Here is a 280,987-nt window from a genome sequence, read left to right as displayed (position 1 = left end):
TCATGTCCCCTCTTGTATGCATAAGAAAGAATCATGTTTACAGACGTTTTCAAATATATTATCTAGCTAATTCTTTTGACGACTGTAGCCAATGATTCAGAAAACTATTATTGCATTAACTCCAGCCTTCTCTATTTACTAATTTTCATGTTTTAGCTTATTTTTGAACTATATTTGACTAAACACATCCATTTTTCGATGAAGAATTTAGTAGTTAGTAGTTACTGATTTCCATAGCTACGCAAGCTATTTGAACATCTTATTATGTTAATATGACATAAAATTTTGTATTTCCTCTTTGCAGTGGTTGAAGCAGATTCTTTACTTAAAAAAGAAGCTGAAACGCTTGCTGAAGCTTTAGAAAGTGCAAATAATGCTGTCTTGTTGGCTCTTACAACAATTTCTATCATGGTTTCTGTAAGTTTAATTGTGACCACCTGCCTATAATATTAAATCTTGAAAAGGCTTGCTCTAACTCCCCTAAATCTCAGGGTTCATATCTGATTTATCGAAATTCACCGGGTGGACAAATGCAGTCAGTCGAACCACCAGAAGTAGTCAAAGTAAATTATTATCCTCCGCTATTTTTTTTTCATTAATTTTCTATTTTATGTTTCTAGACACCAAAGTATGGAATCTCTTGTCTATTAATAGTTTTTAGCAAGCTATGGGGAAGCTAAGTTTGGATTTGGTGCTGGTTACAGCATCAAATCAGCAATCACACAGGCTGTCTTCCATTGCCCATTTCTTTGTGGTGGTATAAAGGTACAAGTGATCTTTTCTTTCAATGACACCGTCTTCAATTATTCCTATCTTGCCTATTATTTTATTGTTATTTGGGTGTGTACTTGGCTCTGAGCACTATGGGAACTTGTGGTGTGTAGGGCTTGAATAGTGTGGCTATCATTACTCTTACAAGTGCTTCTGTCTTGGATAAAAGTGATTTGGTGTACATCATGAATACCTTTCTGCGAGTCACTGAATTTAGTGGAGAAATTATATTTTCCAATATTCATGAGCCTGATCTGGAGCCAAATCTCTTAGTAATAACCCTTCTAACTGCAGGGTAAGAACAAGTGTTTCCCTTGAATTATTTTCAATTACCTTTTCAATGCTGTTATGCCATGACTGAGTTGAAATCTGATTTCCTTAAGAATTGTCATCCATTTGAAATTGGAGTTGTTAGCTCCTTTTCACTTTGTTAGATCTTTCTAGTTGGCAAGTGGCAAAGGATTTGATGGTTGGTACCCGAGGTCCTAAGTTCAAATCCTAGTTGATTCACATTTCCAGCTAAGTTTATTTCTAAATGAAATAAACGAAGCGGGTAGCGTGCTACCTATCTCTCAAAAAAAAAAGAAAAAAAAAAAGAAGATCTTTCGCTTTCCATCTGTTAAAATGACTGAACCTTGGATGCAGGAGAAGTGGCAAATAAATCAGCTGTGTTTTTGAATGTAGAGGCAACTATTTGATGCCAGAAATTCCTGAAATCTCTCATTAACCTTCAATTTCTATTTTTATAGTTCTTTTATTCTTCATTATGGTGTTGGTTTATCTCCCAATGGAACAGAAAGAGACATTTTGGTTTTGTTCCAGATGAATTCATGGCTTTGGGATGCTTATTTATCCAAGCTGCCCTTTATTTAATCACGAAGCTTAACAAGTTAGAGCAATTTTTTATTTCTTTTCCTTTTCAATTATTTTTAGCAATATCTTTGATACGATAGTTTTTTTATATAAACCTTCTTTTAATAACTTATGGTATTTGTGTACCTTTTTGATTTAATCTGGCAATTGTCAGTTGTGATCAGAACATTGTTTCTCAGAAGAAGGGATTCCTTTCGAGCTTGGCTGTGCATTTTCCCTTTCTTTTGTCTCTTATGGGAAGAGATGATCTAGGAACAAGGGACAATAAGTCAGTTCTTTCTCCTCGAGAGTTCGCTGAGAGTGTGTTCAGCTTACCAGATAAAGGGTGCTCATCAAGTTTAGACTCAGTTAATGGTGCTGTTGATCCTCCTAATGCTTTTATTGACAAGAAGGCAGCTAAAAGACCCAGAATGTACTGAGAATCTTTTACTCTATATTTCTCCCTCATTTCTCACCTTACAGGATAAAAAATCACGGTGTCATAACAATTTACTTATGAATTTTGTTTTCATTCAACTTTAGAGAATCAACTTCTCGAAATAAAAGAAGTGAAAATGAAGAGGTAGAGGCCAGTGAATTTATCTCGGAAAAGAATAAGCAAACAAATGGAGGTATACCAATTATTTTTTGTTGAAGTTTACATCTTCTCAGTGTTTCTTGCGTGAATACTAATCTACTAGCGTTGATTATTCGACATAATAGTATGATATTTTGAACACTCAGGTTTTCAATGGGACTCTAGTCTCCGAAACTTTGGTCCCGGATTCCACATCGCGCAGCTATGGGCTAAAGAGCGGGCTACATTAAATGGAAGCATCAAAATTGATGAACTTGATACTTTCACTCTTCCTGTTGGTGTGAAATCTTCTGAATTTTTCTATAATCCCAGTCAACCTAGAATTTTGGATGAATCTGGTGGAGAATCATCTGGTATCCAAAATGCCCCTTCTCAAGAAACATTTGCTGATGCTGGGTTGGAAGCAATGACAGAAATTTATAATACTGCATTGATTCTTCTAAAGGGAAGAAAGGTGGATGAATCTAGAAAGCGAGGGTTGCTTTCGGTTCGTGCAGCATCAATGCTGGTATGTCCTATATCTTTCATATTTCTGTATTCAATATACTTTGAGAATCTTGTAGGAAATGTTGCCTAGGATCTCTGTACAACTTGGCATTAAACGATGTTACAGAATAATTTCTTCTTGAAAAGATATGGCAGGACAGCTAAATGTCCAATATTGTATTGTAAGATTAAAATATCCAAGGTATATTGTAGAATTTCTGTAAAGTGGTCTTAACACAGTCAGCCTTCGGGCTTTATATCTTTGACCTACTGCGAATATTTGTACATGATGCTATCATTTAAATATCTTCTGTCCCACAACAGGATCCTTACAACTGGTAATTTTAACACAGGAAGCAGAAAGAGAATCGGAAAAGAGTTGGACTCCTGTGTTGGAAATTCAGTATAGAGGAGGGACTTTTCGAGGGAGATGCCAAGGAGGTCTTCCTGAAGGGAAGGTACTCTCCTATAAAGTAGCAAATAGTGTAATGAGCTTTTGATGAGGCTCTAGTTTGTCTCGTTGTGCTTTGTGGGTTTATTAATGTGCGCAGTAAAATTTATTGTCCAGGGACGGTTGACATTCGTGGATGGAAGCTTTTATGATGGCATGTGGCGTGGTGGCAAGAGATCTGGGCTGGGTACATTATATTACAGCAATGGAGATGTATTTCATGGAACATGGAGGGATGATCTTATGCATGGCAAGGTATGACATGGTAGCATTTGCCATGGTCTGGATCTTGCTCTTAATTTGGCTGAAGTACTTTAAAACACCTGCACCAGTTCAATTTTTTCTACAATTGGATGAATAAACCTATTCTAAGATGCTGGCATTTTCCAAAATGTTCGAAGTACTAAGACTGCCCTTGTCTTAGCCCAGAAGAAACCTTAAATGAAACCATTACAGAACACTCAACCTAACACATGATTGTTTACTTCTAAACATATCATTTCATGGAAAACCAGTTAGATTTTTGGAATGAACATTCTAAGTCATAAATTTATCCCAGAATGGTGGAGTCACTGATGCTTAAATCCTTTCTATTTTTTTGATGCCTAATCAAAGTTTTAACTGATATGTTTGATGGCATAAAAATCATCTAAAGAAAGATAAGATAACCATATTGGACCACTGAAAATGTTACATTCATTCTTGAAGATTGTATCAAGAGATTGATAAGAGGGAACAGTCAGCTCTCCTATTCTTGTGCCAGTTTTTCATAAATTGTCTTTTTTATTTTTCTTGGTTTTATTATTCCCTCGCTATTATTGAACTATTGCTAATAAGTAGTATTGCGTTGGTTTCTGGTTTATAATTCCAACATCTTGTGCTTTCCTGTGACAGAATTGATTATAATTGTGCAGGGCTGGTTCTATTTTCGTGGCGGTGACCGTTGGTTTGCAAATTTTTGGAAGGGGAGAGCTAATGGAGAGGGGAGATTTTATTCACAGAATGGAAGTGTCTTGTTTGGCCAATTTAGAAATGGCTGGCGTCACGGAGAAAGCCTATGGATAGATGCTGATGGATCAAGGTAGTCCTATATACACGTATCTCTGCTTATTTTATATCAATGAAAACCATAAATCCAAAGCATTACTAGATTAGTATTCACGCATGATATATCCTCTTATACCCTTGCTTTATGATTCATTAGGCTGTAGTCAACCTAAATTTCTGAATTTCCTAAATTTGAAATTAGTTATTTGAGTAGAGCTGTCGTTTTTCTAGTAAATACAATACTGATGTTTACTCCAGCCTATTTTGATTTATTTCAGGTATCTCAAGAAAGTTTAAAATTTGTATTAAGTGAAATTTGTATAATGTAGCTCTTTTGGTGAATAAATTGTATAGTTGTGTAAGGATGGAGAACTCAATTCATTTTTTAAAGATTAAATTTCAAAGCAACACTAAACTAACTAGTAGTTGGTACTAGAAAGGGCATCTAGTTCACAATGCTTCTGCCACTGGTTAGGGCATGCGACGAGTTTGGTTCCATGATTTGAACCTGAAATAGTTAGGTTGAACATGGGGATTGCTGTACCAAGGCCTTTTGCAATATTAAGTCGAGATGTCAACGGGTCGGATTCGGGGCAGATTTTCAAAAACCCGAACCCGAACCCGACTCCAAACCCGAGACCCGAATCCGAACCCGAATCCGACGGATTTTAAAAATCCATATCCAAACCCGAACCCGACCAAAAATCTGAAACCCGAACCCGAACCCGAACCCGAAAATTTGAACCCGAAACAATTATTTCTTTTTTCAATATTTCAAAATATATTATATTAAATCTAAATTTTTAAAATATAAATTCAAATATAATATCAAATATATATATATATATATATATATATATATATATATATAATACAAAATAAATTCGGGTTCGGGTTCGGGTCAGGTACAGTCAAAATCCATACTTGAATCCATATCCGTCGGGTTTCTATTTTTGATATCCATATCCGAATCCATATCCATTTAGCATCGGATATATCTGTTTCATTCGGGTTCGGGTTCGGATAAAATTTCGAGTATCCATACCCATTGACATCCCTAATATTACGGTTATATAAATCTCAACAAATAAAATCTTGGCTAAAATCATATGCAGCTTCATTAGAGTGAATAGAAGGACTATTGGTTAGGTGGCACAAAGAAAAGTTTGTGGAGAACTTTCTTTCGAACCCAGAAAATAAAATTTCCTAGCGTCTGTTATAGCAATTGGTATAATATTCCATTATTAATTGGTTAGCAAGAAAGTATTTGTAAGTCCATCTGTTTGCTGCTATCCTTCCAATTTAAAGAATCAATGTTGACAAGTTTTTGTAATAGCCTAAATCAGGATGATTGGTGTTAAACAAATATTCAAGCACATCTTTCACTAGTGAAATCATCATTCTGGTTATGTGGTTCTTTTACCCTGCAAATGATTATGTATTCTGATGTGATCTTTGAACTTGCATGTTGTGTCTATGTTGTATCACATTTATATGGCGAGTTCATTTTACAGTATTTAACTCCTTTACAGGTGGAATGAGGTTTGGGATGAAGGCATCCTTGTTTGCCGAACTAAATTGGATGAGGAACTTCCTTCCTGAGTGGTGTACATTTTGTGCCGAAATTCGTAAGATCTTTGCTGACACCTATTATGCCTAATTGCAAATCTTCATCCACTTCACTTTACGAGAGTAATTGATTGGGTTTTGATATGAGCAGAGCAGACATTATTATTGGCAAATCATGTGCGTTCAATTTGGTAAACTCTACCATATAAATATTATATATTCAACGTACTTGTTTTGTCAATAATAATTTTTGTATCGTTGATATTATTATCCTAATTGATTCGATACCTGCTCTGAAAGTTTTCTTGGTAGAGAAATGGTTAGCTTGTTCACTCTCTAAACCCAAGTGGATTAGTTGAAGTGTTAATATAATTGCAGTTAAAAGTGGTTCCCAACAGCGAGAAAACACCGCTCTTGTTATCTGATTTACTAGCGCATGTTGTGAACAGTTTTTTAACCGCAAGTATTTTTATCTTGTATGGAAAACTCCCTCTCTTTTCTGTATACAAAAACCACCGAAGGCTTAAAACTAATATTAGATGTTCTTTTGCACCTGTTTTTCCTCGTGTCACCAGTTCAAATCTGGTTCTCTAGATTTTGGATCGGCTTAACTTAAGAATGTTTCAGTTTATGTTCCTACCTATTATCCGGATATACCAAGAGGACTGATTCACAGGTGTGGCCGAATTATTGTCACTCGTAATTGTTGTGCTGGAGATTATTAAAACTCAATGAAGCTGACACCTTGAAGAAATGATATTACGTTTACCAATTATTGACTGAAGTCTCATTTGCGATTGCAGGAAAATTGAATTACGTGCTGCTGTACCATAGGAAGGTAGTATGATTGTTTGCGTACGTAGTCTTGCGTTTTACATATCATAATAAATTGGTTGTGATATATTTTGTAATAAATTGGTTATGATATATTTTGTACAATTTTACTGGAAAACATAAAAAAGCATATTTCTATATACTTTCGTTCTAACTATTTTATCTATTAGTATTAGGTGAGCTTCAATAGCAAACGAATCCCAAGTGAAAAGCAATCTTACAATAATATGGTTAAAAATAATTTATAAAATTGAACAATAACAATTTTGAAGCAACATCAATATATCCAGGCTATTATAGTGATTCATGAGTTCAAAAGGGAAACTGTTCCTACACACCAAATTCAGTAGAACACACAACTGTATTAGTCGCACATAATTAACCAAAATGTCATTTGACTTAGAAGCCACGCATAACAACATAAGATAGAAGAGGAAAACAATAACTTGGAAGCCAGTTAAGCAGGGGAGCCATAGTCTCAACAATAAAACATGACCCTTTTAACATTGTCCTTCAACGCGGGGAGCGGCTTAACCGGGCGGTAAGCACCGGCCCGAGAAGTAGATTGGCCGTGCCCAGCAGTTCCACCCGTCGTAGATTCACCATCCGATGGCTCAGGCTCCATATAAAATCGAGCCCTAAAAGCAGCCAGGTGTGCATAATATGCAGGCGGTACTGCCATTAAACAAACCAAATATAAGTTGCCTAAAAAATTATGCCGGACAAACTATTAGGGCGCGTTTGGTTCGAAGTCGGAATCAAAATCGAAATCGGAATCAAAATAAGCTGGAATCGGAATTGGAATGAGTCATTACCTAATTCTGTTTGGTTCATCACCTGAATCGGAATCGAAATAAATTATTCTCATTGTCGGTGTTTGGTTCAGGTGGATATAAAAAATATAATCAAATTAATATACTAACATTATCTTTATAATATATTAATTTAAATTCAAATTAAAAATAAATAATAAAAATTTACATCAAAATTTTGAAATAATGTCAAAATTTTAAATCTATTTTTTAAAAAAAATTAAACTTTGAAGTTGAGTGGATAATTTAAAATATGAAACTAAATTTTGATTTATTCAAATTTAAATTTAAAATTACAATTTAAATTTTAATTTGAATACATAAATTTAATTTAAGTTTGAAATAAAATTTGAATAATATTTTATATAAATTAAAATTTAATTTAAATTCAAATTCATAAGTTAGATTCGAAATACTTGATTAAATTTTAATTTTTAATTTAAGTTTAAATTAAAATTTAAAATTATATATTTAATTTTAAAATTTTAACTCATATTTTAATTAAAAAATTTGAAAAAATAAATTTAATCCGAATAAATATCCATTCCGTCCAGATTCAACTTTCAATCTGGCCTTCTAGGCCGGATTGAAAAAAGAGGTGGTTGAGGGATTCTCATTCCACTCGGGAATCGGAATCGGAATGAAACTCCCGCGTATCAAACACCCACAAACGGATTTATCCATTCCGATTCTGATTCCAGAGTGAAAAAGAAGCGAACCAAACACGCCCTTAGTGTATGCTTGGTTTGGGCTTCTGAAGCAGCTTTGAGTAACTCAAAAGCAAAAGTTTCTAGGCATCCAAGCATATCAAGTGCTGGCAACAAGTTTCTAACTTTCGCTATGGGCCCATTTGGTTCAACGCAAAATCATAAAAAATAATTCTGTGCAAAAAATAATTTCGGTAAATTTTTTTTTCACGTTTAGTGTTTGGTTAGTAGAAAAAAAATAATTTTTCATCAACAATTTTTTGGTTGAAAGAAAAAAACATCTACATTTGTTTCGTTCGATAGAAAAAAAATGAATAAAAAAATTTTACACAGCTTAGAGTTTTTATTTTTTATCGAAAAATAGCAAAACGAAAACTTCAATTTTCTCCAAATATGTAAAATACTTAACGAAAAAATATTTTTTCGTCAAACTAAACGAGTGGAAAGGCATTTTTCATATCGAAAATATTTTTCAGTTCATTTTACGCCGAACAAAACGCCGCCTATGAGAAAGCCCTAATCGAGCTTTGGCATCCAAAGCTAGAAGCTCTGATTTTAAAGCTTCCACTTCTACAATAGCAGGAAGCTATTGAGGAGATTGCAATAATTATTGCTGTTTCCAACAATTCTTTCCAAACAGCACTTATATATGGAAACTCCATGAGGCCAAACTGGCCTTATACAGTGAGACTAAGAGCGTACCAATGGATACAGATTGAGTGCACCTCGCGTAGCTGCATAAACAGTGGAAGGCTAATGAATTAGACCTTGATAGATTGCTTCAAGAAACCAAAATGAGTAATTGTCTCCTTACGTGTAGCAGAGATTGTTAGTAAGACTCTGCAGTTCATCTGCAGTGAACTTGTTTTCATCCCACAAGACATGGTAATGAGCAGGGCGGCTCGTACCCTTCAACGCAGAATTATAGTCAACTAAAATCATAGCGAAATAATAACAGGATCAAAGTGGCAAGGACGACACCGGTATATTTACCTTGATTCCAGCATGGCTACACAAGTAAAAATCGAACTCAGTTGGGTGGCAAATCGTTGAATCAACCACAGTACCTTTTGATATTGCATAAAAAAGAAAAAGAAAAAAATCAACAAATTTGGAATAAAGAATATTCAAAGTAAAGTGCAAGTGCCTTGAAGCAACTGACCGGGTCGAATGTTCCCGCTCCTATCAACTGAACTTCGATCGTTATAGTTATGTGCGAATAACCTTGTGTGGTGGCGTTTTTGAACCACAATGAATGTCAATAGTGGATTGTAATCTGGATGCAGAGAGCTACACGCCTGAGAGAAACAAACAGAGCCAACAGAAAAAAAGAAAGAAAAAAAAAAAAAAAGAATTAGCAAGGCAATGACACCATACACCATTATGAGTTTTACTTTTGGCTGTTAGAGGAAAAGGGTGACAAACAAATGGCACTGGACGAGTATTTGCAAGATTGCGAAAGTTCCTACGTCTTTAATTGCTTTGAGCTCGCTAAATACAACTTGGTAAAATTGCCCTTCACTAACTCCATCTCTGCAAAGACCATCATAATTAGTCCTGTTATATAGAAAACCAGGGGGAAAGACAATTACTCTATTTGACTATCCATACCTATAGAATATAATCCGCCCAGGCTGCCGTCCAGTAGCAGTATTAAAGGAACGGAGGAGTTCCCTGCAAATTTATGATATCAAAAGTCACGAGCAAAAAGGGAATCGAACGGTAAGTTGAAGGAAGACGATAAATGACTCTATAGAGCTATTCACATACTGGATCATGCCACCTGAGGTTTTTCTTCCCTGAGGATCTTTCCATTCCTTGTACAGATCTTCTATAAGTTCTTGACGATGAGCTTGAGCACAAACTAATCCAGCATACTTTGTAACCTCCGGCCAATCTTGGGAGGCAACAACCTGCAGGCTAAGAACAGTTATTCCCATTTTCGTGATGGACTCTGCAACTTTGGCATAAGAATATTAGCCACCAAATGAGGGAAACAATAACAAAATATAGAGAAATTTACACACTTAATCCCAGAAAAATTATCTAATTCAATGCATATCTCTGCAAAATCTGGACTCCCAACTCTCCCTTCAAAACCCAGTTTCTTACATAGATACCCTTCAATTAAGCTTATAAAACAAAACCAACTTCCCTCATGAATTGGATGAGTATCTTTTTGTAAGAAGCTGCACTTTGGAGGGTTAGCACCAGACAAGCAGAGAGAGAGGCTAGGTTAACTCTCAAGAGGATTTGGGTCGAAACATTTTCCTCCCAAAATCGATGCTCGGGCTTTAATTCAATGAGTTGAAATGTCTTTTAAGTATTTGAAGCTACTGGAAACCAGACATTATGGTCTTTCGGACACTTTTTACCTATTCATCAAGCCTTCTTAAATTAGATAATTTTATGGTTGACGAAAGTTACGTGCTAGTTAGAAGGTTAATTACTATTTGAATAAGTTAAAACTTTATTAGATAATACTTTTACATGTCTTAATAGAGAATAATGATTTTGATTGTCAGCACAGGAATCCTGTGATACGATTAGAAATATTATTAAATGTACTGTTTATTTTGCTGCCACTTGCTGCATAGATAAAAAGCATAAAAAATTCATGAATTTTGATTTTCTGTGACTAACAAATACTTATTTCCAACAGCATGGAAGTCAATTTAAAAGAACCCCGAAGAGATAAAACGTGATAATATAATGAAAAAAGTGCGGCAACAAGGTCAATCTACTTACGGCTGCAATGGAGGGGCTTTTATCCTCTCCGGGAGGAGGATGTGTTACATCAGCACCAAAAATTATGGTGGGCGTATCAGTATCAGTGACCAGGGGTATACGCCTCAGCAATGCATCAACTAGGACTGTGTTCCTTCCTCCAACCTTAGATCATAGACAACCTTGTCAAGCTCAATGAAGAATGGGGAAGGAAAAAATGGTAGAAAAGTGACCTTTTATGACTAGCACCTTCACATTTATCTTCAAAGCAACATTTGCAAGATATTGCGTATTCCTTCTAAAGACATGCTTAGTCAAGCAACACTGTGAGACTAATCCAAGATCTGTCTCGCAGATCCGCTTCAGATCACCTATTACACAAGAAAAGCAGCAGCTAGGTCAATAATGCAAACATAATCACCAATCAGTGAGCAGCTTCAAATATTTTGTACAGATAATTTACATATATACCCTTGCAACATAAATTAATTACATAAACATAGCAAAATCTGAATTTTTATCTATACCCTTCAGAAACTTTCCTTTTTTTTCTTTTAACTGTATACAACCTCTTGCGCACCCCACTTTGGAAAATTCTTTTTCTAGTTCAGTACAAACTTCAACGCATGAATTGGTTGGCTCCTCAACTTGAAGATATTTTACTTAAAAACTGCAATTTAAGGTATAAGTATGAAAATTCAGATTTTACAGGGGTATATCTATATATGCAAAGATAGGAATTTGCAGGAATACATTTGTAAAAGCCCCTTAATTGTGTTAAAAATTCGTAGGAAGGAGCTATATGAGTAATTGCTAGAATATTGTTGAGAGCCCATACCATAAAGAGAACCATTGTTCTCTGGCAATATCACTATAAGCAGATCGAGCTCTCTTTGCTGAGGTTGGAGAATTCTCATGGATTCACGAAAGCATGCGCTCAGAGCCTGTTTCACTTGGTCAGCTTGAGCACTATATGGTGGAAGAACAGGTGTGCGGAAGAACTCCTGCATCATTTAGATCACCTTTTAAGTTTCATTATACATTGAATATGAAACTAAAGCAAGGGATGGGTATTACAACCCATCCAAAGAAGCATCACAGCACATAGAGACTTGCCATTCCTGAATTTTGGCACATTTGAGCAAGTGCACTACAAAATGTTTGGACCATGCTTTCTTGGACCTTGCGAGAGAAATTGATGCACCTCCAGTTGTTCACTTTCCCACCATTTACCATTTTCTACAATATTAGGAAAAAACAAAGCAAAGAAAAAAAAACAAATTTTCTCATACTAATCTTCCGGATGAAAGAAAACAAGCACTAAAGTTTTACCAGTAACTGCAAATAGCTATTCAGTTCAAGTAATGAAAATAATCAGAAGAGAATGAAATAACAACACTGGCAGATCTGATAAGACAACAAAAGTTTTACTTGTCCACCTGTCCTTTCATGAACTCGACAAAAAATATCAAAGAAATGACTACATAGTCTAACAAAAATGTACATGGAAGACCTCAAAAAATTTTGGAGCCAACTTTCTTTAAGAGAATTGTAGGATGCACAAGGCAAAAATGAAAAGATTCACCTGTGCAAGTTAGTCACAATGAAGACTCAATATACAGAGCATATTAGTTAGAATGGTAGGTGCTGGCAGAAAGAAGGTACAAAATGTTGTTCTTTCAGGAACCAAAATGCCTGATCCATTCTAAGAAACAAACAACTTTAATTCCAAAGCACAAAGTTGTAAGAAGTGTGTTCACTTCTAAGTACAAGAAATTATAAGTTCGCACCAAAACTAAATGCATTAATCAAAACCCTGTTAGCCATATTAATAAATATAGCAAAAGTTAAATCCTTCATAATATGGCCGATTGGGATGGTATACCAAAAGAAGGAATATTGTACTTGATTGAACCTTAGAGACAAGAACAACGAAACAAAATAGGTGGAATGAAAAATTTCCATAAGTTACCTTATTCATCATGTTCCACTGGCCAGTTCTTGGCGAGCAGTACTTCTCTTTACCTGTATCATGGTACTTAAGCTGAAAAGTAAACAAAATGCAATCAATATCTCTGCATTTCTTCATTTCAATAAAAAAAAAAAACCATGTTTTCTAGGATTTGCAGAAAGGTTGTTTTAATGGAAATATGTACATTCCATAAACTTACTTTTGGAGCTGGTAAAACTCGTGCTTCAACCAATGAAAGTTTGTCGCTAATCTTAATTCCAAATTCCCTTGCATAGGGGTCATTCTGGTAGTCGTTATGATGAACCGTCTAAAGAAAATCATGAAGACATAAAAAAGATGATTGCTGTCAAATTGAGATCACTTCAAAGCGCTAGTTAATTTACATCAAACTCTATTTAGCATTGTCTGCCGCGAACGAACCGGCCCCGCCGTAGGTTGTTTCTAGGGCGAGTGGTCATTCATGGTAGAGATAAAATTTGTTTATGTTTTATTTTGAAATCAGGATTATAGGTTCATGGCTTCCAACAGACTCAAGAATTTGTTGTTAATTACCCCACACTTTCGGTGTTAAGGAACCCTCGATTAAGAGACCAAATATAAATGCTGATAATAAAAGAGACAAAACAGACAAATAAAATTTTATTGATATGATTTGCCGTTTACATGGCTTAAGCAGGGGCATACCCCCACTGTACATGAATATTTCAATTTAGCGAATCGGTGGTCGGTTGAAGTTTTGATGACATGGCGGTCGGGTCCACCTTGGTTGTATATCTCAAGGCGGAGATGTGACCAGACCTCAAGTATATGTATTGAGGTGGGTCGAACTAGATCCTAAGTATATGTGTTAAGACCTAGTCGATATTAAACTCTATATATTAGAGTTTAATTGGCTCTAAGTATATGTCTTAGAGTCCGATTATATCCACCTTGGTTATATGTTCCAAGATGGAGATGCGACCAGACCTCAAGTATATGTATTGAGGTGGGTCGAATTACCCGAAAGTAGAGAGTGGCTAATTCCTGAGTATATGTATCACGATTAACCGAGTTTTTCACTCTAGTTATATGTGCTAGAGTGAAGATCTGACTAAGCCCTAAGTATATGTATTAGGGGTAGTCGGATTTGAACTCTAAGTATATGTATTAGAGCTCGATCGGGTAAGGATTTCACTCTAGGTATATGTGCTAGAGCAAAAGGCTGACTAGACCCTAAGTNTTTTTTTTTTTTTCTCCTCCCTCCAAGAGATTCATTTTTGAATTCCATAGTGTCATTTATAGTGATTCTAGGCCCTCTTTGTTTAGGGAAATAATTCAAAAGAATTTGAAAAGAAGGCAACAATATATTTTTAATTCTTTTCCTTTTAATAGTTGGTCATCTAAGGCAACCATTAATCACGTCAATTTCCCTCCATCTATATTCTCAATTTGAATTTCAAATTTCAAAATTTTTTTGATCCCAACAAGCATATCCCAAAGAAAAAGAGTATATACTTTGATTTTATGACACGTATGTATATAGAGTCAAGCTAAAATACTTTTGTGTACTTTCAAATTATTTTTGATAATGGGACATCCTAATCGACAATTGGCTCCGTTAGACATGATCTATACTATTGGAAGCATCTAAAAGCCAAATTTTGTTATTTTTTGATACTATTTACCTAGTAAAAAAATAGTCTCAAAATGAACGGCTGAAAATAAAAATCTGATAAAAAATAATAATGGAATATTTACATTTCATTTCAGAGGTAGTGACTATGATCTAGATAGTGCAGAAAAATTTCCATTAAATTTTTGACTAACTTTCATCATTCTACACTATTAAACTTACAAACGTATTACATCGGCCTTTTAAAAGTTCACTGTTGAGCCTTTTGATCACTAGGCAGATAATGTCGAAAATCATAAAATTTGGTCTCTAAATGCTTCCAATAGTGTATGTTATGTCTAACAAAGCCGATCGTCGATTCGGATGTCTCGTCATCAAAAACGACTTGGAAACACAAATCACTGTGCTTCCAAAAGTATCCGAGCTGGACTCGTAGTATCTTTACCAGAACATAAGTTAAGAATATAACTTATGCAGAGATTGATGAGAAAAGTCAAATGTGTTACCTGAAGAATGTCACGCTCCCGCTCATATGGCCGCTGGCAGGTCACCCTCAATAGAGCATTAATTTGCCTCTCATTCAATCTCTTGGAATACCTCTGCCCTTCCACTATCTTGCATACCTGAATCATTTCCGTAATTTGACATGAAGTTTAATACTATAATATAATAAGACTGTAAGAACTCTTTTGGCAAAAATAGACTAATAGAAGAATGCCTACGCAAGCATGAAACTAATCCATTGCACTGACAAGAAGAAAAGGGGCATAGATTGGCAAGCTCACCTCCATAGGCATATAGTTTATCCTCTGCAGACTGCCAACCTGAAGGCAAGGCAAATTGGTGTGTTCGATTGTGAAACCATATGTCTCTTGAAAGTATTGCACAACTGATTTTATTGTTCCTTTGTCGTCAACTGGAAATCTGTTTGATAAGCATTTCAGTAGCAAAAAATTATAAATTTACTGCACCGGAGATTATAGCATCAAAAGAAATAAGTACTAATAAGAGTATGAAATTCTCTACTTCAGTTCTCGAGTTGCCTGTGATGTCAGACCAGATATGCGATACTTCCTGCGCATATTCCCACGGTGAGTAACTTCAACCTTTACACCTCTCAGAGCCTTCTTGATCTGGAGACCAGATAGACATATAAAGGAAAATCACATCTTTACTCTAAGAATGACTCATCATTGGTAGATACCGGTTGTTAGCCATAATATACATCAGTATCAAGTTCTCAAATGAGAAAAATAATTCAAAGATAAACTAGGGAATAAATCCGAATGATCTATGCCAAGAATAACAAATTGTTTTAATTAATGGAAAAGCAAAAATAAAAGAAGAAGAAAAATGAAAAGTTCAACTCAAAGCAAAAAAGGAAAAGAAAAGAAAAGAAAATTACCAAAAGTTTCAAAGAACCGTAATAACCTTTTATAAGCAATCTTTTCACCAAGCAGTGCATTTAAAAATTAGCAGAAGGACTGCAAGAATATTGATATAAACCTTCACACATTCAGCATCAGACAGTGGCCTAGCTTGGATATCCCTGTCCAAGAGTTGGGCAACAAAATCGATAACAGGTAGTGCCTCGATGAATGCAGTGGATGACATATCTGGTGGAACATGGCAAGTACAAGAAATAGGTAACCATTTACTTCCAACTAAATAACAAAATACGACGTCTCATTTAAATACCTTCTCATATCACTAAACTGAATTATAATGACAAATCTGTGTGCAGTAGAGATGATATCGAAAGATTCTAAGTTGATACAGAAAGGATGGACGGCATCAATTGAAAATTATAGAGCAACAAAATACATCACTAAGTTAAAATACATTACCAAATAACATATCCCAGAAGAGGGCCGGACAGAATTCTAAGTTAAGAAAATGAAAAGAAAAACAAACAAGATAATTGCATACTGCATCCAACATTTACGCCCAATGCAGTACATGACCAAATTGACTGTTTATGTGCTTCTTTAACTATTTTGTATATGCCAAATTTCTAAATTTCAGGTAACAGTTCATTTGGGTTGTGCAGTGCACATATCTATTAGAAATTCAAAAGTTGTAGCTGAGGCCACATAGCAGAAAACCCAAATATTACTGTACCGATGTTAAGCGACAAGCCCATCTGTGTAGGGCGAATGCTCTGGTAAAAGCCACGCCAGCTTTCTAATCCTTCTCCAAGTGGGTCCCTTGTCCCCAAATCAGGTGAATAAAATGACCGCGATATAGGTGCATATCTGTGACCATCGAAATGCATACAATTGAGTTTGATATTCAGCAAATGAAAACAACTGAATCTGCAGAATTAGGCAGAATCTTAAACTACCTAGCAGTGGGCAACTCGCGGAGCACAATATCAAGAACTTGTAAAGCCTCTTGTGGGGCATCTGCTTGCCTACCAGCTAAAAAGAGTTTGAGGTGGTAGAGATCAACACGGGCAGCAAACTTGATAAGAACCTTAAAATTCCGCTGCCGCCTAAAGAGCATTAACACTTTATAAATCATTCAAACAAACAAAAGAGTTAAAACAACGTATACATTGTGAAAGAAATGTGGAAGACAAAAGGAAAAGACCTTTCAGAGCCCGAACCATCATCCTCATCGCCTAAAGTGATATCAAACTTGCTAGAGGTGAATGGCAGTGGGCCGGCCGTATAGAGGTTTTTGTTCCCATCATAGGCTGGAAGGCGTCCTCCCAAATGGGACTCCTTGTACAGGTTGACTAGTTGTTCCATCACAGCACGACAAACACCACGAGATTTGACATCTGGCGTGATGGTAACCTGATTGCACGAGAGTTATAGTATCACAAGCTAAATACATAGTACATAAGCAAAACCCACCGACAATCAAAATCGCATGCGTGGGGAAGAAAACATACATCGTAGTGGTGAAGGTCTTTATCGTGCAATTTAGCAAGGAAATGGTTCGCCTTCACCCGACATTTGTCGCCAAAGCTACCAGTCCCGGGCCGCAAAGGACATTTCATCGACTTGCTCGGCAAAGCAGGTGGAGCCACGGGCTGGATTGCAGCTTCATCTTGAACGGAGAGCTGTTTGAACTGTTCAGCCGCCTGAGCAGCGGATATTTCCGGTGCTCGTGACAGAACTGCTTGTGACGAGGATGGAGGTGTACTCTGAGGTGGAGGAGCTTGCATTGCTTGGTGCAGCTCGGGAGCCAGAGGTCTAGAATGACCTGCGATCATACCGCCTCTACGGCCACCATGATGTTGCTGAGGTGGCATGCCGCCTCTCGGCTGGCCCCCGCTGTGGTATTCAGCGACTAGGTTGCCTGAGTGCTGTGGAGCCATTGCACCGTGAGGGTGCATTCCACTGCCTCGTCCCTGATAGAATGCTCTTCTGTGAGCCCCTTGCTGTGGTTGCTGAGGATTGATTCCTCCTCTGCCACCTCCTACTCGAGGAGGACCAGGAGGACCAACTGTGCGCTCAGGGAAACCTCGTCCACCGCTGCCACTCGGCTCTCGAGGACCTGAGCTCTCCCCACCAGCAGGAGGCTCAGTTCTTTGCTTTCGCACCATGTTGAGGACTGCAAAGGAGCAAGATCATCAAAACCAATGCTCCCATATATACAAATATTAGCAAGGTTTGGGAAAAAAAAAAAAAAAAAAACAAAAACAAAAACAAAAATTCCACAATAGTTAAAAGACAAAACAATCCCAAAGTACGTTTCACTATATAAACTTGTGGAAAATCAGAAACCAAAAAAAAGTGATGCCAAATGAGCACTTATCTTTTCCAATTACCAGATAACATTCCATGGACTACAAAAGCCAATGCAACGGACACCTACTTTTCCACTAAATTTACTTGCAACAGAACAACAGAGAACTACTAAACAATTCGATTTCTACCAAACCCAACACCAGAAAACACTATCATTTTGCTTCTTTTTTTTTCCCTTTGAAGAAACTTTCCATCCACAACAATTTTTGATTGTTTTCCCTATGCCTCATCCCTTGTCGTATGCATCGACGAACTGAATAAAATGCAGCTTCATTTCTAGAATTGCCGAGAAAAATTAATACACAATATAACACAAATTGAAACAACGTGCATACCAACTAGCAAAATGGCACAAGCATTACTCTTGTAAACTAAAATTTCTATAAAGATATTCAAAACAGAAATTTCTAGCAGGGATCTTCAAATTCGACTACAAATGAAAAAATCACACTTCCGTTCATGTTAAAAAAGAAAAATCTCTATTTCTCCAAAACCAAAAGAGAACAACTCATAAAAATAATTAAAACACCAATAATGAACAATCAAGCACAAAATAAAGGGGAAAAAGTAGGGAAATTAAGTGCATCTAATGTCCTTAAAATCCCTAAACTGCGACGCAAAAACAAAAAGCAAAAGCATAGTAAATCAACATCAACTCCCATCCCCAACATCACCGATCCTCATTCAAACACTAATCAAACCCAGAGGCCCAAAAATCTAAGCACATAACGCCCGCATAAATTGATGATCGGGATTCAGCCTCCTCCAAACACCATCAAAACCCTAACATTAAGATCAAATAAATGGCAAAAACGGGGGAAAAAAAACGCACGCATTACTTCAATAGTAAGAAATTAGCTTAGAAATGCAGAGAAGGAGCAACACAAACCGGATTCGATGATCACGATCAGCTTTACCGCGAAGTAAAAGCCCTGGCGACCGATGGAAAACGACTTCTCGACGCGAAAGCGCTGCGAGAAACAGCGATTCTAAGCTCGACGACGATGGTGGAGAGAAATGGGTTCGGAGTTAAAAGAAGAGGCGAAAAGAGAGAGAGAATGGTGATGGGAGGATGAGACACGGAGTAAAAAGAAGAGAGACAGAGAGAGAGAGAGAGAGAGAGAGAGAGAGCGGAGTCCGAGAAAATGCCACGAGCGGGGCGCGCCGTGTACTGTAGGGGACCGGTATTTACTGTTTAGGATACGTGGGTTGGTGGAAGCTTTTACCTGCACCGGGTGCATCAGTACATTTCGAGAACCTGTTCAGCCACTTAAATATTTACATCCTTAGCTTCAATTCTGACATTGTTAAATCCACCATCTCTAGCATAAGTGGCGAAAAGTTTGATGATTGACATCTAAAATATTAACTTAAATGGATCAGTATTCTGCTATATAACGGGAGGCCATGTTGAACCGAGTTATATTCGAAGTGGCGTGAGTCTTATTGAACCAAGTCACAATCGGGACCTGTGGGGTGCTGTATCTGTACAAAATTTTAAGTTTAAAGTCTAATTATTTTATATCTTTAGCTAAATTCTCTTTTATGAAAAAAAAAAAACGAAATACAAAAATCACTGCAAAGTATAATGTCCTCTGCAAGTGGGCTCTTTTATGTTATTAAAGTAACTTGGCTGATAGATTAATTTTATATTTACTGAACTTAAAACTTACATAATTGTTATTGTTAATGTAAGTAGCTTTGGTACTAGGCCAACTTTGTATTTACCGAACTAAAGTTGTCATAATTGTTATGTTGGCTTTGCTTTACAGTATGCTCTCTTTGCGCTTAAACAGCTAGCATGATCACTCTATCAAATTTGCACTTAAGTAAGCTCTATTTTTCTGTTATCTTTCATTAAATACAAGCATCGTTAACACAGTCGTTATTTGATATGAAGTAATAAGGCTATTAGGCCTACTTGTGTTGTTATTGAACTTAAATTGATATTGTTGTTACGTCAGTTTTGCTTTTAAGTACGCTCCTTCATTATCTTTTCTTAATTTGAGTGATTAATATAACATCATGGCCACTCACCATAAAGTTAGCACAATTGTTAGGTTAACTTTGTCATTACTCACTAACCTTAAATTAATATAACTATAATAGCAACTTTGTTGCATAGAAACCAACCATCCCGTAGCACACGATTTGGTAATTGAATTCTATTTAATAATTTTATATATTCTATTAAAATTTTTTTAAAAAATGAATGAAGTGTATAATACGATTTTTTTTCCAAAATTTTTTTTTTCTAAAAAAAACTTTGCTGCATAAAATTAAAGCTAACATGATTTTCATATCTGTTTAGTCATTAGGCAACTTTAACAACAAACCAAACAATAAAAAAAAAATTCTACAAAATGCAATGAATCCGTACATTAAAGTTAAAAAATAAAATTTTTATAAAAATGTACGGAAAATTCTCCTATTATATGCCATTTTAAAATAAGTAATGTCATCAACTTCATTTTTGATGAGGTGTTCTCCGTACTATATTAAATTCACCTAAATCAGCGAAAGTAGAACTTTGCCTACACTCGGTGCAACCTATCAGCCCGTGCACCGCCGCCTAAAATGATTCTAATAAAATCTGAAGGGGAAGAAGCTGCTGCTTGCTGAAGTTTGAGAAAAGAATCAACGGCTCGGAGAGAGTGGTGCAGGGAGTGACATGGTGCACCGCGGTGTACGACCGTACGCGAAAGACAGCTGGCCGAATGTTCCAGATGGCTCGGCCAAGTTGCCTGATGATCTGCTGCCACGTCGGACGCGTGGTGGGGCCCACGTAATAAAAATCCAAAAAGAACCTTGGAGTGGTCTACAGGGCCACGCACGAGGACAAAGTGGTCCCCAAATTTGACTTAAACAATAAAAAAAAATAACAACAATAAAAATTTATGGATTTTTATATAAAAAAAGGAACACAATCGAGAATTTTTTATACTTTATATCAAATTAAAAATCTTATATTTTACCACTATTTTAAATAGACTTAAAAATTTAGAATAATTTTGAAATTTAGATACTAAATTTTTATAGTGTGATACGATATTTCGTGTTTATTTTATTTTATTTCTAACATTTATCTAAGCTTCAGATTCAGTAAATTTCAATTTGTCATCATGTAGTTTAGGACAATTTTAATGTCCGAGGTTAAAAAATTATATTTAATTATTATGTAATTTTATTTTAGTTTCATTAGAAATACATTGTTAAATAAAATTAAATAAGATAGTAAAATAATACTTTTTGAAAATTACTGAGCAATATTATATAATATTTATCATATTATAATCTGTACTTTAATATCTTGTGATTTATAACAAGTATTATTTTACTATTCTGTTTAACTCTTTTTAATAATAAGTTCTTAAATTAAGTATAATTTTTTAATCATAAAATGGTAAGGTAAAAAAAAAGGACAAATTGAAATTTCACTCTTTTTTTTTTTTCACTTTACTTCCTCTATCGATAAATTATATAAAAAAATAATCGTGCTGATGCGTGTCATAAATTAAGTTGTTGAACACCGATTTTTTCGGATAAATTACTCTTTTGGTCCTTAAAAATATCAAGAGCCTACCATTTTGGTTCTCAAATTTAATTTATTATAATTATTAACTTAATTTTTTAAAATTATTGTAATTAAGTTTTACAATTTTAATTTAGCTAAATATTAATATGTTGCAAATATGGATGTAATGTAGTAATGTTGTGATTGATGATGCGGTAATAATTAAGATATTACATCAATTTTATATCATCAATTCATTAATATTTAGCTAACTAAATTAGATTGTAGCACTTAATTATAATAATTTAAAAAATTAAGTTAAAATTATAATAAATTAAAGTTTAAGAACTAAAATGTAACATGCAATGCTACTCAAAACCATCCCTAGAGCAAGTCGCAAAGGGCTTGGTGGTTGGCATCCGAGACCTAAGTTCGAATTCTAGTTGATTCACATTTCCAGCTAAGTTTATTTCTAAATGAAATAAACGAAGTAAGTAGCATGCTATCTATCTCTCCAAAAAAAAAAAAAAACAAAAAGCTACTCAAAACTTTTTAGTAGTGCTCTCAACGAGCAGAACATGAGTGAGCTAGGTCAGGCTCATATTTGTTCATTTATGAAACAAATCGACCACGAGCTAACTCATTAAAATATCGAGTTGAAAAGCCCAGCTCGCACTCGGCTCTTGTTACGGCTCGTTTATTACCAAGCCGAATATGCGAGCTGACTCGCGAACAACAAATTAGACTTTCGGCTCGTGTTCGGCTAGTTAAGATTTCGAATTGAAAAATTCAACTGTTGTTCGACTCGTTTATTAAAAGAGTCAATCGATCTCGAGTACATTTCGAGCCGCACACAAGCTAGCTCGTAAACAACGAGCTAGATTACGAGCCCTACTTTCCAAGACACGATAATGAATCTCTGTAGTGTTATAATTTAGTTCTCACTAAAATAAAATAAGAGAATAATAGGTATAAAAGTAGCGAGCCAATTTCCGAGTCGGATGCACTTGGATCGGTTTGTATTGGCTCGTTCGGGCCCATGGCTATAGAGGCCACTAAAAAGTGGTGCGTTTCGTGGAGCACTTGGATCCATTTTCCGTGGCCACGATTGGTTCATGTATCCTCCTTAACTATTATGGATAAGTTGATAAGATTCCAATAAGCTCAGCACATGAAATGATTTATATTTTATCTTATTAATTTTAAAAAATTATTCATGTTTCACCTTTTTACAATATGGTAGGGTACATTGTGTTTAGTTGTTGGTGGGACGTGCAACATGACAATAACAATCCACGTAGGATATAATCTTTAGATTGTTTCTACTGTATATTAGAATTTCTTTTTTTTAAAAAAAAAAATGTTTGGATGTTTTTTTGCATGAGATGTTAATTATGTTTTCCGTTTCATTTTTGCTCCTCTTTGGATCTGAAAAGTTGATAGAATTAGAGAAAAATGGTTTGTTTAGAAAAATAGTTTGCGTTACATACGATAAACTAAGATTGTGTTTGAAACTACAAGAGATTGCGTTACATTTGATGAAATATTATATTAGAAAAATGGTTTGTTTGCTTGTTTGTTTACATATATAATATTATATAATGTATATTACATAAGTCATGCTAAGATATAATCATTTAAATGATCCTACTAAAAAATGGAGAAGTATATTTTCATATTTTTTAGTTTTTACTTGAAAAAGAAAATCTCTATATAGTTTCGCCCAACTCATTTTTACCAATAACGTTATGCGGCGCCCCCTAATGGTCCTTAATTAGTTTGAATAATCAATTTTTGGCGGCTTAATCTGACCCTTATTCTCTTAAATGTTTAGTGACAAACAACTATTCTGCATATTTCTCCTTACGAGAGGTCTTCAAACTTAATTACGCATTCTTTAGATGCCGAAATAAGATATCTAATAATGATAATTGATTTGATATGAAAACATTCTTGTATGGTAGGAAATTAGAAATTTAATTTTTCTCTTTGAGAAATTTTGATATTCATAATTTAATAGGATAGAATATTTCATAATTTAATAGGATAGAATATTCATAATTTAATGGATAGAATATTTCATTTGTTAAGTGATTAATATTTATCTTAGTCCAAAAAATAATTCGAAGGCTGAATATAATATCGATTCTTGGCATTTAATTATACTCCTCATCTGCTAAATACTGCATACTTTTTGAATAAGTGGGAAAGATATACAAAATAAAATATTTATTCATCCTAATTAACAAAGCCTTAAGATTTTTTTTTATTCTTAAATCTCTAATTATATCTATATTGTCATTTTAGATATGTTATCATGTACTTCAAAAAGGAAGCATGACTGCATGAGCAAAAAGCCTTATAAAGGTAAAGTAGCTTAGAACGCGGAAACTAAATTTTATATTACTTGTCTGGTTGGCTGAGCCATTTTTTCCGTTAATGATGATGCTAATACACACGTAAACCAAATTATTCAAAAAGAGTACATCTTACTTTTCCTTCACTTAATCACACAACTAACCACACCAAAGTGAAATAAACATCAAATCAAATTAACATTATAAGTTGCGAAGAAGACTATTCGTTATTGACATGTTGGATCCTTTTTACTACGCACAGATTAGAATTATTGAATCTGCTTGAATTTAGTCGTTGACTACTGATCAGATTCAATGAATTTTATCTAATGGCGATTAATAAGTAATAACACGGCCAAAAATAGATTAAGGAACATACCTCGAAATGAGTTATGCCCCCCTTCAAACTCACAAGCCATTGTAGGAGAGGAAAGAGAACTAATGAGGTAGCACAACAAAAACCCCACCAATTAAAGCACTAGCCCTTCTACAGAGAGATGATAAGGCTATGGAGCCAATCAGCCAATAGAGGCCTTTTTATACTTCTATTATCTATTTATCTCCAACAGTGTAGGTCCCTATGATATATAAATATATGCTTGGGGTCCCATTCAAGGAAATATTCTTGGACTGGTGCAAGAGGACACCAAAGCTATATATTGTGTGTCTTGTGGGCTCTTCTTGCTTTGTGTTTCTTGTAGGCCAGAGATGTACTCTTTTTGTTAATTTTGATGAGAATATATGCTGTGACAGTGATCACGAGGAGGCCAAAGATAAGCTCAATCTGAACCTCTTCTTTACCCCTCTTTATTTCCAGGGGTGATGTATTAGAGTCCCCTACTAGGCATGTCAACGGGAACGGATATCCGAAATTTTATCAGAACTCAATTCGAACGAAATTGGCTTATTCGAATACTAAACAAATATATCTTCAAATATGGATATAGATGTACAAGATCAGTCATGGATTTTGTCAGTACCCGACCTAAACCTGCAAAACCTGACCCAAAACTGAATAGATTTTATATTATATGTTGTATATGAACGTTTGATGTTATATTTGAATTTATAGTTTAAAATTTTAAATTTTAATATAATATATTTTGAAACATGGTAAAGAGAAAATAATTGTTTTGGATTGATTTTCGGGTTTGTGTTTGAGTTTCGGATTTACGATCGAATTTGGTTTTGGATGTGAATTGTCAAAACCCGTTGCATTGTAAGTTGGGGTTTCGATTTCATTTGTCAATTTCAGGTTTTTAAAAATCAATCCCAAATTTGACCCGTCGACATCCCTATTACCCACGGTATGGTGAGAAAGAAACCAATAAGGGTTTTGGATATAAAATACAAATATGTCGTTCTCTAATCACTTAAGTTTTTGGAGAATTAATAGTTGTTTCACTTAATTCATCATAGTATAAGAGTATGAAGTCCTAAATTTGAGTTTTGCTCCATTCCTAACTTTTTTTTTTTTTTTATTTTCTTTCAATTTAATGAAGTTCATGTCTTAAACTTATTAAACAATTTCATGTCTAATTGTGGGAGAGGGTTTTGAATATAAATGTAAAAATGTCGTTTTCTAATAATTTAATTAATTTAACAAAGGGGAGGATTCTTATCTTAGGATAGGAAAATCCAAGGTTTTATTGTTTTACTTAGGGTTTGCTTGAGATTGCCGTGTAGCACACACTTGATCCCGCCAAAAAGTACGATGAAAAATATCTCATTATTAATAATGCATCATGAAAAATACACAAATTTAGTTTGAATTTTATTTTGCATTAAATCTATCGTCCTTTGTTGGATTAACAACAAAATGAAGAACGTACTAATTATTCGTCTAAACAATACTAATCGTACCAAGTGCATGCGTAAGAACGATAAGAGACTGCATAAACAATAAATTGAATTAATAAGCCAAACACAAAGTTTGAACATTAAAAGTTGTTAATCCGAAAACGACGATGCACCGACATTATTCTCACCTTAATATATACTTCAAAACATCACAACAAATTAAAATCAAACCTTTAATCATCAACAAATAAACTATAATATAGAGGACAATTGAGGTGACATTTCACCTAGAGAATCAATTAAGCATCATAATTTTTCCCTCTTTTTTCTTTTTCTTTCTTTTCCTCCCTGTTTTCTTTTTTTTCGATGATAGAGCTTCCAAATTGACAATCGGCTCCATTAAATATTATCTAAACCATTTAAACTACCTAGAAATCAAATTTTACGCACTTTCGATATTGTTCTTTTATCCATCAAGTGAACAGAAAAATAAATAGCTGAAAATGAATACTCTTTAAAAAATGATGATAGGAGTCTTGTAATCAAGATCAAGAGTATAGATCTTGTTTTAAACAGTTTAACGAATTTTCTAACAAAAATTCAATTGATTGGATATCTTTACGCCGTTAAACGAAAAAACGCCTCTTATCGATCATTAAATTTACAAATTTTGAAACCCTTTAATCATTAGGTAAATGATGTCGAAAAAATTTGAAATTTGATTTCTAAACACTTCAAGTGGTATAGATCATATTCAACGGAGCCGATCGTCAATTTGGAAGTTCTATCATCGAAAACAAATCGGTAGTAAAACGGCTCGTTTACTACCGATAGTATTCTAGCTCAACTCTATATTTATATATGTTACCATATATAATATATGCATATATAGTACGTAATATATATGGTAACAACAAGAACCCCATCTATTGTTAGATTGTGGTTCATTGGATTACAAGGAATCTGATTTGATTTGGACTCAGAAAATGACCTACATTTGTTGGACCATTAATTCGACTAGTTTGTCCAATTATAGCTCTATAAAGTCCAAAATGAAGAGCCCCAGAAATTATCATGTATTCGGTGTATTTACACATCTCATGCACCGCACCGAAATATGTAACGGGCCTATGTACAAAAACATATAACTTTTAAAAGGCTAAATTACAAAAAACCCCCTTGTAATAATCCGTTTTTTCACTTTTCCTCCCTGACATTTAAAAATCTACACTTTGCCCCTTTATAAAATAAAAAATGTGCACTTCATCCCTTACCGTTAGGGTTCCGTTATAAAACATTTTTTTATGCCGAAAATACCCCTCCGCCCTCTTCTCTGTTGCTTCGCCTCTCTCCGGCTCGCCACCTCGCCGCCGCCTCGCCGCCTAGCCATCTCGCCGTCCTCCACTGCCTCACCCTCGCCCACATCCCCTTCGCCGTCATCCGCCACCTCGCCTTCGCTTTCGTCCGCCGCCTCGCCTTCGCCTTCGTTGCCTTTGCCTACCTCTCCATCAACACCCACCTCGGTTTCTTCTCTACTGTCGCCGAAATCGAGAGACGGCGAGGGTGCAGGAGGAGAAGGGGAGCAGGTGGAGAAGGAAATGGAGAGAAATCGCGGCCGATCGAAAGAGCGGCTGAGGAAGATGAGGAAGAAGACGAAAATGGCGAGGGGCAAAATTGTTATTTTACACACCGTAACCCCCCTGTGAACATTTTTCATTTTACAAGGGAGCAAAGTGTAGGTTTTTAAATGTGGGAGGAAAGTAAAAAAGCGAGTTATTATGGAAAAATTTTCTGTAATTTAGCCCTTTTAAAAACCTATTAACTAATTAAGCATCGTATAATACAACAAATAAACGGCAAAGAAAGAAACATTGTATGATTCACAAAGCATTGGCGCTCTAAATTTATAATTTTTAATAGGGAAACTTCAAATATTATCTACATGATTTCGCACTTTTTTATTTTAGTACCTTGTGGTTTAAAGTGTATCAATTTAGTACCCTATGGTTTCGTACTTTTTCACTTTAGTATTCTATGATTTAAAGTGCATCAATTTAGTACCTTATGGTTTTATTTTTCTCTTTTCATCAGCTCCTCTGTTAATATTTCGTTAAATTATATACAAAAAAACTTCAGATACCCTACCTAGGTTTATCGAATATTTAGTTTAGTACCCTTTAATTTTAATTTTGTCACTGAATTTTTTTTCTTCCGTTAATATTTTGTTAAATTATATACAAAAAAAACTTCAAATACCCTACCTAGGTTTATCAAATATTCACTTTAGTACCCTTTAATTTTAACTTAATTTGTCACTATTTAACAAAAAAAATTAGTGAAATGGATAATAAAAAAAGAAAAATAGAATCACAGAGTACTAACTTAATACACTTTAAATCACAGAGTACTAAAATGAGAAAATGTGAAACCACGGGGGATATTTAAAGTTTACCTTTTTTAATATGTAGCCTTCTGAACATCATGAAACAAATCTATTGAATTGAATTTTAATTTTATAATAATAGTAATTAATCATAAAATTTTATAAATATATACTTTATAAAAAAAAAAATGTATTTATATATACACCGAGTGCATGAAATAATTTGGAGCATGGATCCTCTGGGTCACTATCACGTCTATGTTGATCTTACGTGTGGTTAACCTTTCCATGAACCTAATGACTTGTTCTACAATATCTCAAAATGCATCTTTATTAAAGGAGGGGAGGGTGCTTTACGTTTTGCTTTTTCTCTTTTTTCTCTCTACCTATGCATTAAAAATGTCACTCGTGTTGCAAATATACTGTTTCCATTAACTAATTAATGAGAAGATATATGTTTATCGTATTTGTTTGTGTTTAATTAGTATAGAGAGAGAGAGAGAGAGAGACTCTAAGCAAGATCTTGAAGCTTTAAATGAGTTATGGACAAAAATACATTTAATTAATAATTAATGAAGGAGAGTTTTTTTCGGTTTTCATAATTTGTTTATGAACTTTTGCGTGAAGTTTAATTGAGCAAAATTTAACTACCAATAAAAAGGGATTTAAGCAGTTTCACCGAAAAGCATTTAAAATTTAGAATAACTCGAATGTATTATGTAAATAAATAATTAATTAATATGCAGTTGTTTCTGTACAACACGAACTGAAATTGTTAAACCATGAACAATAGAATTTTTTAATGCACTCCACTTGTTACATTACAGTGTTCAATCAAGCCTTACTGATTTTTCTTATAATAATAATTCTAGTTAATACTTAATAATACTTCACAATGCTTTAAGCTTCGCGCAAAAGCGCTGTAGAAAGGGTGCATATTGAGAGAATAATCAGACGGGCTAACGAAGGGACGATCACGGGTTACCACGCGCCGCCTTAACGGATTCGCCGTACGGGACCCGTTAAAGGTAACGGAGGAGCTTCGATCCGTTGTACGCGATAAAATGGACGAGAATACGCAGGATAAAGTGGTGGGCCCACCGACGTTGATGACGTGGCATCTGCCCGGCGCAAGTGGGCCCCACGGATTGGCCGTTGCTCGTCGCGTTCGCGCACTAACGAACCGCATGCGGGAAAGTTCTTTGGCTTTATGCTTCGTCCTCTCACTCCTATAAATAAAATTATGCGGATGCTGCGTCGACCGTTGGATTCCTCTCGCTGTAGCCATCGGACGGTCGATAGTTGCGTCTACGTGCTCGGAGGGGTATTTACGTCATTTCGGAAGGATGGGATATTTACTGGAATGAAAGCGCTATAGTACACTGCTGGATTTTCTTTCGTACTGAGGATCCCATTAAATGATTTTTATTTTTTTTAATCTTTTTTAACTTTGTGTAAAATATAATTTTATTTTATTTAGGGGGAATTTTAATTTGCCCCATTTGTTGCTTAATTTATTTTCATAATTTAAAAAATTACATTATAATTTTATTTTTATTTGTATCTAAAAAATATTGTTAAATAAATAGGGGAGTAAAGTTTTTTTTTTTACATAACTAAGTATAAATTTTTAAATCATAAATAATAAAGCAAAAATTAATATAAGGTATTTAAGTGCAACTCTTTAAACTATAGAATTGTAAAGTAAAGACGTGCAAAACCACATCAGGGGGCAAATTAAAATTTATTCTTTTAACTTATTACCTTCGGATAATGTTCGAAGAAAAAATAAGGAAAGGAAAATAAGTTTCGAGTTTCAAAATTAAAAATTTCAACTTGGCGCTTCCGATTTGATTCCAAACTTCCAAACGTGCCCAACAAATCGACCCGGGCCTTTTCGGGCCTGCAAAAATTAGGTCGAGTCGGGTGGGGCGTAGTTACGTTGCGTTGGGCCACATCCGAATATTCGTCGGTGTTGGGCCGAATCGAAGCCTAAGTATGCATATGATATCCGGCCGATCATATATCGGCCGGTCGCTTCTGAGCCATAGAATTTTAGTAGAGTAAAAACATATAGACGGGAAATTAAATAAGCGGATTTATTATATGTTTTCAATGGATTTGGTGCTTTGATGTGTTCGTCGAAAAGAAACTTTAAAGTAATTTTCAAATTCTCTAGACGCTCAAAAGTATTAAATCGGTGCACATGACTACTATAAATTGTTACTTTAAAACTCTAATCTTTTAAAAAAACATAAAATCAAAGCTACTCTTAAGCTCTTTCCATTCCAAATGGTCTAGAGTTTAATTCCCTGCATATGTAATGGTTAGGTTTAAACTGCAACAGAAAAAAACTATAAAAAAAATGAAAATAAAGAATTATATATATCTTTAATACCATGTTAGCTAAAAGTAAATAAATAAATAAAAAGAAAATTCTATCTTTTTGAGAAACTCAAATAATGGAGAGTTGGGATTAGATTAAATCAAAATGCATCAAAGTGGGCCAAACTTAACCGACCATCAGGTCCATCAACATTGACATAGTTGTGATATATTTTGTTTTTTTTTTTTTAATACAAAAAAGTCCCTCACTTTGACTAAAGAAACATTTTATAAACATTCCACAAATAGTTGCTGTGGATGTTTATAATTGGCTCAGTTTTGAGGTTAGAAGTTTCAACAAATCAAAAAATTAGTGTTTATAATTGACTCTACTGATTAAAAAAAACTATAAGATAAAAAAAAACTATGTAAGGACCCCTCAAATATATATAGATGGAGCAGAGGGGTGCTTCTCCATCTCCGTCTCTGTTCCTGTAGATTTTTAGAATTTTCAAGCCCCACCAACGGGAAAAAAAAATAAAAAAATCTCGTCTCTATCTCCGCAGGGATCCCCAAAATTAATTGATCGATGTATTGACATTGTTGTGATATAACCGACCGTCCTTAGAGCAAGTGATAAAAAGCTTGATGGTTGGTACCCGAGGTCCCAAGTTCGAATCCTAGTTGATTCACATTTCCAGCTAAGTTTATTTCTAAATGAAATAAACGAAACGGATAGTTTGCTACCCATTTCTCAAAAAAAAAAAAGAAAAAAAGAAAAACAAGACATTTTTGTGATATATTTATTTTTTTAATATAAAAACCCTTTTTACCCTCCAACTAAGATATCTACTTTGACTAATAGAAAAAGTCCTTAAAAGCACCTCTATAAATATTCTACCAATAGATGACGTGGCAGTTTACTATTGGCTCTTTTTTGCCGTTAGAAGCTACAACAAGTCAGCGAAATAGATGCTCTTTTCATGTGAGATTTTATATTTTATGTTATCCAAGCAAATCCAAGCTGCTAATAACTCAACTTACTAATAAACAAAATGAGCTTTTTTATTCCAAAAAAAAAGTTTAAAAAAATGTATGAAGATCGCGTCAACTATAGGTCACTTTGAATGATCCCCTCAACGTACTTTATTTTTCTTTTTTCAAGATCCTCTTTATTGTTTTTTTAAAAAACTTAATTAATTCTATCTAGTTAAATGATTTTAGCACATTTCATTAATATACTTATCTTATTTAACCAATAAAACATATTTAAAAATCACTAAGTTAGGGGTGTCATCGAAAAACATGATCACTATATTCACTAAGAAATAGAGACAAGTACATATAGAACACCCCAATATATATAATTGGATTAATGCATGAAAACGCGCACCATTTATTAATGGAGCTTGTTGAATGAATAAAAAGACAGTAGTTGGTGATCTTAATTTCATTTTATTTTTCCTACGATATATCCTACCATGCATGGCACATGATATTAACCACGTGTACTTTTCCCATGAGTTGGAGCAATAAATAATAAAGTTAGAAAAAAAGGTATTACAAGCGTAGAAGCTAATGAATAGCTAGAGTACTACGTGTAAAAAAACAAAAAAAGAAAAAAGAGAGAGAGAAAGAAAATCTCATGCAAAGGATACGAGGAGTTTACGTTTGGAGCACTAAAATACGGACGGGATTCGTCCTTTTAATTGTATCCATCATGTTAAAACATGTCTCTAATAAAAAGATAAATCACATCAATGTGCACTAAACTTGTAGAAAAATAATATTTAAGTTATCTTGTTAGAGGGAGTTTAGAACACAGCCCAAATTCATATATACGAGTCCAAAAATATAACACACGAATGAAATTTATTTAACTTAAAAATTTAAGTTTGTTAAATATGAAAACATTAGTATATATAAAATTTTTTTTACTATTTTGTGGTTATTCCATATGAATGAGCTCTTAACAAATCAACCATTTTAATTGGGTCATAGAACTTCCATTTAATTATTTTTCTAATAAAAAAATATGTTGGAAATGTTTAGACACCCAATTAAAAATAATAGTCAACTTAAATACTTAACTATTATATTATTTTAAATTTATTATATTAATTATTATATTATATTAAAAAAGTGATTTGATAAACTGAATTAGCACCTGCTCAACTCTTAAGTGATAAATTAGCAATCATGTCATATCTGAAATATGATATGATAACTAAATTATTTATTATTTTTTCATATGTTTAGAATTTTATAAAATATTTAACAAAGTGACCTTATTGAAATAGGATATTTAGGATGTGTCAGTAGAATATTTATCCCATCTAAAACTTCAGCTTATTAAATCTTTTTACACTTTTTGCAATTATTTAATATAAAACTACTTTTATATATATATATATATATATATATATATATATATATATATATTATATTATATTATATATAGTAGTATAGTATGGTATATATATATATGTGAATTTTAAACAGGAAAAACTTACAGGTAACTTTAAAATTTTTTATTTTACTTTCTAACATTTTATTTTATTTTATTTTAGTTGACTATTGTACATCACGCCTTTATTATCCATTCATTTTATAATTATTTGATTGTTCAAACTCTATTATCCAATAAAAAATGAAAATACGGAATGTACTTAATAAAAAAAATTAAAATATGAAGTAAATTTTTTTTGATGCACTAGGTAAATTAAACTATTTAAAAGGTTAAATTATAGAACTTAAATTTTCAAAAGTTGAGTAATCATTTCTAGATAACCTGAATTTCACCTAACTTGTTTTAGATAATTTTATTAGGGTTCTAAATGTGCATGGTTTCGTATAATTTAGCGATATTATGCGTCCACTCTCCCAGCACACTAATTTCGATGCACAATTTATTATCACAATTTATATATACGTAAGAAATTGATATATCTAGAGTAAATGTTTACTATTGTTAGAATAAAAATATTAAAATTATTATTAGATACAATGTATTTGCTTTGGCACCGAATGTACCTAGCACTTAATTTGGCCCCTTCCCCCTTTTAGTTATAATAATAAAACGATTAATTTCATACAGATTCCTACAAATATAGTAAATTATAAATATATTCTTATAAAGTTTAACTTTGCAAAAATCCTAATATTTCAAATATGTCATTCTGATTTGTTACTGTGTTAAAGTCCTATTTATTTTATAAGTAAAAATGATATTTTTGCCATCATAAATATATCTCTTCAAAAGTCCCAACTGTTAATTGAAAAAGGATAAAAAAAAATTAATTCATCTTATGAGCTAATTAGGATTAATTATTTTATGCATGATTAGCTAATTTTTTCTAACAGATCCTAATGATAGAAACATATTTAAAAACATCATAATTTTTATAAAACTAATATATAAAAATTAAATTTTTATAAAAATATATTTAAATTTATTATATTTAAAAAGATATGTGTAAAATTAACCAATAATAATAATTAATAAGGATAAGAGAGACGTGCACCGTCGAAGTTGCACGTCCCACTCGACACGTGACCACGTCGAGCCCAACGCCCACCCAATTATATGCGATCGACCTCGTTAGTTTGAAATGAGGGCTATTTTTATAAATTTAAATTTGTTAAGATTATTTTTAAAATAAATTTTTTTTTTCAAAAAAAGTCCTTGAAATGACCTACTACACTACTCAGTCCACGCATGACGTGGTGAACCCGGTCTATGCGCCAATTTCTTCTTCTTTAGAAATAACAAAAACTGTCTGCTTATCCAATAATTATTTATCTAGTATGGTGTATATACAGATTGGAGTAGAGCTACTATGCTATCGAAAATATAGAGAATATGATGCTTTCGATTTTTTTGTTTTTAAATCAACCCTTTTAATTATTTTTAACATTTGAATTAACTTTATCACCCTGTGGAGACCTTAATCATCCCAACCATATAATTCTAAATCCGAGGGTAAAAAAATCTGAAGCATCAGCATAGTAACTCTACACTACAAACTGTGATTTATTGAAGAGGATTGTATTCTGTAAATGAATAGTGTAATTTAATGCTTAGCATAATATATAGTATACGATATTCAATATTAAAATTTATTTTTTTTCATAATAAAATAAATCATCTCTCAACCGGTGAAATACACTATTTAGTAAAATTTTGGATGCGAAGATATTTCAAAAAATAAAAATTTAACTCCTAACTTTCAATCGCAAAAAAAAAAAAAAAATCATCATATTGAATAAGCCATTGGTACATTGGATCAAGATTATAATATTTTTAATGATTAATATTTTACTTTCAAAATCTAATTCGACAAATACAATCTATAGCATCTAAAAGAAATGTGTGTATAATATATAAAGAGAATTTAGTATTAAAGGATTACTTTTTTTATTCAACTCATAGATACGAGGCAATGTAGCCCAAAATTAAAATTTTTTAAGTTTCACATATGGCCTAAAAGAATGTTAGGAGTGTGGTGTATGGAAATGTGTACGGATACACCATGTGCAGGGAAATAGTTTCTTCTCGTATAAATGCGCAGGAAGGTGACGTGGCACGAGGCCCACCCGAGTGGATAAATTTTTTTTGGACATTGTGTCCATCTAAAGCAATTTGGGGACCATGGATGGATGCCGCGTGGCATATACCCAATGAGGGAAACAGCTGGACTTTTTTTGATGAACCTCGTGCATCGTTTTTTACTTTAAAATTTTATTTTTTGGCTTTTTAATTATTATTTAATATAACATATATATATATATATATGTAAAAAAATTTATAGTTTAGGATTTAAAATTCTTTTACATATTTTTTAAATATTATAAAATATATCTCTATTATTATATTAAGTTATAATTAAAAATAAAAAAAATAATTTTAGAGTAAAAAAATGATGCATCGGATGCACCGGTAAAAACCTCACGGCTCTCCCAATAGCCAGGGCAATGGGGCCTGCGTGGCGGATTATGCGACGTCCATCGAGAAAGTTCGGGTGCCACGCGGCATCCATCCATTGCGTCTCCAAATTATTTTTTTTGGACATATAATAATGTTCATAAAACTTTTATCCCACGTGAGGGGCGGGGGGCGTGGGGTCGTGGACACGTGGGCGGCGGTCTCGGCTTCACCTCCGCCTACGACGGTTATTTAACGATGGCGCACCCGACAAAGTAACCACGTTTTGGGACCCACACGCGCCACCTCCCCACCACAATCACCGTGCGACAAACGCCCCCTAGATCTCCCGCCACGTGTCGGCTTCTCATTTGCCCTGAAGCAAACGGTCGTAGCTTTTCATGCGATAACCCTATCTCCATCCCCATTGGTTCCTCCTCCCTCCACGTGTTCCCACTCCTCCCTCCCTCTCTCTTCCAGAAATTGTTCTTGCATGCACCGGGTGTACGAAGGTGCCTTATACACCATGTCATTGGATCATCTTGAAATTAAAACCTCACATAATAAAAATAATAATAATCATATGGATATGACTTATATCATCAACACGGCAATTAGTCTCACATTCGTAAGTGCGCTCCTACCGAACTAAGGCCGTGAGCAGTGTGCATGAATCTGAGTATTTGTGACTAAAAAAATATATAAAACAAACATTGGTCAATTTGAGAAATAAATGACATATATAGAAACTAACAAACAGACTTTTTCGGTGCCGTAGAAAATAATCGTATGAATTAGATTCTAATTTTGGGACCTCTGCAATAACATGTTCGCGAGAGCGCGGTGTATAAGACGGACCTATAAACCAGGTGCAGGGAATAGTCTCTCCTATCCTCCCCAAACAAAGGGTGTGATGAGAGAGAAACACATTGAGAGAGAGAGAGAGAGAGAGAGAGAGAGAGAGAGAGAGAATGTAACAGTGGAATGGAATAATTTGTGACTGTAGAGCTCCTCCTTTCTCTTGATGTTGATCACTTAATGGTTTCAAGAGGCTTCTGCTACTTTCCATTCATTTTGGGCTGTTGCATGTTGTCATCTTCAACAATCAGCACACACACTGATAGCTGATAAGAGGTGAGTGGTGTTCAGCACCTCCACCAGCTTTTTCCAACATTTGGAATTTTTTGGTACATTCTACAGAATAACCCATTTGGGTTCATGGAATCTTTGGGCTATAAACTAGATGCATGTAGCTAGAATATTACTCATATGGTGCACTCCATTATTGGGCTTTGTGTGTAGTGGTGGAAACTCTTATTATTACTAGTTTGAACCCAAAAAAAGAAAAGAAGAGGAAAAAAATAGAGCACCCACTTGTTTTTTTTTACAAGTTTTATAATTAATCTCCTATTGGGTGGTTGCTTTTCCTGTTCTTGCTGTTTCCTAGCTGAAAAAAAAAGTGACCATTTTCAGGTTTTTTCCTCCCTTAAAATTAGTTCAGAATATGCTCTAAGCATCTTCTTCTTCTTCTTCTTCTTCTTCTTTTTTGTCACTTTTTAAAATATGGTCATATCTGAATTTTGCAGGGAAACTCAAGAGCATCTTGTGGGTTGTGTACTTGGTTTGAAATGAGAGCATGATAGGGAGAATTGGTTGTGACTAAAAAAGGAGGAGGGATTTTGAGGTTCTAATTCTTAGATCATTTTTTGAATCAAATGGCAATTACGCTTCATCGAGTTACATCCCCCGCCGTTGGATTCTCCGAGCTCCGCGACGGCGATGTTCACCGAACTTTCGGGAGGATATTCACCTCAAAGTACGATAGGAAGATACCGAGGAGAAAACGCGGGTCGAATTCGTGCTCACTGCATGCCGATTCGAAGTATGCTTGCGTCGGGATCGAGCCCGCGAACACCGCGAACTTCCCGATCTTGTCGAGCTTAGTAGCCAATCCGGCAGGAGAGGTCGCGGTGAAGAAGGTGTATGATGTGGTGCTCAAACAGGCGGCGCTGGTGAAGCGGCAGTTGCGGTCGAATGCCGACGTGAAGCCCGACTTGGCTTTTCCGCGGACCGACAGCTTGTTGAAGGAAGCGTATGATCGGTGCCGAGAAGTTTGCGAAGAGTATGCTAAGACCTTCTACTTGGGTTAGATCTCAACTTATAATTTTGCTCTTTAATTTGTCATGAATTTATTTGTCATGTGTTTAACTAGACAAGTTTTTTTTCAATGTCAGGGACACTTCTCATGACACCTGAAAGAAGAAGGGCAATATGGGCAATATATGGTATTATATCTTTATAAATAACAAAAGCAAATAGAATTAATGGTTATAATTATGATTGAGAGCTTGATTCAATTTGTTCTCTGAATCTTAAGAGTTACTCTGTTTTTGTGTCTTTCTCTGGTTGTTTATTGTTGTTATCCAAAAGTAGTAAGATTTTGAAGCATCAGAGAGAATTAAATGAAGGACAATTTGCTCCAGAAAAGAGGCTAGTTTTGAAGTATTATGATTTGTATCTCTCTGATCTTGTTCATTAACTGCAGCTCTGTATCTGATTCTATTGCAGCATTTCATGTGAATTCCTAGCAATGTTATCTTGTGACTTACTGTAGATTGTGTGTTCAGTGTGGTGCAGGAGAACAGATGAGCTCGTAGACGGGCCGAACGCGTCTCACATTACGCCGTCAGCGTTGGATCGATGGGAGAAAAGGTTGGAGGATTTGTTCGCCGGCCGTCCGTATGATATGCTTGACGCCGCGCTCTCGGATACTGTTTCAAAGTTCCCTGTTGACATTCAGGTCCACACATCTACATATAACTTTTTCTTTTTATTCTTTCCTTTCATAATAGCTGGCTCTTAAACTTTGTAACGAAAATTCGACGCGATTTGGCGAAGGATCAAATCGACAATTATTTTGACCTCAATTTGCTAGTACTCAAATTCTTTCAAATGTCGACTAGCTTGCCATGTTCAAACATTCCTCATATAATCGAAGTGCGAAAAATTAAAGAACCTGTCAACAATCTAAAAGGGCTTATTCACCTCTCAACCTCTGCAGCTCTCTGTTTTTCTTCTTCTTCTTTCTTTTTTTTTTTTGCCTTTTTCAATTAATTTGCATTAACTTGATCTTCGCTATGGTACTTAGTTGTATAATTTGCATATTATTCAGCCATTTAAGGACATGATCGAGGGGATGCGAATGGATCTCAAGAAGTCGAGATACGAAAACTTCGATGAGCTCTACCTCTACTGCTATTATGTGGCGGGGACCGTCGGGCTAATGAGCGTTCCGGTGATGGGCATAGCCCCAGAGTCGAAGGCGACGACCGAGAGCGTTTACAATTCCGCTCTGGCTCTAGGAATCGCGAACCAGCTCACCAACATTCTTAGAGACGTTGGCGAAGAGTAAGTAAAAGAGGAAACGCGCGAAGCTGCATTAGAAGCAGAAACTCCAAAGCGGGGCTTCTGCTTCTAGAGCCTGGTTGCTGCTTCCTGAAGTAGAGAAGATATTTCAAAAGCCAATCTAAGTCAGATTAAGTGTAAGGCGCTTGACTGTTATAATTGTTTGTGCAGCGCAAGAAGAGGGAGGATCTATCTGCCCCAAGACGAGCTCGCGCAGGCCGGGCTTTCAGAGGAGGACATCTTCAGAGGGAAGGTGACCGGTAAATGGCGGAATTTCATGAAAAGCCAAATCAAGAGAGCCAGGATGTTCTTCCAAGAAGCAGAGAAAGGCGTGACCGAGCTCAGCCAAGCTAGTCGGTGGCCGGTACGACTCCGATTCGTTTCTGGTTCATGCACATTCATGCATCATTTTGATGCCACAACCTAATTATCTTAATCGGCGAACATAACTACCAACCATGTGATAATTAATATCTTAATGACATAAATTCATGAGCTTCTGTTAAAAGCACTGGGCATGTACTGTGACAGGTGTGGGCTTCTCTGCTGCTGTATCGACAAATCCTCGATGAGATCGAGGCCAACGACTACGACAACTTCGCAAAGAGGGCTTATGTTAGCAAGGCAAAGAAGCTTCTGGCACTTCCTGTGGCTTATGGCAGATCACTGATAAGTCCTACTCCTCGAAAGCAGTCGCGCCACGCAAAAGTATAATTCTGTGTACAGCTTGCCGCATAAACTTTCATATCATAAAGAACAGATAGCACAGATAGAAGTCTTAGTGTGAATTGAATTTGCTGGATTAGAGAAAAGGAGGTACATGTGTCGATCTCCGAGTGGAGAAACCTTCTTATGAATGTTTCATAGCTATGTAAAGTAATAGAATTAAAGGGAATTAAGAATGTATACACAATTCAATCTAGAGGAAGATGCTCTTCCCTCATATTATTAGCATATTTTTATGTGACAAAGCACAAATTTGCTGTATCAATGCTGAGTAAGCCTTTTGATTTTGATGGTCTACTGCATTGAGTTGAATTTTTTTACATGAATCTTTGTAGATAGGTGGATTAAACTATAGGAGGTTGGTGATGTGAGGCTATAAATTGTGCTCAACCTGCATGTTATATATATTTCTGTATTAACAAGTTTGCTTTGTGGGAAAGTCAAGTAGCTCTTGAGATTTGGAGAGATTTGGTGATATCATGTTAGAGAATTTAGTAAGTGCATGTGAGTTTCAATAAATCTTGAACATGGATACTTTATCCAATTCGGTAACATATATTCTTATTTTAGCAAATGATTGGTTGTACTTTACTTTCATTCTAAAAGGAGAAAAAAATAAAAAAGAATAAATCCAATGTGGTTGGACTAGGGAAGGGACTGAATAGGTGTGTTTATAAGCTTTTTTTAAAAAAAGAAAAAGAAAAAGAAAAAATGAATTCAACTTAAATCCTTTGACCTACTGAGAATCAAATTGAAGACTTTTGAAAGTGTCCTCTCCCCATAGCTTCATTCCTGTAAATTTAAGGACTTTTTAAGAGCAAATCAAAACCGACTGATAAACCACTTCATGGTTTAAATGTCACTGCATTAGGCTCCATTTGGAATTGTAGAAATACTATATCATGTACCATAAAAAAATATAATTTGTAATGAGTAAATATTTTGCTAATTTCCGTAAAAAATATTACGTTTGTGTAGATTATAATAATTTGATTATGATGTGTGAGAAAACACAATGAAAAATATTTGCTTATTTCCGTATATGATATTATGTTGATTATAGATTTTAATAATTCGACTATAATGTTATATATAGTGCTCGATGCCAAATGAGCCCTTGAGGCCTATTTGATGCATAAACATCCTATGTGATCAATATTTTCGATTTATTAAAAAAATATATAGTATTTAATAGATAAAGAGTATAATAAAATATCTAGAATGGATATCATACTCACCTGTTAGTTTTTAAAATAAGATGAATTATCCCGCAGATAAAATATACTATCGTACCATGATTCATGGACATGACCACGTTCAAGCATTTATCTCTAAAAGCATTTTCAGAAGATCACAAGCTGTATCTCTTAGCATGCTTCCACATCCATATATGAGGATCTGAATGCCAAGACGACGAAATTAATATATATTAATTAACACCATGACATTTTTGGTGAATTAAATGGAACTGTTATCAGTAGGAAAATGATCCTTACCCAGGTTATGTAAAGTTGCAACTGCAGCAAAAATAACTAAAATAAAATAAAATCTCAAACAGTATGAATCGATCTTCCTTTTAAAAAAGACAAGAAGAATTTTCAATATAAGTTCACTGCAACTTAATATATGCTTTAAATTATTTCATAAAGATGCAGAGCTGTAATATTTACGGCAAGAATAACTAGTGATGCTGCTGAAGCAATCTCAAGTATAAACAGGAATTAATTTATATGCAGAAAAGAATATGAAGAGAAAGAACTTTAACTTTCACTACATCATCAAATCATTGCTAGACCCCATACAGACATATAGCAATGGCTTTGACACAAATCAGTGTCCCACATAGGAAATTTTGTTCGCGGAATCAAATAAGAGAACATGTATAAATAGGAAGTTATACGCAGAAAAGAATATGAAGTGAAAGAAATCTTAACTTTGATTACATCACCAAATCATTGCTAAATAAATCCCATACAGATATAAAGCAATGACTTTGACACAAATAAGTGGCCTACATAGGAAATTTTGTTCGACGAATCAAATAATACAACATAAGGACCAACAGGAAATTTTTTCTTGATGAATAATTGGGCACACGATAAAACCATCAAAAGAATGGTTACAGAAGCGACTAGAGACAAGCTTACAGATGTAGCACGACCATCGACTTCATTGAGCATGACGGAGCGTCCGCCTCGTGAGCTGCGTGCTTCCTCGAGACGCGGGACCACTTTATCTCGCTGTTTGAAACTTTACAAGCGGTCAGAAAATCAAGCACCTGACCGAAAATCCGGAACATCTCGAGCCCATAGATATGGTCCCCGTCCGCCACGAATGTCGCGTTCCAGTCCATGGGTGCATCTGGATGCCGAGAGACCTCAGTCCATTTATGAGGCAAGGAGAAGTCCAGCTCAAGCAGCTTCCTCACGGCCTTCTCCCTCCTGTTTAAAATCCCATCTCTCTCGCACCAAGACACGCACAGCATAAAGAGCCGATTATTGCAAGACACGAGCTTAGGGTAGTACTCGCGAAGCCGAGGAGGGGGACGGGAGGTCTGGAATTGAACCCAAAACCCTCTTTCTAAATCATAGGCGGCAAGTTTGTCTGCTTCGGAGTACACGTAAAACATCCCACCGCAAACAGATCCTGAGCATGTGGACCCAAAGTCCGTAGGCAACTTAGCAATCTCGATCCATTTATCAGTAAAGGGATCATAGATCTCACCCGAATCCAAAGGCTCATCCCAACACCCGTGACCGCCCACAACAATCAGGGCAAGGTTTGTCCTCTTACTTCTCTTTTCTACTTCAAATTTGTAGTTTTCTTTTGTGCGTCCTGATATACGGTCATCCTCCTCAAAAGCATCTTTAAGGCGGCGCCTCAGTGAAAATCGGTGTGGGTCCTCATAAACATCGGAAACCCCAGTTAACTTGGACTTCAGAGGAAGACCGACATTCTTATTAGCTCGAATGCGAAAAATACTGCAGCTAGATGTCATCTCGAAGACCCCCAATACAGCTCTGGACCTCGCCGACCTCATCGAAGTGGCTTTTCGCCACGAGCCAAGTAAAGGGCTGTAAATCAACACTCCTTTGTGGGTCTTAAAGGATCCCTTCTCCAACGAAACAATTGAATCCCCAGTGGTAGAGCAACCACCGACGATGTAAACATCGGTGCCAACCCCGGCAACCGAAAATAAGGACCTACCCATCAGTCTATCCATACTAACCCTATGCCACTGGTCGAGGGCAATATCCAACGCATGCATTTCTCCGCCACGAAACCCCGCTCGCGTGACCCCGAAGAGGAATAGCCATCGATCCTGATGAACCCCTTTGGACCTCAGCTGGATAAATTGCGGGGCGGTGGTCAAGTCCCGCCATTTCTTGCACACGCATCGCGAAGCCATCAAAGAAGTCAGAGGAAGTCGGACCAATATCATCTCCAATATATCATCAGGAAGTGAAGCGCTAGGAGTGGTAGAGCTCGGCTGGCACGGCTGAATTGCCTTTTCTTTATTCAAATTCTTCTTCCGAAACCGCTCGCGCATAATGTTGGAGCATTCGACCGATGTTTCCTCGACCCCATTGTTCATTTTATGAGGCATACAGTCGTCTAAGGAGCTCAACCTCCAGCTCCGATTCGGATCCAACTCCTCACAGGCGTTGACCCTGCACCCGCCGCCCGTGATATAGAGATTGAGGCACCTGGACGAACCGGATTCCGGTTTCGGGTTCAGTTGCAAGCCCTCTTCATTTGTACGGCCGCTACGGCCATTCTTCTTCTTCTTCTTCTTGAGCTTCTCACTAACGGATTTCGTGAGGCGCTTCGAAACAGACAAAGCTCCCATATCCCTATGGAGAGCAATCTCATCCTCCGATGCCTCGGAATTACGGATTTTGGGAGCATTTTGTGATTCATTAAATAGCAACGTAGTCCTACAATTGGCATTGGATGTCCTACAAGTGCTCGAGCTACCCATCGCTAATTTACCCAAAAATCCCCCAATTTCAAAACCCTAGATCAACATTTTTGCTCCAAATGGTTATCCTAACCAATCAAATGGAGATAATAATAACTATTTCACATTGAAGTACACCTCGTCGTTACTCATTACCAAACAAATCACTTTTCTATCCTAAATGAACGAAAAACTGGAAACTTTACAGCGAGATTACCAAATTTACATGCATTAATCGAAGAAATTGGAAAAAAAAAACTCAAATTAATCATAGAAACGGGGTGAGATTAAGGGCAAAAACAGATGGGAGGCAGAGGAGCAAAAGGGGATCGGATCGAGGAGCAAACCCTAGGTGGATCGGAGAACGCGAGCGCTTCGAAATCGATCGGGGAGAGCGACGTGTGTGTGTGTGCGTGTGTTTGTGTGTGGGGGATCGAAGAACGCGGCGCCCAAATAGTAAAGCTATTGGAGCCCCTTTGAACGGGGTATTTCATCTTCAAAGCAAATGAACTTGGTTTTTGGACGCACCCACGTTTTTGACACCAATAGTGGACTCACAGGGAGATGCGGTGCACATGGGCTACGTGGATAAAGGAGGAGAAAGTATTGAGTGCACCGTGTCCACCGTGAACCAACTCTTTTTTTTTAAAAAAAAATCTAAGGCTTTAAAATCGGAATTTGATTTTGTAACGATTTTTTTTTTGGGGGGTATGAAATTTGAAAGACTTGGTTATCCGAAAAAGCTTGCTCTGCTTACAAATTAATTTACAAATTTTTTTACAGATTTATGGATTTTGAATGGTCCATTTATTTTATAACATTGCGCTTTGTAAGTATCCGTTAACTAAGTATAACAATCTATGTTAGTTTATAAAATAAATATGAAAAAATATTTGCAATTATAGCTTTATTTGTATCAAAAGTCATAAATTTATAAATTTTTTAGAAAAAAAAGATATCACACTATTCCTTATATTTATTGGAAAAATAAATTTAGCTACAAAAATGAGCGAAATATAAATATAAAAAAAAAGTAAAAATAGAGAGAAAAGAAGAAAGGACAAAAGAATGTAAAAAAAGAAAAATTCCTCACTATCCAAAAGTTTTATCCATTATTACAGTATTCAACCTATTTTTTTTCCAACATTCTGATATTTGGTATTACGGTTAGTGAATGAGTGAACTAACTTTTAAAAATTATGTTGTTTTTTTCTGATCAAATCATCCATCAGTATGCCACTAAGTTTATCAAATCCTTCGCTACAGCTCTAAAATTATTATTCTCCATCTGGTACTCTTAGATAACCCTAACGTGCTCTATAAACTTTCATGTGTGAGCACCCTCTAGAGTTCTGCGAAACATAAACTTGCTGTAAACACATCCGATGAGTAGATGGTCCACTATTTCTACGATATTACTGCACGAAACACAAAATATTTTTTTTAAGAGATAGGTAGCACGCCGCTATCCACTTCGTTTATTTCATTTAGAAATAAACTTAGCTAGAAATGTGAATCAACTAGGATTCGAAATTGGATCTCGGGTACAAAATACAAAATGTTGATCATCCGACCATCCTCTTTAGCACTTGTACAGACTACTGTGCATGATAAACCAGGTGCATTTGCAAAATTCCGGTCGATTGGTCGTTCGGGTTAGGTTTTGGGTTCCAAAAATGGTGTGTTTGTAGATTTCAGTTGTTAATAAAATACGACCGCGAGTGGACTAGTTTGGCTTCTGGGACCCACATCACGAGGTGGTGGGACCAATTAGCATTATTAAAGATATGGAAACATATATATATATAGATGTGGGAAAAAAATAAAGAAAGGGTAAGTGGGGCCCACTCAAAAGTGGGTGAGGTGAGTCACACACTGGAGGAATTTTAGTTTGGTGAGAGTAACATTGTAAAATTCTGTCTCGTTTTTATGTAGTAATTTTCCTTTCCTTTAAAAAAAAAAAAAAAAAAAAAAAAAAAAAATTTGTAGACTAACTATAGGAGGTTATGAGAGCATGAAGAGAATTGGTGAAATCAAATGCTTGGCTATATACGGGAAAGAAAACTATAGGATTCTTTGGCTTTGGAACTTGCATTGGACCATATTAGGAGATTAGATTAAGTCTTAAGATTTTTACTTAGTAAAATGTTACTATAAGGTCATCTCTGCGTCATGCATAAGCAGAACTTTTAAGGCTGAGTTATTACCATGTGCCTATTCTGTGATCGTAGATCGTAAAAGTTGGACCAGATCATATTTGGCCTACCTATTGGAAATTACGGTGGTCATCGTCGGGTGTTACAATATGCTATAAAATACGACGGTGGATAGCAAGCACCAATCTTTGTCCCGTACCGTGCAGGCGAGCGGTCAACTTAGCCAAACAAATTTTGCGAACTTATTAGAATACTTTTCTAAGGATTGATGAAAGAGAGATAGAACTTCCATATTTTCATGTTTCAATCTATTTTGAGTTCTACTTTGTATCTAGAAATGTGATGAAAAAAAAAAATCTGTCGGAGTAAAGAGTAGAAGCACCAAAGGAGTAAAGAGTAGAAGCACCAAACAACCAAAATTAATTTCTCCCGCTTCATACGCACACATAAGCATGACACGGAGCAAGTGGAGAGATAAAAGAACATGCAAATCACTGTAGCAATAGGCTCTCATAAATACCTGTCCTTTTTATCAATAAAAAGGCAATTAAGAACCCGGTTGTTAGATGATGGATCGCATGCTTACCCATATGCCGTTGCCCCCATGCCTACGCGGTCGTCCACAGGTCGTAAGTATGAAGAGGACAAGCACAAGACACTGTTCCTGGTCGACCACTTTGATGATAATAATCCATAGCAGATTAGCGTTAAAATCCACTTGATAATGATATCTATTAGTTATTTCTCTACTTTATTCGAAGATTAAAAGAAAAAAAAAGAAATGTTTTGTTCACTCCTTTTTACTCGTATGTAATATAAGATGGTGCAGGTATCCACGATGAGAAATATGATAATATATACTATAAAATTAATGATAAAAAATAGGTGAAGATGAAGGAAATGTGAAAGCAATGGAGATTGCTAATTTTCCTTCGCACTAAAGAATTTTCTTTTCTGAAGGTGACTGTCTAATGGTGGAACTACAATTCCGCATTATGAGAGCCCAGTTGGCTAAACAAGATGGCCATGTCCATGCCTTGTATCATAGTGGGCATAGCGATTTCGTATGGACACTCATAGGAGAATCCACTTTTCCCTGATTTCTTCACCCTCCTTATGCAGTTCTTAAACTTCTCATGGCATCTCACACTCATCAAACCTGGGAAAACAATACAAAACAAAAAAGAAAGAAAGAAAAGGAGATTCCATCAACACTTAAAAAAAGTCGGCATAATGATGCGAATTCTATGAGTATTATTGTCACCAAGGGCCTCATTATAGCTCGGCCCGTGAATAAAGGAGTTATGCCACCTTTTGGAATAAAGGAGTTATCCCACCTTTTACTTTATTAATACATGATTACCAAATATAGAACAAAAGAAATACGCAAAAGATATAAAGAATAGCAATGAGAACTAATAAGGCACTCTAATACCCTCTTTATGCTTGAATCAAGCACAATACCGCTTTAGATTTGAGCATGATATATGCAATCTAACTTTACGTTCATTTTCACAGCTGACTGCTGAAAGTTTACACGCTAGCAGCATCTACAGATAATTCGTCTTCTATCCCGCTTTTTGGTATGAAGGCTTAGAAAGAAGGTTGTAGATTAATTCAAGTACAGAGTCCTTGAGTTAATGGAAAGCCAAATTGGATCAAGCAACTAGTGAAGGATATCACATACTTTGCATTCAATCATTAACCACTTGCACTAACCCAGTAACCAGTAGATAAGTGAAAAGCCTATTCATAATGAGAATCTCTACATCGTCATACTCTTAAATATCGAAAAGCTTTATCCATCTTAGATCCTCCAAGGTTCTCAATGATGCATCCTACAATGTTTTCCCTTATCCTTTCTCAGATGATACTTATAGCAACTATCATCAATACTTCTTCAAAGACCATTTTAGCAGCATCATTGGCGGTACCAGAAAAGAACCGCCGAACTGCCATGCCCTGATACTATGTTGTGACTTGTTCAAGACAAGATGTTGAATCTATTAACAGAGAAGGAGGATCGGTCGAAGCGAAGTCCCATCCACATTGCGATGCAAACTACCAAGTCGAGCGATTGCGAGTAATGTGGATGAATTGAATTATTCATATGGTACTTTATCTGACAATCTAAAGGTGATCGATCAGAGATAGTTGGATCGATCACAACTGGAAAGCAGGTAGAGCAAGATCGAGCTCAAGTGTCTCGAGTCTAACTAGTCAAGGCATCTCACTCATAGGGTTGATTCTCTTCTTTTCTAGTATTTAGAGAAGCAAAAAGAGGATAGTTGCTCTCGTTTTTTTTGTTGGTTTTAAAATCTGAAAGAGGATGTGTGTAAGGTTAAGAGCTTGGTACTCCAAAGTGATCTACTCTTGTACTTATGTTCTCTGTTTCCTGTAGTTTTAAGTTTCCTTCAGTGCAAGTTCCATGGATGTGAGTTCGAGAACCACATAAAATTCTTATCACTTGATAGTTTTCTATGCTTTCCTCTTTCTTTTGCGCTAGTTCCGTACGAAGCAACCATCCTCCAAGTATCAATTTCCGATTAGTGTGAGCACGAAAACAATCTAAAAGTGTTATCTATAATATTGATTAATTAAACCAATTAAACGAACTTAGACATTCGATTAACTAAAATTGAAACCAAAGTATGAACTACATTCCAAATGTAAAGGTACCAATCACACAAATGCAGAGAAAATATATAGAGACAATAAGAAAACCTTGTAAATAAAACAAGCTAATTTTAGGGTTCTAAACCAACAAAAAAATTTAAGAAGCGTTACCTTTTTTCTCAACGCATTCGTCATGTTGCTTGCAACAAGCATCTAGATCATCACAAGGCTTCTCCCCAGGGCAACCACTCCATCCAACTCCACAGTACTTCCCATATCGAATCCCCACAGCTAATAATTATGAAAGCAGAATCAAACAAAAAAAAAACAAAAACTTAAATTAGATCCCTCCAGGATCAAATTAATCGAAAAAAAATCGAAGAAAAAAACAAATCTGAGACTCACATTCGCAGTTCTCGGCGATGCACGATCTACTGCATCTCACCTACAAGATCGAGATCGTCAGAATCCAAAACAAATCGGAGTTAGGGTTTCATCTGGATCGGGAGCAAAGAGGGAAGGGGACCTGAGCTTGGGGATTCGCGGGCGAGGCGCCGCGTACGGTGATCGAGAGGAGGAGGAGGAGGAGGACGACGACGAAGAAGAGAAGCGTCGGGAACGGAAATGAGGAACGGGGTTCGCGTCGCATTCTCCGACGCATCCCGTCGCACGCGACGGAAACTAAAAAATAAAAAATAAAAATAAAATGTCGGCGAAGTGCATGCGATTCCGTAACGGAACGGGGTCTACAGTAAACAAATTTATTGAATGAACCCGGTGTACCATGCACCAAACTTTAAAACAATATCACTGGGTCTCAAAATTTTATTATTATTTTTTTAAAGAGAAAGGTAGCATGCTACCCGCTTCGTTTATTTCATTTAGAAATAAACTTAGTTAGAAATGTGAATCAATTAAGATTCGAATTTGGGTCTCGGATATCAACCACCAAATTATTTTGTCACTTGCGCTAGAGACGGTCGGTCACTGGGTCTCAAAATTGAATTGAAAAATATAACACATTGATCGGCATAACTTTTGGTAGGAGAAGTCAACGAATGGTATTAATTTTTACACTGTTAATTTTTTGGGACTACTTGGTCCCTAGTTAAGAGATGTTTTTTTTTTTTTTTGAGAAAAATGTAGCAAGCTATCTGCTTCATTCATTAAGCGAAATGAATTTAGCGTACAAAATGGAAGCAGCTAGGGCCTCCAGACAGAGCAAGAGATGTATTTATTTTATAATTTGTTAACAAAGGGTGCTGTAGATATTGTAGTTCCTACGACAAATTTGGATTTTGATTTTAAGAAATTAAGCATATTTGTTATGGTGTTTGAAATGTACGGTGCACGTAATGTTTTGTCCACCTCAGGGGCTCGTGGCGTTATAGTGCCAGCCAATAGCAAGCTCGTATTTTGGATACTCTGCGACGCCATTGGAGGATAATACGTGGCGAGTTCCGATTTGCTGCTTACGTGTCCGCATAGTTAATTAGTGGAGTTGACTCTTGACCGCAACCTTATAACACACTCTCATGGCCCACAAAACTTATTGGCTTGGCCCATTAAGTACTCAAACTCAGCCCAGTTTTTATTTTATTTTTCTATAATAACAAGAGCCCTAAGGGGGAATTGATGTGGAGAGAGGTTTTTTTTTTTTTTTTTGGTTCCCCAAGCAAATTATATTAAGGGTTAATTTCGTACATGTCCCTGCAAATATAATGAATGATAAATATATTCTTATAAAGTTTTACTTTAATATGTTGTCTTTGCAAAATTCCTAATTTTTTCAGATATGGCCACCTGGTTTGTTACCGTTAGAGAACGGTTTATATTTTCAATTTTGCCATCACAAATATATCCTTCCAAAAGCTATACTAATATAATATAAAGAGATAAAAATATTAAAAACTAACTAGGGTAAGTATTTAACTTATGATTAACTAACTTTTTCTAACGGATTCTAACGACAGAAACATATTTGAAAACCTCAAGATTTTTGCAAGAACAACATATGAAAGTTAAACTTTGTAAGGATATATTTATTATTCACTGTGTTTGTATGGACATGTATGAAATTAACCTTTATATTAAATTCAGACCAGATGCAATGTATATATCTTTTCAGACAATAATAAAGATAACTCCGACATTATGAATGCCTAAATTAATATTAAGTTGCAAGAGAAAATGATTATTTCATGCTATAGTTTTTTTTCTATTGGATTTGATTTGTAATTATAGGTTGGATTTGACTTACCATGGCTTGCGAGCAACCTACTTTTTGGGTTGTAGAACGCGACAAATTCTAGAATGCAACGGGTATATTAGTGACGTGGCGTAATAAATCAATCAAATTAATTCTTTTAAGAATATATGTCCCATCATGATTGTAAAAAAGTATTTTTATTGTACTTTTGTTTGAAAAGCAGGAATGTGATTGGCTTGTTATTGATGACGTGGTGCAAGTGTGACAGTGTAGAATTCCTCGTAGAACGCAGTGAAAGAATTTGTTCGTGTTTTTTGTAAAAACAACTCCGCTATAGAACGCGATGAGTTCAGATTTTAGAGGTTGATTTACGTATCCTCGAATCATCCACGAAGGTTTTTTAACGTTCCAAACCAGCGATAGATCAAATTACAAATGAACACAATCTCTAATCCACCTTTCAATACCCTTTAAGATAATAGGTTAATGCAGGATGTGATTTCTCTCTCTCACAAGACAGCTCACAAATCTATTTTTCTCTCTATTTTTTCTTCTTTGTTTTATATGAGCGAATAACCCTTTATATTTATAAGGGATCATAACACCCTAATAGAAAAGCAAAAGATTAGATGTAATCGGTTTATGATTGTTATCTTAATATGACTAGAATATATCTCTAATTAACTTTTCAATTTAAAAGCAAGATAAGTTTTAATCTAATTAGACAATATAATAACCATCGGATCGAGCCTAATCATGAGCGCACTTGATTCGATTTAACCGAATGCCAATATGGGTCAATGTCGGATCGAGGGTGTGAAGTCTGGGGCGAACCAGAATTGAGTCATGTTAGTCGAAGGTCAGGCGAGTCGAGTTAGGTCCTATTTGTTTCGACTAAGAACACTTGAAGCAAACCCGAACATTTGGCTTGATCTGGTGTTAATTAAGTATGTTTGTTCATAAGTCATTTACGATGATGTAGCTATCCAACCACTGCTCACACCGTCATGCTGATGCAGCCGGTGTGTCCGTGGGATATTAACTTCGATGTCGGGGTTCGACCTGTGTACCCTTAATTTCAGGGATTTAATTTTCGCTTTCGTGGGGGCGCATTTTTAGGGAGGGGAGGGATTAAGGATAATGGCTTAAAATAATCAGCATTCTGTCTTGTGGCATAAAATCAAATTGAACTGAGACATTTTTAACTAAAAGTTGAACTGGACTGTGCCATGTTCAAAAATGCCAGGAGGTCAGTTGGATCGAATTATATTTGAAATACTGTGTTTCTACACTTTGAGTAAAATAATTATATATTTTTAATCGATTGAGTTTTTAAAATTAACTATTAGCGTCAACTACCCTATAAGTGGTTTCAGAGTCAAAGTCAGTGCGCAAAGCGGGGGCATTGATTTCAATCAGTTGGTTAGAACTTTTATCAAATTTAATAACTGTACTAGCTAATAACCATTAACTATTGATTTTATCCTGTATAAAAATAATTAAATTTATTAATTTTAATAAGATTATTAGTAAACTCAATAAAGCTCTAAATTTATTTAAGTGAAGTTACTTTGGCTTAATTAGTTCGGTATTGAGGTCTATCTAACGCTGTTAGATAAAATGAAGTTAGAAAAAAAGCATATAAGAATATATTTCTGCGTTTTCCGATAGGGAAACAAACATGATATTTTTTCAGTATACTTTTTACCGCACGTAACGCAATCTTCTCGCAATCCCAAACGAAACCTTTATGTACAAAGAATTTAAAAATTGAGAGGTTGTCCCCTAGTTAGTTAATTCCCGAATTATGCACGAATTATTCGCGAATTATTAAAAATCCGAATTAAATGGTTTGTTTACGAATTTTTTCCAAAGAAAGAAAATTATTCACGAATTTTTGGACCAACCGAATTATTCGTGAATTATTAAAAATATGAATAAAAAACTTATAATTTTTATTTTTAAATATAAATTATCTTATATTTTATATCNATTTACGATTTTTTTTTAAAAAAAATTAATCGCGAATTTTTGGACTAGCCGAATAATTCGCTAATTATTTCCGAATTATTAAAAATTTGAATAAAAAACTTATAATTTTTATATTTAAATATAAATTATCTTATATTTTATATCATATATTTTATATTTTATACTGAATCCGTTTTTTAAGCCAAATTTTTCAACAAATTTTAAAATTAAAAAATAAATTTTATGCGTATTATATTTGTACCGAATTTTTGTCGAATCCGAATCAACTAACTATTTTGTCCGCGTACATTCCCTTCCATCATTATTTTGTCATCTTCCTCCACGTGTTCACACATGACCCAATCAATAATAAAAAATAACATTAACTCTGAAATCGCATAGGAAACCTCGTATGCAGTGGCAAAGAAATATCAACTCAAGTCCCTTCCTAACTTTTTTTTTTTTACATTTTTTTTTTTTTAAGAAAGATAACATACTATATTTTTCACTTATTTTTTTATTTTTTTTTAAAATAACATACTACTTATTTTATTATTTTATTATTTTTTTAAAAAAATAGTATAATATCTATTTTACTTGTTAATATAAACTTAATTAAAATATAAAGCAATCTGATTTGATGTTGGGATGCATCTATGGACGAAATATCGGCGAAACATCGTGGTACGTTACTCTTCGTTTTTTTTTTTTTTCATCTCTCTTTCTCAACCCCCATCCTGTTCGTTTTAACTAATCTTTTTAAATGTCACAATCTGGCCTCTCTTTTTTTTTTGGAAAACCTTCAAAAACCCGCTTTGTGGTTTCGTAGTTTCTCACTTTGCCCCCCTGTGATTTAAAATATATCAATTTACCCCCCTGTGATTTTTTTTTTCTCTTTTTCTTATCAATTTTATTATTATTTTTTCTTAAATCAGTGATAAAGTTAAAATTAAAGGATACTAAAGTGAATATTTGATAAATCTAGATAGGTATCTTAAGTTTTTTGTATATAATTTAATAAAATATTAACAAAAAAGTTATCGAAAAGATAAAAACGAAACCACATGGGGACAATTTTATACATTTTAAACCACATGGGGGCAAAGTGAGAAACTACGAAACCACAGGGGAGGTTTTTAAAGTTTTTTTTTTTTTTTTCGGTTGGAACCAAAGATAAGCATATTTGTGAAAGTACATGTGAGATTAGCATGTGGTAAATTTATTCAAGAATCATGTTGTTTAATGATTAAATAGTACAAGTGGGAATTAAAGTGGTTTAGGAGAAGATTCTCCAAATTGATATGGGATGATTCTTTTGCCAAATGATTCCGTTTTTCTGCTTTTTGGGGAATCATTAAGTAGTGGAAAAAGAATAAAGGATTTTAAAGATCTACTTTGATGTCACATCTCTATTTATATTAGGAACTACGTTAAGTCCAAAGTCTTTTTTTATTTTTTTTAATTAGATTAAAAATTTGGATGATAAATATTTTGACATATGATGTTGTGACATGATACTCTATTGGTTTGGACTCGGCGGTCCATGTGAACTCTTTTAATTCGTGATTTTTCTTTCACGTTGGACTATTTATATATGAATTCATAATATTTTTATTTTTTTACTAAAGAAAATCAATAAATTTCTTTTTGAACTCAACTCTCCATTCTCTGAGCTTCGTTCTAAGCTACTATTGAACTATTGCAAAACACGCTCTTCAAACTTTTTCTGAGTCAGTGGTGTTTCTTTCCCCTTGATCTTAGGACCCATTCCCCTACTACGTGGAAAAGGAATCAAAGAATTGACTTTGATATTACATCTCTATTTATATTAGGAGTTATGTTTATGGATCTTAAACGCTAACCAACTATTCCAAAAGCACCTGTTGATATAAATGACGTATTTATTGCACTTAAGGACTCAGACATAGCATTTACGGACTTCAACCTGATTCAATCTGTTTGAACGTTAGGTCTATTGTTGGACTTCTTGTCGTTAGGTTTCTTGTCGATCGCAGTCTCACTCAACTTATTAGATTCTTCCAACTCGACTTATTAGTCTCCTAAACATATTGTTACGAAACAGCAAGTTTGAATAATTTTAGTCTAATAATAAATAACCAACAGTGTTAATTCCAAAGTATTTTTTTTCTAATTAGATTAAAACTTTGGACGACAAATATTTTGGCATGATATGTGACATAATAGTTTATAGGTTTGGATTCATCCGTCCATATGAATCTTTTAATTCATGATTTTTCTTTTACGTCTATGAATTCGTAACAATTTTCTTTTTTTAACTAAAAAAAAGAACAATAAGCTTTTTTTGAATTCAATTCTTTATTCCCTATGCCTCCGTTTGGTTCGGGGTTAAGAAAAAAGTAGTTATTACAGGAATAGGGTTAAGTTCAGGGTTAAAGTGGGGTTAAAATTTTTTTGTGTTTGGTTGGGGGTTGGAGTTAGTCTAGAATAATGAAAAATAGTGTTTGGTTGGAGTATGTGGGATAAGAAGATAATGATTGATAAAGAAGGATAATGATTGGTTGGAGTAGGTAGGATAAGAAGATAATGATTGATAAAGAAAGATAATAATTGGTTGGAGTAGGTGGGATAAGAAAGATAATGATTAATAAAGATAGTAAAATTACTAAAATAGTCTCACTGTAATCATTTAAAATAAATTATTGTTTTAAATANTTGGGGGTAAATTAGGGGTTTGCGTTCATAAATCCCCACCCCAATCATTTGGGGTGGGGTTTGGCCCAAATAGTCTATTTGGGCCAAACCCCACCCCAAATGATTGGGGTGGGGATTTACGAACGCAAACCCTTAATTTACCCCCAATTCCCCAATAAGGTGGGGAATTGGGGGTTGGTTTGCGTTCGAATTTTCTCTCGCAGGTTAAACCTTTTAACTAGGAACAACCGATAAGCGAGTTACTTTAATTCGTAACCATTACGAACTTACAGACTCATCTCGTTTTGAAAGAGTTTTAAATCTTAAATCAAATGTCAGTCCGCCTTGTTCGTAAAGTTGCTCTGGCTTATTCTCGATTATATATGTATGGTTTATACGAACGTCAGAGTTTTAGTTCTATCGTAGTGGGCGTTACTATAAAAAAAAGGAAAACCTTTTGAAACCTTTCACATGCAAGGGAGCGCTATAATGTAAACGGTAAATGAAACGACGCAAGAATGTTTTTCATTTATTTTAAAGTGCTCTCTCGTTCTAAGATACGAGACTTCTGTACTACTATTACGAGTTCTATGGTATAATGAAAGTGTAGTGATAAATCAGTTAAATTAATCTAATATTTCAAACTAATATTACCAAATGTTTCAAACTTGATCTTTAATATATTTTTTTTTAACTCTTGGTGTTTATAGTGTACGAAGTATTAAACTTCTGAACTTTCACATTAAATCAGAAATTACAACCCTTAGGCCATGAGCGGGCCATTGCGGGGCCATTGCCTAGAACACTTAGGCGTTGAGCGAGGCTATAGCTGACGACACCTAGGCCATGGCTAACAACCCTAAGGCGTTGCCTTCGCAGCTTAGCCTAAAAATGGTATTTGGGTAGAAGAGTCGTTTTCGACTCTGTTAGTGTTTTTTCCTTTTTTTATTTTTGTCTTTTATACGCCCATTTTATTTTAAATAATTTATTCTCTTCTAATGTGTAATGAGGTGAAGACGTTGTCTCTTCAATGTTGAGCTCGGGAGAAAGACTTAGAGAAGATGGGAAGAGAGTAGAAAATATTTAGATCTTCCGTTGAGAGAAAGAGAGAGTGTACGTGGGCATGTGATACACGTACGTTGACTGGTTGAGAGAGAGAGAGAGAGAGACCATGTTGGGTGGTTTCTCGAAGTTGAAAAATCGGCATGAGGGAGAGGTTTTCGTGGGGTGTACCACGAATATATTACGAATGTTATTTTGCATGGGTTTAGGATTATATAAATCCTAAGGATGAGATTATTTATAAATTTAGATATAAAGCAAATAGAGATTATCTAAATTTATAAATAAGATTATATCAATCTAAGTATGAGATTAATTATAAATTTAGAATTAAATAGAGGTTGTCTAAATTTATAATTAGGATTAGGTTAAAGTTAATTAGATGTTTAGATTGGTTTAGGATTGTAAGAGGTGGAATCAACCTAAACATCGGAAGTTGGCGACACAGCTCGAGTAGTACGTTCGAGGTGGAACTCGAATAGAGGAGGCGAGCTATAACGGCATAGGCAGCGAAGCAGAGCTCGCTGACGTAGAGGGTGAAAACCTTGGGTTTGGCGGAAGCGAAGGCAAGTCTGACAAGAAGGTAAGTTCTACATATTCAAGAGCGCGAACAAACGGAACGTGTGATGAGCTAGAGTAAAAGCCTGAGAATATCGAGGTGGACTTCGACTTTATACGTTGGGAAGCTCAGGTTATACGGATTGCTCTAATTTAAGGCGAAGTTAGATCCTTGCACGGCGTGTGGACAGTCGCAGGAGTGCTGGGGTAGCACGTAAGCCTAGAAGTAGCACGGCTGAGGGTTTTAAAACGTGCGGCAGGGCAAGGGGTAGTTTCGAAAAGGTGGGAACTAATGGAATATCCATCGTTTTCTGAGAAAGAGGCCCGTTTGCACTTTTCTTGTGCGACTTAGCTCGTGAGTGTGCAGTAGGCTTTAAAATCGAGGAGGCCAGCGGCGTTTATCGTGTAGTCTTAGCTAGCAGAGGCTGAGACAGCGGACGCGGTAGCGAATATGGCAGAGTAGGACCAAGTGTTGTCAAAAAAGGAAGATAGCGAAATTGAGTAAGTCTAGTGGGATTTCAAAAACTATTAACACGAACTATACAGGAAAGGACACTGTCATTTTCGTGAGGTGGAGCCTATCGCCGAAGAAGACAGCTAGAAGTCAACGACTATAACAGCGGAGAAAGAAGCGAGAGTGGTGATCTCGTCATAGTGCCGGGACGTACGGTCTGAGGACTCAGTAGAAAGCGTAGAGCAAGCTCTTTTCGCGGCAGCACTGGCGGAGATACGAATATCAGAGGAACGGTATTTCGTTGCACCAGTGGTCTATGAGTATACAACAGTCGTCGCTTCTATTATTTTAGTCGCGGAACAGGAGTAGTAGATCTAACTGAGACTACGATCAGTTGACCCGGTGGTGGAACAACTTGAGCAATTCTACGAGTACATCCGAGCGGCGAAAGACATAGGCGTCTCATTTATCAGCGATGAAGTTTATGTTGGACAAGCAGTTCCTAAACCAGTAAATGTCTAGAAGGTTAAAGAAGGTGTTGAAACGATCACAGCAGAGCAACCGATACAACATTTCTTAGAGTAGACGATTATTATCCACTTCGCATGAAACGCGGAAGGCGGGGTAGAAGCAGGTACTGCGTAGGCACTGGATGAGGCCGAAGTGGAGGAAGGGCAAGTTGCAGAGCAGGTTGAGAACTACATGCTCCTAGCGGGCATGAAATTAAACGGTGTTAGGCTTTAACAAGAACGGCAGCTTGAAGAGTTAAAGTTTAAAACACCGGTAGAGGCAACTAGAGAGGGCGTCTAGCCATTGGAAGCCGAGGCTATGGTTAACAACCCTTAGGCCATGAGTGGGGCCATGGTCTAGAACACTTAGGCGTTGGGCGAAGCTATGGCTGACAACACCTAGGCCATGGCTAACAACCCTAAGGCGTTGCCTTCGCAGCTTAGCCTAAAATGGTATTTGGGCAGAAGAGTCGTTTCGACTATATTAGTGTTTTCTCTCTTTTTAGTTTTGTCTTTTATATTCTCATTTTATTTTAAATAATTTATGCTCTTATAATGTGTACTGAGGAGAAGGCGTTATCTCATCGATGTTGGCTTGGGAGAAAGACTTAGAGAAGATGGGAAAAGAGCAGAAAAAATTTAGGTTTTCTGTTGAGAGAAAGAGAGAGTGTACGTGGGCACGTGATTCACATACGTTGGCCGGTTGAGAGAGAGAGAACATGTTGGATGATTTCTCGAAGTTGAAAAACCGGTATGAGGGAGAGGTTTTCGTGGGATGTACCACGAATATATTACGAATGTTATTTTGCATGGGTTTAGGATCATATATATCTTAAGGATGAGATTATTTATAAATTTAGATATAAAGCAAATAAAGATTATCTAAATTTATAAATAAGATTAGATCGATCTAAGTATGAGATTAATCATAAATTTAAAATTAAATAGAGGTTGTATAAATTTATCATTAGGATTAAGTTAATCTTAATTAAATGTTTAGATTGGTTTAGAGCTGTAAATGATGTAAAGAGAAATCAGTGTAAGGCACGTCCTTAAAATTTCGTCACATTAATTATTCATGGGAAATTGGGTTTTTTTTTTTTCTTGGGACATATTAGAGTGAAAACCGTATCGTTCAGAGGGTAACCCAGTTTTTATTTTTTTATTAAATTTTTAATCCAGCTTAACCGATTAAGCTGACCAGATCTCTACTAGCCAGATATTTCGCTAAACCAAGTTGAAAAAGTTTAGCCTATTTAATTTTTTAGTAAAACTTAGTAAATTTGGTTACAAAGTTGTTAGTTTGGCCACTTGGCCAGGTTAAAAGTAGTTTAGCCAGTCTAAAAAAAAAAAGTTTAATATAATTTTAGGTTATCGCCGAATTTTAGTTTATTCGAATAAAATAAAAGATAATTGCGTCCAATTAATCAAAATATTTTTTACTTTGAACTTTTGTATATATACGAATTAAACTATATTTTTAATCATAAATATTAATTCATAATATGATTTTAATATTATATACATATAAACAGACATATTATCTTAATTTTTCATCAAATTTGCCACCAGCTGGACGACTAACTTGATCACTAAGAACTATGCCATTGTAAGGACTAATGAAAAACTTGGTTTGAAAAATTTATAATTTCTTTTTACAGTAATATACGGGATAATATTCCACATGTAGAGTGTGCAGAGTGGGGTAGTAAATTATCAAATTTTAAAAAAATTTTTTTAAATAGTATATAATCTTTATTTGTTAACCAATCTATTCACTCATTTAAAACCAACAACTCTCCAATCTCACATTTTAAACATCGATCTTTATACTACATGTTTCGTAACGACAATCCAATTGTACAAACAACTGGCCATTGGTACTTGTAGTAGTGTTTCTGTGTTTGATTAGAAAGATGTATTATATATATATATATATATATATATATATATATATATATATATAAGGGGTAACCCCTTAACCCCCAACCAACCGCAAGCTAAGCTTCGTACTAAGTTACTCTTGAACGATTGCAAAACGCGCTCTTCAAACTTTTTCTTAGTTGCGTTTCCTTTTCCTTTATCTTAGGACCCTGCTTTTTTGGACGATACCAGATGCTAACAAGTTGCATTATCATAACTCCGTCACAATAAAGTCATTGCGTTCACATAAGCAACTTGATTAATCGCACTATACCACTTAGAAAAAAGTAGCTCAAAATCTTCAAACTATGCTTTATAATATTCTATGCTATGCTACATAATGGACTAAATCCAAGAATCTTTTTTTTTTTTTTTTTTTTTGAGAGAGACGGGTAGCAAGCTACCCGCTTTGTTCTTTTTTTTTATTTTATAAAAATAAACTCAGGTAGAAATATACAAGAATTAAACTTTGAACTTGACACATCAAGTATCGATCATCAAATTCTTGGTCAACTACACTAAATACGGCCGATTACTAAACTCATTTAGAACCTTGAGTATTGACCATCAAGTTCATGACCAACTGTGCTAGATATGGTCTATGACTAAACCCAATAATTCAATCATCATATTAAAGTGTAAGTAGTAAACTAGGACGCCCCACCACCTCGAGTCTCGACCATCAAGTTCTTGGCCAACTGTGTTAAATACAGTCGATGAGCAAACCCAAGAATTCAAGCATCACATTAAAGTGTAAGTAGTAGACTAAGAGTAAAGCTGCTATACACTTATGAGTATAGATTTCGTTATACTCATAAATTTTCGGCCAATTGATGAGTAAACCCAAGAATTCAATCATCATATCGAAGGATGTGCGGTACTAGAATAACAGTAGTTTTCAGTTAAGGATGTGTAGAATAACAGTAGTTTTCAGTTAAGATGATAGTGTTTTCTAGGATTGAGTAAGTAGTTGGTTAGTTAAATAGTATGATTTAACAGATGAAAATAATCAAAGAAATAGATCTAATGACCAAAAATTTATGAATACAAAAAGAACTATACTCATAAGAGTATAGTAGCAGAACTCCTGCTATAAATGTTTTTTCAGCTTTACTTAAAAGCTTCTGTAAAAGCAACATAAATACTATATATTATTAGCGACTGTTTTAGAAACCATACAAAGAAAAGATACTATTAAAAGGAACAGCTTGAATACTGGGAATAGAAGTTTCCTCCTAAACTTTCTTTTGTGGTGATCACAACATAATCCGAAAGCGTAGAAACAAGTCATTGCTCCATGTGCTATGAAAGCTTTTTCAGCTTTACTTAAAAACTTCTATAAAAGCACTACATAAATACCCTTATTAGGGTCTGTCTACAAACCATGTGAAAAAATAATTAGGAAAAACTTCAAATACCCCCATTGTGGTTCACTCTTTCTCACTTTAATACCCTATGGTTTAAACTGTATCAAGTTAATACCCTGTGGTTTTGCACTTTTTTACTTTAGTACTCTGTGGTTTAAAGTGTATCAAATTAGTACCCTGTGGTTTCGCACTTTCTCACTTTAGTACCCTGTGGTTTAAAAACCACAGATTACTAACTTGATACAAAAATAAAACCACAGGATACTAATTTGATATAAAAATAAAACCACAGAGTACTAACTTAATACGTTTTAAACGACAGGGTACTAAAGTGAGAAAGTGCGAAACCACAGGGTTCTAACTTGATACACTTTAAATCATATGGTACTAAAATGAAAAAATACGAAACCAAAGGAGTTTTTAAAGTTTTCCCAAAATATTATAATGGAATCGCTTGAATACCCGGAATAGAGTTTTATAATAATACATTATATTTTCAAAGATCTTCTGTATTATCCACTTAGCTCTAATAAAAATTTGAGAGATCTTGATCAATATAGAAATACAATATTTGTAGATAGATATTGTATTGGGACAAGTCAATTTTGTAGTAAAATAAATAATACTATAAATATTTCACCAACTTCCAAGTAGGTGACCAAAAAAAGCGTGACTTACGGCGCTATTTGGTCAAAAAGAATAGAAAACATTATCTATAAGAATACGCTACTCGATAAAACCACAACAGTAATATAATAATCAAATTATTGTACTAATGCACAATATGAGATTTTTTTTATGAAAATGAATAAAATTGTATCTAATTAACATGTACTCCTGTAATTCAAAATGGAGTCTAAAGATGTGGAAAAAGCTCCTAAGTTGGAGACATGGCAGTGAAGCCCCATCTTGTGAGCTCTCATCCACAGCACTTCAACCTTTGGTGCGAGGGTTCCTAGTTAAATGAAGGCCTTTTGCTCAATAGTGATGGAAGAAGATTCCTTCACTCTATTATTTTAAATGGCTTTTGGACCCTTTGGAAGTATAGAAATGGCTTTCTCTTTGAGAGAATAAGAGACTCCAATCAAATCTTGGCTCATCGCACTTTGTCTAGAACTATCGAATATTTTAAGCCTACTCCTCCAAGGCAATCTAGGATTAGTCGAACCATTGAATGGCATCCGCCTCCCAGCAGTTGGACTAAGATTAATTCTGATGGTTCTTATAATCCTACAGATGGTATTGGAGGAGCTGGCTTTATTTTTCGTAATTCTGATGGTCAATTTATCCTTACAGGTGCTGGGAGACTTTGCTGTAATTCAGTTCTTGATGCCGAAGCCAAAGCCACTTGGCATGCTCTTACTAAGGCTGTTGAGCGGCAGTTGGACAATATAATTTTGGAGACCGACTCGATGCTCCTGGCGAACATCTTAACGAGGAAAACGGAGATCCCTTGGAAGCAAAGATCTATCTTTACTGACTGTTTCTCACTTTTGCACTTATTTTGTTCATTTTGTATTAGTCACATTCCTCGCGAAGCTAATCAGGCAGCTGATTGGCTTGCGCATTTTGGTAGATATGCTAATTGCTTTACCTTTTGGGAGGATAGTCATCCTCTAGAACTGCAAAAGCTTTTGTTACTAGATGCACCAAATTGTATTGTTATGCATCATGTGCTTGCTTAACTTTTAATAAAATTCTATTTCCAAAAAAAAAAAAGAAAAAAAGAAGCCCCATCTTGTAACGATCTAATCCGCCCAAACCACACTGACCTGAAATGTTTAAATTCAGTTATTATGTCTATCTTAATCAAACTTATATACCCCCACATTTCAATATGATATTATTGGGATGTGAGATTATTGGGGTGTCATGACGTCCTAGTCAGATCTAAACACACAAACAGTCTCAGATCATTAGACGATATGAGTCTTACTAGTCTTGTTATTCCGACTCTTGCTCAGCCAAAATTCATCTCACACTTTTGACTGGTAAACTAACTCTAATACTAATTATAACAATACGACCCGTTAACAATAATAACTCATTGAATTCAAACTACTGGTCCAAAATACTTAAATTCAGTTATTATGTCTAACATAATCAAACTTATATACCCCCACATTTAGTCATAACTATTCGATGTGAAATTATTAAAAAAGCGGCACACTACCATTGCCTAAGAAGAATTATTCCCTCAATCAAATACAGTATATTTACATTGTGTTTGATTCGAATATATATAAAAAAAAAATAAGACCTAATTTTTTTTGTATTCTCACAAAAAAAAAAAAAAGAAAAAAAAAAAAAGAGGTGGAACTGTTGTTCCTGCTCCTTATTATGGACTAAAGAGAAAAGGCAAACACAAGGACATGTACCTTCCTTCCGAGTTCCGACTAGCAAAAATCCCAAAGACAATATGTGCAACTGTTCCCTCCCCCACCAATAAAGTACGGACACGTGTGCTATTATTTCTGCTTACGTGTCACGCTCTCGTTGGTTCATCCCTACCCAGTTGTTCGAAGGTTCATCTTTGCCAACCCTAAAAATCTTTTTGACCACACACTTTCAGACGAACATATTCTTGATTTTGTACATTTTTTTTTATTTTAATTATTTTTTAAATTTAAAATTGGGACATAGTAAGCTATGACTTTAGTAACGATTAGCAAAATCTGCAGCTTGCCGAATTGAAAATACATTCAGAAGAATTATATTTAGCAAAAATTATTATTCAATTTACTAAAATTTTAATAAAATCGACAAAAAATATTTACATTAAAAGGATAGTATAATGAAGCCTCAAAAAAAAAAAAAAATTGATTAAGGGGCAGTTCCAAAGTGCCCTGAGAGAAATCATTGTCTGCTTAAATTCTTCAGCACAGGTCGTGACTATCGTATCATACTATATATGCTAATAAGATATCAGTACAATATAATCTCCATGCCGACGACATGATTCAAAATTATGTTTTTTTTGTAATTAGCCAGTAGTTATATTAATAAAGCAAAAAAATTAATGAAAAATATATAATAAGTAATTAGAATATAGTAATACCAAAAATAAATATTTTATGCCATAATATGTTAACAAATTAAAAAATTTATGATATATACACATGGACAAAGCATAGTAATTATACACATCATGCATTTACATAACATGAAACTTAATATTTTAATATTAAAATTCAGTTAGATTGATGTGACCTACACAATCAAAAGAACCACTATATAAAACATTATAAAGTTCTAAAAATGTTTTAACTAGACATCAAATAATCCCAAAAATCACCAACCGAGAAAGAGTTGTCGTTTCATATTATAAATTTGTATTCAAAATTTATACTGTTGATTGGACGTATATAGTACAGTAAACTAATAAGAGTTTGATAATAAATATATGAGATCTTGAGTTGGAAGTTTAATTATTTTGTATTTTTCACTGTATTTCAGAGAATGCACTAGTAGACACCTCGCGTAGGCGAAAACTTTTTTAAGTATTTGAAGCGGAACCGATCATTTTTAGAGTAAGTGACAAAGGGTTTGGTAGTTAGTAGTCGAGGTCCCAAATTTGAATCCTAATTGATTCACATTTTCAACTAAGTTTATTTCTAAATGAAATAAATAAAGCAGTTAGCGTGTTACCTATCTCTCTTAACAAAAAAAGAAAAGAAAAGAAAAGAAAAGTTTTTGAAGGGGACAAGGCCATCAATGTATATTTGCACAAAATTAAAAAGTTAGTAACTCTTCAGGGCCCTACATAACCTCACACAATATATGCCAATGAAATATGCTACACCTCTTACCATTAGAGCCATAGCCTACTTACCCCCTCTCTCTCTCTCTCTCTCTCTCTCTCAATATCATTACTTTGTTGTGTCAATGGGATTCTTTATTCTCCCACCATATCAAAGATTTGATCTTGCCATGCAAAACATGCTACTTTTCCTGCTTTGATGTGTGCCCAAGTTGAGCTCCACTTTTTTCCAGCAAATACATGCCATTTATTTCTCATGGGTAATCCATTTTTCTAACCAAATTTTCTCTCTACAAGCATTAGGTATGTGTTTATAATGGATTTCTCTGTTATAGTGCAAGTTAAAAACTTGATTCTTCTTTCATTTTGGATAGTTCAATATAATCTCATTTCCCCTTTTCTGTTTTAATAAGTTACCTTGTTTGTAGTTTTGGACTCCCTCTAATGGTACTTTTAACTTTATTTAGGGTTTCTTTTTGTTTTCCCCCTCTTTAATAGAGATGATATTTCAAGTTTGTGCAGTTTTAACATAAATTTGTGATAATATTGATAATATATTTGTTGTTCTTCAATCTATAGGGTGTTCCCCCCAACTCTTGATAGAAAAGGAGTAATTTGAGCTATTGTAACACTTGGCCAACAATGAAATTGGCTTTTGCTTTAGTTTTGGCTCTCTATTTAGGCCTATTTTCTACTGCATTATGTAGAAATATTTCTTCTAGGCCTTCTATAGTGAACATTGGAGCTGTATTCGCATTCAACTCGACAATTGGGCGTGTCATGAACGTCGCCATCGATGCCGCCGTGGACGATGTGAACTCCGATCCCAGTGTTCTCAAAGGATCGAAGCTCGTCGTCACGAAGAGTGACACAAATTGTGATGGGTTCCTTGGCACCATTGAAGGTATAGTTTCCCTTGGTTATCTATCTTCTATCTTCTTGTTAAAGTAACTTACTATTCATGAATTGTATTTTATTTCGACACAAAACAAAGGCTAGTTACAAATTTAGGCCCTGAAGCTTAATCCTGAATTTCAATTAGTCCGCTTCATAATTGTTATGAAATTGAAATGGAGATCGAATTTCGAGAACATACTAAATTTGGTTAATGAATTGTTCTCGGAAAAAATTTTGATTTACGAAGTATACTTATGCATTGGGTTATTAATTCCAGTTCTTCAGTTCATGGAGACTGATATTGTCGCGGTCGTGGGCCCGCAGTGTTCCACCATTGCTCATATCATTTCATACATTGCAAATGAGCTCCATGTCCCTCTCCTCTCCTTTGCGACCGATCCGACCCTTTCGTCCATTCAATTCCCCTTTTTCGTTCGAAGCACTCAAAATGATCTTTTCCAAATGACTGCGATAGCTGAGATGGTCGACTACTACCAGTGGAGGCAAGTAATCGCTATCTACGTCGACGACGAGTATGGCAGAAATGGTATAGCCGCATTAGGCGATGAACTCGCAGAGCGGCGCTGCAAAATCTCTTATAAAGCTGTATTTTCGCCCGTGGCCACTCCTAGTGACATTCTTGATTTATTAGTTAGTGTTGCATTGATGGAGTCGCGAATCATCGTTCTCCACGCGAATCCGACTTTCGGGAAGATAGTTTTCTCTGTGGCCAACCGTCTTAAGATGATGGGGAACGGGTATGTGTGGATTGCGACAGATTGGCTTTCTAGTTTTCTCGATACTTATTCGCCCCTCCCTTCTGAAACAATGAACAATATGCAAGGAGTTCTCACATTACGGCAACACACGGCCGATACAAAGATGAAGAGCGCCTTAGTTTCGAATTGGAAAATGCTAACCAAAAAGTACAGTAATGCGGTTTTCGGACTTAATGCTTACGGCTTATATGCTTACGATGCTGTATGGGCAGTTGCCAAGGCTCTAGATGCCTTTTTCGATGACGGTGGAGTGATCTCGTTTTCTAATGATACGAGGTTGAAGGAGGCAAATGGTAGCAATCTACATCTTGAAGCACTGAGCATATTTGATGGAGGGAATCTTCTTCGTGACGAGATTCGGAAGATAAATTTTACAGGAGTAACTGGGCAGTTTCAGTTTGATTCTGATGGCTTTCTCATACATCCTGCTTATGATATTATCAATATAATAGGTAGTGGGTCACGCATAATCGGTTATTGGTCCAACTATTCTGGGTTGTCGGTTGTGCCGCCCGAAACCCTCTATTCGAAACCATCAAATCATTCTTTGGCAAATAATCAGCTACACAGTGTGATTTGGCCAGGGGAAACAACCGAAAAGCCCCGAGGATGGTCTTTTCCTTACAACGCAAAGGAGTTGAGAATCGGCGTTCCAAATAGAGTTGGCTTCCGCGAGTTTGTCTCTAAAGATCCGACCACAAACACGGTGAAGGGTTACTGCATCGATGTGTTTACCTCTGCAGTTGCGTTGCTGCCGTATGCTGTTCCATACAAGTTCATACCTTTTGGGAATGGACACCAAAATCCAAATTACTATGAACTTGTCAATATGGTGGCATTAAATGTAAGTTCAAACAGATAAATTCCACTTCCTTTTATACTATTTATATGTGGACTATTTTGTCGAAACAATTGCTTTCGCAAAAAGCTTAAGTTGACAGAGAACAATGTTTTGATATCCAATGGTCCCACCTTGCGTCTAGTGTTCTGATTTGCTCAAAGATGTGCAATTTGAGTCAAATGGACACAGGCGTGGTAGGATTTTAGCCGCCAGAGAATGCTGTTTCATGTCATATTCAACAATTTTTCATAACTTAAGACTCCTCGAGCTTTATCTATTCTGGCTTTGCTTTCTATAGGTATTTGATGCTGTTGTAGGCGACATTGCAATCGTTACAAACCGGACGAAACTCGTGGATTATACACAGCCATACATTGAATCAGGTCTTGTGGTATTGGCCCCAGTTAAGAAGCGTACCTCAAATGCGTGGGCTTTCCTGCAACCGTTTAAACTAGGGATGTGGTGCATCACGGCCCTGTCTTTCTTTATTGTGGGAGCAGTTATCTGGATTCTTGAGCATAGGATCAACGACGACTTCCGCGGGCCTCCGAAAAAACAACTAGTCACCATATTCTGGTAAGTTAGAACAATCTACTGCAACCTTGACACATCGAGTTTTTAAAGTTATCTGGACGAATCAGGTATGTAGAAGAAAGTCCTTGACATGTATCTGCTTAGTGTCTGACGACTATCGTATCTCGTAATGTATGCAAGAACTTGTTGCTTGTGATTCTTCAGACTTTTTGGAGCATATGTATCTTTCGGACTGTTCTAATTACAGATTGTGTACTTCTGCAGGTTCAGCTTCTCAACTCTATTTTTCGCACATAGTAAGCGTGCTAAATCATCTCTTAAACTATTTTCATCAAGTCAATAGTTAAATGATTTTCTTCGCGATCACTATTGTTTCTTATCTCAGGAGAGAACACCGTAAGCACGTTAGGGCGCGCAGTGCTGCTAATATGGCTCTTCGTGGTTCTGATCATTCAGTCTAGCTACACAGCTAGCTTGACATCGATCCTCACGGTGCAACAACTCTCTTCTCCTATAAAAGGAATCTACAGCTTGATAGCTGGCGACGAACCTATCGGGTTTCAAGTGGGTTCTTTTGCTGAAAATTATATGGTGGAGGAGCTCGGAATTTCGAGGTCGAGGCTCAAACCTCTTGGCTCCCCACAAGAGTACGCAAATGCCCTCGAATTGGGCCCAGAAAATGGAGGTGTCGCTGCTGTGGTGGACGAACGGCCTTATATTGAGCTATTTCTGGCAAAGGAATGCCGGTTTTCCATCATTGGTTCTGAATTCACCAAAAGTGGCTGGGGATTTGTAAGTGCCATCCTAGGTTCTAAGCCTCTTTTTTTGTTTCCCTTTATTTTTCGATATATCCCAATTGTTGTTCTTGCCATTGTACCTCAACTTTTTTCTTTGATATAACATCTAACTTTGCAAGAAAATTTAGAACTTTTTTTCTATTTTCATAGTCAAGAACTCAATTTCATATATAAGAAAGTCTAGGAACTTAAGTGTCTGAGCGAAAATCAGTATCGGGACTAACTATTTTCATTTTAGGTGTTCCCAAGAGACTCGCCTCTAGCCGTGGACATGTCGACCGCCATCCTGAGACTCTCCGAGAACGGCGACCTCCAGAGGATCCACGACAAGTGGCTGACCAACGAGGTGTGCAGATCAGAGACCAACGAGATCGATTCGGAGCGTCTGCACCTCAGCAGCTTCTGGGGCCTGTTCCTCATCTGCGGGGTTGCATGCTTTGTCGCGCTCGCCATTCACTTCTTTATCATGCTGCGCCGGTTCATCCGCCACACGCCTCCTGACGATTCCGAGCCGTCTGTTGGAGGGCTCTCGAGATCCGGGCGGAGCATTAAGAAGTTCTTCTCATTTGTCGACGAGAGGGAAGAAGAACCAAAGAGAAGGTCGACGCAAAGGCAGGCACAGAGGCCGACGAGCAATGTCGTGGTTGATATTGAAAGTTAGCATCGAAATAATGCTCTGAAAAATATATCGAAAGAGCATTCATATACGAAACTCGAGTTCATGTTAGTAGTTTTACATTCATAAGCACAAAATCATCTATAGTTCCTGTACCACTATGTATGTGTTACGAAAATAGTTATGCCAACTCTAAACCGATTTTCTGACGGCAAGTTATACTCTGAGAATGATTGCCATCAATAGATTTTTTTCCAAGAAGAATTCGGTGGTTTCAATCACACTTCACTGAATTCATTGGATGACCTGGTATTGTTGAATCTGAAATTTTACTGACAGTATGACATTATCATTTTCTGAGATGCTGACATTTTGCAATTCCGATATACAAAAGTATCTCCATGAACTTAAGCCCACATACATTCAAGAACAAATCAATGATAATGTATCGATTTTATGCCGAATTTCGATGTACACTTAAGCCTCTATGCTTTTGATCAGCTACTTGCCTGTATTTGTTACTAGCTGCAGAAATAGAAGGTAAACTTTTCTGAATTTTGTTATGAAACGGGGCTATTCTAACTAGTTAAGCTTAAAATTTGTTCAATTTAATAATTATATTAGCTATTCTATTAAATTTGTTTTGAAACGGGGCAAAGTAACTTAGTTCCGGAAGATTAAAAATTAAGAAGGTATAAAAGGAAAAGTACAACTGAGGGGGCTAATTTCGAAATTGCTAATAGTTAAGGGAGTATCAGTACAACATTTTAGGGCCTTTTTTTTTACAAATGATCTTCAAAATTTTTAAATTTGGTGGTCTAACCTCTGCAAAATTTATTTAAGGATTTAATTTTACTTTTTACCATTAATATTTATTTTTTAAAAAAATGATAAATAATTCACCGTTTTATAATTTTTTTTATTGTAAGAACGATAAATTATTCACGATTTTACAAAAAAAATTATAAATAATTTTGTATATAACAAACAGTTGTAATAAATAGTTTGAAAGATTGTATTTTCAAATTTAAAAGTTTTGGTGAGTGGAAACAAAAAAACACCGTTTTTTTAACCTAATTTCTTTTTTTCCAAAATTTATTAATTCCATCCCATCGTCTCCGAAGAGCATGTTCGAGCGCGCGCTTCTAAGTAGTAAATTAATACGCAGCAAGGGCGGGAGAATAAAACCCTTTCTAGGGTTTCTTCTCTCTCTCTCTCTCTCTCTCTCTCTCTCTCTTTCTCTCTCTCCCCCACAAGGAAATGGAGACCTCTCTCCGACTAGGGGGTGATTCCAAAACCCTAAGGATCCACGCGAAGGAGAAGCTCCAATTGGGCCCCAAAACCCTACTACAGGTTTCGTTTGCTTCTCCCATTTCAATAATTTCGCCTAATTGATCGAAATGGTTTCTTTTCCTTAATGTCAGTGTTCTCGATTTACAAATCTGCGTGTCCATGTTTTATGTGCCATTCAACAACATGACTCGATCTTTAGAGTTATATCAAATTTTTTTTTAAAAGAAGGATCTTGATATCTATTTTGTACAGTTGGGATATAATGAGGCTTCTTGTGTTTACTATAAACGTTTAAAACCATTTCCTAGTAGCTTAAGGATCCATTTGGTATTGAGGTGGCAAAATGGAGTTGGGGCGAAAACATATAGAATATCCTTTTTCGTCCTTTTTCGTTCTCTGATGGGACAAAAGAAAATATATTATACCCGATTTATTGCGATATGTAGAATGTGATATTGCGTACGGAAACAAACAAAGTATTTTTCCTACCGTACTTTCTCACCACCTGTGCCGCAATCTTTCCGCAATCCCAAAGAGAGCTCTAGTTTGGGACTATGTTTCCAAAAGCACCCGATATTGTGCTTTAAGCGATAGGCTTCTCTAGTGGCAGTTGCCATTGGAATTTTGTAGCGTGGAAGGAATATTGGAATCACTTTTGATTTTTTTTTGAACCTTCCAAAGTGTAAAATTGGGTGCTTTCGGAAATGCAGTACCAAACTACACCTAAGTTATTTGAGAAAAGCAGTTGGTTCATGCGGTATTGGAGCAGTAGGTCATGTTTTCATGCATTTGTAAGCTCCTATTTTCATTAATTCTCCTATTCAATTCAAGCTTGCATCTTGGGTTTATGAAAAAGTCTAGCGTATAGACGTGAGGAGGATGTATATTTGAATAAAACACCATTCTTAGCATAAAAAAGTTGTTTCAATTCTTTTTCGGGTTTCGATCTTTTTCACATTTCTTGGGATTCTTGATTAAATTTAGAATGAGAATGCATGGTTGAGAAGATGGGTTTTTCTTGCTTGTTAATCCCTTAAAGCAATCAAATAACTTTTTAATACCTCTATACCTCATCATCTTGTCTCAAAAAATTAGTCTGTTTCTTAATTTTGTCCATTTCAATATGGTGCAGTATCAGATAGACCGTTATCTTGCTTCTATCACTCTCCTCGTATGCGTAATTTGGAAAATGTGGTGGCTGTTCTTGTAAAATAGGATGAAGTTTTTCTTTATTAAGATTAAGATTAAATACTAAATATTTTATTCTTATTTCAATCCGCATTTTAATGCGCATGTATTATCTTTTTCTTTGTTTTATATTTAATTTTTGAGGTATCCGTAATATTATCAGCAAACATTTAGAACAGGACTCATGGTGTAGTGTGACAGGCTCATGGAGAAATAGATACTAGCATTGGGGCTCCAAGCTGTCTTGCTCTGATCGTTAGACAATTTTTTCCTGCGGTGAGCTTTGTATTCACATTGCATTTTAGAGGTGCATCACGTTCTTGTTTCCGGAGCACTATCAATTGGCGGTGTGTATATGCTAAAAGTGGGTTATACCATCTATGCAGTTGTTGGCAAACGTTGGTGTTGGGGTTCAGCTTGATAAAACTGATGACTTGACCTACAACTTCCGAGGAAAGAAGGCATTCCCGATCACATCTAGTGGTCTAGTTGGAATCAATGTCAAAGGGAGGCTGATAACAGATAAAGAATTCAGACAGGTGAATTTGTTGATTAAGCAGATTGCTTTCAATTGAGGTTTCATTTTTTGTCATTCCGTCGAGCTTTTCACCTGTTTAATTATTTTATATTTTCTTCTTATTTCTACAATGACGTTGTATTTTCTCTAATTCTTATTCCTTAATTGGATATCGTGCATCCCTGTTGTGTTTGGACTGCCTCTGTCTAATTGGAGTCCTAATATATCCTACTAAGTCTGGAAAACATTAGCTATAAACATTAAGAACCTGCTTTGTGACGCACCTTTAACCATTCCTTCTCTCAACCATACAATCTCCCCTAAAGGCTGAGTTTCTTTGCCTGTATTCTCTAAATCAAATGTTATAAAGCTTTTGCCCGTATTCTCTAAATCAAATGTTATAAAGCTTTCTTACTACTCTAAAATAGGATATATCCCTGTTTAATCAAAAAAAAAAAGAAGCTTTCTTACACTTGATGAGTCACATAGAAAATATGAGACTTCTTATTTATCATCCTTCCCTCAGCACCTTTTGTCGTGGGAGCATATTGTATACTGTTCAATAACTCATCTTTTCAGATCCAGCTGTAGCTGTAAGTCCTCAGATTTTCTTCATTTGAAGTGTATTACATAACCTTAGGTTGTTTAAGCGTAGGATTGTTTTAGATGGTGATTCTTGCATTGAAGTGCATTTCTGAGAGCAGAAATTATGTTATCTTGAGTAATTTACACTGATTTGGGCCCATGTTTGCCTAGTCTTTACTAAATTATTTCTATAAATTTATACTCCAGGGTAAGGACCACCAAGCTTTCTAATCCATTTTGACATCTTGTAATGCTTTTATTTCTTTCTAGTATAGCATTATAGGTGACTGTACATGGAGTGGTGTACCTTCTCTATTTTGCTGTCCCATAAAAAGAAGGTGGTCCAGTCACAAATAAAGCTGTCTTACAGGATCAACACATTATTGCATGAGGAGTTATATTCATGTGCTTCCACCTTTCATTGTTCTATGCGATCTCTTACAAAGTGATTTCCAAATAACCTACTCAGGCCTAAAATTTTCTTTCATCAAGGAGAAAAAGAAAACTAGACTCCATCTTTGTCACATGTGCTCTGTCAACATCTTTTGATGTTATGAATTATACCTTCTTGCCATTTATTCTGTTGAAACAATATAATGCTATACTTGGTCATTAATAATCCATACTAAATTCATATAGCTGAAGAAAATCAGTGCGATTGAATTGGCATGGAGCATATTCAATATCCAAAAGGACCAAGATGTGAGAATTAAGTTGGGCTACAATATATTTGACAAGGTATGTGGCTCTCTGTGCGCGCGCACACACACATACACACACAAAGAAAAAGAAAAAAAAAACAGAGTTGTAATGATATCCAGTAAAATTCACACAAATGGCAAATTTCCTATTACATGTTTGTGATCTTTTTAGCGAAGATGTGAGCTTGTCTTGCTATGCATTAATGCATAGTGGTGAATATTGCCCTCAATTAGTGGTGAATATTAGAACCAATGTATTGGCATGTCCCCATATTTTCCCTTTTGTTTGGCTTTAACCAACTACAATGGTACTTCAATCAATGTACATGAGGTCATTATAACACGAACATATATGCTAGCACATGTACGCACACCCACACATGCTTGCATACACGTGCACAGACATACAACACACACACACTCTCATGTGTGCACTTGTCTGTTTATTTAAATCTCTGAGAGTACTATACAAATTTGTGTGTTTCTTAATATGGTGAGTTTTTTCCCCTGAATGCAGGTACCATATTTCCAAATCAGGGAAAATAACTGGACCCTCAACACTTGCATGAATGGCAAGTGGAATGTAAGATATGATTTATGATCCTTCGTGATCATAATTTTGCCAAGAGTGACATTTAAAAGGATTGCCAATCCCCCTTTTTTTTTGTTTTTCCTGCATTCACTATATATCATGCCGGTCATATTAAGGTGAATTTTTATTCAAGATACCTTCAGCTAATCATTTGTTGTTCCACTGCTCAATTTTTCAGTGAAATTAAGTTTCATATGGACAAATATGTGGACAGGAACTTGGTAACTCTTATTTTTCTCCTTAAACTTTATCTGTCTTCACAGTTTCATTTGCTGGAATGGCTCCATCAAAGCATCTTCAGGTATAATATTTGTTAAGCTTGATATGGTTTAACATATTTGGAAATATAGCTTTCGCTAGATGTCAATTTTCCTTGCTCACAAAAAGAACAGGCCATAGTGATAACATGTTTATTGCTAGAACCCATACCTCCTCTCTTTAGATTGGAGAAAATATCTTATCCTACAGGGATGGATAGCAAGAATGGTTGATGTGCTGGCCTGTAAACTGTTTACCTTTTTATTGGGATATGGAAAAGAAGTGTAGTGAGAAACATGATTGAATCAAAGAGAACAGGGTCTCTAGAAAAGAATGGATATGAAGGGTTTTGGCCCCTAGTTAGGTTATCACAGTTATCATAGTTCATGAGAGAGAGAGAGAGAGAGAGAGAGAGAGAGAGAGAAAAGGAAAGAGAGGGCATGCCCACAATATGAGTGCTTCTTTTGCTTGCCCCTTTCCACCTCCATTTTATAAAAAGTTAGCCTTGGAAAGGCCACTTGCGACGCGCCGATTGGTCGATCTCTGTGTTGATGTAGATGTAGATTGAAGTGGCTCTCAGCCCTTATCCTAATCTTTGTGGTGTGTTTGATGCAGTAGTTATGTGGTTTAGAGTCAAATCTTTCATAGTCAATCCATTTTAGATGTAGCGGGAGAATCTTTCACATACTTTTTCAAGTAGTTTGTCTATGGTTAGTTATGTTCTCATTAAGAGGAAACTTTGGGGGATATTTTCTTGGCCATGTTCATGACTTAATTGGATAGATGAAGCAACAACTGTGACTAGGAGTTTGTGCTGTTAAAACAGTGTGCGCTGTTCGCTTATACATTAGTAATTATTTCCCTGTTGAGATTGCGGCTCCAAAGCAGATTCAAGAGAAAGAACTATGAATTTGATGGTGGAGGATCTTTTTTTTTTTTTTTCCAAAAATAAATATAGAGATGATTTAGTTTAATTTATATATCTCAAGCAAGCTCATTTATGTTAGGTTGCATGTGAAAAGCATGTAGAAGTTAAACACTCCCTCGAATGGGGTGTAATAACACAACCACATAATATAATATCTATCACAAGTGCCAATGGAAAATAAATACATAATGCAAAAACTTGTGCCATTCTTTTAATTCACTATCTATCCTTTCCCAACATTTTCCGTGCGTCATTTAAAATGTTCTTAAGTTTCCTCTTTTCACTTAACCTCACAGGATAAAAAAGAATACACTTTGCTTGTTATTTAGAGAGCTTCCATTTTATGATACTTCGACGGAGTAATGCTTTGGGTACGTATAATGCTTTGGGTGCGTTTTATACGGAGGTCTTAAGAAGTCACGTGTGTCGCTTTAATAGTCCCATATCTGATATGATAACGTGAGAGAATGTAAAGAATTTACTTAATCAATTGGAGCCTCTTTGTAAATATCAAACATTGAAAATGATTCAGCCCATCAGAGAAGATAAAGTTGGGTCCCATCGCTAAGCTTTGTGACTCACCATGAGAATCTGCGCACATGCAGTTACCTACTAAAATGATCGAAATTCACTCGAGTCCAAATCACGCTGCTAAACCCAAAGCACGCCCAAGTTGTGGGCCCGCATTAGTTTACTCATATTTTTATTCTCGTCTTGTGTTATAATTATTAACGAGAGAGAGAGAGCTAGATGAATGTGGGGTGCGAGATTAAATAATAATGTTCTTTTTTGCATGAAAAATAACAGGCCATACAAAAGAGGGGGGATTAATAGAGGTGGGGAGTGAATTAGAATTACAAAGCTCACTCATTGGTGGAATATGGTGTATATAATTAAATGTTGCATTTTGAATTAATTAATTCTTGTGGTTTTAAAGGACTTGGAGAGGTGAAGGGTTTGACGTTGAAAAAAAATTTGAGGGAGAATAAATGACTAATATTGAAGAGAAAAATAAGTAACGTATAAATTAAAAAGTACATTGATCAGAGATCATTGAATAGAGAGGGCTAGAGAGAGAGAAAAAGCCAACGTCATTGAATAGAAAGTGAGGTTGCAAGAAAACTTGCCACGTGGCAAAAATATTAGGAATTCATGTAGGTTAATAGATAGATAGATAATATACTTAATGAGGGGTCCATACAGTGATTCCATATTTGATTAAATTTCTCTAGAAAAAAATAAGGTTGTATTTTTTTTTTCTCCTTATATGGAAAATACTAGTAGGTCATAACACTCCTCTATTACTCTCAAATAGAGCGGAATTCGAAACAAGCTGATCTTATCGGCTAAATAAATACCTATTTTGCGATCGTCGCATAATATCCTAAATTAATTTTATTATTGTACCTTATAAGGTAATAATAATAAAGATTCATTTAGAAACAATATCATATAATTTTTATAATAAAATGATATCGTTATACTATATTGCATAATATCCATTTTTTCGTTCCATTACCTTTTTGTATTTTTTCCGATTTATATATAGAGAAATGCTAACCCCATGAAAATCCCCAAACCCTCTCTCTCTCTCTCTCTCTCTCTCTCTCGCTCGCTACGAATGCGACAATGCTCTCGCCGAGGAGGCTCCTCCACTCCTCATCCGACCCCTTCCCGGCGGCGCCGCCGCCGCCGCCGGTGGCCATCGACTCCGACGTGGTGGTCATCCTCGCGGCGCTGCTCTGCGCCCTGATCTGCGTCATCGGCCTCGCGCTCGTCGCGCGCTGCGCCTGGCTCCGCCGCGCCCTCCCCTCCGCCGCGTCGTCGGCGGCGCCGCCCCCCACCAAGGGCCTCAGGAAGAGGGCCCTGCGCTCCCTCCCCACCGTGCTCTTCGTCTCCTCCTCCTCCGCCGCGTCGGCGTCGGCGGGGAGGGTGGCGGCGGAGTGCCCGATTTGCCTCGCGGAGTTCGCGGAGGGCGAGGAGATCCGCATCCTGCCGCAGTGCGGGCACAGGTTCCACGTCGCCTGCGTCGACACGTGGCTCGGCGTCCACTCCTCCTGCCCCTCCTGCCGCCGCCTCCTCGTCGTCCCCGCCCCCTGCCGTAGGTGCGGCGCCGCCCCCCTCGCCGTCGACGCCTCCGCCGCCTCGCCGGCGGCGGCGGCGGAGGAGGAGCGCGGGGATTGTAGGTTCTTGCCCTAAAACCCCTTCTCCCCTTCTCCGTAAATCTATACATAAATTCCGCCTCTCCTTTTTCGGTTAAGAAAATGTAATATTTATTTGCTTCTATTTTTGCCATTTCTTTTATGGAAAGAGGTTTGTTTGTTGAGACAAAACGTCGAACAAGTTTGGTGCGTTGGGATGGGTCACGTTCAGTAATGTGTTTCACTGCTTTTACAAAGAGTTTCTGCAACTCACGGTGGTTGCTGTCAAATTTCCTCTCTCCCTCACACTTAGTATCTCTCTCTCTCTCTCTCTCTCTCTCTCTCTCTCTCTGGGATTGAAGTTGGAGTAATTTTTTAAGTTATAATTTGTGGTTTAAAAATGGGAGGAAACGACAAATGAGAAGTTTCCAAAACTGTTATTTTATTTCAGGATACCGGCCTGTTTCGAGGGGCAAAAAAAAAAAAAAAAAAAAAAAAAAAAAAAAAAAACTGAAGTTTCAGCTTTTTTGATTTAGGGTATGATTGGTACTGCTGCTCATCCAATATCATCATACAAAACAAATTTGGAGAAAAGTAAATAGAGATGTACTTTTACTTTTTTATAAAATTATAAAAAATATATCGTCACCATCTGATTCTGATATACAAAAGGTGAAATTATGTATATTAACAAATATGTATTCTTTTATTGTATAGTTTTGCCGCACGTATTGCAATCGCTCAACAATAATTTCAAATGAAACCTTAGTAAATTTTGATCTTGCTATGCTTACAGAAGAATGGATTGTGCTAATACACTCAAGTTCTGCAGAAACACCACCAAAACCTTTTGTTTTTTTGCTGCTTACTGTGTACATGAGATTTGCTTGGTAAGCTTTTTAAATATTTTGGTAAGTTTTGCTTTGTTCTTTGATCTCAAATTGAGATATTTGACTTCCAAAACTTAAGCAAGTATATATATATATATATATAAAGAGAAATATGCCATGCTATTCGTTTCTTCTTTTTTTCTTTTTTTTTTTGAAAAAAACTTAACTGAAAATATTAGACAACTAAAATTTGAATTTGGAATCTCAAATATAAAAGTATTTACTTGCAGTCCTCTAGGCTTGAACTCTCTTACACTAGCAAACATTTCAACTCTGATACACTTGTAATAAAAATGCCAGCATAACAGCTAAAGAAATGCTACCTTGTAATCCAAAATATGTGGTATGTATCTTACACTAACCTATCCAAGAATTTAAATGGTTTTAAAATTATTAATAATAAAATGAAAGATTGACAAGATTAGTGTAAATATATTAACTTTTAAGTAGATAAGGTAAAAAATTTACACTAAGTTCTTGGATGTGTAACTAAACAAATTAATCATATTAGCCACCCAGATATCTGACACCAACCTATCCAAGAATTTATATATTTTTTAAAATTATTATTAATAATAGAAAAGATCAATAAGACTAGTGGAAAACAATTGACTAATGAATAAATAAGGTGTAAGATGTACACTCAGGTGTAAATAAATCATAATAGCCACGTAGCTAGATTTGGTACTAGATCTTGTATTGACGTGGAAATTAACAATAGAGTTAACGAAGTTTTGCCTTCTACCGATTCGGTGCTTCTTAATAGAGTTTAGTTTAATAATAAATTTGTTAACAGTACTGTGAATATAGACCTGCAAACAAAGCAAATAAAAATAAATTGATGCAATATAGAGATTAATAAAAAAATGTAGATTCTATTATGTGGTGCAATTAAGCCAAATAAAAATGAACTAATGTGCAGTGGTATCTTTGAATTAAAAAAAAAAATTAATATAACAAATGAAAATACTACTTATTTATGTAATTGAGCCCAAAAAACAAAGAAAAGTAAACTCCTTATTTATGTAATTGCTCATGATTCAAGATGGCAATCATTGTTAAGCCACTGAGCAGGTGTTTCATCTAACCTAAGGTTTTCTTGACAGAAGAGTTTTTAGCTAGCCTAGCATATGATAGTTTATCAAAATTTATATTTTAATGGTTCTAAGTGGGCAGTTGAGATATGCTTGAATATGATGAGCAAAATATAGTGGGATAATTGGAGTTTTAAATCTCCCACCTAGCAAGCTTATTTCCTACCTAATGTGGGTGGGTACACACCTCCTAGACTGAGCGCACAGAAAATTTTTGTCCATGATGATTTATCTCCCATATTAAAAGAGTAAATAGAAGTGAAATGCAGGGCGAAGTGATTAGTTGTTTTAAATGATGCGCGAAATCCGCTGTTTTATGGCTTATATAAAAAATTTTGATGTTATGTTTGGATGTCTTGTTCAGCATGTTCTTTTGATTTGCTTAAAATATTTGTAATATTTGATAGATGACGGGTAAAATCAAATATGTATAATAACATGTCATATTCAGCTTTTAAATTATTTTTCGAAGTGAGATAAAACACTTCGAAAGCGAAACATGCTGTTCTACCAAATCAAGATATCAATATTTTCTAAAGAGCAAAACTCACACTTCTATCTTCCAATCACAAGAAAAATAAAAAATAAAAAAAAAATGTCACACGCAGAAATTCATCACTAGATAACTTATTTCTAACAACTAATGGAACCAAAGGATACCATCACAAACATACAGATTCAACTTTCCTACTTCTATGATTATACATAGCATTACTGGTTTCAAATTCGCAAACTTTATTCGAATCACCAATGGTAATGATTAATTCTACTTGTCGAACGGTTAATCAGATTGGACGATGTACAAGAATTTTGTGCGCAACCGGTCTACAGAAAATATTGTAAACCTTATTTGACCACTTAGCAGTTAGCAGTTAACCATTAATTAATTAAAAGTGATGAATAAATTAAGTTTCTAATAATAGATAATAGAATCTTGCTGCTTATGAGCGTTGTCGGCACACACTCCACCTAGGTGGAGGAAAATGGGATAAATTTGTTTATTTCCCTTTAATTTGTAGCCGATCTTTTAATAAAGGTATCTTTGTCTCATTCTCTTTAATTCATAGCCAATCTTTTTGTCTCTACTTGACCTTTTTTTTAACTTAGATTTGAACTAGTTAGAGTATACCATATGCAATGAATCCTCTAGTTCTTGCTTATAATTTTGTTAGTGACAGCACTTTAAAATTATAAGGAATATATATATATATATATATATATAGAGAGAGAGATATATATATATATAGAGAGAGAGAGAGAGAGAGAGAGAGAGAGAGAGAGAGAGAGTTGAGCTGGAATACTATCGGTAGCAAACGGACTCCGTTACCATCCATTTGTTTTCGATGATGGAGGCTTCAAATCGGCGATCAGTACCGTTGAACATGATCTATACCATTTGAAGTATGTAGAAACCAAATTTTATGTTTTTTTTTATATTGTTCACTTGTTCATCAAGTGGACACAAAAATGAGCGGCTGAAAATGAAAATTCTTTAAAAAGTGATGATAGAAGTCTTGTAATCAAGATCGGAAGTATAGATCTTTTTCTAAATAGTTTAAAGAATTTTCTAACCAAAATTCAATTGATTTGGATATCTTTACACCGTTAAACGAAAAAATGTCTTATATCGACCATTAAATTTACAAAGTTTGAAACCCTTTGATCATTAAGCTAATGGTGTCGAAAAGATTTGAAATTTGATTTTTAGACACTTTAAGTGGTATAGATCATATTTAACGGTACCGATCATCGATTTAGAAGCTCCATCATCGAAAACAAATAGATGGCAACGAAGACCGTTTGCTACCGATAGCATTCCAGCTCAACTCTCTCTCTCTCTCTCTCTATATATATATATATATATATATTAAGGGAGTAAGAAGTGTTTAGTTCAAATTTTGCCAAGCTTACGCAACATTCAATTAGGGAAAAGAGAAAAAAAAGAAAAATAAAAAAAAAGGGAATCCCACTCATTCAAATCAAAGTACACGTTGTAGGTTGAGCCTCGACATGGTCCCGCCACTATTTGTTATTTAAGTTAAAAGAAAAAATAGCTGTCCAAAATTTAAAACCCCAAACACTTCCAACACTATCTGTTATTTAATTTAAAATTCTAAACACTTTAGTCACAATATATTGTTACATTAATACAGAATAATTATTATTCTTCAAAAACTTAAACGGTTAAAAAATGATGTATTTAATAATTAAATAGGAAAAAATTAAACAACGTGACCTTCTACTCAGATATCATGTTAAATTATATAAAACAACAATAATTCTCGGAAGCTTAAGCTACAGAGAGGAACGGTGTTTTAACAATTATATTCAACATATATGCACTCAGGCAATGATAGGTATTGGTTTGTTATCAGTTTCTATTATTTATTATTTAATTTAAAATCCTAAGCACCATACTCTGAGCTCTAGTTATAGACTTCTCCCATAACTAAGAATAAAAAGATCACCTTGCTTCTCTTTGGCAAAGAATAATGTAATAATATATATATGTATGAAAAGTGTTTCCTTGTATATATGTAAACACAAGCAAAAAAGAAAAGAAAAAAAGAAAAGTTTATTACAAAGCCCCACACTCAATTCCATTTCTCCCATGAAGATCATTTACACAATATAAATCAATCACTTTCCTTCTCAATATCACTATACCGGTGTGACGGAAAAATCAGTTTCCCAAACGTAACAAAAGAATCGGCAGGTGACCACTGTACAATTGGTCCACAATCTGATTCCACCGCGTTTTCGATCTTTCGTTTCGATCCTTTCGCAAGTTTAATGCATCTTGGCGCCAACATTGAAAAACTCAATAATGACCTCCAAGGGAAAACCCTTAGTTTCAGGCACGAAAATAATAACAAAGGCCAAAGCGACGCAACAAACGACCCCAAAGAATCCGAACACCGCAGCGAGCCCTACACTCTTCAGCATTACGGGAAGGGTGTACGTAACGACGATATCTCCGAACCAGAAGGTGAGGGAGCAAATGGCTATACAAAGGCCGCGGACCCTCGTGGGGAAGATCTCGGAGCAGAAGATGTTGGGTATGGGCCCGAAGCCCATGACGAAGCAGCAGATGTAAAGGGTCACACTTACAGTGGAGATTGATGCATTGACCAGAGTGCCGAAATTTATCGTCGTGGAGAGAACCAAAAAGAAGAGCGATGCAATTAAGACCGGGATCGTGTACACCAGAAGACTCCTGCATGAGTGGAAAGTGAGAAGAACAGAGTTATAAAACAATGCAAATTTGTCGTTTTTCGTTAACGAAACAGTAAGAGATAAAAATGGTTTGCTGCTGTTAAAATACTATCTAGAAGAAAATTATGCATTCAGTCCACATATACAACTAGCATACATAAATAAGTAAAACAGATGCAGAGTTTTAACAACATGGACGGTTCCTACACAGCCATGTTTTTTACAATATTGAGATTTGCGACCTATATAATGTGTAATAAATGTTTCTATATACAAAGATAGATATCCTATCATCTGTGAAGGTCAATCCAATGCAATCCTGTGTATTTAGCTTCTATTAGATCATCACCACTATCTCTTATTGGTTCTCTTTCAGAAATAGACATCAACACAGTGTTGGAACATGGATATATTTCCTACAAAGCCAAGTGCACAAATCTCTGTCCCAAATTAACTTTCTCTACTGATACTCTTTGTATAGATAAGTTAAATGCTCCTATACTACATAAATGCCAATCCAATCCAATCCTGCATATTTGTTCCTAGTAAATCTCATCTCTGTCTCTTATTATTCTACAAATGCCAATAAAAGCCTGCTATCTACAACTTGTACAGCAAGATTAAAGAAATGGGATTATGGAAATATAGTTTTTGAAGGCAACTGACTTTCTCCCAGATACATCCATAAGCCGCATTGCAACACAGATACAGGGGAGCATCAGCAAGGTAGTGAGACCGCTGATGAGTATCGATGCTGAATCGGAACTAAGTCCCATGTTCGCAAGAAGAACTCCCACACCAGCTTGCTCAAGGATTTGAGGGGTGTAGTACAGAACGCCGTTGATGCCTGAGAACTACAAGGGGCGAAAAAAAAAAAGCAAAGAAAAACAAAGTCAGCAACAGTTTTGGGTGAAGTAGAAAAGTGGAGAAAAATATACTATCAATAGTTTGATCGGCAAGTGGCAAACTGATATACAGGTCTTGCACTTCAAATAGAGAAGCAATATTAAACCATATTGACCTTTTATTGCCGCAATTCTATGTGCAAAAATGCTAAGTAGATTATGATATTTTGCAAAATTCACTGTCCATGTCCCTAACTTTTTCTAAAATTACAAAAAATATGCCTAGGAGATCACAAAAGAGCTTTACTCTCTTTATCAGAAATTAGAACACTGACTTCAGCAGATATGTGGTTGCAATTTAGATCTTACGAGAAATCAGAAAGCCACTTTGACATCTAAAGCACTAAATCATTAAATTACCTATCTTTACTTGAGAAATATTTTGAAATACAGAACGGACGTAGGAAAAAATAAAATGAACTTATCAGAATTCTAATAATGTGTACTACAGAAGGTAGCTATCAAGAATAGGATAGGAAGTTCATCTCTCAGCTTGGTGTAGACTGGAAAGAAAAAAAAAAAGAAAAGAAGAACCAGATAGATTATCTCAATGAGAGAAGAAAAAGAAAAAGAAGATAAACTAAGTTGCGCACATTAAAAATTACATGGGCAAGAGATTCACCAAACTCATCAACCATAACAAAGCATTAATCACCAACTGTACCTGCTGGAGAATTTGGATACCAACACCAGCAAGCAATGCACGCTTAACCGCTGGTTCACAAAGATCTCTCCATCTAGGGCCAGTACTATCAGTCTTGGAGGGGTGAACCATCGCGGGCCCCGCCAGGTGCTGATTCATTAGCTCCCTGGTAAACAATGCAGACTGGCTAACCAATGCCGCAGCATGTATATAATCAGCGTTTTCAGGAACCACAGTTCCCGTAAGTGAAACAACGGAACCTCTCTGTGACGGAGCTGGGCCCTCCTGATGCAAGTAGATTCTCTTGAACTCCCCTTCAATTTCTCCTTTTTCATTCTCTCTTTCCGACCATTTCCAAGCTAGTTGCCACCCACCACCTATTCCCGTGCTATTTACTACCTCCCCATCATTTGCTTGCAAGAGGCTACTATGCCCTCTTACACTTAAAGTGCTACCGTTTCGGTGAGAAATCAGTGGGGCTTCAAGATCTACATCAGAATTACGCCCTTCAGATTCCGAGGAATACTCTTCATGCTCATGTTCCTCATCCGAATGCTCTGTTTTCGGCAGCGGCTCTGCTATACTAAACATGCTACCAAAATTAGGAAAGGTCATACTTCCTGTGCTTCCCATATCAGGGAGCTTTTCGTGGACACTCTCGAACAGAGTGACGATGGGGTCCTTTATTTGATCTATAATACTTCCGTGACGGGATGCGAGGCCCACGGCACTTCCGAGGGTGCTTTGACCCACAGGCTGAGCAACCCAGTAGAGACCCTCTTCAGGTTCATATAGCTTGATCTTGTCCTTTTCAGCAGCTGGGTCCTGGTCAGCATGCAAATCGGTAGCAGGGCCAATTATGTACTCCTCGATTGTTGTGTCCTTGCTGATGCCTAAACCTTCTACAAGAAGAGCCAATTCTCCTGTAAATAAACAAAAATTCAACGATTACGTGTTAGATTAAATATCATGAGAATACCTGCAGAAATTTACATCCATGTAACATAATAACCAAGCTCATAACCATAAAATCTTATTTGAAATTACCAAAAGATCAGTCAACCAGTAAAATATACAAAGTTCACATTCAACAAACAGCAAGCTCTAACAAAAGATTCTTCAAAATCATGAACTATATGACAAACCTGAGACATCTTCCCTTCCTCGGAGCATTTGCAGAACCTTTTTCGCCTCATTCATCCGCCCTTTACTTACAAGCCACCGCGGTGATTCAGGCAAGAAAAATATCGTTAAAACGATGTATAGAACAGAAGGGATGAAGAGAACTCCCAGGATGACTCTCCAATTTGGAATAGGTGCTAAAGTCATGAAGAAAACCATTATATATGAGAAAAACATCCCTCCAGAGCCACTGAACTGTGGAAAGGTGTTCAGCTGTCCCCTAATCTCTGGTGGGGCCGTCTCTGATATATATACAGGAACAAGGGTGACAGCTAAACCAATTCCGAATCCATCGATTAGCCTTCCCAGTAATAGAACATACACATTAGGCGACCACAGCATAAGCAAGCCGCTCAAGAAGTATAGGATAGATGAGGAAATTAACATATACCGCCTACCGACCCAGTCTGATACAGGTCCAGAGAATGTTGTGATGATTGTGGCACCAATAAGTGACATTGCTACGATTAATCCTTCGATTGTGGGTGCACTCTCCAACTTAAATTCCTTTTTGATGTAGATAACCGCAACTACAGGTGAAAATTGAGACAACGTAAACAAAAAAATGTACCCTACCAATTGAGACTACAGCAGGTAAGTTAGAGACAAAGCTACATCAAGTACTATTCATGGTCCTTGGTCAAGCATGAATACCTGCAATTGTAGCATTATCCCATCCCTGCAACATATTACCAATCGAAGCAGCAATCGCGACCAACACAGCTCCTAACATCTTTGTCACAAAGAATGCTACTACACTGTTTTATGATAAAATGAATCTGCAGCCAGAAACACTTATTATCCACAAGAAGACATTTCAATCTATATATGTTTTTAAACCATAGGCAAAAGATATGAAAACATTTTATAAACTTAAAAATCATTAGAAAAGGAATATAAAGAAAAAGTAAATATTCAGCCTAAGAAAGAGAAATTGAAATCTTGCTAAAGATTGTAAAATAACAGCAAATACAAGAACAGAAAATATAAGTGAAAGATGTCCTAAATTCACATACAGCTTGAAGAGATTAACAACTCATTGAGCGAATCACTAGAACAACAATCGCGTATGGCACACGTGATAATCAAACCAAAAAATTGCTATGAGGAGGCCGATGAATCAACAGGAGAGCGAAAGAAAAACAAGCCCGATTGATCCAAAACGGCCCTGCAAGCAATTGACCAAAAAAAAAAGTTAGTCTTCAAAAGGTTGTCCCCTTCCAAAAAAGGAAAAAATATTTACATCAAAAGGGACCAAAACCAACTCTAAAAATTAAACAAATCGGGAAAATAAAAAGGATATAAGAAATCAACAGTTCGAGCTCTTTCCTTCACTATCAGAAACTTGTGCCTGTTCTCTCACCTTTCCTCTCATCACTAATTTCCTCTGTTCAAGCATTATCTCACCTCTGAATTGCACATTATTGAATTTTCTCATAGGATTCTAATTACCCAATCTCCCCCCTAAACAAAGAAATTAATTTGTTCAGAGATTAAGCTCTGAAATGTACAAAAATCTCACCTTTGCCCTGGAAACCATCCCCATTTTACCTTTATTTTAAGGGGTTATCTTATATCCCCATCTACATAATGGATATTAGCTGAATAACACCATGTACATAACCCACTAAATGGTAAGCATAGTGGATTGTGTTAACAATCGTAGTCTCATATTTAATACAAATTAGAATCTTGACCTGTATATAGTATGAAGTGTATCTCCACCTAATAGTTTAAACTTTTTGATTTGGCCTGAGCCGTTTAACACGGTATATATGAAGAGCCTGGTCGATACTCCCCACAACATGTGAAGTTATTTGTGCTGCATTTCGCATTTCGTGTGATTGCATTGAGTTCATACGCTAGTAGTAATAGATTCAGAAATAGTTGAAACAACAACGATCACGCAATTACCAATTAGAATCAAGAGAATGAGACAAAGAGGGAAAGAGAAGTTACACTTATTAGGGCTTCTAAAGAAGCAGCAGCGATCGATCTCTCAACTCCCACCTCCCACAATACCTACTCTAAACCCTAAAAAGGCTAAGATCGGAGAATGGAGAGAGAGAGAGAGGAAGAAGAAGAAGAAGAAGAAGAGAGAGAGAGAGAGAGAGAGAGAGAGAGAGAGAGAGAGAGAGCGTGCTCGCTGATCCTTCGATGGGGATTTATAGCGAAGAGGGAAAACGATCGATGAAGACATTTTTTTGTTCGCTTTTTTTTTTTTTTTGAAATTTATGTGTGGAGGGAGAAGGGTTAAAAGGAGCTGTCACTTTATTCGCATACGGCACGGCCTTGTGGGGCCCACATTGCTGACGTGGACTCAGAGAGGTGCTTTGGTGGACCCGCTCTACGGTTTGTGGGCCCGCCTATAACTGTTTACGTGCTTTGGCTGGATTGGAGCTTCAAATTTTTCGGTTCATAAAATTATGATTTTAGCTTATTTTAATCAGAATTTACGTACATACATACATACATACATACATATATATATATATATATAGAGTGAGGCTACTATACTATCGGAAGCACGGAGCCTTCCGTGCGCTTACCCCTCGTTTTCGATGTTGCGACTTTCGAATCGTCGATTTGGCTCCGCTTAAACTTGATCTAGAGTATTTGAAGTATCTAGAAATAAAATTTTATGATTTTACGATATCCATTTGCCTAGTGAACGAAGGGGCTCAAAATCACGGGCTGAAAATAAAATCTCACAAATTTAATAAATACATTAAATATTTAAATCAAAGATATTGATCTTGTTTTAAATAGTTTAAAGAATTTTCTAACAAAAATTCAATTGATTTGGATATCTTTACACCGTTAAACGAGAAAACGTCTCTTATCCACCATTAAAATTACAAATTTTGAAACCCTTTGATCATTAGGCAAATGATGTCGAAAAGATTTGAAATTTGATTTCTAAACACTTCAAGTGGTATACATCATGTTCAACGGAGCCGATCGTCAATTTGGAAGCTCTATCATCGAAAACAACTCGATAGTAAAACGCCCCGTTTACTATCGAGAGTATTCTAGCTCAACTCTATATATATATATAATTCCTCTTATTTCATAGCCAAATCAAGTATGGTACCTATAGTATGTGAAATCCGAATTAGTAAAATGCATTGATGTAAACAGAAACTAAAAAATAATTGATAAGCTAGAGAAAAAGTCTAGTCTTGTGAGATTGAGATAATTAAGCAGTTTGTGTGCATTGTAATTACCCTTAATATTATTCTTTGGTACAACTCAAATATTGCTCATTCCAGGATGTGGGAAATTATGTTATTAATTTTTAAATATAAAAGCTTAATTAGTTGGACTTTGCACCCACAATATTCTAGTGGTTTAAACCAAAATAATTTGCAAGGGTAATTAAGTGGTTACAATGTCTAATATCAAGAATAGGATACATTACCTTTCAAATGGAATGTATTTTTTTATAGAAAATAAACAAGTTTTTATTAAGCTGAGCTTCCATTAATTTAGTTCAAATCAAGGTTTTAAGCCTATCAAAAAGCTCTCGAGCTAGACGCATGTGAGAAAAAGTCTTATATATATATATATAGAATAGTAAAAACATCACTCTCTGATAGTTTAAGAATTAAAAAATGATGTGTTATTTTTTTCTTAAAAGAAAAACTCTAACAAGTTAACTTATATATATATATGATTGCTATAATGTCTCTTAATCCGCAAAATTCACAAACAACTTCCTTGTGATAACCTATCTGTAAGTAGTTGGATAATGTACTTTAATAATATTCATTAACTTTAGACCTTAAAAGAAGTAAAAGTACAAGAAAAACTAGGCTTAATTATAAATATGGTAGAGAATCATGCACTATTATTGAGAGAAAGCATCTTATCCGCTACGATTATTTCTTCTAGTTTATTTTTAAAACTTAGCTAGCTAGAAATGTGAATCAATTAGGATTTGAACTTGGCGCCTCGAATACCAACCATCAAACACTTGCCACTTATACTAGGGACAATCGGTATCATGGATTATTATTATTACTATTACTATTATGTAAAAGTGTATACAAACTCTTTCAACTATAGGCCGTTCTGAAATAGACCCATCAAATTCTAATTTTTTATTTATATCGTATAAGTTCTAACTATTTTGAATTGCATTTTTAGAGTTAATTAAGTTGATAATTTTATTACATTTTAATTCAGTTTTACTTTCCCTATAATGATTAATGAAGCATACTATTGCACAGGGGTTTCCATACATATTTACCTTATTAGTATTAGGAAAAACTTTAAATACCACTTCTGTAATTTCGTACTTTCTTATTTTAGTATCATATACAAGTATATATACCACTTTCGTACTCTGTAGTTTTATTTTTCTCTTTTTATTTTTTCCTCCACTAATTTTTTTTGTTAAATCAGTGACAGATAAAACTAAAAGACACTAAAGTGAATATTCAATAAACTATAGGTGGGATATCTAAAATTTTTTGTATATAATTTAATGAAAAGTTAACGGAAGGATTGACGAAAAAAAAAATAAAATCATAAGATACTAAATTAATACACTTTAAATTATAAAGTATTAAAGTAAAAAAATACGAAATTATATGGATGATATTTATAAAGTTTACACTTATTATAATTTGACTTGGTTTCAGTTGACGTGGCACCGCGGATGCAAAGAGGTCGTTGAAATGTTAGAATGCGGAGCCAATTGCAAGCGCAGCTTGAGCTGGCACGCTGCGTTGGAGCTGACACAGCAAAATCGGACGGAGGATATATCTCGTATCTACGTGTTAACGACCACTAACGGTCACTCGCACGCGCGCGTCACTGTCCCGCGCACGTGTGACTTTGATGTCGTCTGAGTTATTCGCTGCACCACATGCACCCGTACACCGTGCACCGCAAATTTTATTTTATTTTATTTTATTCTCTCAGCTCGTAGGTGGCACCCGGAGGTGAAAGTGGTCAGGATAAACTCCGATAGGATAAATTCTGTATCCGACAATAATTTTAGAGTACGAATATGAATGTCAAAATTTAACATTCGATAAATATTTGCATATGATTTTATATCTGAAAAAAACTAAAATTAAATATCAACGTGAATATGCTTTCTTAAAAAAATACGACAATAGTCAATCGTTTTCATCCCTAAGAAATAAGATGGAGGTTAATATATATTGTAGAGGGGTAAAGTAATTTTTTATAGTATTTTTCTGTTTATTTTACTATAAATTTATATTAAAAAATTGTGTTTATATTTGTTAAAATATTAAATTTTGTTGAATAAATATAGGTATATATGCGAAGTTTGAATACAAATGTGAACTTTTAATTGTATTGTATATCTTAGTCGCACTAATTTTAGTCTATATTATATATGAATATTTGTATATATTATTATCCGAATAATATCATAATATAAATCTGACACATATCTTAATCCGAATTCTGTTTTAGCGAATATGATAATAACAATTTAGTATCCGAGACATATCAGCATCCGAAATATGAATATGGTTTTATCAAAAATCTGACCGTATTCAGTTGTTTTCACTCCTAACCATACCTCGAAAAATCTTCATTCTAGTCACATATTTATATTCTTAAAAGTACAGAATATATTAAGTATAATTTTTTGAACTAGAGAGTAGCAAAATAAAATATACGCTATACCACAGGGATCCAAATTGAAGTTTATCTTTAATTGATTGCTCCTCCACTTGCGCGGTGGATTGGATCATATCTCCTTATATAGTGGGGATTTTTGTTTCCCTTTTTTTTTTTTTTCTTTTTTTGTGGGTTCATCTGATTATAGAAGATTCTATGTTAGCTAATAATGTTACCCTTAAAAAGAATCAACCAACTCTATTGCATGCATGAATCAAGTGCTAGTACATAAACGATTGACCTTTCTTTTAATATTAAGCCGATTGCGTTTATGTCCGGTATCTTCTACTTAGTACGGGAGGATTGAACGCAACCGACACCAGCACAGTCGACGTTCAAGGGCTCTGGGCCAGAACTACTGAAATCCATATTGACTCGTCGAGAAAACAAGGCCTCATCCTCTTGACTGCGATCTGGTGGGTAATCTGGACAGATAGAAACAACTCAATTTTCAGAGGACAGCCGCCCAACATCACCTGGTCTCTTGAACGTGTCAAAATACTGATCACCAATTGGACCACAATCCTTTGATGTCACTCCTGCGCCACCTCCTCCCTCTATCACTCTTTCTTTTTTTACCCTGCCTCTTCTTTTCGCTTTTCACACTTTTTGCCGTTTTCTCGGAGGCCTAAGCTGCTTCCAACTTGTACGCTCAGTTCATTTGACTTAATGAATGAAGTAGGTAGCTTGCTACCTATTTCTCAAAAAAAAAAAAAAAAATATTAAGCCATGTATAAACTTTATCACATCCAAAAGTGCAGAGAAAATATGAATATTTATTTTTTTATGAAAGAAATAAAAGTTTCTTAATTTATACGTGATAATTTATCAAATTATTGATAAAATAAATAAAAAAAAGAAAATGTGAGCTCTTACTCCGCTCCACATCGGCCTTAGCAAAGAAGATTAGATTTTGTAGATTTTGCCAAAAAAAAAACAAAAACAAAAAAGACTAATTCCATTCTATCCAAACTCAATAATTATCTTTTTTTTATATTTTGAAATTTGTAACTATAGACTAAGTACATTAACAGAGTAAATAGTGCAAAACCTACGCCAAATTATGCAAATTATGCGAATTATATGCAGGATATATAATGCCAATGACTTAGTTTCGATTCTCAGACAATCAGAATATTTTTAAAATGAAAAAAAAAATGTTATCACGTCTTGCAAATTACAGTGAACAACTGGTTATTGTTTCCTTACTTTCGAAAAATATTATATTCTAATAATGAATTTTGCAACAAGGACTTAGTATATTTTTAATTAGTTTTAGTAGTTGGACTATAATTATTAAATAGTTATAATATATACAACATTATACGTATCATACTTATATATATATATTTTATTTCTTATTTCTTTTCTGAAACACTATTATCCGTCCCTTCGAGATATTGAAATAGGAAATTAGGTGAGGAATGAGACTAATGGACTCACGTTGTAACGTGAGGCCAATTTAACTTACTTGGGGACCAATTAATATTTAACAATACTTCTTTTTTTTTTTTGAATCTATTCAACTGATGTTGTATAAAAGCAAGACCAAACAGGTACATAATTAATAACGTAAGTGCATGGTTATGTGTGACGCATATTATGCGCTAAAAGATATTATAAACTTTGCAAAAAATTAAAAAAAAAAACAAAATCTGTCTCATTCCGTAAATCCATCGAGCGAAATTTGACTTGCATTCTCTCAACTTTTAATCTTTAATTTAAAAGTATATTTGCATCAATTATATTATTATTTTTTCTTATAATAATAACAATAATTTTCTAATTTAATTATTAAAACTCACATCATATTTATATGCAACACAATTCTAAAAAAACTTGTTGGAATCTAGATGCCAAAACTAAAGCTGCATACATTCTTATGACACTCCAAATTGATTAATTAAATTGTAGCCCGAGTTTCTCTCCAACTAAAACATTCCTATTTTTAGGACATCAACTGATCAATAAAAACCCATCAATTGGTCTAAACTCTACTAAATTAGTAAAAAAAAAAACACACACACAACAAAGAGGATTAATCCCACAACTTAACTTGTTATTTAAGGAGGGGAACTGGGGGGACGACCCTTCCAATAGTTCTACCATGGGCATTGAATCCTGTGGCTTTCGCCGGAGCTGTTTTTCCCTCCCAATCAAGCGCCACGTTGCTGAAAACGAGCTTTTTGCAAGCTACGGTTTTGCTGCACGCGATCTTTATAGCCTCTTCACCCGACGATGTCCCGTGTATGTCCACAAATTGCACCATACTTATTGCCACTGCGCCCGTCTATTGAAAAAAACGAAGGAATTGAAAAATGAGTTAGTTAATATATGTTCATATAAGTTTCTTATTAGTGCGTGTTTGATTCGGCTTCTGAATGAATTTCGTGCATATATTAAGGGCTATACCTTATTTGGGCAATTTTCGCGAGGGCAGTAGTATTGATCAATAATAATGGGGATATGAACAGACGAGATGTTAATGTGCTCAAATGAAATCGCCTTTGCATAACCAGATCCTCCCTGCACTCAGCCCAAAAACAAAAACAAAAAAAAAAAAAAAAATAAAGAAAAAAACATCAATTTACATCTCCTTCAAATGTTGATAAATTAAATAGCTTCATAAATATACAATAGGTAAAAATGTACATAAAATTATCTGAACTATGGACTAATTTGAATCAACTATCTAACCTTTAAAAGTTTGATTTTATTGTTTAATCTTTTAATTTGTTTCATTTGAAATGATAAATAATACATTGGCTTCAAAATTTGAATTTGATATTTATTTTTACAAGTCCCGTTAATATAATTCATACAATTCTTACAACTATAAATTCACTAAAATCAAAAAATATGAAAGGTTAGATAGCAAAATCAAATTTTGAAAAGTCGGATAGTAAATTTAAAATAGTTCATAATTCAGATAAATCATATACTTTTGTACCTATACAATATATACCTGCCATGTCTTGATTCTCAAACCAGTCAAAGTCTGAAAAATATTACAGTAAGAGACGTGAATTCGCTCTACCGCCGCTTTCTCGCCGCCTCCCCCAAGGCTTCCGATGCTGCGAATTAATTCATTAATGCACATAAATATATCTATCCAATAATAATCTCAAATATTTGGTATATTGAATGAAGAATTTTCGTGTCAGTCGACATAGTCTGACACAATTGGCATGTACTGTCTGTATTGCCCATGCCAATTCGAACGGCAGAATGTTAAGACATACCTAATGCCGTGTCCCGGCCCGCAAGTGATCTTGCTGATGTTCACATCCGAGCTTCCAGATGCGACGGCTATGCAATCATCCCCTATTCTCATTCACCACAAAACATCAAAAAGAATGAACTACACTTATTTTGCGATTACAAGAATACATAACAAGTGTGTATATAGAGGGGTACCGCAACCGATGGTGGACGACGTGATCTGCACGTGCTGGGAGAAGGCGACGAGTATGCCGTCGGTGTTGGGGCTCTCGCCAGGCGCTGTGACGGTGACCCCCTCCACGCGTACTCCGCGACACTGATAGAACGTCATATGCTTGCTCGGACTGTCCTTCAAGCTTATTCCCATCACCGAAAGATTGTCGCAGCCCAAAAATGCTAGTAACTATCGCGACACGAATCCGAAACTGTTACGAATATGTAAGGCAGGAGTCGAGAAAACGATGAGACGAGCTACTTACGTTAGGGCGGTTGTCGCACGTCTGCGACAAATCAAAGTAAGGAAATTGATCAGAAGTCGGTTTTCAGTGAATTCGCCTGCGAAAAGTTACAGGACACAAAAGAGAGAAAAAATGATCTTACATTTTCGGCAAAGCAATCCCACCAGACGGAGCCTCTACCGTCAATGCGACCGCCCCCGTCCACCGTCAAGCGATTGATGTTGATGAATGTCACCAAGTTGGTCTGCTCTGATGTCCATTTGCGAATTGGCGCGACGATGTTGCCACTCAGCTGTGCATATACAAAATCGAATTCACAGCTTTTTTGTCAACTCAGAATCTCCTGGCAGAGACGTGAGAGAAAATATTGAATATATAATAAATTAGAAATATTGTTCACTAACAACTTAAGCTATCGGAGAAAAACAGTTGTTTTATTTAACTTAAGTATGATTTTTTTTTTTCCCCTAGATTCATAGAAAAGGTATAACATAACATGGTGTTTATCCAAATGGATCTAAATTCCTTTATACAAAGTAGACGATTTTTGTCGATTCGTGTTCTATACCTGAAAGTGAATGCCATTGAGGCATGGGCCCGCGAAAGTTATTCTGCTCAACAAGAAGGTCTTTTTCGAGGGGACGAGGAGGGTCGAATATGCCGAATCTTCGCACGCTGCTTCCCACGCGTTCAGGAATGCCTACGTAATTAATCAAAAGCAAAAATAGAGATAGTAATCATACTAGAGTCATTAGTATAAGTAGCAAAGGATTTGATAGTTGATATCAGAAGTGCCAAGTCCGAATACTAGTTATTCTATATTTTCAGCTATATTTATTTTTGAAAAGATAAATGAAATGGTAACAAAAACAGTAACAATAATAATAATAATAATAATAATAATAATAATAATAATAATAATAAGACTTTAGAGAGAGATTTGTTACTTGTGTGTCATCAGTTTTGGCATCTCCTCTGGCATGAAAATCAAGCACATTGTAGATACGCTTGCCAAGAGTTAATTGAACACCCAACAGGAACAGCAACCCAATAGTTGCTGTGATTTCCGAAAGACAAAAAAAAAAGAAAAAAAAAAAAGAAATTGATTTAAGTTCATAAAGGGCCTATGCGACCCAAAGAAATGCCAAGTTCCCACCACTGCTAAGACCGTACCAAATAAAAAAAAGTGTTGCTCCGAGGAGTGAGGCTGGTATCCTTCTGGAAGCACAGAATTTTTCATGCTTTCAAATTATTTTTAATGTTGTGACTTTCTAATCGATGATCGGCTCAGTTAAACTTGATCTAGAGTATTTGAAGTACCTAAAAAATAAATTTCGTGATTTTTCGATATCCTTTGCCTAGTAATCGAAGGGGCTCAAAATCAATAATTTTAATGGTCATGAGCCATTTGCAAGTTTAACGGTGTTGAAATATTTAAATCACGTGAGATTTTGATAGAAGATTCTTTATACTATATGAAACAAGATTAATATATTTGATCTAAAATTTTAATGTCATATCATCATATTTTGTAAGTTTTTTTATTTTCAGCCATTAATTTTGAGCTATTTTGATCACTGGGCAAATGATATGAAAAAAATATTAAATTTATTTTTTAGATACTTCAAATATTCTAGATTAAGTCTAACGGAGCCGATCATCGATTCGAAAATCCCAATACCGAAAATAACTTAAAAATACGAAGAGCTCCATACTTCCAGAAACATACCAACCTCACTCTGCTCTGAGTATCCTTTAGTGTACGATACACTACATTACTAACTCCTAGTGCTCTTATTATCCTCTATCAACAATATAATAGAATATCCGAAAATAAAGTATCACAAGCATATCTCTAAAAAAAATAATACTTATATGCAGGGGCACGCTCTTCATCTATCTGTAGGTCATGCCGTGCTGAGTCGACTCAGTTATTTTTTTGTTATTTTTTCCTTTCTCCTATACTTTGTATGTACTTTTGTTTTTTAAAATATAATTACAACTATTTAAATTTTGAATAATCTTTTCAGGAATTGTATAGAAACTATCTAAACTTATGTAATGAATAAATACATATATAAACTTTTATAAAATTAATAAAAAATTTAAAAATTAAGTGCACGTAGAAGTCAAAGCAATTAAGTTCCAAGGTATGATTTTATAAATAAATCTCCAAAGCTCCAAACCAGGGGAATATTGCATATGCTTTTTCTTTAAAGCATGCAAAATTAAATAATCATGTATGGTATTATTTCATTGATCACCTACCAGAGTATTGTAAATAAATAAAGGATTAAAGACTAGGCATATTGCTCGCGCAATGCATGGAACAAAATTTAATTTTAATCATAAAAATAAAATAAATTTAATGAATAAATACATACATATACTTTATAAAATTAATCTAAAATTTAAAAATGTAAAAAGTTTAAATGAATAAAAAATGAGAATAATGAGCCAGCCCTTCACAATCTTAGACAAATATATTTTTTAATTTTACCAAATTATATATTAAGAATTTCAATCATGTATTAACACTTGTGCATCGAAAAGTCGAGCATAAATCTTACACCCTTTTATCCAAATTTTCAAACAATTTTTAAATTTTTAATATTAAAAATAAGAATCAATACAACTAGTGTAAAAAGTTTTGGCCCTTAATTGATAGGATATAAAATTACACTCATTTTGTATACAAGTATATGGTTGCTCAACCACAAAAACTAGTTTCGTAAAAAGAGAGCTCCAATTCCACGAACACTTGAAAAAAAATACTGAGTTGTATAAATTCTGAAACATCAAACATATATCAAATATTTTTATTTTTAAACAACTCAATTAAATAAATAAAAGAAAAACAACTATAAGTAATATATATCACTACTAGCTACATTTGCCAGTTTTTTTTTTAAAAAAAAAGAATAAAACTTAATATCTTCCATATATCAAGAAATTTAAATAAAAAAAAAAAAAAAAAAAAAAACTCACCTGCTTCATCAAAACCAACTTGTGGAATCCAGCCACCACAAGTATCAAATAGATATTTGAAAACTAAAAATTTTTTTGAACATATACCAAAAAAATTGGAGAACAAAAAATTACGGCAAATTGGTAAAAAAAAAAATGGAAAAATTAGAAACTGCCAATTTGGTTGTTGAAATTTTGGGGGGCGTTTTTGTTGAGCATAATTAATTGGAATCTTGTTTTAGATTTGGTAGGATAAGGAAAATAATAAATTGGAAAAAAAAAATCCAAATCAATGGCAAGAGTTACAAATTATTACCTTTTAGAAAACCAGAAATTGGGGAATTTCCGTTAATGCGCTTCCAATGTGGGGATAGTATACTGCTTTTTATCAATTTTATGTGACTTTTTTTTTTTTTTTCAAAGAAAACTAAATTTTCATTACCAAAATATGGCAAGAAGCCAAACAAAACAAGATACCGAAATATAGGCGACATAACTGTGGATGTCGATTTGCATTAGTAAATACAGAAGATTGAGGCAAGTTAGCTCTGGTAGCCAGCCAATCGGCTACCATATTTGCCTCCCTTTTAACAAAAAGGACTTGAGTAGCAGCAAACTTCTTCATGGTGCTAGATATGCCAAGCACAAGAGCTCTCAGAGGCCATGGAGGTGATTGGACATGTCGCAAGCACTGAATAAGAAGAGAGGAATCACTTTCTAAACATACTCGTTGAAGTCCATGTTGATGCGCCTCCGCAATAGCTTCCTTCATTGCTTTTGCCTCAGCTTCCAGTACTGAAGTTGCCTCAATCTGTCTACCTGCAGCAAATACAACATGGCATAAATTAGTACGAGCTATATAACCAATAGCGGCAGTGCCTTCTTCAGACTTGAATGACGCATCTGATGGCGGACACCATTTGTTGGCGTTCGAGTGTTCAATAGTGTGCAAAGGGATTTTAGAAATATAATCCAAAGTCATATGCATGATATGGCGCAATATGACCTAGATCGAAGAGAAATTGTTGGAGAATTGTCTGGCATTTCGTTCCATCCAGTTTTATATGACTTTTTTCGACACACGTGTGTACAGCACATCATTGTTTAATGAAAAGTTAATAGAAAATATAACAAAAAACAAATAAGAACTACAGTATATTTAAATGATATAATTATAACCATTACAATAAACCACGAGAGAGGTAATTAAATAAAGTTTTTTCTATTTTTATTTACATGTCTAATTCTCCCGCACCGTAGATGGCTCTTTTTATTAGCAAAAATAGCTTGGTAAAAGTCTATGATATGGCTTCTAAATTGTAAAATTATATTTTCTAATTAAACAGGTTTTAGATATCATAAAACACATATAATTGAGTAAAATTTGATTTTTAGGCCTCGACTGTAGCCTCATAAAGTTTATAATTATTTATGCTGAATTGGGGATGGTGTCAGCATGACTTTTGATCTAGATCAGCATAGACAAATCGTGATTGCTTTTTTAATTTTTAAAAATACTTAACCCTAATTATTTTTTGACATTTTTATTCCTATTATATTATGCCATTATGACTTTTGGAGGAACATATTTGTGATGGCAAAATTAAAAATATAAACAATTCTTTAATCGTTATCTAACGGTAACAAACCAGAGGAAAATATTTGAAAACGTCAAGACTTTTGTAGAAATAAAAAAAATTAAAATTAAAATTTGTAAGAATATATTTGTCATTCACTATATTTGCAGGAACCTGTATGAAATTAACCCTAAAAAAAATTAGATAATTTTGCTAAAGTAAAATTATAATTTCAATGCTTTTAATTATATTTGAGAAAAAATTTTAAAATGTAAAATAATAATAATAATAATAATAATAATAATAATAATAATGTTAGGCCCGGCCCATTACTACAGGCGCAACACGCGCACCGGGATGGCCCACGTTTTACCATATTCTGGGCCGATCACAGCCCATTACCGCGACACTCATAACATGCACGCAATATAAGATATACTTATACATCCGATGCAAGTAATTGTTGTTGCAGTAAAACCGACCGTCCCTAAAGCAAGTGGCAAAGGGCTTAGAGGTTGGTATTCGAGACCAAAGTTTGAATCCTAGTTGATTCATATTTCCAGCTAAGTTTATTTCTAAATGAAATAAACGAAGCGGGTAGCGTGCTACCTATATCTCAAAAAAAATTGTTGTTGCACTAAAAAACATAAGAGTTGACCATATTCACACGGGGGAACAGGTGGTAACAATTTGCAACCAAACTATGTTGGTTAATTCGCGAATTATTCGTGAATTTTTGAAAAAAAAACAAATTAAACGGCCGTATTCATATTTTTCCGAAAAATTCAAGAAAAATCGTGTTTTTTTTTTGTCAAAAATACTTATTCGCGAATAATTCACGCACGCCAAATTATTCGGCCAAAAATACGGCTCGCCGCTTGCGCTCGCACTCGCGGGTCGCGGGCCCCGCGGCTAGCTTGCAAGCGCGAGCGGTCGTGGGCCTCGCGGCTGGCTCAAAAACAGAAAAAAAAAAAAAATCCCCTGTTCACCGCCCAAATCAGGAAAAAAAAAAAACCCCCTTTTGTAAACGTTCGCCCACCTCCCTCCCAAAAAAAAAAAAATTTACACGATCAAAAAGATTTAATCTTTTATGGACTATGGACTATCTTAATATTTTATTTACTTAATTATTTATTTATTTTGAGGCGTAATATGGTTTACTATTTTTTTTACTTAATTAGTTTAATTTTGTATCTCTTTATTCTTATATTTTTAAGAAATATGAATATTTATGCTAATAGTATAAATCTTGAGGAAAAAAAAACTTAATTTAATAGCCGAATTTTTTANTTTTTTTTTTTTTTTCCCAAACAGGTACTATCAAACGCCAATGGAACATGATCAATAATATGGTGGTTAAAAATATTATTTTTATGTTATAAAAAATTGAAAATGTTAAAGCGTCTATTCCTGTGATAGTTGCAATCGGTAATTAAAGCAAGATAAAATTAAAATATATATATATATATATATATATATATATATATATATATATATATATATATATCTTAAAATTTTTTATTTTTTATAATATAAAAATAAAATTAATATTTTTAGCAGCCAAATTATCGAACTAGTTCTGAATCACCTTTAAACACCTCCTTTATGGACGGTGATGGATCCGCTTAGTACTTAGTGAAGTAATAACTGCCTAGACCTGGTTCACCACATCAGCCGTAAATTTTTATTTTACTTTCTAAGAAAATAAATTACTATTTTCAGGAGGAAATATACTAATTATCAGATAGTAATAAACAAGATTTTAGGTGCCCGTTGGCACCCGTCGTATCCATCGTGTCATACCGTGCCAACAAACTAGCGGTACGATAAAGACCCAGCACCGATAGCACAGCCCAAAACTCTTTATCTTTAAATTAATAAATAATTTTCTAAATAAAATTCAAAAAAAAATATAATAAATAATTAAAATATTTTATTACTAAAGAAAATAAATATTTCGAACTATTATGTATCAGCACATAAAATTTTTTTTCACCGACACGTATCGACACGACTCGACACGATCCTGTACCAGATTACTTAAATTCTTTGTAATAAGAGTGTCATCTCTGCCTAATTATAGAAAAAGATGTAACCCCACCCCAACACAAACGTACGTATAATTATATAATTATAAAGATTTAATTTATAGTAATTTTTAAGTTGAAAATAAGGAATAAAAAGGTGTATTTTTGTACAAATTGATTATTTTGGTTGGGTTTTAGTATTTTTAAAATTAAATATCTAATTAATGCATGGGTTGCTATGCATTTATGTTGCCGACATGCTGACATGTTGTACACGTAAGCAACTGTGAGTGATGTCATGTAAAAGAGAATCGCTTTGGACGTACGTGCTTGAGATTTAAATTTTTTGGGGAAAAAATTTAAGATTGAATCTAAATTAAATGAGCCTAGTAGAATGAATTTTTTAAAAAAATTTAATTATTAAATATTTGTTTTAAAAAAATTAAATTAATAATATTTTGTATTTCATATTCAATTGTATATATTGTACAACTTAATTTTTGCGATATTTATAAATGATATATTAAGATATTAACGGACTTGTTTATTTTGCCGATATTTATACATGATATATTAAGATATTAACGCGATCTGTTGGAAATATACTTTTGGGTGAAAACTATTTTTCTTATGCCGTTTATTTATTATATAGTTATGGAACTAAAGTTTTCCTACTTTTATTGTTTGTTTATTTACTGTAATTGGCTTCGGCATACGATATTTTAGAAAGTTTGAATTTTGACGGAAGGTAAAGTTACAGCGAATCTATGCGCACGTCACGAATAAGGATGTACACAAGACTCGATAACTGTTAAAAAATTAGGATACTGACACTGGACACTGCTTATAAATAATAATATTATTAATACAATAATATACATTTATTATATATAAAATATTAATTGTGTTAAAATATTATTGTATTTCTCATGTGAATAAAAATTATATTAATTATCATCGAAAATTCATATATATATATATTTTTTTTAAATATCAACCATACAAAATTTATTTATATTATTCAAAAAAGACTTGTATGCATTTATCAAAAAGTCAAAATTAAAATCTATCACTTTACATTATATATATATGCATAAAAAAGATAATATAAAAAATACTTTTTTAATAGGTTGAGTTACGGACTCGCATCGAATGTTTGTTCATAATGTGTCTGCATTAGACACGAATTCAACACGAACACACTCATCTCTAACACAGACATGCACGAGAGACTTATAAAAATATTCCTAATACATGTATAGCAATGAGAAGGAAACAATAAAAATGAGTATTTACAATCGAATTGAAAACACTTCATCTCTCTCTCTCTCTCTCTCTCTCTCTCTCTGCTTTGGACAAAACAAACACATACTCATACCGATTTGGAGTACTCTCATAGCAAGTATTAGGTTAGTGTCATGGAGAAGCTCAAAGATGTCACTAAATTTGTCTTACACTGTACACGTTGCGTTCGAGGGTAGGTAAGAAAATCTACGCCCCCTTCAGTCAAAATTTCGTACTACTGCAACGCTCGCAACGTGTGCATGGCGTGTCTCTTTAACCTTAATTTCCATGCAATTTCATTAATCAACCTTTTTTTTTCAAAAATTCTTTATATATATATATATATATATATATATATATATATTAGCAACTTGAACAATGTTTAAGCATATAGATTGTGTTTCTCTCAATATGTTTTAAAAACTGCTGATTATGTACACAAAAAGAAAAATAATCAAATGCAGTAAACATTGTGTACATATGAATCAAAATGGAGGCATAGATATCTGTAAATTCAATGATCAATGGTTACGTAAATTGAGAAAATATATAGCTAGCTATTTAATTAGGTAGTTGATTAAAGCAAAAACATTTTTAATCTGTAAAAGGTTTAGGTGATTTGCTATCTCTTTAAATCTTCTGAGAACGAACACATTTTTTTCCCTACAAAAGTTATTAATAGTTATTTTTTGTAGACATTTAATTTGTACAAGTTCTTAAATTGATTTCTTTAATTTAAATACCATTTTAATTATTATAGTTATTATTATGTGTACTTCCAACTTTACCCTTTCAACATGTCCATCCCCCTCCAAATATACACTCTCTCCCTTCCCTCTCTTAACCTCTCCTACAAGACCCACTTTTTCCCTCTTTCCTACAAACCCTAGCTTCAATCCTCCAAAATCTAAAAAAAGAAGAAGAAGAAGAAGAAGAAGTATAATCATATATAAGGTACATAAAATCATGAATTCTCTCGACAATGAAGAGTGGACCCCTTCAGAGAGAAAGAGGTTCGACGAGGCGCTCTCCGAGATCGACTTCCATGAGCCAAATTGGCTAGAGGAGCTCGCGCAGAGGTTTCCGACCAAGACCATGCGCCAACTTAGGGACCAATATGTTGACCACATCGTGGACATGCAATGTACGTACATCGAGCGATCTATGCCGCTGGAGTACGTGAACCCTGTTGACATGTTAGAGAACGATAACTTTGGCTTGCCAGTTACAGAGGAGGGAGAAGAATCGCAGTCCTTTGAAGCCGCATTGATGGAGGCCACCACGAAGATGAGCGACGCAAAATCACTGTCACCGCAGAGCATAAATAAGTTGGTGAGTGAGCATTTAGGAATAGTAGGAGTAGACGCGGAGGAGAAGGAAAAGGTAGGAGGACAATTTGGTGCAAGAACATCCACTAAAGGAAAACCTTGGACTGAGGAGGAGCATAGGTTTGCTAGAATTCTTTTTAATTTCTTTTTTTCTTTACTTCTTTTTTATTTTACATATTTGACATCTTAATTTGCAGGTATATATTGAAGTGATTAATACATATGGAGTTTTTCATGGTCTGATGCATCAAGGAAAATTTCTTTTCTCACTAAAAATTATTTTGCAACCTATATATATAGAGCAGGCATGCATGTAGAATTGATTAATCAAGATCATCTGAAAACCCTAAAGAATATAGCAATATGATGAAAATTTGTGAGAAATCAATCATCTATGTGTTTGTTTGATCATTTTTTATGATATAGTTGGTACTTTCCTCTCTCAAGTTTATTACTTGAAACTTAACTTTTACAACATTAAAGAAACAATAATAAATCTAGGCTGAAATTTTTTTTCTGTCATCAAATTTAACCATTATATACTAAGAAGTCACATATATAATACTATGATTTCATGTAGATTAAACATCAACTCGAATGACATAGATGCGAAGTTTAATTCTTATACTTAATCACTTGCCATGAAAAGAAAACCAAGTATGCAATTGTTGGTTTTGTTAATCTAATTGTGAATTTTGCTTTTTGTATAAAGTGTGGCATCCTATAAATTTTGCATACTTTGCACTTATGATCATATCGCTATTTATGAAAAAAAACGTATCGTAGGGTGTACATGCATGTTCTATTAACAATAAAGTTAAGTAGAGATAAAAGATATATGAAGGATGTAACAATTGATCCTTTTTATTTATTTTCACATATGATCAAATTTTTTCATATTTTGTTTCTATATTTAGTGTATGTAAAAGGGTGTTCTTTTCCTATCAACATACAGAAGTTGCTTATTGTACATAAGTTTCAGCTGACATGTTTCTTTTGTAGTTAACATCGAAACCAAAAGCTAACAAATAGGAGAACAAACACTCCTCACTGTCGTTTTATATCGCGACTACTATGACGCAACTGTCCTAAATCTAAAATGGCGGCACAGTAGTAATGGAACGACACAATGCCACTAGCGTTTTGGAATAAGCATGATAAACAAGATCTGTTTTCCAACTTTTATAGCTATCGCTGCATGCCTATACGAGCATGCGACATGCGATCCACACTTTGAATATGGCATAATATGAAGCAATAATAAGCTTAGAATATGAAACAGATATATAAATAGAGCCTCACATTGATTTCTTCTTCTTCTTCTTTTTTGTTTTTTTGTGGTACAATGAAGTGTATGTACAAATACTGAAAAATATCCCCTCACACTAGTTGATAGTGCTATACAAAAGTTTTCCTTTATCATTAGAAACTCTGTCAAATTAAGCAAGAGAAGTCTAATTTCTGATAGTGTATGAGATAATAAGGATGATTGGCACAATTTGCTTTCAAATTGTCACCTTCTCGGATGAACGCAATGAATGCACCAACTAATTAACAAGTGTATTATGTAAAAAAAAATCAGCAATTAATTGGTATTTTTTTTCTTCCTGTTCAAATAATGAACTTAATTGTAGGGCCATGCTCCCACAATTTGTCAAAAAAAGAGAAAAACAAAATAGATCAATATTAGTTTTTCCTGATTTGGAAAAACTCACAAGTACATATGTATATGTACTTTCTCATACTCATCTTGCTAGTCTTGTTTTTGACAGGTTATTCCTGATTGGTTTAAGTGTGCATGGGAGAGGTGAATGGAGGACCATAGCCAAGAACTTTGTCATCACAAGAACACCAACTCAAGTGGCTAGTCATGCACAAAAGTACTATAACAGGAAACTGGTGTTAAAGGAAAAGCGTCGACATAGTATACATGACATCAGAAACATGGAGGACAATGTCGAGGGTGCCTTAGAGAAAAGCTTATGTGAACGGGTCAGGCCGACGAAAACTTATAGTGTCGGCACTAAAACCAACCAAAAAAAGCCAACATCGAGTGCAACAACAACTCAAGGCATCGGTTCGTTGTCCCTTTCACCGATCAGAGCAACTACTCTTTCGGAGCAATTGGTTCGCAGCGGTAATTTCTTATCTGATGACGAGATTGTTCGATCGCCTTTCGATACTTATATTGATCAGGGTTCTTCAAGCATCTGGCCCCTTTGATGTTCACACAGCTCAGAGGAATTAAGAATAAACAGGTTAATTTCCCTGTGTACTATTATACATATGATACTGAACAACATTTTAATATTCTCATGTTTTACCAGTAATGTACTTTGCTTGTGAACATTAAGGTGTATTAGTACATATCAAGATCTAGTACTTAATTAATAAGGTTTGCTGATAATTAAGTTTCTGAGTTTTCCTTTATTTACGATTGATTCTTATAATTTTGATTCCTATATATACAGCTTCATCATGCATTGCCTTGAACAACTAAGGAATGCTACTTGTTAAACAAAGTAATTAATTAGCATGACATTAATTTCCAAATTTATCGCATTATACAGGATGAATTAATCAATTGATGAGAGTACTTTTGTTGGTTTGGATTTGACTCATATTTAATTATATTAGGACATGCATGTACACATGTTTGGATCATGACCATGCACCCAATAGAAGGATGTGTATATATATCTCTGCAAATAATGTAATAATCATTAGAGACAATTGGGGGAGGATTAATTTACAGTATACTCCCTGTGAATAGAGAGAAGGGTCTCTCATTTTACAATGAAAAACAAGTAGAAAAAAGTAAGAAAAAGAGAGAGAGAGACAATGAGTTTTGATATATAATAGTTGTTTTAATTTTTAATGTTTTTAAGTGCAGAGAAAAAGAAAGTACGTACTTTCCTTCCTTTATTTTCTTGTATTTATTCGAGAGAGAAAATATAAGTATTTTTTCCTCTTCTCTTCTTTGTTTTCTCTATTTTTATTTTGCGCCATATTAGGGAATACAACTCCTTTACGATGAAAATAAACAGACAAATAAATAAATAAAATATTAAATATCGCCTGCATAAAATAGGCCTATTTCTCATTCCGAGCTACTGATGCTAATGGGCCATCACGTAGGCCTAATTTCTTACTACATGACACTCTCCTGGGCCAGGTTTAAAATATAGAAGTTAACAATAGAAGCTGAGCCTCAATTCGAGTAACAAGACCCATTTAAGTGGTGTATATTATGGCTAGGGCTATCATACTGTTATGAATATAGATCATTTTGTATTTTTAAATTTTCGACCGTTGGATAAAAGAATGTGCAGTTAAGATGATAATGATTTTCTAAGGTTGAATTGATGGTTGGTTGAATAGTATAATTTAACGGATGAAAATAATCAAAGGGATAAATCTAACGACTCAAAACTTATAAATATAAAAAGATCTATATTTATAAGAGTATAGTATCTGGACTCAGTATATTATTATCATCTATAGGAACACACAGCGAGCCAATTAATTAACCTCCCCATCTCTAACTTTGTTCTTTCACGGATTGTGTTATGCATTATTACATCATCTCATTAATGAATATCCAATATAAACTACTCATTTTTATTCCTCACACAACAGCACAAGAAATTATACGTTTCTCCTCACAACCACCTTCTTAGATACCACTTACGAAAACCGCAAAAGAAAAACATATAATAAATTTAATTACATTCTTAGTGCACTGTACTTTAGCGACATAATAATAATAATATTATTATTATTGTTCAGTTATTTTCACGTCCGGATTCCGCATCGGTTTGAGCCACATATCTGCCATCACTCTGGATGACATGCTCCACACCACATCCTTCCCGCCCTTGGCCTGCGCCGCCCTCCCCTTCCTCCCGCCGGCCCCCTTCCCCAAACCGTAAGCCACCAGCCACTGCATCGCCGTCAGCCGCTGCCGCTCCCCGTCCCACGCGCTCCGCCGCCCTCCTCCGCCCGCCCGCAGCTTCAGACCTCCCACGTGCAGACTGCCGACTTTGAACCTCCCTTCTTCCTCGTCCCCCTCCCCCGCTCTCGCCGCCTGAATCACCGCTATCGTAGGCGCCCCCACCGTCTCGTACCGCCGAAGCGGATCCCTTAACTGAACCGCCACTAACACCGTCACCGTGTCCGCTCCGGCGCAAACGCTCCCCCACTCTTCCGGCGGCACCGCCGAATCCAGCGGATGGCTGTTGCTCGATTGCTCCTTGTTCGCCAGCGGCGAGACGTCGAACGGGGCCTGCTCTTCGGCCATATCCGCCTGAATCTTCAGCGCTTCGATCGCCATCGCCTCGATCTTTTGCAAGGAGAAGGCTAGTATCTCCTCGACGAGCACCAGCTCCTCCCGAATGTTCCAGATCCCCGTCAGTATCCTCTCCTTCCGCCCCTCGCTCATCGCCGCGGCCATCGTCTTGAGCGCCGCCACCGACTTCGCCGCGCTGGAGCTGGCGCCTTCCTTGCTCCGCCCGCTGATGATCGCCGACGCCATGCCTTCGAACGCGATCTGCTCGGCCGTCTTCCCCGTCAGCTCGTCCATCGCCGCCAGCGAGCTGAGCTTCGAGCTCAACTCGTCGCAACCGATGGCGGCCAGCCTCTGGAACACCTCGAATCCGCTCGCCGTCTGCTGATCGGCGAGGACGAACGGCTTCGACAGCTGCATCGCGAGTTTCGGAGGATCCTTCCTCGCGACCTCCACGTCGAACGGATTCGTCGCGGCTAAGAAGCCGCCGTCCCTCGTCTGAACCACGGAGCCCAGGCCTTTTCCTAGATCCGATATATAGGCGCCGGATTCAGATTCCGAACCGGCTTTCGTGCTGATTTTCGACGGAGAAAAGCGGTCCGGCATGTCGAGTTCTGCGTATTCCTTCGAGCCCTCGAGCTCGAGCATCTGGAGGAACTCTCTAGTCACAGTCTCTTCCTCCGCATCCAGCTGCTGTGGTTCGTTGTCGTTGTCGTCATCTTGCACCGCTGTTTTGGCGGCGTCAGAATTCGGTTCGTCTCCGATCATCATCGACTCCAGGGCCTTGATCTGCTTCGCGATCGCGTCGAGCTCCGTCAGCCGGGTCAGGTGCGCGGTGTCGTGCACCACTTCCTTCACGACTTCGCTCGATGCCGACGCCGTATCAGTGTTCTCCGCCGACGCTGCCGCCTCGCCTTCCTCTGCCTCGTCTTCTTTGTCCTCTTGAATTTCTATCCCCTTATCGACGACGTCGAATTCCGGCAAGTCCAGATCGTCCTTCGGCTCGGGCTCGGGGTTCTGAGCCGTCGGAGGGCTGGGCTCCGGCGCCGTCGGAGGGCTGGGCTCCGGCGGGCCCAGTTCGTCGAGGCTGAACTCGTCGATCCCCTTGAGGTCGATATGCGCCGACAGATCCTTTGTCGGCGTCGACGAAGGCTCCGACCGCGTGATCTTCGGGCTCGCGACGCTGAATGAGGATTTGGACTGCTTCCGCATGAACGAGAACGACAGCGACGAGTCCCTCCCTTTGCCGCTCGACTTTGCGGCGGCATCGGCCTGGTTGTAGATGCCCACCCCGCCATCCTCCATGATCTGAAATCCTAGTTTGAGCACCAATTCCCCGCCCTTCGCCTTGCCGACGAGCGGGAACGCCACGTCCCACTGCCGGACACGGGCCCCCTCGAAGCTCTTCTCCATGGACTCCTTCACCAGCGAGCTCAGGTCCACCGTGCTCCTCCCGAAGTCGAGCTCCGGGGCGTCGATCGCCACGGCCGAGATGACGAACGGCCGAGGCTCAAACTTGAGCGGCTTCCCCGCACTGCCGCTGCAGTAGACGTGGCAGCGGACGAAGAGCGTCTCCTCGAAGTCGGCGGAGCCCTGCAGCACCCGCGCGGGCATCGTCTGCACGGCGCCGTCCTTGGTCTCCTTCTTGCGGACGGAGACCGATAGGCGGAGCCCGTTCATCGAGGCCGGGAGGCCCTGGACGGCGACCACCTCGACGGAGAACAAGCACCCGAGGCGCTGCATCCGGATGTGCGACAGCGCGCGCATCGGCTTCCAATTCCATATCCCCTTCTTCTCTCCGGAAGAAGCCGCCTCCGCCACCGCCGCGCCCGCGGGGGTGCGATGGCAGTGGCGGTCGTCGGCAGCAGCGTCGTCGTCATTGTCATCATCGTCGTGGTGCTGGGTAGAGGGAGTGGCTCAGCGCGTCCAGCTCCTGCAGGATCTGAGAGCCCTCCTTCCCGTCCGCCATGGATGACGCAGAGATCTTAATTAATTTGCAAGAAATTTCAACTCTATCAAATAAGCTTAATTATATTTGTTGTAGTGAGAAAAGCATGCAGTTTAATATGTGGACTCTGCGAGGTGTACATGTTGCTATAAAAGATAAGAGCGTTTGAGAAGAGTTTGGGTTTTATGGCTTAGGAGGCGCCATGAGCGCAATGTGTGGGTCTTTTTGGATGGATTTGTGTAGTGGAATGAATGGAGGAGAGGAGAGTAGGGTTTGGAATAATTGGACTAATGTTATCTTATATGGGAAGGGGAAGCGACAGGTTGGAATTTATGGTTGATGTCTGTTTGTTTGGCGCCAAAGGAAGTTGAGAAGGATCCAAACTTCTTCGTGCACCCTACCCCCGAACATTTCTATATTAGTTTCTATCTTATCTCATATTTTAATTTAAATTGTAAAGAACGCGATTTTTCTATAATATAATCTTACATACAAGAGTAATTTTGTTGCTCATTAGTGGTGAGTTGTATTTGGACCGTTAAATAAAACGTACAAATAATACAGATTATTTTGTTATTGATGAACAGTAGAATTACTTTTTATGGATGCAATAATTTACTACAGGGAATTGCACCCAATGTGCATGGGAAGCAGATGATAGTTGCTTTTGCTCCTGATGAATTATGTGGCATGTTATCTTAACATGTATTTTGCCATAAGAGGTAAGAAGCAGAGGATTTACCCAGTAGCAAGCTTTGCTTGATTAGAAACATGAATATTTTCTAATAAGGAGCCATCTATTTCTGTTGAATATATATATATATATATATATATATATATATATATATTTGAATTATTAGTTTTAGATTGATTTTTTTTAGATAATTCTAAGCTCTCGCTGTCTAGTAAGTTCTTGAGGCCTATCCACACCTCTCACCATTCCAAAAGTAAACTATGAGCAGTAACATCAAAAGTGATTTTTTTTTTTTTTGGAGAAATACTATTTGTATACCTCAAAAAAAGATGTATTATACATCCTTTCCTCGTAAAATTTATAAAATTTGGTAAATTTTTAATATTTTTCTAAAAAAGTTAATAAGGTAAGGATCTGTTATAGGCCCTTGAATGAGAGGGCATAAGATTTACAGTTTTTTTTTGGTGGTATATCAATTACAGTGCTTAAAAATTTTTTCACTGTAGTATTATTGTCTGATGCCTCAACTCATTGTAAATGTATATAAATTAGGGATGTAACTGCTAAAAGGCTCAAAGCTGCTCAAAAGTTTAAGCTAATATATAAAGATGACCAGAATTTAATTTCCCATCAAACATGGCACTGCCACTCTTTAGCAGCAACTAGGCCTATTTAAATGTAGGCTTAACCATCCAGCCCAATCTACACAACTATCAAATAAAATTAAGCCAAGATTCTAGTTGCTGTAACCCTGAAGTGATTGATTTGATAGTGATTTCTCCTGCAGTTTTTGCAGTTTTTAATAGTCCGATTTCCTACCGAACGTTCCTAGCACAAATGGTAAAAAAATTAATGATTGGTATCCAAAGTTTTTGATTCAAAACTTAACTGCTTCATATTTCCAGCTAAATTTATTGTCTTTTAAAAAATAAACGAAACGAATAGCATGTTACTTTTCTTTCAAAAAAAAATAATAATAAGTTCTTTTGGAATCATCTATGAATTGCTAAAAAATGACAGAAAATGAAGGAACTAGGAAGCTTCAGACTCACCCCTCAAGTTCCTCAAGGAGTTGGAATAAGAGAGTGTGTTGGGTGTTTGATAAATCATGGGCATTTACATGTTATGGTTTGTTTGGCCACATTATAGAGCATAGTGTTGCTCGGCGAAACTTCGTTGGAGTGTTGTGTTTAGGAGAAGTGCTATGTTGAGATCTCCTCCATAGCATTTTTTTTTTCTTCCTGAAACGAAAAGAAAGTAATTCTAAATTAAAATTTTAAATTTTGAGGTTCAGAATTTCATTTTACCTTTTACACGAGCACTCAAACATCCTGTAGACACTTTTTGCCTTTGTACTCACAGGAACTCATGTGACTGGGCCTGAACTTGGCTCTAGATCTAAATGTCTGGTTTAGGTCAAACCACCTAGTCCATGGTGTACCCAACTTGCTTCTTGGCCCTTTAGCAATTAAGCCACTATTATTGCCAAAAAAGTATAAAAAAAAAATAATGAATTCAGATAGAAATAAAAAAATAACTAGATTTGGAATTTGAAATTTTGAATAGCACTATCATCCAAAATAAATTATTTATAGACAACAATTTGCACTCTAAAAAAATAAATTAAAAATTAAAAGACTAAAATTAATATTAACTAAAGCTTGGGGACAAGTTAGGGCAACGTACCTGCAACTTTGAAGGGAGGTAGCACCTGGCTGGCCCTTGTATTTACTTACATATTTATTTACGCCAAAAGCAACTTGACAATACAAACAGATTTTTTTTTTTTTTTTTTTGGTGGATTGAGACGGGTGCACCATTTGAGACAGATCAGAATGAGAGTGAATTTTTGATAAATATTTAGTAAATAGAGTCCGATAAAATAAAAATAAAAATTATCTCATCTTCCATCCTATTTCTTAACGAATCAGAACAAATTTGAAAAAATTTAATAAAAATTTAATAATTTCTAAATTTTTGACCTCTGGTTATGGATCTATTTGGGACAGATCCGAGAGGGAGTCCAACCGATCCGGATCCATCTGCATCCGTAACTCAACCTTCCTCGAGAAATCGAGACCGCACGCTCCTTCGACAATCCCATCAATCCATTTTCCCCCAACGAATCTCAGCCGTCCGTTCCCTCCTATAAATATACCACAACCCCCATCCCTGCCCTTTCCTCAGATCTCAAAACCCGTCTCCTTCTCTCTCTAATCCAATCTCTCACGGAAGAGAAATTTTGGTGTTGTTTTCGAAAACCTAAAGGAAAGAAAAAAAAAAAAAAATTAAATAGACGCAACGAAGACGAATCAAAAGAGGTTCTCGCGTGTTCACCTCTTCGTCCTCCTCTCGATCCTTGATCTCGGGAACCCTAGGGTTAGGGTTAGGGTTACGGCCGGTGTTCGCCGCGGGTCCGATCTAGGGTTTCGGTGTTTCCGTCAGCGGCCCATCCGTAGATCGCTTGTCAAATTCCGCGATCTGAGAGATCTTCCTCGTTTCCCTTATTTTTGCTAGGGTTAGGATTTCGCCGATCTTCTGATAACCTCTTGTTCTCGCAGTTGAATCGTGCTAGGGTTTCGTGGGAGGAGGTGGGAGGAGGGGGTCGGCGATGAACGACCCGTCGCAGATGATGAATCGGAGCTTCGGGATGTGGCCGCCGCCGCTTCCGCCGCCGGACGATCCGATGGGGTTCCAAAACCCTAGGCCGGTCTTCGCTTCCGGCGCCGGCGGCGGCGCCGGCGCCGCCAAGCCAGGGCGCGCCAACTGGAAGGCCAAGAAGGCCGCCGCCGCCGCCGACAAGCGGCGCAAGGCTGCCGCCGCCGCTGCCGCCGCGGGAGGCGGCGGCGCCGTCGTCGAAGGCATCGGCGGCGGCGCCGTGGGGGGCGGCGGAGGAGGAGGAGGAGGGTACAAGCCGCCGACGCTGAACGAGCTCCAGTTCCAGAACCGGATGAAGACGCGGCGATTCTACCCGAGGAAGTACGCGCGGTTCGCGCCGTTCGCGCCGCGGAACACGACGTCGTTCATCATCAGGGCGAAGAAGTCCGGGGGGATCGCGGAGCTCGTGTCGCCGTGCCCGGTGACCCCGGCGATCCTCCCCACGCCCAAGTTCTCGCCCTCGCGCGAGGGCGTGGTCGACATGGCCAAGGAGGAGTGGGGCGTCGACGGCTACGGCTCCATGAAGGGCCTCATCCGCCTCCGCAGCTCCCCCGGCCGCGGCGCCGACGACGACGACGCCGCCGCCGAGGACGGCTCCAGCGAGAGCGACGTCGAGGAGCACCTCGAGGTCGAGCGCCGCCTCGACCACGACCTCAGCCGCTTCGAAATGGTCTACCCCGGGGGCGCGGGCGCCGGCGCCGGCGCCGGAGGGGTTGAGGCCTACCTTCTAGAGAGCAGGGTCGATGACCAGGATAGCCACATTGCGCAATTGGAGGAGGAGAATTTGACCCTCAAGGAGAGGCTCTTCTTGATGGAGAGGGAGATGGGGGATCTGCAGAGGCGGCTCCGGCTCATCGAGAAGCATTTGAACGTCAAGAACACCGGCAGCACCGACGGCATCGTCGGCGGCGACAATAATGAGAATGAGGAGAGCAATAGGAACGAGGTGGTGATCGAGGAGACGCCGGAGAACGACGGGGGAGGGGACGTGCTCTCGGAGAAGAGCGGTGGCGACTGCGACGACGGCGGCGGCAGTGGCACGCCGACGAGGGAGTAGATAGATAGATAGATAGATGGAGGGGATTAAAACGAGTCTGTTTGTAAATATTTCTTTTGGTATTTTAGGATCTATAAAGAAAAGGCCCGAGTATGAACAATGTGCCCTAATTTCTGTAATTTGAACTCAAGAAATTTATGATATTCCTGCAGTTAAGTTCATGGTGTAATTTGAACTCGATTGAACCGCTGGACCATCGATTACCAAATAGAGATGCCTTTCTTTTTTTCTTCGTTTTTTTTTGTTTGTGCTCCATGATTCTCGTAATAAATATTGAAATGCACATATGTTGTTTCTGGTTTTGGTTGCTAAGTTTCTTTAATTATGTGGAAATGTATGTATTACGGGCTAGCAAATCTCGTTTTGGTAGAACAGTTCTTGACACCCAAACTTCACTATTTAGCGAAAATAGTGCGGAGTAATGATGGTGAGTGCTCCGTTATCTCTCTGTTTCCGAGTGCCCGTGGATCAGTGCAGAGGATGTACCAACAAAGTTGCAGTTTAAAAATCCAGAAAAGTATGTAGGAAATGATTGATGTGGAGCATATATATCTATGCAACCTTTAAGAAATCAATCACATGATAATAGCAATCACAAGAATTCTCACATGATAATACTATAATAGCAATCACATAAAAGAATGCTTTTGTCACACGACTGATCAAATGATAACTTCTTTCAACAGTCAAAGAGGCGTTACTCAAAGAATTATATAAGGAATAGGTACCGCATGCTTGCTGTGTAAGATTCTTTGCATAAGCATGGGTACAAGAACATACATGAATGTAACATGTGTGGGCAGAAAGATAAGCTATATCTCTGCTCAAATTCTGGGAAATATGGAAATAATTATGGTGGTCCCTCTGCACAAAGCTCTTAAGATTACAATCTTCAGTTATCAAACATTCTGAAAAAAAAAAAAGAGAAACAAAAACAAGTAATAATCTTGTCGAGCCTCTATTAAACCTGTTCTTTATCGCATAACATTCCTGAGAGTTATTTTCCTCATTTATTTACCGCTAGAAAATCTTCTGTTTTATTCAGCTTCCCACAATTAGGAGTTAAAAACGGCACCTGATGTTCAGGCACGGTTTGTACGCCTTCCAACTTGAAGTGCAAGCTCAGTATCTATTTTTAATGAGATGTCAAGTGCTTTGACGGAATGTGTTAATGCTCCACTGGAATATAGCAGGAATAAAGTTAGAAGAATGGTACTCACTACTAAAAACTGCAGTAAATTTTGTGTTAATTGAATAATAAGAGAGAGCCTAATTGCTTTGCAAGTTCATAATCACTATAAGCATACAGTAAAACTTCATGTGAAGTAAAAAATAAAAAAAAAGTTTACAATAGAGGGTGTAGTCAAGGACAATGGCTCACACAAAAGTCAAAAGAATATCTGGATCAGGGAAAAATTTACAATGTTAACCTTTGAGGCATAGCTCGAATAGAAAATTCCTGCTACCATATTCTGAGGATGATAGATTTAAGAGTCTTATGATTGATTTCTATCGTATAAGAAAAAGGAGGATATTGGTACCTGGATATATAGGTTACTCCACTTTCTCCAATCTTCTTCACTGTTTCAATTGTAACATTTCCAGATGCCTGTCATAGTGTCATCATAAGGTTATTATTTTTGGCAACTTAACGAAGAGTGGTATAGAGATCAATTTACTCTATCCGCTACAAATTTGTGACCATGCTCATCTTACTTATTACCACTATGGTAAATTCTTGTGCTCTTAAGCCTATCAATCAACTATGACCCAGAGGAATTGTTCATGCACTCTGATTCCACCAAATCTCTGGTCAGGAGGTTCATAACTGACCATTCAGTAGCCACTAGCTACCCATCAATTCACAAGAACAAGCATGACCAAGCTTACAAGCTTAAGACGAAGTCTTATCAGAATAATAAAAGAAAGTAAGAGCTACCTCAGTCTCAAATCTCCCATTTATCAACCGAACTGCATCTTTAAGCATCGAAACATCTACATCCCCATTTGGAAGAGGGACAACCATATTGTCCAGCATTATTCGGGTCAAAGCAGTCTTATTTTCGGTTGCATATTGCAAAACCTCTTTCACTTCTTCTACTGTCCTTGTTTCAACCTGATCGTCCAACATAATCGGAGTACAGATAATTGTCAGCACGCAGACATGCCAAATGGTGAAGATATACCAAAACTAAAAATTATTAGCAGTACATGCTAACATATTAAGGGTACAACTTTACATCTACCAACCAATACCTCAACAGGAATAGTTAACTTGTTTTGCTCCAAGAATTGGTCTACAGACTTCAGTGCATTTGTAACACCCCCAGCAACAGATATATGATTGTCCTTTATCATTACCATATCAAATAAACCAAGCCTGTGATTCTTTCCACCACCGATCAGTACCTACTTACGGTACGTGCTTAAAACAGTTAGTAGAAGAAGCACAAAAGGAAGCAAGAAAAATAATAAAGATGTCACAGCACAAGAAAGAGAAATGAGAACAACCGCCCACTTATCCACCAAGCGTAAGCCTGGAGCAGTTTTCCTTGTCTCCAAGATGCATGCAGGATGTGCAGCATCAGACATAGCCTGAAAAAAAAATGAAGAGCTCATTATCCAGCATGATGCATAGAAGCAACAAAACAAAAAGATGGATAAATAATTGCCCTCGAACATAAAATAAAATTTATTATGTCTCAGTTGCAGCTGTAACAAGATAACATTCTGTCTCAGGAAATGGAGTCATTAACAACTTTTTGGAGTATAATGGAGAAAGAGGATGACAATATTGATGAATGGACACAAAAGCTAGCAAAGGTCCAAGCATTAGGAATGTCAAATGTGTTGGTGGAGATATGTACTGGACAAATAATAGAACAATAAATGAGCAGTTAATGATTTGTCTAGCCTTGTTTGTCTTTTTGTTTTTGTTTTTGCTTTTTGTTCACAATAAATCAAAAAATAGAGAAATTAAAAGGCTACTCCTTTCTGCCTTCGAGAGGAAAAGAAGACATGAATAGTACCAAACAAGCAACGAGATTTTTTTTACCTTTTTTTTTTTTTGTCTGTGTGTGTTATCAGAAGCAACATGCACTAAAGATATTATTTTGCTTGCACTGGTTTGACAAAAAACTAGGAGTCTTATGTACTATTACTAATTACCAACATTGTGAGTACGGATATTCCACCATTGAGTTCCATCTAAAATTATGTCATCTATCAGCTGAAAGAGCATTTGTGTTAACATGGATAATATATTGAAGAGAATACAAAACACCTGGTTCAGAAAATAGAAGATTAAATGAACGAAGACCTAACACAGAGATAATTTCTTGATCAACGGCCGAAATTTCCAATTTACTGTTCTAGCAAATAAAAAGTTTGAGACTTCTTAAGAAGTAGGGCCACGGAAGGCACAAATAAGTTTAACCTATTTGGTTACAATAAAGATGAAAGACGAATACCTACCATGTAAGACCTGCTTTAATGAACAGCCCTATACCAAATTATCATCTCATTTCATTTGAGTATAATAGGGAAATAGCAAATCCAACACATAACAAGGAATTTGTGCAGTTGCATGATCTGTGCAAACAGCAAAGTACTCAAATCAAGGCATAATCACCTTTGTTAACGTTGCTATTCCACTCATTCTCTGCATAAAATTGAGTACAACCCTTTCAGCAACAATAATGTTCCGCGCACATCCTACACAAGTGAAACAAATAAAAGAAAGAAACATTAAATAACATATTATAAAATTTAATTAAAAATTAAACTGACTTATCTCTAAAACTTCTTTACCGTACACTTTCCCAAATTGCAATCCTTTATGAACGTAATTTCCATCCTTTGCAGACCATTCAACCTAGCAAACACTTTCCTAATTATTATGAGTATAAAAAGTACATCAAATTAGAGTAAAATAAGAAACCACAGAGATGAGTGTTACCTTTAGTGATGGATCAACCTCATTAAAAATCATCTCTGCAAGGGAAATTCCTGCGATGACCCCATCCTCCTTTGCAATGAAAGTGGCTTCAGCTTTTACATCAATTGGTATTGTAGCGAGACAAGTTACATCTCCTGCCTCCACAAAGAAAAATATAGTATATATATCTATATAGTCAGAAACCATTCTTTAAGCTTCTATATTCACGAATAGAATATTTATTGAATAAGCATCAATTTGCAGATTATACAAGTTACAGAAACTTCTTATAGCATCAAAATATTCAACATATGTATGATTGCACTTAGTGTTTTTTGCAAAGGATAAACTGTAGTACTTAAAAATTCTGAAAAAGAAAGGTGAAAATCTTACATGGACTATAGCACAATTTGAAATAGGTACCCTAACTTTCAAAGTTTTGCTTTGATTCTACTACGCAACCTCACAGTGTTCTCAACATTCTTTTATCAAGCAACGTATCTAGCAACAACGAGAACATTCCATTAAAAATGTTATAAATACTGTAATGAAGTATAATCAAAACCTTCAAAAATTTCGAAGTTCAAGCACCGATTCCAATTTATTTTCTACCTGAAAATTCCCAAACTTCCATATGGCCGTCACAATTTGTAACATTACTCGTCATAAACAGAGAAGAAACTGCAAAACCAAGAGAACTGCTTAAAATAGAGAGAGAACGAATCGCACCTCGATCACCGGCGTCTTCGGAGAGAGCTAGAGCGACAACGGCCCTGAGGTCGTATGTCGGGTGCAATGGCGGGTTCACCACCTCCGACACTGCCGCGGCGCTAGGGTTTCGAGGCCCCGACGCGGCCATGGAGACGATCCGACGACTAAATCTACATCAGAAGCGACGAAATCAGGGCAACTGGGAAGTGAACGGGGTAAATTCGGGGTGCGGAGTAGGAATTCTACACGCACCTGAGAATCGGAAGAGACGAAGCGCGGGTAGAAGGTGATGGGACGAGGGAGGAGATTAGGGTTTCTGCGGAGAAGTGGTGGGGGAGGAGGGAGGAGGAGGAGGAAGAGGAGGAGGAGATCGAGATTAGGGGCATCGAGGAGCGAAGGTGTAAAAATGGTGATGGAGAGAGGGGAGAAGAGAGAGGTAAAACGGAGAGTACATGTTCGATGTGTTTGCTTCGGTGTGTTTACTTTTGCTCGGAGTGGGAAAAAATTATCATCCTTTTACCTAAAATTTAGAATTTTAAAAATTACTTTTAAATATTAGTATTCAAAATAATATCAAATAAATAATTAAATAAAAATAAAATAATATGTTGCAGCAAATAGGAGACTCCTTAACAATTTCTCATTGGAAAACTCTCAGCTAAAGTTCTATTCTCATACACCCCGTTTAGAATGGGTACAAGAGGGGCAATAAGAGGGTTATCCTCTCTCTTATATCCAAACCTGGTACAAGGCCCTGTGGTGGAACAAGGGGTGGAACATTTGGATAGAGAGAGAGAGAGAGAGAGAGATTTTTAATTTTAATTTTAATTTCTAAAATTTATAATTTAGTTTTTTAAAATTTAAATTTATAATTTTAAATTATAAATTTGATATTTGCAATTTTTAAATTTTAAATTTAATTTTTTAGATTTAAAATTTAAAATTTTATATTTTATATCTTTCAAATTTAAATTTGATCTTAAATTTAAAATTTGATATTTAAAATTTAAATTTTGAAAATTATAAGTTTTAATTTTAATTTCAAATTTTAAAAGTTAAAAGTTAAAATTTTTAATTTAAAATTATTAGTTTAAAATGTTAAATTCAATTATAGAGGTAAAATTATTATTTTCTATCTATAACTATCAACTATTCCACATTATACTCAGATTTTCATCCAAACATAATTTTTCTAGTTCCAGCTTATACTCACATTTTCATCCAAACAAAAAAATAACTTTATTCCTATGAAAATTCATTCTTGTACATGTCCCCGGTATAACTAGTTCTTACTTATTCTTGAACCAAACGAAGCCATAAACATTCGTCGTCTATTTTTATTATTTATTTGGTTCATCTTAACCTTATTTTTTATACAAAGAAAATAAACTTGCTAAAATAGCATAATTAGCTTTTATTCACCTAAAGCAAAAGTCAATTACAAATAAAAAAATAATAAATAAATATTAATTCATCTTTTATACTTTTTAAACAAATAAGCCTACAGAAGAATTTAAGGAATGCCCTTGACTTTTTAGGTCTTTAGTAATTTTCTTTTTTACATAGTTTAGCATAATTTTATTTTGCCATTTTATACTTAAAATGTTATATTCAAGAGTTGTTTAACTAATATAGTTATAAATATATATACCTTATATTTTATGCTGTTAAAACTATAATAATTACAACTATATACATTTTATTTAATTTTACGCAATAGAAAGAGCTTCATCTACAAATATTGTTTGTAAATAACTAAAAATATTTTTTATTTAAGAGATGATTAGATAGGTAAACTCATTTTCTATTTAAAATTTACTTTCCTCGACTATGGTAGTTGAAACAATAGCTAATTTAGATTAGTCTACAACTGTTGTGTTGAAATTGCTTTTATAGTTTTAGCTGCAGTAGTTGAATTTAACACATGAATTCAGAAATTATCTTTGTAAATACATGCAGATTCAAATTTAGCGTTTAGTTTAATGAATTCAAATCCAACTATTATAGTTAAACCGTACAAGGAGGCCTAACTACAGCTGTAAAAACTATGTTCAAATTCAATTTTTAGTTTTAAGTATAATTTTTTTTTCTACATTGAAAATAATCTCACTTCCACATAATATATGAAGTAATAAAATTTCAAAATACACTTCTCAATTACATGCAAATAGAACAAAATATCTATATTTATAGTATTTTTTAATACATCCAACTAAACAAAAATATATATATGATTGTAACTAATGTATTTTCAATTATATGCATTTTTACCTGCACTATTTTTCTAATTACATCCAATCAAATTACCCTGAAAAATCAAACATTGCATTAGATCTACTTTAATTTTATTTTACTGTATGTTACGTTGTGAAAAATACATAATATATAAGAAGGGAAAACTTCAAAAATCTCCTTGTGGTTTCACTTTTTCTCACTTTAGTACCATGTGGTTTAAAGGGTATTAAATTAGTACCACGTAGTTTCGCACTTTCTCACTTTAGTATCCTGTGGTTTAAAGTGTATCAAGTTAATACCATGTGGTTTAACACTTTCTCACTTTAGTACCTTATAATTTAATATTTAATTCGGAGAAAAATAAAAACACAGGGTACTAACTTGATACAAAAAATAAAACCACAGAGTATTAACTTGATACAAAAATAAAACCATAGATTACTAATTTGATACACTTGAAACCACACAGTACTAAAATGAGAAAGTGCGAAACTATAGGAATTACTAACTTGATACACTTTAAATCATAGGGTATTAAAATAAAAAAGTACAAAACCACGTGGGATTTTTGAAGTTTTCCCTATAAAAAAAAAAAAAATCTCATTTGTCTCTCACCACTCTCTCTCTCTCTCTCTCTCTCTCTTCCGAATCCTCCCGCTTCTCCCCAGCTACTATAAAAGGCATCTCTCACCTTCTCCGGCCACTAACCTACCGGGAAAACCCTAACCCTAGCTCTAAACCTAGGCTTAACCATGCTCCGATCTCTCCACCTCCCTCTCCTCCGCTTCGCCCTCTCTCCCTTCCATCGATGCAACCCTAGCCGCATCCCTTCCTCTCGCGCGATCGCCTCCCTCTCCAAATCCCCCGCGATCGCCCCTTCGAACGCCTTTTTTCTCGCCTCCTCCTCGCGTTCGCGCTCACGCAGCGTCTCCGGAGCGTTTCGCACGTGTTCGGGAGGTTCGGAGACGAATCCTGATGGGAATATCGCCGCCGCGCCATCGCCTTCGGTGAGTTCTCTCTTCTTAATATCTGCGTTGAGATACGGCTTCGGAAAGATGGGAGGTGGGTAATTCTATTGAATTATTGATGTCGTTGATTGCGGTGGGTAAAACTATGTTAGTTAGGGAGATCTATTTCTGTTTAATTTGTTTTGTAACTTTGTAGAATTTGATCTGTTAGCTTTGTGAGTGCAAATTTTGAAGATCGTTGTTTATGATGAAGGAAACATGGGAAATGGGATTTGTTTCCCCATTGTTTATTGAATTATAGGTGATCTTTATGCTGTTGCATTGAGTGGAGTTTTGACTTCTTGTGGAATTGGTTTGCCTTTTCGACATATGGCCTGTTAGTATCAACAAAACTGAGGAAGCTAGTATATGAAATTGTTAAAAGTGGTGATTGGCGATTGTAAACGGACAAATGTCATTCATATTTTACTTGATTCTGGACTATAGCAACTTGTACAGTTGTTATACTGTTTGTCTAGTTAGGTCTTTTATTATTGTTTGGTTATGGTTGATATCTATATAATGTAAGAACCTAGGCGAATATGTGCGGTAATTGTTAGAAATGAAGTGAAGCACAAAAAAATGGCTTGGTTTCAAAAGAGGTTAGTGGAGGATTTTGTTGATCCTGGAGTATCGGTCGGTTTCGATCTTCAAGAGCTCTTGGTGAGTTGTTTTTTTGATTTAGTTATTGACCATGTTTTTTATTAGTATAAAATTGTTGCAGGTAGGTAATCCCAATATTCGTTTCTGTCAAGCTTGTGGAAGTCCAACTAAGCAAGTTATACCAGACGGAGAAGAGAAGGTGAGATCAGTTTGTACGGGCTGCGGGAGAATCCATTATGAAAACCCCAAAATGGTACGACTTAGAAAGGTCCAGATAGTTGGAAATCTGCTTCTTGTTTATAGAACTAAAAGATCTTTGTGTACAATAGGTAATTTACATCCCCTACTTATTTTGTGACCATGAAATTGATATTTTGCTAATCATAAGCTTTGGATGGTTATTTTATAAGTTATTGTTTTGGTCTTAAAATAACATTCCCTACTCTGCTTTCATTGCCATCAGTATATTGTTTCCACTTATTATATTCTAATTGTAATCCAGGATGAGATGGCAATATCTTTTGGGAAATGTTTAAGACAATTATAAAAATATTTAAATGGTGTATACCAAAATCAGATATACCTTCTTTTCAAAATCAGATTCCTTCTTTCTGTGTGTGTGTGTGTGTGTGAGTGTGTGTGTGTGTGTGTGTGTGTGGTGTTGTGAACATGTTTATTACAATAAATCATTATTTGTTTGTTTACTCTATAGAGCAATTTTTCAGGTGGTTGGTTGCCTTGTGGAGCACGATAACAAGGTTTTGCTATGCAGGAGGAAAATTGAACCATCTTATGGGCTCTGGTGATTATCTTCCATTTTCTTTATAAGTTAAATATTGATGTCAAACATTTTTTTCCCCCAGATGGGGGAGGACCCCAATAAAAGAACTGGTTGAATATAGTTCTCTGTTTTTGCATGAATACAGATTTCTGGTCAATAGTTTTGATTAGTGGCCAACAATTCGAGACGAATTAAACAATTAACATTTTGACACACCTTAAAATTTAGTTATCTAGACAGCCCCGGATGATGTTAAATCTAATATAAAGATGACTTGATTCTTGTTTAGACCAGTATAGCGGGATTACTCAGGGTAAGAAAAGTTATTCCCATTAAATTTATCTTTGAACACAACTTTGCCTTAGGAAATAGCCATGTGTGTACATTCTTTAATTTCTTTTATAACACACTATCTTGAAGATAGATGCTTGCAAAAATCTGTTGATCTAGCATGTTGTTGGCTGTTTTTCTTTTTGGCATTTAAATTTCAGTATGTTTACTATGTATAAAGTGCCTGCTAATTAGATGAATTTAGATACAAACTGGACCTGTTTTTAATTTAGTCAAAATTTGCCTGCAGGACGCTCCCTGCTGGTTATGTGGAGGTTGGGGAGTCCGCTGCAGGAGGAGCAATCAGGGAAACCTTAGAAGAAGCTCGTGCTGAAGTAGAAATACTTTCACCTTTTGCTCAGTTAGACATTCCTCGGATCGGCCAAGTGAGAAAAACAAAGTTTCATTAGGAAGTGAATATGGTTGGTTGGAGTAAGTTTAAAGGAGGCTTTTGTTGTTTTCTCCTATCTGATTTGCAGTACAGAGTTATATCATTTTCCGAGCGAGATTAAAGACGCCCGACTTTTCGCCAGGCCCGGAGTCACTAGAATGTGCACTTTTTGCCATAGATGATATACCATTTCATTCTCTAGCATTTTCATCAGTCATTGTTACCTTGAAGATGGTACAACTCTCTCTCTCTCTCTCTCTCTCTCTCTCTCTCTCTCCCCGCATCCTCTAAATCTGCAAAGCTTTTCAACATCTGTAATGGCAAAGGATAGCTTTCTTCTGTTGATTGGTCTTTGTTCCTCTGATTGATCTTTGTTTGACTAAAAAACAGTTTTAAAAAAAATGTTTACTTGGCGCTTGGTAGAAATTCGTTTCTCAACTTGTCATAGTAGTATTAAAAGATTTTTTGTGTTGTATGGTGCAGTACATTGAAGATATTAAGGCTGGAAAGCTCAAATTCCACTACTGCACTATAAACAAGAGGTAAGAATGGTTCTCACTGAACCTAAAATTGTAGTTATTTTCGGTGTGGTTCTCCTTTCTTGTGAAATCGAGCAACTTTTTATAGGAAGAACAACAAGCTACCTCTCTTCGCGGACCCTAAAATGAACAACAAAAATTATATTATGTAGTGTGTGTGGGTATCTTTGCTTGCATCCCTAAATGAGTTCCCAAAATCTCTTGCTGATCTTTGGCAGGCCAGGCGCGAGTCCATCTGACCTCCGCACTTTTGATATAGACTACCATCTGCATTCATAAGCCTGGTGCATTTTGTTACGTGCTGAAACATACTGCTACGTGCCAGATGAACACGTGCCAGATGAACACATGGACACTGCATCTCACAAGATTCAGGTCAGTGGTTTGTAGCTTCCATTATAGAAGCCCTCTTTGTTGTGTTATGTTAACCAGATGCTAATACCTAAATGTTTGATTGACGTGTTTGTGAACTCAAAGCTGATGTTCTCTTGTACCAGGTTAAGACGCCCTCAACTATAGGCCATCTCTAAATGGGGCCCTCTTTTTCTTTTTTTTGGGATCGGCACGCCATTTGACGTTTTGTTGTGATTTGAGTTATTTTTGTTTGTTAAGCTTTAGATAATTGAATAGCTCTGTTAGCTATTAGCCATTAATTGTTCAAGTTTTAGAAAAATAATAAAAGCCATTAAATTTAATGGAATCGTTGATGAATTTATTAAAATGTTCAATTTAATTGGCTAAAAATCATTCAAATCAGAAGAACAGAAAATCAAAAGTTGAAGGGGTGGCTAATTACAGCAAATTGAGTTACAAGGGTTATTTCATAATCTGCAAGAGTTGAGGGGGTCTTGATACATTTATATACCTTTTTTAAGTAAATCCCCACCTATAGTTTTATTTCTTCCTGATGCGGAGGAAGTACTTATCTTGCTAGTGTTTGTTATTCTAGTAAGATAAATATTATACAGTTACTCTTTTGGCTGCCCGCAAGCAAAAATAAAATCCAAAAAGGGAACAAATTAACCCAAGTACGAGTTTGTCGAAAGTGAAAATACATGAGTGGCCCATATTACACTATGAACATAAGAATCAAATAATGCACCACATGAAAACAGCATGTAAGGAACATTGAAATTTTGAAGCGGACATACAAGAATTAATTTGTAGGAGGTATGTGCATTTGCACAAAAACGCTAATTTCTGCATATTAACGAGAACTGCACCATTAAACTGCACAAAAGAGAACCTGATAGATTATGTGACATGGCATTCGAAAAAGTGGAGAAGGTCAAACATTCTCAAAGGTCCTAAGGGCCGTTGATTTCCTGAAATAAGCAAAACAGATCAATAAATATACCTTCTAGTTTGTTCATATTCGCTGAGCGACTAGGAAATATATATATATATATATATATATATATATATGTATATAATACTATGATATGTATGCATGTATAATTGAGTATTTAAATTTATAATATAGTTTACCTTGTCTTCAAGCACAGCTCCATCTGGAATCTCCAACTTGACTCCTGGTTTTGCTGTGATGCTTACCTTGCCCTTTTATTAGTAAACAATGAGCAGGAATTTAGTTGATGAACATGTATAAAAATTGATAATTGTTGCTATAAATAGCAAGGCCATATTGTTTTATGTAGATTACATCATCACTGTTGAAATATCTTCTTTTTTTTTTTTTGATACATTAGGTAGAACAGGAAGACAAAATTAGGGAAAACTAAATTAACTATAAGATGAAAAGGAGCAAATATGCAGAGCCTGTGAGAATGGATAGAAATCGTATGGTGAGTGAAGAGAGAGAGAGAAAAAAAGGTCCCAGCCAAATCTACCTTAAAAAAGTACAGCAAATAAGAAACTTATTTTCTCATGTTGGTTCCTACTATTATATTCTCTCGGTAATAGCTTCAAACGTTTAGTGATAATTGCTAATTAACAGAAGTCGATGTTTAAAAAACCAACAAAAGCACAACTAAAAATAACAGGACATAAAAGCAAAATAATGTAGTAGTTACTGGCTTAAAGAACTTTGAGAATAAAAGAAGGTGTCACTATAAAGCAGCAAAAAGTGGATGCAATTTGTTAACTTGAAGTTAAAACGAGATTCAAGGCCTAAAAATAGAAGGGGATTCTACTATTGCAGCAGCATGGAACTCCTCAGAATTGTTATGTAATGCACGTTTCGGGAAAAATAAATATATGGAAAAATATAAAATATCAGCATAAAATGGTTACTACAAATAGCAGCTAGGAATGCAATAACTTGTAAAATTACCATAAGTACTACGTAGTAACCAAATAGCAGCTAGGAATGCAATAACTTGTAAAATTACCTTAAGTACTACGTCAGCACCAAACCAAACATCGCCGTGGATCTTTAACCTATCAAGCTCAACTATACTGGGTATCGACTTAAAGCGATCGAGGAAATTGGCAACCTGCACTTACTGGGGAAAATGTTATACTTTGTCTAAAATAACTTGATTAACGCCATCCTCATTTATTGAGCTATCAACTTACCTTTTTGAACTCGGGGCCTAATTCGACTAAGGGATTTGAGGGGCTTATTCTAGCTTCGCTACGGATAACAAAGCCATCATCGACAGTATAAAGATCAGACTGCAGAGGAATAACTTTCTAAGTAAGCTTAAGTTCACGTGTAACTGTTCGTCATATTCTACGGAGGAGTTTGTGTAAAACCTGAACGAGCAGCAAATCTGATGTTGCCTTCACTGGGAGAAATCTGGACCTGGGCACGTTAATACCGATTGTATTGTCGAAGAACTGGTTTAAGAAAACGTGATTAGGGACTCTTAGTAAATTCTCATGATATAACGTAAAATGCTAAAAGGAGCAATTTCTGATTAGTAAGTACACGAATCCCCGCAGCAACCGCTGTTTCCAGCTGAAGTACTTGCACCCCATCCACTTCCTAGAAATCATCATTTCATCAGCTTCATTTTCATTTTCATTTTCATTTTTATGAGAAAGATGAGCTTATAATAGAAGCCTAATAACTGTCAAAATGTATAATTACCTTGGGGTTTGGGATAATCTCCATTTTAAGTGCATCAGCTTCGACGAGCCGCTTAATGGCCTTCAGGTTCACCCATCTGTTAAGTAATTTAATTAGATATAAACAAGTTTCTTAGTTCAATGCATCATAAAGATACTATTTCACTTACAGATTGTTGGTGTTGAAAATCTTGAACCTCTCAATCGACTTGAATTCATTCACCTGGACCGGAAATGAGAAGATAATTTTCACGCCTTTTTACTCTAAATGAGGATAATTGACCAGCATTACATATATCTCAAATCACAACTTACATTTTCGTCAGGTACTTGTGCGACCTCCAAAAGCTGCAAATATGTTGTATATGAAACTTTTAGAAAGGTTAATGAAGTTGGGCCACATTGAAACTCGAATAGAAAGTTAAGCTCAACTGCTAAGTTTACAGCATGAAATGTTGTTCGCAATTTTAATCCATTTAAGCCTAAGAATTAATCTGATGTATCAAGTGGTTGTGATTTTCAATCTTGTATAGCATGAAAAAAGAAGAATTCAAGCTCTTATACCTGAAGCCTTCCTTCAAATGAAATTAGTGTGCCACCTTTAACATCAGCCAAAGTTTTTGGAGTGACCTGAGAAACACTAGAAAATTCAAAAATGGGCTCAATTAATTTAAATTTCAAAGTGAATTAAATTGTTTCGTACCTCCATACAATACTCATTTTGGCTGTGGAGCAAATGGTTTAGTATCTCTGTATAAATTGGTCAAGGAAATGATATGTGCAGTGAATTATTTATGAAATCTATTTCAAATGGGTAAATGCATAATATAAGGATACTTATGTCAACTACGCCACCCAGGTTGTCTGAATTTGAGATGAACACATACTCCTTCCCCTAGTAAATTATTAAAGTAAAATTAAACAAATAAATAAAAACAAAGACAAATCTAAAATATATTTTTTAGTCGAAATTTAGAAGCAAAATTAGAGCTAACAGTCGAAACCATAGATTGTTTTACCAAAAGTTGCCTCTCAGTTTTCACACTAACCTGTGACAGAAACAGACCAAGCTTGCCCGTGTCCAATAAGGACCGGAACATATCACCATGCCCTGGAGGATACCTTCACAGTAACAATAAACATGCAAATTCATTAGGCAATGTTAACTATAAGAGGTGAGCAGAATATTGAAGATAATTTTTCATAAACATCATCATAATAGCAGTACATTTAAGATGAGAAAGATATAGGTGTGTAGTTGTATGTATTCTGTGGGAAAGCTCACCATAAACCAACGTATTGAAAGAAAATAGCATTTTCACTAGTGAACATGCAAAGATACTGCAAGATATAACTCTACTTGTAATTTGATAACCATAATGTTAGATCTTAAAAATAACTAACCAGCCATCCTTCCCAGTTTTCCCTTCGCATGGCAGAGGCAAGAAGTCCTCAACACCCAAACGAGGGTACTTGCTCTGCATAAGAATGATCAGGTTTAGCCATGTTCACATCTTTCTATTGAGTGATATAGTATGGCATGAAAAATGACTCAAAAAAAGAGGCTGTGTAGATGACCAAACCTGATTAAAAGTATGAATTTCAATGTTCGCCTTGGAATATTTCTCCAAAATCTTCACAAATAAATTTCCAATTACATTAGTTGGCAAGCCAGTTTTAACCATCATAATTCATGAATCCTTGTTTAATGGTGAGAAAGAGAGGGCAATGGAAGTCACCTTTTGGGTATCTTCATGAGTATTGAATGAATTCATCAAGATCAAAGGCACATTGCACCCATACTTGTTGTTTAGAGACTGTAATAAAGGGATTTATCCAGATTAGCTGCTACTGCAATAAGGTTGATGGAAAATTAGTATGAGAGCTCAAAATTACCTCTACTTGCATGACAATTAGGTCAAGAAATGTAAAACCATTACGGACTTCAATGACGGACCTGCAATGGGCATAACTCACATCAATTGAATGTCATAGATGAACAACATACTGAAGAAATTTATAGCTTCCGCAAAAAACCTTAATTATATCTATAACTGAGGCTGCAAATGGATGTGAGAAGAGGTCCATGAAACTGGTTAACTGCATAGTTTTGAATCGACTTCAGGCCAAGTCAATTGTGACGAATCTAACAGGTCAGCACTCTAAACCATCCTAATCAAGTGCTTTTTTTTTTTTTGTGGGGAAAGTGTCTGATCTCTCCTTTTATCCATTATAAACAAATTCTGCTAGTTGCCAAAATATTAAATTAACTGTGTGCACATAGTAAAAAGAAGACATTAGTTGATCATGTCTAAATACAAGCAACCACTTATAGCTAATTAGCAGGTGGTTTAAGCCCAACATGACCCAATATATGACGTATGTGGTGGACCTCACCAAATTCAAAAATTTTGAACGATAGGTTTGGGCCCATTATATTTGTCAAAACCATTTAACGCTTATTGATTCTCTAGTGGAGCTATTTTAAGTGTAAATTTCTAACAATCTCTAGCTTTCATATATGCACAAGCCAACTTTTTCTTAAACCTAATTTTCTACTTTCTAACCCTTGCATCAAGCATCTTGATTTTTCTTCGACAAATGGTTTTCAAACTTTATATATAAATCACTGCAAACCCTACTCATCTAAACTTATGTATCGACCTGCATCTCATTGACCTAGCTCTAAGAATCATGCTCTATTTAAGTACACCATACCGCCATGTCGTATAATGGTGGCTGCATTTTCACGAGCATGTCATGTTCACAAAAGTCACTTAACCAATCGCACCACACACTAAATCCACATAGACCATAATTTGGCATATCTATTGAAACTCATTCAATCAAAAAGTTTAACGACATAGGTTGAACTAATTAATCTATTTCATATGTGAACTCCTAACATCTTCTACCACTTGAATTACCTATCATATACCAAAGATGTAACTGAGGCAACTAACAATATGGTAGAATAGAACAAAATTGCCTGAGTTAACCACCGATCAGCTATTACAAAATTATAGTTAAACGAATTCCCGAAATAAGATAACTGCCTATTTAATCAGAGTCGACTTACTTGGGACCAGTACATCCCATTGTCGTGCCCAATCCTCCATTGAGCTTCAGTACAACAAGCTTGTCAAGAAGCTTCCTAGTTGTCTCGAGATCTGCAATTCGAACAACAAAGTTAGGATATAAATTTAAACAGAGTTTACTTGTTCTTTCCAACAAACTGTAAACATTAAGCAGCATTTGATAGTGAGGCTTATCTAATACTATTAGGTAAAATAAAGCTAGGGCGAAAGTATACAAAGGCATTTTTCATCATTTTCCGATGGTTACAAAGAAGAAGCAAATGGTATATTTTTTATTTATACTAACGCAATCTTTCTTCGCTCCCAAATGAAACTTGAATCCAACAAGCAATTAAATCCTAGGAAAATAAAAAGGAAAAAAAAACCTTCTGGAGGAGGCGCTAAACTCGCGTACGGTAGCAACACTTCCCCAGTTGGAGTCTCGATCTTACTCCAATCGATCTTATCCGCCCCTCCACTTGAATCCACGGCAATAACATCAAAAAAAGAGCAACATCTCGAGCATCAGTAAGCAAAAGAAAAGCGAAATTGAACTAAACCACAAAACGTGATCAAAGCGAGAAGCAATAAACTCGCTCAGATCGCCATTACTACACCGGAAAAACCCTAATATAGCTCTCAGTTTGATCCGATCTACCTCAAGTAGCGTATCACGAGGTCGATGAACCCGGATTTCTCGTTCTCACTGCGAAAAGTTCGAAAAATCGCATCAGGTCTACGAATTTCAACTCAAGTAGCCGAATTACGGAACATAAACCCTAATTAAGCACATCGATCGAATCGAATCGAAGGCCGTTTAATGGCGACGCTCACCTGATCTGATCGAGGCTAGCAACAGCAGAGCGGAGCTTCTCGAGCTTCTCCTCCGCGGCGATGGACGCCATTGGCGATCGAGACGAGCTCTCTCGAAGAAGAGGAGGGGGCGGAGAAGAAGAGGAGGAGAGAGGAGAGGGGTCGAGCGAGAGGAGGTTTCAAATGGGGGAGGTGGGACGAGCGTCAGAGGAGGCGGTGGTGATCGGGGGAGGGAATTGGCGCCATTTTATAGGGAACGGAGGGTTAACCCGTGCCCGTTAGAAGTAACGGAACGGTACGGCGAGGGTGCGACGTGGGCGCACGAATACTAAAGGACAGGTGTCAGTGAATGTGGACGGTTGCACGGGAGAGTGGATGCGCCCGTTGTTTTGACTTTTCCAGCGGTGCACCACCTGTGGGAGGAGTTCCATATTTTTTAGTATACGGAAGTTGCTCTTTTGTACTTTTGACGTCCCCTCTTGTGAAATTTTAAACTACAGCGTGGACCAGTTCTCAAACATCATCAGTGGACCAAATTAAAAAAATAAGATTCCCCCAAGTTACAGATATTTTTTTGGGGGGAAAACTTTAAATACCACCCCCCGTAATTTTATATTTTTTTACTTTAGTATTCTGTGATTTAAGGTGTATCAATTTAGTGTCCTATAATTTTATTTTTATCTTTTTATTATTGATTCCACTAATTTTTTTCATTAAATCAGTGACAAAGTTAAAACTAAAGGGTACTAAAGTAAATATTCGATAAATCTAGGTGGGATATTTTAAGTTTTTTATATATAATTTAATAAAATATTAACGGAAAAGCTGATGAAAAAATAAAAATGAAACCACATGACACTAACTTGATACACTTTAAACTACAGGACACTAAAGTGAGAGAGTGCGAAACCACATAGGTGGTATTTGAAGTTTACCCTTTTTTCAGTTTATACCCGGTGGTAAGAGTACCAAATAACTATTATAAACTTTTTGTTTGATATTGAAGATTGTTTAATATTACTGGACAGAACAGTTTGACGAAAATATATACAAATACATTTTTTTTTAGTTTATTACAAAATTTATATTTTAAGTAGTAAAAAATGGGGTTTTGATCCCATATGGATGGAAAAACATTTCAAAAATGTTGTTAGCTTGTTTTTACCGAACTTTTTTTCTTTTTTTCTTTTGAGAAAAAGGTAGCATGTTACCCGCTTCATTCATTAAAATGATGAACTCAGCTATAGGGGTGAGGCAACATGGTCTCGGGGTGAGGGCGAAACGAAAAAAAAAAAAAGGAAAAAAAAAAAGAAGTCTATTGGAGCAAATTAGGGAACTGAAAAAAATAGTCTATTGGAGCAAATTAGGGATTTCGATAGAGAAGAAGAACAATATGATCTCCTCTCGGAACAGTTATCAAAAAGGGCCGAACTTAAGGAAAAACTTAGTAGAATACTTAAAGATGAAGAATCTCTGTGGAGATCCAGGGCTAAGCAACACTGGTTACGAGAGGGTAACAGTAACACCAAATTCTTTCATGCCACAGCTAACGGTAGGAGAAGAGTAAATGGGATTGGCACGATTGAAGATGATGGTCTAGTTTTTCTTAATGATCAGGATAAAAGAAATTACTTCTATCGTAAATTCAAGCAGCTTTTTACTCCGGATGCGATGGCCCCGGCTTCCTTTGGTGACTGGAGCGCTCTTTTTGCTTCGAACCGTGTTACCGCCTCAAACCTTGTACATCTAACTAGACCCTTTAGTTTAGAGGAAATAAAAAATGCGGTATTTAGCCTAGGGAGAGATAAAGCGCCGGGTCCCGATGGTTTCCCATTGAGCTTCTACCAAACCTTTTGGGATTGTTTGAAGAAGGATATTTTGAATATTTTTCAGGAAATGTTTGACGGGAACCTCTCCACCGGACCTTTGGATTTCGCCTTCATTTGCTTACTTCCTAAGAAGGATGGGGCCAAGATGGGCGAGTGACTTCCGCCCTATCAGCCTTTTAAACGGGATATAAAAGATTATATCTAAGGTTTTGGCCACCCATCTCGAATCAGTTATGCACGATCTGATTGCCCCCACCCAATCGGCTTTTCTGAAGGGGAGGAACATCACTGATGCTTTTGCTTCTGCACGCGAGTTGCTAGGATGGAGTAGTAAGCAAGGTATAGAAGGAGTAGGTGTGAAGGTGGACTTCGAAAAGGCTTACGACAGAATTTACTGGCCTTTCCTGTTTAAAGTTCTTGAATGGTGGGGATTCGATGAAAGGTGGTGCGGATGGGTTAAGCTTTGCGTGTGTTTTGCAAAAGTAGTCGTTTTGGTTAATGGGGAGGCTACTAATTGGATAAAAACGAAGAGGGGAGTAAGACAGGGTGATCCGCTTTCTCCTTTTCTTTTTCTTTTGGTGGCAGAAAGCATCGCTCGGATGACAGAAGAGGCGATCTCAAAATATCTTCTCAAAGGCCTCGGCCCAACAGATACATCTCGGATTACCCTCATTCAATTTGCGGACGATACGTTTTTCTTTTGTGAGGCAAAAGATAAGTATATGGGTAATCTCAAATTCTTGTGGCAGCTCTTTGAATGGGCTTCAGGGATGAAAATCAACAGGGAAAAAACGGAACTGTACTATACCGAAAAAGTCGAAGGAAAAGCGACAAGACTAGCGAATATACTCGAATGTAAAACTGGCAACTTACCGACCAAGTATTTAGGCTTGCCCTTAGCTACACGCCCTCCTTCTAAGGAGGATTGGATTGGCGTTATCCAGAATATTCATCGTAAGATCGACGGATGGCAGGCGAAACTTCTTTCGAGAGGGGGCAGACTTATTTTGGTGAATGTTGTCCTAACAAATCTACCTTTATATTTTTTGTTAGTGTTCTTGGCACCTAAGTGGGTAATTAAGCGTATTGAAGCTCTTCGTAGAAACTTTTTCTGGAAGGGAAGTGATAATGCATCTGGCAAGGGATGTTTGGTTGCTTGGAAGACCGTTTGTAAGAGTAAGAAGGAGGGAGGGCTCGGCGTTTTAGATCTTGCCACGATGAACCGAGCCCTACTAACCAAATGGTGGTGGAAATCCCTCTCGGAGCCTCAATTACAATGGAATAAACCTATCCACGATATATATTACCGTAGAAGAAGACCTCTAAAGGAGGGCAGAACCTTTAGACCTAGCTCTTCTTGGTGGAAGGGAGTGCTTAGCCACACCGAATGTTTTAAGTGGGGAGCATACTATAATTTGGGCAACGGGCGCAATATCGAGTTTTGGTCTGATCGTTGGTGTGGGGAAAAGACGTTAGATTTGTCTTTTCCTGAGGTATTCTCCTTATCGCATCACAGAAATATAAAAATCAATGACTGCTTATTACAGGACGGTTGGGACTGGAGCAAGATTTGTAGAGGCGATTACTTGGGTGGACATAGTACGAGTCCTAGTTACTTAGCTTTGAAGGAAATGATCTCCATCTTCAAGCTTGTGCATAGGCCAGATAGCGTACATTGGCGTTGGTCATCAGACGGGAGGTTCACGGTAAAATCGGCCTATGCGATGATGAATGATGGGGGTATAAGGGACGCCCGACAAAGCATGATATGGAGAATGCGAGCCCCCCTTAAAGTGAAAGTATTTTGCTGGATTGTCCTTAAGAAGAGGCCTCTTACTGCAGATAACCTGTTGAAGAGAGGTTGGACTGGCAATACAGCATGTGTGTTGTGCGGCGTTGAGGATGAAACTGTCGATCACTTATTCACACGTTGTGTCTTTTCGCAATTTCTATTGGTGTCGACCGTGGATATTGCCCAGCCCAGTGAGTGGGGGGAGGACGTGACCTCAATTTGGGATGGGTTCATGTCGACAAGTGGAACACAGTCGGCGAGCTCCAGGTTAACCGGGTTGGTAGCCTGCTGGTGGGTAATTTGGAAAGTCAGAAACGCCATGATTTTTAGGAATTCCCAGCCGGACCCTATCCTTGCTGTTAACAAGATCAAACAGCTGACGTATCTTTGGGAGCATTTTTTCTCAACTAATCGGTAGCTTGTTGGTAATCGTTAATCGACAGTATTACCGAACTTTTTTTGAAAAGAAAATTGATATTACTAGTTTGTGTTGAAGTAATATCTACTATTATCCAATTGTGTTGCAACATATAAACTATATCTAATCATGCTTCGAATCTTTCCGCTCTGACAATAGCAAATATTGCTCGAGCAATATCAGTTCTTTTTGTAAAATCAGTAATTAATAGAGGGCTTTTTTTGAAAACAAGAATCATTAATCGGTTGAGCCATCTCCATCCAGACAACACAAACAAAAAAAAAAAAAAAAATCAGTATTCTTAATTCATGGATCAAGGTCCTTATAAAGGTCACACTGCATATTCAATGATAAAGTTGTTAGTTCCATGGATAAGAGAGTGCTTTTGTGCTTGATAGAGTTGGTTGGCAATTAAGCTAGAAAATTAATTTGTGCACGGTGACTCTTCATAAGGGTTCGTGGTACCTCTAATTCGAAGCGCGAATTGAAGCCATATTAGATCATAATGAGTACAGTGCAACTGGTTACGATGTAGGGCCACCGTAACATCTGAGAATTAGAGCGATAATCGCTCCTAATTTAGTGTTAATGATCAGCTCTATTAATGACGACACAGTTGATCAGATTTCGATCTCTCAGTAGAGAGCGATTCTGCACGAAGCAGACGTTGCCAGGAAAAGCATTTTTGGAGGCTCTATCTAAACAGGCAACTTCTTTTCTCGATTTTGATTCAATTTTGTGCTTGATTTGAATTAATCTTCATTAAATTAAAATCAGATTAACTGGTCATAAGACATATATCGCCCGATAATTCTAGTGAATGCTGTTATTTAATTAAAAACTGACAATTAATTTAAGAAAAAATCATACTTATATCACAAAGCGACAATTAATCAATTATTTTAAGTAAATTAAAGTAAGCGAGAACTGGGAATAAATAGGATATTTTTATTAAAAAATTTATTTTTTTTTTTCACATTTAGGATTAAATTATTCATTTGGAAGTACAACACCAAATTGCCATATATCTGATTTGGATTGAGTTTCCTCGGATGAGAATCGAAGACTAATAGTTTTCTTTTGATATTTGCTTTGTGTGTTGTTGTTGGTCTAGTTTTGTGCATTAATTNATGCGGTTTCCTAATCGACGATCGGCTCCGTTAGTCTTGATCTACACTATTAAAAGTATTTGGAAACTAAATTTCATAATTTTTCGGCGTTATTTACCTATCAAATTAGTAGTCTAAAAATGAACGACTGAAAATAAAAATTTTATAAAAAATGATGATAAAAGACTTGAATTTAAGATCAGCGATACTGATCTTACTCTAAATAGTTAAAAGAATTTTCTATAAAAAATTCATCATATTTGGATTGTTTTATACCATTAAATTTACAAACGCATCACATCTACCATTAAAATTATTAATTTTGAGATCTTTTGATCACTAGCCAAATAATGTTGAAAAATTATGAAATTTTGTTTCCAAATACTTTTAATAATGTACATCAAGTCTAACGGAGCCGATCGTTGATTTGGAAGCCGCATCATTGAAAATAATTTGATAACACAGAGGCCTCCATGCTACCGATAACATACCAGCCTAACTCTATATATATATATATAGGGGGGTGCGCACAATTTTCTCAATAAAGTTGCAATATTGGGATAGTATGGGGACTATCCATTAATTTTACATTTATCTTTTATAATAAATCAAATTGCCCACTACTGCTTATCTGGAAGCACCTAGATACACACTTTAATTAATATCATCATGCATGCTAGCTATTACAAGGCTAAAACGTTTCTATCACTACGTTGAAACATTTGATGCCAAAAATATGGCATTATCCATGCATGTCCATACGCATTAGATATATATGATCACCTTGATTTTCATTTATCTTTATATTACACCCACCAAAAAGTTTAACCTTTGGAATATTCTTAAAAGGCTAGATAAATAACACACAAATTGCAGATTCTTTTTAAATTTATCACAAATTGCAGATTCTTTTTAAATTTATCACAAATTACAGATTCTTTTATTTGAAAAGTTTTGGCAATTAGGACTTCATTTTAAATATGGAGGATCGTTTATTCATATTATCATATTAACTCCAAACACCACTTCAATGTTTGGTACTTTGGTGTGTATATATATATATATATATATATTATATATATATATATTATATAGAGTACTGTAGATGCTGTTTTAGTTCAACATAATTATCAATTGTTATCTATCAACATAATTATGATTAATTATAGCTAGTTGCCATCAAAGTGTCTATGTTTACTAATTTAAATTCTATTGTATTAATTAATTAGATGGCATTCCAAATTAATTAACACAACTGGATGTTTCTGTAACAAGTATGTTCCTCATCATTTAAATAGAATAAGATAGTTTTAATTTAACTAATCATCCACAAATTGTTGCAATTGAATTAGAATTAAAGATAACTAAATATTTTTTGATAGCAGCACAACAAGTCACAACTTAACTTATGAGGGGCCGTTTTAGGGCTGAATTAATAAAATTTCTCCTGCACTTATCATGTGTTATAAAACAACGATTATTTCGCATAATTTAACATGATAATAAAGTAATAGAGCTCCTATTTTCTCATGTTTATTACTCGTATGCTTGTTATAAAAGAGTTTTATTTTAATATATTATCTTGATATTAGCTACTTAATTACATCGGTCGTATGATTAAACAATAAACTAATCCCATAATAAAAAACAGGACACAGTACTAATTAATTAAGCACCTAATTAATTTATAGAGGACAAAAATGCTGTACGTGAAATTCAAAGCAAAGGCACGTACGTGCCTCCATATAGAACCGTCCCAAGATAGGCTTAATTTTGACTTGCAAATACTTAGTTGCTAACTAGTGGAGATGCACACCAGGAGGAATGTCAACGGGTCGGGTTTGGATCAGGTTTTTAAAAATCTGAATCCGAATCCGAAAATCAAATTAAAATCCGTACCCGGATCCGGATTCGGTGGATTTTAAAAATCCATACCCATATCCGTATCCGACCAAAAATCCAAAACCCCTACCCAGATCCGAACCCAGCGAATATTAAAAATTCATACCGTTGAATGAAAATCTAAAGAATAAAAATTATTAAATATTTTATATATTATATAAATAAATAAAAATAAATTATGTATATATATAATTTATTTGGATTCGGGTTCGGGTCGGATAAATACAAAATCAATACCCGTATCCATATCCGTTGGGTTTTTATTTTCTATATCCATAACCGAATTCATACCCGTTTAGCTAGGGTAAACCCGCCCCGCTCGGGTTCAGGTTCGGGTTCGGATTATATTTCAGCTATCCATGCCCATTGACATCCCTACACACCACGACCTTGAACCTAGCTACATAAAAATAAGGAATAATTTCATCAATACCCTTCTAAGAGATAGGAATTTCATAAATGCCCCTATAAATTACAAAATATCAGCAATACCTTTAAGATTAACATTCCATTAAAAAGTCATCTAATATTCTATAAATACCCATTTTACCCTTATTAATTACTAATTTAATTAAGTGTAATAATTTAAGATTAATTACATGATCAAGATCAATTCTTAACCTTTCAATCACATAATAATTCAACATTCTTTTTAAAATTTTATAATTAAATATCTATAGTCTATTAAGTGTAATAATTAAATCTTGTTATAATTTTTCGCTTGTAAATTATATATAGTTGTAATGCAATTGTCCATTGTAATATTCAATATTAATTTCAAGATTTAATTTTTTGAATTTTATTTAAATAACTCAATAAGTCATACAAAAAATATTTGATATAAATTTTTTTGATATTTATATTTTTCATATGACCCAATCACCAACAGTTTTTTAATTGCAAATTTATTGTCAACAAAAAGTAAAATTGTATGAAGACCCGCTCACCATTAGTCCACTTTGGCATGGCCCTGTTTGAATAATATATATATAATAATATATATTATTAAATAAAATTAATTGAGCTCCTATATTTTTAAAAGTATCAAGTTATTGGTGGTTGTAGATTTGTGTCCATTGATAAGAGATGTGCGGTTAGATGATGTTCCACATATTATATCTACCAATAATTAGTACTAAAAATATTATTTTTAAATTTGAGGGTATTTATGAAATGTATTTCTTTATTAGTTGGCTGTCAAAAAGAGCACCCCAACGAGGTAAATTAGTCATTTTATAACCTAATCTTAACGTCCGTTAGAAAAAAGAATATTTGTGATAATTTTCTACATTTGAAGAGGTATATATGATATTTTCAATTTTATAGGAGTATTTACGATATTTAGATATTTAAAAGGGGTAGTGGTGAAATTGCCCCTAAAAATAATTAATTACATATGTAGCAATCATTTATTGTGAAGGCTTATCTAATAATTTATGAAGAAAATGCTTTAGTTTTCGTAAAATATTATCCTTATTTATTGTTAATTTAATTATTGGCAATCTTATATAGCTATTTCTAAATTGGGCAAAAATTTTATGGACACCGTGTCCACAAAAACCAATTTGGGGACGCCCCCTATGGGCACCGCGTGGCACCAAGGAGCAGGCGGAATTTTTTTGGGTGCACATGGTGCACTATTTTTTGTTTTAATTTTTTTTACTTTTAAATTATAATTTAATATAATATATATATATGGACACTAGTTTTGTTTTAAAATTTTATTTTTTGTTTTTTAATTATAATTTAATATATATATTATGATATTTTAAAATAATTAATAATTTAGAATTTAGGATTTAAAATTCTTTTGTATATATTTTTTAAATATCATAATATATATATATATATATATAAATAAATTAAATTTAAAATTAAAATTTAAAGTAAAAAATGATGCACCGGGTGCACTGAAAAAAAACGCACTGCTCTGCCAGAGGCAGAGCACGGGGATGGTGGCCCGCGTGGCTCGGGTGCCACGCGGCGCCATCAGATGATCCTCAAAAAAAAATTGGTCATGGTCTCAATAAATTTTGCCTCTAAATTTTCGCGTCCAATACGGTATTAAAGTTTAAGAAAATATATAAATTGCAATAGTACTTCTTTAAAATTCAGTATGACATAAATTACATAGTTTACTAATGTCTCTCAATAAAGTTGCGCTCCTTTGAGTGTGCATATTATATGTCAGTATTTTAACAATATAAATAGCAAAATGAGCGTAATATTAAAGTATAAATATAGGATAATCAATAAGTACCATAGAAGTATAGCTGATGAGTTAGATTTTAAATTCTAATAAGACATAAGTGCAAACATTATGGGGGGGGGGGGGGGGGGGCAGGGGGGGGGGAGGGGAGATAAATTACACTATTGTAATGAATTTATAATAAAATTTAATTTTTCGCCACAGAACATCATTTTTGTATCCAATAAAATTTTGCAACTTTAAACTCTATTTCAATTACATAATTTCTAAACTGCGGTTAATTTCTAATAACTAATAACTGATTCAGCTTGTTGATTTCAAATTTATTTCCAAATTAACTGTGTATATTTATATTTATATTTATATATATGTATATATTTATATTTATATTTATATATATAGAGTGCGTTGGTAATGCTTTTGGAAGCACGGAGCGGCTCCGTGCTTTCAGTTGTTTTCGAGTTTGGACTTTTGAATCGACGATCGTCCGTTAGACTTATCTAGAGTATTTAAAGTATCTAGAAAATAAATTTTGTGATTTTCAATATCATTTGCCTAGTGTTGAGTGGCTCAAAATCACGGCTGAAAATAAAATCTTACAAAATATGATGATATGACATTAAAATTTAGATCAAAGTGTCTTATTTTATATGGTATAAAAATATTTTCTATCAAATTTCATGGATCTGGATATTTCTACACCGTTAAACTTGCAAACGTGCACCACCAGGCCGTTAAAATTATTGATTTTGAGCCACCTTCGATCACTAGGCAAAATGAATATCAAAAATCACAAAATTTATTTTCTAGGTACTTCAAATATTCTAGATCAACTCTAACGGAGCCGATCGTCGATTCAAAAGTCCGAACATCGAAAACAACTTGAAAGCACGGAGGGCTCCGTATTTCCAGAAACATACCAGCCCACTCTATATATATATTAATAATACTAAATCTTTAGCGAAGTATAAGCTAGATCCAAATTAGAAACTGCCTTGAGCCAAGCTCAAATCAGTTTGGAACCCGAAGTGACCCGTAACGGACTCAATGACACGTCATCAATCCTTACCACTGAGTCCAAACTAATCGTCACTGTCCACACAACATCCAACCGCTGAGAGCTACTGGCCCACGGATTGGCACTCCCTCCGCTTAAATGTAAAACCCCGTTCCCCCCGGAAACACATTAGAGGCGGGGATCGTCCCTACATTGAGACCACCTCATCCGCTTTTTAAGTAGCTTTGAGATTCGTGCAGTTAATGTGATTGAGAGTACTCCTCCCGCCCCAATTTCCCCCACTTAAATTCAAAACACCCAAATCCAAACCCCCCCACCCCCTCCTCTCCAATCTATAAATCCCTTCAAATCTCTCTTCCCCCTCTCCACTCAAATTCCGCTTCGTTTCGTCTTCGTCTTCGACTTCGAATTTGATCGTCTAGGGTTAGGGTTTTGGTATCAGCGCCGATGTCGGGGAGGGGGAAGGGGGGGAAGGGGCTGGGGAAGGGCGGGGCGAAGCGCCACCGCAAGGTGCTCCGCGACAACATCCAGGGGATCACGAAGCCCGCGATCCGGCGCCTGGCGCGGCGCGGCGGGGTGAAGCGCATCAGCGGGCTCATCTACGAGGAGACGCGCGGCGTGCTCAAGATCTTCCTCGAGAACGTCATCCGCGACGCCGTCACCTACACCGATTTTTTTTTTTTTTTTTTTTTTTTTTTTTTTTTTTTTTTTGTTTGTTTGTTTGTTTGTTTGTTTATCGAATTTGTATTTTAACGTCCTTTTTTTCTTTTCCTTTTTTTCGTCGTCTAAGTGATAAGTCCGTAAGTACCTGTTTGGTATTACTATTGTGTTTGGGGAGGTAACTAAGGTGTGGTTTAAGTTTCGGTTTTTGTAGAAATGTTTGGCTTTAGTTTTGGGATTGGGAGGTTAAGAGGGCGTCCTTGCTGGGTTTGGGATTTGGGATTTGAAATGGGAGGCTTCGGCATCTCCCACGCCGGGACCGCGAACTCCCGCATCTGCTGCAGGTACCGCCACTGGCAGAACGCCGCCCGCACGNGATGTTTTTGGCTTTGAATTTGGTGCGGAATCAATGGAGGGGTTTGTGTTATCATTATGGTTTGTCCATGAATGCCTGAATAGTGAATCTTCTGCTTTTTTTCTTTTTCTTTTTTTTCCTGCAATTTTATGTTTAAGCTTTTTTTTTTTTTTTGTGATTCTTTTTGCTCTATACCTTTACAATTTCCTGTTTGCATTTGAAGTCAATGGCCTTTTTTTTTTTTAATAACTGATCTTATTATTTCACATTTTTATTTGCTGAAAATGTTTAAAAAAGATTATTAATTTCCATACATTTTTTGGGTTAGGATTTGTAAGATAGTATATACATAAATATTGTATATTTAGTATTTCTCTTTAAATTTGCATACTTACTGAGGTTTAAAATTGTAATCTAAAAAAAGGGCTATTTATAAGGATTAAAGTGTTTACCGATACGGATCGTATTTATCGTATTATATCGTGCTAGTAAGATATCAATAGATATAGTTTTCGTATTGATGGTATAATTTAAAATTTTTTATTTATGAAATTAATAAGTATTTTTTTAAATAAAGTTTAAAAATTTTAATAAAAATATATAATAAATATTTGATATATTTTGTTGTTAAAAAAGAATATTTTGTATATGTGTCAGCATATGTATATTTTTTGTAATCAGCACTTATTGGCATAGTCTAGTATGTCTCATGTTATATCATGTGGTAAATTTTCAATACGATCTCGTGTCATAGTATTTAAACTCTTGTTATTATGGTATTTTCTTTCAAAGTTCATTTTGTCTACCACTAGTCGTGCAAAGCTATTTCCTTAATGGGCTGGGCTTGGCCCAAAATGAGTTTGGCTTTGTGGACTGTTTTTTGGGCCCATTATTTATTATGATTTAGATATTTTAGAAGAAATATATTCTTTTTATGAAAATTCAAAAGTAAATTTAGTTACAGATTGAGACCCATAATATTGGACCTTAATCTGTAACTAAGTTTATTTTCTAGTTGAATGAAGCGGTAGCATGCTACCTTATATGTGATACCTTGTTTTCTGGAAGTCATTCATCTTAACTAGATTTTCACCCGTGCGATGCACGGCTAATATAATAATATAGAATAATAAAAATTATTATGTGATGATAACAAAAAGATTTTATAATTAATTTTATATTTTTTAATAAATAAAAAAATATACTATCAATCTTAATTATAGTACATATTAAAGTACACAAGCTAGAGAAAAAAAAATTTGGACCAAAGTAAATATTCAACTAAAATGCAAAATTCAATCTTGCTCTATTATCTATGAATTGATATGCAAAACAATTTACATTTATATATTGATGTGCGAAATAAAATGATAACTAAAATTGATATGAAAATTACAAATGATATTAATATTTAAGCATATAATAAGATCAACTAAACTTTCATATTTGACACAAATTAGAGTAAGCACACATATATTATGTTCCTACTGGTGCTTTTAAGATTTAAAAATATATAGATGTTAGTTTTTTCTCTTTCCAAAAATGTCTCTATCCTTTTTTACTAATATTTTTATGTCCAGAAATTTTCAACAAAGCATTTCAAATAATTAACTAAGTAGTAATTTATTCCTAAATAAAGATAAATATTTTTCTTCTCATGCATAATATCTGCACCGGTCAATTTTTTTGCCACATAATATCTGTGAATTTTTTAAATATCTCAACATAATTATATGTAACTTTGAAATAATTCCTCCTTCATTATAGGTGATTTTTAATAATATAGCAAAAGATATTAATTTTTTGCCATTAGATCTTATCTAATGATTGAAAATAAAAATATCCATTAATTTTTGTGACAATATTACCCTCGCATTTATATCCTATTTTCTATCTTTTCTAAAATAAAATATCTATATTTAAACTTAAGCAGTAATATCCGTACCTGGCGTGAATTTTTCAAATATCTCAACATAATTATATGTGACTTTGAAATAAAATCACCTTCATTCATTATAGGTGATTTTTAATAATATTGTAAAAGATACTATTTCCTTAAAAAATTTAATTTTAATTTTTCTAAAGTAGTCATATTCCCTAAAATAGTAATATCCGCACAACATAATTATAGGTGACTTTTAAATATTCCTTAAAATAGAACATCTATATTTGAGCTTAACACGTAGATTTTCTATATAGTAAAAGATATTATTTTCTTAAAAAATCTATTTTTTTTTTCTAAAATAAAAAATCTATATTGGAGCTTGACACGTGGCAAGCATATAAAGCGCCACGTGTCAGCTTTTCACATATGGTTCATTAAGGGTTCTACTTTAGTATATAGTAATAGAAGATAGATAATTTAAATAAAATATCAAAAATTTTAAATATTAGTAGGTAAATTTGAGAAAATTTTTATATATTTTGCTTTAAAAAAATATGATTTAATATTATATATGCGGAAGGTATTATCCATATTTGAGTTTGACACGTGGCAAGCATATAGAAAGCCACGTGTCACTTTCTCACATAGGGTTCATTAAGGGTTCTACTTTTATATATAGTAATAGATAATAGATAGATAGATAGATAGATAGATATTACCTCAAAACATCTTAACTTTTTAATTTTTTAAGTCTAATTATTGTCCAAAATGTTATTTCAAAAATCCAAGTCATGGGATGTCACATTGCTTTTCATGCACTCCACGTAGAATTGAAATGAGAAGAATTCAATCGAATTTATTTAAAAATAAAAATTGTTTTTGTGTTAAATCGGAGTTCGACTAAATTCTGTCTTGTTTTATTCTTCGGCTAAAGGTGAAAATTTTGTTTCAATATGACTACTTATTTGGATAGTAAGGATAATATTACAACAAACTAAAAGGAGGGTAGTTTGGGGTTATTGGTAAAATATAACAAATATATATTAAATGTATTCTCAATAATATACCTACCTAAATAAAGATGATTATAATAATAATAATAATAATAATAATAATAATAATATATATGAATTGAGCTCCTTTGCTTTTAAAAGTACTAAGTCATTGGTGCTTGTAAGTTTTTAGCCCTTGGATTAAGAAATGTGCGGTTAAGATGATGTGGACCCCCTAGGCTTAGGTGGGTGGTTGGTTGAATAGTATAATCTAATGAGTAAAAATGATCAAAGGGTAGATCTAATAGCAAAAAATTTACAAGCACCAAATACTTGGTACTTTTACAAGCACCATAACCGGACTCTAATATATTATATATTATAGATATATATATATATATATATAATGTATTGTGATAGGTATTTATATAAATAATATTAATATATAATATATAATAGAAGAAAATTATATAAATTTATTTTTTTTCAAGTTTTTCCTTTCAACAAAACAAGTATGGCTAATTTATTTTTTCTTTTTTTTTATAAACCAAAGATTAAAAAACGTAATTTATTTTTTTCACAAAAAACTCTTTTCCATCAAAACTTATTTTTTATAATTTTATGTTGAACTAAACACACTCTAAACAAATATATATATATATATATATATATAATATATATATATATATATTATATATATATATATATATATATAATTGGAAGCACGGAGGGCTCCGTGCTTCCAAAAGCATACCAGCCCAAGTTATATATATATATATATATATATATATATAATATATTGAGAAATAGGTAGCACGTTATTCCTTTCGTTTATTTTATTTAGAAATAAACTTAGCTCAAAATGTGAATCAATTAAAATTCGAACTTGGGTTTCGAATATCAACCACCAAATCTTTTACTATTTGCTCTAGGGACGATTGTATAAATTTATATTTTATTGTGTCCTATACCATTGAGAAGCTGTGGAAGGGAGGAGAGGAGCCTATAAGGAAACACAACCCATTTCCTTTGCTTTTTTTTTTTAAATTTTTTGGCCCCTTTTGGCTATTCCCGATTTTGATCCGTAACTTTCCTTTCGTCATAAATGGCTATAATGCAAACAAGCATTCAACGCATCAAAAGCTTTTATTTGCTTTTCTTGGGATCAACAATATAAAAACCAAAAGGAAAAGAGAAAAAAAAAAAAAGGAAAAAAGAAAAGTTATGATTTCACTTATTAATAACTTTAAGCAGCTCTCCCGTACAAAGCAGTGACTGTGTGCCACCACTCATCACATGCATAAATTTGTCGCAAATGCTTGTCCATAACTGACGTTCAGATTGAAAATAATATTCAGATACTGACTGTCTTTAAAGCAAATGGCAAAAAATTTAATGATGGGTAATCAAAGTTTCAAATTCGAATTCTAATTGATTCATATTTTTAACTAAATTTATTTCTAAATAAAATAAATAAAACAGGTAACGTACTATCTATTTCTAAAATAATAATAATAATAATAATTTTCAGATATCCTAATTTCGACTACCCTTATAAAGCCACATAATTAAGGGTGAACCAAATTTAATTTGTATTTGATTGGAATATTCACTGGGATCTAGGATGACAAATTAATCCAGTGAACAATGCATTTTTCTGATTAATTAATCCTGTGTGATGGATTCAAACTAATCATGCATGGCTATTAGTTCCTTAATTAGTTCCTCTTTGAGTAGTATATTAGGGATTCACATGTGAGAGTTGGAAAAAGTTTATATATATGGATTAAGAGCATTGCTACAGATACATTCCAAAATATGGTGTATATCTTACACGCATTTCATCCCAAAGTCATCAATATTTTACTTGTCGTATCAATTTTTTTTATTTTTATTAAAAATTATTTGAATTTCTATTAACTTTAGGATGGAGGGTGTAATATCTACACTCTTCTTTTTGTGTGTACAAGAAATATTTTTCGATATGTTAATATATGTTACATCTTATATAGTCTAAGGATTTCTTAATTAGGATTTCTTAATTAATAAAAACTGCACTGAACCTCTTAAACTTTCAAATGGACACTTCATCAATAATGAATTGAAGCGAAAATATGACACTTCAATCTTATTAGAATAATATGACGATAAATTTAACTAAATTACCATATAACAAAAAAAAAAGGAGATTACTCAGCAAAGTATACGTAATTAAAGAAAATTAGCATGATTATTAACAGTAAAATATAAATCAAAATACAGCCGTTAATATCTCCGCATTTAACCAAAACCAATTCCAAAGACGTTAAAGGAGAAAAGAAAAGAAAAGAAAAAAGACATTTCATGAAAATTTACACAAGATATTCCCCTTATTACATAAACGTTACCTTCACAAGTTCACAAAATAAAAAAAGAAAGAAAAGAAAAAAAAGAAAAAGAAAACTGTTACATTTTCAAACATAATATTATTATTACTTCATCACCAATATAAATTACGACCATCCCAAGCAAAAATGATCACCAGGAAATTAATAAAAATGAACCCCAAATTAATTAACTAATCAAGTAGCAAAAGCCACGCATGAATTGGGCTCCTGATCGGTGGGCTCATTGCTTGACATGGTGGAGGTGCACCACGCGTCGTCGGCGATGAACTGCATCCACGCGTCGTCCTTATCGTCCTCTTCGACGCACGACGACGACCCCACCGGCACGTCCGGTGACGTCGCCGCGGCCGCGTCGAACTCGCTGTTGGGGATAACATGTAGGGAGCTCTCCACCATTGCTATGCTGCACTGTCCCTGCTCTTCTACTTCGGTGCACGCCACGTTTTTCTTGAACACTCGGCATAGTGCGTAAGAATCCTGATGAGTAGTGCAATTAACGTAGGAGAAGATGTTATAGGTCATATATATATATATAAAGTGAGAGTGAGAATCGATCTGATAGAAAGTAAATCGGAAATAGTTTTAATACGCTTAAGTGTAAACCATGTTAGCTAGGCAAAGAGAATATTGCAAAGTAAAAGATGGATGGGAAAATTTGATTAACTAAACGCCTCTATAAGCTAGGTAGGGGGATCTGGAATATCTCTCTTATTTAGTATTATTCAAAAGATCGATCTAATAATAAATAATTTAGCAGTGTGTTCTTACGTAGAGGGAGAGAGATGTTACTCAATAGATATATTGATCGTGTAAGAGATAAAGATTAAGAATATTACTCATAAAATGATGAATGTGATGGAATGTACAACTAGCTCTGATATCATATTTATGCCAAAAAAAAAAAATCATAATATATATATATATATATATATATATATATATATATGAAAGGAGAGAGAGAGAGATGGTGGGAATAAAGTGAAAGCCACCGACACCATTGGTGCTTTAATGCAGCGTGAACATGCTCATGATACTGCTCAGTGTAGTTAATGTCTCATCTTATTAAAAAAAAAAAAGTAGGGACATAGAAGAATCCTTAAAATATATAAAACAATAAACTGGATTAGAATGTAAAGAGCAAACCTCATGATTTTTTTGCCTTTTTCTTTTTGGTAGAATATAACATTTGTCTTATTAGAATAGTGAAAGCAACAGGATGTGTCTGCAAAGAACTTAGGACCAGAGAAGAAAGGAATATTTTAATCAATTTTTAAAGGGATAAAAAGCGAAGGGAGAGAATGGAAAGCCCTAACTTTTCATGCACTCCATGCATAAAAACCACGTAGAATCTCCTCCTTTTCCTAAGAGCCTAGAAGCTGAGCAATATATATGACGAGGAGATTGACTATACAGTGAAATTTTATAACCTTTAAAAACGAAAATTAACAGCCATAAGATACAATATAGTATGTATTATAATAGTGGAAATATATATATATTATAAATGCCCATTTGCTATTTTGATCTCAATGTAGTAGTTTCTACAGCTCATGCATTTGAAATGCATGGACATTTCTCTTAACCTTTTGGTTTATGCCATGGTTTTTTCTTTCTTAATTCCTAATATTTAGAAAATATTTGTGAAGAAGAAGGGAAATCCTAAAATGATCCATTCATTACAATAGGGAACAAACCAAGAACCAAAAGGCACACCCCAACAAAGAAAAAAAAAAATTTATAAAGGGGGTTGGCTCACAGTTTTGAATTGATTGGCTTTCTCTTTAGGCTAACTTATTGCACCGATCGATCGTTCCATATTTCTCGAGCATATATAAATCCTAATGTGTGATTATAGCATTACTCCATAACAATTTGTAATAAGACAACTCAATTGAGGTCATGAAATAAGAAGCTTCAAAAAGTTGGTTTTCTTTTTTTTTCCCCTCCTTTTTTCTTCTTCACTACTCTTAATTAAAGAAGAAACATGAAGATCTTTGAAAACACCATGTCTTGATTCAATTACCATTTGTTTGCTTATATAAATGTATATATTCGGCTCTAAGAATCGTGCATTAATTTGGTTCTAATTTTAACTTATAATCCAATTAGGGCGATTAAGAGGAGTATTAAATGCTCTTAGCCTAGATTGAATTACTTTTATGCATGATTTGCCATAACCAAAACCAGTAATTATTCATAAAGTGATCATGAACTATAAATAACTTTAGTGACTATATATACATGAGTTTGTCACCTGGATCCCCATAGTGTCCTCGCATTCCTTGTCGTCGAGACGATACTCGTGCATCACCCAATCCGTCCTTATCCCCTGCGGCGCCCGACCCCGATAGTAGACCAATGTCTTCTTCATGCCGATTGCGCGGCTTTGACAAACGACGCGCCGATCCTTCCCCGTCGACTTCCAGTATCCCGCCCGGGTCGCTCGGTTCGTGCGGAAGCCGTTCGGGTACTTTCGGTCCCGAGGTCCGAAGAAGTACCACTCGGGATCCCTACTCGGCAAGAATGATTTCTCTGCATGAATGCGCAAAGCCCAATTTTCATATTTCATGAATAAGATTCAGAGAGCACAATTAAAAAATTCTAGTAGATGAATATCGTATTCTGAAGTATCAAATGAGTTTAGAGAATAATATGAGCTATACATTGATGAAGTTTACCATTCGAATTGCGCTAACAATTCTTGTTACCTGCTAACTCCCATGGTTCACACTTGTAGAGGTCGACCTCCGGAATTATGTCGAGCTCGATCTTGAGGCCGTGGATCTTCCGCTTGAGGTAGTAGTTCACGAGCTCTTCGTCGGTAGGGTGGAACCTAAAGCCCGGTGGCAGACCCACCGGAGCCATCGATCGATCGCGCTCGATCTCTCTTCTCTTTCTCTCTTTCCTTTCTCTCTTTCCCTCTCTCTCTCTCTCTCTCTCTCTCTCTCTCTCTCTCTCTCTCTACCCCTTTCCTCTCCAAAGAGGCCTTGCTTCTTCCCTTTGCCTTTAGTCACCATATAAAAAGATTTCAAAGTGTGCCTCTAAGAAGTTTTCGCTTTCTCTTTTCCAGATTCGGGTGCAAGCAGTGGAGTAGGGCCTTTCACAGCCTCTAATTACTTAATGCCATCTACAGTAAAACCATCAGGTTCAGGTTTTTCACTTCTCAGATCTATTTGACCATGATAAATTTTGCCAGTGAACCTTTTCTTCTTTTTTTTTTTCTAATGTTTTGTTTCTGAGATCTACCTAGGAGCACTGGTGCAAGCTAACTTTGTTTCTGAGAGCTGTAATCTCCTCTTAACTAGTACCATAAAAAAATTTGTGTACTTAATTCGACACTTAACCATTTTTCCTGAAGTGTGGTTCGAACCAAAAACCAATTGCTCCGAGATAAATTAGCTATCAACTGGATCTACTTGTTAGCAATTAAGACAAGTTGAAAATAAAGAATTAAACATAACACTGCATAACACATCCCTTCTTTTATTTCTATGTGGAGCGGGAACAAATTAAGTGTTTAATAATTTGCGTTTACCATATTAAAGTGCTTTACAATTTTTTTTTCTGCTATTAAGGTGCTTTAAATTTCTTAGTGTATGTTCGCTGTCAATCAAGTTTTTAGACACATTATCAGTAAGTTATAAAAACAATGCAATGATATTTGATTGAACTGCTCTAAATGCATCCTGTGCGAAATCATAGTATAGAGAAGATTTTTTAAAGCTAGGTGGTTGATTTAGTTTTCCAAATATTTGATTTGCACGACACCTAACATATATAGAGATGGACACTACAAAGTTTGAATCATCTAATGTATGGGCACTTTGTATACATAAGTTGACTCATTAATAACACTCTCAACAAATTCTAAACAAAAGGCACATTCAAAAACTATATATGTTTTGGCTTAATGAATATCTCTAACTTGGCTTCCTTTTCCTAGTGCACTTTTGAGTCCAAATTAGGAAATGTTGGAACACCTTATTCTCTGTGCTCCAAAAAGTTCTCTCCATTACAACTCTGCGCTTCACCAAACTAATAAGCTCCCATTCTCAATATATAACAGGTTCAATAACCGACTGTCCCTAGCACAAGTGATAAAAGACTTAGTGGTTAGTATTCGAGATTTCAAATTCGAATTTTAGTTGACTCATATTTCCAGCTAAGTTTATTTCTAAAAAGAAATAAACGAAGCGAGTAGCATGCTATCTTTCTCTAAAAAAAAAAAAAACAAGTTCAATAATACCATAGATGTTGTTTACTTTGATGAACTTTTACTAAGTCACATACAGCAAATTAACTGTCCACTACTTCATCTTACCATAAAGCAATATTTTTGTTATCTTAAACAGGCTTTATATAGAGGTCTTGAAGAAGAAGATGAAACAGAAGAGGTTTGCTGTCACATCTTTGCTTTTGAATTCCCCTTTCTCTTTTGTGATCCATTTGGTCTTCTCCTTTCTAAGAACTTATCATTACAAATGGAAAAGAAATCATCAAGATGCATATATACAAACTTCTTCTTTAGATGTGATTTGATTCATATATCCCAAAGTAGGAAAGAGAGGAGATGGAGCACAGAGCAGTGAGATTGGATAGCATATGTCTTTAAGACAATGCAAAATAAGAGGTACAAGGAGATTGCTGAGTCTCAAAGTTCAAATTTTAGATAAAGGAGAATAAGAAAATGAGACGCATTACCTCCAAAAAAAGAAAAAGAAAAAAAAGGAGCCCACATAATCTCAAATGCTATTCACAAGTTAATCAAACTAGCATACATCCTTTATTTATCATATTCGTTCGTCTAGCATCATGTTCCAATGTAATTATAAATTAGTCAATAAACTATTATATAAGATTGGTCGAGGTACCACTCATATCGGTCCGATATTTAGATTTTTAAAAAAATCCGGCCTAGTTTGGTATTGCGTTGCCAGAATTAATATATAGAAGACATAAAATTTTTGATACTATAAAATTTATAAACCAACAGAAGATTAAAGCAAAAAAAATAATCATTGATCCACTACATAAGTGAAAGGCCATTTGCATAATTTTGAGCTTTTTGCAAAACTGAGTCCTTTTTTTTTATTTTGCAGATTTAGACCGAATTTTCAGAAAAATTGATCAAAATACTTTTTTTTCCTCTCTCTTCTTTTTTTTTTTCTCATTCATTTTTTTTCCCCTCCACGAAGAGAGAGGTGGAGGCGGAGGTGGCTCGCCTCTTCTCTGCCCCCCGCGCCCTCGCCCGCATCTGTGCACCACCCGCCCTCCTCGCCTTGGACCCCACCAAGGCTGCTCTCGTCGCCACCCTTTGGGACGCCCTTCCTTGCCTTCACTCTATGCACCCTTGCTCGCACGCGCTCTCGCTCACCCGCCGGCCTACTCACCTCCAACCTTGCTGAGGCTGTGCCGCGATCCTCTTTTCTTTCTCTCACCGCCTCCGCAACCCTTTACGACCCACTTTCACCTCCATCTCCACTGTAGCTGATTTTTCACCCACCAAACCCACTTCTGAGAACCCATCGTCTTTACCGCCGCCGCTGACGACGAAAAGGAAGCGCTTCTCGGTGTCAAGAAGCTCGCTGGTGAGGGAGGGAGCGCGCGACCCATCGCGCCGGCCCGGGGTCGATGACAAGTGAGGTGGAGACGGAAGAGAATGTGATGACACCGGAGAAGAGAGCGGGGCGGTGGCGAGTGTGGCGTCCCAAAGGGCAGCGGCGAGCGCGACCTCAGTGAGGTCGGAGGCAAGGAGGTCAAGGGGTGCATGGAAGCATCTCTTGTCAAATATTTTTGTTTGTTTAAAATAAAAAAAAATAAAAATAAAAAATTAGAAAGTAAGGAAGAAGAAATAAAGAAGAAGGAAGAAGGAGATGAAATTGCACTGTGAAAATAAAATTACACTGTTTTAGAGAAATATTGCACTATTATAAACATAAGTTGCACTCTTTAAGATGTAATTGTACCATTCAAGATGAAAGTTACACTCTTTAAATAAAAGTTGTACTTTTTGAGAGAAAAAACAGTATAACTATCTCCCAAAGACTGCAACTTTTATTTAAATAGTATAACTTTTATCTTAAATGATGCTCTTTCGGAGGAAAAATAGTATAATTATCTCTTGAACAGTACAACTTTCGTTTAAAAAGTATAACTTTCATCCTAAAGAATGCTCTTTGGGAGAAAAAATAGTATAACTATCTACCAAAAAATATAACTTTCGTTTAAAGAGTGTAACTTTTATCTTAAATGTTGTAATTTGCACCTCAAAGATTGCAACTTATATCTATATATAATACTAAGAGTGTAACTTTCATCTTAAATGTTGTAATTTACATCTCAAAGAATGCTACTTATATCTATATATAATACTGCAACATTCTTCTAAAATAGTGTAATTTTATCTTAACAGTGCAATTTCATCTTCTTTTTTTTGCTCTCTATTTTTTTAGTTAATTTTTTTTATTTTAAGCAAATAAAAGTATTTGACCAGAGATGCTCCCGAGCTCCTCCGGCCCTCCCCGCTGCTCTCTGCGATGCCGCAATCGTCACCGCCCCGCTCTATTTTCCGGCGTCAACGCGCTTTCCTTCGTTTCCACCTTGCTTGTTGCCGGTCTCAGGTGGCCATGGTGGGTCGCGTGCCCCCTCCCTCGCCAGCGAGTTTTTTGGCACCAGGAAGTCCTTCTGTTAATTCATAGGCGGCGGCGGCGGTGAGAACGGCAGGTTCCCAGAAGTGGATTTGGCGGTAAAAAATCTGCTGCAGTGGAGGTAGGTTGCGAAGAGCCATGGAGAAGGTTCAGAGAGAAAAAAAAAAAGAAAAAGAAAGCATCGTGGCACAGCTTCGACGGGGTCGGAGGCGAGGAGGTCGGGGGGTGAGTAGGCGCGTGCGATGGCGCATAGGGTAACGGCCAGGAAGGGCGTCCCAAAGAGTGGCAGCGAGCGCATCCTTGGTAGGGTTGGAGGCGAGGAGGGCGGTGGTGCGCAGACGCGTGCGAGAGCGCGGGGAGTAGAGGGGAGGCGAGCCGCCTCCACATCCGCCTCCACCTCTCTCTTCGTAGAGGGAAAAAAAAGGACGTGAGAAAAAGAAAGAAAGAGAAAAAGAAATGAGAATATTTTGGCCAGTTTTTTAAAAACTTGGTCCGATCTTATAAAATAAAAAAAGGCAGTCTACATTAGTAAAAGCTAAAAACTTTGTGGATTATTTATGCAAATTGGCCTAAGTAAAACACATGTTTTAGAATATAAGGCGTGAACAAAATTGTGAAAAATTAGCATTAATAAATACGCAGTATACATGCTAATATATGCCATCTATGTAGATATGTACGATAAAAAAAAAAAATCCATATCGGGAACCCAAAATTGTAATGGGCCTCGTATTATTTTTATATATCCGAACCCAAAAATGGCTCTTAGTGGGTCCGAACCAGTAAAACTTCAAATACCCCCTTGTGGTTTTAATTTTTCTCACTTTAGTATTCTGTGCTTTAAAGTGTATCAAGTTAGTACCATATAGTTTTGCACTTTTTCAGTTTAGTACCCGGTGGTTTAAAGTGTATTAAGTTAGTATCGTGTTGTTTCGCACTTTATCACTTTAGTACCCTGTGGTTTAAAAACCACAGAATATTAACTTGATACAAAAATAAAACCACAGGATATTAATTTGATATAAAAATAAAACCACAAAGTACTAACTCGATACACTTTAAACCGTAGGGTACTAAAGTGATAAAGTGAAAAACCACAGGTGCTAATTTGATACACTTTAAACCATAGGGTAGTAAAATAAAAAAGTGCGAAACTACAGGGGTTTTTTGAAGTTTTCCCAAAAAAATAATTGTAAGTGGGGACCACCCACGTCACCCTCGCTGTACACCAAAATACGTTCGACGTGTGTATGCCACGTCATGCTCGGCACTGTATTGGTACGTAAAGAAAAAAAAAACTATTTTTTGATTGTAAATACTTATTTTTATTATTTATTTTATAATAATTTTTTTTTCGATTGAAATTTAAATTTCTTAAAATAGGATAACTAACTTCGGCTAATTCCTAGCAGAAGTGAATTACAAAAAAATAATGAGAAAAAAATTAATTAATTTTTCGTATCTTAACTTTTGTGTCAACTTACTTTTAAATAAATAGCAGAAATAAAAAATTTTAGTTTCATAACTAGTCAAATAAACAACAAAAAAAGAAAAATTTGCATGAACTATAGTACATTTGAAAGCTTACTTCAACTTCACTAATATAAAAATACCATCACATTCAATATTGGATGATTTATGTCATAAAAATTAAAAATTTAATCCTCTAGATGTTACTACCAAAGATGTTTACAAATTTTATGTATAAAAAGTTTGTATCTTAAGTTTTAATTGCTTAAAATTATAATTAAGTAGTACAAAAAATCACAGTTTGAGAAAATTTTCTATTAATTTGTGAAAAATTAGTGATTGAAATTTATTAATTTTTATATTTAATTTTTTAAATATCGTATAACATAGATTCGGTCTCAAAATATCTACCATAAAATTTGAATGATACATTGTATTAGATGTAATTATTCACTTGGTGCAGGTAATAATTTTTTTTAATTAGTAATACAAATGATGAAAATTATTTTATTACAGTTATTTTATATAAGAATAGAAGTATCTAACTACGAACTTTTATGTCGCACACAGGAGTATAAATATAATTTTTAAAGCATTATTTATTAAAATTTATTAAATTGTCTTTAATAGAATTTGATGTTTTGGTGCATTTTATGCGTTACAACCTTTTACAAACGAGCCCATTGCTCACAAATAGCGAATCACAGGGTTGGGCCGAGCGCTGACGTGGTGGACCGGGTCCAGGTGAAAAACCTCTTACACTATTCGGGGCCGTTCCACTGAAATAACTCTTAATTAAAAAAAAAAAAAACAAATTCTCTCTCCTTTTTTTATTTTTATTTTTTTTTAAGTTTCCCCCGATGAATCCCTCGTCATCTTCGACCCCCCGAAGAAGCGATGGAGCTACGAGAGATTCTTCGAATCCCCGCAAAAATTCCAACAAACCCAAGTGTAATTCCCCATTCCCCACCCCCAATTTTGCCCTAGAACTCACAAATTGGTGTTTTTTGTGCACATTTTGTGGTTGTTTTTCAATGAAAACCCTAATCGAATAGTGTTCTCTTCTCCTGCTTCATTTGGTTTTGGAATTGGTGCTTTTGATGCTAATATTAAAGGTTTGTGTTTAGCATGTGCTTAGTTTCACATGGCATGTGCATTGGGAAAACCTTTGAAGCATATATAAGATTACTAAGACTTGTCATTAACTTTTTCTAGCAGTGTTTAGGTTGATCACATGATTGTGTTCATGTGAGGATACATGCGTTTTTTATTATGTTATAATAATAGAGTTCATTGGGAAAGTATGTATAGTAAAGTCATTGTCGACATAAGCGAATTGGAGGCGCACATTTTTAAATGGTTTATTAGTTATGCGGGTGTTTGGTTCCTTCAAAAAAAAAAATTTCCAAAAAATAGTTTTCTCGCTAGAAAAATATTTTTCATTCGTGCGGTTTTTGGAAAAAGTAGTTTTTTGAAAAAAAATTTCTTGAGATTTTATATAGAAGTCTCTTTTTCGTTTTCCAAATTTGTATATGAAATATAAAACTATGAAAATGGTTTTTTTTTTCATAAAAAACTTTTTTTTTTATAATACAGTTTTTGATGACTTTTCGAGCAACCAAACACCGCCTAAGATACCTCGCAAAAGGGAAATGACAAGCTTAAGGATACATTCAGTAGTTTCATTTTTATTTTCTTTTTTGGGTGAATCAAGTGATACATTGGCGTATTTCTACCTTTCAGATTCTCGGTTTACGCAGCAGGAGCTCCCGGCTTGCAAACCAATTCTGACACCAGCATGGGCAAGTTCACTAATTGATTTAATATCTCGCGTCAAAACCATTTCGTATTGTTTACAAGACTTGCTCCTAATCGCTTTCCAGGTTATCACGGCGTACATGCTTGTTGCAGTCGTTTTTATTCCTATCGGACTTGCGTCCCTATCGGCATCAGAAAGTGTAAACTAAATTTTCTAGTTTCTTTGTGTCGGCATCCTTTACTCTGTTCGCTTTTTTGTGTAAATAACTTGCTTGTTTTTTAGGTGGTTGAGATCGTCGACAGGTATGATGTCGAATGCATTCCGGAACACTTGCGCGTAGACAAAGTCGCATATATAAGAAGCAGCGAAACTAAGAAGACTTGTACCAGAAGTTTAAGCGTGAGTCCTTATGTCTCAGATTCTCTTGACAACAATAACTAAATCATATTTTTAGTTCAAACAATTTTTTTTTAATACTAACCAGTAAAGTTGTGTAAATATTTTTCATTTAATATAAATTTTCTCAGGTGCCAAAGCATATGAAAGCTCCTGTTTATGTTTATTATCAGCTTGATAACTTCTATCAGAACCACCGAAGGTATGTTGAAATCTGCTTCAATTGAACCTTCTTTCTATTCTGCTCTGTTCGATCAATGTTTTACGTGCATTTGGAATCTTCTATGAGTGTTATGCTTGCGGTTCACTAATTAGAAATAAAAGTGAGTAACCTGTTTTTAGGTATGTGAAAAGCCGAAGTGATAAGCAGTTGAGATACAAGTCAAAAGAGCATGACACTAGTTCCTGCGATCCCGAAAGCACGACCTCAAATGGGTCTCCAATAACCCCTTGCGGCCTAATAGCTTGGAGCCTGTTTAACGATACGTATAAATTCTCATTAGCAGCTAAAGCTTTGGATGTGAACAAGAAGAATATAGCCTGGAAGAGTGACAAAGACCATAAGTTTGGACGCGATGTTTATCCTAAAAATTTCCAAAGTGGAGGCCTGATTGGCGGGGGCAAGCTTGATGCCAGTATACCTGTAAGTTCTACATGACTACATATAACTAGGTTCTTTGATGATAAATCCCTATGAAATTGTTTACGGATATACCCCGTGTAAAGAGGGACATGTTGTAAATGCGGGGTCCAGTTTCCTTACTTCCGATACTCAAGATTTCGCTTTTGACATTTCTTGCAGTTAAGCGAACAAGAAGATCTAATTGTTTGGATGCGCACAGCTGCGTTGCCAACTTTCCGAAAGCTCTATGGGAAGATCGAGGCTGATCTTGAACCGGACGACAAATTAACGGTTGTGATAGAGAACAATTATAATACATACAGTTTTGGAGGGAAAAAGAAATTGGTTCTCTCGACGACTTCTTGGATTGGCGGGAAGAATGATTTTGTTGGCATAGCATATCTCACAATCGGAGGCCTATGCTTGTTCCTGGCAATAGGCTTTGCGGTTTTGCATCTGCTCTGCCCAAGGTAAGCAATATATTGATAGTAAATTTTCGAATAACTATATTCTCAATTTACATTATTTTAAAAGGTTTCTTGCATCTTTCCGGTTATATACAAATAGAGAGAAAATATGCTTTTACTAGAAACATTTGTTCTATTGAAGGGCATGCTTGGTGCATGGAGGAAGATGTATGCAGCATTACTCCTGTTATTGTAGGGACTTTTTCTCCAAACATCAGCAAAGTATTCAGAAAATAGCTATCTAAATAGCCATTTTATTGAGCATATGATCAATGCATCCATTTCTCTAGAAACTTGATTCCTTTTTTGAAGAAGCAAGTATTACTGTACTCCTGTGGATATACTGTGCCACTACTAAAATTTTGAGAAAGGCTTAATTACACTCTACTATACTGTACTATAATGTTATTTTCATTTGCTATATTGTGCTATTGTTTTTAAAAAAATCATTGTATTATTATATTTTATCAATCTCTACGCCATATTTTAAATTTATTTTTGTTTTTCTACCGTGTACTATTTTTTTTTCCTCATCGATATCACAATGCTATATTTTTTTTCTCGCCAAGTTCTATATTATTGTTAACAAATCTATTATTTTAGACAAAATTTAACAACTTTATTAAGAGACACTGGTTAGATAGTAGAAAAAAAATATAAAATGAATCTCTATGATAGACTCATTAAAAACTTATATCAAGTTATTTTCAATTGCTTTTTTGTTATTTTTATATATGCTGTTGTTCTTCATATGAAAATGATCTATCACTTTTAACCAGTAATTTTTTACAGCTTTCATATAAAAAGGTTTATTGCTTATAGTGTAGGGACTGAAAAAATAGGGATATTTGAGTCGTGCCTTTGTTAGAAAAAAAAATGTATAGTGTAGAAAATGAAAAAAAAATCTGTACAGTAAACCGTCATTCTTTTTATGCTCTTTAGTAAGCATATATTGCGAACTAATTTATTTACAATCTGGATTAATATACTCAGATGTGAAGTTGTAGGTTTCCCTCTTATTAGTTACTTTAGTCACATAATTTTTTCATTTATTTTAAGATTATGTAATAGGAGAGGGAAGACAGGCAGGAAATATCAAAGACTGCCTTGCGAATATTATGAGGTTGATATTTTTCTAATGTTTTTGAGAGATTTTTTTATTTTAATTTTTGATGACTGGAATGGATGGTAATATATAAATCGCTTCTTTATTAATACCGAAGTCCATAGGTTAAGGCGCATTTATTTATACATGATAGACAAGTGATTGGCCAGTTCAAACTGGCTGTAGGATTGTTTCCAAAGCCTACAAATTTGCAAATTACGGTATGAATCATCAGTCCGTTTATGGTTTGGTTATTCTAGAAGTTACTCTGGTAATTGTAATAATTGAAACGTCCGATATGTTGTCATATGTTGGGGATAAATAAAATTCATCTTTCCTAACAAATGCTCTGCTGATGGATGCTTGTAATGTTTTTTTCTGCAGGAACCTTGGAGATCCGAGTTACTTGTCATGGAACAGAGATGCTGCAGCGCGTCCCACAAAACTGTAGCTAACTACTCTATGATCTCCATTGCAGCAAGAAGCCAGAGACTATGCAGATTGACATGAAAGCTGCGGATGGTGCGAATTCAGACCTTACTGAGCTTGTATTTCATGTCACAGCTTTTCTATCTAGAAAAAAAAAAGAAAAGAAAAAAAAGAAAAACCAATTATAACTGAGCCTGAGGGAATGAAACTAAGCATTTCTGCATAGTATGAAGGCATGTTGTTCTTAATCACTTCACTGAGTTTCTGCTGTTATTTTTCTGTCTTCTGGAAATGGCTTATTGTGTTGATAAGTTTCAGAATTGCTTGACCCGAAAACTTAGTGCCATAGCTGGAGAAGTTGTTAGTTAGGCTCATTCTACTGGGTTGCTCGGTACCTAATCGTAATTTTCATGCCGAATGAGTAGTTCGATGCACGCCGCAATTGCAATGCGTGAAGGGCATACTATTAAACTGAAGATTGTAAATTTGTAAATATCCGCGGGATTCAGGTTGGGAAGAGAAAAGGGGGATTTGGAAAGTTTGGTGGTACCAATTTGATTTGTGAAGTATATGATTTTTGTGATATATTTTTATAAAATGTCTGTATGGGTTTGTTTACCTACAAACTGTGATGATAAAATTGAAATTTTTATAATTGTGATACAATTGAGAATTTTGAGGATGAAATTGAGATTTTTATAATTTAGACTTTGAGGATGAAATTGAAATTCAATTAACCTTTAGGTACTAAATTTGTTGTTAATTTTTTTTTCTTATATTAAATGCTATCATTCAGAGATCCGTGATTATAGCCGAAGAGTTCCAGGATCAATAGTGTAATTTATCCAAATTCTCTCCAACTTGATCAAAATATGCCTTTTTTTTTTCATCAATTGACATAATTAAAAGGAGGTTAATTCAAAATTAAAAAAAAAACCCTCAAATTATATAAATCCATTATTACAGAAAAGATTTATAAACAAACTGAAAGAACAAACAACAAATAAGAGGCTATTAAAAAAACAAAGTAATCATACACGCTTTACAAACAAAACAATCCTCAAACACCTTCTGTTCACATCAACCAATCTTCTGAAGTGTATCAGAAAAATTCGGGAGCTTCTCAGTATGCTTCAGAGCTCGCTCTGCGATCTGCCGAGTCACAAAGTCCGCATTCCGGAAAGCTTCGACCAGCGCGGACGCTACGGTCGGATCCCCTGCAACTTCCTTAGCAATTTCGTCGATCCTCAGAATCCTCTCGACGGCCCAAACCGCTCTCTGCTGAAGCAACTCGGTGCGATTCTCGATCAAAATATCAAGTACCGGACGAATCCCTTCAGCCTGGCACAGTGCCAACACACCCTCGGCAATGTCGACTCCATCATTCAATATGGTGCACAGTGCTCCTAATGAAGCCTCTACAAGCTTCTCATTTCGATGTTCCAAGCAAGAGACCAGCTTCTCCACTGCTTTGCCCTCTAATAAGCAGAAGTTCTCCCTCACTGAACATATGCCCTTGTGTAGGGGGCAGATCTCATCAAGAAGTGGCGGCTTCATGCAGCATCTCTTGAATAACCCGGGCGGCGGTGGGGGCTTGATAATTCGGGTTAAACGTCTAGATTCTTGAGAAAGGTTCTGCAATGCCGAAGCCGCGACTATTTGTACTTTATCGTGTCCATTCATCTGTAGGAGATCGGTAAAAAGTGCTGCGACATTATACTCGCGAGCAAGGGCGACACACCTTGGTTCATCTTGCAAAGCGTATGTTACCCTCGAGAGAACTACCACAAGCCCTTCGAAAAAAGGGTCTGTATAGCGGTTGATGCGAGTTTCTCCATTTCTGATACTTACCACTTTAGAAGCGGCTATTCGGAAAGCCCCCTTCTCCAAAAGCTGCCTCGTTAAGCCTGTGTCTCTATTAGGAAGGTCAGCTAAGAGAGCCGCAGCAGCCGCCTGTTCTTCGAATATCGTGTCACTCTCGGAGATGACCTTAACTAAGCTGCCGAGATGGCCAGGACTGCCTCTTAGGGCATCGGCTAGCTCGTTGCCCATGTAGGGTGAGATATTTCTCAAGAGTTTTAGAGACGCCGCACGGATATCCTTTTGATAAGCTTCGATGAACTGAATTAAACTGATAGTCGCGCCAGAGCTCTTGACGGCGGTGACAATGTCCGTTACTAGATGTGGGGAACCAGTTAGCTCGACAAGGACTTGGAGAAGCTTGCACTCGATTGCGGGGCCAGTGTTTCTAATGAGATGGAGTAAGTTGTGGACAGTCTCGTCGGAGACTAGAGTTTGATTGTTGTCATCTAGAGGGATGACCACAAAATCGGCCCCAGAAGACACAAGATTAACTAGAATTGATGCTGCGACCTCTTTTAACCGCATTGGAAGTTGCTTTATGCCGGCGGTGAAGAGGTCTTTGACAAGAGGAGGGAGGATACCTGCTTCGATTAGTACCTTCGCACTTGCCTCATTTGAAGATATCTGGTTAAGTGCTTTTAGAGCAGCTTCTTTTGCCTGGATGCTCCCGCTTTTCATAACATTAACTAGGGAGGAGCCGACTGTTTGGGCAACGAAGAGCTTCACATCGTTCGCCAAAACTAGTTCGCCAAGGTAAGAACCCATCGACAGCTGCCTTTCAGGTGAGCCTGCTTAGTTTCCAGAGTAACAATTGGATATTTAGTACAAATTCCATCTGATCAGTGAAATTCAATGCGTTGGGATTCAATCAACTTTGGTTAGACAATAATGGGCACTGGCACCAACACGAAGCACTTCTTCCGTACGATTATTACTATGGCATTTAGCAAAATCTGTGTCAATCAAAAGCTTGGTCCAGTACTTGAGACACAAATCTTTGGAAGTTCACTTGAAAAGAAAGCAGATCATTGCAGAATATGATGGCCAACTCAAAATTGATTAAAAGAAATGTAAAGTGATCGAATATGATGGCCAAATCAAAATTGCACACTCGATCAACATATATATTAACCATGAAATACAACAGAAAGGAGAGAGAGATAAGGGGCAGGAAGAACCTTCAAGGAGTAGAGTAAGAAGAGGCTGCAGTCTACCATTCTCTGCCATTTGCTTGATGTTTTCCTCACTCTTCTCCAGATTGTCGAGTATTTTCTCGACAGTTGAGATGTTCTCAGATTTGCTACTCGCCATACCGACCAGTATAAGAATTGCCCCATAGACACTTCCAATCTTTTCACAAAGAATTTCGGATTTTGATAGCTCATATAACAGTGACACAGCTAGTTCTCTATCCTGAGAAGGTTCTTGAGATAAGAACTTTATAATTGTGCGAATGGAATCTTCTGCTCCCACAGCTTCCTAAAAATAAGAAAGAAATCAAACTATTTATGTATGAAAAAATATTGTAAGTTTCAATACTATAAGGACATATTGCACCAGGGATCCTCAATCTTTTAGAATAGTTTTAGTTTCTTTCCTAATCTTCCTTTTTTTATTTTTCTTTTTGAGAAGGTTGTTTCTTAATCTTTCAATTGTTATAATTCGGTTCTTAATCTTTGCATTTCCTTTTGTTTCATCGCAATCTTAGTTTGCAGTTGAATTCCTCCAAAATTGACAGAAAAATCTATGTAGTCGCCAGCTAACTGCCACATAAACAACTGTTGAACTTTGCTTAATTTTCATCCAAATAAACAAAGGAATTTGATGAAAAATAGTAAGATTGCAATGAACTGCAAAGATTATTAACCAAATTGTAATAAGTTAAAAGGTCCAGAGCCAAAGTAAAACATCCTAAAAAATGTTGGGGACCCCAGATGCAAGTTACCTTATTAAGAAACTCACAAAGATGCCCGTGCAAGCCTTTGGACAACCTTATTTTCATCATTGTCTTCTGCTATAACTCTAAGAGTCTCTAGTGCTTTAGAACGCACTGTTCTGCTGCTATTCTTCAGCTTCTCAGTAATCATCGGTATGAATCCTAAATCCCGCACAGCATTCTTGTTTGCATCGTTTTTCCGGCAAAAGTGCACAATGTACCCTAAAGCCCATAAAATTTCTCTGTCCAAACCTCCCGGAGTCAGCGACGTACTAGCTCTATTAAGTTCTACAGCTTCGTTCCTCCGTGTCCATTCCTCGATGGCATTCTGTAGGGCTATACTAGGATTTAGATCGGTACTGTGAAGTTCTTTCTGAGTTAAAGGGCAGATGGGCTTCTTTCCACTATCAACACACTCTCGAAACCACTTTGTAATTGCTTCTCGCTCGAAGGTACACCCACTTTCTATAATAACCGGATCCTGCATGATCTGCTTTGTGAGCGGGCAAATGAATGCATCAAATGCTTTCTCATGAAATCTCTCACTATATTGGTCATCATAGTTAAAATCTCCCTCCAAGTCCTCTGCCATATCTTGAGCAAAACCTAAAAAGATTGCAAATTACATTACCAGTGATCAAAACTAAGGAAAGATAAGAAGAGAAAAGTGACTAGTTAAAGGACTATTCACAGATGGATCTTCACCCTGTATCATCAATTTTATTTTTTCTTTTTAGCAATTTCCTTGTTTCCTCCGTATAATACTACTAAGTAACAAGCATAGATTCTTTCTTTTACCATATGATCCTTTATCCTTGGAGTATGGTCCTATTATTGTTCTCTTTATGTCTCTTTCCTTGGTTATCTATACTCTGAATTGTTACTTTGGACGATGTATATGTGAAAAACTCTTCTTTTCTATACACTACTTTTTAAAGTGAAGATAGTCGCGTTTCTCTCAATTAAACCAACAACTATTAAGAAAAAAGGAACCAGGGTAATCATTTTTATAGAAGATATCTATGTTCTCGCATGATTTCCATATTATGAGAAAACCTATCGTTTGAAGCTGAATACATTACGATATTAAACATTCCAATTTCTACTATACTTTGATGAAGATCATTGTTTCCAATGTGCATATTTCTTCTTCTAGATAATAAAAAGTAAACAATTTTTTTGTGCTTTTTCCAAACTTTTAAGCTATTGAATGAGTGATTTCACTTCTTATGAGTTCTACTTGCAACATGTGAGCCCCTTTCCGCTGTAAAATCATTCAAAATTATGCCTAAATACACGCAACCAATTTCACAACCCAATAATAGATGGTTTTTTATTAATCAACATCCAAGACTACACAAATTGCGATGAAAATAACACCATCAAACGATCCATTTCAATCAAACCCCCCACAAGTTTAGCCTCCGCACCTAGCACACAACCACAACGCCTTAGGGTTTATGAGAAGAGGCGAAGTAAGGAGACATCGCACGCACCTTTTACTCTTCGATCTTAAGATCTGTTGCGGTTCTTCGTCGAAGAGATCCGATTCCCCCAATTCCGATCGCGAATCCCTTTCGATCGTCGTGTGCGATTTGGAGACGCAGCGGATTTGGGGGAGAAGAGGGGAGAGAGAGAGAGAGAGAGAGAGAGAGAGAGAGAGAGAGTTGACTCGTTTATGTCGAAGAAAGACATTGCGAGGAGAGAAGAGGAGAGTGGTAGGAGACGGAGAGGATGACGACTCCGAGAAACGACAATACATCATTACACATTTAAACTTTAAATATATAAAATTCATTTTAATCAAGTAAAATGTTTTTTTTTCGAACAATTGTGAGATCTCAAATAGTCTTTTATATATAAAATATAATAGGTTAGAACTCTTAATCTGATTTAAATATTTTGAATGGTGGCAAGCCCGCGTGTTAGGACTGGAATAGTTCTAGAATGAGTGACCCCTTGAAAAATTGGGGCGCCACAGTTGGTATCAGAGTCATATACTAGCCGAAAGTGTAAGATGAGTCTTGGCTGAGTCAGAATCGGAATGACAAGGCTATTGAGACGAGTCTCAACTCTGACGTCGCCTGGTATTTACCAGGACGTCAGTCCTTAAAAAGGGTAAGATTGATCGGACATAGTTTAAGCTGTGATTTCACATCTCAATGGATTTCTGACTATATAGTTGCCACGGAAATCATCGTCTAGTCTCACCTGTGAAATGAGTCTTGGCCGTTGTGGTCGCTATATTTGATTTTTTTTTTAATCTTTAGATTTATCTTTTTGACTAATTTTATCTTTTAGATCATATTATTTTACCAATTAAGATTATCATTCTAATTCTACAAAATTTTATCGAAATGATAAAAATTCACGAGCACCAATAACTTATGCTTTTTAAAAGTTAAGAAGTTTAATTTGTACTTTATTGGCTCAATTACAAAATACTCTGTCGTACTATTTATTTATTTTTTTAAGACCACTAAAACTACAGACAATGAAAATATAATTAAATAATTTTAAAAAATTATCAAAAGAATTAGTCCATGCAAATAGCAGCGTATATTTTTGACTTATTTAACAAAAAAAAAAAATAAATTCAAAATAATATTAAGGCTTAGTTTAGTATTGAGATCTATTTAATGTTATTAGATAAAATAAAATTGAGAAAAAAGTATATAGGGATATGCTTCTATGTTCTCCGATGGGACCGCAGAAAATATATCGTAACCGACTCATCTCAATATTACGTACGAAAACAAACAGAGTATTTTTACAACATGCTTTCTCACCGCATGTAACGCAATCTTTCCGTAAGCCCAAACGAAGCCTAAGAACACTTAAAAAATAAGTCGATAAAAGCTCTCCGAGAATCTACAAGTTCTCTTGTTAATAATTTTCTAAAAATTTACTCATATGCTGATGTACATATGTAATATTGAAAAGATTTAACTGACACAGTATAATCTACGCATAAATAGCTATTACGATTTCGTTTGGAATTATAGTAAGATTGCAGAAAGTACGATAAAAAAATATTATGTTTGTTTCTGTATATAATATTGCATTCCGCATATAGCGATGAATCAGTTACGATATATTTTCTACGGTTCCACCAAATAACGTAGAGTATATCCTTATATATTTTTATTCCAATTTTATTTTATCTAACAGTGTCATATATAAGTCTCAAAACCAAACTAAACCTTAAAACTCTGTATAAGGAGTTTTTAGTGTGCGTCGTGAAACGATGCTGGTGACTGTAGTTAATATTAATAGCCTATAAAAATTTAATTAAATTTTCTATTGTTTTAGACTATTCTAGAAATCTATGAAACATTAACAATCTTTTGCCAACTCTACTTATTAAATTATACATCCTGCAATCATCTAAAGGAAGTCGATTTCTTAGATTAGTAGTGTTTTTTTTTTTTCTTTTTTTTCTTTTTTTTAATAACAGTTGCCCAAAGCTTAGCGTGATCCAACATTGAAAAGTATTGTTTCTTACAAATAATAAATAGTTAATTCAGAAGAATAGTTTTTAAATTAAAAAGATATTAAAATGAAAATTTTAAAAAGAGTTTTCTAAACCTTAATTAGTAAAATTAACCCCCTTTTTTTTTTTTCCCGGTGTTCGTATAGCATTTTTCAAAAAAATTACTTTGTGCAGAATCATTTTCCCTTGAGCTCCACGTAAGGCCAATTGGCCTTTATTCTAAGGTGGTATATTTTATGGCAAAGTTAATAAAGAAAAAAAAAATCAAAATTTAAAAAGGTAAAAAGAAATTACTATTACTTTTTTTTATTTTTATTATATATATATATATATATATATATATATATTATTTTTTTGAATGTATAGATTGTAAGCACCCCATCATTTAATCTTGCAATTTGTCATATAAAATTCTACAAATTAAAAATAATTTAATTTCAACGAAGATCTTTTTTTCTTGGGTATGATTGCTTGTAGGTTTCAGATTCTAAAAAACTTATATTAAGACACTACTCATGAAACCAGAGGGCACAAAAAATTATTTTTCAAAATGTGCACTCACAAATTATTTTTCAAATCATTTAATTATTTTTCACTTATCACCACCAAACCCCTGTGGGTTGGACTGATCCAAACCCTACAAAACGTTGATCCAAAGATTAAAATTCTACAAGTAAAAAAAAAAAAAACTTCTAAAAGCAATCTAATGGAATTCTCTCTCTCTCTCTCTCTAGAAGTTAGAATATTATTAATAATACAAAGTAATTAGTGCTATTAGGTTTTAGTGGGTGGTCGGTGAGATAGTATAATTTAAGGAATGAAAATGATTAACCGGATAGATCTAAAGGCAAAAATTTGGTAGCAGTAACTGTTTGATACTATCGATAGCATTATAGCTGAACTTTATATATATAACGAGTTGAGCTGCTATGCTTTTAAAAGCATAAGAGTTCAACATGCTTGTAATATTTTAACCGTCGGATCACCTCAAAATCCATTCAGCACTGATAAAAAAGACTTAATGAGACACAACTTTAGTAGTGCTATATATATGAATCTTGAAATGATTCAACGATTAAAAAATTACAAGCATAAATACTCTTGTGCTTTAACTGTCTTGCCAATAGTTTTTGTTTAAATTTTTTTTTTTTACTTCCCTTGGGCCGGCTTGTGGTCCTTGGAGGCTTTATGTATCACTAGTTAAGTACCCGCGCTTCGCGGCGGGCAGAAAAATTTATAATAAACACATAATAAAAAATATTAAACAAATAGCACAAATATTTGTGCTACTAAAGATTATATCTGTGCTACTAAAGATTAGTTCAGACCCAAAAACAAAACAAAACCATCAATACATAGAGTCTAATTGGATAGTGAAGCGAATAGTAGAGAAAATCCAGCGAAAGCAACAGCAAAGAAGCGGAGATCTCGAAGAACTTCCCGGCCTCACAAATAACAGCGAAGAAAGTAAAAACATGATAAAAGAAACACCACGGCAATTCTACAACAATGCAACGACAAAGAAGAATGTGTAGATCCAATAAAGATATGTATCCAACCCAAAGAAGAGTGTGCAGATCTAACAAAGCAATGTATCCAACCGGAATATTTCTTTCTTTTCATCCCCAAAATGCAACAACCGCAGTTCAAAAGAAAAGTAATACAACTGTTTGTAAGGTTACTGGCAGGTAATGAAAGCCCCAAAGTTTCAACAAAAAATAGAGTACTTCCTCAGTTAAGTAGGGATTCAAATCTTCAATATGCAGTTGCTAAACATAGACATACATGTTCTGTAAAGATTAATGGATAAATAAACATTTGTTCTAATTATTCCCAAATGAGCTTAAGCAACACCATAACCATTTGCCTTCTTCTTCTTCAGAGAAGCATAATCAAAATTTTCTTTTGATTAAGCCAAAACGAAAATACGGAACATCCATTCTGAGCATACCACAAACTGAAATGCCTTGAAATGATGATCAGTCTATGACTTGATCAGTTCAGCAACAAAAGTGCCTCAGAAATACCTAAGGCTAAGTTATTTCAGCTAATCCAAAATTTATTTCTAGTGAAAAGCATCCATTCCTGGTCTTATGTGAGGTACATTAAGAAATATGAGTGAAGCTAGGATTCAAAATCAATGGGGCCCAAGTTTACTGTAAGCAGTGAACAATTTAATCATAAAAAATACAACAAAGAAGACAAACAAAAAACAGTAGGCCTATTTCAACATCTCCTAGCTCTGGACTTAGTCGAGAATGTGTGAGTCAATTGCAAGGTAGATAGCTCCAAAGACTTGAAGTGTATTGCTAAATTCTAGAGCCAATTGCAAGGTAGATATTTCTTAGAGCTTGTTTATAGATTCTCAGTCCCTTTGTAAGAAAAAAAAACAGCTATATAGATACCCAAGCAATTAGTGCAGAAAGTAAGGAAGCACATCGAGAGGGCCTTTTTTTTTTGGAACATAATCAAGATACACTGAAAATACTTGTAAGCTTACCGGCAACCATTTTTTGGGACATATTCAAGGTATAAAGCAAATACTTGTAAGCTTATTGGCAACCCAAGTTACAATGGAACTATATACAATGTAAACACTTGTAAGACTACTTGCAACTAATGTGTAAGAAATGTACAAAGCAAGAAATAATGGAAGGAGTTCTGTCTATATGGGCACATTCAAGTTACAATGTAAACACTTGTAAGGCAACTTCCAACCAATTTGTAAGTAATTAAACACATGCAATCCTACAACTCCTACTATATTGCATGCCAAGATATAAAGCTTGTTAGGCATCAAAGACCAAGTGCTATCCAAAGTAAACATATATAACAGTGGAACAATAGTAAACATGGGAAATCACATAAAAAATGTAGGGAAAACAAAACCAAGGGAAGAGTAGTCATGGAGAACAGTAGACCTGATATCACTGAACCGAAGAGAGGGGAACACCATGACAACCAAATTAAAAACAGAACGAAGTAAAAACTACTACATATTCTAGGCCAAAAGAGGTAGAAAGCACAAAAAGCATGAGATCTGATGACCAAGCAAAAGAAAAGAGAACACATGGAAGCCCGATCCCGACAAAAGCAAAAAGGATTAGGCTAGACAGTCGCAAACATCGACGTAACCAGTAAGCTGCCCCGATGAATCCACAGTAAGGCCATACTTCGGCACAGGTATGGACAGCCTCTGCGTAATTTCGAGCAGCAGGTTCTTAAATGATACGTCGATCACGCCCATGCCTGCACTAACAATATGAAAACCCAGAAGGCAATTGTAAAGAGTAAGGAAAGCTAGTAAAAATGACTTGCGGAGCTACGCAGATTATTAATGGCCAGCAAAAACTTTGGATTGTTAAATTTAGGGAAAAACAAATTGAGACAAAAGCCAGAAAGGGGAAACAAAAAATATGAGAAAACATAATGCAAGGCTCAGATTCACAGCTCCCCCCACAAAGCGAAGGGGTACGGCGAACATTATATGGACCGGATTTCTGCACTAATAGCCGCAGGCTACAGCGATCACCCTGAGGCTATTCGACTGCCATGCCATTGCGGATAAAGGTAAGATAGATTTCGAGTATTGCCGATATCATCATTGCCTTGCTCGCAGGCTGCAGCGATTTCTCCGAAGCCATTCGACTGCCGTGCCATTGCGGATGGACAAAAGAAAAGCGAGAAGGAGGCGAAGCAGGAACCGCGTGCAAAACTGCGACCAAACATCGAAGCACCCAAGCATCAGCAAATCCAGGCATGCACATAGACAGAGAACATCAAAATGGGAAGCAAGCAAGGAAACTTCCAGAGAACTCGACCTCCTTTCTTGCGGCAGCACCACTCTCAAGAAAAGATTGTAAGGTAGGAAACCAAATTTTGTTGAGCATCAAAACTTATCGGCCAACAGTCTATATATATACATACCAGCATTAGAACAAACCAAAAGAGAAGCGAAGAGAGCAAGGGGAGGGCGCCGGCTCACAGCGGCGCACCATCCTGAGATGACAGCAGGACGACGCGACAGTGAAGGTACAGTGGAGATCGGGATGATCCCCAGCCCGGAGAGAGCGAGCGATCTCCGGAGAAGGGGCGGATCCGGCGGGGCATTTAATACCCAGATCAATAATATACACACATGTACGGCGAAGGGAGGAAACCATCTCCGGTGGAGCGACGGGTTGATAGGGGGCATTTAATGCACCGACGGCAGTTGCGCGGCGCCATTAAATGCCCCGATTTGGGTAGATACAGGCGTACGGTCGAGGGAGAGAGGGATTTCCGGAGAAGCAATGGATCTCCGGAGAGGTGCCGAAAACACGGAGAGGAGAGGTAAGGAAGAAGTACAGTGCCAGCGGAGTTGCGCGGCGCCATTAAATGCGCCGTTTTGGGTAGATACAGGCGTACGATCTAGGGAGAGAGGGATTTCCGGGGAAGCGGCGGATCCGCGGAGAGGGTAACGCTAGGCGAACATAGGGTTCGCGAGAAAGGGAAAGGGAGAAGTTGCTGCGCAAGGGACCCACATGCCGAAAACGCGGAGGAGAGGTAAGGAAGAAGTACAGTGCCAGCGGAAAGACGCGGAGAGGAGAGGTAAGGAAGAAGTACAGTGCCAGCGAAGATGTACGAAGCCACACAGAGGGCGAGAGGGGGAACCGAAAAGGCGGACAGAAAGGACCGAAAGCAGGGAGAGGAAAAGGCGGAGAGAGTGGAACCTAAAAGGCAAACATGAGGGACCCACCCAAACGAAAACGCGGATGCACTGTGGAGCAAGTTTTCGGTTCGCCCTTTAATGTATTGGTATTGATATTTGCATTATATTATTAAATAATAAATTAATTATATTTTTCTATCTAAGAGAAAATTATAATAAAAATATTTTTTTATTAACCATGATGAAACATATCAATCTAAAAAAATTAATTTTATTAGTTGAAAATGTTACATCAGTAGTATATCGCGTGCATTCTAAATTTTTTCGCCCATTCCACCGTTCCCCTGCACTGTAAAAATTTTTTTTAATCGTTGAATCATTTCAATATATCCTTACATGTGGCTACCTCGTATTCCCATTTCCGTGACCCAACGCGCCCTTTCCCTGAATTAAGATAATAATAATAATAATAATAATAATAATGGTAAGGATAAAGCAGTTTTTTTGGAATAAAAAAATATTTATTATTGAAATTGCTATGTTTTGAGCTGCTTTTTTTTTATAAAAAAATATGTTAAATAATGGCGAGCGAATAGTTTTTAAAAGATGTACAAAAAGCCGCACTAAAAGGAGGGAGAGCTCCTCTTTCCTTCTCCATTGCGCCCATAGCGGAATCCTCCTTTTCTCTCCTCCCCCATCTCCTTCTCCCCTTATCGCCATTACCAAAACGATCGAAGCTCGAAGAGAAAGAGAGAGAGAGAGGAGAGAGAGAAAGAGAGAGGAGAGGGGGCGAGGATGCCGTGTTCGTCGTCGTCGGGGTCGGGGGAGGAGGAGGACGAGGGCATCGACTCGTACCGGAAGGGCGGGTACCACGCCGTGCGCGTCGGCGACGCGTTCGCGGGGGGCCGCTACGTCGCGCAGCGGAAGCTCGGATGGGGCCACTTCTCCACCGTGTGGCTCGCCTACGATACCCATCGCTCCGTGCGGCCCCTCTCCTCCTCCTCCTCCCTTTTTGTTTTCTCGGCTTTTTGTAGTTTCTCTGATCCAATCTCTCCCTTTTTTGCGCTTTTGTGATCCATTTTTGGTAGTTTATGTGGTGTTTGTTTCGTTTGCAGGGAATTTGTTTAGATTATGATCGAAAAAAAATCTGATTTTTGTGCAATCAGATGCGGTTTGGCCCCGTTTATTTGTCTAAATTTGTGATGATTCTCATCCTTCGTCATATCTTTTTTTTTTTTTTTTCGTGTTCTTAGAATTCCTGTGATGTTCTGTTGATAAGATATTTCTTTTTATCTATGCCTTTAATTCTCTATTGCTTGTGGCCGTATCATCTCGGTTATTAATAATCAAAACTTGTTTATTTCTCATTTCCTGATGTGGGATTATTTGTAATGATTATTACTCCTCAGCGCTCCATTTGATTCTTTGATCAACCTATATTACTATAGGTTTATATATTTGAGGCTTCGTAACATGTTTGTGTAGTTTTGGGGCCTGTATAATGCTGTTTCCTCAAATCCAATTTGAGTAGAAATGTTAGGAGAAGCATTATATAAAAAAAATATTTTGAACAGCTTCTGCTTTTGGGGCTCAAACTCTCGGTTTTATTTTCTGCCGCAGTAGAAGCATTATATATTTAATAGTTCCCATTGTATTAGCTCATCAATGTCATTTACTTTGTTTGCTTTGCTTTTATTTTCAAAGTCTGAATTATATTTTCTCATGTTTATGAACATTGCTTTGTTTGCAGAGATTCGTCGCACTCAAAATTCAGAAAAGTGCGAAAGAGTTTGCTCAAGCCGCTCTCCACGAGATTGAGATTCTCTCAGCAATCGCCGAAGGGGATCCGTCGAATTCGAAGTGTATTGCGCGACTGCTCAACCACTTTAAACATGCCGGCCCGAACGGGCAGCATCTGTGCCTAGTGGTTGAATTTCTTGGCGACAGCTTGCTTCGGTTAATCCGATATAATCGGAATAAGGGAATTGGGCTGAAAAGGGTGAAAGATATTTGTCGGTCAGTTTTGGTTGGCCTCGATTACATACACAGCGAACTTGGTATTATTCACACTGATTTAAAGCCCGAAAATGTTCTCCTCGTCTCCACCATAGATCCAGCAAAAGACCCGGTTCGCTCTGGATTCACCCCTATTCTCGAGAGGCCTGAAGGAAGCCTTAATGGTGGGACCGTGATAAATATTAACGAGAAGAAACTTAAGTTGAAGGCGATGAGAGCGGCGGCAAAGATTTCTCAGAGACGAGAATCCATGGGAGGTGTTATAGAGTTTGAAAGAAGCTTGGAGGGTATTGATTTGAGATGCAAGATTGTTGATTTTGGGAATGCATGTTGGGGTGATAGGCAGTTTGCAACTGAAATACAAACAAGGCAGTACAGGGCTCCAGAAGTTATTCTTGGTGCAGGATACTCCTTTTCGGTCGACATGTGGTCTTTTGCTTGCGTGGCTTTTGAGCTTGCTACAGGTGACGTACTATTCACTCCCAACCATGGTCAAGGATTTAGCGAGGACGAGGTATGCTCTATAATTCTTTTAATATCTCGTAGCTTGTAGACGAAAAATATAGCACATTAAACTTTTGGTTTATTGTGGTTTTCTTCACACGCCAAACATACTTTGTTTATTTATAATCAACTGAGGCAATAAGCTGGAGTTTATGTGATATTAACAAGATACGACGTCAATGGTGAAAATTTCGAGTGTTCTCAGTTTAAGAAGTTCACGTGTTTTGCGAGATAAACTTCAAATGTATACAATAGCTTTTATTAGTTTTCTTCTTTTTCAAAGCATTTGTAAGGGAGAGCAGATTAAATATGAGTTTATCGCATTGTCTGGAACGAAATTTTCTGTCTGTAGGTTTAGTAAGGCTAATCAGAGTTTAATGGCAAAGCATACCAAAAGTTTAGCACCTTTGGTTTCTTGGTTATTTATCCTGTGATAGGGATACTGTGTTTTTAGTGTGATAAACAAATAACTCTAAAATTAGGGTAAATTTTATACGGTGGATCTATGCCTTCATATGCTTCACAGGATATACGTCTCCAAGAATCAAATGCTCATAAAATGAGTACAGACGAGAATGTTGATTACGCCAAAGAAACAGATGAGAATAAGAAATAGATGAGAATTTTGGGATGTAGGCTGGCTTAGTGGAGTTGTGTGAACTGTTTAGCTCTATGCAACATATACATGCAACCAATGAATCAAACGGTCGTATGTACATTTATGCATACTTTATTGAGCAACGGTAATTGTTATTTGAATTTCGTCTAGTTGTCGGTTTCTAGACTTGGTACTTCTTGAGCAACCTTCTTCTAAAAGAAATCTTGTTGAACAACCTTCCTCTAAAAGAACCTTATCTAGTGTTGCCATTCATTAGCCAATTCTACTTTCCAGCATATGATCGAGAGATGATTAACTTTTGTCGTAAGTATAACCTCAGAAAGAAAAAGAAAAAGTTTGTCTTAAGTATCATGCAGTCTTGTTCATTAACTAATAACCACCTTTATTAGCCTTCCTGTGGAAGAGCCATTCGTATGTATATCAACATCTTACTTGATTCATACGATCTCCTGGCCCATTTTGTAGGATCACTTGGCTCAGATGATGGAACTTCTCGGAAAGATGTCTCGAAAGGTTCAGTAGCTTTCTCCTTAGGTTTTGTCACTTTTATGCCGGTACATCTAATCTAATGCTGTAAATACTACTTCCTTTGCGAATCAGATCGCTATTTCAGGAACTCGATCAAAGGATTTCTTCGACCGCTACGGTGACCTAAAGAGGATCCGGAGACTAAAGTTCTGGCCCCTGGACCGCCTTCTGGCCGATAAATACAAATTCCCCGAACCCGATGCACGGGAATTTGCAGATTTTCTCCGCCCCCTTCTCGATTTCGCCCCGGAAAAGCGCCCTACAGCAGCCGAGTGCTTGAAGCACCCATGGCTCGGCAATTCAAAAGTAGCCAGTAAATAAGAAACTCAGTTAACAACACGAGTGAATTTTTTCTTGACAGTTTTTTGACAAGTTTTTGAGCGAGATTATCTTCTCGGTATTAACCTCCAATGTTCTATGAAGATCACGAATAATGCTTCGATTATATGCTATCTTTAAACGCATTTATCTGTGCTTAATTTATTTTTCTTTGAAGCGCCAATCTCTCCTTTTCCTTTCTTTCACTGTGACATGCACAGGAGATGTGAATTGTGATGCTATCGTTTGTTTGGTTGGTCTATTAGTTATATTTAAGACAATGTGTCAGATGTTCTTAACCCAACATTGCGACCTATATCGGTGCCCAGGGAAAAAAACAAAATATTAGACCTGGTCCACCACGTCATTCATAGCCCCCTCCATTTGTTTAAATTTTTTTTTTCACTGGAACAGAAATTAGAAATTGCCGCCACTGGAACAGAAATTTTTTAATTTGGTCTACGTTTGATGTGGTGCACCATGTCCACGGATTGTTCTCCCCCTGAAATGGGTGCACCAGCTTCACGGTGCAGCGCTGACGTGGTAGACCCTTCAAGAGCCTTCTCCCTCTTGTAAAACGAAATCGCAGCTCCACCATGTCATCTATGGACCAACCATGAGTGATTGGCCGGTCCACAGACGATGTGGTGGACGTAGTCCATCCAAAATTCCTTCACGAGTTGGCCATGGCGGTAAATTCAAACCAAAGCACGGCAAAACATTTCGCCATTTTCCCGCCAACATCGTGCTCTTGCATCCTCCATTCCCAAATCCCGTCGACGTTGTTTTACTCCGCATCGTCCCCCTCTCTCTCTCTCTCTCTCAGTGCGATCGCTCCTCTTCCACCCAAAATGACCGCTTCGATCGATCTCTCCACCCCGCTCCAAAGCCCTAACCCTAACCCTAGCTCCATCCCAAACCCTAACCATAGTCCCCAGGCCAACGTCTACCGGATCGGGGGCGTCCCCGTTGAGTTCCCCTACAAGCCCTACGGCTCCCAGCTCGCGTTCATGGGCCGCGTCATCTCCACCCTCAGCCGCGCCCGGCACCAGGGCCACTCCCACGCCCTCCTCGAATCCCCGACCGGCACTGGCAAGACCCTCTCCCTCCTCTGCTCCGCCCTCGCCTGGCAACAGGACCAGCTGCGCCGCCCCCCTCCGCTCGCCCCCTCGCCGCAGCCGCCGCCCGCCACCGGACCCACACCCGATCCCCTACTCCACGGCGGCGGCTTTGTCCCCGAGCCTGAGCCTTCGAGTGAGTTATCTCATTCCAAGATCCTCTTTTAGCTATTAACCTGGTGGCGAATTGGCAAAAGATCAAATTAAGGGTTTTTTATTTTTATTTTTTTTATGGTAGGGAACACGGAGCAGTCCCCGCCAGCTGTTAGTGTTAGGGCTCAGAAGAAAGCCGTGACACCAACAATTTATTATGCCTCGTAAGATTTTTTTTTTTTTTTAAAGAAATTTGGTGGTTTGATTATTTTGTTCTTGGATTAGATCTTTTGTGCTGTTGATTGAGTGGATTCTTTGATCCTTATATGGTGGTTGCTTTTATGACAATCGAAGGAGGACGCACTCTCAGATAAGCCAGGTGATTCGCGAGTACAAGAAAACATCATATCGAGTTCCAATGGCGGTTCTGGTAAGTCAAAGATGCACCTTTCTGAATGAAGCTATTTATTTGGTTAATTTTCATGACGACATAGAGAAAACTATAATATTCCATTTAAAATGTATGTAACATGATGATGATGATGATGAGGCATCTAAATTACTCAGCACGTGGTGATATTGTTAGTTTTTTGCTTCTTTTTTTGGTAGAAGCTGATGATTTTCTTCAGTTTGTGTAGTTCTAATGCATTAACTCATTCAAATGAATTTATACTACTAGCACCAGTGTTGCAATAAACTTCCTAATATCCCTCCTTGCACAGTTGTGTTCTATGGGAAGCTGTATTTACCAATTTCTGATTTTGTTTACTGCATCTTATTACTCCACATTATAGGCCTCAAGAAAGCACTACTGCACCAACGAAGATGTCTGCGCGAGCGGCAATGTGGATGAAGAGTGGTAGTGTACCTCGTAAAAATGTCACTCCAACTTCTTTTTCATATCAAGCATTGCATGATTCTAAAGGATGCTTCCTTTTGTTCCAGTAAATTGCGCCTAAAGGATGCAAATCTTGGTTGTCTACAGTTCAAGTGAGTTGCATTTGGTCCTTACTAATTAATGGATAAAGGTAGATGAAACTTTCGTCTTTCAGTACCCATGTAGCTTATATTTGCAATAATTACTGATAACAGGAATGCAAATAAACTCAAAGCTCATCCTTCCCTTCAAAGAGGCGGCTGTCATGAAGTTCATGACATTGAAGATCTTGTGAATCTTGGTCGTAAAGTAAAAGGTTTGTTCTTTTGATTTAGCTGTGCGTGGTGTTTAATGGACATCAAACTTGAAGCCATGACTGTTAAATTTTACTTGTAGGTTGTGCATATTTTGCTGCACAAACAATGGCAGCTGATGCTCAACTAGTTTTTGCCCCATACAGCTACATCATTAACCCAATTGTTCGGAGAGCAATGGATGTTGATATCAAGGGGTCCATTGTGATTCTAGATGAGGCTCAGTATGTCCATATCTTTCTTTTCTGTTATCAAACCTAGAGTTACACCATACATAATCAAAAACAAAGAAAAGAAAAAAGAACTTTTGTTGCATGTGTTGTTTGCTATAATGCATGGCCACTTCAAACCAACCTATGCAACCCTCAAAAGTTCTTAGCTTTTTAAACTTTCCTACTGCTTGAGAAATTATTCATTTTTCTTATGGTTGGCAATTATGGAAAACTTGTATGTTTAAGATGCTCAAGTATGGAACTTATATAAGGACTAGTGTCCTCATCCTGTTCCACTTTTTTTTTTAATTTTGCAGCAATATAGAAGACATCGCACGTGATGCTGGAAGCGTAGATATTGATGAAGATGTTCTTTGCAGTAAGTTCCCGTGACATGAATTAGTTATTTCCCCCACTTTGTCTCTTCCAATCTAATGAGATGCTTCTTGCTATAATTTGCTATCAAAGCACTGCAGACAGAACTAGGGCAGTTATGCATGGCTGACAGTCTTGCAATGATATACCAACCCTTATATGATGTGATTCAGGTACCCATAAGAAAGCTTAATCACCTAATAATTTTCTAGTCGTGACTTAATGCTTTAAATTATGCAGGGACTTATAAGTTGGATAGCTGATCGGAAAGAGAAATTACAGAAGCGTGAATTCGAGCGTTACTCCACATAGTAAGCAGAAACTCCCCCATTATCAACGTTAATAGTGGTGCTTCTAATTTCATAACAAACTTGTTTGCCACATCTGTCAAGATGTTTATAAGATGAAAAATGGTCCTCGCTTGCCCCTCTCAGCATGTCTGAGGAAAAGATTACAAAGAACCACAAGACCAATACTCGCAAGAATGTGGCTAAATTAAAGGCATGGATATTTGTCTGACCATTTAAAGGACTAAATAATTTGGTTTTATCCACCTAGTAACCTAATATATATATATATATATATATATTGACTTGTTCCCCTGATTACTCTGTTTGTAATCCCTCAATAAAATTTTCAATTTATGTCAATGTAAATATATTGTATAAAGGCTGCAAGCATCTATCTACTCATGCATTGGTTTTAAAATGATCTTTCAGTTGGTCTGGTGATATGGCTATAAGAGAGCTTCAATATGCTGGAATTACCCAACAATGCTTTCAGATTTTGCAAGAATGTGCTACCAAGGTACTAGAAGATTTTGTTTATTACCATGAATTCTTACTGTTATTGTGGTATAGTATTAAAATCCTACCTAAAGGCTGCTTGTGTCAAGCGTTGTACTGATAAAACATTGTGATGGTGTTTTGTTGTTCAAGGCAGTTAAAGCTGCTTCAGATGTAGAATCAGATGGCGCTCACTTAAGTGGCATGCCAGCTATCATGCTAGAAGGTACTGCTACTTTTGGTTGAGCTAAAAAAGAATAGGAAATGAGAGACCATAATTACTGCAGACTAATACTATTTTACAGTGACAATCTTTTCCATGCCTTGCAGGATTATTTTCCTCACTAAGCTACCTTTTCTCTGGAAATTGCTGCTATTCATCTGAATATCAACTTGCATTGCAGCGATATGTTAAAAGAGATAACGGTAAGTAATAAACGATCTTCTTTTCTCTTGTGCTTTTGATACATAAACGTTTTGACATCTGGAAAGATCTTTCTATTTTCTTTAATAATGAAATTGAATCTACGTACTGAAATTGTTTTGGGTTGCATCCTGAGTCTTTGGGTGTAGTTCTTGAGGTCCTGTGATGTCTAGCTCCCTCTAGTATATTTTCTCCTTTCTTTATAAATTAGGACAGCCACCATCTGATGCACTTTTCAGACACATTCTTACCTGCCTTTTCCGATTTCACTTGTCAACCTTCATGCTTATTTTTAGTTTGATAATCTGAAAAACAACAATTGTTGCAGGTATAGTTAGCTGGAAATGCACAATGAGTTTGTGGTGCCTAAATCCTGCTGTTGTTTTCCGGGATATTGCAAATCTTTCTCTTTCAGTGATTCTTACATCTGGGTAAGTTTTCTATGCATCTATAGCCTCAAATGTAACACTCCTGGTTATTAATGTGCTAGAAAACCTTCTGTTTACACAGAACACTCTCTCCAATGGGCTCTTTTGCATCTGAGCTGGGGGTGCAGTTTGAAACTTGTATGGAAGCTCCACATGTAATTGATGTTCAATCACAGGTAATAGAGCAACTCTTTATACTTCTTTATGTCATGTCAAGATGTAACTTGCGTAATTAGGAATTGGGGCAACGAATCCGCCTGTGACTTACAGATGCCGATAATGCACTACCAAAATCGAGCGTTGTTGTGGATGGGCCATTTAAAGAAATCAACAACATCTATATCAATTTTGTGATGTTTTTGACCTTCCAATTTTCTCTTCTTGAGTGCTTCATTCGCCCACTCTGTCCTCTGAATTTTCATTTGTTGTGGATGGGCCCTTTAGAAGCTGTAAATTTCTACCTATAAATTTACTTCAATGACGTTTATCTGAAATACTTGAGATACGAGCATGTTTCTGTTGATCAACAAACTTCTTGTTTAAGCAATTATGTTTTACAGCTTTGGGCTGCAGTGGTCTCTTCTGGTCCTGGAAATTCTCACTTAAATGCCAGCTATAAACATGCTGATGGATATGCTTTCCAGGTATAGCTTAAGTCAAAATTAATTTGTACCTCCATGTTGATTTTTTCACTTAATCACTGACTTATCAAATGTTTATGAAGGATGCACTTGGAGCTTCTCTAGAAGAAATATGTAGAGTTGTGCCTGGTGGTGCCCTTGTGTTCTTCCCTAGCTATAAGTTATTGGACAAAGTACGTGCTCGGTGGTCTCAAACAGGTCAATGGTCGCAACTGAATGCCCAAAAGCCTCTTTTTGTAGGTAAGAAGTTGATAAATATGCATAATTCAATCTGCACTATGTTTTCATCTATTCATGTGCTGAGCAGATGTTCGTAAGTGTGTTATGCCATTTAAAATTGCAGTAGCTCATATATTTTGATACTTGTTTTTCTCTCAGATGCTGAGAAAGTCTTTTTTGCATCATGCACTTGCATTTTTCACTTAAGCTCTTTGCTTTTTGCTCTCCATATTTAATTAGTTTCATATCCTTTTTTCTAAAGTTATAATTATCAGTACGTGTTGCACATACAGAGCCTAGAGGGACATTTGAAGAATTTGAACCTGTTCTGAAATGCTACTACGATGCAATTCTGGGGAAGAAAAAAGCTGGCCCTGGAAAAGGCAGAAACGGCTCGAAGAGAACAAGTGATACTACCAAGGCTTCATCGCAAAATCATGTTAAAGGAGGAGCTGCTTTTCTTGCAGTTTGCCGTGGGAAGGTTATCTATTATTTTTATACCTTACTTTTGTTCATTAACTTGTACAGTATTATCTTTTCACTATGTTAAAGAATATAAAACAATCCTTTTTCTCCAAAAGCTTAAGCTATTTGAGATCAGTGTTTTTATACTTTTATATTTAACACTCTCTCCTCACGTCTGGGCTCGAGACTTTTTGATAGGTCCAAGATGTGGACTTGAATTAAATGAGAGAAAATTAAATATTAATAGGAGCTTGGCGGGACTCGAACTCAGGACTTCCTACTTTGATACCGTGTTAAAGAATATGCAACAACAATTTTTCTCCAAAAACTTAAGCTGGCGGAGAAGACTATTTTGATATTTTTATATTTAACACACTATATGGTTCTTAATAAGAACTGCCTTTGCATATTAGCTATTCCTTTATGTTAAACACTGGTGTTAAAAGCAAACATAAGTTACTTAATGAAATGCAGCATTGCTTCTTTTGTTATAAGATCTTCTGAACATTGCTTAATGAGTCCTACCACTTTTCCTACGCGGCCTTCTTTTGTGCTTTTTCAGGTATCAGAAGGGATTGATTTCTCGGATGAAAATGCTAGAGTTGTAGTATCCTTAAGTTTGTTACTTGAAACTTGTTTTTATTTGGGCCACCACTTAGTGATGCATCACTCTTCCCTTTGTAAATAATTTCGATCAATGTGGTTTTTTTTTGTAAATTCCTTAACCAAACTAAGGTGATTGTTGGTATTCCTTTTCCAAACATGTAAGCCTTCTTCCTGGGTACTTTTCTGAAAAAGTATGCTGCTTTCTGCATATTTATCTCCGTGTTGTTGAACTTGAATCAGCAATGATGTTCAAGTTGTTCTGAAGAAGAGATACAATGACACATACAAATCATCAAAAGGTCTCTTAAGTGGGAGTGAGTGGTACTGCCATCAAGCATTTCGTGCTCTGAATCAGGCAGCAGGTAAGCAGGATATCCACTCTCCTTTATCAAGCTAGTTTTTGCGGATCTTGTGAATCTTTTCTATGAGTGCTGTGCAAGTATCTCCTGGTAAGCGGAACAGGAACAAAATTTCCAACAGATTTTCTGGAATTGAGTAATTTCTTCTTTACTATGTAAGTTGATATAACCTCTTCAACATTCAAAACAAAGAAAACTTGATGTGGTTTGTTAATACAAAATCTTAATCCCTAAAAATATGCTTTTGAAGAATTATTTTGAAAGAAAAACTTGAAATTCAGGAATTTGTATTTAAAAAAGAAAAGAAAGAAAAGTTAGAGCATTAAAAGCATTGGACATCTCTGGAATCCACAAAAATTTCCCGAAATTTATTTCTTAACGTCAACTTTGAGTTCCTTAATGCCAAATTTGCAGAGTAACACCTTTTTTTTAAGAGAAAGTAACCCTATTGCTTTTCACTGCCATTACCAGTATATAAAATAATATATCAATCCAGTATGTTGTTTTCTTCGCTATCTTTTCCTTCCAAGTGTGGTTATTGAATGGATGTGTTGTCTTAATTCTCTTTTATACAATTTTCTACATTTTGTAGGTCGCTGCATTCGTCACAGGTTTGACTATGGAGCAATAATATTATTAGGTATGAAATCTGAGATTTTTTTTTTCTAGGTTTGTTGCTCTACTGTGATAAGCGCCTCTAAATTTGTCGCTTTGAATGCATTAAGGCAATCTCGTTCAAAAGTAATTTGACTTTCTTTTGCAACTTAAGCTCATATTTGAGTGAACAAGTCCTTTGTACACGAGAACATTCAAGAGAAAGAAAGGAGTGCAATTTTTCATTAGAATTTCTCTTAATCTCTCATGCAAAGCTAAGCCAAAGAGCCAAATATTACAAAACCAATATGAAGTATTAAAGGGGGACATCTCCCTTTACTTTAGTGTTGTTATAACTTTTATCATCATATTTTGATTTCTGAAATACGATAATCTGAGTGCAGATGAGCGGTACAAGGAGGAGCAAAATCGTGCATACATCTCGAAGTGGCTTAAGAACTCGATCAAGCACTATGGAAGCTTTGAGGAGACATTAGATGGATTGCGAACTTTCTTTGAAAATGTTGAGGTCTATCAGCTAATTATTTCTCTATCCTCAGTTATTTAATGCAGTTGAATTTATTTCTAAACTTCAAATATCAACAGAAACAGAAAAAGACAAAGATGGAGGAGACTGGTAACAAAGATGAGCTGCAGATTGATGTACTTCCTTTTGATACTAACAAGAGATTATTACCCTGGCCGGAGCCAAACTTCTCAAGCCAGAAGATCCCTCAAAAGAAGAATCAAACATCAAAAAAGTCCAATCAGCACGCTGAGAGGAAAACCATCATTGATGATTTAACAGCTACAAAACCTAAACAGTTAGCTAAATCTTCAACTCCTTTGGTACTGGGAGAAGCGCCTTTCTCCTCTCTAATGGCTCAGTGCCTGGTAGAAAGAAAACCAGCTAGCAAGACAAATTCAAAGGTCTTGAACAGCTGCGAAAATTATGCCATGTTTGAAGATACAACCTTAGAATATTCCAGGTAACATCATCTAAATTGGCGTAATTAGTCCTTTCCCTAACTTTCTCGTTGGTATTTTTCTTCTTGGTGTCACTTTAAACTGAATCTTTGTACCTTATGCAGATATTCAGAACCTTCTCTATTATCTCAAAACAGCTTGCATCAATCTATACCAGTTAGACAGGTTCTGGAAAAGAGTTGTGTCATGGAGTGTTCGAAGGAGGAAAACTTGTATACAGTAGCGGTCAATGCCTCAAATCAGTCTATATACATGCCATCCTTTCCAGTCTCAACTACCACTTCGAAGGGAAGCCCTTCTGATGGTCCATGCATGTCAGCAGTCACACCTGAAAAAGTAGCTTATGTGGACCTCAGCAAACCTGAAAAAGAATCACCTTTAAATGCGAGCGTGAATTCCCACTGCCAGAAAAGAAGAAAATTAACGACTTCACAGCTTACTAGTTGTACTTACAAGAACCACTTTAGTTCTCCTCAATTAACTGATAAAAGATTTGAATTAACTCCTACAAACAATTGTCCCAACCCCAAGATTCAAAAACTAATTGAAAAGTTTCTTGGGAAAAAATCCAGTACATTGCCTTTGTTACCTCAAAAATCTGTACAAAAAAAGCTCCACATCTGCTGCTTGCACTGTGAAATCCCTCTAGGATTATCTAAAAATGGTTTTCTTATTCCATGTTCTCTCTCTTCATCATCGAAATTTTATTTGGGATATGTGCGGAAGTTTGGACCTCCGAGTATCTATTCGTTGGACAATATTTCAAGGATACAGAGGAAACTGGTTCCAATATTAGTCTGTGAATCTTCATTGGTTAACAACCAAATCTTCAGTAGGTGCAGCAATGGAGGCACAATGCGCCATGGCGTGTGGTCTGAAGAGGATGGGTGTGTTTTTCGAACAATCACTTGCCCGCGCTGCACCACAAGCAATGCATGTCTTGGAGCGCAAATTTTGGCAACTGATGCATCAAATGTCCACTTATTAAACAAGGTACTTCAAATATATTATAATAGGGTAGACTCTGCACAGGTTCTTTCCAATTGTTTAAATATAAGTCTTTTGGTATTATCTTTGTTGTGAAGGTGCTCTTTTATGCTGATTATGTGGATATAAAAGATCATGCATCGAAGCCGGAGGTATGCTTTGTTCTAATCACTCAGTTTCCTTCCATTCTTTAATGATAATCAGCAAGAGCTTGGTGATTGGTCGTACTGTCTTCGAATGTTTTAAATGCTTCAAGTTAGAATATACTTAAATAGATTCAAGTGTTACAATAAAATCTTACGATATTTGGTCAGCGAACAAAATAGTTGTTGAAGACTTCCTAAGTATCCATTGTTTTGGCTGTGTAGGCAATGCGACCTGCTAGTTCGGATGCTACTCTTCGGCGTTCACCTCTTATTAATGCTGAGAAATATGTATACAATTCCCGACCTCATGGTTCTGTGCCTTTGAACCAAAAAAGTTCAAAGGTTCGTGATCATGTTTCACTGGTACATTTTAGTTTTTCGACTAGTGGAAATTATCATGTTTTTAATTACTTATTTTGTGTAGCAGCTCAAGCTGCCAAAGAAGGATCCATTGGCTACTTAGACGGACTTAGCATTCGAGAATCAAGGGGATGCGCCTCTCAGTTTAACTACTGTCAGGAAGAGTATTATGGTGTGCTGAGCTCTTCTAGATGAAATATTTTTGAGTCCACAGGATTGGTTTTGAGGATCAGGGGGGATATATTTGAGATGTATTTGAAATGTATTTAATCATTGTTGTACATATTGTAGGGTATACTAATTTTAGCTACTCTTGCTGATTCTCTTGTTTTTCTGGCAAGCTTCTTTCCAGATAATATTTGAATCAAGCTTAGTGATTTTGGGTTCTTTGGTTATTTATTGTACTGAGATCAGAGCCTCCTGATAAATAGAATGATTTTTAATCCTCTATTTGAGCAGTTGCAATACTCACCAGGTTTGCAATCATTCTGGTTTTGTTGGTTATTCGCTGTTATTAAGCTAATTTATCATGCAGTTGTAGATCAAGCAAAGAAAATAAAGTGATTACCATATTAATTTCCAAGGTAATGCTTTCATTACATATTGAGGAATGAGTACTAGAAACCAGGATACGAGCAGAGTGAATACTATTTGTCGCTTTATTAGTTTCTGCAAATTACACTAGCTATAATACATTGCCCCGTACAGAGTAAAAATTAGTTCCATTGGTTCGAGGTAAATAGAATAATTCCTCCAAAAAAAGAGGGAAATATATTTTCCAAAAATAACAAAGAGGGAAATAGAATAAGAAGGATATGTGACAATTGAGTCCAGCGAGAGCAACTTTGGAAGCACAAAGGTTTTCGTGCTTGTAATTATTTTTTATGATGGCGCATTTGAATCGACGATTGGTTTTGTTACAGATGATCTTCGCTATTGAAAGCATCTATAAATTAAATTTCATAATTTTTCGACATCATTTATCTAGTAAACAAAATTTCAAAATAAATAACTGCAAATAAAAATTTCATAAAAAATAATTATAGTTGGACTTAAATTTTAGATCGGAGGTATTGATTATACTCTACATAGTACAAAAAAATTTTATTAATTTTTTTGAAATTCACAATTTTGAAACTTTTTGATGGCTAGGCAAATAATGTTAAAAATATTATGAAATTTAATTATTAAATACTTTTTAGTGTAAATTATGTATAATTGAGACAATTAATCGTCGATTCAGATGTTCTATCAACAAAAATAATATAGAAGTCCGGAAGGCCCTGTGCTTCTAAACGTGTCATAGCTTGGACTTGTGACAGTTTACTCAAAAGAGATATAGCTTAAACCTTACATAAAATCAGAAGTAGATGATGGGCCCATGTACAGTTTAAAAGTTTCCACAAGTAACCTCTTAGGGTCACACCATTTGCATTAAAAAACTAGAAGAAACAAAGTATTACTATTTACTATAAATACAATTAGTAGTTCATTAAAGAGCCACAACTAGATAAGTACCTAGTAATGATCAGCTCAAACTCAACTAGATCAAAAGTAGCAAAAATCTCCCACGGCATTTCCGACAACATTTACAATAGCATAACCTTTTCTTGCATTCGTGACCTCAGGAGAGATCAATCTTTCGCTTTTCTAAAGGAACGGATAATTAAGTTGAACAACCGCATTAGGGCTCGCGAGTATGTTCTCATAGAAAGGCATCTGACCCGAACTCCCCGAGGACCTCGAGCTATCGTTAGAAGCATAGAAGCCTTGGTTTCGACAGGGCGGCACTGGATCGATGGCGTGCATTTGAGAGTTCATTTCACTAGAATGAATCGATATTTCGCCCGCCATTGCTGGCGAGACATCATGGGGCTTCTCCGATTTCGGTTTCTTTTCGCTAGGGGATTCATCGTCCACCTCGAATTCAGATTCGGCGTTATTTGCTGACGCGGCATTTTGCTTCCGTTTCGAACGAGCCCTTCTATTCTGGAACCAGTTGTAGACATTCGTTTCGGAGATCTGGCCGTGCTGCGAGAGTTCGAGAGTAATCTCTTTTATCTTCAGCTTGCTCGGCGTCCCGTTGCCTTGATCGAATATGGTTTCGAGAATCTGGAGCTGCATGGGCGTAGGGGTCCACCGCTGCCTCGGAGTGATTTTGTGGCCTCCGGGTGTCATCAAAGGGTCGCAGTAGAGACTCCCAAGCCTCATTCCTAATATAGCATGACGATTTAAGTAAAATGAAAAGTATTCAGAAAACAACTTCATTACCAGTTTCAACTTCATTACCAGTTTCCGACATATTCGCTAATCGTGATCGACTCAAAGAGTGCGAGTAAAACTGAGATTCTAAGATCTGTTTAAATAATGCAGCCAACAAAAGGAATGTGTCAGATGCTCAATCATAAGTGTGTGTATATATATATATGTACTAAGAGGAACAAAGTATTAAAATAGTTGCTCATTTTGAATCCATAGAAAGAACATGTAACACGTGTTCGTTCGAAGTCGAAACAAAAATAAAGTTGCGACAATTATGCATTTCGTGTTTAAATAATTGTTCAGCTTCGTCTCGAGAAGCTTTACATATATCCAGGTGCAAGCCAAATCGCTGTCCATAATTATGGGTATCACTCTAAAACAATCTAAAAGTTCATGAAATTGAATGACTAGTTCAATTTGTAACACAAAGACACATAATTTTGAATGAATCTTAGTAAACAACAAAAGAATAAACTGATCAAAAATGGAATTAATGCCAAAGAGGAACACTAATGAAATGAAGTACATTGTATGAGCAGAATCGAACAATTATTTATCAACCCAAACAATGAACTGCAATTATTATCTGAGAAATTGAAAAAAAGGGGCAAAATCCACAAACGGGGTTCTCCCCAAATCTATGATCTCTTTTAGCAGAACAACCTATTCCTCATTAATAGAACCCCAACCAAAGCTATTTCCTTTTCTAATTCTAAAGAGACAGCCTCCTCCAGAAGATCTATATAATAGAAAACGACTAATAATAGCCTTAACACTCTTTGTTCGTAAATGTGCATTAAATACTCTGACAGGAGAAGTACCAAAGAGGTAAAAAAAAAGGTGGGGGGTCTGATGCCAGAAATAGTCTTAACACTCTCGCTCACGAAATCGAGGAGACATTCGATAGCTCTGATACCAGAAATAGTCTTAATACTCTCGCTCACGAAACCGAAGAGACATTCGATAGCTCTGATACCAGAAATAGTCTTAACACTCTCGCTCACGAAACCGAAGAGACATTCGGATAGCTCTGATACCAGAAATAGTCTTAACATTCTCGCTCACGAAACCGAAGAGACATTCGATAGCTCTGATACCAGAAATAGTCTTAACACTCTCGCTCACGAAACCGAAGAGACATTCGGATAGCTCTGATACCAGAAATAGTCTTAACACTCTCGCTCACGAAACCGAGGAGACATTCGATAGCTCTGATACCAGAAATAGTCTCAATACTTCAGCTCACTCCGATCCATATCAGATGAACCATTCTCTCTAGTGGAAAAGATGGTGTTTTTTTTTTAAAAGGTTTTTTGAGAATCTCCCGAGTGGTGGTATATAACACGTTACGTTACCCAAAAGATCAATCGTTGTTGAACACATCAAATAATTACCAAGAACAGGGGTAGAGATAGAAGAAGAAGAAGAAGAAGAAGAACCTGCGAGGGAGTCTTGCTGAGCGGTAATCGCCTTGTGCATCTCCACGAGCTGCTCGCAAATGGTGGCGTAGATGGAGATCTGCTTGCGGAGAACCTCCATTTGCTCGTCGGTCATCACCTTCACGTACAAACCCCCTTCCACAATCCCCTCCGCTTCAACACCACCACCTCCTCCTCCTCCTCCTCCTCCTCTTCTTCTCCTCTCCTCCGCCTCCTCCTCCTCCACCATCATCGTCGTCGTCGTCGTCGTCGCCGCCTTGCTGCGCCTCGGACCACCCTTCTCCCACTCCATTCGGATACCTCTCACCTCTCCTCGGGCCTCAAAATCGCAGCTTTGGAACACCCATCTCGTCGTTTTGGGAAAAGCGGGATCAAAATCGCGCCTTTTGCGAGACCCGCAATCGTACTTTCCCCTGTTTCCTCCTGCGTTTCTCTCCTCCTCCTCCCTTTGTGTGGGTGTGGTGGTGGTGGGAGCTGAGCAGGGAGAGGTAAAAGGAGAAGGAAAGAGACCAAAACACCACGCCTCTCTCTCTCTCTCTCTCTCTCTCTCTCTGCTTCTATGGTAACTCGTATGTTTCTATGTTTGCGGAGATTATGGAATGAGTAGGTGTGCGTTATCGTAGGCTATAGTATGGGGAGAAGGAGAAGAGGAAGAGTGAGGAGAGGGGAATATGAAGAGTAGAGTAGAAGAAGAGGTGAGAGGGTCACAACTCACAACTCACAACTAAGTAGAGAGAGAGAGAGTCGGGAGAGAAGGAAAAAGAAAGATGAGAAGAGAATAAGAAGAGGGAGGTGAAAATGTATAAATACCTCCTCAACTCTAGAAAATTTTCAAATCGGCCCCTCCCTCAATTTTTTTAGTTTTTTTTATTTCTTTAGTTTTTTTTTTTTTTTTTAAGTTGAGTGATTTTAGCCGAATAAAAGAAATTCTTTCTTATGTTTATTAATAATTTTATCAAATTTTACATTATTTTTAACAAAAGTAATAACTATTAGAGTAATTAATATTAAATATATTAAGTTTTTGAAATAATCAATGAACGAAGAGAGTAACAGTTTTTGAGTTTGAATTTTATCAAATTTCTAATCTAATGAGGAGCTAAAATAAAATTAAAAATTAGTTATTTTATAATTAAATATATTAATAGTTTTTTTTTTTATGTAAGAAAGGATGACTGCGTGATATTTGAAAAAAAAAATTACCAAATTAAAAATATCAATTATAAGAATTTACGTTAGAAAGATAGTATTTCTGTATCCAAAAATAAAATGTAGATCCCGCAGCCGCTCATTCGAGAGTTCAAAAATTTTAAAAATATTTTTAATATAAAAAATAAAAAATTGATAAGACTAATGATAAAATATTTATCTTTGAATAAACAAAGTTATTAATATTTATGCCTGCCTTTGAATGAATAGATTAAGAACCCCATTTTGAAATGGCCATAGTTGAGGGGTCGCAACGCAATTTTACCAAAAAAATGATAGTGGACTGGGGTTAGATCCTGTGGGAAAAAAAAAAAAAAATTAAATACCACTGTAATTGTATATTTTTTTATTTTAGTATTTTATAATTTAAATTGCATCAATTTAGTATTCCGTAATTTTATTTTATATTTTTTTTATTTCTTCAACTATTTTTTTTCTCGTTAAATTAGTGACAAAATTAAAACTAAAAGATATTAAAGTGAATATTCGATAAATTTAGGTGGGATATCTGAAATTTTTGTATATAAGTAAACGAAATATTAACGAAGAACCCGACGAAAAAAAAATAAAGCCACATGATACTAAATTGATACACTTTAAATCATATGGTACTAAAATAAAAAAATATAAAACTATATGGATGATATTTAAAATTTATCCAAAAACAAACTCTGAGCTAGAGCAGAGCTTCCCAACAACGTCTCGTTAAAGAGTCCTAATTTATCGTCGTATATTATTTTTACTTTTATTTAAAAATTATCAATTTATTTAAAATTTAAAATTTAAAATTTTAATATTAAAAATATTTAAAATGTTATTGAATAGAGATAAAATAAATACGTGTCATCGGAGACTAAAAATCACTAAAATCACGAAAATGGCGTAACGCAAAATCCCATCATTAGGATTATGAAGTGGTGAAGTGTGTAAATGTGTGTGTGTGTGTGTGTGTGTGTGTGTGTGTGTGGGCGAAAGTGCGTATCGATGTGATATGATACTCTCCGCAATTGAGCGTGCCTTTGGCGTCAAGCTTTCACCTTTATTTCTTTCCATAAAAAAAAAAATAAAAAAAAATTATCTATGTATCCTGAAACATACTCCTCGAATGTTTTTCTATTATTTCAAAATATTTCTGTAATTAATATTCGTTAAGTTAATTTGAATTAAACGTTAGTTAAATATCTATCAGAGTTAAAAAAAATCGAAACACCTATTTTGTCATTAACTTAAAAATAAATAAAAAATATTGGTAATGATAGAAGAGTATATTTGAAAAGATCAAAAATCAAAATACTTCTTATATCTTAATTTAAGGGTAAATGCGAAAAGTCGGTGATGATAGAAAGATATATTTGAAAGGGTGAAATAGTAATTTTATATAGATAACAGCTATTGCTAACAGTTCAATAATAGAATTTAATTCTAGAAATATATTTGAAATAGGTTAGAACGTAAAAAAAGTATTTTCAATATTAGCCTTCTAAAAGAGGTAAATCAGAAGTTGTCCGAAGCTAAAAATAATAATTTATTTCTATATATATATATTTTTGTAATAATATGGAAGGATTTTCTCTTCTTTACAAGAAAATATTGAGGACTTTTTATGGGACAAGTTATGAGATTTTCTCTTGTTGAAAATGTATATCACACCCTAATAATTTCATTAAAGTGCTAGATCTATTTGAAACCACAATAAATAAATAAATAAATAAAATAAATAAATAAATAATATATATATATATATATATATATATATATATATATATATATATATATATATATATAATTATAATATATATTATTATTATATATATAAGCTGTAAAATATGATCATTGTAATATTTTATCACCATTGGTTAATCGATAAATAATCATATATATTCCACCTCAGATTAGGTATTTCGAATTATTGAGGACATTACCAAACATTGATTTTTTTTTTTTTTTTTTGAGTGGCAATAACACATGAAAAGTATGATTACTTTAGTAAATTTATCGCTATTATTTTTGATAAATAATTATTTAATACTCCTTAGTCCTTACCCCACGGTATACGTACGTCTCAGATTTTTTAGGTCACTAGTTGACCCATCAGAATTTTCAATTGTAAGGCATATGATCATAAGAGATTTGATAACGACAGGGACAATACACAGCAATAGTGGATCATTCTTAATTAAAAAATAAAAATTAAAAAAAAGACTTGACTTTTAAAAGGAACATTTTTTTTGAAATTATGGGTCATCAAATCAAATGGTATTTGTATAGTATAGTATTCTCAAATTATGGGTATAATTAATAATTAATAGTTTAATACACGGCGTTGTGTGGAGCATAAAAATGTGTGATTTGTAAAGATGACAAGTCTAGGACAGTGTAGAGAAGGAGACAAAATATGTCTAATTTGTAGTGCAATAAGTTTCAAAGGTTTCTCCAATGGATTCCTCCCTCTTTGTCTTTAGCTAGATTTTTCTCACTATTGCAGTTAGAAATATCAAAATCTAATTAAAAAACTATTAAGTTTCTTTTAGTGTGATTCAACAAATTGGTGGCATTATTTTGTTCTTCTATGCCTGTATCTAACTCATAATTTTGTCACCACTACAAAAAACTGTAGATTACTCACAACTAACTTTGAATTATGGAGTCCTTTCTTTTATATATATAAGGGTTACTATATTCTTATGAGTATAGAGTCTTTCATACTATCGATAGCATGAAACGTTTGGTACTATCAAATTTTTTACAGTTAGATTTAATTTTTTGACTATTTTTATCCGTTAAATTATATTAATAAACCAATAACTCACTCAACTTTAGGGGGCTCACATTATTCTAATCGTATATTTATTCATCTAAAGGTCGAAAATCTAATAACACCAATAGTTTGGTGCTATTGATAGTATTCCGGTCTCGGTATATATATATAGAGTGAGGCTACTATGCTATCGGAAGCACGGAGCCTTCCGTGCTTCCAGCTCGTTTTCGATGTTGCGACTTTCGAATCGTCGATCGGCTCCGTTAAACTTGATCTAGAGTATTTGAAGTACCTAGAAAATAAATTTTATGATTTTACGATATCATTTGCCTAGTGAACGAAGGGGCACAAAATCAACGGCTGAAAATAAAAATCTTACAAAATATAATAATATGACATTAAAATTTTAAATCAAAGATATTGATCTTGTTTTATATAGTATAAAGAATTTTCTATCAAAATTTCACGTGATTTGGATATTTCTACACCGTTAAACTTGCAAAAGTGCATTACGGCCATTGAAATTGTTGATTTTGAGCTCATTCGATCACTAGCAAATGATATCGAAAATATAAAATTTATTTTCTAGGTACTACAAATACTCTAGATCAAGTTTAACAGAGCGATCGACGATCTGAAGTCGCAACATCAAAAACGATTTGGGGCTGTCCCGGATTGACGCCTCATCGGTGAAGGCGTCGTGGCTCTTATTCCCTTTTTTTGTGTGTGTGTGTTTCAGTTCATTATATTGCCTCATCTTTCTTGCTAGAGTATTTATTTTTATGTTAGTTATGTCTTTTAGTCTTATATATATATATATATATATATATATATATATATATTCTTTAACAAGCAAATGATTCCAAAAGTTCCTCCCATCCCAAAAAACTCATTTCCTATATTTCATAAATATATTTAGAGATGGTATTGTTAAGTTCACGATTAAACTAAATATGAAGCTATGTGAGAAATTTAATGATTTATTTAGCATTAGAGTTTTAGTAAAAGTACTAATAATAGTGTTTATTAAAAAAACAAAAACTTCCAAATTGTTAATTATGATTTGGATAATAAAATATTTTTCGATAGAAAACTATGTTCAGAAGTGCATGTTTGAACCGCCTTTTTTATGTTCTTTTCAATCTCATAACTTTAATTAATAATATTTTATTTTAGATTCTCTCAAAACAAAGTTAATTTTTTTATTATTATTATTATAGGTTTGGAGTATTGCTGCTATAGGCCTTCTTAAATATTGTATTTATAGATTATTGATATGCTGACATAAATAATATGAAAGTTTTTTATTAATTCACGAATGCAGTTTAAGAATGTTATATTCATTTGCCGACACATTAAAATGTATGAGACCATCTTTTTAGAAAATTCATGGCATTTTTCTTAAAGCAATGCTATACGTACATTTGTAATATAGATTTAAATCTTATATTTTAGTTTCTTTAAAACCGACAATTTACTCACTTATTTTATCTATTCTTTCATACTTAAAATTCAAAAAAAAAAATTTAAATTCTGAGATAATAGAGTTGTAAGATATACACTCTATTTTAAAGTGTACAGAAAGTATTTTTCTTTTTCTTTCATTTTCTTATTTTTTATTTTTTGAGATAAAAATATTGTTTTAGGTGTGCAAGAGGGAATAAGCACTTAACTTAAATACATAGGAGGGTCCTCCAAACATTTTAGAATTCCTTGTGAAGGACAAATGTTAGCCTCCACCCTATGGCCTACTTCATTGACCTATGCCTTATTAAAGTACATCATAATTAGATTAGGTTGGTTAAATTCCAAAGTAGTCCATGTTAGGGCAAATTAATGATAATAATTAAATAAAGATGGAGAGCATGTGGATTGATGCCTACATATTATCTTTCCCTTGGTACATAATTAATTATTGCTAATCCCATCTTTTTCATTAGATTCAGTTGGAATGTGAATGGATAGTAATTAAACATGCATGCACCTCTAGGTTTTAGTGCTATATATATAGATTAAGTCAAGTTAAAACTAATTAAAGCATGGTTTGGCACTATCACGTACTACTAGTCAAAAAGGGTTTAGTTTGAATGTGTTAAATGTTAGTTACTTGGTTGGGACCAACTAAAATAAAGTAATTTAGATTATATTTGACACTCTAGAAATCTCTCCAGTATATTTTTAATATTCATATTCAGCACTTTTTCTTTGATACCAGGTTAAGTTACATATTGAACTTCCCCATATCCAAGGTTTATTTGATTTGTAATTCTCAATTTGAACTTGTAAAGAGTAATTTTATAGCAGATTAACACAAAACTCATTATCCGGTTAAACTGGCGAGAATTTGGTAGAAAAAATTAACTATTTAATGAATGCGTGAATCTAAAAATTAACTATTTACGTGAAAAGTGTTTTCCATTAAAAAAAAAATTTTTAATCTAAAAAAATAAATTTCTACGTGTGTAAAACTTATCCTCCAACAAATGCGGACACTCACACTGTTATTTTGGAGAAAATGACACGTACACAGTAACGCTACATGGCTTATTCACGCATAACACAAAAACATACGGCGCCTCCTAATTTGAAAACGTTATCCAATCAAATATAAAGCATTGTTGACTTATTACGAATTAGGGTTAGCATTAACCCAGCTAATTAAAGCATCCTTTTACAACAACTATATATGCTCAAAATTAATTAATCCACCTTTTTTCGTGGCTTTTATTTCAATTCTAATTTGGGACGAGACATAAAATATGGGAAAATAATAAAAAAATCAAGGCTCTTTTCATTGTAGTCTTTTTTTTAAAAAAAAAAAAAAAACGAGGGAGCTAATAAATTAATTAATTGAGGAGTATATATGCTTGTAGGAATATGCCTTTTGTTTTCCTGGGATTTGCCTCACTATTTTTTGAACATATTCATATTTGGTTAGGTCGAATANAAAAAAAAAAAAAAAAAAAAAAAAAAATCTATTTCTTATCTTGCTTTGTTCTATTTGACTAAGCTTCTAAAACAATTGAATAAAAAGCGAGGAATAATGGAACTTAAATTAGCACAAAAAATGGGTGCACTTTTTAGATCTTAACATCGAAAACTTGGGTCTTGTTTAATATTAATTTTGTACTTTTTCACTCCTTTCAACCTCAAATTTTATAAAATAGATTAACAAATAAAAGATGCTTGTAATTTATACACCTGAGGATTAATGTTGTTTTGGAATCAAAAAGTGAAAAAAAAAAAAACAAAAACAATTAAGTAGCATATCAAACGCAACTTATTAACAGAAACAAAGGTGGAGAAGTATATATGTGTGACACATGCATTGAATCACATAATTAATACTTGAATATCAGAAACATAAAACCATTACCAAATAAGGCTTTAATATGCAAGTTTAATTTTTTATAAGTTCAATATAAAGTTCCACTGAAGATATTGTACTGAAGTAATATCATTTTTCAAATTAAAAGGTTTACTTAATACAACACTTATATAAAAAATAATATTATTTTCACGAGTAATTAGGCTAAAATACTTTCAGAATTAATTGAGGTAATTTATTTTCACGTCGTTTTTGACGATAGAGCATCTATAAATTAATGATCAGTATCGTTCAATATGAATATTTGAACTTTCTAAGTTTCATAATTTTTTGATATTATTTGCATATATTTCACGTGGTTCAAAAATTAACATTTTTTAACAGTTAATATAAAGTTGAATTTTACACCACTTGATCACGAGGCAAATGATGGTGTGAAGTCCTAAATTTCTATTCATACGTAGAAGGTTCAAATAGCTTCGATTATATTAAATGGAGCTAATTGTCAATTCATATGCTCCGCCACCGAAAATGACACGAAGGTAAACGGCTTTATTTTCTTATTAAAGTATTCTAGCTCTACTTGTTGAATATAAAGTATAGAAATGTTGTTTTCTGATAAATTAAGTTTTTGGAGAATAATGATTGTTTCAGATTATTTAATATGATATTAAAGTAAGAGGTTCTGAGCTCGAGTCATACTTGAGTTCTAACATAATTGATTTTCTTCAATTTAATTCAAATTCATGTCATGGCCTATTAAAAAGCTTCGAGTCTAGAGAGGAGGGAAAATTTTAAATATACATCATTCTTCACTAACTTTTTTTTTTTGTTTGAGAATAACATTCTTTACTAACTTAATGTAAGCTTTTAGAGGAAAAAAATATTAAATAGGAGTCCAGCTACTATCCTTTTAGGACAAAGAAGGCTTTCGTCCTCCTAAGTTATTTTAGATGATAGGAATTCCGAATTGATGATTGGAATCGTTAATGTTGATTTAGAGTATTTATAATGTCTAGAAACTAAATTTCATATATTTTAAAATTCGTCATTAAGTTTATTGAAGAGTCGAAAAATAAACAGTCAAAAACGAATAATCTTATGAAAATAGATATTAGACTTTCATTTTATGATCAGAATTATCAAACGTTATCTAAATAGTATAAAAAAAATTTTCATCAAAAACTCAAGCTGTTTGATTTGTTCTATGCCGTTAAACAAGCAAATGGCTCATATAAGGCATAAAAAACTGCCAATTTTGTGATCCTGTGATCACTACGTAAATAATTTTTAAAATTCATGAAATTTAATTTCTAGATACTCTAAATACTCTAGATCAACTTTAACAGTTCCAATCATTAATTTGAAATTCTTATTATCTAAAACGACTTAGAGGACGAAGGTCTCCATCCTCCTAAAAGGATAATATATAGCAGGATTCTATTAAGGAGAGTTTGAACTGAAATAATTGATTTTATCTTCTTGTACAATAAACAAGACCCATCATTTCATAGCCAAAACACAACCCTTTTTGGAATCTCACCTATCTTTTATTATCATCTAAAATGACTTAGAGGATGAAGGTTTTCGTCATCCTAAAAAAATAATAGCTGGATTCTATTAAGTTGAGTCTGAACTGAAATAATTGATTTTATCTTCTTGTACAATATACAAGACCGATCATTTCATAGCCAAAATACAACCCTTTTTGGAATCTCACCTATCTTTTATTATCATCTAAAACGACTTAAGAGAATGAAGATTTTCATCATCCTAAAAGAATAATAGCTGGATTCTATTAAGGAGAGTCTAAACTGAAATAATTGATTTTATCTTCTTGTACAATATACAGGACCTATCATTTCATAGCCAAAGCACAACTTTTTTTGGAATCTCACCTATCTTTTATTATCATCTAAAACGACTTAGAGGATGAAGGTTTTCGTCATCCTAAAAGAATAATAGCTGGATTCTATTAAGTTGAGTCTGAACTAAAATAATTGATTTTATCTTCTTGTACAATACACAAGACCGATCATTTTATTAGCCAAAATACAACCCTTTTTGGAATGTCACCTATCTTTTATTATCATCTAAAACGACTTAAGAGAATGAAGATTTTCATCATCCTAAAAGGATAATAGCTGGATTCTATTAAGGAGAGTCTGAACTGAAATAATTGATTTTATCTTCTTGTACGATATACAAGACCCATCATTTCATAGCCAAAACACAACCCTTTTTGGAATCTCACCTATCTTTTATTATCATCTAAAACGACTTAGAGGATGAAGATTTTCGTCATCCTAAAAGAATAATAGCTGGATTCTATTAAGTAGAGTCTGAACTGAAATAATTGATTTTATCTTTTTGTACGATATACAAGACCCATCATTTCATAGCCAAAACACAACCCTTTTTGAAATCTCACCTATCTTTTACTATCATATAAAGTTAGACCTAATTCCCTTCCATAGAAACATGAGGCATTGTAGCTAAAGCTCCTTTTTTTTTTTTTTTTTTTTTTTTTTTTTTGAGAGAGAGAGAGAGAGAGAGAAAGAAGCTAGAGAAAGGCTTATACGTATTTTTAATATTCCCTATAGACTATAGTCATAGAATAGAAGGGGGAGGGGGGGCATGATGAGGCACTTTGACAATTTCTACATGCCATTAGGTGTGGAATTGAAATGTGTATTCCACCCTGCTTCCACTTTTTGTGGCTCATCATCCACTGGTCCCTCTCATGAGAGCTTTTTCTTTACCTACCAATCAACTCTTCAATATGAGTCCACTACCATAGAATTTTGGAGAAAAAATACTATTATTTTTATTTTTATTTTTTTAAAAAATATTTGTTTTAGGCATTTTATCCAATAAAAAAAATTAATTTTGAGAACTGATTCTCACGCTATCAAGTGAGAATTAAGCAGGTGGGACGAAAGTATATAAAGATATATTTATTTATTGTATATTAAAAGTACAGAAAATATATTTTATCACCGTATCAACAATTAATCTATAATAAAGCCTATATATAATTTGAGAAGTCGGTGGCATGAATTCTTTTTTTTTTTTTAATATACTAGTAGGAAATTAAACCCCTGATTTTACAAATAGTTTTTTTGTTTAACAACTAACTATTCTGTATAGTTTTTTTTTTTTTTTCGAGGGTAAAAATGAATTTAAGCTCATATTCCAAGCTCATGCACTTATATTATACAAATGTTATGATTATTAGGTTAGCCAAAATGAACAAAAATAAACCACCACTCTAACAATAAAATAGATTTATATTCATAAATCTTATCTTAATCCAGAGGATCAAAAAAAATTTTCCTTTGATTTCCTATAAATTTGGTGTCAGATTTTCATAATATTTATACTTAAATAATAGTGACATACTAACATAATGAAACTTGGAGAAAAAAATAAAAATAAATGACTAAAAAAATAAGACAGTGTCCACTAAAAAAACAAAAGAAAAAGAATCAAATTCAAAGAGCATAGATCAGAACCAAAGAGAATTTCTCAAGGGAATTAACTTATCATACTTTTTAAGGAAAAAAAATAAAAATTCGCCTATACCCTTTTAATCATCATTTTAATTTTAACTTAAAATGTAATATAATTGATCGAATATGAAATTAATGGATAGTTTGAGAGATTGCTCTGCACATGCTTAAGCGGTGCGCTACATGCATGCATTAGTCTGTTCAGTACTATGAAATAACTATTACGCAGAAAACTTAATCTTTTTTAAAAAATAATAAATAATTTCACGCCGCGCCGTGCGCAGCATGTGGATTTGAGCAAACCACGACGCGTGGCGCCGCTCGAACAGCGGATTATACCCAAAAACATTGATGATAATAATAATAGAGGACATAAAATAGCACCTTAATGACCCCAAAAGCAATCATCATCATCAACATGAGAGGAGACAATCCTTTTGTTATGTGATGTTTTGTTTTTTTATAAAAAAAATTTCCTTTCTTTTTTGCTTCATTAAATTAAGGAAAGCGTGTTTAAAAGAACACCGACAAGTCATGTGCGACGTGCGGCGTCTCCACCGGCCAAATTTTAAGTTATTATTAGGTGACGTTTTTTACTTTAATTATTTTATTTTATTTTATTTTGTAACAAGGATTATTAAACAAAGCCTAATTATGCTTTTAGCTTAGGAAATGAATATGTGGTGGTAAGTGGGCTTCGTAATGGGCCAGGCCCATAAGCCCATCAAAGGCCCGATACATTCGCTGAGGCTTGGCCCAACCGATATGGTCGGTAAAGGTCCATCTGACGCTATTAGATGAAACAAAGCTGGAGCAAAAGTATACGGAGATATGCTTCACCGTTTTCCAGTGAGTCCCAAATGTGTGTGGAAACAAATAGAGTTTTTTTTTTTTTTCCTTTGTACATTTTCACCTCTTTGGTAGTCGATGTTTTGGTGGTGAAGTGCAAATCATAAGATATTAAAACATTTTATTTTGTCATCTTATAGTTTGTAGAATATATCAGCTATTCTATGTTTAATGGTAGATTCTTATGACGAAAGAAAGATAAAGACCTGTAAGCATTAGTATCCTGCCTTGTGGCGGGAGGCCGAGTTGAGTTGAGTTACAATTAAAATGACGGAAGGTCGGGTTGGGCCGAGTCACGTTTGAAGTGGCGTGGTTAGGCCGAGTCAAGATCAAGACCTGTAAGCGTTGTGTCTGTACACTTTAAGTGAATTGGTTGTATATTTTTAACAACTCGAGTTGTTGGAATTAATTGTTAGCGTCAACAACCATCAAATAGTAAAATGCAACTTTTCAAACTACATCAGGGCTAATTGCAGTTTTACTCCGCCCTTTTAGTGGTTCAAAATATGTAAGGGGTAGTAATCCCTAATTCTTTGGAAATAATCAACATATTTCCTATCTTTATACAAATAGAACAAAATTCTTTGTGATTAATTGTTAAATGCATAAAAATTCCTTGACCAATACAATATACTATTAAAATATATGTATGAAAAATTGCATTCAAAATGACACCCCAAGCACCAATCCACTATTCTCCTAGTTTTAATTTGCCATACCTACCTCTTTGATTTGTTTAACACCAAGTTTATTGTTGTCATTCCATTAGTTTAAAAAGATAATTAAATCCGCTGACTAACGAAAATATATTCTTTGTGACTCAATTAAAACAAGTTGAATCTGGTGAACTTAATTGAAGAATCTATACTATTATTTACAAGGCCAAAGAGAATGTTATATCAGCTGTAATATGCATGAAATGAGACAAAGTTAGAGATGTAACATGCAGTTGAGTTTAGAACACTAATAACATGTTTTATGTTCAAATAACAGATATAAACAGTTTCACAACTTAAATTTATGTCTCTTTCAGTAAGAAAAAGATAATCCTCAGAAAGTGTTTGATGCACAGCAGTGAAGTAATTCATGTCACATAACATGTGTACAAGATTTGCAGGAAATTGAAGCATTCACCTGAAAACAAAAGGAGACGGCTTCGACGAACTAACCTGATTGTGCTACTCTAAACGAATGCGATCCCTGTAGTAATCGAGTTCTGCGTCGATCTCTTATGCATAAAATTCCATCTGAAACATCCTACACACGTTGGCGCCGCTCCGTTATACCAGTAATGTACTCGATTCTCATTCATATGAACGCGCTTATAGAGTTTTCGCTATCCTTTACATCTGATTCTGCTTCTGTCTTTTTCAGTTTTGATAGTTTCAGTGCATATGAAGTCGATCGGAAAAGAATTAGTGTAGCATACGAAATCATCAATGAAAAGAAAAATCAAACAGCCCAAGTTTGCGAAATGCTAAAGGAGCATATCCTTCACAACACCATCAATCAACTCCCCCAGAATCGCGCACTCTATCTTTTTCCCCGAGACTTCGATGTTCTCGTACAAAGTTGCAGCACTGGTAGCCACTCTCACATCTCGGGACAGCATGCGATTGATAGCTCGCATTTCATTGGTTTGCGGGTCTCCATAAATCTGGATCTGATCCGATATATCGTCGAACAATCGCTTGCCGTGGGGCACCGTAGCACGGCCTATGACCCATCTTCTAAATGTAGAGCTATCCTTCGGAATATTCGACGCGCTACTAAAAGCCTCATTCACTAAATCAAATAGCAGTTTGTGGCCTACAGTAATGTTACCATGATGCAGAAAGGAATCTTCATTATCTGCTTTCGAATATCTACTGTAGGATTTTTCGACTTCATCGAACACTTGGTTAGAGATAGGGATTTTCCGACTCGCATTAGCTTGATCGACCGATCTGTTTTCATATAAACCAGCGGCGACAAGGATACTCTTAACATAAGCTTGTTCGTGGCTTTCAATCTCGACTACGCTGTTGTCGGAATCCTCCTGTTCTGCAGTTATCACTTCTTGTTTGTTGTTTTTGACTCGATCGAGTTGGCTCAGCTCTGAGATAGATCCAATGCAAAGATTAGAAGTGGCAAAAGTGTTTTACGTAATCATTTTACGTACGTATAAATGTATCGAAAATGTTTGAAATCTTCTGAAGTCAAAAGTAATGAAATGCTAGGCCGTAAAATTTCATAACCAATAGTTCAGGTCAGATCTATGTCATTTCACCAATATGTAACCACTCCTACCTGGAAGGTTACAATTTAGGTCTTTCGAAAAGCGCGGCGGCGAAGGCTGATTCTCTGTAACATGAACCTCCAAGGGAGACACCGGACTAGGGTTTTCCGATGTGCGAATTTCGTCGCGAACACTGCGAGACACTGATGCGGGGCTTGGAGGAACCTCAGTATTGTTTTCCTGTGAAAAAGAAAGAGAAAAATCGTATAAATCGCCAACATGTTGTCACATATAAGTAATACATAGATATGATCATGGTGCTTGCCTGCGTAATCGCAGCATTTATGATAGCTGATGGTATGGTCCTGATTATGTTCATGGAGCCAAATTCACCCGCCATCGGCTTTTTCAATGAATGGGTCTTCTTCCCAAATAGCTTCCCTTTGAGATTGAAGTTTTGTTTCAAATTTGAAATTTGACTTCTAATGCTGAAACTGTCCTTCCTATTCTTCTTTGTCTCTTTTGCTGTAGTTTCAGATGCTTCACGCCGCTTCTCAATCTGAGAATCCTCTAAAAAAGGCTTCTCAAAAGCGCGTCTAGATGAAGGGGCGGAAAATGATCTAACAAGGTTGCGTGGCGACACTGCCTCAGAATCGAATAACAAAATGTCATCTTTCTTGTGCTTAGATGCTGATTCACTCGCAGTTCTCTTCTCCTTCCATCTAATATTTGAGAGATCGGGCATTGATTTCAATCTGTCCCTGCTTTTGATCATGCGGGAGGATTCTGAAACCTCGTTTGCGAAGACATTCTTTAATTTCTCTGACAAGATATTTTTCGCACCTCCTCTGTCGAAAACCGGAGAATCAGGTCCATTTATTAGGAAATCACTTTTGTACGACGATCTCATCGATTCTGATCGCATAAGTTTCTTGCCAATATCTCTCACAACACTTTCTCCTACTTGATTTGCTATGTCATGAGCAATTTGTCGAGGGGTATGGAGAGTCTCGGGCCGAGTCCCTCGTTTAGTAGTCCGAATAGTTGGATTCCCTTGTATTTCAAGTTTCAGCCGCTCCTTTACCTCTTCGAGAAAATCTCTCATACTGCGAACTTCTTCTAAAATCTCCGATGAACCAAGCCGTGATTCTACATTGACTTTTCTTTCGAAGCTAGGCTTTAGAATCACTATCCTCGTACGCGAAGAATCAACCTTGTCTTCTTCTTCTTCTGCAAACTGCTTATGATTGCCATCTTGCAAGTCGTTCTGACATCGCTTGTCATTCTTCCTCTGAGCACCCGAGAAGTTTTCATTTGCTTCCGAATGCTCCTTCGGAGCTAAATTTCTTTTCGGATCAACGTATCTACCCATCTTTACTTTGTTAAGATTTTCCTGCGCGAGGATTTGGACGTACTTTCCTTTATGAAAGTTATAGTCCACTACAAGGGGCTTCGGATTCTCCAACACTTCAGATGCTTGCCACGCCTCAAAGTCCTTTTTGAACTTCCGTAATTGCTCTTCTTGGGGATGGTCCTTTCGCGGCATGCTTGTCGGCCTCCGATTATTGTGCGGTCGGGTCAAATCTCGCTTCGCATTGTAGGAAAGTAAGGTACATTTCATTTGTTTCGACAGAGCTGAGGTAGGTGAGTTACGGTCGATTTTATTACTGCTCGCAATGTTAGGGCCTAACATTTGAGCCTTGGACACTTTTCGATCGATCATTGCGTTTCTTCGTGACGGCAACGTGTCCATGCCCATCAAACGAGCGATGACGTTTGGCGGATTGGTTCTTCCATTTGATCGGTTAGGCGTATCATCGTCGATCGGCTTCTTCGCAGCAGTTTCTTTGGAAGGGTAACTGACTTAGTGCTGCAGCAACTGGAAAGAGTACTTTTAGCTCAAATTTAGTTTTTTTTTTTTTTGCGATGTGAAAGAAATAAACAGCTTTTATTTAAACAACTCGCATCGATCGAAAAAGTCCTGATCTCTGACAGAGAATTACAGCAACCAACTTACCGGAATGCAATCATTAATGAAGTGCGGCATCTTCGATGCTTCATTTGGAAAACCCAAGCTATTCCGAGGAGCTTCAAAGCCTACAAATAATTAAACTCGCCGTTTCAGCATTTATAAGCAGAGCAGATCTATTCAGAAATTTAAAAAAAAAAATGGCAAAGAACAACCAATATTTTCTTTCCCCAGTACATTAAGGTGTCATTTTGCTATTTCTTGTTTAACTCAAATTCGATGCGATTGTATTCAATTGCATAGAATTTGAGTTCAAAACAAGCAACAAAATGCAAGCATGCCCCAAAAATACAAGATCAAATGATGTTTAATTATGTAGTAAATTCTCACCATCTCTTTTTACTTGATGGGCCAAGTTTCTATGTAGACCTTCTTGATTTACATCACAGTACTGCAATATATTCGCCATGAGGAAACCCTTGGTCTCATATGGCACCTTCTTGATCTGATGTGTCAGAGGACTCTGATTTGAATCTGAAATACAAAGTACTCTGAAAAAACTGCATTAAGATCGTAAAGTATTCAAATAATCAAGCATAAAAGAGGCAATTTTCACCACAATTATCAGGACACAGAAAATAGTTTTTCTTTCTAATCTGTGTAATAAGTCCTCATCAAGTTAATGCACACAAATTGAGGAAAGCTTATGAACACAGGAAACTAAATTCATGAAGCAAAGTAACAATTTAATGCTTGTAATAAGTAAACATTAAGATGAAAAAAAAAAAAGAAAAGGGAGTAATGTACCTGTTTGACCTTTGGAAATGGCACATAGAGAGAAAGATGGTGTTCATACAAGAGGAAAAGCTTTTGTACTTCCTGAGGAAATAGCTTTTTTGCTTCATTAGCTCCCAAAATTCATTTTTTTTCATAAATTTTAATGCAAACTCGAATAGATGATCTTCTACTCTAATATCATTTTAGAAGGATATTTTTTTATATTTATATATTCATCATGCAGTTTTAGATCACTATTTGAGGCTTTAAATAGTGCAATTAGAATTCTCTTATTAGAGAATATATTAACAAAAGTAGAGTTATTAATAATTTTTGTTCATGTAAACATTATTAATGATTTAGAACCCTGTTGAGAGAATGTACAGCTCACGCGGGAGAGGCGGTTAGTTGGTTGTTACTTTTCCGCACGGTCCCTCCCACTTTGGCGCCATTTTTATATCTAAATAATGATAATAATAATAATAATGTTGTGGGGCCCATCAAAATTTATACTTTTATCTTATCTATATATTATTTCTTATAGAGTTTGCCACCTGTCAATTTTTTCTTCATTTTTTTTTTTCATTCTCTGGTTCTTCGTCTTTCCACCTTCATCTCTGCCTGATGTATTCACATAATCCATTTTATCTAAATAAATTGTTTTTAAAAAAAGAGAAAAATAAGATCTGTTTATACTCTTTTTTTTTATCACTTTTTTTTGCTTTTTTTTTGGTACACAAGAAGGGTTCATTTTTTGTATTTTTTTAGTTTTTTTTAATTGTGTGGGGATTGAAAGTAGGGTTTCGAGGATCGCAGCTGTGCGGCGAGGTGAAGTGCGATGGATTTGGAGTCGATGAGAGAAAAGAAGGGGTGGGCGTGGGGGATCCATACGGCATCAACGTGGCTGTGACCAAGAAGAAACTTGACCCCGACAATAGCGGCGGAGGCCACATGGAGAACGAAAATCACCTTTTCGATCTCGACAGTGCGATTAAGGTGCGTATAAAGAACTCTATTACTGTTCTTTTATTATTGTTACATATAATTTATTTGCTATTATAAGTTTGGCTATATTTATACATACTTGTTTTATATTTTTTATTTGTATTTATTGATGTCTCGTGACAAGTTAAAAAATTTTAAAATTTTAATTTTGTGAATATTTTTTTTATAATATTAGCCTGCCGCAATGGGCGAGTAACTTCACTATATATATTATATATATATTATTTTAAGTCCAAGTTGTTTGGCTACGTGGCGGAGTGTAGCGCACGAGCTCGGCTATGAACATTTGTGCCATGTTGACTATAAACATATATGCTTTGTTTATGAATGAGAGACCAAAAAAAAAAAAATAATTATTATACTAAGATTTGAAATAATTTGATGAATAAATTACATGTACAGTTCTTACATTTTAATTTATTATAATTAAGTCATATAACGTAATTTAGTTGATTAAATATTATTGTTAATTTATGAGTGATATAATGGTATTATAATTGGTGATGCATCAAAACTTAAGATGCCGTATTATTTTTACATAAGCAAACAAACGAGAAAATAAAAATAGACTCGATAGCAAACAAGAAAAAAAAAAAAACAAAATTCTGAAATGTTAAAATTTCCTTTTGGTGTAGAAAAATTGGGCCTCATTTGGGCCTAGGGGCCCACTTCGAGATGATTCCATACAAAGAGAAATTCAGATAAAAACATATAGAAATTACTTAAATTATGGTCATTTTGATTTGGCTATTAAATCTTTCAAAATTTTTATTTTATTATTTAAATTTTTAATTTGCTTGATTTGAATCCATCAATAACATTTTGATTTCAAAAATTGAGCTAATTACTTACTTCAATAAATTTATAATTACGAAAATTACATAAAATATACTTATTAAATCTGTAAAGATAAACGACGCACTTAAATTTTAAAGTCAAAGCACTCTTAACTTATTCAAATCAAACAAATCAAAATATTAAAATGTAAAATCAAAATTTGAAAAGTTTGGTAGCCAAATTGAAATGGCTTATAGTTCAAGCAAGACCTATATATTTTTTACCAAAAAAAATTTAAAAGTTTAAAAATGAGAAAAATTATTATTTTTAAAAAGCTCCCGGCGAGGATCGAACTCGCGACCTTTCGCTTACGAAGCGAACGCACTACCACTATGCTACGGAAGCTTTTTGATTTAATTTTCAAAACTATTAAATTTAAAGTTAAATTAATTTAAACAACGCGTCACTTTTATCAACTCGATCCCTTCTCCTTCCCCTCGCATCGAGCATCTCCATAGAAACCCCCCGAACCCTCCCGCGATGGCCGGTGATTATGCGGACGCCTCCGGCGCCGGCGGCGCCGGCGGCGGCGACGGCGACGGCGGAGGTGGCGGCGGAGCCCTATCGCCTCTCTCCATCTTCCTCCTCGTCGCCGCCCTGCAACTCCTCGATGGATTCGTCGATCTCCTCAAAAAGGTGAGCGAGAACCCTAATCCCCTCCGTTCCATTCGCATTTCCCGTAATCGCACGGATGCGAGTTGCTCGATGCAGATTTTACTTTGCTTTTTTCGAGTAATTAGTGGGGAATTATGATCCGTATATTGAAATTTTTGTTTTTTTTTTTTTTTGGTTGCTTTTTATTTGTGATTTTGGCTTCTCTTTAGGATTATCTTTATTTTAGTGAACATTATAAGGCTTAACGCAGTTGGAATCCCTAAATTAGGTTTTGTTCTCGAATTTGCGATATCTTAATTGGTGGATCCGTGATTAAGGACATGGCTTAAAGAAGCAGCAGTGATTTGGGGTTTATTCACGTCAAGCTAAAGTGCTAAACGCATGCATTGGAGTTGCTTTATCCGCTGTAGTGCGCACCTTGATTATGAATATGATAGCCTTAATCAAAGATTTTGTCTAATTAGGGCCTTACGACGAATTGCTGCAGCGTTGAGTTGCTGCATTAAGGTTCGAACTTTTCAATGATGTGCTTCAATTAGCTATTTTGTGGCGTATTTAAGTGCTACAATGAGTCTCCCTGACAAGTGTGGTTGCATCTGAGATATCTGCATATATGACCTTGAAGGATATATATATTGCGCATCACGATGCGGCAAAAATATTCCTAGTGACAAATTATTCGGCATCGAGCTTGCTAAGACAATTCCTAATGCACATAATATTTGTGTATCTCTGTCCATTCATGCCATTATTCATCCCTTTGCTCAGTCGTGTAGTCCATTGTCGTTGTTTCCGTTTGGTAGGAAGGAGGCCAATGAGCTCTTTGACACCAAAAAGCAGAAGGCCAAGTTTCAGAGGAGGTTATCGGGTGTATTTTGACCAAGAAAACGAAAAATGATAGGTCTTCTTTAAGCTGCTCGACTCAAGCAACACTTGTGCAAAAGCTCTGGCAGAGTCAAATAGGCCATTAGGAGTTTATTAGAATTTCGCATGCCATCTAGCTCCTGTAGTAATGTAAGTTACGTGTCCATTCATAGATAAGACGGTAAATTATCTTTATCCTTTTTGTTCGCTCTTCAAATTAATATAGTCAGCTTATCACTTCTTTGCATCTATCTCTTGTAAATATAATAATTTTGGACTTATTGTCTTTTATAGTTGTTGACTCTTTTTTTTCACTTATTTAGAGGGGATCGAGGAGCAGTGAACAACTTAAACTGCGACAGGAAATCAAACAACTTTTGAAAGACGCCAGCTCCCTATCAACGTAGGCAATTCAAAACCTTTTGAGTGATTTGGTGCTTAATACGCATTTCTCATTTCTCTTCTAGCCATAAACATCTATTACCATTTTCATTAGCCTAACGTCAGGATGTCATAACTCGTAAGTATTTCATGTGGTTATTCATGCTGCTTCTCTGTCCTGCTGCAGGCCTTCGACATTTGCCCAAGCTGCTAAACTTAGGCGGCTGGCTGCAGCTAAAGAGAAGGAACTAGCAAAAAGTATGCCTAGAACTTGTTTTCTTTATAAAGAAATTTGGCGAGTTAGTGATACCTCTTAACTATTATAACATGGAAGTGCTTACCTGTTGACTTGCTGCTTTTCCATGCACATTTACTAAAAGATATATCTAATGTCATAAAGGCATGGATTTTTCTTACAAGTCTTTTATTGCTGAGTTGCCGAATTTCCTACACCGAATGGATGGAAGAGCGGTGGAATATTGTTATTTTCCCTTGTACTATTGTTGCACCTTTTTCCTGTTTGATGCTATCTCGGTCTTATAAACTATGATTAGGATTGCTTAATTTGTTGGAAATCACTGTTCTTTTGGCTTTAGAAGACGGTAAATACATGATATCTGGCAACTTTTTTCACAGTGTGAGAATTTTTGTTGTGTTGAAAGTTGAACTTGTGCTTAAATTCATTTTTCAGGAATATCTTTTCTTTCATCTCATATTATAAACCTTTTACATGCATTCGGATGCACTGACAGAACCCATAATAGGAATTTTCCGTTGTTCTACTTAGCCAAAGTGAATCTCTTTCCATTATTCTTTTTCTGAGGGTAGGATGAGTTGTTTGACGCCCCTTAATCTTTCCATTTGTCTAGAATTTTCAACTTTTTTTGCTCACTTGTCGCTCATACTACAGAGCAGGAGGAGGATAATAAGGAAAAGAAATGGTCATATGATCTATACTCGAGAACTCTAATGATCTCTAAGGTACTACTTGGTGCATGTGCGTGCTAGTGTTTATCTTCCTTCATTTAACAATGTTGAAGAACATATCATTGAATGCTCCAACAGGTGCTGATCTATGCTTCACTCGTTTGGCGGTACTGGGGTGTTCCTGTAGCAGCAGTTCCTCAACATCTACTGCAACCGCTCGGTATCAATGATCCTTATTTTCTCATCACCAAGTAGATTTTTTTTTTTCTTTTTTTTTTCCTTGTCAATTTGGTAGCTTCTGTCTAAAATTTTTGCACTAGATTGCACCTGTGGTCCCTAAACTCTTCACTTTGTTTCCTACCCTTCAAAATTAATTACTCGACTCCCCGATCTTATGTAATTGCTTATTATATCTCTTACTTTTAATCCTGCTAGGGGGATACGGATTGTAGTGAAAATTGAGAAAAACCGAGTGCGTATGTTTAAAGGTCGAGGATTACGTAAAAGTTTGCGAGTTGAAGCACAATTTTCGCCGAAGCTATGTCATGTCCATTAATGCCATCAAATTTAGAACTTGTTATATTCATGTTGTCTTTTGTTGCAGGGAGGATATTTTCCTGGGGAGCTAGAGATTCTGCCACTGGCGTAGTTATGGTGGAGATTTACTTCATTTTGGACCCTTTTTTTTTTTATGTTTGTTAGTTGTTTCATTATTTTGTGATGCTATACTGTGGTACTTATGCTTTTGCTTCTTCTTTTTTTTTTTTAAATCCCCCTTTTTTTTTTTTTCTCTCTCTTAATGCAGGTAGGGATAATTCCATGGCTAGTTTTGACTTCGCGAGTAAGCAAGTATTTGTATCAGAAGTTCTCAGAATGTCTTCTTCAAGGCTTGCTCGATGCGCGGAAATAATTTGTTGATCTTTCTTAAGATTTTCGTGTTGTTTAACTCTCCGATGTAAAACTCTGTGCTCACCTTTTGTTTTTTTTTTCCTCTCATTTTAAAATGCATTTCTTTTTTGTGCGTTCAAACTAATAACTAAAAATAGAATAAAAATTAATTCGTTCTGAATAGGTAATTTTACATCCCTTACACATTATATATATATTTAGATAGTAGGGTACTAAATCATGCTTCTACTTTAATTTTTCTCTTAAAGAGACGTGCACGGATTGAATTATCAAGTATTAAACTAACTGGTCACACAGTGTTGTTGTGTTAATGTAATGGTGTTTCTATTTGAGCTACGACGTGATGCGACGAAACATAATATACGCCCAAGGCTCCAAATCATGCGTGTACGCGAATATCGACAAGCGTCTACGGACCGCATAGAAGTACGTAAGCGGTCATCACGTAGAGTGTGCGGATCCTAACATCAGAGCATCCGATCCGTTCGTTCTCAACGTTACGTCCGCGTCCGCATACGTTTCCGATGCTGACGTTTTCTAAGGCTTTGAGAAATTATTTTACCAGGACCGTGGTCCACCATACACCTGTCCATTGTACTCGAGGAAAATGCATTGCATATCTACATATATAAATATAAATTTTAGGGAAAATTTCAAAACCCCCTGTGGTTTCGGAGTTTCTCACTCCCTTGTGGTTTAAAATGTATCAAATTGCCCCCCTGTGGTTTCATTTTTATTTTTTTGGTAGCTTTTTCGTTAATATTTCATTAAATTATATACAAAAAACTTCAGATATCCATCTAGATTTATCAAATATTCACTTTAGTACCTTTTAATTTTAACTTTATCACTGATTTAAAAAAAAATAATGAAATTGATAAAAAAAAGAGAAAAAAGAAACCACATAGGGGCAAATTGATATATTTTAAACCACAGGGGGGCAAAGTGAGAAACTACGAAACCACAGAGGGGGTTTTTGAAGTTTTTCCTAAATTTTACTCGTCCTTACTTGCACATTAATATATTCAGATACTATTTCTGTGATTTTACGCTTTCTCACTTTAATATCCTGTGGTTTAAAGTGTATCAAGTTAGTATCCTGTGATTTTATTTTTATTTTTCGTCAGTTTTTTCATTAATATTTTATTAAATTATATACAAAAAATTTCAGATACACCATCTAGATTTATCGAATATTCACTTTAGTACTTTTTAGTTTTAATTTTGTCACTGATATAACGAAAAAAATTAGTGAAATTGATAATAAAAAGATAGAAATAAAAACACATGACACTAAATCAGAGTGAGAAAGTGTGAAACCACATGGGTGATATTTGAAGTTCTCTCTTTATTTTACTCATTCTTAATCTTAAGATTTAAAAGGGGTTTATGAATGAATGAGATATAGAATTTACACTTAATCTAGGAGTGTAGAGATACCATTATTCTATGCTTAATTATGGAGATTTAAAAATGTAATTATATAATTCTAAATATTTGAATACTATCAATAATTTCAAGAGAACTAAAAATTTTGTATAAGAAAATCAACAACTATTTCCTCATATAACATATACTAAGGCCATTAATTCCTTATAGAAAGCCTAAAAACTAAAAGTGAACTATTTGATATGATGGATATGATTTAAAGCCTACATATTAAACTTATAAAATTTAAAAACTTACTACTTAGCTCCTATGGGATGGCCAATTATTATAGATTATTAATTTTGATATGACTTGGTGCTTAGAAAACTATATCTAAAGTTTTAAATAGATTTATATGACGACGATATCTATCACTTTTAATGTTTTAGATCTTAATTTAGAGCATATAAAAATAGATATTACTTGTGTAGGATACATAAAAATTGCTCCACAAAGGTTCTACAATTAGAATCTAAACTGGTTAAGCAACCTACATTTGAAAGGCAAAATTATACCGAGCACCCATCAACCACATTCAAGTCTGAAATGGCCCCTCAACTTCTCGGTTTTTTAATTTAACTATTTATACCCGATTAAATTAAAATTTTTATCAAATTCAATAGTTCTATTAGTTATTAACCTTTAAACCGCTTAGTTTTATTTATAAAAAACTGAATAAATTCATTAAATTTGGTCAAATTACTAATAAATTAGATAAAATCATCAGATTTCTTTCTCTTTTTTTTTTGGGTCTAATCACTTACTTCTAAAAGCTTAAGGGGTCTCAATACAACACAAAAAAAAAAGACTAAATTACATAAAACTCTCCTGCCAAAATTCGATTTTTCACATTCCCCTCCTGTCATTTAAAAATCTACGCTTTAGTCTCTTGTAAAACAAAAAATGGTCACAAGGATTACGGTGTAAACTGTGATGACAAAATGACCATTTTGTCCCTCACCATTTGTGGCAACAGAAAAGAAAGCTGAGAGTATGTTTGGCATAAAAAAAAAAATATAATAATATTTTATAAACGAACATTAACGGATTACTAACAGTAGGGAGTAAAGTGAACATTTTTTATTTTATAAGGAGGTAAAGTGTAGGTTTTTAAATAATAGAAAAAAAAAGTAAAAAATCAGATTTTAATAGAGGGTTTTCTGTAATTTAGCAAAACAAAAAAAAAAAAAGTTAGAGGGGGCTATTTCAGATAAAACTGTACGTGAGGGGGTACCTACACCCTTTTACCCATAGGAAAATATGGACCGGTTCTTGGATGACGTTGTGACCCGGTTCATGAAATTTTTTTTTTCCCCGTAGCTTGCTCGGGTCGGGGGTTTTTTTTTAAAAAAAAAAAAAAAAACTGAGGCGGCTGTCACGTGCGCGACGCGCCCTCCCCCCCGCGAAACAAACTCCACCACCCAACGAACGAAAAAAANGAGAGAGAGAGAGAGAGAGAGAGAGAGAGAGAGAGAGAGAGAGGGGTGGTGGTGTGTGGGGTGGGGGGGGAGGAGGGGTTGGGGGGTGGCGCGCGTGCGAAATGGGCGACAACAGCAAGCCAGTGGAGACGAAGCGGAAAAAGAAGAAAGGGCGCCCCTCCCTCCTCGACCTCCAGAAGCGGAACCTCCGCCTCCAAAAGCTCCAATCCCAAAACCCTAGCCCCGACCCCAAACCCGCCGCCGCCGCCGCCGCCAATCCCCACCTCCGCTTCTCCGCCCCCTCCCGCCGCCCCACCCGCCGGAACCCTAACCCAGACCCCGCCGCCGAGGAGGAGGAGGAGGAGGACGAGGACGAGGACGAGGAGGAGGGGGAGGATGGGGGTAGGAGAGAGAAGAAGCTCCGGTTCGTGCTCCGCCTCCCCCACCGGGGCCCCGATTCCCCCTCCAACTCCGCCGAATCCAGCGGCGGCGGGGCGAGGAAGCGCAGGATCGGCGACATCGGCGCCGATCGGGACCAGGTGGGGATCAGCCTAATTCGATCTTAATTAATTAGCTTCGGAGAAGCCGAGATCTAGAGGATCGGTAGGGTTTGGGTCCCGGATCTCGCGGTTTTAGGGGGGGATTTGAGAGTGGATTTAGGGTTTTTGCACGATTTCGGCTACGGATCCGGGAATCAAAAAAGCGTCGAATTCGGGGGGTTTGGGCCCTCGGATTCCGCTCTTTATGTGGGGATTATCATCATCATTATTATTATTATTATTATTATTATTATTATTTAGAAAAAAATAATAGAACAACGGTCTCCTGGTTTCCACAAAAGTGTTTCGATTTGACAAGGTCAACGCCCAATCATTGGCTGCTGAGATCTTTCTCGTCAAATTAATGTAAATAAAATATATAGCTTTATCTGCTCTGATTTCTTACTATTTTTTAATTGCGGCATTAATCCACTGTTTACTGATAGAATAAATTTGGATTTTTGTCCTCTTCTTTCCCTGTCTGTGATGGTTTCTTTTTATTTTTCTTTTAATTTTTTAGCACCTACTATAATTTTTCCGGATTATTTCTAATTTTATTACGATTTTTTTACTGTGTTGTATAAATTTTTGTCTTGCAGAGAGGAGGACCAAATTCTGCGTCGAAAGCGACGGATGGGGTTCAAGGTTTGGCGCTCGCTCTTTTTTAATTTGATAAAGGGGAAATAAAAATCTCATTTTTCTAGTGCTTTTTTTTTTTTTGGTGATGTTTGTATACAATTACTATTAAGTTTTATTTTGATTGTTTATCTTTTCTGGGGGCTAGGGCAATGTGATCCCGGGCCCACGACATCTTTGCCGGACAAAAAGTTGTTGGTCTTCATCCTGGATAGGCTGCAGAAGTGAGTGCTCTGCTTTATTTATTTCAATCTCCACAGGGAGCTTTTTCCTAACCCTTCCCCCTGTTTCCTTTTCCTTTTTCTCGTTATTTTTCGACCCTAGTATTTGAATTTTTTTCAAATTGGGTGTTCTTGTTTACTATCAGGAAAGACACCTATGGCGTCTTCTCGGAGCCCGTTGATCCTGAAGAGGTTCGTGCCTGTAGCCGTAATTTATTTTTCTGAGTAATTTCGGTATAGTTCTTGTTCAATCATTTTGTATTATGTGGTCTTAATGAGGATCTGTTGATGAATGCGTACAGCTTCCGGACTACCATGATATCATCAAGCATCCTATGGATTTTGCGACTATACGGAAGAAGCTTGCGGACGGAGTTTACGCGAATTTGGAGCAATTTGAGGTTGGTACTAAGATTGCATGTAAAGTGACTCCCATCTTCTTGAAGCCAATAGTTTCATCTTGTGGAATCTAATAAATCAATATTGCTGTGAATGGTCGTGCTCTTGCTCTAGTTAATTTTGTTTGCACGTTGTATAACTTATCCATTTTAATTGTAAATATAATTTTTTTTTCTCGAAAAAGAAAGAAAATAGAATCTACATGACGAATGAGCTAAATGTTATTTCTTGTAAGGTTTGGAGACGTATATTATGAGAGAGAAGTGTGCATTATATTGACATAGACTAAAGCATAATTACCTGAAAACTGCACACTCTACAACTTTGTTTTTCCTCTGGCAAAATTGAGATTACCGGCATTGAAAAGTGAAAAAGTAAGAAAGCATTTCTTTTTACAACACTTGCTTGAATTTCTCGATCCTTCGTGCCAGTTCATTTGCATCTTTGCATTGTATTTGGTAATAGCTCTTGCTGCTCTTACTCATTTTGACCTCAAATTATGTCTGTATCATTTTAATTTTATCTTTATAGTTATTGGCAACGTAAAATTACTATACTTTATATGCTCATTGATTGGACATATTATTTTTATATTATTCAGTTCCATAAAGCGTGGCTTTAACCGTACGTTCTACATCCTGCTGATTGATTGGACATGTATTTCTTCTTTTGTTTTTTCCTTCCTCTTTCTCATAAAGAGAAAAGGAGTCTAATTACCTAGTTCTATTTGATTTATCCAGTTCTGTTATTGAAGGATTTTTCTGGAAGTGTTAAATGAGAATGCCTGTTTTTGCACAATTTTACTGAAATCTAATGGGTTGGAAGTAAAGAAGTTCGTCTTAGGTACAATTGGTTTTTCTTATGCATGGTTCCTCAAATTGAGATAATGGAAATAAATTCATGTTTTTTATATGAACTCTCTTTTATCTACTTTCTAACCTAAGAAAAGCCTCAAAAGGTGTGGTGTACAGCATGGACATTGTTAAAGAACATCTTGTGCAGATTGAACAAAGTATGATTTTACCCATGGGCTGGTAATCACAGAAGCTAGTGGACCGCTCTTTATTTTCACAATAAGTAGTTTCCACTATCTGGTAGCAAAACTAGACCAAGAAGGGATTCCCCATTGCAGAATACTAATATTTTTACTTTGAAGTTACTTAGATGACTTCTTGCTATCCAAATATGCATGCTTCTGCTCTCTATCCAAATTTAGTAGTTATAGAGACATCTTTGAAATATTATGGTGCAAATATTATATGATATGGATCTATGCCAATTTTGACCAGTGGGACTCAGTTGGTTTGGAATCTTCACTAGCATGTGAGTATTTGTCAATGAACTTATATGCCAAATTAGGACCACCTAATCTAGTTCATTGTGCAGCAGTCCTTATAGTCCATGCTGTTATTACTTTTTTCTGTACATGGTTGTCTGTAGCAGTTTTGTTGGCATTTATTGTTTTATCTGTTTCTAGTCTATATATGCTGAATGGTAGTTGTGGTAATTAGCTTGGCTGATGTTTGTTTTGCTTATTGCTATATGTGATTCCCAAGATACGTATTAGCTGATTAGTATGATTAGTATGATATTTTTTGTTTATTTATTTTTTCCAGAGGGTTTATAGTACTGAAAAACAAGTGCGTGTTTTGCTGTGCCTGCAAGGATTCCATCAAGTCACAAAATCCTTAAACTTGTTAACTTGTTTTCATATCTATATTTAGTGGGTCAGCTGCAACTCTCCAGCATAACCTAAAAGAGGAAAATTTTGCCCATGTTTCTGTTTTTGAGATTGTTGTTGTGATTTGCAATGGTCCGTACTCAAAATTATCACTACCTCAACATTTTGAGTGTGTGGTGTGAAGTTCTTTTTGCCGCTACTTGTTGGAGCCCTCTGCTTGTGCAAGTTGCAAGAATGAGTAGTTGAATGCAGTTAAAGGCCCTTGTCATATGGAAAACTACTACTAATTTTCATATAAGTAGTCTTGTTGCATGTCCTTTAGATTTTGGCTTTAACTTTGTTGCTTGATGCTATTTATGAATGGTGAGGCATTTAGTGTTTCATTCCTCTTGCTTGATAAAGTGCTTCTTAAATGAACTCAATGAATTTGACTTGGACATAATATATTTGCAGAATGATGTTTTCTTAATAAGCTCAAACGCGATGCGCTACAATTCTTCAGATACAATCTACTACCGCCAGGTACGTGCTTTCTTAGGCATAATGTTTTTTCTGATCGAAATTCAAGTATTATTTCGGTATTATCACTTTTATCGCTTTATGAGATATTGATAGCAACAAGTGCATAATCTGTTCAGGCACGAGCTATCGAAGAGCTTGCAAAGAAGGACTTTGAGAATTTAAGGCAAGAAAGTGATGACAGTGAACCAGAACAGAAGCCGCGCAGAGGTAGGCCCCCAATTAAGAACATCATCAGAAAGAAAGTCGGCAGGCCTCCTTCTGTTCGTCCGAGTTCTGATCCTCCCTCTGATGCAACACTTGCTAATGCTGGTAACAATGGACTTCGGTCTCACCTGGGAGATGATTTGTCGCGGAAAGGTCCCGACGCACCAAGAGCTGCTTATGGTCTTCGCAACATCGAAACTCGTAGTTGGCTTGGCGAGCAAAAATCAGATAGAAATGAACATTGTTCAGGTTTTTTTTTTCTTCGGCTTCTCTTATATATCACACTTATAATAATCTGGTCTCTGGAAGGACGTACCGCATTTTATTTTGTAAATTTCCCAGTGCTTATCTCATGTGGTCATCATCGTCTTTGCAGGTTCTACTATGAAGGGATTTGTAACTAAATATGGGAAGAAGCCATTTTTGATTGATGAACTCCGTCGGAACACATATATGCAACCCCAACATTCCACTTCTATACATGTGCCACCCATAATAAATACCTTTGAAGTGGATAGGAAGCAGCTGGTACCAGTAAGTATCTGAATTGGAAAACTTGCCATTTATTTATATTTCGCTCTTTTCTTCTTCTTTTTTCCTATACTTTCATTGGACAACTTTAACCTTGGCGTCATGGGGGGCCAGGTCGGGCTTCAAATTCAGCACACTTATGCCCACAGCTTGGTCCGATTCGCTGCGAAGCTCGGGCCAATCGGTTGGCAGATCGCCGCCAAACGGATCGAGCAAGTCCTTCCTCCCGGGACAAAGTTCGGCCCCGGGTGGGTGGGAGCGAACGAAGCACCGCAACATTCACATCTGCCTCTAGTTACTGCATCTCCTCTGCATTCTTCAATTCCGCAAAATATCTCGCCTACTCCGTGCACCTCCACAGTTTCACCTGCAGAATCCCCCTCCAATAGCTCCGCAGTACAAGACCGTGTTTGTGAGACGAATCTCCCTACGCCATCTTTGGCATCTAATACCAAAGATGACGATAAAGCAGCGCAACCTACCATAAATGGTTTTAATACCCCACTAGGGTTTACTATGGCTTCTCAGATTGGGAAAGTGGTTGAATCCTCCATGCCGCGGGGAAGTATGGGGTTGGAACCGAGGATGATTCACGGCAACACAATCTTGAGAAGCAACAGTACTCACAATTATCGTATACCCGTAACCCAACACGAAGTGGAGAAAGCTAAATTGGCCGGTTATTCCGATTATTCAGGCGCTGATCAGCAAGGAGTGTGGCGCGGCTTTCCGCAGCACTCTCAGAGAGGTTCTGATGGACCCCCTGATCTCAACGTTGGGTTCCAGTCGCCAGGATCGCCGACTTCGAAGAGCGTGCTGGTGGATCAGAAGCAACCTGACCTAGCATTGCAATTATGAGGTGCAATATTATTTGATTTGTCGCCGATTCGTTAGAGACTTAGGCTGAGGGCTTCATGGTGTCGACGAAGCCTGAACGACGCAGATGAGGGATATATAGGGATGCAGAGTTTTAACAATTAGTTACAAAATTAGCGCCGTGTTGTAAAATGAAAGCAGCTGTTTTTTGTACAGATTAATTTATATTGAAAGCAATTCACTAAATGAAGCAGAAATTAGCCGCCGTGATTTCAAAAGATTGCTTGTTGACTTTGATATATTGCTTACAACTGTTTTATATGCATGTATATAATACGGTGGCTTTTGATTTGTGGACTCTGGTGGGCCTCAAAGTTTGAAAAAGTCGGTCGAAAATGGCAAGGGTTTATGTGCGCGCTATAAAACGGTTATAACCATAATATATATATCTTCGCCTAGGACCCCTCGCTACCTATTTTTTTAATGAAAGATGATTTTTAATGCAACCTTGGAGACCCAGGTAAATAAAAACTTGTTTCCTTATTGAAGCATTAAATTCTAAGTTCTTGTTTGAACTTAAATTGTAGAACCCACCAACTGGGCATAAGAACTTTGGATTGCTCAATAATGGACTCTTGATAATCCTTTAATGCAAGGACGCAATGATCTCTTCCTAAGTATTTCTTCTGAGATGATGTCCTTGCATGTTATCGATAGATTAACGATTATAATAATACAAAGAATTTTAGTTAGTTAATACTCATAATATAAAGAATTTTAATTAGTTTATGCGTATAGTGTAAAATACTATATGTGCTTTTGCAATGACACATCAGCAGCTTATAAAATTTTTTTGTGGATAATGATATACCAACTTTTTTTTCTATCTTTTTTTTTTGAGTAATTAATTCCATAAATAGGAAGTATCAAACCTTGACATAGCAATCTCACATGTGGTTTTTCCTCCTCCTCTGTTTCCGGTTATTTATCTCTCTGCATGTCTCTTCCAGGTTATGACATAGCAATCTCACATGGCAGGTGCACATTAGTTGCCTTCAGCGAAGAGCCAAAGAGGCAATTGTGAGAAGAGAGAGAGAGTCAATCCTTTTAATATACCGATGTGAGCAAGTTCTCTATTACCACTGTTACTTTCTTTATTTACAAATATTATTACAAAATGTCATTTTACAACAACAAAAAAAAAAAAAAAAAAAAATCTTTATGCCACCTATTCTTAATAATCTATTTTTGCAGTGTTTCAGTATTTCTCTCTCTCTCTTTGAGTTTTTTTTTTTAAAAAAAAAATTTATTCCCATACCATTTTATATGTCCCATGGGGCCCCGCCACGCCGAACCACCTTCGGGTGGCGTCTCGGAGCTTGAAATCCTGAACTTGGCAGAACATTTCAGTCCACCCAACCGGCTCGATCGCCTTGAACCCCAACCCGGGCGTCCGGTCCCTCGAACCGGGGTTCACCGCAGTCGACCAGTCCGCTACGAAGGCCGACGCGCGCCGCCGAAACTTCACTTTGAATTCGTCCCACGCCTGGTACTTGTAGTGGTTCACCCGGACCGTCCCGACCCGTCTGGTCCTGAAACCTTTTCTTAGCGAGAAGTGGTGCACCGAGTTGGCCAGCGACCGGTCGACCGACTTGTGCCGCTCGGCCGCACGCCTGCGGCACGTGTACCCTTGCGTGACGCCGGGCTTCGGGTGGGCTGAAAGGCCCGAGGGCCCGAACTCGTAGCAGCCCATGCTGACCTGCCCGATGTTAGGCCGGACCGGAAGCAGCGAGCCCAACATGGACCGGTTGGGCCGGGGCGAGCCGGCCCAGTCGGGGGAGAACACGAACTCGTCCACGTCGACGAAGGCCATCCAGCGACACGCGTCCCGGTGCGCCGCGGCGCAGTGGGAGAACGCGGCCTCCTGGGTCTTGGGCCAGGGCCAGTAGCGGGACGACACGCGGTGGCCCGCCGAGGAGAGGCGGCGGATCGCCGCGGCCCCTCCTCCTCGTCGTCGTCGCTGGCGTTGTCGTAGAGGAAGAAGCGCTCGACGCCGATCGCCGCGTGGTACGCGACCCACTCGCCGAGGAACTTGGCCGCGTTGTACACCATCGTGCAGGCGCAGATTAGCGACCGCGGCGCCGCGGGGCTACCGTGCGCCGGGGGGGCGCGTGGCGGGCGGTAACTGGCCAGGGAGGGGATCGGGGTCGCGTCCGCGGCGCCGGTCGCGAGGGAGACGCGGAGCTCGGCGCCGACTTCGAGGGAGGGCGAGGGCGAGGGCGAGGGCGAGGGCGGGGGGTGGGGGCAGCGGAACACCTCCTGGGCGGCGCTAATGGCGGCGGCGGCGGAGGAGGAGGGGGCGGCGCCGCCGTGGACGGAGTAGTAGACGCAGCGGACCTCGGCGGCGGCGGCGGCGGAGCGGGTGTTGACGCCCTTGGCGAAGACGACGACGTCGTCGGGGGTGGAGAGGGACTCGTAGGCGAGGCGATTCCACCGGAGCATCTCCGGCGAGGGCTCCTCCCCGGCGGCGCCGTCGCCGCCGGGGAGGACGAGGCNGCCGGGGGGGCACCACGAGGTTAACAGCAGCGGCGGCGGCGCCAGCAGGTCCAAGGACGAACGGAGCGGCGGCGTCGGCGGCGGCGGGGGTCGCGAGGGAGCTCGGCGAGGGCGTGGTTGGAGGCCTCGTGGAGGGCCTGGGGCACGGTGGAGTTCAGGGCTAGGGTTAGGGTTTCCGAGTAGGAGAGGAGGAGGTCGCGGGAGTGGCAGTTGATGTTGTAGGAGGAGGAGACGACGACGACGACGACGACGACGACGACGAGGATAAGGGCGACGAGTGACGTCATCATCTTCCGCCGCATCTTTTCTCTCTCTAGAGATAGAGAGATAGAGAGAGAAGGAGACTGAAGACGAAGAAGACGAAGAAAATGAAGAGAAAGTGAGAAGGGTCATGGAATCCATGCCCTGGAAATATTACGAGAATAAATTTTCCACAAGTTTGTGAAATTGACGTGTGTGAATCACCTTTTAGGAGAATAATTAGCTCTTTATATATTTTTTTTAAAAAAAAAGAATTCTCGATTTAAATTTTAAAATTATTATATATATATATATATATAAATACAATTAACTAAATTTAAGCATTTTTTATTATTATCAAACACCAAATTATATTTCTAAAATTACTTAAAAAGCGTGTCTACTTCTATTTGCTTTCTAAATTTAATTTTAATTTATCTTCTGTTTTTTGACAATTTATCTAAAATTTTTTTAGATTAATTTTGGAACTTTAATTAAGAGTGCCTTATTAGAGAGGGTAAGGATAAACGAGGGGGAGTCGGGAGAGCGCGGGCGCGGTGTGGTGCTTCGCACGCGAATCTTTTCCTAACCATGTTCGAACGCGCCTTAGATTTCATTTATTTTTTAATATTTATTTATATATTTATTTATTTATTTTTAACATATTTCACCTTCCAATTGGATTTTATTACTTCACTGCCACTGGAAGTTCCCGTTTCAGAGAGAGTTGCCGATATTTGATAAACCATTAGGGCATTTCGGTCAATAAGGTTTTTTGAATTTTAATAAAACCATAAAAATAAGATAGTAACAATAATATAATATATATATATATATAAGGTACATAATATTATGATTGGTAATGCCTTTCACACCTGAAACTCTTCAATATTAAGCCTTATAAATTAAATTTGAAACTTAATACAGTAATTTCTAAATTTCGAATCAGAAATTATAATAAATTAAAGTATATCGTGTGTCATAACTGAGTACCAAAAATATAATTTATCCTAATATTCACTTTGAACCGAAGTTTTATCATTGGTGAACGTAATTTAATTTTTCCTTCCAAAGGAAGTTATCCAAAATTGACCACATTACGACAATCTGTTAAATCTTGGCCGTTCCATTCACATCACACGGTGCAGACAAGATTGCCGTACAGGTACACCGAGAACAGTTTGCCTCCTTAGCCGTCCTGCTGCCCTATCTTGATTGTTGTCTCGGTTTGAAGATTGAAGTTGTCCACCAATCGACAAGGTCACGATTCCAGTGAAGGCCAAGATTTTTATTTGATTAGTATTCAAAACAAGGGTGCTCACTGTAGATAATGTTTTTAAGCAGGGTTGGACAGGAGAACAGCTGCGTATGTTTTGTGCCAATGAAGTTGAAATCTGCGATCACCTATTTTCAAGATGTCTCTATTTTCGATATTTACTTTTTTGTTCGACGAATAACTTGCCTACCATATCGCCTGAGTACAGTATAACAAGGCTTTGGGAGAAATGTTACAGCAAGATTGACAGCCGTAGTCGAATAAATGAATTGACTAAATTTTCAGCTACATAGTCGGTAATCTGACTAGGAAGAAATAATATTATACTTAGGCAGCGTTTGATTAGGGATAGGGATAGGAATAGACCCTTATCTCCCCCTTTATATCCAAACGCTAATTTTTTATCCGAGAATAGTAGTTCTCGGTTATCCCTACCAACACCTCCATTTTCTATATAAAACTATCTAACATTGTTCTTATTCCCAGAAACAATCCAATTTTCATCTAAACACTATTTTTCTTTTCCCCATACTTGTACCTATCCCTGTAATAGCTAGTTCTTGCTTATACCCGAACCAAACGGTACCTTAGGGTATGAGGCTCAAGCCCAGCTCAAGTTTTTAACCGTATACATTCATTCGCACAGAATTGGTTAGAACAATCCCTTTCTTTCCTCCCTCTCCCCATACATCTCTCACTCTCTATTTTTGATGTTTTGTTTTTTTTTTTCTTAAGGCTTTCGCTGCCTTACCTATGTTGCCAAGTTCATACTACTTTATGAATGAAACGGATAGCTTGCTATCTTTTTTTCAAAAAAAAAGAAGAAAAAATTGTCCACCGGGAACTTTTTCGTTTTTATTTTTCCTTTTAGAAAAAACTTCAAATATTGCTATTGGAATTTCGTTTTTTTTTTATTTTAGTACTTTGTGATTTAAAGTGTATTACTTTCGTATTCTGTGATTTTATTTTTCTCTTTTTGTTATTCCCTCCACTAATTTTTTAATTAAATAAGTGACAAAGTTAAAACTAAAGCGTATTAAAGTGAATATTCGATAAACTATAAGTAAGGTATCTAAAATTTTTTGCATATGATTTAACAAAAAGTTAATAGAGGGACTAACAAAAAGAGAAAAATAAAACCACATGATACTAAATTGGTACACTTTAAACTTTATGGTACTAAAATAAAAAAGTGCAAAATCAAAGGGATGGCATTTAGGGCGCATTTGGTTCGCACTATCAAAGATTACTAAGAGTTAAAAGATATCCGAGAATCTTATTCCTATTCATTCTATTACTAAGAATGTAGTATTTCGGTGTTTGGTTCGTACAGTTATATTATTTGGTCATATTATTTAAGATTACAAAAAATATACAATTAATTAATTAATTTAATTAATTAATTTTAAATAATACTATAAAAAATTTTAATATTTTTTTAGAAAAAAGAGAGAGAACATAGGTTAAATAGAGAGAGCATAATTAAAAAAAATAGGAAGAAAAATAAAGTCGATGTTAAAGAGAATAAGAGGGTTGAGATTTTACAAAAAGAGGAAGAGAAATAGCTTAATTTAGAAAGAGAAAAAGAGTTGAAGTTTAGAAAGAAAAAGATAAGTTTAGAGAGAGATGCGAGGTTAGAGTGTAAAGAAAAATAATATTAACTAGCTACTGGGTGAGAAGAAAAAAAAAAATTAAACATATTATAATTACTCCAATCCATTAATATAAAGATACCCATCCTTCCTCAAAGGAATGAGATTAGTACTTTGGGATGCATCTCATTTCCAAGTAAATCTAATATTACCAACTAGATTACTTATACGTTTAGCCAAACATCGTAATATTTTTGTATTCCTATTGGATTATTATGAATCTTGAAAAGATAGCGCGAACCAAACACACCCTTAAAGTTTATCCTTCTTTTTTTTCTCGAGCGGAACAAAAGGTTTATTGGTTGATAGGCACATTCTCTTATTAAAGATAGTTTTTTTTTTTTTTTTTTGCATTTAGTTTTTTAACAAATATTTTTTGTACAAATAGTCTCATAAAATTTATATTTATAAAATTAATCTTATTTTTGCCACGTGAATATATACTACACGTAAGTGCCATATTGAAAGAAGAATTTAAGTTAAATATAATGAACAATTCACCGTACTCTCCATGTAAATTTTGGGCTAGAGCTCCATAGTCTAATGAAAATATCTAATCCTTTACATCTCTCTGCATTGCATATTTGGTCCTGTAGTAAGGAATTGTCTGATATGATATATTTATAAATATTAGTACAAATAAAAATAAACCTTTTGATCATTTTTCAACTCTAATATTATATTATTCAACAAAGCACTCACTAAACCCTAAAAATTACTGTTATCCTAACCGCACATTCTTTCATTTATGGACCAAAAATCTAATAGCACAAATAATTTGATGTTATTAAGGGTGCGTTTGGTTCGCGCTATCTTTTAAAGATTCCTAGTAATCCAATGGGAATAAAAAATTATGACAGTATTTGGCTAAACGCACTAAGTAATCTAGTTGATAATATTGGATTCACTTGGGAATAAGATTCACTCCAAAGTACTAATCTCATTCCCTTGAGGGGGGGTGGGTATCCTCATATTAATGGATTGGGGTAATCATAATATGTCTAATCTCTTTTTTTCTTCCTACCCGCCGGCTAATTGATATTATTTGTCTTTACACTCTAATCTTATATCTCTTTCTAAACTTATTTTTTTCTCTAAAATTCAACTTTTTTTTTTCTCTCTCTAAACTAAGCTTTCTCTCTCTCTCTCTCTTTCTAAAATTTCAACTCTCTCACTCCCTCTAATTTTGACTATATTTTTTTTTTCTATTTTTTTAATTATGCTCTCTCTCTATCTTATACTCTCTCTTCCTTTTTTCTAAAAAGATGTTGAAACTTTTGGTAACATTATCTAAAATTAAATAAATAAATAAATAAATAAATTGTATATTTTTTGTAATATTAAATAACATGGCTAATTAATATTACCGTGCGAACCAAACATAGGAATTCCACATTCTTAGTAATAGGATGAATAGTAATAAGATTCTCAGATATCTTTTATTCCTAGTAATCTTTCATAATGCGAACCAAACGCACCCTAATAGTATTCCAAACTAGTTCTATATATTTGTATATAATTTGTTAGTTGTATGTAATTGAAAGTCTCATAATTTGAATTTTTCCTTTTATTTGGCGGCTCGTAATTTTAAATGGGGAAACTTCAAATATCATTCATGTTGTTTCACAATTTCTCACATTACTACCAAATGGTTTAAAGTATATTAATTTAGTGTCCTGTGTTTTTATTTTTATATTTTTATTATCGATTTTACTTATTTTTTTCGTTAAATCAGTGACAAAGTTAAAACGAAAAGATACTAAAATAAATATTCGATAAACGTAAGTGGGATATCTGAAAAAATTTTTATATAATTTAATAAAATATTAACGAAAAAATTGACCAAAAATTAAAAATGAAACCACATGACACTAACTTAATACACTTTAAATTACAAGTTACTAAAGTGAGAAAGTGCAAAACCACGTGAATGGTATTTGAAGTTTACCCATTTTAAATTGTATGTATAGATTTTATTACCTTATATGCAGCATACTGAGATTACTCTACAAAGTAGAAAATTTTATTTTATAATTCCGGAGAGAAAAATATTATACTATCTATTTCGTTTATTTTTTAAAAAATAAATTTAGTTGAAAATATAAAATAATTAGACTTCAAACTTAGAATCTCGGATATTATTTAGTACAGAAATTATCTTGAAAACTCATATCTAATCTGATTTTACAAGATTTAAAAGCAAAGTCGTAATAATTCCTAAATTATAATTAGATAATTTATTTAATTAAATAATTAAATAAGTATTATCTTTTACATTCTGTTTGAATAAAGAAAAAATAAGAGGAAAAAAAAAAGAAAACTATGAGATTAAATTATGTTCTCTGCTTGAATCAAAATTTGAAAAGAAAAAAAAGAGAAAAACAGAGAAAAATAAAACTTTCAACATGGGTTATGTTTTTTTTATCTCCAAAAATAAAAATAAGAAACAATTATTATCTCTTTTCATATAAAGAAAATGTAATAATTTTTCTTTTTTTTTAATTTCACACCAAATCTTTCCATTTCCAAATAAACATGATTATTGCAGAATTTTTTAAAGTACTCTTATCTTTTAAATATTCCATTAATTAAAACTTTAATTAAAATTAATGATTAAATCATATAATAATTTATATTATTATATATAATTTGTGGAAGCATTGTTCCAATTGAACGCAAATGATGCCAGTGCGCGCACTTACAAAAAAGTTCAATGTGCCACGTGGCATATATATATATATATATATATATATATATATATATATATAATATATATATATATATATAATATTAATATATATATATATATATAATATATATATCTAACCAACTATTTTAATTAAATTATTACAAATATTTAAGTAATTAGAGAAAATTATAACCATACATACCAAATTAATATATAACTATTTAATTAAATTATTATACAAATATTAAATAATAGAAGAAATCATAACCATACATACAAATTATTTAAATATGTAAAATTTGGTCTTCTTTTTATATATTTTTTTTATATAATAAAGCTTTACTTATTTTTAAATATAAAATAATATAAGTAATAATTTTTTTTCCTTAACTGCACAATAGTTATTTTTTTTCTTAACTGCACAACAGTTATTTTTTGTTCCTTAACTGAACAAAGTTATTTTTTTTTCCCTTCTTTCTTTGATTGAGGCCTATTCAACTTTTTATAGTTTTTCTATTTTCTCTTTGGGGTTTAGGTTTCTAACGATCTCTCACGCGTTTACTTTTACCCATTGCAGGATGATGGCGAGCAGGCGCGTCAAAGGAAGAGCGTGGGCGGCGTGAAAAGTTCAGGTGTTTGTTTTAATTTTATTTAATTTTTTGGATTATATATATATATATATAATATAATATATATATATATATAATATTTATATATATATGAGAGTGAGGCTACTATGCTTCGAAGCACGGAGCCTTCCGTGCTTCAGTCGTTCAATGTTGCGACTTTCGAATCGTCGATCGGCTCCGTTAACTTGATCTAGAGTATTTGAAGTACCTAGAAAATAAATTTTAATGATTTACGATAATCATTTGCTAGTGAACGAAGGGGCTCAAAATCAACGGCTGAAAATAAAATCTTACAAAATGTAATAATATGACATTAAATTTTAAATCAAAGAATATTGATTTTGTTTTATATAGTATAAAGAATTTTTTTATCAAAATTTCACGTGATTTGATATTTCTACAAGACCTGTTAAACTGCAAATGGCTCACTACGGCCATTGAAATTTGTTGATTTTGAGCCCATTCGATCACTAGCAAATGATATCGAAAATAATAAAATTTATTTCTAGGTACAATACTCTAGATCAATTTTAACGGAGCCGATCGACGATTCGAAAGTTCGCAACATCGAAAACGAGCTGGAAGCCGAAAGGCTCCGTGCTTCGATAGCATAGTAGCCTCACTCTATAAATATATATATATATAGAGTTGAGCTATGATACTTTACAAGTACACCTCATGGTGCTATTAGGTTTTAAGCCATTGGATCTACTTTTTGATTATTAATAGCCTTGAATTAAACACATCCACCTACACCACCACTACCACCACCTACACCATCATCTGAACCTCACATCTCTCCATCCAATGTAAAAACACAAGTATCACCCCCATAATACTTTTTACAATTCCTAGCCCTACTCTATATATATATATATATATATATATATATATATATATATTAATTATATATATATATATATATATATATATATACCAACTATTTTAATTAAATTATTATACAATATATTAAATAATTAGAAGAAATAATAACGATAATACCAAATTATTTTGATATTGTAAAATTGGTCTTCTTTTTTATATATATTTTATATATAATAGCTTTACTTATTTTAAATATTAAAATAATAAAAGTAATAATTATTTTTTTTTTCCTTAACTGCACAATAGTTTTTTTTTTTATTTTTGTTCCTTCTTTCTTTGATTGAGGGCTATCAACTTTTATAGTTAAGTTACAACAAATTTTTATCTTAAAATTATAATTTATTGATTTATTACAAGAAAAGTCATTATTTTCTCATGTTATTATTCATTGTATGTAGTGGAAGGCGGACTTATTTCCATCTTTATGCAATCTTTCTACAAAAATGTAACTTTATTTTTCATCTTCTTTATGCACATATCTTTCTACAAAATGTAAGTTTATTTTACTTTATGCACAATCTTTCTACAAAATGTAAGTTATTTTCAAAATTCGAAAATAATTACTTTAAGATTTGGTCTGTTGTAATGTATATATTATCTTCTTTTTTTTCAGGATATATACCAGTCGCTTTGCACTTCGTCATAGTATTGAAATTTCGAGCGCATAAATATTTACCCTATCGCAAGAAATGCTCAATAATACTTTGGGAGGTATGTTTGATATTATATTTAAATTTTTGATTGATTTGTGAAAATATCGATATACATACATGACTAATTATTCACAATAATAATTATTTTTTATTTAAAAGAATCATAATATGTATATGCTTTCCAATTCTAAAAAATTACTTTTCAAATTTAGTCACTTTAAATCCTTCAAAAAATAACTTTACAGAATTAGTCATTAAGAATTTGAAATAAAATTAATTTTCTTCGCCATTTCAATATTGTGTATTAAAAAATATATAAATAATAATTATGTTAAATTTTTAATGGATTTGAACCTTTTTACTTTTTCATTTTAAAATCTTTTCATTTTAAATTATTTACTTACAATCTATTAGTTTATCATGATAGTATTTATTTTAATTTGATTCAATAATTTTTCTAATAAAAGCTTACTATGTAAAAATTAATATATATTATATAAAAATTATAATAAAAATATATTAAAAAAACTTAATATGTAAAAATTAATATGTATTATATAAAAAATGTAATTAAAAGATCAATTTAAAATTCGTGCATTGCAAGGGTTAGTTGCTAGTAATAAAATAAGCAGAGGCGGAGCCACGTGGACACATGACGGTGATGTCTATGGTGCCACGTGTTCCCGTCCACTCTAGAAGGGATTACTTTAACACAAAATTCGTTTTCGACGTGGCGAGGATTTTTTTTTATTTTTTATTTTTTCTGTCCTAATCTTAAAGCACGATATCCCTATAAACATCGCTTTCGGGAAGTCGACGGATGCGACGGGGAGTACGCAAAGGTCAAAGATGAAGATAAAGATAAGGTTTGTGTCCAAATTAATATTAACATCTTTATTTACAGACATAATAAATATAAATAAAAAATAAATATAAAATTAATAGATAAGAAAAAAAAACTAAAAATTTAACTCATTAATTTATGATGTGAGAATTTTAATCTCATTACGAAAGGCTTGGTGATCGATACGTGAGGTCTCAAGTTTAAATCCTAGTTGATTCATATTTTTAGCTGAGTTTATTTCTAAATGAAATAAGCAAAACGGATAGCATGCTACCTATCTCTAAAAAAAAAAAAAAAAAAAATTAATCTCATAACCCTGCATAATGAATGTGTTTGGAATTAATGTTGATATTATGTTATCCAAAATGACGGGCTTGTAAATAACAAACTCAAATATATATATAGAGAGCTAGTCTCCTAGACTATCTATAATACCGAGGCTCCGGTACTATAATTTCGTTTTCGATCTTAGGGTGTTTAATTCAATGATCTACACCGTTAAAACTGATTTAGGGTATTTAAAGTTTTTAGAAACAAAATTTTATATTTTTTCGACATAGTTTACTTTACGATCAAACCATTTCAAAATTGTCAATTTTTAATGGTTACTATGGCGAGTTTGGAGTTTAATGGTGTAGAAGAATCTAAATTTTTTCAAATTTTGATAAAAAATACTTTAAACTATCTATCTTAAATTTAAAAGTCCTATACTCAAATTTTAAAGATTATTCAATTTTTACTATCTATTTTGACATAATTTATTTACAAAGTAAACGATGTTCAAAAAAAATAAAATTTTATTCCTAAGAACTTTATATATTCTAGATCATATTTAACGGTGTGGATCATTAATTTGAACACTCTAAAATCGAAAACATGACTATAGTACCGAAGCTCCGGTACCATAGATAGTATAGTAACATAATTCTATATATATATATAGTGTGACACCACATTGCTNTATATATATATATATATATAATTAGGCTGGAATACTATTAATAGCACCAATGACTTGTGCTATTAAGTTTTCTGTCCTTGGATTAAAAGATGTGTGGTTAGAATGATGTAGGTCCTTTAGGGTTGAGTGAGTGGTTGATTGAACAGTATAATCTAACAGGTAAAATTAATCTAATGGGTAAAATTATGTACAGTTATTCTGATTACTGACTCAAAGTTAAGGTTTCAATTTTTAGTGAGTCTCTTCGAGGGTTTGTGATAAACTAATATATTGACCGATTTATGAAGGCACAAAAAATGAGAGAGAGAGAGAGAGAGAGAGAGAGAGAGAGAGAGAGGTTGATTCGATCCTTAGTAATGGCAACATTACTAATTAGATTAATAATCTATTTAATAATTTATTATTATAATTAAAATTAATTAAAGTTTAATTAATTTTGTTTTTGATTGTTCTAAGGATAATGGTGGAGCAATAATTCCAGATTTTTAATCCGAGCTATTATTCTTAGTACGAAAAATAGCGTTTAAGTATAAAGATGAGATAAGGACTTATCCTTACTCTTATCCCCGAACCAAAAGAGGTGAAAAGATATAATACCGCATGTGCCGTGCCAGCAAAGCCCGCATTTATTTATAGTGTTATGGTTCAGCTGAATACGACTAGACTTGGCAATCTTGATCCATACCCGCAGGTGCCCGTGGGTTATCCGCAAATTTGCGGGTATGGGTACCAACTTTTCTAACCCAAAAAATTATAGATAAAACAGGTGGGTACCCATTAAGCTGTGGGCGTTTTGGGTAACCCGCGGGTACTCGTACGGGTATACGCACATATATTTTTAAATTAAAAAATATATTTTCTTAATTAAAATACATATATTTTTATTTATCCATCATAAAAATTCTAACCCTAATTTTTTATCACGTCTTTTATATTACAAAATTTGTTTGCTTTAAGACTTTAAATATTTTTATTGTATGTTATGATATTTTAAATAATGACTTATGTTATATTTTAAAACTTATACATATGTGTTTGCATTTAAAAAATATAAGAGAAAAAAAAAAGAAAAAAAAATTGCTGGTAACCGGCATACCCACCCGCCCACCCGCGGGCAGGTATGGGTAAAGATGTTGATTATCCAAAAATTTATGGGTAAATTTTATCCATGCCTAAGTAACCCGCGGGTATAATGACCCGTCCGTGTGTTATCCAACCCGCCTGTTTGCCAGATCTAAATGCGACCCAGCATGACCCATGGGTTGGGCCAACATGACCCAATTTAGACTCCGAAATACACTCACCCCAGATAAAAATTAAAACACTTAATTATAAAAAGCTCTTAATGTAGTTTATTCTGTGTCTCAAATATGAAATACCTCCTTGCGTAAATTATTCGGCATGAGATTTTCTTTTTTGTGATTAAAAATTAGAAATTTAATTCACTTTGATCAAAAGGTCTTAATATTTACAATTTGGTATAAGCATAAAAAGTAATTTATTTTAGATAAATATGTAGAGAACTTACATGAATAGTGGATCATTTGATTCTACTATTCAATCTTTCAAAATTTTAATTTTACTATTCAATTTTTAAATTTATTTAATTGAGTCAATAAATGATATATTGACTTCAAAATTTAAGCTAATTATTCACTTTAATAAATTTATAATTGTAAGTATTGTATAAAATAGACTAATTAAATATATAAAAGTAACGACGCATTTAAATTTTAAAATCAAACTGCTGTTGATTGATTGAAATCAAATTAATTAAAAAATTAGATAGTAATATTAAAATTTTGAAATATTTGAAAACTGACTCAAGATGGTCTAAAATTTAGGTAACTTCTAGATATATTTTTATCTTTATTTTATTACCAAAAAAAAGGACTTGGAGTGAGCCGTTCACGATGACGTGGCAAACTCGGTCTATTGCAAATAATGTAACTAACCTGCTTACTCTCTTTGTGCGCGCCAAAACAAGCCCCAATTTCCCAATTTCGAACAGAAGCAAATAACGAAACCCTAATTCCCGTCTTCTTCCTCCTCCTCCCTTTCGCTCTCCCATGGCTTCTTCTTTCCCCCCATTCTCTTCCTCTTCCCCGCGTGCCATGCGGGAGCGAGTTGTTGTACTCGCAAACCCTAGCGCGCATACCCTAAATAGCAAATTACGTACTCGCCGAAGAGGAGAGAGGGTCTCTTTTGCTATTAATGGCGATCCGGTTCTTTCGGATCATCTGTTCTAGGGTTTTATTTTTGGAGGGGAGGGAGAATGGTCGAGGGAGGCGATCATGAATGCGGAGGTACAATGTAGCTTTCTAGGGTTCGGCTCCTCTCTTCGAGGGAGAGGAGATTAGGGTTTCGTCTTCCCACTTGCCCCCATTTTTTATCCCTTCGGCGCGATGAGCTGCTTCGCTTGCGGCTCCCGCCTGAAGGATCCTCCGCGGCGGAGCGGCCACAGCATGCGCTCTCGATCCCTATCTGGCATCGTCGATTCCTTAGGTATGATCTCCATTCTCCATCTTTCTTTTTTCCCCTCAATTTCTTTTTTGCGTTGTTTTCGTTGTTCTTCATAGCCTCGTTGTTCCATTTGCATCTTATTTGCCATTTTTTGAAGATCTGTAAGTGTCTTTTTGTGGCCTCTTTGTTCTGTTTGTAGAGACCGAGAAGAGGGCTCTCTCTCCGGATGGCGAGAGAAGCGGCGGCAGTGGAGCCTGTAGATTCACCTTGCAGCAGCTTGCTGCTGCCACGCAGAACTTCCGGGAGGCGAATTTGATCGGAGAAGGGGGGTTTGGGAGGGTCTATAAAGGGTTCTTGGAATCAGGCCAGGTGAATGAATTATTCATTTTCTTCAATTAGCTTGATCCGGTTTTATTTCTTTTTATTGAAAAAGTTTCAATTTTGATGATGATTTTGTTGTTGAACACTTACGAACAGGTTGTGGCAATCAAGCAGCTCAATCGGGAGGGGGTGCAGGGGAGCCGGGAATTTCTGGTTGAGTGTCTTATGTTGATAATGCTGCACCATCCGAATCTCGTCACCTTGATCGGATACTGTGCCGAGGGCGAGGAGAGGCTCTTGGTTTATGAGTACATGTCACAGGGTAGCTTGGAAGGCCACTTATTTGGTAAGTTTCTACACTGTGAGAGGCTGAGAAGCCTGAGAGTAAATGCATGAAACTTTTCCCTGTATTCGAGTTTCTTTTTTTTACTCTTCCTGTCGAATCTAACTCCGTGGATGTGACTTTTGCTTTGAAAAATTTAATTTTCATGAATTCAACTGCTTGTGGTGTCGTGTGGGAAGTTTTAAGAAGGGCGTCTGGTGCTTAATTGTGGTTGATAAACTTTCAGGCCACAAATTTATGAAAGATCAAGAGTTCGTAAAAGAGTAAATGTGCTGTTCATAGTATTTCTAGGCTAACCAAAACAGTAAATTCATAAGCGCTTCCGCTGTAAATGTGCTTACTATCCTTAAATGCGGTAAAGTTAGAACCTGGGTTACCTCCATTTTTACGCCCTAGCGCATCAGATGATTTTTAATGCTGGCTCGGCGCTGTATTATAATTGTAATGGTTATGTTAGGTTTCTTGTGCTCTCTCGTCTATTAGTGCTATTTGTCAACCACAACATTGTCATCTTAGGTTCCTTTTATTTCTTAATCTATTATCTGTAAATGTTCAGTACTTGGGGCTGCAAAACCTAAGTGGGTTTAAACTTTTGCCTCATTGTGTCGCTCACATCTTATAGTTTTTAGCCGCATATTAGTGCCTGTTCTTGGCACCATTTTTTTCTTCCTTGCAGTTTGTTAACTTGTATAATGAATAATTTAACCTTTCCATACATTCCTATAACTTCCTATTACTTCTTGCGATACGTTCCTATTACTTTAATCGGTGTTGTTATTGTTGTGGTACATGCTATAAGGGCGAATATCAGGAAAATTGTAGTTTCCTCACATTGCGGATTAATGTGTGGCTTTCGTTTCATCAGATGTGCCTCCTAACAAAGAGCCACTCGATTGGAACACTCGGATAAAGATTGCTCTTGGGGCCGCAAAAGGGCTCACCTATCTGCACGACACGGTTAACCCGCCGGTTATTTACCGCGACTTGAAGTCTTCAAATATTTTATTAGATGATGACTTCAACCCCAAGCTCTCCGATTTTGGGCTGGCCAAACTTGGGCCTGTCGGCGATAACACTCATGTTTTGACGAGGGTGATGGGAACGTATGGCTATTGCGCTCCCGATTATGCTATGAGCGGGAAGCTGAACGTGAAATCTGATGTATACAGCTTTGGTGTGGTTCTGTTGGAGATCATCACTGGAAGGCAGGCTGTTGATTTCTCCAAAGAATTTGACGAGCAGAAGTTAATAGAGTGGGTAAGTAATTTCATCCCCTAACTTTTGTTTCCTCTGTGAAAGAAGTCCAAAACATCTGATGGTCCGATCGTTTTGCTATAACCTGAGTTTATTCGATGCATTCTGTGTACGTGGTTTTCTACGTTGTTAGGCGCACGTAGTTCCTTTCTCATCATCCAAGCTACCGATGTGTTGTGAGTTTCGTCTGATGAACTTACTTTTTGCAGTCGCGCCCTTTCCTCAATGATCGTCGGAGGATCATTCAACTGGCCGACCCATTACTGCAGGGGCGCTTCCCTCGCCGCGCCTTTTACAAGCTGGCTGTCATTATCTCACTGTGTCTCCATGGGAAGCCCCATCTGCGTCCCACAATGCGTGATGTGACGGCCGCGCTCGACCATGTGGCATCTCAACCCTACATCTCCGACGCCAACCGTAAAAACTATTGCTCCACCCCTCTGCCCTTAGCCCCCTAACATCCCTATATGGTCCCACTGACGAAAAAATGTTGTAAATAATAAGTAACTGACGAAAAAATGTTGTAAATAATAAGTAATATGATATATACTTTCCTGTCACACAAACTTAGAATGTTTCATCACAGGACTAAGTGTGTGTACTGATCCACTTTCTCTTTTGCGTTTTTATTCTGGTATATATATATATATATATATGGGGTCCGGCTACTATACTATTATGAGTACGATCGCCCTCGTACTCATAAGTTGTTTTCAATGATAGACCTTCCGAATCGACGATCCACATCGTTAAACGTTATTTACTGTATTTAAAACTTCTAGAAATCAAATTTTATAAATTTTCGACATCATTTACCTTACGATCAAGAGGTCATAAATTTGACAATTTTTAACGGCCGGTATGGGATACTTGTTAGTTTAACGGTGTAAAAGAATCGAAATTTGTTGAATTTTTGATAGAAAATTGTATTCACTACATAGATAAAGATCAATAACTCTGATCTTGAATTGAAGGATCCGATCATCCTTTTTTAGGACGTCGTTCGATTTTGATCGTTCATTTTATGCCCACTTGATGGACTTTATTATGATTTTGAAAATTTACGAAATTTATTTTCTAGAAGTTTCAAATACTCTAGATCATATTTAACGGAGTGGATCGTCAATTTGGAAGCTCCATTATTGAAAACAACTTATGAGTACGAGGGCTCCAATGCTCATAATAGTATAGTAACCATGGCTCCAATACTCATAATAGTATAGTAGCCATGGCCTATATATATGTATGGTTATGATAAATTGGTTTAAGGGCATCTTACATTACCAAAATTTTTGTAGTGGTTCAGTGTATTTACAATTTTTTTGAACAAGATTTTTTAGATTTATCAGAAAACTTGAGCTTTTGGAGAATAATGTTTAGATATTTCTGATTTTTTTTGCGTTTATTATCTATACTTTCTCTCGCGTATGGGCTTGAGAAACGTATGGGTCAATTGTCCGATGAAATGTAAAATAATCTATTTTTTCAAATTAAGATCATTTTTAATGAAAGTAGATTATCTTCCAAAATTAGAAGTTAGGATTTTTTATTGGAAATGATCAAGTTGAGGGATCCAATTTAAAAATAAGTATAGGTTAGGGGTTTTCACACAATTTCACCTTTCTTTTTATTTAAATATACTTCAGTTTCTGGCTACAGTGGTGGGCTCTCGGGTTCGAACTTTAAAGATGCCAGGAAAAATGCATCTTAGGTGGTCCACTACTGATCTGGTGGATCAGGCCCACGCAATTTTTATTTAGGTGGTTCACAGTTGAGGTGGTGGACCAAGTTCACGCAATATTTCCCGAGATCGGTCCTCGGCCAGTGACGTCACAAGGCTGGTCAACCTGATTTTATTCTAGTCAACGGTCAAACTCGTAGCATTTCCTGCTGTGTTCAATCAATCCAGCTCATTAAACTACATCAATTAATTTCTTTAATTCGTTTGATCGTGATATCACTTTTCATAATCTACATTAATTCCATATTTTATTATTATTATTATTATATACGAATAAAATAATTTTATGAGGTCGTCAAAAGTCTAAATAGGACTCGAAGCTTTTATTTATTTACATCTTGAAGGACAATACCAATAATAGATTACTTGTTATTTTAATGCAATAATAGATTACTCATTTATTGGATTTTTTAGGTGAAATAAATCTCTGTCAAATGGGTAATCTATATTACACTTTATATGCGAATTAAAACCGATCAAAATTTCAAACTAAGTCCTCATTTTGTACCCAAACATGTATAATTACTTCGATCCATTGGCACGAGTGTCAACGAATATTTTTTTTAAATTCCAAAAAATAGGGGAATTTTTCCCACGTTTTCGCTGTGTGACACGTATGTGAGAAAAAGTAACTATTATTAATTTCTTTGGTTTGCTTATTTTTAAGGATGGTTGACCCCACTAAATGGTCAATGGAGCATCATTATTTTATCCATAAATTTGATCAAATCTAATAAATAAAATAGCGACAAGCTTCACCGTACTTCTCTACCAATAATAAAATATACTCTATCAATATCACTATTATGAATCGCCTTCAATTTTTACTTTTAAAATACGATTTATTTTGATCAGTATTTTGTTAATCAATTTTGTCTATAAATAAACTAATAGTAAAATATGCTCCATTAATAACATGATTATGAATTATCTTCAATTTTCACTTATAAATGGAGATACATTTTCGCATTTTAATACAATGCAACCATATATATTTACGTGGAACTTAGTAAAAGGTTGATGATGAAATGTCATATGAAAAAGATTGGATGGTATGAGTCAAATGTTCGGAGATTCGAACCCAAATATTGGTAGAGTTGCTTGTGTTTTATAAGGTTTAGTCAAGTTTGGTATAGTTTATCCACTGTTGATAATATCTAGTTAGGCTAATGTACTTGTATTATTATTATATAGTTTAAGCCTAACTAAGTTACTAACCCCCTAGATGCTCGAAAGTCTCACCTTTTAATACGGCATATATATATATATATATAAAATTTTGCATATTAGCTGTTTTATTTATATTTTTGAGATATGAACTTACTTGAAATATAAAGCAATTAGACTCTGAACTTGGGGAGCTCAGATTCCAACTATTAAATATTTAGCCACTTGCGCTAGGAATTGAATTTAACACAACATATGTTCGAATAACCACACACTCCCATAACGTTATTTCCATCATTTTTTCTATATAAAATTACTAAGCATTTGTTTGAATGCACTAATATAGTAATATCTTGTTCAACATATCTCTTTTGTTTACTTAATAATATATAGAAATTAATTAATGGGGAACATATTTAGATGCCTATAATAGCATGCATATTATATCAGCTTCCAAGTCTTTTTTTTTTCTTTGTTTTTTTTATGGATTTTAACATTTTGATTGTATGGCAATAGAAATCATGTCTGCTGTCACCTTGTAAAGTTGTAAGACTCTGAGAGAAAGCTCATCAGCTGTGATTAGGGGTGTAAACGAGCCGAACATGAATATATATAAAAAATAATTTATAAAATCTTATTCATTAGACTTTGATTTAATAATTGAAACTTTATATATAAATAAGTTTTTTGATAATTAAGCTCACATTTATATTTTTATTTTCCTAAAAATTAAATAATAAAAATATATATTATATATAATTATTTATTAATATATAAAAATATAAATTATATAAATATGAAATATATGTATTTGAGCTGTTATCGAGCCGAACGCATGCTGACTTGCGAATAGCGAGCTGGATTGCCACCCCTAGCTGTGATTAATGATGCAAATCTCATAACACAAAAATAATTATAGAATAACTTATTCTAATATCCAAATAAATATTTCTGATATAGCATTATTTATCAGAAACGTTACCACCTAAGTGATTGACTCGTGATTTATTCTCACCAACACCTATGTAAAGACTCTTAATTTTATATATAATTTAACAAAATGCTACTTTATGGCACGGCACCTCTCCTAGGTTTGATTTTGAGCAAATCTTACCTAACAATTAATATAGCTAGACTCTGACTAAATATTCTTCTCATTACTTAAATGAGAGGTTTCAAAGGTATTTAAAAAAAAAAAAAAAAGGAGGTTGAATCACAATAAATTATTGTGAAAATTTCATAAGTACTATCCACTTTTATTGTTTAATTGTTTAGCTTTAGCTTTTTGGCAAAAAGAAAGAGAAAAAGTTTCCTACAAGTGAGAAAGTGAACAGTGGTGTCAAAGAAAGAAGCTGTTAATAGATAGATCGTGTTCACAAGAGCAAATCCAAAATTAGGCCTTAATTAATGTTGCTAATTCTCTCTATTTTGTGAAGAAATAAAAAACTAAAATATTTCATTGTGGTCCAAAATTAAGATGAGCTTCTAATTGGGTCTGAAAAGTATTTATGACATGATTTTTATCATACACTGCAACATAATATGAAAATTCTATCATCTTCTTTTAAAGAATATTTATTTTTAGCTACTTATTTTGTATCCACTTGATGTACAAAATAAACCATATCGAAAAGTCATAAAATTCGATTTATAGATACTTTAAATGATATAGATCATATTCAACGAGACCAGTTGTCAATTCGGAGATTTTATTGTTGAAAATAAATAGATAGCGTGAGAGATTGTTTTAATTTCATAGCGTACCATATAGTACTGTAATTTTTTTTTTTATTTTTTTTTTTGAGAGAACACTACTGTAATTTCGATTATACTTTTGTTTGCTCACTGCTTGGACCACTTTTCAACGAAGCAATTGTTTAACAGGTGTGAGGCCTCAAAGTCAACATAAAATACAAAATAAAATAAATAAAAAAGTTGGTCAAAGTCTTAAATAAATAAATTCCGCGTGGCATTGAAAAAAATAGTACCACATATTTGTTGAACTTCGTGAAAGGTTCCTTTCGCAGGTATTATCAAAAGTTGGATTGGATTAATTAAAGGGTATTTGTGTGTAACAATAGTTGTTGCTTTAAAAAAATAATGATATTTATATATTTTTATATTTAAATATATTCTATTAGTTATAATTTAAGATTTGTTAATGTTAATTATTGTTCTTAAGTGGAACTGTTCGTACAAAAACAACAAAATAATAATGTGGTTTACTTTTTAAACATCGATATTTTGTCGTATATATAAGATCCACACATTAAGTATTAACTACATTCTAGTATACGACATATTGAGAAATATTTCCATGTATATACATAGATAGTATTATTAACTACATTCTAGTATACGACTTTTTAATTCTACGCATAAATTTTTTTTGGATAATATCTGATATGTTTTTAGATGATCAAAATATTCTTATTGATCTTAAAAAGTTCTTTCAATTTCCGTCTAGAATTTATTAATGGGATTGATTTTTAGGAAAATATTTTGTACATATATTGTGGAGTAAATTTAAAATTTTTCAATAGTATTAGAGACATATAAGCAAAAGTTTTCTTTTTTATTAGTTTTTTTTTTTTACCATCATATCACCATAGTAAATATTTATTTGATAATTCATACTTTACAATTAAATTCCAAATTTTTAATGTAATAATAATAAATATGATTCGGCATATCCAAAGATCAATATAGAAAAAAATGTGAAAAATTTTGTACATATTTCGAATTATGTAATTGTTTTTTGAATATAATATAACACACATTGTAAACTGAATATATTATGCGATGCACCAGGTGCATGAAATTTTATCTCCTACATTATAGCTGGACCACATTACCCGCAACAGGTTGATTAGACCTTTCATTTTCTTTTATTTTGGGCTAAGAAAAATGCTTCATGTACATATATACTCCACTATAGGCTTTAAATCTTAAACCTCATTATTATCAAAAAATTTAAAAAATTATTTTAAATTTTTATTATTAGAATAAAATTGATTGATAAGGTTAGTAAGTAAATATTGACCTTTGATTGTGTAGAATGTAAATCTTACACTTATTTTATTAGCGTACGTGTATTATTATTAATATTATTTTAACGCTATGCAAATTTGTTACTATAAAATTTTACAGCTAAGTTTAACAATTATTTTAAAACTTCCACCTGTTTGACATGGAAATAAAACACTAGATAAAGATTAAGGGATGTTTAAAGCAAAAGTATCATTGCAGGATGAGATAAAATGCTGAGAGAAATTTTATAATGGTTAAATGTAGTAGAATCACTTGAACTTTCACCAGTTTGTAGAAAGACACCTGAACTTTTAAAAATTTTTATACTTTCCACCTAAATTTTAAAAGCTGCAATTGATCATCTATCCATAAAATATGTGTTTAACCGCTTTCTTATGATGACTATTTTTGACGGGGCAATGAAAGTACAGATTGTTGATGATGTTAGAGAGCTCTGGGCGAAGGAGACCGAAAGAGGGAATGATCGTAGGGCAGTGAAGATGCTTTGTTTTCTAGCAGCAATCTGATAGGTTCTTTGGAGAAAGAAAGAAATGATGTAAATTTTAAAAATTTTAGCTCCGATCTATTAGAGGCTGCTAGAATTTATAAGGACTTGGCGAGGCAATGGGCGAGGAGTTGCCGCTGCCGAGTAGATCGATTTTGTACTTTTATTATTATTATTATTATTATTGTGGTCCAGTAGCCTTATATTTTATAACTCAATTAACTTTTCAAATGAATGAAGCGAGTAATGCGTTTTTTTTTTTTGATTAATTTCATACAGGTCCCTACAAATATAGTGAATGATAAATATATTCCCACAAAAATTAACTTTCATATATTGTTTCTGCAAAAGTCTCGATGTTTTCAAATATTTCTCTACCATTAGAATCCGTTAGAAAATTTTAATTAACCATAGGTTAAATATTTAACCATGATTAGTTTTTGATATTTTTACCTCTTTATATTATACTGTTATGATTTTGAAGGGATACATTTGTAATGACAAAATTGAAAATATAAATCGTTCTTTGATGGTAACAAATCAAATGGACATATTTGAAAATATCAAAACTTTTGTAAAGACAATATATAAAAGTTGAACTTTATAGAAATATATTTGTCATTCACTATATTTGCAAGACATATATAAAATTATTATTTAATTTTTTTTAAAAAAAGAGTAAGTTATTGCAGGTCTAGCACTGCTCTTTGAATCTAGCCTTATTTGACTTGCAATGGTGATGTTTCCATCATGGGCACCATTGACTGGAAGACTGAGAAAGGGACAGGAATAAAGAAGAAGAAGCAGCAGCAGCAGCAGATTGGATGGAGAGTATTTGTTTGTTTGTGTTTGTTTGGTTGGTAAGAACCTCCCAAAATCAACTCCCCATCCATCCCTCCTCTCTCTCTCTCTCCTTCCTCCCCCTTTCCTCTCCTTTTCCCTCACCACTTCTTTCCTCCTCAAAACTGTACTTCAAATCTTTTGAGCCCCTTCCTCTCACCATTTCTCTTTCAGATCCCTCTTTACAAAGAAACAGAGAGAGAGAGAGATGGGGAATTGCTGTAGTTCTAAAGTGAAGTCTAAGAGCCCAGTGAACACCAGGTCATTAAGCCCAGGTAATTTGATCAAACTAAGCAGTTTCCTCCTCTTCCTTTTTTTTTTTTTTCAAATGGTTTTTTTTTTCCTCTTCAAATTTGTTCTCACCTTAATTTTGCTAGAATTTTTTTTTAATTATGTGAGATAATTGTTGTATGACATTCAAATTGAGCATCTTTTATTTTGATACCCGTGGAATTACGCTTTATTTTAGAAAGTTTAAGCTGGATAGGAATGTTTTAGAAAGTTTATTCCCCAAGTTTAACCAAATCGCACGTTGATTTATCCAAAATCAAAACTATTCCTCTAAATTTTAATCCAATTAATTTTTTTTTCCTTTCCCGATTATTTTATTATCATCAGTGAGACGCATCTGATAGAATTGTTACGTTTTCCGACGACACAGGCCCGTTGACTTCGAAGACCACCAGCAGCTGGTCAACGACCGGCCACCTCTCAACCATCAGCGCCGGCAGCACCACCACCAGCACATTCGGGCTGTCGACCGGCAGCAGCAGTGGCGTCGGGAGAGAATTCGGGCAGTCGACTGCCAGCAGCAGCAGCGTCGGCAGAGAATTTGTGAAGTCGACCGGCAGCAGCAGCGGCGTCGGCAGAGAATTTGGGCAGTCGACTGCCAGCAGCATCAGCGTCGGCGGAGAATTCGGGAAGTCGGCTGGCAGCAGCAGCAGCGGCGGCATCAGCAGAGAAACCGTGAAGTCGGCTGGCAGCACCAGCAGCGTCGGCAGAGAATTCGTGAAGCCGACTGGCAGCACCAGCAGCAGGACAGCAGCAGCAGACAGCAGTGGCAGCGGCAGCCGTGCAGACGATGATTTGTATCCCGACGGCCGCATTCTGGAGGTGCCGAACCTGCGGACGTTCACGTTCGCGGAGCTGCGCAGCGCCACGAGGAACTTCAGGCCGGATACGGTGCTCGGCGAGGGCGGCTTCGGGAAGGTGTACAAAGGGTGGGTCGACGAGCGGACGCTGAACCCCACGAAGAGCGGCGTCGGCATGATGGTCGCCGTCAAGAAGCTCAACCCGGAGAGCGTCCAGGGGTTCGAGGAGTGGCAGGTGAATTCCTTCTTCTTTCGACGCATCAAATTCTAGTTTGGCTAAAATGCATTTTACTTTCTGAATATATCAAATGAATTTATCTTCCTGAATAATATAATAATCGCATCTAAGAAGATTGATGGTGGTAAAATTTTGCTAAATCGACCAGGTATGGAATGTAGAACACAAGCTGTGTCTTTTCTATTAGGTAAAAATGTAGGGGAACTCCTGCATTAGCAATGTTATGTGTTATTAGTATTTTTTTTTTTTCTGAAAAATGTTAAACATGAACATCTGACTGATATATCTTTCTTGGTACTTTGCGATTGCAGTCGGAGGTACATTTTCTAGGGAGGGTTTCGCATCCGAACCTTGTTAAGCTTCTCGGCTACTGCTGGGAAGATAAGGAGCTTCTGCTGGTGTACGAGTTCATGGCGAGAGGGAGCTTAGAAAACCACCTGTTTAGAAGTAAATCTTAGATCCTCTTCTATTTTCTTCTTACTGCATACTATTTGATCATTATGCTACAATTGAGTCAGGCAACATCAGTATTTTGATGAGCACCTAAATTAGGCCTCAAAGGGGTAGAACATACTACTCAGAAGCAGATCCTCATTTCGCAGACCCTGTTTATCTTATTAATACTGTATCATCTTATTCTCCTTGAAGTCGTTTACGTATTTTTTAGTACCATTTACACATTCTTTTCATTGTTATAAACATATCTGTTTTTTCTGGTGCAGGAGGAGCAGCTTATGAGCCTTTGTCTTGGACTCTCAGGCTAAAAATACTAATAGGTGCCGCACGAGGCCTTGCGTTCCTGCACACATCAGAAAAACAAATCATTTATCGCGACTTCAAGGCATCGAATATCCTCCTCGACTCAGTAAGCATATATTCCTCCAAAACTTTCTGCAATCTTCTTTGCTGCAATGACAGTGGTCTTATCTTGCCACACTAATCTTTCACGCAGAATTACAATGCAAAGCTCTCTGACTTCGGACTAGCGAAGCTCGGGCCAACCGGCGCGGACACGCATGTTACGACTCGCGTCATGGGCACCTACGGATATGCCGCTCCAGAGTATGTGGCCACTGGTATGTATGACTATGAGTGCCCAAGAACCACTTTGTATGTACTGAAACAAAAGTGGGCAAAATGGACCACTAATTCACACAATCTACTCTTTGAGAATTGACCTTTTTGCTGTCGCACTTTCGGTGGTGCCGCACTATTGGAATTTCCACATTTCCAATTCCTCCACTGTTTTGTCTCAAGAACAACTTAAAGATCCTAGTAGTTATATAGATTTGATATCTATTTGGTTAGATCCAAAGTCCAAAAGAAAAAAATCGTTATGTTTCTAGCTTTCGTTTTCTTCAAGCTTTATGCGATTGATGGCATATAAGAGCGCCTTTAGTTTTAATTTTGTGGATTATTTGCAAACTATAATGGTAACTTTTTCTGCTCCTTTTGCGAACTATAATCATATAGAATTTGTGAAGAACAAGAAACAAAGAACACAAACAATGCTAAAAGCGCGGTTAGCTTCTCTTCTGATTTTTTTTTCATTCTTTTCGTTGTTTTCATACAATCAGTGCTAAAGGAAGTGCCTTTGGTGATCATTCATTCAGGTCATTTATATGTCAGAAGCGATGTGTACGGCTTCGGAGTGGTGTTGCTCGAGATGCTGACGGGCCAGCGGGCACTGGACTTAAACCGCCCTAACGGACAGTACAGCTTGGTGGACTGGACCAAGCCGTACTTAGCCGACCGGAGAAAGCTGGCTCGCGTAATGGACCCACGGCTGGAGGGACAGTACCACTCGAAAGGAGCCCTTCAGGCAGCGCAGCTGACTCTGAAATGCCTCAATGGGGATCCGAAAAGCCGACCTTCGATGAAAGAAGTCTTAGAGACATTGGAACAAATCACAGAATTGAAAGGAAAGGCGAGGGTGTCCAAAGATGGCTCCTCGAGATCGCATGGCCATGACCAGGCTCCTGCGAATCACGGCCGTTCGCCGCTTCGTCCTGGACCAAGTGGCCATCCCCAGAGAGCAAGATGATTGAATTGATTGATCATGAGCTTTTTAGTCTGATCAAATTCTTGTTGTAAATTGGACCCTTCCAATTTTGTTTGTTAATCATAGTAAAATTTGATACTGGACATGCATAGTGGGTGTAATCTATAATATAACAGGAAATTTGTTATCTTCTTTGTTAGTGATATAAAAACTGTGTGATCATGAATACTTTGAGAGAGAAAGGCTTTCATGATGCCATATCTTCACACTTGATGAAGCTTTTAAAGTAAAATATTTGTTTCACATTATTTTACTATAGCCCGAAGGTTTTTAGTTCGAATTCTGCTAAGCTCCAAGCTTCATTTAATTTATTTTTTCTTCTATTTAATTTAAATCTACATTTAACAACTTACGCACTTTCGGAGAACAACAGTTATTTTACAACATCAACTACTAAATAGTTATGATCGTTTCCCATTTAACTAATCTTATAAACCTTTTTTTTTTTCCCCCTTAGTCTATGCATCCAAGCTAGAATGTGAAGTTATAAAACTGAAGAAAAGACCAAGTCAAAGTAATAAGTATTATGTTGACCCGAAACTATAACAACTTTGTACCATTTTGATGTTCCACATCAACCATCAAATTACCAAAATTTTAGGCTTTTGTTCGCATTGGTTAAAGGGTCTTTGTTAGGTTGTCACCCATTTTGTTATATATCAGGCTTATGTCGTATTCATGAGAGAATGATTAAAAAGGCAAAAAATAAAAAAGAAAGAAGAGAAAATGAGAGATTTGAAGTTATTAAAATGTTAGTGGGAGAAAACTTTACCTGGAGTTAATGAAATGGATTCTTATTGCTTGGTCCACACGCTTGGAAATTATTTGTTGGATAGTGATATAAGATGCATGGTTCTTTTCATCTTCGTTTTTACGGTCAATTACAAACATATCACTGCAAATATAGTGAATTACAAATATATTTCTGTAAAGTTCAACTTTTATAAGTTATTCTTACAAAAGTTCTAATATTTTCAGATTTGTCCATGCCGTTAGAATCCGTTAGAAAAGTTTAGTTAACCATAAGTTAAATACTTTATTCGGATTAATTTTTAACATTTTTATCTTTTTATATTATACTGTTATAATTTTTGGAGAGACATATTTGTGATGACAAAATTAGAAATATAAACAGTTTTCTAACGGTTCTCTAATGGTAACAAATCAAAGGAACATATCTAAAAATATTAGGACTTTTGCAGGAATAATTTATAAAAATTAAATTTTACAGGAATATATTTGCGGGGACATGCACGCAATTAACCCTTGTTTTTAATCCTAGTCACTGCTCAATTAAATAATATTTAAATTTGGAATGAGATTGTAACTTGCTATGTTATTGGGCTGAATTAAATAGTATTTAAATTTTATCTATTTTATGCATGTATAGAGGCTCTAGGCACTGATCTAAAAATACTCTGCTAGACACTTTTATCACTACTCTACATGTGGTTTGATAATTTATTTCTTTGTTGTTGATCTTGAAATTCTTAATATCAAGATAATAGAATTTAAAAACTCTATTTTTTATATAAAAAATAATTAAATATTATATTTTTTTATTAAATTAGATTGAAATTTAAATACAACTTTATGAAGACCCTTTAACCCCCTCAATTGTAGGCCATGCTGATATTCACCTGCTCAACTTTAGACTTTTCTTTAATTTAAATTCCTTTTTTAAATTTAAATGTATCCTAAAAAAAAAAAAAAAACATCCCCGGTAACGTGTTTTAAAAACAGATCGTGTCGGGTGTGATTGTGTGAATAGGGATGCAAACTAGATGGATCTGGGGGCAGGAGCCCCACCCCGCCTTCTGAATCCGTGATGGATTAAAAAACATATTTCATGATCCGTTCCGTCTCATAACCTATCTTCTGCCGGTGCTACGAATTCGTCCCGCCAACTAATACTTTTTTTACAAATTATAATATTATTAATAATTTATAAAATGTAAATTAATTTTTTTAATAATAATAAATAATATTACTAAGCTAATATATATAATTAGCAGAATCAATTATAAAAAAAAAAATATCAATCACAATTCAAATAAAATTTAAAAGTTTTAAATAGATAAAAAATGGGAGCACCAACTTATTTTTATTTTAAATTTTTTTTTTTTTATGTTTTAAGGATTTTTTTTTTAATTATAAACAGTTTTCAGGACGGATTCTGAGCTGACCATAGGGCGGATTTGAGACCGATACAGAGTCAAAATTTTTTTTCATTTTCTGTCCCGAATCAGTCTGGAATTATAAAAATTATTCCATTTTCTGTCCGAATCTGTTTATTCTTTTCATTTACCACCCATTGGGGGCGGATGGGGGCTGGAGCGCCACCAACCCGGATCCGTTTGCATCCGGTGTGAGCCCGTTGCGACACTTCTTGTCGGAGCCGAACAAGAACCAACGCCGACACTCTTTTTGCCACTCCTCTCTCTCTAACTCTCTCTCTCTCCTTCGCTGCATAAAAATGGCGATCACCTCTCGTAACCTCTTCAGATTCCGTACTCTTCTCCTCTTCTCCTCTCTACTGGTAAGGAGCCTCTCTCTCTCTCTCTCTCTCTCTCTCTCTCTCTCTCTCTCGCTTTGTATGTATCTTGATCAAACTCTGAATCAATGTGTCTTGATTTGGGATTAGATGTGATGAAAAGGAGTTGATTGTACGTTTGTGTTGTATTATAGGGTTCTGATTGCTTGATTTTGTTTGATTTCTTTGTTTCTGTTGATTCTGAAAAACGTGGATTATGAATTGCTTGATATAAAGTTTTTCGAGGGTTTCTGATGGTCATTTGATTGGTTTAAGGTAGATGAAGCTGGAAATGTTGTTGAATCGTTCCCGTAGTTTGTGGTGTCGAATGGAGTGGTTTCCTCCGCAGTGGGCATCATGCGTTATGTGTTATCAAGACACATATGTAGTAGGAAACACTTTGGATATAGTCTTAGCGTCCTCTCTTATGTGATTTACCTGAACCCTAAACCCTAAACCCTATACTATACAGACAAGGTCATTGTGATTTGTGAATCATGTTAAAGGTTGTAACGATATACTAGTAAAGATATATTAACTTATTTAATTCATATTGATAAGAGAATTTAAAGTTTTATGCTAATGTATTCCTACGTAAGGAAGTGACTTTAACAGGTTATATGCAACAAAACTTGATACCAAAAAAATGGGATATTAGTAATTTCTTTTCTGGGATAAACTCTTAAGTGGGTCGCTTATGAGTTCAAATTCGAACAAATGAGATGCTCGGGTTTGGCTTGTCTATATACGAGCCAAGCTTGCTCTTTGCTTAGCTTGTTCATGTTCAACTCATTTATACTCCTAGCTCTAATAAAAGAGGTACTAGATATGGAACCAACATTTTTTTGTAAGCATATGCTTCACGGGAACGAATCATATAAGATGAATATTCTTAACCCTGGGTGCTAATTTTTCTTTTTATTCTTTATTTTTGGACTAAGGGAAGAATTTTCAAATGTGTAGATGTCTACATACGTATGTGATCCGACTAATCTCTTTGTACATTGACTAATGTTGTTGAACACATGACTTTCTTTATATAATAGTTACTCTGTGGTTCTGCAGGTTGTTGTCCTTGTCTTCTTATTCAGATCAGAAATATCAGATACATTATCCCTCGAGATTTTACCCTTGTCCAGAATGTAAGAGAACTTTTAAGCATTGTCTTTGATGACTTCCACTTATGTAATACTTTTATTTTGTTGAAATTTACATCTCACAATAGTCTATTATTGAATTTTGAGAGTATTTTAAAATATTTTACTTTCTAGAGACTTTTTTAGCTTCTATGTGATTGTCGTCGATGTCTTTTCCAGCAAAAGATATGCCCAACGATATTGGCATCAACAAGATTGTTGGGACTGCAAGAAGGAACAGGTTAATGATTTTACATTTGTTCATTTAGCAGAATTTACTTTTATTTTTGTGATTCAACGACTCTTTACAATTTTATGGGGAAAATATAAAATACTAGTTTGACTCGTTCCTAATCAATCTACGGATTGGTTTTTACAATCTAATATATTGATTTTTGACAATATTTCATTTTCTAATTTGCACTCAACATACTGTGTACCACCGTTTTCACTAAGTTATCTGACAGTGTATTTGAACTATCTAAAGATGGCAAACAAGACAAGCTGAATGGCAAAGATTTGCATGCATAAAGTCAATCAATGATTGTAGGATTTTCATAATTACACTTCTTTAATGAAGCTTGATAAGAAACACTTTAAAGGAAATAGTTTCATATCGTCATTTTTATTTGACTGCTTGATGGGTTGACTAATTTAGATGCTTTTAATATAGAGAAGTATATTGGAAAGTTTATGCTATTGGTATGTTTTCAGGGTATTGATATAACTGTTACATACACCGATCCTGCTGGTCATATTAAAATATACACAGTCAATTCAAGGGAGTTATCCTCTTCATGGGTATGGGTGAATCCTGCCAATATAAGTCATACACCGCCAACAGTCGGACTGGTACTTTTGCATGCTGTTATCCTTTTATTTCAGAATACATTAGATATTGACCATGTTTAAGGTCCAAGAATGGACGTGAGTCACAAATTTTGCTTTACATTTAGTGAAGGGTTTAGTTGCTAACCTTCACTAGCTGTTACTATTCTGTCTTTATGACAATGTCGCATGTTCATTCTTCCAGCAAAACGTAGTTTTAAGCCGACAGCATTCCAGTAATGGCTCGCAAGACACTATTGCAACTAGATCACCGGATGCTGCTCATCCTTCTGGTGGTCAAAATCCAGAAGCTATCCAGATCGACCCAATCAAACTTAAGCGCCAGGTTCATTTCTTCCTATTCCTCACTTAAACTTTAGTTTTTATCTAGACTGGAGCAAGGTTAAAGAACTTGCAACCGGGTGGTTTAAACACAAAGTAATTAATGACATATGTGAGCCTACCCAGTAACTTCACTGGATTTATAGTTGTAAAATTGCTCAAACGTCCCTATTTTTAATTTCCAATAATATGTGATATGTGCACTGCTACCTGTGAACACTCAGTTTCCCAGCCATAGTCATTGAAACTCTCCTGCTTTCTGTTTTCTGCAGTATCTGCGACAGAAAAGGAAGGAACAACGAACTGCTGAACTGATTCAAGTGAGTAAAGAAGCTGAACTCAAGATGCGACAAGCTGCCATTGAACGCTCGAAACAGTTTGTTAACACAGCTAGGGAGCGATACAGCATATGGAGGAGGGAATTCAGCAACCCTAACTCGGATTCTACTTTGAAACTTATGAAGGATCAAGTAATAATGGCCAAAGTGTATGCAAGCATGGCTCGTTCAAAGAAGGAATTCAATCTCTATGACTCCCTTATGAAATGTATCAAAGAAAGCCAGCTTGCCGTTGAAGATGCAAATTCTGATAATGAACTACCTAGGAGGTAAGTAATCACTTTTGGAGGTATTCTTTTGTGACTCTTTTCACAATGTTAACAATGATTCCCTGCTGTTTATTTAGTTCTCTTGGGCAAGCAAAAGCGATGGGCCATGCATTATCCATAGCAAAAGATGCGCTACTCAACTATGATGCAGTGGCAAGGAAGTTAAGGGCCATGCTCCAATACATGGAAGAAAACATAATTGCTGTGAAGAAACAGAACACCTTCCTAGTTCAACATGCTGCAAAGACTGTTCCTACACCCCTACACTGCCTTTCTTTGCAGTTAAGTACTGATTATTTCCTTCATAACTATTCTAGCAAAGAGGAGGCATATAATGAAAAGCTCGAGGATCCATCTCTGTATCATTATGCCATATTCTCGGACAATGTACTTTCTACATCAGTAGTGGTCAATTCGACAATACTGCATGCAAAGGAACCAGAGAAACATGTATTTCACATAGTCACAGATAAACTACACTTCGCCGCTATGAAAATGTGGTTCATCCTACATCCGCCTCGACCAGCCACTATCCACGTCGAAAACATTGATGATTTCAAGTGGCTTAATTCCTCTTACTGTTCAGTACTTCGACAACTTGAATCTTCTAGAATCAAAGATTACTACTTTAAAGCCAGTCATGCATCATCCCTTTCGGTCGGGAATGAAAACCTCAAGTATCGAAATCCCAAGTACTTGTCTATGCTCAACCATCTAAGGTTCTACATGCCAGAAATTTATCCCAAGCTAGAGAAGATACTGTTTCTTGATGATGACATCGTTGTTCAAAAGGACTTGACACCACTTTGGTCTGTGGATTTGAAAGGAATGGTGAATGGTGCAGTGGAAACATGTAAGGAAAGCTTCCACCGCTTTGACACATATATCAACTTCTCGAACCCCATAATTTCTAAGAACTTTGACCCACGAGCTTGCGGATGGGCTTTTGGGATGAACATATTCGACTTGAAAGAGTGGAAAAAGCGGAATATCACAGGAATATACCATTATTGGCAAGACCTGGTTAGTAAAACATAGTAGCTTGTGTGACTTTCTTTTACTTTTCCTGCTATTTAGTGATAAAAAAGGTGATAAGCTGGTATAGCAGAATACACTACTTTCCTGGAACACTTTCGCACAAGAAAAGTTAAATCTGATTTTCATCTTATAGGTGAATGCAGTTTTGTGTACATCTAGCAGATTATGCTTAACCCTCACTTTTTGATAACCCTCACTACATGATGTACTGTCAATTAGTAACTGATGAGAGTTCACTCAAATGCTTTAGTTCTATCATACTTGTTGCGGCTTATGTTGGTCTCAATATAGTTGCATATTGGCATTCCTAGTAAAATTCATTTTATTTGTAGAACGAGGATCGCAAGCTTTGGAAGCTCGGGACATTGCCTCCGGGTTTGATAACTTTCTACAACTTGACATATCCCCTTGATCGAAGTTGGCATGTTCTGGGCCTCGGTTATGATCCAGCCGTAAATCCTTCGGAGATCGAGAACGCAGCTGTGATTCACTACAACGGAAACTACAAGCCGTGGCTTGATCTTGCCATTGCCAAGTACAAGACGCACTGGTCCAAGTTTGTAAAATTTGACAATCCATACATTCAGATCTGCTACATGAACAATTAAGGTTGGCTGTGTATTTAATACTAATCAATCTTGCTCCAGCAGGGGCAAAAAAAAAGAAGAAAAAAAATCTGCCAAGCAGCTTGTGCTTCAGAGTTGGCTCCTGAAAAGGCTTCTGATTTTGTATGTAAATATAACTTTACATTGCTGCTTTTCGTCTGAACTGTACAATATACCATAGAAAGTTTTGCGCAGAATAGCCCTATGTTCTCACAGAATATGTCAATAGAGGGCAATTGGCAGCATGCTTTGTTTTCCTTTATTTTTTATTTCTTTGGGCCCTACTGCAGTAATTTTAACGACCTTGTTGTAGAAGAAAATGAAATATGCTGTTAATTCCCCGTGCGTCTACACGAGAACAAACCTAGCATTTCGCTTATTTATGTTGCATTATCCTCTTTAAGTTTCTGACATTTTGCTTGCTTAGTTTGGTTATCTTACTCTCGTATTTGGATTATCCTTTTATTGATCCAATATTCCTTGTGCTCACATAGTCGAGCTTTCTGGAAGCTTGGAGCAAGCATGCAAAGTTTAAACACGCTCAGGATCAAAGAGAGTGGATTACTCGGCGTCATATAAGTCTGTGAAATCAACGGATATCGCAAATATAACAGCTACAGCAAGAATGCAGAGGAGAACGAAGATGGTTCTGAAACACAATACAAAACATGTGAAGAAAGGTGCACGTTATTACATCATTTATTTCTTTCTGTAACACTGCTTGATATTGGACTCAGCATGCTGACACGTTGACTATCACACGAAGCTGCCATTCCCAACTTTACATGTTTGGTTTGACGCTGAGCCGAGTCGCCAATTTCTGACCCAGAGACTGGTCGCACTGCATCCCGAAGGCAAACAAATAATCAGTTCAAATTTCAAAAACTAAAAGAAAAAAGGCGCATGCCAATGTGAAGGAAATGCTTTGCACTGCTGCAAAGAGTATCCAAATTTCCAGAATTAATGGATTTTTCGGTCTACGTAATAGGCATATATTTGAAAAGATTCAGGAATGTACCTGGGACCAGTATGAGATCCAGATACTGCGGAGCTCGTGGGTGACCCGCGGATCAGTCAAAGCATCGACCCAACGCTGGATGAAGCGCTCTTGCCTGACATTGAAAAGTCAAAGAGAAAAGCAAAGATCCCAAGATGCGGTTAATTTGCTATACAGACAACAGAATCATCAAATAGAGCGGATACTAACCTGTCTGGATCGAATGACCGATATCTCTCCCCAGGCTGTTTGAAATTATTCTCCTTCTCAATTACGCACTGCATTCATGTAAGACATTACTACCTCATGTCAGATGACCATAAACATTTAACATATCTTTGCATAGTCAAAGCCACTTGAATGGGGGACACTCGAACAATTATTAATAGTAAGAAACTCATACTACCTTTGGGGGAAAGACCAGTAAAAGCATAATGAAGAAATTTTATGCAGTGATACTCATAATGAAATAAATTATAGGAGTGTAAATGTTATGCAATAAACAACTCCTCTAACATCAAATAACTAAGTATACCTTTTTGAGGTTCTAAATAATAAATTGTCAAAAGACTACCTAACATATGTATAATAGTTCGGCCTAGCAGGAAGTCCAAAGAGGAGGCAGATGTTGCCAAACAAGAAAAAGAAATTTGTCGTAACAGAGCAAGTCTTCTAATAAAGCACATACTTTGCACAGATAAATGTCCACAACAAACTTACTCTTTCACGCCTTCCAGAGAGAACGCAGGGAGGAATTGGGAACCTCTCAGCATGTCGAACTGGATCAAATCTCGAAGGGAAATAATTAACCTAAAAGGGAATGTGAGCACAGGGAGTATTACATCAAGCTTAAATTTTTGCAATCCCCAACACAATACCAAAAAGAAAAAAAAGCAAAAGGATAATTACCTCTTCATCCCGGCGCATAAAATTCATAAACCCATCATGATGATTGTTGTGATGAGCACATTTCGGTGCATTCACAGGAAGCATCAAATAATTTGGCCCCAAGCGGTGCCTCTGCGTATCAGCATAGGAGAATATTCTAGTCTGGAGAAGTTTATCATCTGAATAATGAATTCCAGGCACCACAATAGCTGGGCAAAAAGCAAGCTGCTCATTCTCGGCAAAGAAGTTATCAATGTTCTTATTCAAGACCATCCTTCCAACTGGCTGGAGAGGAATAATGTCTTCTGGCCATGTCTTGGTCACATCAAGAGGGTCAAAATCAAACCTATCTTCATGGTCCGGGTCTATAGTCTGAATGAAAAGTTTCCATTCTGGGTAATTCCCAGCTTGAATAGAATCATACAAATCCTTAGTGGCGTGGCTATGATTACTGCCTCCTACAGTTATAGCTTCATCCTCCAACAAGCACTTCACACCACAAGTCGGTTTCCAGTGGAATTTGACATAGTGAGCCTTTCCATCCTTACTGAGTAGTGTGTAAGTGTTGACACCAAAGCCATCCATGTGCCTGTAGTTTAAAGGAACGCCAACATCATCAAAGAGGAAGGCGAACATGTGCAAACTCTCGGGGTGATGTGAGAAGAAGTCAACGATTCTCCAGTTCTCCTGGATGTGGGATTTAGGGTTCGGTTTAAGAGCATGGACCATGTCGGGGAATTTCATTCCATCACGGACAAAAAACACTGGGAAATTGTTTCCAACAAGATCAAAATTGCCCTGAGAACAGTAAAATACTCGCACTTATGAGTTTAAAAGATTTGAGAGAAGCAGATATTCTGTCACAACAAAAATCTATACATTGATACAAGCAGATGATCCAAAAAGAGGCATCACATGGGAAATACTATGGTTTAACTTGGTCCTTATATCTAATAAATGCAAAGCTAAACTGAATCAGGACAGCATTAAAACTGCTAGAACATTGATGTTCTTTCTTCTCTTGTAATTAAATTCCAAGCAATAGAGTTCCAACTGTCCCAACTGGTAAATCGTCAACAACTTCACATTATTAAAAACTTACAAACATGAACTAAAACAACTCTTCAATGTGAACAGCAACAATATGGTACGGGAGTTACATCTAGTAAATCTTGTCTATCACAGGTAAAAAGATCATAAATCACCACAATTGAACAGAAGAAAGACAACAGAAATAGGTAATGAACTTAATGGATTTACCGACTGAAACCCCCAAGTCCTTGTAATTAACATTACTCTCTAATTATACATAATAAAATATCACCAGAATATGGAAAGGGTTTTGGCATAAAAACGGTGACAAGGTAATGACAAAAACAAAGCCTGGTGATGGAATTTTTTTTAAAACAAAATGCTTACCATTACTGCATCTAAATTCGAACCAAATATAAAATTGATGGATGCACTTCAAAACAAAACAATAAGTAACAGATAGAAAAACCAACAACAGTGGTACTTGTACACTAATAATCATAATTTACCTCTCTAGTGTAGAACTTCACTGCAAACCCACGTGGGTCCCTCAAGGTTTCAGGGCTCCCACGTTCATGAATAACAGTAGAGAAGCGTACGATAACTGGAGTTTGAACACCTGGTGCCCGAAGGAAGTCGGCGCAGGTAAGGTGGGAAATATCATGAGTGACCTCAAAGAAACCCTTGGCACTGGCTCCCCTAGCATGAACAACTCGCTCAGGGATTCTCTCCCTATCAAACTGAGCGAGCTTCTCAATCAAGTGATAATCCTCCAAAAGTATAGGTCCTGTCGAGGGGAAAAGAAGCAGACCAAAATTAGAATTTTTTTTTTTTTTTCTCTCGAAAGGAAAAAAGAAGAAAGCTGTTAACTTCTAAACAGCATATCTTATTCAGTAACTCATTCCATGTTCGAAGGTACAAGGGGAAAATAAAAACTGGGGCATCACATTTTCAGTTCATCTGGGCATCAAGTTTTCATTTAATTGAGTGATTCAACTAAGATCAATATTGAATGCCTTCATGGAATGCAATTATAATCTGAAAGAATAATAGGCCAGTTGATGTTCTGCAATAAATATCGCATGTTTTTGAATTATACTTGCGTGAGCTCGGTATACTTTAGGACTCGTGAAATAGTCGGAGTGTTAGTGCGAATTAAAATATGATTAGGGGGAGCAAGTAACGATCTTTCAAAGTTGCCTAAGAACTACAGTATAACTCTAATTTTGAGTTGTAATTGCAGAGACTAGCTATTTTACAGAAAAGGGATTCATACTACTAATCTTCTACGAATGTTGTAGACAAAACATATCAGCTGAGATACTAATGAATAGTATACAATAGTAAAGAATAAGTTGACAAGAAAACCAATAATTAGCTAAAGAACCAAAGTAGAAAAAAAGACAAACAAACATATAAAGGAAAAGTCCAATATGCTTCATCGTAGACCCCCACACATGTGCTCTACGAGGGGGAAAAATAACTACACAACAATCAGCATCAGACAAACACATAAAAGTGGAAATATATAAACGATAGATATATCAGCATCTAATGATTAACAAAAATAGTTCTTTTAATCGATTCCAAATGGACAAGTGGTTCATGACATGACACCACCATGAACAACAATTTTGAACCGCAAGTGTCAAATTTATGCTAATTAACAATAAAACTCAAACATTTTTAACTCCGCTAAGATAGAGGGACCCTCCATCTACAACGTTGGATGCAATTACCGACAAAATATACCACAACAAAACCCTAGAGAGTATAAAAGACAACAAAATGTCAACTTTTAGCAATTTTTCGCAGCACCAACACAAAAATAATTCGAATTAAACCCAACATAAGCAAATCACAGCCGCAGAACAAAGGGATTCTCTCAAAAGATCGATCAAACGCAAAAATTAAAACAAATCTCACAAATTGACGACTTGATCATTACCTCGAGATCCAACGGTGAGCGACGAATTGTTGTTCCAAACGGGCGCACCGGAGTTGGTGGTCCAGAAACTGGAATTGTGGGCGCTCGAGGGGATATACTGCGATCGATCCAACACACAAACGGAGCCATTTTCAAAGATCAAATCAGCTCAAATTCGTAAAAAAACTAGATGCTAAATCAAACCAAAACCCTACCAAAAGATCGATGGAAATCGAATAATAATCATTCGATTTTAGGGTAAAAATAAGAAAAAAAAATTGGCACCTTGTAAGGATCCATGGCTGATCAGAGATCTCTCTCCCTCTCCCTCTCCCTCTCCCTCTCTCTCTCTACAATTAAATTGGATAAGAACGAAACTTATTTTGCGTGATAGGGTTTATATGTACCTCGACTCGCCATTAATTTATGAGATGAAGAGGTAACCAAAGGAAAAGTTGTTACCTAAACCTGGTCTACTAGGCCATACGTAAACTACTCAATCATCTCACCGTCCATTTAACCATTAGGGGAATCACTACCGCACGTTGGAGAGGAGTGAGACGCGTGAACGGTGGATTATAAGGTGGTTTAATATGACGTGGTGAGCTTCGCTGAGTTCACGCCGTGTATTAATGGCGGTTGGGGCCCCACTACGAGGTCATCGACTCATCGTACGTATCGCCACTTAGCCGTTGCGGTAACTTAACCGTGGGAGAAATTTACCCCCCAAAAATAGCCCCAAAAAAAAAAAATTTGAGACGGTGCCGGTGTCTGCTTTAAGATTCCCGTTGCTGATAGGATGGACGGCGGATAGGATTATCCCATCGCATTTAATTCTTTTTGTGGGCGCCAACAGGAAGGGAAAAACCCGTAGAATGAGACAGCGACGTTACATGTATTGGGCCCACTGGGCCCAATTATCGTCCTTTGGGCCCGTTGCGGAGACACTTGGGCCCATTTCTGAATTGAAATGTGGTGGGACCATTTGAATGCGCTTTCTCTCCCATTTAATGTTTGGAGAGAAAACTCAGATCGTTAAAAACTTCTTAAAATATATATATATATATATATATATATATATATATATATATATATAACTAAGCTGGAATACTATCAATAGCACAAAGTGTTTGGTGCTATACTGCTATCGATAGCATAGCAGCCGAACTCTATATATATATATATATAGGAATAATTGCTTATATACCCCTTATACGTTTGAAAATATTCAATTTACTCTTTTTTTTTCTTTCTAAAATACCCCTCATATGTTCCACCGTTATTACAAAATACCTCCGCAGTTATCTCCTATTAAGTTAACTTCGGTTAAACATGAGTTAAATATCTATCATAGTTAAAAAAAAATTAAAATACCAATTTTGCCTTTAACTTAAAAGTAAATAAGAAATGTTGGTGACGGTAGAGGGGTATATTAGAAAAGACCAAAAGTCAAAATAATTTTTGTACCCCTGACTTTAAGGGCAAATAAGAAAGCCAGTGATAGTGGAAGGGTATATTTGAAAGGGCAAAATAGTAATCTTACAAAGATAACAGAGTTAATTAACAGATTTTAACTCTAGGGGTAAATTAGAAATAGGTTGGAACGTAGAAAGTGTATTTTCAATATTAGCCTTCTAAGAGGGGTAAATCGAAAAGTCAAAAATTTTTCAGGGGTATATAAGCAATTGCCCCATATATATATATATATATATAGAATTATGCTACTATACTATCAATAGTACCAAGCCCTTTGTACTATTGGGTTTTCGGCCGTTGGATGAAAGGATGTGCAGTTAGGATGATAGTGGTTTCCGGTCAAATTGATAGTGGTACCTAGTTAAATTGATAGTGGTTCCCGGTTAAATTGATAGTGGTACCTAATTAAATTGATAGTGGTCCCCTAGGGTTGAGTGGATGGTTGGTTTAATAGTATAATCTAATGGGCGTAAGTGATGAAAAGGTAGATCTAACGGTAGAAAACTCAATAATACCGAGGGCTTGGTACTATCGATAGTATAGTAGCCGAACTCTCTCTCTCCCTCTATATATATATATCCCAGCCGGACTCTATCGATAGTATTCTAGTCGAACTCTATAAAACTAGGCTGAAATACTATCAATAGCACCAAGGTATCGGTGCTATTAGTTTTTTAGCCATTCGATTGAGAAATGTGTGGTTAGGATGATGTGGGTCCTCTAAGGTTGAGTGAGTGGTTGGTTGAATGATATAATCTAACGGGTAAAAATAATTAAAGATTAAATCTAACAATAAAAAACTCGATAGCACTAAATTCTTGGTGCTATTGATAGTATCCCAGCCGGACCTATATATAGAGAGAGAGAAAGTAACGCTATTATATTCTTATAAGCATAAAGTTTTTCGTATTCATAATTTTTTTTTTTTGAGAAATTATTCATAAATTTTTTTTGATGATGTAGTTTCCGAATCAACGATACACTCCTCTAAATATAATTCAGAGTATTTAAAACTTTTAAATTTTTTTTTATAATTTTTTAAAATTATAATAAAATTCATCAAATAAGTATAAAATAGATGATAAAAATTGAACAACGTCCTAAAAATAAATAATCGAATCTTTTAATTTAACATCAAAGTTATTAATTTTTATCTAAATAATAAATAAAATTTTCTATAAAAAAATTCAATCAATTCTAATTCCTCTGCACCGTCCCCTGCGCCCATCCAAACGAACGAGAACACGACGACCGGAGGCGACGTCGTGAGGGTCCATCCATTCCGCTGCGACGGCTCTCCTCAGCCGTCCGCTGCGTCTCGACGCAATTTGTGGGGGCGGTCCCGCACCCGGAAACAAGCAAAAACCTACAGTCACTTGTCTATTCCCATTTCCTAATAAATGAGCGACCGAGCGATCGATGATGGCCCAAAAACACACAAACAAGAAACGGTACTAAGAGAAAGCAATCTCACACTACTGAGAGAAGCGGAAGCGGCGGAGAGGTTGAAAGAAGAAGAAGAAAAAATGCTGTGCTCTTCGTCTCCTATCCTCCTCCCCAAATCATCTTCGCCACACTCCTCCACTGCTAAAGAGGCGCGTCTCAATTTTCTATCCCTTTCTCTCAACTTTATTTTATTTTATTTTTTTTGGTAAAGATGTGCAAAACTTATTTTAACTATGTATTATTTTTTTAATGAAATACTCTGTCTCTCAAATTTTTTTTATTTTACTATGTAATTATTTAATTTACTTAGCTCTAAAATATGAATGAGCCATTTACTTTTCGTGCAATTCTTATAATTATAAATTTAGTAAGTAAAAAAAAAAAAAAATTATTGAAGTTAAAGTGCTGTTGATTCAGTCAAATCAAACAAATCAAAAGTTTGGTTCGCAAAATTGAATTTTTAAAGACCGGGTAGTAGATTCAAAATGGTTCATAGTTCAGTTAAGTTTATATTTTTTTTTAATTTTTTTTTTTTATTTACTGACATCCCTCGACTTCTATGTCTTTTTTAAATTAAAGTCAATTTTTTTGATAGTTTCACTCAATTTAATAACTTTAATTATTTTTTAGACAATAAAATTAAATCAATTAGTGGTTAATAACTAGTAAAGTTATTAATGTGGAGAACTTTTAATGATGATGATGCTATGACTTTTTTTTTTTTTCCTTAACCAACTTAAAAAATTCAAATAAGAAAGAGATTAGAAATATATTGAAATAGTGCTTTCACAAATACCACTCCCAAATTCTAATGTGAAAATCAAAAACTCGAAACATTTGTCATGAAGTATCAAGTAAACACCTCTCTATTGTTACTCTGAAATATTTGTGACACAGTTAAGTGTCTATGCGTGTTCAATTGTTATAGAAGTACTATGTGAACAGTTTTTTTTTTTTTTTTTTTCAACTAAAGCAAATATTGCAAAGGTTTTTGAATTTGTATATATATGTATAGTTAAGATATTCTTGGTTTGTGATATTGTTGTTGTTGTTTTTTTTAATTACTTGTAGGGGTCTTCTAATCCTGGACTCACTCAACTACAGTCGATTAGCAATAGATCTGTAAGGTTTCCAGTTCATCGTTCCGTTCATTCTCCTTGTAGTTTTTCGGCAAATAAGAAGGTAAGATATTATGCTTTAAAAACTTGTTATGAGAAATATTTGATCGATCTTTTTGGTAAACAGCGTAATCTTATGTTTTGTTTACAAGGTTGAACATGGCTTTGCGACCGCAAGCGTGTTGAAAGACAGCTCAACTATGGTTGTTGTTGAGGAAGAAATCCAACATCTTGGAATATTCGACGTGGATCCGTCCTTGGGACAATTTAAAGATCATTTTGTGTATAGATGGAATAAATACATCGAGCAAAAATCACTGATCGAGAAGTATGAAGGAAGTCTCGAGGAATTCGCTCTAGGTTAGGTTCTACTGCCAAGGATTGATGCGACATATTTATAGTTAGATCAATCTGAAGATTACAGTTTCTTATGAATCATTTGGAATAAACTATCTTACTGGTGATTTCCTATTTCCTTTTTTTTTAATCTGATAGGCTATCTGAAGTTTGGCTTTAATAGAGAGCCAGGTGGAATTGTCTACCGCGAATGGGCTCCTGCTGCACAGTGAGTATGCAGCATGTCTTTTTTGCTGTCTGGTTTCATCCTGCATTAATGCATGTAACCGTTTGAGCTAAATACCTATGTATCAAGGTTCATGGTTTACGTCTTAAAGCTCATATCCAAGCGACAAGGTCTAGAAAACTTTCACCATTTCAATTCAAATGAACTAAGGCTTATTGTTGCACAAAGTGGGCCTACCTGTATGAATCTTCAAAAGAAATTTAGATGAATCCTCTTTCGCCACTTAAAAAGTTATGTTGATTGCAAATTCATAGCAAGGAAGCACTTCGTAATTACCTCTAACATTAGCGCTGCTAGTCTGGTATTTCTGCCCCTTACTATTGGATCCAGAGCTTCAATTTTATCAAATCTCCTAGACTTGTATGCAAATCTAGGGTTCATAAAATCAATATCAGTTCTCCAACATACTCCTGCAGCATGATATGCATAGTGACAAATTCACTTCATTCACTGACTTGATTTACTTGTGATCTTGTCAGTGTAGCTTAGTCTCTGACCCGAATGTTGTAATTTTTATGTCTTTACTATTGTTGGCATAGGGAAGCACAGCTTATCGGTGACTTCAACGGTTGGGATGGTTCTAACCACAGAATGGAGAAGAATGAATTTGGTGTTTGGACAATCAAAATTCCAGACTCTGGAGGCGAACCTTCAATTCCTCATAATTCTAGGGTCAAATTCCGCTTTAAGCATGGCAATGGAATATGGGTTGACCGAGTTCCAGCTTGGATTAGATATGCCACTGTTGATCCTACTCGGTTTGCAGCAGCATATGATGGAGTTCACTGGGATCCGCCTCCTTCAGAAAGGTTTGTCAGCTAGTATCTTTTTAATTTTACTGAAATTGCTTTAGTGCAATACTAATTGCACAAAACACATGTTTATATACATATTTGCAATAAATTGCCTTACTTTAACACCAGAGCTGTATTAACATAGTGTGCCATTTGCAAAATTGCCTATTATATGTATATCCTGTGAAATCTGGAGTATGATTTATTCCCTTCAAAAACTAATCTCTCATGTAGTACAAAAATACTCCTCTTCGTAAAACCTTTTCTAACACAAAACCAACTTGCCCAGTAAAGTCCATGAATTGGTCAACTTGCTATTCAAGATATTGCATTTCAGTAAGAAATGCCTCTTGGGTATATGAGGAAATACAGATTTTTCAATGACATTGTAAATCCCCAGTGTAAAGTTTGTAAAAGTAAACTCCGAAATCATCATATCTTACATTACATCCTTGCTGTATTGATCATGCAGGTATGAATTCAAATATCCTCGCCCTCCAAAACCTTCAGCTCCGCGTATATACGAGGCTCATGTAGGAATGAGTAGTTCAGAACCGCGTGTAGGCACATACAGAGAATTCGCCGACAATGTGCTGCCTCGGATTAAAGCGAACAACTACAACACAGTTCAATTAATGGCTATTATGGAACATTCATACTATGCATCGTTTGGATATCATGTCACAAATTTTTTTGCTGTTAGTAGCAGATCGGGAACACCAGAGGACCTCAAATACTTGATTGACAAAGCACACAGCTTAGGGCTGTGTGTTCTAATGGATGTTGTCCATAGCCATGCGAGCAATAATGTCACAGATGGCCTTAATGGGTTCGATGTGGGACAAAGCACCCAAGAGTCCTATTTCCATACAGGGGAAAGGGGTTACCACAAGCTATGGGATAGCCGATTGTTCAATTATGGTAACTGGGAAGTCTTGCGATTTCTTTTATCCAACTTGAGGTGGTGGTTAGATGAGTTCAAGTTTGATGGTTTTCGATTCGATGGGGTTACTTCTATGTTGTATCACCATCATGGTATCAACATGGCATTCAGCGGAACTTATGGAGAATATTTTAGTGAAGCGACAGATGTGGATGCTATCGTTTACATGATGCTAGCAAATTATTTGATTCATAGCCTTTTGCCAGATACCACTGTTGTTGCTGAAGATGTTTCAGGTATGCCAGCTTTGTGTAGGCCAGTTTATGAAGGTGCGGTGGGCTTCGACTATCGCTTAGCAATGGCTATTCCTGATAAATGGATTGACTACTTGAAGAATAAAACAGATGATGATTGGTCAATGAAAGAGATTGTGTGGAGTTTAACAAACAGGAGATACAGTGAAAAGTGTGTAGCTTATGCAGAGAGTCATGACCAGGTACTGATTATTAATTTTTTCTAATTTGGTTAGACCACGATATGATTTTGGATTTAATATCCAAAGCAGTTGTAGAACAATAAGCCAAACCTGAAAGGAATCATACTGGACATATAAGAGTAGCAATTATTTTCGAAGATAAAAAAGCTAAACCAACTCAGATTTGTTTAGTGTATCTCTTTGGTAGTTCATGATTTTTTTTTTTTCCTAAAAAGAAAATGCGAAGGAGATTCTCCATCATCTTGGTTCAAGGGCTACAAGTAACTGCATTGCCAAAATTTTACAACTTTACAGAATTCAAAACTTTCTATTTTCATTTGTTTTATTGGCTTTGTGAGTTAGAATATTCATCTCTTCGCAGGCTATTGTGGGAGATAAGACAATTACCTTCTTGTTGATGGATAAAGAGATGTATTCTGGCATGTCGGATTTACAACCTGCTTCCCCCATAGTGGAAAGAGGGATTGCACTTCACAAGGTCCGGCTGTACTTTAATATTTGAGATTTTATAGAAGATCTGATAAAGAGTTTTTTACTGAGCTTGAATGGCTCTCTCTGTTATATAAATGTCAGTATATAGTACCAGAGCATCTTGTTTTACTGTGCTATTATTTTCTTGAGAGAAGTTTTACCATGATATTACTACAAGTTTGTCGATTCAATGATGCATCTGGTGTCGTTATACTTGATTTAATGCTACTAGCAATATTTTGCAGATGATTCACTTCATAACCATGGCGCTGGGGGGTGAAGGCTACCTGAATTTCATGGGAAATGAGGTAATTAGTTTAAGGCTTTTTAAGTATCTTTTCATACGTGCTCGTTGTTTACATGTAACGTGGCACAGCCTCTACATCTACCTTATTTGTGACAGATTGGTTTTAGTTTTGGCCAGCATATTTGTATCGTGCCCTATTACTAGTGCATTTGTGCCGAGTCTTCTTCTTCTTCTCCTCCTCTTTTTCTTTTTTTGGGTCCGTTCTGGGCTCTTTCTCTCCAATAATGTTTCATACGACCAGATTGTAATATACCATTCAAATGTTAAAATTTCAGAATTTTAATTTCTTTCCTTGCTTGTTAGCCATTTTCTTTCCTTTCCAATTTCTAACACATTCTTATTATAGTTTGGTCATCCTGAGTGGATCGACTTTCCAAGAGAAGGCAATGATTGGAGTTATGATAAATGTAGACGGCAGTGGAACCTTGTCGACACTGATCACCTCAGATACAAGGTCTATATATTTCTTCACCGTCCCCTTTATTCTTTGTTAGGTATATATTGAATAACATATTGGATATTTGCATCGTAAATTAGGAGTTTGTTATATGTAAATTCTTGTACGCCGTCTCTTTCATTAGCTGCTGCATTTGTTACAATATTCAGTTCTCATCTCGTGCTTTAAGCCCTTCAACTCTTTTTGTATTAATTCTATAGCTCTTAATTTTTCATATATTTCATTTCTTGCTGACAGTGTATTAGTATTTGATGACCCTGTTATCCATATTACAAGATTAAGTAGAATGGATTTACTTATGGGTCTATTCCCCTATTTTCCTTTTCATTGGAGATTTATCTGATTTAAAGATATTGCATCTTCTGACAAAGATCTTTTTTTTTTCTCCTTTTTTGTTTGGTTTAAACTGGAACCAGTATATGAATGCATTTGATAGAGCAATGAATTTGCTCGATGATAAATTCTCGTTCCTTGCATCAACAAAGCAGATTGTGAGCAGCACTAATGAAGAGGACAAGGTACAAAAGATGCAGTTTTGTATTAATATATCGTGCTTTCTGATGTTATTTTTTTTCCATTTGTTTTAGCACAGCTCTTTGTGTGCTTTATTCAGAGTCTACACCTTTGGATCTGTGCAGTCTCACAGTAGCATTAATGTTTAGAGGTTGAAGGTTTTTGATCTACTGCTTTTAAGCATATGCTTGTAAGTGCTTACTTGTTTGGTCCGATAAACAATATTGAGTAAAGCTGTTCAAGAAACCTTACTGCTCCCAGCTAACGCAATCAGCAAAATCTAAAAATATAAAATAAAAAAATACTGATCTGTCTCCCAGATCAGATACTGAATCCCGATCTTGTTAGTTATATATAATATTCTACGACCTTCACCAAGAAAGAAAGGAAAACAAAAAGGAATTTAAAAAAAGTCACAAAGGAACTAAATCACTGCTATGTCAAGAAGAATCACCGGCAACAATAAGGGATTCAGAAATACAAGCTCTCTTTTCTCTTTTCACATTGTACGCTACAAAGTTGCACTTACATGTGGTGTCTTTCTTTTTTTCTTTTTTTCTGTTGATCTACAATATGCTGCAGGATTTGTGAGGTACTAGATATAATGAGTCTATTATCTTTTCGTGACCGATAATGGATGTTGTACTGTCGATCCACATTTCTTTGTAGGTAATTGTCTTCGAACGTGGAGACTTGGTTTTCGTGTTCAATTTCCATCCTGAAAACACCTATGAGGGGTAACTATCATTATATTTGAGCTGTTCCTCACGGTTTTAATGCGTGTTGTCAGATTAACTTGATGTTCGTATATAATACAGGTATAAAGTTGGTTGCGACTTACCTGGAAAATATCGAGTTGCACTGGATAGTGATGCTTTGGATTTTGGTGGACATGGAAGAGTAAATTGCCATTTTATTCTCACCATGTTTTATTTTTCGTGTTCCATCTTTTATCTCAGATAAGATTACCCACTATTGTCATGATAGGACATTATGATGAGAACTGACTCTAGTTCTTCGCAATTTAGCCCCCCCAAAAAAGGAATAATGTGAAAATTTAGTTGAATGATGATTCATCCTATTTGGTTGTTCTGTGAAATACAGAATCAAATATAGTAGCTCGACAATATTATTTTTCCTCGTTTTACACTTAAATGCTGTAAACTTTCTCATACGAGAGTTATTATTTTCCTTTTCTTTTCAAAAATTCCAAAACAATACTGTAATTTCGGGCTAGAAGCTTATCCTTCATATCATTTGATGATATACTAAGGAAAATTAGTAACTGATAAATTTTGTTGATATCTCTTGCATTTATTCTGACTCTCGTTCCCAGCTAAGCTTTGTATCCGTGTTGCAGGTCGGTCACGATGCAGACCATTTCACAACCCCTGAGGGCATTCCGGGAGTACCGGAATCGAATTTCAATAACCGCCCTAACTCATTCAAAGTTCTATCCCCTGCACGCACTTGCGTGGTACTACTGATTTTTATTTATTTATTTGTTTTCATGGTTTTTGTTGATCAACTATTCAAATCGCAGAATGATCCCTAAACAGTTATCCATTTTGTGGTTTTAGGTGTATTACAGGGTCGAGGAAGAGGCCGAAACCCTCAATGAAGAGATGACCGAGGAAAAGGAGGCGGCTGCTGCGACCCAGGTGGAGATAGAGGAGGCTGCTATTCAGGCAGTTGGGGTTATAGTTCCGATGGGGATCAGCGATGAGGATGAATTAGAAGGGACAGGAGATTCAGCAGATGATGACCAATTTTTGCGACGAAAACAGTCATGCAGATGCATTTGCTGAGCTTTTGATTAGGCAATGCTTGTATAGGAATAGCTTAGATTGCGTATATTTTCAGGCAAGAATAAGTGTGGTCTTATGCCTCACACATCTCTGCAGTGGTTGCTGCAGGTGTTGTTAGCTGTGTATATATGTCTGTTCTACTTTACTGAAATATGCAGGTTTCACCACTTTACTGTGGATGTAGCAAGATTGTGGTAGATTTACAAGTTGTGTTCGACAATCGTGTTAGTCGTGTTATTTGATTATCATGTTGATTTCTAAAGGACCTCCTTGCATGCTTAAAACAACAGTGGGAAGTGGTAACAGTTTGGGATTATTATATCTGGTTGGGATGAAACAATACTGCCTACAGGGAATTATCGAATCTCAGCCGAAAGGTTTGTGATTGAGTGAAAATGGATTCAGAAAATTTCATTGGATCTACACGCCTTAGAGTAACCGAACCTTTCACTTTTTTATTCCACTTAGAGGAGCAGGACATGTTAAGTACAATAATTCAATAGGAGACAAAGAAAAGGAAAAAGAAACCTAGTGATTCTCACAAGTAACAGATGAGGAGAATAAACATTTTCATCAAATAATACACTACTAATAACTTCAAATGTTACAATAATTTTGACCTAGTGTTAAGCTTCAATAAAGCAAGTGATTTTATGGATATCAATCAAATAATAACTAACAAAGAGATGTAGAGAACCATGTGTCATATGACTTGGCGCAGCTCTCCGGTGAGCAGAGCAAACCTTCGGTGTTGTGATAAGACGGAATGCACCATAACTTGTTTAGTTCTAGAGACAATGTCCTCCTGGCCAGACGATACGTCCTCCTTCGTGGCGCAGAGCACTGCTTGCAAAATTTGAAGAGGATCACCATGGCTTACTATGAGAACAGTAGTTCTGTGGATGGAAAATGTGACAGTGGTAAATATAAGATCAATTATGCAAATTTATGGCTACATTAGGACCAAAGAAACGGCAATAATGCCAAACGAGACCTAAGTTGCACAGTTATTTAATGTGCAAGAAAATAAATGTTTCGGTCAATTTGGAGAAAATAATCTTCACAAATATATATATACATATATATGCAGCCTTTGCTAAGATAAACATGGATCCAAGAATTTCATCTCCCTGGTAAGAATATAAACAACAGGTCTAGTGTGATCATCATGAAAAGACTGAAATTTAAACATTGATACCCTTGAAACATTGCCTCAATAGAAGCCAGAGCAGTTGAAAGTCGAGAAGCAACATCTGCGACACTTTCACCACCATCAGGGGGCATGAAAGGATCTTTTTCATCAAGTGCCCAAATTTCCGTATACTGACAATTAATGCCTAAGTCAGATATCGAAAAATGCAAAAGACTGTACATGAAAGTCCCAATACGATTCAGGAAGCAGAGTATAAATTATTGCTTGTGAGGTATTCTTCCGTGGAATGTCGTCAGCTTACCTTATCATGGGAAAGTAGCTCAAATGATGGTCCAAAATATCGTTCACGGAGTTCTGTCATTGCCTACACGACAAAATATCCGCAACAAGACAAATCAGATTTTGCAAGCAAGAAGTATAGGTCCCTTTATTAGAATCAAAAATTAAATTAATGTCGGGAAATAAAAATATTAATCACTAAACGAGGAAAAGTGCTTATCATATTAGTCACTATTTCTCTGTTACAAAATTTCAAGGATTTACATTAGAAGTCATAGTAATGTGCTGTTCAGTATCAACATTCTTTACAGTGACACTGCTTAAATTTTGTGTGTATGCGAAGAGGATTTAAATTCAACCTCTTCACCAGAGTAAGAGCTTATTAAACCGAGGAAATAATGTTGTTAGTTCATGCCATTGAGGCATAACTTCATTTTCGACAGTCAGAAGGGCTGTCGCGCAATTTCTAATACTATATTCTGTGCACACATAATTTGGTAAACAGAAAATAAGAAAATTGTATTGGACTTATTCATTTGTCCACATAAAAACATTTATAACCCCTGTATGCATCTGTCCACATAAATATATTAGCCAACATTAAGTGAACTAAGCATATTAGCATCATGAACTCATTCTACAAGGGACATAGAAAATGTTTCCTGAAAATACAGCCGATTTTCATTTCAAGCAACATAAAGAAGGAAGAGGAATCTTTCACCCTAAATGCAAATTAGGATTGTGGATAGAAGTTACTTACTTTGCACTTAGGACTTTCAAATGAGATATCCAAAACACTGGCAACTTCTTTAGCTGTATCAATAGTTCTTGCAAATGGTGAATAACAAATTCGGACATTATCTAGTGGAATATTCTTTTCCTTGAGCTCCTGCATAAAATGATCGACTTAACTGCAGAGCATGCTGGTAAATAACTAAATATCAAGGTAACAAGAATCACATTTGACTCACGTGTGTGTAGACAATTACTTATACATCTGATCTACAGAAGCATATGAGCCCCAGAAACAAAGTAAGAAGTTTTTAGCAAAAGCAAAGAGCCGAAATGAGCATATAAGCCCCAAAAGCAAAAAGCTCCAATTTGATTCTTTTGCTTCTAACTGCAACCAGCAGGTGTTAGGGAAATTGAATTAGAAAGCTATCGGCACTTCTTTGAAAAGCTATCGGCACTTCTTAGAAAGCAATCGGCACATTTACAGAAGTTTCAGCCTGGCCAAACAAGCCCTAAACATCTATATGGTTTCTCAAATAAATTTGTCAAGATTTAGAAAAGATCAGTTACAAATATGTTTTGTGGTCTTGAACATTTGCATGTCTATATTTCAATTTTGTCATCATTAGTTTAAGGATGGATTTAGTTTTTCATTCTTTCGCGATCATATGAAAGGACCCACCACGGAGTGCTACGTATCAAAATAAAGAAAATAGCACGCACCGCGTGTATCCATCATATAAAACAGCTTCAACAGCATTACGATTACATTATATAACAGTAAATGACTAAAATACAATTCATATTTCGTAAAAGATAAAAATGGACAACTTTTTATACGAATCGTTACCTTCTGAAGTAATTCCGCAGCTAATCGCGCTTGCTCAACACCTTGAGAAGCCAATCCAAATTCAGCGCGGGTTCCATTTTCCTATAAAAGGATAAATTTAACCAAAGACACATGGTGACTGCAACATATATAAGTTCATGCTGATGCAAATTTTTGAACACAATGCATGGGCAAGGGCTTATATCATGAAGATTCGGGTTATTGATGCATTGCTTGTATAAGTAACTCATCAAGCTAATAAATTGATGAAGCATTCCAAAATAAAATAGAAATTCACCTTAAATCAGGTAAATAATATTTCATTAATGAAGGTGATTTTGGTAGAAACTAGCAATGGCAATAGGTTTTGAGGCCAATCTCTAACTTACAATAAGTCCCTTACACTATAGCCCATATCTTAATTAACTCCTCCTTTTGACATAAATCTCGTAAAATACATCAAATTAAGAAGCCCAAACAAATAATTTGATTCCTCAAAGAGAGAGAGAGAGAGAGAGAGAGAGAGAGAGAGAGAGAGAGAAATATAGAGAATCGCTCACCAAGGAAGAGACAATGAGGCCTCGCTCGTTGGGGATGCTCTTTCCATGCCTTAGAATCCAATAGCTGTTGCGAAAAATGGGTGGTTTCTCCCCCATCTCCACAGTTCTATTTCTCCCACAGGGGAGGGAGAGAGACCAAAAATGGGAACTTGTTCAGTTTGTGGTATTCATGTGGCAGCCTTAGTTGAGTAATATAAGGGATTTTTTTTAAGAAAAATAATTTTTTAACAAATTTTTAATTTGCCAAGTTATCATTTAAAAAAGGGATAACTTCAAAAATCCCCTGTGGTTTCGCACTTTCTCACTTTAGTACCCTGTAGTTTAAAATGTATCAATTTATCCCCCTGTGGTTTCGTTTTTCTCTTTTTTTTATCAATTTTATTGTTTTTTTTTCTTAAATCAGTGACAAAATTAAAATTAAAGAGTACTAAAGTAAATATTCGGTAAATCTAGATGGGTATCTGAAGGTTTTTTGTATATAATTTAACAAAATATTAAGAAAAAAAGCTATAGAAAAGATAAAAATAAAATCATAGGGGGGCAAATTGATACACTTTAAACCACAGGATTGTGCGAAACCACAAGGGGGTTTTTAAAGTTTTCCCTTTAAAAAATTTTATTTGACAAATTAACATTCTTCTTGCCAACTCATGCGTTCACCCTTTCAGGATTTTCGTAAGATTGTTCGTATTGTTACGTGGTTTATTGAAATTTCGATTTGATTGTTAGGATTGTATGAGTGGATTATTTCTTTTTTTTATATTCTTATTGTTGTTCATACATTTTTTTTATAGATTTTGAAAATTTTTTTGAGGTTGTTAGGATTGTATGTGTATTATTGAAATTTCATTTTGATTGTTATAATTGTTAGGATTATATGAATAGATAGTTAGGATTATTTTTCGTTGGTTAAAATTGTATTTGATTTATTAAAATATTTTATATAATTGGGAGAATTTTATATAGAAAATTGAAAGAAATTGTGAACAGTTTATTGTTTGCTCTCTTAAGAAAAAAATAATAAATAATTCACCATATTTAAAAACGGTGAACAATATATTATTTTTTAATTATTTTTTCATCCCGGCTAAATAGACTTATTTAACCGAATAAAATTTTGATAGAATTATTTGACCAATTATATATTTTTTAAAAAAATTATTTGAAATATATGGACAGTACGTCACTCTACTATTCCTATAATCTGTCTTAAATTTTAAATATGGGTTTTAAAATTTTTATCTATTATTATGTAAGCTCCTATTTATCAAAGAGGGTAAATTTTGATATATAATTTTTTATATGTAAAATGACTCATCTATTTAGAACTTTGATTGGATGATAGAATAAATTATCCAATGATAGAGTAAGTCATCTGTATGAAGATTTTTGTGTGATTAAAAATGAGAAGTCTGATTCTTCCTATTTAAAAGATTTTAATAATCATCATTTGATCAGACTCTGCATATTCCACCTATAGTAATTTATCTTATTTTAGCTACAAATTTATTTTATTTTAAAATTTTGTTCATACTTCTCATCTATTAAGTATTATAAACTTTTTAAATAGGTTTAAAAAATACATCTAACCAAATATTCATGCATTCAAATAAAATCTTAGTTTACTTTGATACTTCTTGTTAATGTAAAAAGAATACTATATATATATATATATATATATATATATATATATATATATATATATATATAATATAGTAGAGTTATATTATACTATGGGAAGTATAGAGGACCTGGTGTTTTTTTGACTTTTAGTTTTTAGATCAGCCTCTTTCAATGATTTTTATATGTTGGATAATATTATTATCTCTGTAAGCATCACTCAATCCTAGGATACTACCAACACAGGGGGACCGCAATCATCTCATTGTACAATTCTTGATCAAGGGTCAATAAATCGAAACGTCAATCCTTTATACTTCAATAGTATAGTAACTCTACACTATATATATATATATACTATATATAGAGAGAGAGAAGAAGTTCGGCTACTATACTTTTATGAGTATAGAGCCTCTTGTACTCATAATTTTTAACCGTTAGATCACTTTTAATCATTTTCACCCGTTAGATTATACTATTCAACCAACCCCCACTCAACCCCTAGGAGGCCCACTATCACTAACCGTAACACTTTCATCCTAATTGTAACATTTTTTCATCTGAACGGTTAAAACTTATGAGCACAAAGGCTCTATACTCATATGAGTATAGCAGCCCCAGCCTATATATATATATATATATATATATATATATATATATATATATATATATAAAAGAAGTAAAGTGTCAAAGATAAACAGTAGAGGGACCAAGTGTCATTATTTGGATACTCGAGGGACTAATATGGAAAGTAGGTGCCTATATAAAGTCGGTGGCGAAATAGGAGCAGCTGCGCACTGATTTTGAAGTCGGCGGCGAAACAACCTCCGTTGCCGTCTTCTCCCGTCACCGACACGTCACTCTCGTTATCGGTAACATGTAACCGTTACACCGCTACACTGCTTTCTTCGTTCCATCCCATCTCCTCCTTACCAGTTCCCCCGCGTTCCTCCTCCTCAGAGATCCAGATCTACGAAACCCTCTCTCCCCCCTCCTCCAAAACCCTAACCCTAGATCGAAAGAATCGAATCCCCATCCATGGCGCTCAATCTTCGTCAAAAGCAAACGAGTAAGTAGTCCCCGATCTCCTCCGCGTCGTCCCCTCTCCCCATTCCCCGGATTCGTCTCACCTCTTCTTCTTCTTCTTCTTCTTCTTCTTCTTCTTCTTCTTGTACCAGGTCTTATCGTGCGGATGCTTAATTTGAACCAGTCGCCGAGCCCCGGCGGCGGGATCTCGTCGTCGTCGTCGGCGGCGGCGCCTACCACGGCGGAGGGCGAGGAGGTGTACAAGATCCTGATCATGGACGGATTCTGCCGATCGATCCTCTCCCCGCTGATCCGCGTCAACGACCTCCGATCCCACGGCGTCACCCTCTTCTTCGGCATCGACAAGGAGCGCCAGCGCGTCCCCGACGTCCCCGCCCTCTACTTCGTGCGCCCCACCCCGGAGAACGTCGACCGCATCGCCGCCGACGCCTCCCGCGCCCTCTACGACTCCCTCCACCTCAACTTTTCCTCCTCGCTCCCCCGCCCCCTCCTCGACCGCCTCGCCTCGCGCCTCGTCGAGTCCGGCGCCGCCGATCGCGTGTCGAGGGTCTTCGATCAGTACCTCGAGTTCGTCTCCCTCGAGGACGCGCTCTTCTCGCTCGCCCAGCCCCGGACCTACGTCCACATCAACGACCCCGCCGCGGGGGACCGCGAGATCGAGGAGATCGTCGAGAGGATCGTGGGCGGCTTGTTCTGTCGGCCCTCGACGCCCGCCTCCGCGACCACTTGCTCGCGAAGCCCAATCTCTTCTCGGAGGGGGGCGGCATGGCCGCCTCGTTCCAGCGCCCAGTGCTCTGCATATTCGATCGGAATTTCGAGCTTGCGGTCGGGATCCAGCACGACTGGAGCTACCGCCCGCTGGTCCACGACGTGCTCGATTTGAAGCTGAACCGGGTGACCTTGCCGGGGGAGAAGACCGCCGTCAAATCATACGAATTGGATGACTCCGATCCGTTCTGGGCCGCAAACAGCTGGTCTCCGTTCCCTAAGGTTGCCGAGGAGATTGAGACCCAGCTGAGCAAGTACAAGCAGGATGTGGATGAGGTGAATCAGCGCACTGGCGGGAAAGATGGTGTTGAATTCGACGGTACGGATCTGATCGGGAACACGAAGCATCTGATGAATGCGGTGAACTCGCTCCCTGAGCTCACGGAGCGGAAGAAGATGATCGACAAGCATACCAACATCGCAACTGTGCTTTTGGGCCACATCAAGGAGAGGTCTCTGGATGGCTACTGCGATTGCGAGAATGACATGCTGGTGAAAGGCAGCGTGGATCGCAGCATGTTGTTGGGTCTTCTGAGAGGGAAAGGCACGAAGGAGGATAAGCTGCGGCTTGCGATTACTTACCTTCTTTCTTTCGAGACACCACCACCTGCCGAATTGGAACAGATAGAAACGGCGTTGAGGGAATCCGAAGTTGATATGTATGCATTTCAGTATGTCAAGAGGATCAAGTCTTTGAATACATCATTTGCTGCTTCTTCGGCCTCGGCTAGCAGGGGAAATATTGTGGATTGGGCTGAGAAGCTCTATGGGCAATCCATTAGTGCCGTGACCGCAGGTGTGAAGAATCTCTTATCAGCAGGGAGACAACTAGCACTAACAAGGACGGTTGAAGCCTTGATGGAAGGAAAACCAAATCCGGAGGTGGATTCTTACCTATTTTTCGATCCACGGGCTCCAAGAACGGGATCTGGTGCACAATTCAAAGGGCCGTTCAGAGAGGCTATTGTCTTCATGATAGGTGGTGGAAATTACGTTGAGTACAGGAGCTTGGTCGAGCTAGGCCAGCGTTCCCAACCGGCCAAGCATGTGATTTACGGAGCGACAGAGATTCTCAATGGGGTGGAGTTTGTTCAGCAGCTTACAGAATTGGGGCAGAAGATGGGATTGGGAGGTGGTGGACTCACTCAATCCCAGTAAATAGCACTTAGTTTTGGATATTATTTTTCGTAGTAAAAGGAGTGACAGAGAATCCATATAGAGTGGCGAAACTGATGGAGACAAATTTTTTATCCAAACTCAGATTGTGGCAAACATTGGAAGAGACATTCTGGTCAGCACTTTCTTTGACTTTGTATTTCAAATTTACTGCAGCCATGTATGTTGGTCCCTTATATTCCTTTTTTTGTATTTAAAATGCTCTTGGCTACGCTTTGTTGATTTTTGTTAACAGCCTCTGTTTTGAAGTCTAGGGCTGCTTACGTCTTATTTTGTTCTTGAGCAATTGCAAACACATTTAGGACAGTAGACGAGTTATCTTAAAGAACAGAACTTTAGATTGAGTCCTATCTTCACATACGGTCAGCAGCATGTTAATTCTTTGAACCTTGAAATAATGACTGTTGTTTGTACTAACACTAGGCCTCTTAGAAGGTCTTGCTGATTTTCATTATCGGCCAAATTATTCTTTTTTGCAGTTAGCGGGCTATACTTCTGTACTAGCATATGAGATTCTCTTTTGGCCACTGGCCACATTGTGTGCTTGTCACTTGCATATGTTTATGACGTGGTTTCTGAACTTAACATTAATTTCTTTCAGTGATGTAGGCAACAATAGTGCATTTAATCGACAATACCACATGTCGGCATATTTTTAACCATGTATATTGTGTGGTTCACTGTGCTGCCATATATTGCTTATATCAGAAGTTTACTTTTTGCAGAAGTCCAAAACTAACTAGCACTGATATTTAGTTAGCACAGGAGAGGAGATCAAAAAAGATGAGGGAGGGATGGAGAAGTGTGTGTAATAGATAAGAATCTGTTGGATATAAATTTCTAGGCAGTTAATTGGAACTCCCTCTGACGAACATTAGTGCCTCACTAGCTATAATAATGGCACAGTGGAGCATTCTGCTTCTGTTCGTGAACTTTTGGCTGATATCAGTTGATCAGAAGCATTTTACTTAAAGTTTGCAGCAACCAAACTGAACCCTCATTGGTTCTATGTTATTATTGTTAAGCTCTGCAAATTTTGGTGAAAGCTCCATTTGAGAGTTTAATGCACAATGTATTTATTGATCATCTTCATTCTTCAATTAGATTAAAGACCTACGCAAAGTAGTATGCATGTATTCTATTAGTTGGGTGCTTAGAGGAGAACCACTAACAATACTAGATTCAAGATTTAGAAGTCGGAATATGGAGATTTATGGATTATATCTTTAAGTTGTTCAGCAAAACAGGATAAATATGATTTGTTTTATTATTTTTCACCCTTTTTTTCACATATGATAAGTTGATTGGAATATGTATTGATTTTAGTTTTCTGCTTTTCTTCTGAAGGATTGAATGTTCGGCGCTGTATATATGTAAATTTTTCCATTTAGATGGTGTAA

The 280,987-nt window shown here is 35.7% G+C and overlaps 35 protein-coding genes and 1 non-coding gene across 56 annotated transcripts in view; 20 read left to right on the top strand and 16 right to left on the bottom strand.

Moving 5' to 3' along the window:
• LOC109703493 (protein ACCUMULATION AND REPLICATION OF CHLOROPLASTS 3) overlaps positions 1-6,748 on the top strand; it is a 10,011-nt gene extending 3,263 nt beyond the window's left edge. For 2 of the 5 annotated variants that reach the window (XM_020224103.1, XM_020224106.1), the window contains exons 6-17: positions 305-417; positions 492-563; positions 655-765; positions 885-1,066; positions 1,799-2,056; positions 2,167-2,255; positions 2,368-2,729; positions 3,061-3,165; positions 3,276-3,413; positions 4,073-4,239; positions 5,738-5,833; positions 6,578-6,748. In XM_020224103.1, the coding sequence (XP_020079692.1) occupies positions 305-417; positions 492-563; positions 655-765; positions 885-1,066; positions 1,799-2,056; positions 2,167-2,255; positions 2,368-2,729; positions 3,061-3,165; positions 3,276-3,413; positions 4,073-4,239; positions 5,738-5,807 (1,667 nt within the window). In that variant the 3' untranslated portion in view covers positions 5,808-5,833; positions 6,578-6,748. The other 3 variants (XM_020224104.1, XM_020224105.1, XM_020224107.1) reach the window with 3 other exon arrangements.
• Positions 6,873-24,581, bottom strand: LOC109729048 (protein argonaute 1C-like). Of its 2 annotated transcripts, XM_020259672.1 has the most exons (23): positions 24,450-24,579; positions 17,338-18,002; positions 17,031-17,239; positions 16,783-16,932; positions 16,560-16,693; positions 15,945-16,054; positions 15,465-15,571; positions 15,224-15,362; positions 14,945-15,061; positions 13,026-13,133; positions 12,827-12,898; positions 11,971-12,093; positions 11,693-11,858; positions 11,104-11,225; positions 10,876-11,019; positions 9,898-10,040; positions 9,739-9,801; positions 9,597-9,660; positions 9,290-9,425; positions 9,121-9,194; positions 8,942-9,036; positions 8,830-8,861; positions 6,873-7,283 (listed from the first exon to the last, which is right to left on the bottom strand). In XM_020259672.1, the coding sequence occupies exons 1-23, from the start codon at positions 24,487-24,489 to the stop codon at positions 7,087-7,089; spliced, it is 3,210 nt and encodes a 1,069-aa protein (XP_020115261.1). In that variant the 5' UTR covers positions 24,490-24,579; the 3' UTR covers positions 6,873-7,086. The 2 variants fall into 2 exon arrangements, 1 of the variants encoding a protein (XP_020115261.1); XR_002221192.1 differs by lacking the exons at positions 6,873-7,283; positions 8,830-8,861; positions 8,942-9,036 and having other exon boundaries at positions 9,553-9,660; positions 24,450-24,581.
• LOC109703566 (phytoene synthase 2, chloroplastic-like) lies at positions 36,445-39,930 on the top strand. 2 transcript variants are annotated; one of them, XM_020224223.1, is made up of 7 exons: positions 36,445-36,636; positions 37,089-37,647; positions 37,737-37,787; positions 38,130-38,302; positions 38,675-38,910; positions 39,079-39,271; positions 39,439-39,930. In XM_020224223.1, the coding sequence occupies exons 2-7, from the start codon at positions 37,218-37,220 to the stop codon at positions 39,619-39,621; spliced, it is 1,266 nt and encodes a 421-aa protein (XP_020079812.1). In that variant the 5' UTR covers positions 36,445-36,636; positions 37,089-37,217; the 3' UTR covers positions 39,622-39,930. The 2 variants fall into 2 exon arrangements, with proteins under 2 accessions (XP_020079812.1, XP_020079811.1); XM_020224222.1 differs by lacking the exon at positions 36,445-36,636 and adding an exon at positions 36,687-36,975.
• Positions 41,531-44,083, bottom strand: LOC109703568 (F-box/kelch-repeat protein At5g42350-like). Its single transcript, XM_020224225.1, has one exon. It carries the CDS (start codon positions 43,613-43,615, stop codon positions 41,777-41,779), a length of 1,839 nt encoding a protein of 612 aa, XP_020079814.1. The 5' UTR covers positions 43,616-44,083; the 3' UTR covers positions 41,531-41,776.
• LOC109728938 (probable phospholipase A2 homolog 1) lies at positions 46,416-49,064 on the bottom strand. The gene is made up of 4 exons (XM_020259495.1): positions 48,893-49,064; positions 48,772-48,811; positions 48,538-48,657; positions 46,416-46,909 (listed from the first exon to the last, which is right to left on the bottom strand). The coding sequence occupies exons 1-4, from the start codon at positions 49,025-49,027 to the stop codon at positions 46,731-46,733; spliced, it is 474 nt and encodes a 157-aa protein (XP_020115084.1). The 5' UTR covers positions 49,028-49,064; the 3' UTR covers positions 46,416-46,730.
• On the top strand, positions 61,983-62,777 carry LOC109703712. The gene is made up of 2 exons (XM_020224433.1): positions 61,983-62,043; positions 62,389-62,777. The coding sequence occupies exons 1-2, from the start codon at positions 61,983-61,985 to the stop codon at positions 62,775-62,777; spliced, it is 450 nt and encodes a 149-aa protein (XP_020080022.1).
• LOC109703606 (glutamate receptor 3.1-like) lies at positions 64,893-69,636 on the top strand. 3 transcript variants are annotated; one of them, XM_020224286.1, is made up of 7 exons: positions 64,893-65,112; positions 65,432-65,756; positions 66,027-67,372; positions 67,668-67,945; positions 68,168-68,199; positions 68,289-68,695; positions 68,939-69,636. In XM_020224286.1, the coding sequence occupies exons 2-7, from the start codon at positions 65,495-65,497 to the stop codon at positions 69,359-69,361; spliced, it is 2,748 nt and encodes a 915-aa protein (XP_020079875.1). In that variant the 5' UTR covers positions 64,893-65,112; positions 65,432-65,494; the 3' UTR covers positions 69,362-69,636. The 3 variants fall into 3 exon arrangements, with proteins under 3 accessions (XP_020079875.1, XP_020079876.1, XP_020079877.1); XM_020224287.1 differs by having other exon boundaries at positions 64,893-65,155; XM_020224288.1 differs by lacking the exon at positions 64,893-65,112 and adding an exon at positions 65,216-65,299.
• LOC109728921 (outer envelope pore protein 21B, chloroplastic-like) lies at positions 70,420-74,460 on the top strand. The gene is made up of 5 exons (XM_020259468.1): positions 70,420-70,669; positions 71,999-72,073; positions 72,184-72,336; positions 73,539-73,637; positions 74,118-74,460. Exons 1-5 carry the CDS (start codon positions 70,577-70,579, stop codon positions 74,199-74,201), a joined length of 504 nt encoding a protein of 167 aa, XP_020115057.1. The 5' UTR covers positions 70,420-70,576; the 3' UTR covers positions 74,202-74,460.
• On the top strand, positions 76,199-77,969 carry LOC109728920 (probable E3 ubiquitin-protein ligase ATL45). Its single transcript, XM_020259467.1, has one exon. It carries the CDS (start codon positions 77,008-77,010, stop codon positions 77,575-77,577), a length of 570 nt encoding a protein of 189 aa, XP_020115056.1. The 5' UTR covers positions 76,199-77,007; the 3' UTR covers positions 77,578-77,969.
• LOC109728941 (monosaccharide-sensing protein 2-like) lies at positions 82,015-87,569 on the bottom strand. Of its 2 annotated transcripts, XM_020259500.1 has the most exons (7): positions 87,409-87,569; positions 86,466-86,617; positions 86,104-86,228; positions 85,413-85,979; positions 84,289-85,190; positions 83,386-83,573; positions 82,015-82,720 (listed from the first exon to the last, which is right to left on the bottom strand). In XM_020259500.1, the coding sequence occupies exons 3-7, from the start codon at positions 86,180-86,182 to the stop codon at positions 82,294-82,296; spliced, it is 2,163 nt and encodes a 720-aa protein (XP_020115089.1). In that variant the 5' UTR covers positions 86,183-86,228; positions 86,466-86,617; positions 87,409-87,569; the 3' UTR covers positions 82,015-82,293. The 2 variants fall into 2 exon arrangements, with proteins under 2 accessions (XP_020115089.1, XP_020115088.1); XM_020259499.1 differs by lacking the exon at positions 86,466-86,617.
• On the bottom strand, positions 93,100-98,742 carry LOC109703711 (probable polygalacturonase At1g80170). Its single transcript, XM_020224432.1, has 11 exons — positions 98,238-98,742; positions 97,782-97,844; positions 95,741-95,850; positions 95,362-95,493; positions 94,936-95,085; positions 94,815-94,835; positions 94,531-94,738; positions 94,356-94,437; positions 94,079-94,187; positions 93,526-93,639; positions 93,100-93,403 (listed from the first exon to the last, which is right to left on the bottom strand). The coding sequence occupies exons 1-11, from the start codon at positions 98,740-98,742 to the stop codon at positions 93,173-93,175; spliced, it is 1,725 nt and encodes a 574-aa protein (XP_020080021.1). The 3' UTR covers positions 93,100-93,172.
• Positions 103,615-106,199, top strand: LOC109703710 (transcription factor DIVARICATA-like). Its single transcript, XM_020224431.1, has 2 exons — positions 103,615-104,096; positions 105,749-106,199. Exons 1-2 carry the CDS (start codon positions 103,615-103,617, stop codon positions 106,197-106,199), a joined length of 933 nt encoding a protein of 310 aa, XP_020080020.1.
• Positions 107,499-110,159, bottom strand: LOC109703501 (protein PLASTID MOVEMENT IMPAIRED 1-like). Its single transcript, XM_020224119.1, has one exon. The coding sequence runs from the start codon at positions 110,026-110,028 to the stop codon at positions 107,755-107,757; it is 2,274 nt and encodes a 757-aa protein (XP_020079708.1). The 5' UTR covers positions 110,029-110,159; the 3' UTR covers positions 107,499-107,754.
• Positions 113,073-114,851, top strand: LOC109703662 (translation initiation factor IF-2). Its single transcript, XM_020224368.1, has one exon. It carries the CDS (start codon positions 113,515-113,517, stop codon positions 114,616-114,618), a length of 1,104 nt encoding a protein of 367 aa, XP_020079957.1. The 5' UTR covers positions 113,073-113,514; the 3' UTR covers positions 114,619-114,851.
• On the bottom strand, positions 115,278-119,835 carry LOC109703661 (nicotinate-nucleotide pyrophosphorylase [carboxylating], chloroplastic). 2 transcript variants are annotated; one of them, XM_020224367.1, is made up of 11 exons: positions 119,719-119,835; positions 119,519-119,582; positions 119,285-119,436; positions 118,577-118,710; positions 118,429-118,492; positions 118,250-118,332; positions 117,130-117,213; positions 116,875-117,027; positions 116,558-116,734; positions 116,160-116,227; positions 115,278-115,797 (listed from the first exon to the last, which is right to left on the bottom strand). In XM_020224367.1, the coding sequence occupies exons 3-11, from the start codon at positions 119,412-119,414 to the stop codon at positions 115,701-115,703; spliced, it is 990 nt and encodes a 329-aa protein (XP_020079956.1). In that variant the 5' UTR covers positions 119,415-119,436; positions 119,519-119,582; positions 119,719-119,835; the 3' UTR covers positions 115,278-115,700. The 2 variants fall into 2 exon arrangements, with proteins under 2 accessions (XP_020079956.1, XP_020079955.1); XM_020224366.1 differs by having other exon boundaries at positions 119,519-119,825.
• LOC109703663 (nudix hydrolase 23, chloroplastic-like) lies at positions 122,113-125,863 on the top strand. 4 transcript variants are annotated; one of them, XR_002213997.1, is made up of 8 exons: positions 122,114-122,508; positions 123,233-123,364; positions 123,837-123,913; positions 124,473-124,608; positions 124,707-124,847; positions 125,097-125,155; positions 125,371-125,527; positions 125,650-125,863. XR_002213997.1 is itself a non-coding variant. In XM_020224371.1 (7 exons), the coding sequence occupies exons 1-7, from the start codon at positions 122,254-122,256 to the stop codon at positions 125,389-125,391; spliced, it is 816 nt and encodes a 271-aa protein (XP_020079960.1). In that variant the 5' UTR covers positions 122,113-122,253; the 3' UTR covers positions 125,392-125,863. The 4 variants fall into 4 exon arrangements, 3 of the variants coding, with proteins under 3 accessions (XP_020079960.1, XP_020079959.1, XP_020079961.1); XM_020224371.1 differs by having other exon boundaries at positions 122,113-122,508; positions 125,376-125,863; XM_020224370.1 differs by having other exon boundaries at positions 125,371-125,863.
• On the bottom strand, positions 126,127-132,301 carry LOC109703659 (UTP--glucose-1-phosphate uridylyltransferase-like). Its single transcript, XM_020224365.1, has 21 exons — positions 132,097-132,301; positions 131,921-131,968; positions 131,649-131,740; positions 131,265-131,355; positions 130,082-130,142; positions 129,925-130,002; positions 129,769-129,819; positions 129,590-129,663; positions 129,235-129,307; positions 129,023-129,080; positions 128,889-128,935; positions 128,750-128,815; positions 128,501-128,533; positions 128,356-128,408; positions 128,208-128,283; positions 128,046-128,102; positions 127,871-127,954; positions 127,691-127,789; positions 127,504-127,608; positions 126,641-126,712; positions 126,127-126,477 (listed from the first exon to the last, which is right to left on the bottom strand). The coding sequence occupies exons 1-21, from the start codon at positions 132,165-132,167 to the stop codon at positions 126,460-126,462; spliced, it is 1,407 nt and encodes a 468-aa protein (XP_020079954.1). The 5' UTR covers positions 132,168-132,301; the 3' UTR covers positions 126,127-126,459.
• Positions 142,650-143,405, top strand: LOC109703709 (histone H4-like). Its single transcript, XM_020224429.1, has 2 exons — positions 142,650-143,026; positions 143,243-143,405. Exons 1-2 carry the CDS (start codon positions 142,800-142,802, stop codon positions 143,403-143,405), a joined length of 390 nt encoding a protein of 129 aa, XP_020080018.1. The 5' UTR covers positions 142,650-142,799.
• LOC109703657 (NAC domain-containing protein 86-like) lies at positions 148,617-151,574 on the bottom strand. The gene is made up of 3 exons (XM_020224363.1): positions 151,340-151,574; positions 150,886-151,163; positions 148,617-149,108 (listed from the first exon to the last, which is right to left on the bottom strand). The coding sequence occupies exons 1-3, from the start codon at positions 151,494-151,496 to the stop codon at positions 148,806-148,808; spliced, it is 738 nt and encodes a 245-aa protein (XP_020079952.1). The 5' UTR covers positions 151,497-151,574; the 3' UTR covers positions 148,617-148,805.
• On the top strand, positions 157,564-161,846 carry LOC109703656 (ALA-interacting subunit 3-like). The gene is made up of 8 exons (XM_020224362.1): positions 157,564-157,699; positions 158,492-158,550; positions 158,632-158,706; positions 158,790-158,906; positions 159,035-159,105; positions 159,246-159,546; positions 159,706-159,995; positions 161,482-161,846. Exons 1-8 carry the CDS (start codon positions 157,609-157,611, stop codon positions 161,546-161,548), a joined length of 1,071 nt encoding a protein of 356 aa, XP_020079951.1. The 5' UTR covers positions 157,564-157,608; the 3' UTR covers positions 161,549-161,846.
• On the bottom strand, positions 162,444-167,075 carry LOC109703488 (U-box domain-containing protein 44-like). Of its 2 annotated transcripts, XM_020224093.1 has the most exons (4): positions 166,822-167,075; positions 165,381-165,931; positions 164,568-164,868; positions 162,444-164,177 (listed from the first exon to the last, which is right to left on the bottom strand). In XM_020224093.1, the coding sequence occupies exons 2-4, from the start codon at positions 165,915-165,917 to the stop codon at positions 162,607-162,609; spliced, it is 2,409 nt and encodes an 802-aa protein (XP_020079682.1). In that variant the 5' UTR covers positions 165,918-165,931; positions 166,822-167,075; the 3' UTR covers positions 162,444-162,606. The 2 variants fall into 2 exon arrangements, with proteins under 2 accessions (XP_020079682.1, XP_020079683.1); XM_020224094.1 differs by lacking the exon at positions 166,822-167,075 and having other exon boundaries at positions 165,335-165,536.
• Positions 171,479-173,481, bottom strand: LOC109728998. Of its 2 annotated transcripts, none has more exons than XR_002221175.1 (2): positions 172,746-173,481; positions 171,479-172,072 (listed from the first exon to the last, which is right to left on the bottom strand). XR_002221175.1 is itself a non-coding variant. In XM_020259581.1 (2 exons), the coding sequence occupies exons 1-2, from the start codon at positions 173,011-173,013 to the stop codon at positions 171,922-171,924; spliced, it is 414 nt and encodes a 137-aa protein (XP_020115170.1). In that variant the 5' UTR covers positions 173,014-173,481; the 3' UTR covers positions 171,479-171,921. The 2 variants fall into 2 exon arrangements, 1 of the variants encoding a protein (XP_020115170.1); XM_020259581.1 differs by having other exon boundaries at positions 171,479-172,067.
• LOC109703674 (SRSF protein kinase 1-like) lies at positions 174,061-177,615 on the top strand. The gene is made up of 4 exons (XM_020224387.1): positions 174,061-174,450; positions 175,220-175,999; positions 177,074-177,121; positions 177,209-177,615. The coding sequence occupies exons 1-4, from the start codon at positions 174,265-174,267 to the stop codon at positions 177,455-177,457; spliced, it is 1,263 nt and encodes a 420-aa protein (XP_020079976.1). The 5' UTR covers positions 174,061-174,264; the 3' UTR covers positions 177,458-177,615.
• Positions 178,266-187,930, top strand: LOC109703673 (Fanconi anemia group J protein homolog). Its single transcript, XM_020224386.1, has 28 exons — positions 178,266-178,708; positions 178,811-178,889; positions 179,020-179,095; positions 179,460-179,524; positions 179,611-179,655; positions 179,758-179,858; positions 179,939-180,080; positions 180,386-180,447; positions 180,537-180,616; positions 180,684-180,754; positions 181,163-181,250; positions 181,382-181,454; positions 181,559-181,654; positions 181,981-182,083; positions 182,163-182,256; positions 182,641-182,724; positions 182,805-182,961; positions 183,234-183,421; positions 183,968-184,012; positions 184,141-184,169; positions 184,252-184,373; positions 184,963-185,010; positions 185,369-185,493; positions 185,571-185,953; positions 186,056-186,944; positions 187,037-187,090; positions 187,307-187,426; positions 187,512-187,930. The coding sequence occupies exons 1-28, from the start codon at positions 178,306-178,308 to the stop codon at positions 187,545-187,547; spliced, it is 3,858 nt and encodes a 1,285-aa protein (XP_020079975.1). The 5' UTR covers positions 178,266-178,305; the 3' UTR covers positions 187,548-187,930.
• LOC109703626 (WUSCHEL-related homeobox 8-like) lies at positions 188,767-191,613 on the bottom strand. Its single transcript, XM_020224321.1, has 2 exons — positions 191,146-191,613; positions 188,767-189,657 (listed from the first exon to the last, which is right to left on the bottom strand). Exons 1-2 carry the CDS (start codon positions 191,435-191,437, stop codon positions 189,095-189,097), a joined length of 855 nt encoding a protein of 284 aa, XP_020079910.1. The 5' UTR covers positions 191,438-191,613; the 3' UTR covers positions 188,767-189,094.
• TRNAT-CGU lies at positions 209,881-209,952 on the bottom strand. The gene has a single exon. It is a non-coding gene; the product is annotated as a tRNA-Thr (tRNA).
• LOC109728937 (tail-anchored protein insertion receptor WRB) lies at positions 210,030-213,459 on the top strand. The gene is made up of 7 exons (XM_020259493.1): positions 210,030-210,243; positions 211,410-211,489; positions 211,655-211,725; positions 212,378-212,448; positions 212,533-212,614; positions 212,999-213,048; positions 213,200-213,459. The coding sequence occupies exons 1-7, from the start codon at positions 210,088-210,090 to the stop codon at positions 213,302-213,304; spliced, it is 615 nt and encodes a 204-aa protein (XP_020115082.1). The 5' UTR covers positions 210,030-210,087; the 3' UTR covers positions 213,305-213,459.
• LOC109703569 (bromodomain-containing protein DDB_G0270170-like) lies at positions 216,235-221,976 on the top strand. Its single transcript, XM_020224226.1, has 9 exons — positions 216,235-216,688; positions 217,288-217,333; positions 217,473-217,548; positions 217,692-217,737; positions 217,848-217,946; positions 220,079-220,147; positions 220,264-220,600; positions 220,728-220,885; positions 220,997-221,976. The coding sequence occupies exons 1-9, from the start codon at positions 216,272-216,274 to the stop codon at positions 221,738-221,740; spliced, it is 1,992 nt and encodes a 663-aa protein (XP_020079815.1). The 5' UTR covers positions 216,235-216,271; the 3' UTR covers positions 221,741-221,976.
• LOC109728947 (glycosyltransferase family 92 protein Os08g0121900-like) lies at positions 222,801-224,243 on the bottom strand. Its single transcript, XM_020259505.1, is given in 2 exon segments — positions 222,801-223,697; positions 223,700-224,243. Coding segments are annotated over 2 exon segments (1,194 nt in total). The 5' UTR covers positions 224,201-224,243; the 3' UTR covers positions 222,801-223,004.
• On the top strand, positions 236,100-239,068 carry LOC109728984 (probable serine/threonine-protein kinase PBL21). The gene is made up of 5 exons (XM_020259564.1): positions 236,100-236,588; positions 236,746-236,915; positions 237,024-237,213; positions 238,076-238,467; positions 238,674-239,068. Exons 1-5 carry the CDS (start codon positions 236,489-236,491, stop codon positions 238,920-238,922), a joined length of 1,101 nt encoding a protein of 366 aa, XP_020115153.1. The 5' UTR covers positions 236,100-236,488; the 3' UTR covers positions 238,923-239,068.
• On the top strand, positions 245,763-249,320 carry LOC109703635 (probable serine/threonine-protein kinase PIX13). 3 transcript variants are annotated; one of them, XM_020224334.1, is made up of 7 exons: positions 245,763-246,022; positions 246,409-247,073; positions 247,388-247,523; positions 247,799-247,941; positions 248,029-248,152; positions 248,550-248,598; positions 248,690-248,920. In XM_020224334.1, exons 1-7 carry the CDS (start codon positions 245,956-245,958, stop codon positions 248,781-248,783), a joined length of 1,278 nt encoding a protein of 425 aa, XP_020079923.1. In that variant the 5' UTR covers positions 245,763-245,955; the 3' UTR covers positions 248,784-248,920. The 3 variants fall into 3 exon arrangements, with proteins under 3 accessions (XP_020079923.1, XP_020079921.1, XP_020079922.1); XM_020224332.1 differs by lacking the exon at positions 248,550-248,598 and having other exon boundaries at positions 245,764-246,022; positions 248,654-249,320; XM_020224333.1 differs by lacking the exon at positions 248,550-248,598 and having other exon boundaries at positions 245,765-246,022; positions 248,690-249,320.
• On the top strand, positions 251,498-256,986 carry LOC109729039 (probable galacturonosyltransferase 3). Of its 4 annotated transcripts, XR_002221180.1 has the most exons (9): positions 251,498-251,677; positions 252,737-252,813; positions 252,988-253,048; positions 253,522-253,659; positions 253,841-253,981; positions 254,250-254,584; positions 254,662-255,607; positions 255,955-256,350; positions 256,722-256,986. XR_002221180.1 is itself a non-coding variant. In XM_020259657.1 (8 exons), exons 1-8 carry the CDS (start codon positions 251,615-251,617, stop codon positions 256,228-256,230), a joined length of 2,007 nt encoding a protein of 668 aa, XP_020115246.1. In that variant the 5' UTR covers positions 251,498-251,614; the 3' UTR covers positions 256,231-256,563. The 4 variants fall into 4 exon arrangements, 3 of the variants coding, with proteins under 3 accessions (XP_020115246.1, XP_020115245.1, XP_020115247.1); XM_020259657.1 differs by lacking the exon at positions 256,722-256,986 and having other exon boundaries at positions 253,522-253,629; positions 255,955-256,563; XM_020259656.1 differs by lacking the exon at positions 256,722-256,986 and having other exon boundaries at positions 255,955-256,563.
• On the bottom strand, positions 256,827-261,507 carry LOC109729040 (catalase isozyme B). The gene is made up of 8 exons (XM_020259660.1): positions 261,357-261,507; positions 261,093-261,189; positions 259,654-259,931; positions 258,134-258,910; positions 257,945-258,034; positions 257,435-257,502; positions 257,246-257,339; positions 256,827-257,068 (listed from the first exon to the last, which is right to left on the bottom strand). The coding sequence occupies exons 1-8, from the start codon at positions 261,369-261,371 to the stop codon at positions 257,009-257,011; spliced, it is 1,479 nt and encodes a 492-aa protein (XP_020115249.1). The 5' UTR covers positions 261,372-261,507; the 3' UTR covers positions 256,827-257,008.
• LOC109729018 (1,4-alpha-glucan-branching enzyme, chloroplastic/amyloplastic-like) lies at positions 263,769-271,685 on the top strand. The gene is made up of 14 exons (XM_020259623.1): positions 263,769-264,142; positions 265,065-265,175; positions 265,264-265,471; positions 265,607-265,676; positions 266,234-266,503; positions 266,961-267,867; positions 268,229-268,345; positions 268,584-268,646; positions 268,992-269,099; positions 269,519-269,620; positions 270,285-270,352; positions 270,434-270,515; positions 270,976-271,092; positions 271,196-271,685. Exons 1-14 carry the CDS (start codon positions 263,948-263,950, stop codon positions 271,421-271,423), a joined length of 2,646 nt encoding a protein of 881 aa, XP_020115212.1. The 5' UTR covers positions 263,769-263,947; the 3' UTR covers positions 271,424-271,685.
• Positions 271,859-275,142, bottom strand: LOC109728961 (metal-independent phosphoserine phosphatase). Its single transcript, XM_020259534.1, has 6 exons — positions 274,977-275,142; positions 274,438-274,518; positions 273,616-273,744; positions 272,878-272,940; positions 272,622-272,746; positions 271,859-272,319 (listed from the first exon to the last, which is right to left on the bottom strand). The coding sequence occupies exons 1-6, from the start codon at positions 275,070-275,072 to the stop codon at positions 272,127-272,129; spliced, it is 687 nt and encodes a 228-aa protein (XP_020115123.1). The 5' UTR covers positions 275,073-275,142; the 3' UTR covers positions 271,859-272,126.
• LOC109703519 (SEC1 family transport protein SLY1-like) lies at positions 277,400-280,053 on the top strand. The gene is given in 3 exon segments (XM_020224151.1): positions 277,400-277,665; positions 277,775-278,335; positions 278,338-280,053. Coding segments are annotated over 3 exon segments (1,824 nt in total). The 5' UTR covers positions 277,400-277,634; the 3' UTR covers positions 279,570-280,053.

Source organism: Ananas comosus, linkage group 25 (genome assembly GCF_001540865.1).
Source record: "Ananas comosus cultivar F153 linkage group 25, ASM154086v1, whole genome shotgun sequence".
Lineage (NCBI taxonomy): Eukaryota > Viridiplantae > Streptophyta > Magnoliopsida > Poales > Bromeliaceae > Ananas > Ananas comosus.
Note: the sequence above shows the minus strand (reverse complement) of the source record. Positions and strands in the feature narration are given on the sequence as shown.

Coding starts and splice junctions, on each gene's coding strand:
- LOC109729048 (XM_020259672.1), bottom strand. CDS start 24,489: ATGGCTTGTGAGTTTGAAGGGGGGCATAACTCATTTCGAG. Junction 16,933..17,030: donor GATGGTTCGGGCTCTGAAAG/GTCTTTTCCTTT, acceptor AATGCTCTTTAG/GCGGCAGCGGAATTTTAAGG. Junction 9,661..9,738: donor GGGCGGATTATATTCTATAG/GTATGGATAGTC, acceptor TGGTCTTTGCAG/AGATGGAGTTAGTGAAGGGC.
- LOC109703566 (XM_020224223.1), top strand. CDS start 37,218: ATGGCAATTACGCTTCATCGAGTTACATCCCCCGCCGTTGGATTCTCC. Junction 37,788..38,129: donor GGCAATATGGGCAATATATG/GTATTATATCTT, acceptor TTGTGTGTTCAG/TGTGGTGCAGGAGAACAGAT. Junction 39,272..39,438: donor GCCAAGCTAGTCGGTGGCCG/GTACGACTCCGA, acceptor GTACTGTGACAG/GTGTGGGCTTCTCTGCTGCT.
- LOC109703568 (XM_020224225.1), bottom strand. CDS start 43,615: ATGGGTAGCTCGAGCACTTGTAGGACATCCAATGCCAATTGTAGGACT.
- LOC109728938 (XM_020259495.1), bottom strand. CDS start 49,027: ATGCGTCGGAGAATGCGACGCGAACCCCGTTCCTCATTTCCGTTCCCG. Junction 48,812..48,892: donor CCGCGAATCCCCAAGCTCAG/GTCCCCTTCCCT, acceptor TCGATCTTGTAG/GTGAGATGCAGTAGATCGTG. Junction 46,910..48,537: donor CGAATGCGTTGAGAAAAAAG/GTAACGCTTCTT, acceptor TTGTTTTCCCAG/GTTTGATGAGTGTGAGATGC.
- LOC109703712 (XM_020224433.1), top strand. CDS start 61,983: ATGGCAGTGAAGCCCCATCTTGTGAGCTCTCATCCACAGCACTTCAAC. Junction 62,044..62,388: donor CTTCAACCTTTGGTGCGAGG/GTTCCTAGTTAA, acceptor TTATCCTTACAG/GTGCTGGGAGACTTTGCTGT.
- LOC109703606 (XM_020224286.1), top strand. CDS start 65,495: ATGAAATTGGCTTTTGCTTTAGTTTTGGCTCTCTATTTAGGCCTATTT. Junction 68,200..68,288: donor AACTCTATTTTTCGCACATA/GTAAGCGTGCTA, acceptor TTCTTATCTCAG/GAGAGAACACCGTAAGCACG. Junction 68,696..68,938: donor CCAAAAGTGGCTGGGGATTT/GTAAGTGCCATC, acceptor TTTTCATTTTAG/GTGTTCCCAAGAGACTCGCC.
- LOC109728921 (XM_020259468.1), top strand. CDS start 70,577: ATGGAGACCTCTCTCCGACTAGGGGGTGATTCCAAAACCCTAAGGATC. Junction 72,074..72,183: donor TTAGACAATTTTTTCCTGCG/GTGAGCTTTGTA, acceptor CCATCTATGCAG/TTGTTGGCAAACGTTGGTGT. Junction 73,638..74,117: donor GCTACAATATATTTGACAAG/GTATGTGGCTCT, acceptor CCCTGAATGCAG/GTACCATATTTCCAAATCAG.
- LOC109728920 (XM_020259467.1), top strand. CDS start 77,008: ATGCTCTCGCCGAGGAGGCTCCTCCACTCCTCATCCGACCCCTTCCCG.
- LOC109728941 (XM_020259500.1), bottom strand. CDS start 86,182: ATGTTAGGAGCTGTGTTGGTCGCGATTGCTGCTTCGATTGGTAATATG. Junction 85,980..86,103: donor GGATAATGCTACAATTGCAG/GTATTCATGCTT, acceptor TTTCACCTGTAG/TTGCGGTTATCTACATCAAA. Junction 83,574..84,288: donor GTATCCAAATTCTCCAGCAG/GTACAGTTGGTG, acceptor CGCCCCTTGTAG/TTCTCAGGCATCAACGGCGT.
- LOC109703711 (XM_020224432.1), bottom strand. CDS start 98,742: ATGACTTTGGATTATATTTCTAAAATCCCTTTGCACACTATTGAACAC. Junction 95,494..95,740: donor CCAAAACTGATGACACACAA/GTAACAAATCTC, acceptor TTAATTACGTAG/GCATTCCTGAACGCGTGGGA. Junction 94,739..94,814: donor CGTGCGACAACCGCCCTAAC/GTAAGTAGCTCG, acceptor GTGTCGCGATAG/TTACTAGCATTTTTGGGCTG.
- LOC109703710 (XM_020224431.1), top strand. CDS start 103,615: ATGAATTCTCTCGACAATGAAGAGTGGACCCCTTCAGAGAGAAAGAGG. Junction 104,097..105,748: donor TGGACTGAGGAGGAGCATAG/GTTTGCTAGAAT, acceptor TGTTTTTGACAG/GTTATTCCTGATTGGTTTAA.
- LOC109703501 (XM_020224119.1), bottom strand. CDS start 110,028: ATGCGCGCGCTGTCGCACATCCGGATGCAGCGCCTCGGGTGCTTGTTC.
- LOC109703662 (XM_020224368.1), top strand. CDS start 113,515: ATGAACGACCCGTCGCAGATGATGAATCGGAGCTTCGGGATGTGGCCG.
- LOC109703661 (XM_020224366.1), bottom strand. CDS start 119,652: ATGCCCCTAATCTCGATCTCCTCCTCCTCTTCCTCCTCCTCCTCCCTC. Junction 118,711..119,284: donor CGAAGACGCCGGTGATCGAG/GTGCGATTCGTT, acceptor TTGTGGAGGCAG/GAGATGTAACTTGTCTCGCT. Junction 116,735..116,874: donor AGTTAACTATTCCTGTTGAG/GTATTGGTTGGT, acceptor TTGGACGATCAG/GTTGAAACAAGGACAGTAGA.
- LOC109703663 (XM_020224370.1), top strand. CDS start 122,254: ATGCTCCGATCTCTCCACCTCCCTCTCCTCCGCTTCGCCCTCTCTCCC. Junction 122,509..123,232: donor CCGCCGCGCCATCGCCTTCG/GTGAGTTCTCTC, acceptor AAATTGTTGCAG/GTAGGTAATCCCAATATTCG. Junction 125,156..125,370: donor TACTGCACTATAAACAAGAG/GTAAGAATGGTT, acceptor GATCTTTGGCAG/GCCAGGCGCGAGTCCATCTG.
- LOC109703659 (XM_020224365.1), bottom strand. CDS start 132,167: ATGGCGTCCATCGCCGCGGAGGAGAAGCTCGAGAAGCTCCGCTCTGCT. Junction 129,081..129,234: donor TTGGTCTGTTTCTGTCACAG/GTTAGTGTGAAA, acceptor ATAATTTACTAG/GGGAAGGAGTATGTGTTCAT. Junction 128,534..128,749: donor CATTTGAAGGAAGGCTTCAG/GTATAAGAGCTT, acceptor ACATATTTGCAG/CTTTTGGAGGTCGCACAAGT.
- LOC109703657 (XM_020224363.1), bottom strand. CDS start 151,496: ATGGCTCCGGTGGGTCTGCCACCGGGCTTTAGGTTCCACCCTACCGAC. Junction 151,164..151,339: donor TGAACCATGGGAGTTAGCAG/GTAACAAGAATT, acceptor GCATTCATGCAG/AGAAATCATTCTTGCCGAGT. Junction 149,109..150,885: donor AGGACACTATGGGGATCCAG/GTGACAAACTCA, acceptor ACTACTCATCAG/GATTCTTACGCACTATGCCG.
- LOC109703656 (XM_020224362.1), top strand. CDS start 157,609: ATGAATCCCTCGTCATCTTCGACCCCCCGAAGAAGCGATGGAGCTACG. Junction 158,551..158,631: donor CAATTCTGACACCAGCATGG/GCAAGTTCACTA, acceptor ATCGCTTTCCAG/GTTATCACGGCGTACATGCT. Junction 158,707..158,789: donor CCCTATCGGCATCAGAAAGT/GTAAACTAAATT, acceptor CTTGTTTTTTAG/GTGGTTGAGATCGTCGACAG.
- LOC109703488 (XM_020224093.1), bottom strand. CDS start 165,917: ATGGCAGAGGACTTGGAGGGAGATTTTAACTATGATGACCAATATAGT. Junction 164,869..165,380: donor AAGACAATGATGAAAATAAG/GTTGTCCAAAGG, acceptor TCTTATTTTTAG/GAAGCTGTGGGAGCAGAAGA. Junction 164,178..164,567: donor TCTTACTCTACTCCTTGAAG/GTTCTTCCTGCC, acceptor GAAACTAAGCAG/GCTCACCTGAAAGGCAGCTG.
- LOC109728998 (XM_020259581.1), bottom strand. CDS start 173,013: ATGCCCCCTATCAACCCGTCGCTCCACCGGAGATGGTTTCCTCCCTTC. Junction 172,068..172,745: donor TTTGGTTTGTTCTAATGCTG/GTATGTATATAT, acceptor TTGTTAGTGCAG/GCATGGGCGTGATCGACGTA.
- LOC109703674 (XM_020224387.1), top strand. CDS start 174,265: ATGCCGTGTTCGTCGTCGTCGGGGTCGGGGGAGGAGGAGGACGAGGGC. Junction 174,451..175,219: donor CCTACGATACCCATCGCTCC/GTGCGGCCCCTC, acceptor CTTTGTTTGCAG/AGATTCGTCGCACTCAAAAT. Junction 176,000..177,073: donor AAGGATTTAGCGAGGACGAG/GTATGCTCTATA, acceptor CCCATTTTGTAG/GATCACTTGGCTCAGATGAT.
- LOC109703673 (XM_020224386.1), top strand. CDS start 178,306: ATGACCGCTTCGATCGATCTCTCCACCCCGCTCCAAAGCCCTAACCCT. Junction 178,709..178,810: donor CCCCGAGCCTGAGCCTTCGA/GTGAGTTATCTC, acceptor TTTTTATGGTAG/GGAACACGGAGCAGTCCCCG. Junction 178,890..179,019: donor CCAACAATTTATTATGCCTC/GTAAGATTTTTT, acceptor TGACAATCGAAG/GAGGACGCACTCTCAGATAA.
- LOC109703626 (XM_020224321.1), bottom strand. CDS start 191,437: ATGGAGTGGGAGAAGGGTGGTCCGAGGCGCAGCAAGGCGGCGACGACG. Junction 189,658..191,145: donor TCAGCAAGACTCCCTCGCAG/GTTCTTCTTCTT, acceptor ATGCTATATTAG/GAATGAGGCTTGGGAGTCTC.
- LOC109728937 (XM_020259493.1), top strand. CDS start 210,088: ATGGCCGGTGATTATGCGGACGCCTCCGGCGCCGGCGGCGCCGGCGGC. Junction 212,615..212,998: donor ACATCTACTGCAACCGCTCG/GTATCAATGATC, acceptor CTTTTGTTGCAG/GGAGGATATTTTCCTGGGGA. Junction 213,049..213,199: donor CTGCCACTGGCGTAGTTATG/GTGGAGATTTAC, acceptor CTCTTAATGCAG/GTAGGGATAATTCCATGGCT.
- LOC109703569 (XM_020224226.1), top strand. CDS start 216,272: ATGGGCGACAACAGCAAGCCAGTGGAGACGAAGCGGAAAAAGAAGAAA. Junction 217,334..217,472: donor AGCGACGGATGGGGTTCAAG/GTTTGGCGCTCG, acceptor TCTGGGGGCTAG/GGCAATGTGATCCCGGGCCC. Junction 217,549..217,691: donor ATCCTGGATAGGCTGCAGAA/GTGAGTGCTCTG, acceptor GTTTACTATCAG/GAAAGACACCTATGGCGTCT.
- LOC109728984 (XM_020259564.1), top strand. CDS start 236,489: ATGAGCTGCTTCGCTTGCGGCTCCCGCCTGAAGGATCCTCCGCGGCGG. Junction 236,589..236,745: donor TGGCATCGTCGATTCCTTAG/GTATGATCTCCA, acceptor TTCTGTTTGTAG/AGACCGAGAAGAGGGCTCTC. Junction 237,214..238,075: donor CTTGGAAGGCCACTTATTTG/GTAAGTTTCTAC, acceptor TCGTTTCATCAG/ATGTGCCTCCTAACAAAGAG.
- LOC109703635 (XM_020224332.1), top strand. CDS start 245,956: ATGGGGAATTGCTGTAGTTCTAAAGTGAAGTCTAAGAGCCCAGTGAAC. Junction 246,023..246,408: donor CACCAGGTCATTAAGCCCAG/GTAATTTGATCA, acceptor CCGACGACACAG/GCCCGTTGACTTCGAAGACC. Junction 247,942..248,028: donor CGAATATCCTCCTCGACTCA/GTAAGCATATAT, acceptor TCTTTCACGCAG/AATTACAATGCAAAGCTCTC.
- LOC109729039 (XM_020259656.1), top strand. CDS start 251,615: ATGGCGATCACCTCTCGTAACCTCTTCAGATTCCGTACTCTTCTCCTC. Junction 251,678..252,736: donor TCCTCTTCTCCTCTCTACTG/GTAAGGAGCCTC, acceptor GTGGTTCTGCAG/GTTGTTGTCCTTGTCTTCTT. Junction 253,049..253,521: donor GGGACTGCAAGAAGGAACAG/GTTAATGATTTT, acceptor GTATGTTTTCAG/GGTATTGATATAACTGTTAC.
- LOC109729040 (XM_020259660.1), bottom strand. Junction 257,503..257,944: donor TCTCTGGAAGGCGTGAAAGA/GTAAGTTTGTTG, acceptor ACATGAATGCAG/TGCGTAATTGAGAAGGAGAA. Junction 257,069..257,245: donor GGATCTCATACTGGTCCCAG/GTACATTCCTGA, acceptor TTCGGGATGCAG/TGCGACCAGTCTCTGGGTCA.
- LOC109729018 (XM_020259623.1), top strand. CDS start 263,948: ATGAGCGACCGAGCGATCGATGATGGCCCAAAAACACACAAACAAGAA. Junction 265,677..266,233: donor GAATGGGCTCCTGCTGCACA/GTGAGTATGCAG, acceptor TTGTTGGCATAG/GGAAGCACAGCTTATCGGTG. Junction 266,504..266,960: donor GATCCGCCTCCTTCAGAAAG/GTTTGTCAGCTA, acceptor TTGATCATGCAG/GTATGAATTCAAATATCCTC.
- LOC109728961 (XM_020259534.1), bottom strand. CDS start 275,072: ATGGGGGAGAAACCACCCATTTTTCGCAACAGCTATTGGATTCTAAGG. Junction 274,519..274,976: donor GCCTCATTGTCTCTTCCTTG/GTGAGCGATTCT, acceptor ATCCTTTTATAG/GAAAATGGAACCCGCGCTGA. Junction 272,747..272,877: donor AGCTACTTTCCCATGATAAG/GTAAGCTGACGA, acceptor ATTAATTGTCAG/TATACGGAAATTTGGGCACT.